The sequence below is a fragment of the Bos javanicus genome, chromosome 21 (assembly GCF_032452875.1).
Source record: "Bos javanicus breed banteng chromosome 21, ARS-OSU_banteng_1.0, whole genome shotgun sequence".
Lineage (NCBI taxonomy): Eukaryota > Metazoa > Chordata > Mammalia > Artiodactyla > Bovidae > Bos > Bos javanicus.
Window position 1 is genome coordinate 56,992,658 of NC_083888.1, and position 285,485 is coordinate 57,278,142.

At 51.0% G+C, this 285,485-nt stretch overlaps 5 protein-coding genes, 2 long non-coding RNA genes and 2 other non-coding genes across 12 annotated transcripts in view; 6 read left to right on the forward strand and 3 right to left on the reverse strand.

Annotated features, from left to right (window-relative positions):
• Positions 1-11,264: 11,264 nt before the first annotated feature.
• Positions 11,265-24,619, forward strand: CHGA (chromogranin A). Its single transcript, XM_061395144.1, has 8 exons — positions 11,265-11,518; positions 12,283-12,329; positions 14,866-14,959; positions 16,055-16,123; positions 18,512-18,610; positions 20,363-20,803; positions 21,509-21,978; positions 24,127-24,619. Exons 1-8 carry the CDS (start codon positions 11,473-11,475, stop codon positions 24,208-24,210), a joined length of 1,350 nt encoding a protein of 449 aa, XP_061251128.1. The 5' UTR covers positions 11,265-11,472; the 3' UTR covers positions 24,211-24,619.
• Positions 24,620-28,889: 4,270 nt separating this feature from the next.
• On the reverse strand, positions 28,890-190,420 carry ITPK1 (inositol-tetrakisphosphate 1-kinase). 2 transcript variants are annotated; one of them, XM_061395142.1, is made up of 11 exons: positions 190,104-190,289; positions 152,339-152,363; positions 92,949-93,074; positions 70,968-71,085; positions 50,830-50,928; positions 50,497-50,537; positions 46,559-46,724; positions 42,262-42,387; positions 40,959-41,026; positions 35,828-35,990; positions 28,890-31,012 (listed from the first exon to the last, which is right to left on the reverse strand). In XM_061395142.1, exons 1-11 carry the CDS (start codon positions 190,196-190,198, stop codon positions 30,654-30,656), a joined length of 1,386 nt encoding a protein of 461 aa, XP_061251126.1. In that variant the 5' UTR covers positions 190,199-190,289; the 3' UTR covers positions 28,890-30,653. The 2 variants fall into 2 exon arrangements, with proteins under 2 accessions (XP_061251126.1, XP_061251127.1); XM_061395143.1 differs by lacking the exon at positions 42,262-42,387 and having other exon boundaries at positions 190,104-190,420.
• Positions 94,769-96,853, forward strand: LOC133234512 (uncharacterized). The gene is made up of 2 exons (XR_009732163.1): positions 94,769-95,577; positions 96,372-96,853. It is a non-coding gene; the product is annotated as an uncharacterized LOC133234512 (long non-coding RNA).
• Positions 190,421-212,057: 21,637 nt separating the features above from the next.
• LOC133234866 (U6 spliceosomal RNA) lies at positions 212,058-212,164 on the forward strand. Its single transcript, XR_009732354.1, has one exon. It is a non-coding gene; the product is annotated as a U6 spliceosomal RNA (small nuclear RNA).
• Positions 212,165-218,074: 5,910 nt separating this feature from the next.
• On the reverse strand, positions 218,075-218,147 carry TRNAK-UUU (transfer RNA lysine (anticodon UUU)). The gene has a single exon. It is a non-coding gene; the product is annotated as a tRNA-Lys (tRNA).
• Positions 218,148-222,014: 3,867 nt separating this feature from the next.
• Positions 222,015-228,526, forward strand: LOC133234513 (uncharacterized). Of its 2 annotated transcripts, XR_009732165.1 has the most exons (3): positions 222,015-223,540; positions 227,480-227,637; positions 227,786-228,526. It is a non-coding gene; the product is annotated as an uncharacterized LOC133234513 (long non-coding RNA). The 2 variants fall into 2 exon arrangements; XR_009732164.1 differs by lacking the exon at positions 227,480-227,637.
• Positions 228,527-248,721: 20,195 nt separating this feature from the next.
• Positions 248,722-250,535, forward strand: LYSET (lysosomal enzyme trafficking factor). Of its 2 annotated transcripts, none has more exons than XM_061395149.1 (2): positions 248,722-248,822; positions 249,715-250,535. In XM_061395149.1, the coding sequence occupies exon 2, from the start codon at positions 249,731-249,733 to the stop codon at positions 250,124-250,126; it is 396 nt and encodes a 131-aa protein (XP_061251133.1). In that variant the 5' UTR covers positions 248,722-248,822; positions 249,715-249,730; the 3' UTR covers positions 250,127-250,535. The 2 variants fall into 2 exon arrangements, with proteins under 2 accessions (XP_061251133.1, XP_061251132.1); XM_061395148.1 differs by lacking the exon at positions 248,722-248,822 and adding an exon at positions 248,831-249,280.
• Positions 250,536-261,105: 10,570 nt separating this feature from the next.
• GON7 (GON7 subunit of KEOPS complex) lies at positions 261,106-268,969 on the reverse strand. The gene is made up of 2 exons (XM_061395150.1): positions 268,659-268,969; positions 261,106-262,219 (listed from the first exon to the last, which is right to left on the reverse strand). The coding sequence occupies exons 1-2, from the start codon at positions 268,864-268,866 to the stop codon at positions 262,125-262,127; spliced, it is 303 nt and encodes a 100-aa protein (XP_061251134.1). The 5' UTR covers positions 268,867-268,969; the 3' UTR covers positions 261,106-262,124.
• Positions 268,970-269,120: 151 nt separating this feature from the next.
• UBR7 (ubiquitin protein ligase E3 component n-recognin 7) overlaps positions 269,121-285,485 on the forward strand; it is a 16,866-nt gene continuing 501 nt past the window's right edge. The window contains exons 1-11 of the mRNA XM_061395147.1: positions 269,121-269,270; positions 271,169-271,302; positions 271,905-271,965; positions 272,835-272,930; positions 273,994-274,047; positions 274,413-274,518; positions 276,470-276,678; positions 276,853-277,002; positions 277,515-277,677; positions 279,236-279,297; positions 283,734-285,485. The exon at positions 283,734-285,485 is cut by the window's right edge and continues 501 nt beyond it. Coding sequence (XP_061251131.1) covers positions 269,121-269,270; positions 271,169-271,302; positions 271,905-271,965; positions 272,835-272,930; positions 273,994-274,047; positions 274,413-274,518; positions 276,470-276,678; positions 276,853-277,002; positions 277,515-277,677; positions 279,236-279,297; positions 283,734-283,826 — 1,278 coding nt within the window. The 3' untranslated portion in view covers positions 283,827-285,485. The remainder of the gene's footprint in view (positions 269,271-271,168; positions 271,303-271,904; positions 271,966-272,834; positions 272,931-273,993; positions 274,048-274,412; positions 274,519-276,469; positions 276,679-276,852; positions 277,003-277,514; positions 277,678-279,235; positions 279,298-283,733) is intronic.

Consider the following 285,485-nt stretch of genomic DNA (forward strand, 5'->3'; position numbering starts at 1 on the left):
CATCTCTCCCCAACCAATATCCCACCTTGTGAGAAATTCCACCATCATCCTAGTATTTGAGTTAAACTATTTTTCATCTCCATAAACACACACACAGACACACACAGGTCATGTTCCTATGACTGTAACATTGAGGGTGATTTGAAGCAATGTCTTTCTCTTCCAAAGATTTGAAATCCAGTTGAGCAGAGATATATTTGCCTATGAAGTTAATTCTCTGGCTAATATGATAGCTGATAATGGTCAAAATAGTGATGCCTACAGTAAGGGCTAAAAGATCTTCCTGGAGTGGAAGGTGCTGAGAGGAGGTGATCTGGGTCTGAAAGTCTGGGAAAAACAAGCAAGAGCAGAAGGCATTCTTGGCAGGAGCACATGGAAAAGGTATGGAGGCAAGAGTGTGTGAAAATACATGTGACACAGGCGAGGTGGAGAGGCGTCAGGGCAGTATTAGGGGAGTGTGGCAGACGGGGGCGGGGGGGGTGGTGGGAGCAGAATAATAAGAGAGAAGCCAAAGAAATATGAGGGGACCTTTCTGAGGGTGTGAATTCCTTCCTTTTCTGGAAGGTGAAACTTCAGCATACCGTCATATTCTTAGTTCCTCTCTTCCTTGAGTGATACATCGTCACTCCCCTGGGGGTGTCCCATCACCCCACTTCCATGCATCCCCCATACTGTAGAGTACACTCGGCTGCCAGAGACGAGTCTTTGGCACCTCCTCTCGGGGAGTGAAGGTCGGGGAGCAGAGCTTTGAGTGCGGGGGGGCAGGGCGGAAAGCACAGAAGTGGAATCCAGTTGGAGAAGGACTGGAGAATTGTTGACGGCTTGTGGTCTCTGAGCCTGGGGAGCTAGGGGAGTGAACAGCCTCTGCTACTTGGATCTGGAAAAGCACTGGGCAGCAGAGAAGTGGCTCGAGTGGCCTGCAGGCCCCAGCCAGCTAGGTGCTCCCTGTGCATCCATCCAGGCCAGTGCTCCCAGGAGCCCCTCTGCCGGAGCCCCTGGTCCCCACCTGGACTGCCTGGGGAGCGGCAGGGCCTGATGCTGTGGCATCCGCTCACCACCTGCCTGTCTCTGGAGGGCAGAATCAGCACTACTCCTGTCTCCAGTGCTCCCACTTCCAACACTCCTTTTCCCCACTTTGTAGAGCTCTAGATGCACCTGTGGGGAGACTGATAAACTCAGTCACCTGATGCAAGACTTCCCCAAATTACAACAAGGACAGGCTGAGTGACTTGGCACTCATTGCGGGCAAACCCTGTGTCCAAACACCCAGCATACAGCAACTCTGTGAGCCTCGCAAGAGCCCCAGGAGGTAGGAACGATCATCAACACACCCATTTTACAGATGAGAAGGCGGAGGCACTCCAGACATTGAGCTGCCCAGCCCTGCTGATGCCGAAGCTTGAAGGACGTGGCTCATTTAGTCAATCAAATTCAAAATTGAACCACACGAACCAAGTGCTCCCCCAGAGGATAGAGCCTGGGGCCAAGAGCTATGACAGCCACCTGGGGCCCCCAGGAACTGTGCTGGGGCTTTCCCTCTTGTTTTCAGCAACCCCAAGACACTCCAGACCCAGTTAGCACTGATAGATGTTGGTGGCTGAATTCTCTCAGTTCGTTTCAGAGAAATCATGCCAAAAATTATTTTGGCCATTTTGTAGAATAGGAACAAGAGCTCAGCAAAGTTAAATGACTTTTGTAAGGTGACACAGGAGAACCAGGCAGAGCCAGGATTCAAACCCAGGCAGGACTTTGAAGTATAATCCTTTCAACCATCCTAAGCAACTTCTGGAAGTTGGTCAGGAGCTCTGGGGACCAGGATCACCCCCAAATCACCTGAAGACTCTTTCCTGAGAAGCCCTAGAGGTCAACCTTTTGGGGGCCTATAGAATTGAGAAGTTGGGCATCCCTGATCTCGAGGCATCACCCTAAAAAAACATCCTGCTTGGAGTCAGGTGCCGCAGTGGCTCCCTGTGGCAGCATGGTTGCAGAAAGGAGGTGGTTTATGGGGAAGCTCTCTGGGGTCTCACTTTGGCCCAGGCCATGTCCTCCTTTTCAACTTCCTCTGTGTGCCTTGAGCCCCCAAGGCTTGGCCCCCATGGCGCCCTCCCCTTGCCTTGCCCACCACCCTCTTGGGCTGGAGCCCACCAAATCCTTCGTTCACCCATGAGGCCTGTAAACCACTTTATTAGATCAAAACAAACATCTGCCACAGAAGAAAAGCAAAACCTTATAATTAGAGGCCGCTGGGGATGTTTGCAGAGACAGATGGGACAGGATCTAATGAAATCACCTTGTACCGGCCTCTGTGCAGACCTCACAGATAAAACACCATTGCCCGGCAACGGAGCTTTGCTACCTGGAGGCCCGATAAGGGGCTTGGAGGAGCTGCGTGTTTGGAAAATATGATTTTGTAAGCAGGGCCTAGGGTATGTTGACTCGGCCCGATGCCCTGCATCCCGCATCAGATGAGCAGCTGCCACTTTCCCTGGGGTGCAGGCAGGAAGCTGCTCCCAAGGACCCCCTGGCAGGGACTCCCAGGTGCGCGTGTCCCGAGCCCCAGCCAGAGGAGCAGTCGTCACTCCCTGAGATCTGGTGTTTAACAAAGGGGACATTTTGGAGCGCCTGGGGCAGGTAGTGGCAACATCTTTCTCTTCTTTCCCTGGCGCCTGGTTCAGAAGCATCTCTGTAGGCACCTTGGGATGAAGTGGAGGGTTAGGGCTGCCAGGAGCCTGCGAGGCTTGGTAGGCACATCTGCACAATGCCTTGTAGCCTCTGGGTGACTCCCACCTTCTGCCGTGTATCTTCTCCCAGGGACTCCCACTTTCTCCCAAGTAAAATTCAAAATCCTCACCAAGGTCCCCTAGGCCCTACATGATCTGGCTCAACACTCTTGTCTCATCCTCGGCTACTCTCTGCCTCACTCACTCTCTTCCAGCCACCTTGGCCTCTTTGATCTGCCTCAAAGCTTCCAGGTGTACTCCTGCCCCAGAGCCTTTGTACTGGCTATTCATTCTGCCTAGAATGTTCTCCCAGGGCTCTCTCCTTTGAAGTCCTCACTCAAGTTACCATCTCAATGGGGCCTACCCTGACCACCCACTTGATGAGGCCACACCCTCCCACCCAGCTTTTCCCAAGCCCCTTACTCTGCTCTGCTTCTTCATTTTCCCCAGCATCTCTACTTTCTAACCTACTGTATAATGTGCTTATTTACATTTTATTGTTTTTTAACCATTTTTAAAAATTGAAGCATAGTTGATTTACAATGCTGGGTTAGTTCAGGTGTACAGCAAAGTGATTCAATCATTCATCAGTCTATATCTGTTTATTTTTAGATTATTTTCCATTATAAGCTATTATAAGATACTGAATATAACTCCTAGTGCTATGCAATAGTTCCTTGCTGTTTATCTATTTTATATAGAATGGGAACCACTAGAGATATCATCAAGAAAATTGGAGATATCGAGGAACATTTCATGTAAGGATGGATATAGTAAAGGACAGAAACAGTAAGGACCTAATAGAAGCAGAAGAGATTAGGAAGAGGTGGCAAGAATACACAGAAGAACTATACAAAAAAGGTCTTAATGACCCAGATAACCACAGTGGTCACTTACCTAGAGCCAAACATCCTGGAGTGTGAAGTCAAGTGGGCTTTAGGAAGCATTACTACAAATAAAGCTAGCAGAGGTGATAGAATTCCAGCTGAGCTATTTAAAATCCTAAGAGATGATGCTGTGAAAGTGCTGCACTCAGTATGCCAGCAAATTTAGAAAACTCAGCAGTGGCCACAGGACTGGAAAAGGTCAGTTTTCATTCCAATCCCAAAGAAGAGCAATGCCAAAGAATGCTCAAACTACCGTACAATCGTGTTCATTTCACATGCTAGCAAGGTAACGCTCAAAATCCTTCAAGCTAGGCTTCAGCAGTACTTGAACCAAGAATTTCCAGATGTACAAGCTGGGTTTATAAAAGGCAGAGGAACCAGAAATCAAACTGCCATCATTCACGGATCATGGAGAAAGCAAGGGAGTTCCAGAAAAGCATCTGTTTCTGATTCATTGACTACACTAAAACCTTTGACTGTGTGGATCACAACAGACTGTGGAAAATTCCTAGAGATGAGAGTACCAGACCACTTTACCTATCTCCTGAGAAGTCTGTATGCAGGTCAAGAAGCAACAGTTAGTACCAGAAATGGAAGAACTGATTGGTTCCAAATTGGAAAAGGAGTACGACAAGGCTGTATATTGTCACCCTGCTTATTTAGCTTATATGCGGAGTACATCATGCAAAATTCTGGGCTAGATGAATCCCAAGCCAGGATCAAGATTGCCGGGAAAAATGTCAACAGCCTCAGATAGGTAGATGATACCATTCTAATGGCAGAAAGCAAAGAGGAACTAAAGAGCCTCTTGATGAAGGTGAAGGAGGAGAGTGAAAAAGTTGGCTTAAAACTCAACATTCAAGAAACTAAGATCATGACATCCAATCCCATCACTTCACTGCAAATAGTAGGGGGAAAAATGTAAGTGGTGACAGGTTTTATTTTCTTGCACTCCAGAATCACTGCAGACAGTGACCACAGTCATGAAATTAAAAGATGCCTGATGCTTGAAAGAAAAGCTATGACAAACCTAGACAGTGTATTAAAAGCAGAGACATCACTTTGCCAACTAAAGTCCATATAGTCAAAGCTGTGGTTTATTCCAGGAGTCACATATGAATGTGAGAGTCAGACCATAAAGAAGGCTGAATGCCAAAGAACTGATGCTTTCAAATTGTGTGCTGGAGAAGACTTTTGAGAGTCTCTTGGCCAGCAAACAGATCAAACTAGGCAATCCTAAAGGAAATCAACCCTGAATATTCATTGGAAGGACTGATGCTGAAGCTGAAGCTCTAGTACTCTGGCCACCTGATGTGAAGGACTGACTCATTGGAGAAGACCCTGATGCTGGGAAAGATTGAAGGCAAAAGGAGAAGGGAATGGCAGAGGATAAGATGGTTAGATAGCATCACCAACTCAATGGGTATGAGTTTGAGCAAACTCCAGGAGATAGTGCAGAGGAGCCTGGCATGCTCCATGGGGTTGCAACCAGTCTGACTGATGTGACTTAACAACTGAACAAGTCACATCCAGGTCCTTAGCTGCAAAGGGATCTGGGAAATGTAGTTTTTAGTTTTCCTACCTCTACCCCCCAACCCCTAGCCGAGAGGGTTGGAATGGAAGTTGAACAATCTAATCCACAGTGCTCTCCATATGCTCACAAGGTAAAGAGTTCCTGACTTTGCTTTGCCCCTGCCTCTTGCTATCAGTGAGCTATACTCCAGCTCCCGCCACCCACTCAGCTCACTGCTTCATCTAACATACAAAACCAAGGCAGCATATATACTTAGCTATAATCATAACACATTCTGTGTGTGGATCAAAATTTGGCAGCAAATCTGGGAAACTGTCATGGGGAGCCACAAGCAGTGGGTAGACTGAGAAATACTGGTTCCCTGGTGCTCCAACATGAGCCTAAGATGGGCTGCTAAGCCCACCTTCAGAGCAGATCCCCCTCGTCTCTGATTCCCTCTTACTGCATAATTGATGGAGAGTTAACCACATCTTGGCTTTCTGTCCCAGGTCTTTGCATTTCAGTAGGAGTGATTCACAGAGAGAAGATTTGTCTGGGGGAAAGACAAAGACTTGACCATGGGCATCAGATGAGAGGTATTTGCTTTAACCAGAAGCAGCTCCAGAATATCAAGACAAGAGGTGCTCAGGAGCAGCGATCTGATTAGAAATCAGATTGCTGGCTAGAGAACTTGTTCAAAGATTTAGATATAAAGCCATGACCTGCTTTTTATGGAGATCACATGTATAGACTTGGAGCAGTAAAAAAGAGCCTTCCTCCATGCTTCATCCACCTAGAGCTGGAAAAACATCAATTGTCTCTCTCAAACGTGAGAAGCCTTAGAAAGCCTGGAGGCAGTAGTTTGGGGTGGGGGTTGCTGGTAAAGACCAGTTAAATATAAGGCTGCTAGAGGGCATAAGGCATGGCAAAGGGAGGGTAGGTGGCAGATGGCTGGTCCCCACACTCCACCATTTCCTAGCTGTGTGACCTTGGAGGAGTTCCTCTATCTCGCTGAGCTTCAGCTTCTGCATATGAGAAGCAGAGATGTTGATATCTCAGCCACAGGTTTATTGTAAAGATGAAATAAAACGACATGCATAAAACCCTATAGCAGATGTCAGTGTCCAACCTCTGAGCCACGTTGGAGGTTACCTGTAGACAGTTGCCATACATGCAAACAGCTTCCAGTGTTTCTCTGCCTGAAGGTATTCTTTGGCAGTGGTGGTTTGCTTGGCCCTCTCTTAGAGCAGATAGGAAGTCAGCATCTCCAGGAGAGGCCCTTGGTGAGGGAAAGGAATCAACAGGTAATATCCCAGCATCCTCGCCCCAGTGGGAAAATCCTGGGGTATGCCCTACACAGTTTCTCAAGAAGTCCCAGCTAGACTGAGTCTCTACTGCACTCAGTGGTAACTTGCTTATCAATACCCATTTCATTGTCTTTGTTTTTTTTTTTTTTCTTTTCCTTGTCTCACTTTCCTGCTCCCATATTGATGAAATCATTTCCAAATGATGCATTCTCAGATCGTGGTCTTAGGGTCTACTTTTGGGGAAACCTAAGCAAAGATGAGCATCAAACCCAGTGCCTGGCTCCTTAAAAGGGACCCATCACCGGCACCATCCAGGGCTCCTCCTAAGAACCACAGCCCAGAAATTATTTGAGTGGTTATCTTCTCAATCCTCCCAATGGAAGTGCATAATTCATATCATTCTAGATGCATGCAAGAGACACTAATTCATGAGGAATGCCTTAGGGTATTTGGGCTCCTGCTGCTGCTGCTGCCAAGTCGCTTCAGTCATGTCCGACTCTATGTGACCCCATAAATGGCCTCCCACCAGGCTCCCCCATCCCTGGGCTGCATTCTCTTGTTAAAACTCCATCTGTAAGCAAGTATGATAACAGCACCTTGCTGTGTAAAACTCTTAGAACAGTGCCTGGCTCTAAGTTTTCAGCAATGGTGAGTTGTTGGCATCTCCCCCATGGGTTGGTTGGTACAGAATGCAAATTGTCCTCCAGTATCCCAGCTTCCTTTAGTAATCAGAACCTGTGGCTGCCCAGTCTCCCTGGAAACTAGGTGTGTCCACGTGCTCTAGTCCTAGCCGAAGGGTTGTGAGAAGTGATACAGGCAGGGCCTGCATCAGAACCTTACAAAGAAGCTGCTTGGCCTCCATCTACCCTTTGCCTGCTTTGAGATAGCTGAGAAATAATGGCAACTAGAACAGCTGCCTTGATATCAAAATGTATGTTGAGGATAACAGAGCCACCCCACAAATCCTACTGTTCACTTCGGGGCTGTTGTGGGAGGAATAAATAAGACCCCATCTTATTTCATAGTATTTTAGGGTTTTCCCTTCCAGTTGCTTCTCCTCACTTAACCGACGAGCCCAAAGACAAATATGGGGTCAACGGATGTGAGTTTTTGTCTCCTTTCAATTATCCATTGTGTTGACCATGTGCCCAGCACTGTGCCAGAAACTGAAATCAAAAGATGAGCAGGATGCAGACCAAATCCCAAGGAACTCAACGTGTAATGAGATAGAAGGATCGAGAGGCAAAAAAAAAAAAAAAGCCAGCCTTCTGTGATAAATGCTCACACAAGTGTTGTGGAGGCAGAGAGGAGGGAGCAATTACTTTAGGTCCCAAAAAGGATGGAAGCATTTGCCAGGCTATAGGGGAGGGAGTGGGATGGTAATGGGAGGCATTCCAGGGAGTGGTAACAGCATGTGAGAAATCATGAGAGATGGTGGTGGTGCGGGGAAACATGGACATTTGAGCAAAACAAGCTCTCGGTCCAACTTTATCATTCACTGGCCATATAGCACCCTGGAAGCTCATGTTAATATCCTGGGTCAGTTTCCATATCTGCAAAGTAGAATAAAAAAGTCCTGCTCTAATTTAGGCTTAGGGGTACTGTAAGGGCTCAATGACGGAACGTTTTGAAGAGCTTATAAAGAATGGTGCAAATGCCAATTACTGGCATCGTCACTTGTAAAGCCTAGTTTGGGACATTTTTGAAGGTTGGTTATGCTCAGCTTCAGGGAGGCAAATAGGCTCTGGGAGAACTAGTGATCTGAGGAAGGTGGCAGGGGCTCTGAAACTTCCCAGGAGAAAAACCCACTCAGCTTGGAGAGTGGTCCAACTTTCTTCATGGCTTTTGGGCAATGCACATCAAGTGTCCTAAAATGTCCATTTTCTTGGACCAAGAAGCTCACCCTCTGTTACATGAAATGATACAAAAGAACTGCAAATACTGCAGAGGTTCCTGTACAAGGTTGCAGGCCGCAAACCTCTGCACCACATTCAGGATGACCTACATCCGAAGGGCCTGAGGTCTTAGGCTTTCAGCGTGTTCAGCTGACGTTTTCCACTGGGAATCGCCCTTCACCAACGGAGCAGCCTAAACAGAGACTATAGAACATACACTTTGTTTATTTTTGGCATTATTTTTAATGACTGAGTAACTTTCCATTATGTAAACATACCACATCTTCTTTATCCATTCGTCTGTCAGTGGACATTTATTTCCATGTCTCGGCTATTTTACATAGTGCTGCTGTGAACACAGGGATGTATGTATCTTTTCAAATTATATAATTTTGCCTGGGTATATGCCTGGGAGTCGGGTTGCTGGATCATATGGCAACTCTATGTTAGTTTTTTGAAGAACTCTCCATAGTGGCTGCACCAATTTACATTCCCACCAGCAGTCATAGATCAAAAGTTAGTTAAGATTGACTTTCACTGGAGTATAGTTGCTTTACAATGTTGCATTAGTTTCTGCTGCACAACAAACTGGATCAGTCGTACATATGCATATATCCCCTCTTTTTTTAGGTTTCCCTCCCATTTAGGTCACCACAGAGCACTGAGTAGAAGTCCCTGTGCTATACAGTTGGTTCTTATTAGTTATCTATTTTATACCCAGTAGTGTATAGAACCCTGGAGAAGGGAATGGCAACCCACTCCAGTATTCTTGCCTGGAGAATTCCATAGACAGAGGAGCCTGGCAGGCTACAGTTCATGGGATCACAAAGAGGTGGACACAACTGAGTGACTAACACTTACTTATTTAGTGTAGAGAACATATACTTTAAAATGATCAATACTGCCTGGGTCGTGGGAGCACGGGTGATGTTCTGTATTTCTGTGCATTTCCAAGTTTTTGAGACAGACTCCATGTTACTGTTCAGCTCTAGTTTCCAGGCCGTTTGCCCGCTGTCTCCCTCCGATTCCTCTCTCTGGGCATTTGGACTTGGGTCCTTCTACCTGGAGCCCTCTGCCTCTGGAACACACAACCCCTCCCCCACCAACTTCAGGGCTTTGCTGAAATGTCACTTCTTTGGTGAGGCCTCCTTAGATCCACCTTATTTAAAATATAAGCCAACTCCTCCCTCAGCTCACAGTCCCCCCTTCCCTGCTTCATTTTCGTCCACAGCATTTGCTCCCCCATGACATACTTTGCATGCCTACAACAGCCGAGCGCTGCTCAGTTGTGTCCGACTCTTTGCAACCCCATGGACTACAGCCCACCAGGCTCCTCAGTCCATGGGATTCTTCAGGCTAGAATACTGGAGTGGGTTGCCGTTTCCTCCTCCAGGGGATCTTCCGGACCCAGGGATTGAACCCGAGTCTCCTGTGTCTCCTGAAATGCAGGAAGATGCTTTACCGCTGAGCCACGACGGAAGCCTCTACCTTTTCTTAGAACACGTGTTCTAGGCACGTGTGTGCTATTCTATGTGTGTGTGCTCAGTCTTTGCAACCCCACGGACTATAGCTCACCAGGCTCTAAGCGTGTAGTAGGTGACTAACAAGTAGTAGTTAAATGGATGACTAAATGCATGAACAGGGCCATTTCAGTTTCTTCTGGCTTCTGCCAGGTTCTCCTTTGGGGTGGGAGTGGGCACAGGCGTGGGGCAGGTGGTGGGAAGTAGCAGCAGCAGATGGGAGGGGAGGGTTACAGGAAGAAGGAGGGGCTCTTAAATGATGTCACACCAAAGGCCAGATACCAGCTTCTCTATATTGGGGGGGGGGAGCAGGTGGCAAAGGGCTCTCAATGTGGCCCTCAGGTTGAGAGCAATATTTGTGACCAGAACATAAGGGCCCCAGGGCAGAGAGAAATAAACCAGGAAACCAGCCTTACACACAAAGCATCCAGGTTTTGAGAACACTCAAGAAAAGGTAGAGGCTTCCGCAGTGGCTCAGTGCTCAGCATCCCATGGACAGAGGAACCTGGTGGGCTGTAGTCCATGGGGTTGCAGAGTCGGGCACAACTGAGCATGCACAGATACATACAAGAGAAGGTAAGAGCTGTTCTCAAACACACAAATGGGTAACCAGCCACAAGAAGGTGACCCTAAGAGGTTGCACTGGGTCTTCTGAGTAGAAGCTACAAGGGCTCCTATTTTGGTTTGGTGTCAAGAACTGTTCCCTTCTCCTCCCTTGCCACCTTCCATGAGTGCTGTCCACCAACGGCCAGAGTCCACGCTTCACTTGTTCCTGCAATGAACTCTTAATCAGCGCCTTCAACAGTAATCAATTAAGTGGATTTACTCTGTGTCAAGGGTCCTGCTCAGGACTTTGAAAGCAATGAAGACTAAACATTATTCAAATAAATAAATATATATACAACTAGAAACTGTGAAAGCACAAAACTGGGTTACCAGAGAGAGATCTAATTCAGACAAGGAGTCAGGGACCTCTAGGGGACCTCCTAGATTTTTGAGGGAGCCCAGAATGGTGAGCACGCCTGCAGCCAGTGAGATGGAGGAAGGGAGGCCCCCTCCAAAGGCCTTCAGAAGCAAGGAGTGACGTGTTAGAATTGGCGGGGACCTCAGCGCACTTTGGAGGAACAGGAGGTCCAGAGACTGGAAGTGACTTGCCCACGGACATACAGCAGGTCGGGGGAGCCGTCGAGAATTGGACGATCAGCTGAGTCCTCTGTGCCACCTCCTGAAGTCACAGGTCCGCCTGGCTGCCTCACCCAAGAACTGTGTGCTATGGGGGCCACCCGCAACAGGGACGGGGGTTGAGTGGGGGGAGGCTTGGGGGGCGGGGCGAGCTGCTGCCGGACCCCCGGAGGGATGGGGAAAGGGGTAGGGGCGGATCCGATGACGTCATTTCCGGGGTCCGGGGTATATAAGCGGGTCGCGAGCATGCCCCACTGCTGCAGTACCCGAGCCCAGTGCGGAGGGCGGATCGACAGACAGACGCACACGGAGACCTTGCACCACCAAACCACATCCCCGCGCTGGTGTCGCCGCAGCTTGCCCGGAGCGAGCAGTCCAGCCGCCCCTCGCCCGAGCGCGCGCCGTGGCCCGCCCCAGACCACCAGCTGTTCGGCGCCCCGGCTTCGCCATGCGCTCCGCCGCGGTCCTGGCGCTTCTGCTCTGCGCGGGGCAAGGTGAGTGAGCGCGGGCCCTTGGGGGAGAGGGTCCTGGACGCCCCTGACGGCCCTGAGGTCCAGGCACCGCGCCGCGCAGCGTGCCCCTCCATGCCTTCCCTCCGGCGCGGCGAGTTTTCAGCGCCACGGACAGCGCCCCGCCTCCCACCTGACCCCGCAGAGTGGCCTCGGCGCAGAACCCGCAGACCTGACTCTTTGACTCCGACTCTCGACCCCGCGGGACAGGGCTCCCTGTCGCCCCCACCCCACGTCTGGGCTGCTTCGGGGCCAGCGCCGGCTCTGCGCTGTGGCTGGCCAAGGTCATTTGGGGAGATGGGAGGACCGCTGTTGGCTCCCCTCTCTCTCCCTTCTTCCTCCTGCTCCCTACCGTCTGTCTGCCCTTGACTTCTACCTCTCCCAATCCTCCTCCTCCCTCTCTTCCGCTCACCTCTGGGGTCTCTCTGCCTCTCCCTCATCCTCCCCCGACCTCAGTCCCACCCAGCCACTGGCCTGTTTTCATAGCTCTTGGCTTCTTCCCCCACACCCCCTCCAGAGCATAGCTTTCACAAAAGGAAGGGTTAAGGCTCTCAGTGCAGCCTGTGGGAGCCACCCCCATGAGGGTAGCAGTTGGGAAGGGAAATAAAATCAGCTCCACATCTCATTTGAGTAGGGGTGGTCTTACGGAGGAGCGTTGGGGTGAACAGGCCCCTGATGAACCCAGTTGGGAAGGACTGGGTTCTCCCCTCAGAGCAGAAGAGTGACCCACACTCTCTTTTTCTTCCTAGTCATTGCCCTGCCTGTGAACAGCCCCATGAATAAAGGGGACACTGAGGTAAGAAGGGGCGTGGGGATGCCCCGGGATGGGGGGGCAGAAGACCCCAGTGGACCCCTCACAGCCAGTTCTTGGGCAGCTGCAGGAGTCTGGCATCAAGCCAGGAGTCAGCACTGCGGCTGCTGAGCCTGGGGACAGCTTGCAAAAGAAGATATCAAAGTCTGCTAGATTTCCCTGCTTGCCTGCTGCAGGGCCATCCCTGGGCTCCTCTGAGTTGAGTGTGCAACCCGGTGGGACCTGTGTGCTACCCACTGGGCCCAGGGGCCAGGCCCACTGTCTTGAGCACTCCAAATCTTGTAGGCCCACCACGGGCTGGTGGGGGTGACTTCTCTGAGGTTGTGGTTGTCCGCTGTCCTGCAAGAACAGTCTTCATCTGCCTGGCTCTGGCCTCCCCCTTTGCTCTGCCCCAAGGCTCTGCCAGCAATACACCCACCCCATCCCACAGTTGCTAAAGCCCTGGCTCTCTCAAAGGACCACGAGGAGAACATTCTTGATCATGGCTCCTGCACCCAGGCCAGTTGGGGCTTCTGGTGGAGGTCACCCAGGAAAGGACTTGGAAGACACTGATGGGGGCTTCTGTGGCCAACAAGAGACACTGTGTTGGGCATATACCCCAAATTGATTCAAGTCTGAGTTGGGGCTGTTTTTCTAGCTTCTGATGTTCACAGATATCTTCACTTGTTAATTAGAGAAATTCTACTCCCTGCCTTTTCAGGAACTATTTTCTTTAGAGAGGCTATAGTTGAAACCCAAAGCATCAAAGAGATTTAAACCTCAATGTGCTCATTTAAAATTTCCTATTCACTAGTTACAGACAGGCCTAAATTGAAAAAACCGCTGCCACTCATTGTAGCTGTGTCATCTTGGGAAAAATCCCTTGAATTCTCTGAGCTTTCCCTTTTCTCACTATGATGATATTTCCTTTGAGGGAAGTTGTAAGGAATGAAAAGAAGAAAAGCCACTTAGTCGTGTCTGACTCTTTGCGACCCCGTGGACTATATAGCCAATGGAATTCTCCAGGCCAGAATACTGGAGTGGGTAGCCTTTCCCTTCTCCAGGGGATCTTCTGAACCCAGGGATCGAACTCAGGTCTCCCTCATTGCAGGCAGATTCTTTACCAGCTGAGCCACCAGGGAAGCCCTGGTAAGGAATAGGACTCCTGCAAATTGCTGACACATAGTTGGTCCTCAGTAAATAAGCATTTTTATTCCTAGCCTAGAGCTTCCTTTTCTGACCTCCCCATCATTCTTGGGACCCATACCCAATTTGTCTCTCCCAGAATCTGTCCTCATGGACTTGTGGTTATCTGATATTCCCAGTGCAGGGTTTGTGGTTGCAGGAAGGGTGCAGGCTATAAGCCGTTCCTTGCCAGATTCCTTATGGGAGACACTTTGGCCATCATATTGTTTTCAGCAGCCTGGGTCAGAGACACCAGAGCAGCTGGTGAAGACCTGCATGTTCTATCTAGGATGCCATGACTACTGTAGAGCCTGTCTCCCAGTTTGCTATCCTGGATCCTTGAACGGGTTGCCTTGGCATCCCATAGACACAGCCTTCCACCCCCTCACTCCTCACTGTGTTGCCTGATGCTTGTCTGACACTTCCTGCTCCTCTCCCCAGCTCTAGGCAGCTGAAGCAGGCTGGAAATTGCGAATCCATCCCTGACTGTGTGTGGCACTCCATGTGTTACAGAGTATTTTCCCATCTGTGCCCCATTACCCTGGGAGGGGAGTCGGAAGATCTTCTCACTCACATTTTATAGAGGAAGAAATTGAGGCTCAGAGAGGTCAAGTCGCTTGCCCAAGATCACACAGCTAGGATGTCACACTACAGTTGGCACCATCTTCAAATATCATCCATTTATCAGATGTCTGATTATCCACAGCACCTTGCTGGGCACTGGACAAGACTTTCAGAGAAATGGCTGCTGTTGGCCTGGGATGGGCACCCGAATGTAGTAGATGTATGCCCACATCCAGCCAGGGAATTCAGCTGGTGAATATGGAGCCAGGCTGTGAAGCTGTCACTCCCTGCCTGTGACAGCCCCATAGATATTTAGAGACAGTTTTCCAAGTCTTGTTTCCAGTAGGAAAGAGCCAGGAAAGAGCCAGGAAAGGTCTTTGTTCTCCTCTGGGTGGTCCAGAAAGGCTTCCTGGCGATAGCTGACCTTTGGGGCATCTGCAAGACTAAAGTACTTTTGCAGGACTACACCTCTAATGCCCAGGAGCAGCTTCCCTATTTGTAGAGAAACACTTGGGATGAGAGGGTGCAGGGTACCCACCCCCACCTTAGAGGGGCTTCTGATGGTCAGGTGGTTGGAGTGTCTGGCACTTGGTAAGCACTGTATGTGGATTTTTAGTATTACTGCTAATATTGTCCGGCTTGGGAAGCACAGCTATGCCCCTGAGCTAGGCATCCATGGAGTCCTGAAAACAAAAGTGAGCATCATCATGTCCTCTTAGAAATTTGCCTTGGAACTTCCAGGGGCTGAGTCCCACACCCAAACCAGCCCTAACTGGCCCCATTCTGTTCCCAGGTGATGAAGTGTATCGTCGAGGTCATCTCTGACACACTCTCCAAGCCCAGCCCCATGCCGGTCAGCAAGGAGTGTTTTGAGACACTCCGAGGAGGTATGGGCCAGGCTCGGGATGAGGGGCTGCTGCCTGCTGGGCTGGGAGGCGAGGACATGGGTGTGTGGCTTTTGATGGAACAACAATTTAATTCAGTAGTCACTGACCAAGTGCCTACCTCAACCAGGTCTGTGCTGAGCTCTGAGTGGTATGAGAGATGAAAAGCTAACAGCCCTGTGTGCCTGGAGCTTACAGTCTAGCAGAGAGGAGTGATATGAACACAGTTAACTAGAATTCTGGGCAGAATGAAACCAGGGCTGGGAACAGCAAGCCCCCAGAATGTGAGCTCCCTGTGGGTGAAGATTTTGTATGCTAAATCCCCAGTGTTGAGGACAACCACTGGCACCTGGTAGGTGCCCTGTAGATGTGTGATGAATAAAGGAACATCAGGGGTGGGTGAGCATGAGATGGGCAAAGCTTTTGCAAGGAGGCAGTCAGTGTTGGCTGGATCCAACATTAGCATTGCTGCTAAGTCACGTCAGTCGTGTCCGACTCTGCGACCCCATAGACGGCAGCCCACCAGGCTCCCCTGTCCCTGGGATTCTCCAGGCAAGAACACTGGAGTGGGTTGCCATTTCCTTCTCCAATGCATGAAAGTGAAAAGTGAAAGGAAGTCACTTAGTCGTGTCTGACTCTTAGCGACCCCATGGACTGCAGCCTACCAGGCTCCTCCGTCCATGGGAGTTGCCAGGCAAGAGTACTGGAGTGGGTCGCCAGTTAGGATTGGGATTTAAGAGAAAAGTGGGAAATCAATAGGTAGAAAAATGAAAAAGAGGGTACTCCAGGTGAAGTGGACAGCTCAAGCAGAGGCATGGAAATGGGAAAACAGGTTGTATTGAGAGACACTCCTGTATCAGTGCAGGAGATGCCATCTCTTGGCAGAAGTCTAGGTGCAGGGACAGTGGCTGACCTTCCTGACACGATAGCAAACTTGGAAAGGAAGTCATTTCAGAAGTGTTATCTCCAGACCCAATCTTGCTGCTACCACCAGGGTTTTGAGTTTTAAGTTCCTTGTGCTCAGCTGAAAATATTGATGGCAATCTCTTTCTCTGCTGTCTTCTGGAAACCACCCGTAACGACTCCCCTTCATTGCAGATGAACGGATCCTCTCAATCCTGCGACATCAGAATTTGCTGAAAGAGCTCCAAGACCTTGCTCTCCAAGGTATTTTCCAACCACTGCACATGAATCTGGGTGAATTCCAGTAACTGAGAGTCAGAAAGACCATGGTGGAAGGTTGAGCAAGGTCTTGTGTCTGACCCTCACTTACCACCTTGTTGTATGGGGTGGTTGGTGGAGTCCTCTGTGCCACTTGGTCCTATCATTCATGCACTTAAAGAGATCAAGGCCCAGAGAGGTTGAGCAACCTGTCCAAGATCACACAATCAGTTAAGGACATCCCAAGACCAGAAGCAGCTCTTCTAAAACCCTGTGGTCTCTGGAGTTCAGCCTTGTTAGAGGGGGCACTTTCAAGACTAGGTTACAGAGAGGACTTCTTTTCTCTGTTTAATGGGAAAGAAATTGGTCTCCAGGAGAGAGGAGGGGCCTCTTTGCTCTTGTGAGCTTCTGCTCAAAGGGGAGATAGGAAAAGCAGGATCTCGCTTGCCCCAAAACACAGCCCAGACTTCCAGTGTGCTTTCGGAGTGAGGTGTGTCTTTCTCCAAGAGGTTAACAAAATCCACTGATGCTCTTGGGAATGGAGTGATTTTTGTGAGGTAGTGAGCTCCTTGTCACTGAGGATATTCAAGCAGAGCCCAGATAGGATACTGGGAATGGAGGGTTAGGCTGATGTCATCCCACAGAGTTAGCTACTCTGCCTAGTCCCAGGCTCCTTCCTGGGTTCCTGTGAGGCACAGAAGGCCTCCCTGGAAAATTGGAAGAAATTTGGTCCTGGCCCTGCACCTCCCTGGGAAGGGGCTGTTTACTTGGGGGTGGGGGCATGGGCATCCTTGGGCCCTCGAGCAGGAGTCTCGTATCTCCCTGCAAAGGAAGTAAAGGCTCATCTTCAGGGCTTGGCTTGGGTGGGGTGGGCTGGGGCACAAAGGCTGCCCAGGCTCAGGGAAGGCCCCTACTCTGAGGCCTCTGGGGCAGACTGGGCCACATGTACTAATGGAGAGCGATTTGGGGGAAGAAGCGAGTGAAAATAATCACAGCTGGAAGGCTCCCTGAGGCCCTCCCCAAGTTAGCACACCGTTGTTCCTCTCGCTCACTTGTCCTGGAAGACAGACATCCACTGCACATGGTTGCTAGGATACAATATGGTAATTTTTAAATTAATTATTGAGTGACATTATATTTAAATAATTAAATGTAATGTCAATGAAGACTATGATAGGAAGATGTGTCCCGAAACATCTGTTTACACACATACACACACGTGTGTGTATTCAATATAAACGGTGTCCAATATACAGGTACATTATTGTTCTCTGTTAAGACGATGAGATAGATCTACATGTCTGTCTATCCATCTATCCATTTACCTATCCACCCACTCCCTCTTCTGTATTCTCATAATGCCTTCTGCACACCTCTATCCTACCATTTACGAGGCAGCCACCCTGTTTTATAGATGAGCACCCAAGTCTTGGATTGCCCAGGTCACCTAAGGTCACAGAGCATAGGATTAACCAGGAGATGTGAAGCTTGGTCAGCCAGGGGCCAGATCTGGGCATAATCCCTGGTCCACAGCCACCATGTCAGGCACCTCTGGCCACCCCAGAAATTCCCGTCATAGGAAAACCAGCATTGGCTGCAGAGTTGGCCTGGCCAGGGCCATCGTCAAGAACCAGGGTGAGTGGAGACAGAGGAGGCAGCACAGCCTGGGTTGATGCAGACAGGTGTTCTGCCTGGGCTTATGGGAGTCCATGGGGACAGGTGTTGCCTGAATCAAGAGCCCCCACTAGGGGACAAGCAGTCACTGTTACCTCCTGCTACAGGGTCCCTTAGCCCAGAGGTCCCTAATCTCTGGGCCGCACAGCAGGAAGTGAGCAGCGGGCGACCTCTGTTTACAGCTGCTCCCCATCACTCACGTTACCGTCCAAGCTCCGCCTCCTGTCAGATCAGCAGCGGCATTAGATTCTCTTTAAAGTTCAAACCCTACTAAGCTTGAATCATCCCCAAACCATCCTCCTGTCGACCCGATCTATGGAAACATTGTCTTCCACGAAATCAATCCTTGATGCCGAAAAGGTTGGGGACCACTGACCTAACTACCAGCCAGGTCCTAAGGGTTCCCCACTCCCTACTCCTGGAGCCCTCGACTCTGAGTCTTCACTACTCCGTGAGGCAGTAGGCAAGGCGTGTTCTTATTTCACAGGTGAGAAGTGGAGTCTGGAGAGGTGATGAGGTCGTGTGATGGGCCCTAGCCGGGAGGGGGCAGCCAGCCCTCCCCGCCACCCCCACCAGCTCCTGCCCCCTCATTCTCTCACTGGGCAGGCCCAGAACAGGACGTGCCCAGTTTTACGGATGAGGAAACAGAGGCCTCCATTCTCACAGCCAACCATGCGGGGCTCAGACCAAATGGGATGCTTTTCTCGTTTTCTTATCCAGGAGCCAAGGAGCGGACACATCAGCAGAAGAAGCACAGCAGTTACGAGGATGAACTCTCAGAGGTGCTTGAGAAGCCGAACGACCAGGCCGAGCCGAAAGGTCAGTGCCGACACGTCTGGCCAGAGACCAGGGGTGGGATAATGAAGAGAACAGTAGTTACAATAGACCGAGGGTCCTGCGGAGTCAGACACCTCTCCTTTGGGTCCTGTAAGGGAGCTCTTACTTCCTTCTCTTTCCAAATGGGGAAACTGAGACCCAGGGAGGTTGAAGCACCTTTCTAAGGCATAACTGGAGATGGTACGTCTCACTCTGCAGCCCTTGATGGGTCCCATCTGCCCATCCCAGGCAATGGCACTCTCGGGCAGGAGGCCTGGCAGGTGGGCAGCTTCAACTCTTTCCAGTGGCCACCGAGGCAGGGCCCCCGCCCCCAATGCCTGTCCTCCTGGGAATTTAGTGGTGCCCTGGCATAGCCTAGGGGCAGCAAGATCCCAGAGGAGTAGGTCTGAAATACTAAATGAATCTGAATCATCTTTCTTTTTTTTTAAATTTTTTATTTTTGACCGCTTTGGGTCTTCATTGCTGCGTGTGGGCTTTCTCCAGTTGGGTGAGTGGAGGCTGCTCTCAGGTTGCGGTGCGCCGTAGCTTAGTGCGTGGGCTTGGTTGCATCACAGCATCTGGGATCTTCTTGGACCAGGGATTGAACCCATGTTCCCTGCACTGGCAGGCGGTTTCTTAACCACTGGACCACCGGGAAAGTCCTGGATCATCCTTCTTGAAAACAGAGAGCTTTTAGGGGTCACAGAGATCACGGCTTAGGTCAGAGGGATGCTCTGTTAAACTCACCTTTCTGGCTAGAAACAGTCACACGCTTCACACGCTTGTCCCCGCAGGCCTATTCTTTGCATGTGGAAGGTGAGTGACCAGGGCCAGTTCCTAGAAGCAGGGACCTCGGTGGTCATCTGTTGGGGCTGAGAGGGGAAGCCTGCCAATGTGCCCTCACGTGGGCCAGGGCTCTCACCCTGGTGGCTGCTTGAGGCACGGCAGGGGCTCACACATTGTGGTTCCATGGAAACGAGTGTCTGGCTGACTCTGGCTGTGTGCCTTGGGCTGTAGGAGGGAGAATAGTGTAGCGTTCACTGGGGAGACGGCCACACGTCAGTGCAAAGGGCACCCTGTACTTGGCATTCGGAGGTTTGGGTTTAAGGCTCAGCTCTGCCATCTGTGTGCACAGACAGGTCACCTTACCTTTCTAAGGATTGGTTTGAGTTTCTGTAAAGTGGGCATGGGAGCACTTCCACCTGGAGTCCTGGTCAAATGGTGGAATGTACTTGGTAGTGACTTGTTTGACAGTAATCATTTCTAGCAATGGGAGGGATTTTTACTAGATGAAAAGCTGTCTTCAAAGCAGGTACAAGTAAATGCCTTTAATGAAAGCTGACAAATCCTGAGGAATTGAATACTTTCATAGGATGCTCAAGTTAGAATGCTTGCAGAAGGGAGAAGGAAGTCACAGTAATGGTGCCCAATACACAGACAGGTTAAGGAACTTGCCCAAGATCAGACAGCAGTTCAACTGCTGTCTTAATTTTAAATTCAGGGCTCTATCTTCTGGGGTCATTTTCAAGGGGTCATCACATTCTCCTTCGAGAGGCAGAATTACAAAGAAAGAAACACAATCCCATTGTGCTGAGGTCAAACCCAGACGTGGAGAGGGCAGCCCTAATTCTCTCCTGTGTGTCTTGGGTTGGGCTTGCTGGAAGCCTAGAGATACAGTGACTAAGATCTGAAATTGGGCCCGGGGGAGATCCGATGTGGTCCTCAGGGCCTGACTTTGCTCTGTTGTTTCTGTAGAGGTGACAGAAGAGGTGTCCTCCAAGGATGCTGCAGAAAAAAGAGACGATTCTAAAGAGGTGGAGAAGAGTGATGAAGACTCGGATGGAGACAGGCCTCAGGCCTCCCCAGGGCTTGGGCCGGGGCCCAAGGTTGAGGAGGACAACCAGGCCCCTGGGGAGGAGGAGGAGGCCCCCTCCAACGCCCACCCCCTAGCCAGCCTCCCCAGCCCGAAATACCCAGGCCCACAGGCCAAGGAGGACAGCGAGGGTCCCTCCCAGGGTCCAGCCAGCAGGGAGAAGGGCCTGAGTGCAGAGCAAGGGAGGCAGACAGAGAGAGAAGAGGAGGAGGAGAAGTGGGAGGAGGCGGAGGCTAGAGAGAAGGCCGTCCCGGAGGAAGAAAGCCCGCCCACCGCAGCGTTTAAAGCCCCACCGAGCCTCGGCAACAAGGAGACGCAGAGGGGTGAGACTGTGTCTGATGTCTGAGACTTCAGCAGATGTGTTGGGGAGAGGGGGATGGGTGGGAGAGGGGTCCCCTGATCCATAATCTCATTCCACCTTCTCAACAACCCTGAAAGGTAGGTATTATTCCCATCTGCCAGATGGGAAACCAAGGCTCAGAGAGGTTAAGTAATTTGCCCATGGTCACACAGCTGATTTGTAGTACACGCGGAGATTCCATCCCAGGTTTGTCTGGTTCCAAAACCCTGCATCTTCCACTAGTCCACATAGCCCCTCTCCACCCCCAGGAGGGGAGAGGGGCTTTGCAGGGTGAGTGGGTGGGATTTGGGAACCGAGCAGCAGCATGATTGGAGGGAACAGGCTGGTCTGGGGACGCTGCTAGCTTCAACCAGGGCTTAGGAAGAGGTCCTGGCTCCTCCTGAGGGCCTGATCAGGGTCTTTCCTTCCTCCCCAGCCGGGCGATCCCTGGGTTGGGGCTTCTGGGATGAGAGGGCTAAGGAAGAGGTGACTTGGAGCTTTAGAGGGTCTTGTAAAGCATGGCGTCAAGGTGACCTTTCCCTCCAAGGGGAGTCTGTTGTGAGAGGCTGAGCTGGATCTGGCGTACAGGGTCTGTGGTCACAACAGTGGCCACAGAGAGACCTAAGGGAGTGGCAGGGACCCAGAAAGGTGGCAGCCGCTCCCTTATTCTCCCGCTCTTATCTACCAGCTGCTCCAGGTTGGCCCGAGGATGGAGCCGGGAAGATGGGGGCTGAGGAGGCCAAGCCCCCCGAGGGGAAGGGGGAGTGGGCACACTCCCGGCAGGAGGAAGAGGAGATGGCAAGGGCCCCTCAAGTCCTCTTCCGTGGCGGGAAGAGCGGGGAGCCCGAGCAGGAGGAGCAGCTCTCCAAGGAGTGGGAGGACGCCAAGCGATGGAGCAAGATGGACCAGCTGGCCAAGGAGCTGACGGCCGAGAAGCGGCTGGAGGGGGAGGAGGAGGAGGAGGAGGACCCCGACCGCTCCATGAGGCTCTCCTTCCGGGCCCGGGGCTACGGCTTCAGGGGTCCCGGGCTGCAGCTGCGGCGAGGCTGGAGGCCGAACTCCCGGGAGGACAGCGTGGAGGCCGGCCTGCCCCTCCAGGTGCGCGGCTACCCGGAAGAGAAGAAGGAGGAGGAGGGCAGCGCCAACCGCAGACCAGAGGTTGGTACAGGGTGGGAGCTGGCCCCGAGCCCAGCTGGGGGGCAGCTGCACCCAGACATACTGCCCCGCATCACCGAGGGGACACTGTCCCCTTGGAGTCGGGACTGGAGAGGCACCTGGACAGGGGGTGCTCAGGAGACTGGGAAGGCCCAGGAGAAAGGGCGTGTCGGGGGGAGCGGGCACCCAGGAAAGCTGGTGGACAGGCAAACAGGAGACAGAAACGTTCAGATCAGCACACAGAAGCTGAAGAGCTGGCGAGTAAAGCGGACCCCAGAGGCACTGGGAGGGACCTTTGTCTGAAAGGCAGTAGGGAGCCTCTGCAGGTTTGGAAACAGAAGAATGGATGGATGGTGCTTGGAATTTTGAATAGAGAAGAGTTTGGAAACTAAAGGACATGGCGGGGGCTGGCCTGGGAGGGCCGCTTGCTGCCTGGGGGAATCCAGGCTCGGGGTACCACTGGCCTTGCGAGCTGGAGGGCAGGACAGGAGGGGACACTGAGGGACAGGTGGTGTCTGGGGAGGCCCTACCATTGGCCCAGTGTCCTCTCCTGACCTCCAGGCAGTCCAGCCGCACCCCCCTCCCAGGCTCAGGCCCCGCCTCCCGCCCTGATGGCAAAGTGGGGAGGGTCTGGTGGTGACGGGTTGAGGAGGCATGGGCGTGTGCCAGAAGAGCCGGGGTCTACCTCCTCCTAGCTGGGTCACCTTGGGGAGGTCACTCCCCTTCTCTGAGCCTCATCAGTTCCCTCATTTGTGAAATGGGGGTAAGAAGTCCTCTCTGCCCACCTCATTATCATGATCAGAATGCACATGAGCTTTGAAACCCTAGCCATGCCCAGGCTACTTGGGAAACTCAGAGGGGTGTAAAGACATGATACCATGGGAGGGGATGGGATGGGACTTTGGGGCGGGCTGGCAACAGCACCTTGGAGCTGGGGGAGGCTTTGGGGGGGTCCATGGTTCAGGCTTTAGTTCTCCGGGGGGCATCAGGGCCTTATGGGGGCTGGGATGTGTCCGAAGCTGTGGCCCCAGTGCTCTTCTCTGCCCACCCAGAAGACAATACGGCCCTTTCCTGGGGTCCCCAACCCATTCTCTGGGCCTGGGACTGGGTCTCAGCAGTCTGAGGGGGAGAAGACTCCTCCTTGGCAGCTGGCGCTGAGAGTTCATCTGCCTGTGTCCCCAGGGGCTGAGGGGACAGGCCTTCAGGAAGCAGCTGCTTGCCTCTCACCCCTCCCCAAGGCTGGCACCTTTCATCACTGCCTTCCCCACCCACAGAAACTGGGGAGAGCCAGGGGCCCTGAGGGACTGACTGGCTTCCCTTCTCCACGGGCAGAGGGGACCTTGGACTACAGGCAGGAGAAATGGGGACCCGAGTCCTGAGGACTGGACAGGGCAGGGCCCCCCGACTCAGCCCAAAGGTTTTAGAAAAAATGACCCCAGAATCACAGAACTCCTGCCTGGGGTGTTACTCTAAGATGGGAGCCACTAGGGTCCCCATTTCATTGGCAACCATTGTCCGTCTCTTCTCACTGGGCCCCAGGCAGGGACTCCTGGAAAATCACCCCTCTCGGTCAAAGCTGGGGTATGGCTGACTCCTGCTGTGAATCTGAGGGCATGCTCTTGTGGGCGTCAGTCGCAGAGGGTCCCCGGCTGCCCTGGACCACCCTGGCAGCCAGAGCTTGGGGACCCAGTGACGGGGACAGAGGATGGAGGCCCCGTCCAGACAGTGCTCACGTCCTCAAGCCTGTGTCCTGGTCCCCTGCCCCTCGGGTAGGGAGGCCTGCAGCAGACAGGACACCCAGGCACGGCCTTACCTGGAAGCCACTGTCACAGCCTTAGCCTGGGGTTGGGGGACTCGAAGCAGCTCTGAAAGGCACCAGAGGCTTGGTTTCCCACATGTCTGCCCAGAGCCATTGAGGAGGAGGTGGGCCTGAATGAGTCCACTGGGGAAGTTATGGGGTCAGGGCACACACTCCTGCACGCCGGCTTCTCAGAGCAGTGCAGCAGGGCAGCTTCACTGTCCCCATGAAATAGATGAGGCTCAGTGAGGCAAAGCCACCCATCCAAGGTCACACAGCTAAGCTGGGAGCCACCAGGCTGACTGTGCGCTCCACGCTCCAGTGCCTGGCTGACTCTGGGGGTTCTCTCCTAGGACCAGGAGCTGGAGAGCTTGTCGGCCATCGAGGCAGAGCTGGAGAAGGTGGCCCACCAGCTGGAGGAGCTGCGGCGGGGCTGAGGCGCCGACTGGCCCCACCAGCCAGGGCCCCGAGACACCTCGTGGTCCCGGCTCTGTTGTCCCCCCTGCAGGTCCTGGCCAGACGGCACCGGGCACTGCTTCCGGGAGGGAGGCCGCCCCCAGCCTGCCCAAGCCCAGCCCACCCCATTGCCCCCACGCTCTTTTCCTCCTGCTCCTGACCCCTGCCCAGTGCGCCCCCCTGCAGGGCAGACCCCTTGCCTTTCAACGATTATCCTGTCTCTGAACACAGGCAGCCTTCTCAAAGTTTCCCTTCCACCATTAGAGCCACTGGGCCTAACTGCAATAAGTACTGACCTTTAGGTGAAAGCTGAGGACTCCTGACTATATTGTGTATGAAGTTTATCTAAGGAAAATAAATCTGCTCTGGGCTCTTTCCTGTTTCTCTGAACTTCCCCCATCTTGACTCCGAGTAGGGTGGGATGGATGTATTCAGGCGGAAGGACAAGGGGAGGTTCAATGCCCCTGGGGTGACTCTGGGCCACTTTCCAGCCCAGGGGTTGGGGAGCAAGTGACACTGCTGCTCAGGACATCACTTTCCTCACCTGGAAGTAGGGATGCTGACACATGCCCCAAAGTGCACGTGGGATTAAATAACACTTCCCCCATCTCCCAGCCACGCGTGAGCCAGGCCAGGCAGGAACGGGGCTGGTTTGGGAAACAGCCTCTGCTGACAGCCCCAGGATAGTACCTGCCACCAAGGCCACAGGCCCAGCCAGCTCTGGACTTCCTGACTCAGGCCTCTGAGCTGCAGCCCCGACCCCTCACCCCCAACCCCCGGCACAAATCTCATCTCTGACTTGAAACATGCACGGGGCTCTGGGGCATTTGAAGTTCTTGAACTTAACGTTTCACTATAGCATGGTAGTCTGGGTCTCAGCTTTGAGAACAAGGAAACTGAGGCTCAGAGGGTGGGTTGACCCATCAAAGTCTCGGCAACAGTGATGCCCCAAACATGTGAACACGGGGCTGTAGAATTATGAATCAGGACAGGCTATTCTGCTGGACCAGAGTGGACCAGCTGAATATCAGGGCCAATCATTCAGTCATTCATCAAACACTTGTGAGCCGCTGCCTTGAGCCTGGCAGGCCCGGGCACACAGAAATGACGTGGACAAGCCCTGACTTCAAGAAATCCACTGCCTGCAGAACGTGGGTTTTGACATCAGACTGCAGTTGGAATCCCCAGCCTAGCTAGAGAGCTTGGGTGAGCATTTCTGGTGCTCTTGCAGCCTCAATTTCCTCATCTATAAAATGGGGATAGTACTTTTTTAGCTTCTCAGCAGATCATGGCGAGGATTCGAGGGGTCTAGACAGCCTGGACCAGAAAACCATTGCAGTGATGACACAAGTCTTTTGAGGGGATCTTGGCAAGTCTGGGCCTCTCCTAACCTGGCGAGCGGGCCCACTGCTGTTGACAGCCGTCCGTGAAGCACAGAGGGGCTCTCCAATGAGCTGGGGCTGTGAGGTGTTTATTCACATTTCAGTGAGACAGGTTCATAACCCCCCACAACCCTGACAGTTATCGAAATAACAAACATGACACAAACTGTATTCCACTAGTCAACGGTCGGAACATCCACCTCCAGGAACAGTTAACAAATAAAGAGAACACGGGACACCTCGTCCCTGAAATACCCCTTCTCGGAGACGGGCCGCCTGTGCTGTCATCACATGGGGCAAACGCAGCCGAATCAAAAGAGCCAGTGGTTCTTGGTTTTTACAGAAGCGATGATTTTATAGACAGTATGTATAGATTCATATAAACATTATATACATGCATATGTACACAAATGAAGTACAAGCCAGCTTGGGGTTCTGACAAGCATGGCTCGTGTACGGGATCGAAACAAGTAGCATTTGTCACAAAGCACAGGTGTTAGCACTGAAACTGGAGCTGCCCGTGTCTTGGGAGAGGCTTTCCCAAAGAGAAAGCCTGCTGCAGAGAACTGGGATCCACACCGGAAGCCTAGGTGGGTTTGGCTGTGGGAAGGAGACAGTCCCTTCCAAGTCACCAGACTGTGGACAACTGGATGTACAGCGAAAATGTGACCGTTTCCAGAAAAGGCCCCAGGTGGCCTGGATGGGACCTGGTGGTGGGAACCAGAAGGAAGACGGCCTGGTGCTTCCACGCCAACAGGCAGCTCTCCAGTGAACCGCGTGTCAGGGGAGGGCCATTCCGAGGCAGGGGCACCGAGCCTGTGTCACAGAAGGTATGACTGACGGGAGAACCACCTGTCTGGAGGCCTCTGTTGCAGCATCTCAGACTCAGGCTCTGGCCTGGGTAGGACTATGCCTGCAGCTCAGGGCGTGACCAGGCTCCCCGAGGGCGTGGCCTGGCTCCCTGAGGAGGCAGAAGCCCAGAACCTTCAAGACTGGATGCGCTCCTCTGTCTCGTGGTAAACCTTACGTGCAGGGGGTGTTTTCCTTCAGGACACTCTGCTCAGGGTCTGCGGAGCGTGCAGGCCCTGAGCCGTGACCCAGGAAGGGAGAGGAGCTATCGGGGGTCCCAATGGGTGAAGGGTCAGTTTCTAGGGGAAGAAGAGAGGGCAGATGCAAACCCCAGGGACATCAGACGAGCCATTCAGTGGGTTCTCTGTGGACAATGTGATTCCCTGAGCCAAGGCCCAGTGCTCCCCCCCAACAAGGACAATGCATACAGTCTCCCTTGGTCTCAGAGGGGCCGCCTGGCAGACAACAGCTGCTCTTCCCAGCTGGCTTGAAAACTACAGCTTCCTGCCAGGATCCTTCAATCTGCCATAAACCGTATTTGGCAGTCCTCTGGATAGAGAAGAATCCTTTCTCAAGGTTGTTTTCTCCCTCACTGATGGGATTAACTTAAACAATGCCCCCACATAACTCCTCGGGAGACAGACCTAGACAGCATATTAAAAAGAAGAGACATTACTTTGCCAACAGAGGTCTGTATAGTCAAAGCTATGGTTTTTCCAGTAGTTATGTATGGACGTGAGAGTTGGACCATAAAGAAGGCTGACGCTGAAGGACTGATGCTTTTGAACCGTGGTGTTGGAGAAGACTCTTGAGAGTCCCATGGACTGCAAGATAAAACCAGTCAATCCTAAAGGAGATCAGTCCTGAATATTCATTGGAAGGACTGATGCTGAAGCTAAAGCTCCAATACCTTGGCCACCTGATGTGAAGAACTAACTCCTTGGAAAAGACCCTGGTGCTGGGAAAGATTGAAAGCAGGAGGAGAAAGGGATGACAGAGGATGAGATGGTTGGATGGCATTACTGATTCGATGGACATGAGAGTTTGAGCAAACTCCGGGAGATGGTGAAGAACAGGGAACCCTGGCGTGCTGCAGTCCATGGGATCGCAAAGAGTTGGACACGACTGAGCGACTGAACAACAAACTCCTCGGGAACTCGAGCTGTGTCTGCCTCCTGCAGGTGATGCTGGGGGACCTCTCGCCCAACCCTACTCACCCTCCCCTACCCCGCCTCCTTCCACAAACTCAGACACCTTCATGCCAATGGAAACTCCTGCCCTCAGGCTCTTTTAGGGAAGACAGACATTCTTGGGGAGGACAGACATCCAGCACCCACACTCAGTCGGGGCTTGAGTGCGTGTCAAACCACATTACGCTATAACCTGCAAGCAGAACTCGGCCTGTGGCCAGCGCTCCAGGCTGCCCAGGGCAGAGACCTTGCAAGCAACCCTTTGAACCTACCCGAGGCCTCAGGCAAAACATGGTCCTGCGCTTGCTCCTGGAGCCCTTTGAGTCAAGAGGGCCTTCAGCAGCCCCGGCTACGGACCACACCCAGAGAGATCCCACAGGGCCAAGGCCTCAACAAGCCCACCGACTAGCAAACAGAAGCTGGGGAAGGACAGTCCCAACACCCCTGCCCCCCACCCCCAGTTTACCAGCAGGTGTGTGCGCTCACCAGAGCAGTCTCTCCCCACGGGCCCTTGAAGGTTCTGAGACTGATCGGAGGCGGCAGCACAAGCCCTGGCGAAGAAGAGGCTGCAAAGGCAGAGAGCATTCCCGGGGGTCTGTATTCCCCTGACAGGAAGCCCCAGGGCCAGGGACACTGAGGCTTGGGGGAAGCCAACTTCACGGCGTGTGTCCTGGGACCCAGTCAGTGTGCATCTGGTGACACTGAAGCAGGGGGGGTGTCGCTTGGGGAGGCCTCATTGCGGCCCACGGCCCCTCTCCTAGTCTATGCTCCCTGACGCAGCTCCCTTCACCCCTGCAGAGTCAGCTACTCTTTGTTGGACGGGGTTCACCAGCTGGGGAGAGGCCCGCACACGCTCTCGAGTGGACCGGTCCCTTCCCCACTGCTGTGCGGCTCCTGGGCCTTTATGAAGTCGATCCCCATCCTTGGTTTCCACCCTTGGGAAAGGCAGTGACCTTGCTGGCCACCCGCATCAAGGCTGGTGAAAAGTGCCACATCACTGGAAAAGCTCCTCAATATCTGGGCCCTGGATGCTAACATGTGAGACGCTGCGGGGGAGGCATCACTTAATCTGGACAGGACATGACCAGGGGCCCCACCAGGCACGGGGGGTCACCCTGCACTCCTGACCTGTCCTCAGGTGATCGGGACTGGAATTTTATTCCAAAAGGTAAAGTTGTTTTATTAAAAGACAGCAGGAGGACAGAAATGTTCAGCAATGTTTTGTAAACACGTGTGAAATGCAGTTTGATTTCAGTAGTTTATTTTGGAGACAAAGCAGTGCAAGAGGCCGGCCACGCTTCCTGCTTCCCCCGGAGCTCGGGGGCCAGACGAGGAAAGGCGACGTACAGACATTATAATTGGGGTTCAACACTCAAGTCGTGTAAACACGGATGTCGGCGGGCCCTTGGTTTCTAGGACAAGCCGGCCAGTTCTGAGGGCAGCGCCCCTCACCCCAGCCCTTCCTCTCCCAGAGGCAGGCGACCCCCACCTCCCCGCTGGCCAGGCCTGAAGGTGCCTCCGAATGCCCAGCGCAGCAGCTTCTTCTGTGGCGCCCTCCCTGGACCTCGCAGGACGGCCCCGAGGCCTGTTCCCCTCCCTCCGAGTGCCTGATATCTGAAGACACGTGCTCATGCTTCAGGGGGGTCTGCTGTTTCCTGCCGGGTGGTCACACTGGCAGAGGGCTGACCAAGCCCCTCACTGGCCCCCTGGGGCCGCCTGCCCACCTGGACTGTGGAACTGGACTTATTAACCAGTGGTTGGTTGGTCTGCTGCCCTCAGGGGTGGGGGGCTCGGACGGGAAAAGCAGGTAATGTTTTCTCACCTTTGGGGCTGCAGCCTGCTCACACCTGGCTGGCTCAGTGCTTGGGGTGGGCAGTGAACACGGGAGGGGTGTGGATCAGGCCTTCTGGGCAGGCGTGGAGCAGCCGCAGCCTCGTCCGGCCTGGGAAGAGGGCCCCCACCGATCGCCTGGATGCCAAGGGGAGGCTCATCTGGGTGGGCTTCACAGAGGGACAGGCTGCGTCGCAGGGGTAGGGCGTTGAGCCTGCCCTTGACTTCTCTGGTCGTGAGTGCCCAGCGACTCTTGGAATGATTTGCCCAAAGTCACAGCACAAATCCTTGGCATAGGCAGGATCAGCCCAGAGGCTCTCGGCTGGGCAGCCTTCTCCCAGGTCCGGGGAGCGGCGGCCCTGGTCAGGGACGGGCGGACCCTTTGCATGGCGGCACAGGACATGTGTTGACAGGCCCAGTGGACTCCGGGGAGCGGGACGTGGAGAGAGGCAGCCAGCCCGGGGCTGCAGCCTTCCCGGAGAAGCGTCCTCCTCCTTGCCTTTCATGAGCGGCAGCAGGTGGATCCCAGCTCAGACCCGCTGCATGGACTTCCCCAAGGAAAGGGAAGCTGAGGCCTCTGGCTTCCTCGGGGTCATGCTTTTGGGAGGGGCAGCTGCACACCTGGTGGGGCTTGAGGCCATGAGTAAGAGCAACGGGCTGGGCCGGGGTGCAGGGGCCAGGAGGGAAGAGACTGGGAACTGTTTACTCTCTGCTCAGCCACCAACAACCTGACCCGGGACAGCCTGCTCCAAGGTCCCCGAGGCCTGGCCCACAGCAGCCATTGAGAAAGACAGACGTGGGCGTACCCAGGCACTCACACACACATACACAGACACAACCACACACACGCACGCCCCACCTCACATTCAGACCTAGTGTTGAAAACACAGCATGTGTAAACTCGGTGAAGACATCTGCACAGCAGGAACCAGGAGGGATCGTCCCTTTGCCGCAAGGCTGGACCACTTGGGGTTCCTTTCCATCCCCACCCCCACCCCTCATTTAGATCATGACATCAGAAAATCAGGTTAAAAATTAAGAAAAAAAGAAGTAGAAGAAGAAGAATCAGATCGTTGGGAATCCTTAGTAGTAGCGTCACCGTCGTCGGGAGCTGCTCGCCCAGCGGCCGCGCTCTGCGGCCCGCGCCGTCTCTCTGGGTCCCGGGCTCCGAGGCTACTGGGAGGAGGCCTTAGTGGCCAGCGAGGCCACGCAGTGCTGCTGGAAGCTGGGCGACACGCCGGCGGTACAGCCGAGTCTCTGGTGCGGCAGCTTGGCAGTGCTGCCGGCGCCCACGCCGCCCATGTCGGCCTCGGGCGTCCAGGGCGGCTCCTGGCCCATCATGCTGCTGCAGCAGCCGGGGCTGGCGCTGCACGTCCGCTCGGCCGCCAGGCCGCCCGCCTGCTCCGCCAGGAGCCTGCTGTGCTTCAGTGGGGCCACGTCCCCAGCGCCCGCCACGCCCGAGCTCTGGCCCTGCAGCACGCTGGCGATGTGGTTCAGGAGGTCGGTGAAGAACTCGCTTACACCCTCGTAGCCTGCGGATGGGAGAGACAGACGGCAGGCTTAGCCAGGTGGGTGGGGGTGGGAGGTGCGTTCAGGGGCTCCTGGGACCTGGGGTGGGGTTGAGGGGAGCTGGTGGAGCACACCAGCCTAGACCCCAAGTGTGTGTGGCCCCAAGGGCCAATCCTTGAATTCTGGCTGCACCCATGGGGTCTGAGCATCTATAGAGAGGAGGCTGATGAGAAAAGTGCCCTGCATCCTGTCCCTCTAGGGCACAGCTTCAGGGTCTCATTTGATTACCCTCCCCACGTGGTTTGGTGGGCTTCCCAGACGGTGCACATGGTCAAGAATCCAAGTGCCAAAGCAGGAGACAGAAGACATGTGAGTTCGACCCCTGGGTTGGGAAGATCCCCTGGAGAAGGAAATGGCCACCCATTCCGGTATTGTTGCCTGGGAAATCCCATGGACAGAGGAGCCTGGTAGGCTACAGTCCACAGCGTCGCAAAAGAGTCAGACGCGACTGAGTGATGGAGCACATGTGGTCTGATGCCCTTATGTGGGGATGTGGCGTGGCTGGGGGCAGGACCGAAGGCCCACTCCTCCAGGTCTGAATCATAAACACCTCTTGTGTCCATGTGACCTGGCGTCAGCTTCCTTGTGTGTAAACTGAGGATTCAAGTTTGGGGGCTCCTGTGGGCAGGGCCAGAAGGAGCTGGAACATGAGTGAGACCTGATCAACAGCAGCTGCTCCTGGAACTGAGTCTGTTCCACCTCCCCTCCCCCAAGCACCTGCAAGGAGGCCCCCAGTGCTGCATCCTGACCCGCAAAGCCGAGGGACAGAGACTGGGCAGCCCGGACAAGGTCATCGCATGGACGCCGCTTCCCTCACAAGCGGGCCTGGGTCTCCTGAACAGAAACTACCAGGGGCCTGCATTTCCCATCCCAGACTCGACTGTGATTGTCAGCAAACAGTCCTCGGAGCCTCCCACCAAGCAAGTTTCAGATCTAGGGCGAGGATTTTGCTGACTTTTGAAAACGGTTTCAAAAGAAATTCAACAAGGGGTGGGTGCCCCACCCCCCGCCTGCCCGAATCAATTCACAGGGATGAGAACCAGGCACACAGCTGCAAGAACAATGATTGGGACAGGAAGTACGTCCCCAAAAGGCACGGTGTGCCTGCATTGGGAGGGGCCGCAGGGACCACCCCCTGGATGTGACCCCGTCGCTCACAGCAGGCCCGGTGCTGAGAGGCACTGACCCCTCCCTCGCACGGCCTCCGGGATGGTCTTCACGGCCATCGGTACAAGCAGCGGGGGGAATGAAGGTTCAGACATGGGCAGGTGCACTATCGCGTACAGAAAAGGCTGCCCAGGGGCCGGTCGGACGGGGCTGCCTCATTGTCCATGCTCTTATGTGTTCAGCAAACAGTGCTGTGGTTTTGAGGGAACCCGAGGCTGAGAGGGACAAGCGGAGGTGCCCAGAGTAAAAACAAGAGTGGGCAAGATAGCTGGCATGCACCATACTTGCATACTGCTCGACATGTTTTCACTTAATCATCACAACCCTCTGTCCCCATTTACAGATGAGTAAGTGGAGGCACAGAGTTAAGTGACCAGCCCCAAACACCCAAGAGCCATCAGCAGGTGGATACGTGTCCACTGGAGGGTGAGTGGGGTGACTGTCCACGGCTGGGGTCCATCCAGGCTAAGTGCTGCTCCTGGCTACGTGCTTCGCAATCCTTCCTTGTGGCATCCTGGGAGGGGTGCATCCCGGGGACCGGGGCCCGAGGGTTGGCCCCATTCTACAGATGGGGATATTCAATGGAGGGACTGATGCTGAAGCTGAAGCTCCAGTACTTTGCCACCTGATGCGAAGAGCCAACTCACTAGAAAAGACCCTGATGCTGGGAAAGATTGAAGGCAGGAGGAGAAGGGAACAACAGAGGATGAGGTGGTTGGATGGCATCAGCGACCTGATGGATGTGACTTTGAGCAAGCTCCGGGAGTTAGTGATGGACAGGGAAGCCTGGTGTGCTACAACCCGTGGGGTCGCAAAGAGTTGGACACGACTGAGGACTGAACAAGAACATTAGACGACACGTGGCACTGAGATCTGCAGGCCCTTTGGTGCCATCTGTGCCTTGAACACGCATGGTGCTGGGTGCCCCACCCTAGCACTGGGGGCGTCCTTGGCCCTGGGGTGGGGGTAAACAGTAGGGCAGCCCGTAGCCCCTCAGGGGCCATCAGCAGATGTGCTGCTGGGTTTCCACGGTTGGGATGCAAGCAGGGAGGAGAGCTGAGACCCGCTAGGGAACATCAGCTGTTCCCTCAGCAACAGCTCGGCCGTCCCCAGAAGAGGCCTGGCCCATGGCCCCATGCAGCCTGGGGAGGGTGGGCTGAGGCGTGAAGAGCTCTGTGGGGCTGAGTGCTGTGCACACATCATCTCCCCTGCAAGGAGGGGAGTGTTCTTCCCACTGCACACGAGTGAACACTGAGGCTGCCCGGGCAGGAGGCTCATCTCGTCAGGGAGCAGAGCCAGGATTTGAAACCACGACTCAAGTGGAGAAGCACGAAGCCTCAGGTCAGGCCCCCAGGCCCAGCCCCGCCACTGGGACGTGACCTTGGACGTGTCGCCCAGCCCCCTGGCTCCATGCATGTCAGTAAATGGAGATCCCAACAGTCCTCTGCACATTGTGTGGCTGTGAGGATGAGATAAGGCGCTGGGGACAAAGGTCCCCAGGCAGGCTGGGCACCAAAGGTGGACACGACTGTCCAGCCTGCAGGCTGGCTGGCAGGGGCGCTGCAGGACACCCACGGTCTGAGGCACAGGGTGAACCAACCAGGACCAACGGGCACCCCAGATCCAGGCTCACAAATGGAGCAGGGAGAGAGCCAGGCCCCAGGCAGCCGTCTCCTGGACACCGCCTCCCCTGGGGCCCTGGGCTGCACACCCTCCCTGGAGCCTTCCTCCGTGTGGGCCAGGCGCCCTTCCATAGTCTCTGGGGGCTCAGCCGTGTCACTCAGGCCTGGCCTGCTGGCGGCGGGGCTTGCTCATGGCTTCCTGTCCATGCCGGTTCACTGTCACTGTCCCTCTGACTCGCACAGGTCCTGGCGGGGTGGGCAGACTCAGCACTCGGCACAGACCCACAGCTCAGTGGTTTGTGAGTTCTTCTCTGTCCCTCCTTCTAGAATCTCCATCCCAACAGCCCGGTGCTGCCCCGCCTTGCCCCCCGAGTCTGTTAACCCGGCGACCTTTTTGCCTTCATCCCCTCCATCTCCTCCCTGTTTAGATCCTCTGATTTGTTATAATTGTTCCCCCGACGCAGCCGCAGTTCCCTTGTGCTCTCTCATTCCGTCACCCGCATTCATCAAAAACCTACCTCTCCATCCAGGCTGCCCCCAGGGTGACTACAGAAAAACAGGCCACTGTCCCACAGGATCTCAACTTCTATTCACAAACACAGCCCTCAGATGGCCGCCCCATCTTGCTCGGAGTGAATGGCCACGTGCTGGGCTCCCCTCTGACCTCTCTGCTGCACAGGAAGCCTCGGGCCACAGGACCCCTCCAAGGCCCTTGCATGGCTCCCTGCCAGCCCTGCCCCCACGCCTGCTTCCCAGAGGAGCCCCTGTCCTCCGAGGGCAGGACCCCAGCCGCCGTGCGCACGCCGCCCCAGTGTCTGCAGCAGCTGGGACATGCAGCGGGCTTCGGATAAACCGCGTGGCTGAGGGAGCCAGGGGCCTCCTCCGAGCCCGGGCTTCCCTGGCTGTGAACTGCGGTGCTGGCTGGGCTCGGCCTGCGTGCCCTCTGTGCAGGGGACACACGTCAAGCACCCAGTCTGGTGGCCCGTGAGTGTTCCCCAAGCACGGGGGCTCCCAGCCCCTGCAAACCCCAGGGGAGCAGTCCCCTCCAGCAAGCCAGACTCTCACACTCAGGAATGGCTTCCTGCCTTCTTAAGAGTCCACTGAGCAGGGCTGCTGCTCTACCTCCAGGGCGGGTGCTTGACAGAGGTGAGAGCCGAGGCCTCGAGACGGGGACGACCGCTGAGAAGTAACTGCCTGGGCTGCTCTAGGCTGGGGGGTGCCAAATGTCATTCTGTCCCTGACCTGCTGTGAGGACAGGGAGTCGCCCAGCCTCAGCACACATCTCTGTGAAGGAGACCAGCCCAGGACCACCCCTTGCCCCACAGTCATCACTGAGGCTAACGGTCCCACTGAGGGGTCTCTGTGATGACTCCTATGGAGCCATCGCTGAGTGGGGATCTGAGGGGTGCTGGGCAGAGCCTAGTCATGCCAGCAGGCCCAGAGGGCCTGGCATGTGCTTCCCGCCTCAGGGCTGCAGCAGACAGCGTGGAGCAGGCCCCCCAGCCGGCGGGATCTGAGCGTGTCCCCTACACGGTGGCTCAGGGTGGGGAAGGAGCAAGGCCTTGCCACCACCCTGCAGTGTGACCTGGGACAATTTCTCCCTCCCTCCCTTCGTGGAAACTGGGCTTTGTATTCCCTCCAGAATCCTCTCAGCTCTTTAAGGAAATCTACAAGGACCCAAGAGGTCAGCTGAGATTTGGCCAAGAAAGGCTACTGCTGATGGCACAGGGTCAGGAGAGTGTAGTCGCTCAGTCGTGTCCGACACTTTGGGTCGGGAGAAGCGAGGTAAAGGGCACGGGTTGAGGAGCGGGCCCACTGTGAGCGCTGTAAACCCACTGGCAGGTGGGCGAAGGCTTAGCGGGCGCTGCTCTGACCCCAGGCACCAGACAGTGAGGGATGGGGTCGGTCAGGCCGGCTCTCCTGCCCCGCCACCCACCCACGGCCACCAGTCTCCACGCGAGTGAAGGCAGCCCCCGCCCCGCCGCTCACCGGGGAAGGCGTTGATGTCGATGACGGCATGCTGCCCCGTCTGGTTGTTGATGATGATGTCGATCCCAAAGAGAGACACGCCCAGCGCCTGCCGCAGGGCCCGCGACAGCTCCCGGATGACCTCATCGCTTGGCCGCTCGAACACACCCTCGATCTTGTCCAGCTGCCAACACACATACACCACACACACACACGGGAGTCAGACCTCGGGCAGGGAGACGCGACACTACCCCATAGAGACCCCCACTGCGGTGCCTCGAGGTTGAGTCTTATTTCCAGGCAAGAGGCAGGACAGACCCACCAGAATCAGCCCAAGGATGGCCATTTCTAAGTCCTGCCATGGGCTGGGCAGGCACTGGGGCGGGTATGGCATCTGTGACCCCTAGTCCTCATGCCCACCGGGTAGGCGAGCATCATTACCAGCACTTTACACAGAGAGGAGCTGACGCTCAGGGTCAGGGCTGATTCACGGCCACACAGCTTAGGGTTGCATTTGGACCCAGGTATTTAGCCTGTAAAAGCCGTGGGCTTCCCAGGTGGCACTAGTGGTAAAGAACCCGCCTGCCAGTGTAGGAGACAGGAGAGACACGTGTTCGATCCCTGGGTCGGGAAGATCCCCTGGAAGAGGGCATGGTAACCAACTCCAGTATTCTTGCCTGGAGAATCCCCATGGACAGAGAAGCCTGGCAGGCTATGGTTCATGGGGTTGCAAAGAGTCAGACACAGCTGAAGTGACTTGGCACACACTCATTGAGCCTGTAAAAGACAAGGTTCTTAGCAGGAAGGAAGGAGACGGAGAGTCTGCTGTGACCCCAGGAAGACTCTGTGGTTCAGGACACCTAAGAGCTGCACCTTGAAGAGGGGAACACTGCAGTGGCTGGGCCAAGGGACCCAGACGAGAGCACAGTGGAAGCAGAGGTGCGAGGCAACCATCCACGGAAGACTGCTGGGAGCGGCTGGAGAAGTCGGGGAGGACGTGGGCAGCGGGGGAAGTTTTTGTTAGCATCAGAGCACTGGCCCATCATTGGCAGAGCCTCAAGGCTGTGAGGCAGTGGGTTCCACGGACCAGCCTTCATTTACTGGCTGGTACTGGATGGGGGGAGGTTTGGACACAGGGCTCCTGGGTGGGACTCGTCGTTCTCCCCTTCCAGACAAGTTGCTAACCTTGGTGTTTCCACTCTAACTCCCCATGCTCAGCAAGCTTCCCCAGAGTCTACTCAGCCACTCCTGCCCAGCTCCTGGGTCTGAGCTCAGCTTTTGGCGACACAGGGCTGGGGGGCTGGCCCCAGGACCCCACCGTGACACCGCTCACATTCTGCTCTAATCACAGCTGGCCTGGGACAGGCAAGTTTTCATGGGCTCAAGCTTGGCCCCTGGAAGGGAGCAGCACATCACCCTGGGAAGGACTGAGGCAGATGGCTCTGGATTTGAATCCGGACTGTGACTTCCTAGCTCTGTGGTCTTAGAGAGAAGTACTTGGCCTCTCTGCACCTCAGTCTGCTCATCTGCCAATCAGGGCCGTCGAGGCCTCCACCCCAGACAGCTGGGAGGAGTCACAAGGTCGTTTAAGTGGTGGGGACAGCACAGGTCTGGCTGCAGGAGCTGCCTCACCTGCGTTTAAGCCACAGATGGCAGCATGTCACCCCTAAGTCAGCCAGAATAGGGCTCATACATGGAACTCAGTAGATACCAGAGTCCTAAGGCTGCTGGGATGGGGTCAGATGGGAAGCACAGGAGCTGATTCACCAGAAATAAAAAAAAGAAGCTGGGTCAAAAAGTTAAACGGAGAATTATCACGTGGCCCAGCAGTTCCACCCCAGATGTGTAACTTGTATGCCAATATTCACAGCTACATTATTCACAACAGGCAAAAGGCAGAAACAACCCGAATGTCCATCAACAGATGACTGGATAAACAGAATGGGTTACCCAGACTGTTCTGCCACCCTTTGCTACAATGTGGAGGAACCTTGAAAATATTAGGCCAGGTGAAAAAAGCCAGATGCAATAGGTCACCTACTGTATGATCCCCTTAAAATGAAAAGTCCAGAAGAGGTAAATCCATGGAGACGAAAAGCAGATTAGTGGTTGTCAGGGGCCAGGAGGAGGCGGGGATGAGGAGGGATGCTCAGTGGGTACGGGGTTCTCTTTTGGGTGATGAAAATGCCTGAAATGAAAATGGTCTCTGGAACTAGACAGAGGTGGTGGTTGTACAACACTGTGAATGTACTTAATACCGCTGAATTGTCCATGCTAAAATAACTAATCAGAGAGAACTTTCCTGGCGGTTCAGTGGTTAAGACTCCATGCTCCCAATTTCAGGGGGCCCAGGTTTGATCCCTTGTCAGGGAACTAGATCCCACATGCTGCAATGAAGATCTGATATGGCCAAGTAAATAAATATTAAAAAAAACCCACAAACAATTGTATGTTATATGACTTTCACCTGGATTTAAAAAAAAAGAAGTGAGGCTGGGTCAGCCAGGCAGGGACAGAGCCTGGGCAGCACCCACGGGACACGTGGCCCTCACCCCTGGCACAGGAAGCCGAGTGGCTGATGGGGAGCTTCCAGACATGCGCAGGGCAGGGAGCCCACCTCTGGGCACTGTGATGCTCTACCATGAGAGAGGTCTGCTCCGGCTCTGCGGGTAGGGAGGCCCCGCTGCCTCGGCGTCCCACCATGGGGAACCACGTTCAAGGGGGCAGCATCAGCCTGGCTGTGATGGACACTTGCCCGCTTGGCACCTGCTGAGCCCACCCCATGCCTGCCTCCCGCTCATGCTCAGCAGTGTGGGCTCAGCAGCTCGGCCACTGGTCCTGGGGATGCCCAGCACTGCCCAGTCTCAGCCACGTGCCCTGAGCTGTAATGGGCCCTCTTGGGCCCTGCCGGGTCCTGCTTTCTCGCCTCGGTAAATGCAATACTAAAAACACTGCCGCCGAGGGACTGTGGTGAGGATCCACAAAGCTCCCAAGTCAGGCCCGCGGCGCAGGCCCGGCGGCGAGGAGACCCATGGCTGCCGCTCCATCACAAAAGCCTCGTGACCCGCTGTTTATAAAAGCCGTTCTCAGCTCAGCGAAGGGACCTCAGACATCCTTCTGCAGCCCTCTGCCTGTCTGCAACGAGGAGGCGACGGAGGTGCTGAGGTGAACCCCTGGGCCCCCGTCACCCACACTGACTGAGCCTGACATGGTGTGGGGCGCTTTCATCCAGGGACTCCCTGAGTCCCAGGAACATTCTAGGGGCAGGGTGGGGAAACTGAGGCTCAGAGAGACGACTCGACTCTCCACACAGCTGGAAGGCTGTGGAGCTTCTGACTCCAGGCCGTTTCATTCAGTGTCACACTCAACTGGTGCCTGGTACTGGTGCGGGGGCCACCATCAGGGGCGTCCGGCCAGGGAGGGAGGCAGGGCTCCCTGCACCTGCACGAGGCCACGAAGGGGGCTGGAGGGACCCCAGCGGGCGGGAGGATGCTAAAGGCTCGTCTGGACACCCATACCTGGGGATGCACGTGTCTGGGCAGGAGGGCCCGCCATCCCGAATGGAAAAGAGACAGCCGACTGCATTTCCCTTTCCTCGTTTATGTGTTACCAGCCCTGGAGGACCCCTGCACAGCAGTCACGAGCTGAGGGGAAGGGAGAGATGACAGCAGGCCTGGGAGGTGGAGAGAAGGCCTTGCGATGTCTCCAGGCCAACCTTTCCCACGTTGCAGATGGAGACACGGGCTGAGTCACAGGTGGGTGATAACCTCGGAAGGCGACTTTGCTTCCAGCCCTCATGGTGACCCTCTGGCCTCTGTTAACAGCCCAGTGGTGACGAGGGCCGCACTGTGCCGGGGGGGACAGCAGGGACAGCTTCTCCATAAGGCTGTGGAATGCTGACCCCCTCTGAGAGTCACTGGCCGAACAAGGTCTGGGAGCCTCGCAGGGAGGACGCCCTGAGGTTTCTGAGCTTTCATGAGACCAGAACATTCTCTCGCACAGAACACCTATCTCAATCTTACAATGTGCACACCAGGCGCCGAGGGGTTCTCTTTAGAATCTGGTTGTTCTCCAAGCGTCCCTGAGCACAGAACTTGTTCCCGGGTTATATCTATCAACATCCCGAGGGAGGCTGGTGCTCACTCCAGGTCCCTGCTGTGCCTGTGCTCCGGTGAACCCTCGGCACACAGCCGGCTCCTCAAAGGAACCAGGAACAAATGAGAAATGGGACCGGCGGCCTGGGTCAGGGACAGTGGGTCGTGGGCAGCACAGGCCCTAGCCTGGAACGGAGGGGAATGAGGCCCAGAGGCAGGGGTCCGCTGTGGAGGGAACATGGGCAAACCCTCCCAGAACGGCCAGGAGGGCCGTGGCGTATGGGAGCTAGAGACCAGGCAGAGGGCTCGGTTCAGAGGCAGTGGCGGCAGAGGCCACCGGCTCTGGGGACACGGAGGAACAGCAGGGCATGGCGCAGTGTTGATTTCTAACAGCTTGACAAGTGCCAGGGAGGTAAGAAACCCTGAATTCCTGCAAGACCCAGCTCTGAAATCAGACTAATCTGGGGTCAGCTCTCATCTCTGTCCCTGAATGAGGAGCCCTATGGGTTTAGACAAGTTATTTAACCTGGTTGAGCGTAGCTCTCCCCTCGAGAAAGCAGGGACGTCTGTCCAGCCCTGCAAGGCTGTTTCGGGCCAGAGGATGGAGCCTGATGCCCAGCGCCATTGACTGAACAGCAGCCCCGAGCCCACTCCCCACCGTGAGCCACCCTGGCAGCTGCAGAAGTACACAGCAGGAGCTCAACAAGCACTTACTGGACTCATACGGACAAGGAAAGAACAAAGGAAAACTGAGGTGCTGCTGTCTCTTGCCTCTTTTCTTTTTATCAGGAAAAGGCAGCTTAGAAAGCAGGTCTTCAAATTCCTCACAATTGGGGGATTTCCTCACGTGGGAGAAGTTAGACAACTTCCACCTGAGTGACTGAGTGGCGAGCGGGCATGGCTGTGATGGCTGTTGCCACGGAGGCGCAAAGCAAGCAAGGAAGAGGGGCGTCTCTGGAACCCCCCGGGGTCCCCGGCCTGGAGGAGAAGGTCCTGCCACCCTGCCCCGCTGGAGAGCCAACGTCACCCCACCCCCAGGCTCGGCGGGAAGGACATACCGCGGTCAGGACCGACGAGGACTCTGGCTTCGACACGTTGTGGCTGTTGAAGAAGATGGACTCGCGGTCTGAAAAGCAAAGACGGGAAGGAGCCAGAGTTAGAAGCTCGAGGCAGACAGCGACTCCACCACCTGACACCAGGGGGCAGCACCACCCCGGCCACAGGCCGTGATGCCTTAAGGCTCAGGGTCCAGCAGCAGCCACCCGGGCCCCCTCCCACCCCGAAGAGACAGGACACCACGGAGCGACACACGCCGAGTCAGGGCTCCTGTTTCCACTTTTCTTCCCATATAAAAATGAATGGCTTGATGAGCCCACCTCCCCTCCACTCTCATCTTACAGTACCATACCTGGTTTTCCCTGATACCTCAGCCCCCTCCCCAGAGTGTGTCCAGCGTATCTTACGGACATGGCGCCAGAAAGGGGGGCTGAGTGAGAAAGGGGAAATGCTGCATATGGGAACATCAAAGGCCCAGAGTAAAGAGGTCGACTGATGCCACTTAATCCAGCATCCCCAACCCCTCCTGGTTCTGCCCATGGAATGCCTTTTCAGGCACATTTAGGCTGCCACGGGGCACATGAATATTTAAAACACAAAAGGGTCTGCTGTTTCCCAATTATTTAGGGGAAAAAATAGGAAATCAGAACTTGGGCTTTTGTAGGATCCATCCAAGAAAGCATAGAGAATAATTTCTGCCTGGCTTTGGAAATGGGCACAGCCGCCTGAAGTACCCTCCACATGTTCCTGCACCATCTCTCCCAGCTCCCACTGCCCCTGGAGCCCCCTCAGTCCCATGGAGAGGCAGATTAATAATCTCAATCCCAAGATTATTAGAGTGATGAGCAGTAGGTTTGTTCATTCATGCCCTGCAGAGTAAAGGCACGTCAGTTGGTCAGAAACATGCTCTCCAGCACTTGGAAGTGTGCAAATGCACGGATCACAAAACCAGGAGCCTCAGGGTTGAGAGCTCTGGTGAAGACCATCATCACACTAGGACCCCACCCCACCTCACCCTGAGAAGGACACAGGCCACAAGTCCCCACGTGGCCCCGGCAGCCTCTGCTTTGGTCCTTCTGGGTGAGGCGTTGTGGGTCCCGTTCCCCCAGGACACATTGCTCAGCCCTGAGACCCAGGACAGGAACGGCCCCACTGGGCGCTGCTGTGTGCCGGGGGGCTGAACTGCGGGGGCACCTGCTCTGGCTGCCAACGCCCCCCCGCCAGCTCCAGGGTTACAGCGCCGCAACAATCATGCATGAGGAAGTGATTCGGGCGGAGGCCAAGCAGGCAGGCGCTGAGATGTACCTGGCATCTTTCCCGCTAGCGGGGCACGCAGGCCCCTTGCCGCCCCGGTGTGCCCGACAGTCCTCCTACCGCTCCGACCAGAGCCAGTCCAGACGGGGGGCACGAGAGACGGTCCTGGGGAGGAGCCTGGGGAAAATAAACACCCTGCAGGACTTGCGCCAAGCAGCCCACTGACCTCTACTCTTGAGCGCCGACAAGCAAGAAGACTGAGACTTTGGGGGTAGCAAGCCCCATGGGCCAGAGGTCAGAGCAGGGCTTGAGCAGTTGGGGTGGGCCTTCCAGACTCTGCAGGTACTGCCCACCTTCTCAGCCTGTAGCCCAGCCTAGCCCCGCTGAGCTCAGGGCACCTCCCACCCACCCAGTGGGACCCAAGGGCAATGGCCAGAGTAGCAGAGTAGGCCTGGGGAGAGAAAGGCCCCCCAGAGCAAGTGGACACAGCCAGTTCAGGGAGACTTGGAAGCCACAGAGAACAACGTGGATGCTTAGCTATGCAAGGAAGGGAAAGAACTGGGTGCTCAGAGGGGTGTACCCAGCGCCCACTGAACTGGACAGACCACGTCACCCGGCAGCTTCTTGGGGCAAGATCCAAAGCGTGGACCATTTCAAAGGGGACTTGTTTCTCCTCCTGGCTAACTCTGACCTGGGGCTCCAGCCAGAGGACTGTTCAGCAGGGCGATGGGAGCTGCCCTTGGCTCAGAACCCTCCCCACATGCAGCTTGAGCAGGCCCAGGTGGAGAGGGAGCAGCTTCCAGCCATTTGGTGATCCAGGAAGATTGTGGAAGCCGAGATAGGTCAGGCAGGATTGCAGCATCCCCTGGCACCAGCTTCTTGGGCAGCTTCAAGATCCCCTGCTGATAAACCTGGCCGGGCCCTTGCACCTTGATCACAGGAGCACCCTGGACGGGGGGAGCTCGTCCCTTCTCTGTTCCCGGGCTAGTCCTGCGACACATGGAGCCCAGTGAAGAACCACCATGAATGCCCACAGGAGAAGGGAGACAATAAGAGGAATATGGGTTTTTGTGCCCAATTTACAGATGAGGAAAACAGGTTCAAAAGAGGAAGAGTAGGGCACACGTTTAGCCCCCAAATATCCCTGCGACTCCGTAGTGCAGCTGTGAGCTGCGGCCACAGATTCTTAGCTTCATCTGCTTCATCTTCACATGTCTCCTTGGGGCAGGGGCGGGCAGCGTGTCACGGGGCTACAGACAGCGGTCCACGTCTCCTCCCAGACCTCTGGCCCTGGCTGCCCTGCTCGAGTGGCCCCCTCATCCAGTGGTGTCCCAGGACCCCCCGCTTCCTCCGGGGCCCCTCATCTGTGCACAGTTCATCCTTTCACGACTTCTTCCCCGTGGAGTTTCTCCCACTAGAATCTGGGCAGGACACCTGGCTGACTATCCAGTCCCCTGCTGGATCCTAGCTCCGGCACAGGGCTGGGCACGTGGAAGGTTCAAGGAGATACAGCCTCTGTTACACCTGCAGGGCTCTTGATGGTGAGATCACCAGATCTGGCCCCGCCAGCTGCGACTGTAAATAGAGGTTTATTGGAACGCAGCCCCGCCCATTCACTTACAAGTTGTCTACAGGGACTCTGCAACATTAGTGATGACAGAGCTAGAAATACTTCTTCTGGACTTTTCCAGCACAAAAGCCTGCTGACCCCTGCCCTACGTGGTCACTGGTATCATTCCTTTATGTACAAACCCCTACGGGAAAAAAGGCCCAGGATGCAGAGACAACAGGGGAAAGAAAAGGAAAAGTTTCTCCCACTGTGCTGGGGGGCGGGGACAGAGGCAGGGGGAGGCGTCACAGAGAAACACGGCCAGGGGTTGGCACAGGCCAGCTTCAACCCTCTCCATAAAAACGTGACATCGGTTCCAGCCAAGGCAGCTGCAAGACTCTGGCTGTTAAGACACACCTGACTTCAGAGGTGCTGACAGATGCGAACCAAAAGGCCACCTGAAAACCGAAAGAACACAGCAGCTGTGGAGGGAGAGGTGGTGTCCTCATAATCACCGCAGGTCAAAAGAATCCCACTCAAGGAGCCCCAACCTCCCTGCGTGGACGGGGAGCCTGGAGGGCCTGCCATGCAGGACAGCAGGGACCAGAGAGATGGGAGGGGGCTGGAAACAGCCAGAGGCTCAAAGCCCCCTGCTCAACTGCTCCAGCTTAAAGGGCCACTCTCACTCTGTGATTTTCATCTGTTAAGAGCACACGTGTGAAAAGGACAAACCCCAGGCCAGCTGGATGGCCTGATGCCCTGAAGACGGTGGCCACAGAATCAGCTTTGGGGATGGAGGGATAGATACACAGAAAGTCACTCAGCTTCCCTGAGCATAATAAACACTCCTCCATTAGCCCTGTGTTTCTCCACTGATCTGGTCCCAGTCAACACATTTGGGCTTTCCCGGGGGCTCAGCGGTAAAGAACCAGCCTGCAATGCAGAAGTCACAGGAGACGCAGGTTCGATCCCTGGGTCGGGAAGATTCCCTGGAGAGGGAAATGGCAACCCACTACAGTATTCTTGCCTGGGAAATCCCATGGATGGAGAAGCCTGGCTACAGTCCATAGGGTTGCAAAGAGTTGCACGCGACTGAGCACGCAGCCTGCATATTACGGTAAACTGGCAACCCAGAATGGCCACGAGAAGACACAGATGTGGAGCCCTCATCCTGAGACAGGACTCAGAATCCACACCCTGCTACTGGCGGTTCTCAGACAGAAACTAGCCAGCCCTTAGCAACCAGGGGAAAGGGGGGGGACAATTATTGTGTGGAAAGGAAGGAAACCAGGTGGCATGTTTCTTTAAGAGATGGAGTGATTTAGGGTAAAATAAGAAGAAAGGAAAACAATTGCATAAGGTAAACTTATTCTTCCCTTAATATATTTGCTGTAGATTTAAACACATTCTTAAAAACCAGGAAACAATACAAAAAGGATTAAAAAATATTGGCCTTATCCTGCCCACAACTGCTAAGAATGTTTCTTGCTAATATACAGTCACATACAGAAAGACCCTTCCCGACATTGGTCCCCCACCCCCAGTCACTCCATCACCCCAGTGCGTGGAAGTAGGGACTGGTACGTGGACGCCCTAAAAGCCCGGCCTGGCAGGGAGAGCCGCCTGCACTCAGAAGGTCAGGGGAGAGAGACACACGCTTCCAAAGTGTCTGCTCTCTGGGTTGTGTTAACGGGAAGAATGGCTGAGAGAGGACGGGAACAGCTGGACTTGGTCCAAGAGGAGTGGCTTGCAGCCACGAGGAGCGGACGGTGAGAGGCAGTCCCGGGCAGAGGGATTTTAGACGGACACGTCTGTCTGCTCAGCAGCCCGGCACCGCGCCTGCTGACGGCGGGTTTCCCGTGCAGAGAGAAGCACACAGCAAGTGAGAGCAAATCAGGCCAGGGTGACCCACGTCCTCCGTCCAGGGGATCACCATGCTTACTCCAGAGATGCTGCCCCTGTTCCAAAGGTTCCTAGAACTGGCCTCGAGGAAGCCTCCAGAACCACTGGAGCAGTCTCTTGAGCGGCCACAATACCACCAAATCCTTAAGTGTCAGTTTTTGTGATAGCCCAGGGTCACCCGGAGCTGGTGAGCAGCTGAAGAAAAGCTGAGGGCCTGGAGCCCCTCGGCCTCCCGAGAGGACACCCTCAGATGGGGCAGCTCCCCGCAAAGGCCACCACTGTGTGACAGCTCAGGGACACTTGGGGCCATCATTCACTGGTCCCCAATATGCTCACCAATATGGTCCTCACCCCTGTGTCCACTCCTGACCCGCCCGGGGCCCCACAGCTGGCAAGTCCTGTGCCCCCAGCATAACTCTTAACAGAGCTCGCGCTCACCTCAGGGGCTGCAGAGGCAGCAGGTGACTCAGTGTTTCCCAGTTGGAGAAAGGAGACACGGTAAAGCAGCCAGTGCTCTGGCCCTCAAAACACCAGGGGCCCCTCCCTTCCTGGCTGCCCTGAAGAGCCCAGTCCAGCGTATTCTTGGTGAGCCTCCTTATCACGAGGGGCCCCGGGAAGCGGCCTGGGTGCAGAAAGCTTTCAAGTTCTTCCCCGAGCTTAAGGTAGCTGAGGTGCATGGAGCCCCTTCGACGGACCTGGCTGGGACAGGGGTTTCCCACTCATGCTCCAAGACCTCTTCACCTACTGGACACAACTCTGCCAACCTTCAGATCACTTCTCCTCCCTCCAGAAATAACCCGGAGCAACCAGGGTCAGTGCCAAAGGACAGGCGGCCGGTGCAGTGTCCCAGGCGCGCTCCTGAGCGCAGGGATCCCGGACAGTGTGAGGCCCGCTTACCTGACGTGCCCGCGGAGAAGTTCTTCAGCGAGGGCCGCTGGACCACGGTGTAGGACTCGCCAACCACAAACACCTTGTACAGGACAGCATTGTGGTTGATGAAATTCTGGACCACGCAGGGCGGCTGGATGGCGTTCAGGCCCTCCTGGTTGAACACGATGGCCATCTGGGGAGACAGGGGGCCAAGGGCTTGGTCAGAGTCTACCACCTCCTCGGCCTTATCACCGTCCAGAGCATCACCACCAAGGGCCATCCCAGCCCGGTGGCACGAGGCCTCCCCAGGAACAGTCTCAAGCCAGAGTGAGTGGGATGGGCTTCGAGCAGAACACCTGGGCATCCATCCACTCCTGCTGTGGGGGATTTGGAAATCCTGCATCGTCAGGCCTGCCATGTAAGGTTGAGCTGGCTGTGCACTGCACAATCCCACTACTCACAATGTATCCATGGAACGGGCCCCCCGGGCTGTGTACTACTCACCCCTCTACAAAGACTTTGGCGGTGGGAGGTGGGGCACCGAGGGGGTGGGGGCAAGAAGCAGAGGACAAGGGATCAGGGGTTGGGAGGCCTTGGGTTCAGGCCTGTACAATGACAACGGCTGCCTCTTGAGAACTCATGACATGCCTGGCCCGGCTATGATCACCTTACCTGAGTCACCGGGTGTCATCCTCACATCCTGCCCCGAGGTGGGCACGGGCATCATGCCCCTTTTACAGATGAGGAAACTGAGGCCCTGAGGCACTTAGAGGCTGCTGGCAAGTGACAGAGCCCAGGAAGGGATGGGGTCCAGCAGCCCCCAGCCCCGCACACGATGCACACGAGTGCTTAAGGAATGGGAACATTCCACTCCCGGGTCCTGACTCCTCTGGGCACAAAGGCCTCCAACAGGAGGATCTGGCAGGGTGGGCGGGGGTGGGGGGTGACTGGACAAAACCTCCCTGTGTTGGGCTGAGGCTGGGTCTGCCCAGGGTCCACCAGAGCCAGCAGCCAGTGCTGGGGCCACGATGAATGTTTCACCCAGTCCTTGGGGCCACAGCAAGGAGCCACCAGCTGCCCAGGGCTACTGCCCAGGGAGGGGATAACAGGCCTGAATAGCTGGCTGCCCACACTAACTGTTGCCTCTCAACGAACCTTCACAGAGCACCACCCCAACGTGCCTGGCGCCCAGCTGGGTGGGGCAGAGGTAGAGATCCAGGCCAGATGGGGAAACACAATGTGTGCCTATATATACCACAGGGAAACAAGTGTGTGTGTATATATCACAGGGAAACAAGTATGTGTGTGTGTGTGTGCGTGTGTGCGCACACACACACCACAGTGAACAGCTCCTTAGCCTGCTGATGAAAGTAAGAGAGCCAGACATGAGTTCAAGTCCCATACCTGGCACTTGCTGCATAAGCCCTGTTTAAGCTCAATTTTCATCACCTGTAAAATAGCATCAGGAGCCACCATGGGGTGGCTTTGGGGGTCCTCTGAGCTTTCGGCTCAATTTTTTTTTTAAGGAGGAGTGGTATTTCACTGTGGAACAAACTCAAGCGCTTACACCAAAACAAGAAATCAAATCATGAACATAAAATAAAAACAGAGCGTCCTGATTTTGGTTGACTGAGCTAGGGACTGAGCGATCAGAAGCAGGGCTCGGCAGGCTGGGGTCCAGGTGAGGACCCCAATCGGAAAGCCCCCTTTCCTGTGTAAAGCTAAACATGAGCACAGAAGTGTCCTCTGTCTTCACTGCACTCAACATCCCCAGGCACCCCTGAGGTGGGATGGAGCCTGGCCCCCCCTGGGCTCATGCCATGGAGGGCGCCCCACCAGAGGGGGCAGTCCTCTGATGCTACCAGCCTCCCAGGAGGCAGGTGGCCCGGAGCACAGAAGCCCCCCTGGGAACCTGCAACACTCCAGACCCCAATCTTGGAGCTCTGTTCTTGATGCCCACCCAGCAGAGGAACCCCCACCCCGCCCCAGAAATAGCACACAGTGGGTTGGGGAGCCCCAGGGATGGGGAAAGGGGAGAAGGGGCCATGGCACACGTGTACAACTACAAGCCAGACCCGCAGAGCTGGACTGAGGGGTGAAACACCTTAAGTCAAGCTGACCCCATGGAGTCAAGACTGTCCTGGAGGAAGTAGGTCCCCTCAACCCAGAACCCCTGCCCCTTCTGCCATGACCTAGCAGGCTGCAGGGCAACTGGCCACACCTTTTCAGTCACTTCAGTCACGTGAGACTCTTTTGGACTGTAGCCTGCCAGGCTCCTCTGCCCATGGGATTTTTCAGGCAAGAATACTGGAGTGGGCTGCCATTTCCTCCTCCAGGAGATCTTCCCTAAGCAGGGATCGAACTCGTGTCTCCTGCATGGCAGGCAGATTCTTTACTACTGAGCCACCCGGGAAGCCGCTACAACGTATCAAGTACTCCCTGGCCCGGAGCCCACCGCAGCACAGCAGCACAGGCAACTCCCTTACCCATCACATCGCCAGCTACAAGGGCAGGACAGAAACTCAGAGAGGCTGGGTCATCTGCCCAAAGTCACACAGCTGGCAGTGCACACAGCCAGACCTGGTCCCCGGTGGGAGGGACTCTAGAGCTGTTGTGTCAACAGCAGAAGCAGTTCCCTCCCAGCAGGCTGACCTGCTCTGCGTTTGAATGGTCTACTCACACTAATGACTGCAGTTGCCCTTCTGTCCTGAAAAACCCCAAGGCACTGACCAACAGAGGAATTGTTCGGCGGTGTAACGGGTCAGGTGGAAGGTTGGGGGTCCGGTGCTGGCGAGGGGACTGTGGGTTCCAGGGCCATGGTCTGGCTGCTCTGAAGCCTTCCTGTCCCCCCACCCCCGGGTCTGGCCCAGGAGCAGGTCCCAGGCACGGAGCCCAGGCAGGCCCAGACGGGGAGGCTCCACGAGGGCTCCAGACCTCAGGAGACAGCCGACCTCAGGCGCAGGCGGGGATTTCCTGCCCCCACCTTCCTGCCCACAAGCAAAGGGACCCCTCGGCTTCGTCACAGCATACACCACACCACGCGGACGCGTCTGTTTAGAGACGTTTCCCCATAGATACCCGCCAGGGACAAAGACACTACCTAAATCTACAGGGCACCGCTGCCGGGTTTGTCCACGTTTCGTCATAAGGTCGTGGGGGAGCATTTCTGACGGTGGGGCTGCCCAGGACAGGCTCTCCCACGGGGCCTATCAGGAGGGTCAAACCTCTACTGCCCAGGGCGTCCTCCCACACTCCTCACAAAGGGGTCCCCAGGCTGGGCTGTGCCCCTGGAGGCAACGTCCCAGTCATGATTCCCCAAGACGGTGAAAGACACAGCCGAGACCCTGCTTGGCCACGGGCTCCTCTTGTCCCCAGAAGGCCTCCTCTGCCCGGCCTCCCATACCACACCCGCTGGCGCTCTCTGCCTCCGGGACCCCATCGTCCCCCCTGGGGCAGGACTCTCATCTCAGGCATCTTTCCCTCAGTACCCAAGGTGAACGGCCACTGGGTGAGTAGAAGAATGAATGTGCCGGGGGGATCGCATGCACAGCAGGTCGGGTGCCCCTTCCTCCTCACACCCCCTTCCCTGATTCAGCGGGACCTGCAGACTTGAGGGCAGTGACGGGATCTTTTCGGGGCAGGGGGGCAGGCCTGTGTCCAGCCCAGAGCAGGAAGTGACCGACACTGACGGGCCAGAGGAAGGTCAGATGGTGGTGTGGCTCACACGGGCTCAAAGGGGGCAGGCACACCCATCCCAGCCTTGGGGACAGGAGAGGACTAAGGTGCAGGTGGAGTCGGGGTACTGAGCCTCCAGCAGGTGCGGTGGGATCCAGCAGCAGGGCTGTCAGGCTCCCAGAGAGACTCTGTGAGCTGAAAGGAGGGGGGTGGAGCGGGGGAGGCAGGGGCAGGGAAGCCAGGGGGCTGGATGGGGACGGGGCTATCAAGTCGTCAGCTCCTCCACTCACCTCGTGAGAGTTGGTGCCATGAGCCACTCTGGTTTTGCAAACTGTGGGTGGGGGAGAGAAAAACAGGAGTTAGCAAGGTTACTCACCTACAAAGCCCAGCCTGGCAGATACGGAGAGAAACTCTCAAAACCTCCTGCAGCCCCTGGGGTGGGGAGGGGGCTAGTGGGGAGCTGAGGAGACAGGCTGACTCCACCAGGGCCAGCGTATGTCCTCAGGGGCGCTAGATGGTCACCACCAGGCCAGGCCCTTACCACCCAGGGACCCAGGGACCGGGGCCGTGCCCTCCACCGGCAGCCGAGGCCTCCCTCCACCCCCAGGAGTTCAGGTGCTCACTGAATGGGAAGGCCAGGCCATTCTCCTCCAGGAGTCTCATGGTGTCATCCCCGCACAGGCTCGTGAGCTCCATGAAGGGTGGCGAGCAGATCCTGTCATCTGGGGACAGAGGAGAAGCCCGCGTCAGCACTGCCTGCTCCACGGGGCCCCTCAGCACCGCTGCCCGCCCCATCCAGCAGCCCACACCCCGAAGTCACCCGTGGGCGTGCAGACACACAGGCGCACACGTGCCCCGGGAATGAGGGCACAGTCATTAACTACTGTCAACAGCATTCCCGTAAGGATGAGACCGACACGTGATAACAGCAAAGCCTGAAGATCAAAGCAAAGTGAAAACCAGACTGACTCAACCCCGCCTCTTCAGCCCGCACTTGGGCTTGTGAGCACGCACGCACAGCGCTTGACAACAGGATGCTGTTTTGTGACTCGAATTTGCACTCCATCAACTATGAACACTTTCCGGGGGCAGTGAAGACGCCCCTCCATACACGGTACTGGCTTAATGATCATCGGAGGATGACGCGAGCCCTTCAGCTCTTAGCCTGAGGCCCGCACTGCTGAAGGCTTTGCATACATCACGTCTGAAGTCTGCAAATAATCCTATGGGGGTGGGGGCGGAGGAGACGCTGAGGCGGGGGAGGGATTAAAGAGGGGCTCGCTGTCACACAGGGACCCCTCTCCTGGAGCCTCTCGTGCCTAACAGAGGGGCTTCTGCCACCGCCGTCACATGGATGGGCCACAGACAAGCACACACTCCCGACCTCCGCTGGCTGCCAGACTCCAGCCCCGCCCAGCCCCCACCCAGATCCCCCGCCTCTGCTTTCGCAAGTCCTCAGGCTCAGGGGGCTGCCCACCTTCTCTGCACACACACCCAGTGGGTTCCTGGCATGTTCAGTTTTCTGGAAAGCTCTGGAAGCTGGGTGTGCTCTGCTTGTCAGGACGATCCTAGAGCCAGGCACCAAGTGAAGGCAGGAAAAACCATCCGTGGGGAAATAAAGTGCATTCTGAACCTCTCTGTGGATTGCTAAACTGCACCACTGGCTTGTTATTACTACTTTGTCTACCTCCATCCCCAGTCAGGGCACCAGCTCCTCAGGAGGTAAGACCACCCTGTATTTCTGGGCACAGGGGCCGAGAAAGGCTGAGCGTTAGTGGGATGGGGGGTGACCCCCACACACACACACCCACAAACTTGGAAACCAAACCAAAAGCAAACAATAAAGCAGCTTGTCTCCAACAGCTTCTAGCTACTTGGCTGGCCAGGAGGTCAGTACATTAAAACATTAAAACCAAGGTAAGATCCAGCTTCACATATCTCATAAAAAGCAAGTGCCAAGAATTACACAGGGTATATTAAAAGTGCTTTCATTTCCCTCCTTGCCCCCCACCAGCAAAGTCCAAAGTCCAAACAGGCGCAGAGTGATGGCAGATTCTGGGGTGGGCAGAGTTTCTCGGGGACCCAGGGGAGGGAGGAGCCCTGGCGGACAGCGAGGCGGGCCCTCTGTTTGGAGCACTCACATTCCTTACAGACAAAGGCTGAAACAGAGGCAGTCCTTGCCCAAGGTCACTGGACAGTCACCTCCAGGGTAGGACAAGGAGCCGGGCTCACATGGCAGGTCAGGAAGAGAGAAGCCAGGAAAATCAGAGCATCGAGGGAGGGAGCGGGTGGGGTGTCCTGGCTCTCAGCTCTAAGCCATTATCTAAATGGGGCCCCGTTTCTGCATCCCCTGCCCAGAGTCAGAGCCAGGGTGGAAACACTGGTGGGGGGCTAGCAGGCCAGGGAGGGAGGCAGTGATCTCTGCAAAGGCTCCCTGCTGTATACCCTCCAGCCAGGCCCTAACGGGGTGTGAGACTCCAGGCCAAACAAACTAAAGGATGTGGCAGCAGGTAGGCTTGAGGCAGCACCCACCTGGTCTGGCAGGGGACCCATCCTGGCCCCAGCCCTCCCACGGGAAGGCTCAGAGATCCCTGGAGGCAAACAGACGGCCTCCTGTTAAGAGCTTCCAGATTTTTTGGAGCAGGTGAATCTTTTACCACTTGTTGTTTAGTCACTAAGTCATGTATAACTCTGCAACCCCATGGACTACAGCACGCCAGGCTTTTCTGTCCATCACCATCTCCCAGAGCTTGCTCAAACTCATGTCCATTGAGTCAGGGATGCCATCTAACCATCTCATCCTCTCTCGCCCCCTTCTCCTCTTGCCCTCAATCTTTCCCAGCATCAGGATCTTTTGCAATGAATCAGCTCGTTGCATCAGGTGGCCAAAGTATTGGAGCTTCAGCATCAGTCCTTCCAATGAACAGTCAGGGCTGACTTCCTTTAGAATGGACTAGTTTGATCTCCTTACTGTCCAAAGGACTCTCAAGAGTCTTCTCCAGCACCACAGTTCAAAAGCATCAATTCTTCAGCACTCAGCCTCCTTTATGGTCCAAATCTCACATCCATACATGACTACTGGAAAAACCATAGCTTTGACAATACGGACCTTTGTCGGCAAAGTGATGTCTCTGCTTATTAGTACGCTGTCTAGGCTTTTATTATAGATTCGCCTTCAATGCCCTCCCCACCCCAGGCCATCAAAGCTTTCCACCTAATGTCATGGCTAACAGCCAACAGTCAAGAAGCCCCACTTGTTAACGTGCCAAACACTGCTCCACGTAGTCTGCAAAACAATCATTTACCTTCATGAGAGCCCATAAAGAGGTGCTGTCACCCCCATTTTACAGATACGGGAAATGAGGCACAGAGGGGTGAAGTTCCCTGTCCAGGGTCACACAGTGAGTAAGGGGTACGGTTGGGGGGGCTCACCCCCGGGCAGCTGGATCCCAAGTTCAGGCTACTGACCACGGCCTCCCTAGCAGAAAAGTGCCTGCTCCTATTAACAGAATAAAAGGACAAAACTCACACAATCCTATCAAAAGATGTAGCAAAAGCATTTCAGCTAAAACTATAAAACACTTGGAAGAACACACAGGTGTAGGTCTTTATGACCCTGGATTAGACATGGTTTCTTAGACACCAGAACCACTAGCAACCAAAGTAAAAATAGACATATTTGACGTCAAAATTTAAAACTTCTGTGCTTCGAAGGACATTATCAAGAAAAGACAACCCAAAGAATGGGGGGAAATATTTGCAAATCATGTATCTGGCAAGAGTCTAGTATCCAAAATACATGAAAAACTATTAACAACCAAACAATAAAAAAGACCAGTGACCCAAGTTAAAAATGGGCCAAGGGCCCAAAATGGACAGTTCTCAAAATAAAGACACAGAAATGGCCAGTAAATACAGGGAGGAATGCTCAACATCATGAGGCATCAGAGTAATGAAGATTAAAACCACACGTGTGAGGCTGGCTACAACCCAGTAAGACAGACAGGAAGAAGTGTCCTGACACTGGCTGGTGGGGACGTGAAATGGTCCAGCTGCTCTGAGAAACACTCTGGCGGTTCTTCACACAGAACTAGGTCCACAGCAGTCCACACCTAGGTGTTTCCAAGAGGACGGAAACACACGTCCACACAAAAGCCTGTCCAGGAATATTCACAGCAGTGTTATTCGTAACAGCCAGAAAGTGGCGGCAACCCAAGTGTCCATCCACTGATGAGCTGGTGGACACGAGGCGACATAGCCACACAATGGAATATTATTCAGGCCTAAAAAGGAATGAAGTTCTCATGCATGCTGCAACATAGATGAACCTTGAAAACATCATGCTGAGTTGAAGGAAGCCAGTTGGAAAAGCCACAGAATACATGACTTCATTTATCTGAAATGTCCCGAACAGGCAGCTCCATTGAGACAGAAAGGAGACGGGCGGCTGCCAAGGCCTGGGGGGCAGGTGGAATGGGGAGTGACTGCAGGCGGGTCCATTTCTTTTTGGAGCAATGAAAATGTTCTGGGATTAGATAGTTGTGATGGTTGCACAACTTTCTGAATATATTCAAAACTACTGAACTGTATCTACACTTTAAAAAGGTGAATTTTATGGTACGTGAATTATACCAATTGAAAAAAAAAAGGAAAAAACCCCAGCGGCAGCAGCTGAGATCCATCGGGCGCAAACACTTGGCCTGTGCAAGAAACTGGGCTGAAGAAATGCTTTAGGTACAGTGTCTCCTTCAGTTCTCCAGCAAACCTGCAGAGTCCCGTCCCCCACCATCGACCCTGCTGAGTCCTGGGTGAATCAGAGGAGGACGAGGGCAGCATTCCTCCAGAGATGTTTGGGGTCCAGATGAAATGCAGAGACGAGACATTCCTAATGAACGGGCCACAGCAAGCATTAGACCAGACACCCCCCACCTTTCTGGAATCTCAGGCTCTGGTGTCAGAGGTGGTAGCAGGACCCAGCAGAGAAGACAAAGGACTGAGTCATCAGGACAGGGGGCCATGCACAGTGTCGCATTCTTCTTCCTTTATCCTAACTTGAAGCTGGCTGACCACACCCTGAGCAGCAGGCATGACCAGCTGCTGACCCCACGCCCTCTCCAGGGTGGGCCCAGGACTGGAGACCATCCAGGTCCCACTGCCTGAAAGCCCCACGGTTCAAGCTCGGTCACCCTCTGACGGGTCAGGCTTGAGGGAAGGCAGTCCTGAGCCCCACAGGGCAGAGGCTGGAAGGGACCCGTGTCCCTCGCTGGGCTGCTGGCTGCTCCACACCCGGGGCTTGTCCCACCTCTAGACTCACGGACCGTAGACCATGATGACTGTAGCTTGACCCAATTTCTGGCAGCTTGTAGCTAAAACCATCCCGCGATGCCTGTGAGATCGCAATAATTAGAAACTACAACTGTTCCTATTTTGGTTTCCAACCACCAGTCACCAACGACAACAACAAAAAAAAACGTGTTGCATCCTAGGAGCCCAAGATGCAGCAGTAAAGGAACATGAGCCATGCTGCTTCATGGAGCCCACGCTCCAGGTGCAGGGACCAGGCCACAGCCAGATGGAGGAGTAAAACAGACGGCCCAATGGGGCTGGAGGGTGACCTGGGGATCGCGAGGGGGTGCCTGTGGAGGTGGGGTGTGCCCAGGAAGTGCCTTGCGGAGCCCAGACATGGGAAGATGAGCAGGCAGGCCAGGCATCTGGGGCACGCGTACTCCCGGCAGACAGAACGGCCGCTGCAAAGGCCCTGCTTGAGGACACGGTGCCCCCTGGGCACACACACTGACCCAGCCTTGGAGAGGAGGATGGTGACATCCGTCTAGCCTGTGGACTCAGAGGTCACCTGAGTGGGAGAGCTGAGGAAGGAGCTGAGCCCTGCAGCAGTTGAGCCAGCATCTTGGTGGCACGGGACACGTTGGCTCCATCCCATGTGAGGGTCGGTGACAGCAGCAGTCCCTGCAGCTGCCCCCCCACTCCCCAGGAAAATCCCAACAGTGCCAGCAGCTCTTCTCCCCCAAATAGCATAAAGACTCTTCCTATCAGTCAGCACTGGGAGCCCAGGAGGCTATTTCTGGTTCCCTGAAAAAGGCTACTTATTTATCTGTCATCATATTTCTGGATGGGAGTTGGAAAGGAAGCTTTTTTTAGTTAGGTGGTGGGTTGTGTTCTGTTAAGAGCTGAAGCAGCAGCCCCTGGGAACCTGAAACACCCCCCTCTTCCCTGTCCGCCACCCTCATCAGAGAGTGTGAAATCAGAGGTCCTGGGAGATGGCAAATCCCATCATGTCCAGAAAGGGAAAGAGGAGTTCAAGGTCACGCACAAGTCATGGGCAGGCCCAGGATGAGAACCCAGGTGTCCGAGTCACATCCTCACCTTGTCCATTGTGCCAGGTGGCCACGCTCCCAGGCCACTGGGGGCAGATGCTACAGAACCAGCAAGAGGAGCAGACAATGATGAACAGGTGCCACAAGAGGACAACCGGGGGAGGCGGAGATGGCACTTTGAAGGTGCAGCTCTGAAGCCTGGCTTTGAATCTGGGGTAAACTGGCTGTAACTTTTGGCGAATGACCAAACAGTGCTGGGCCTCGCTCTTCTCATCTGTAAAATGGGAACAAGGCCTCCCTAGAGGGCTGTTGGGAGGCCTGGCACATAACAGCAGTGGTGATTTCTCTTACTACGCTGAGCGAGGCCAGCTGGGCGGCCGACAGGAAAGCAGGCAGGTTCTAAATCGTAACTAGTGGCCCACGTCCAGTTTCTGGGGATGACAGAAACTCCCCCTCCATGGCTTCCTGGCTGTGTCCAGCATGGTGCTGGCACCAGGCTGTGAAGGAAGCTTTGGCGGGGCTCCGGCAGGGCAGGGCAGGGCCTGGGGACAGCTGTGACAGGACTCTGCCTCAGTTCATTTCTTCCAGATGACACTCGAGAGAAACAAAGCCTGGGGGCAGGGACGGTCCCCGAGGACACACAAAGGCTGGAATCCTCTGACGTTTCCACAAAGGGTGGGACCCTAGAGAACGACGCCCATGAGTGAGGGCTGTGCTGAGACAAGAGGAGCTGAAGACAGGCCAGGGAAAGAGCCCGTGGGGCCTGGAGCTGGCTGCGTGGGCCTGGGCAGCAGGGAGGACCCGCCTGGCACGTGTCGGGAGAGCAGTCACTACATTCAAGGGCTCTGTTTCCCTCTCTCTAGAATGCTGGTTCCATGAGGGCAGGGACCGGTGCATTTTTTCACCCCTGTGGGCCCAGCGCCTAGAACACTGCAGGCACACAGTAGGCGCTCAGCAGGGTCTTGCTGAGTGAAAGGACTGACCCTCAACGGCGCCCTGTGCACAAGGCCGGCTCCTCGGGCATCTCAGCCACATCTGGTCGGATGCAGAGTCCGTGGTTGACGTGCCTGGGCGCCGCTGACCCACATTCCGGGCCAGCCTGCCGGCATCCGGCCCTCTGGCCACTGCCGGGCCCTCACGCTCCGCTCCCCCGAGGCTCGCCCCGCCCCACCCCGCCCCCAGTCTGTTCCATCTGAAAACACACAGCCCTCATAGCTGACCCCGCTCAGTCTGGCCACTGGCTTCTCCGGAGGACTTTCGCCTGCAGAAGCACTTTGTTTATCTGCTTTGCTACAACCGTGACTGGACTTTCCTTTTTAATTGTTTTCCACTGAACGCTCCTGCCACCAGTATTTTCCCGTGAGTCTGCATTTCCTGGTCACCCAACTGTCAACGTTTCCCCTCAGGTCAGACATTTATGTTTGTGCCAATTTTCCTCCACCGTAGACAGGGTTGATCATCTCTCACGCATGATAAGGCTTGGGGCTTGTGACAAATCATTTTCTGCGGTCACGTGCCCAGGAGCTGGGGGTCCGGGGCCCCCTGGAATCAGCATTTCCACGTCTCTTGCCACAGAGCCATGCTGCTCCTCAGAGGGACCATGGGCGAGTTTCCTGGGGAGCCAGCAATGAGGGGTCTTGATCATGCTTTTCCAGCCCTGGGGAGCCCCGTTTTCAGAAACCTGGGCAGAACTTTCATGAGGGAGGGTGACAGATGACGTAGTGAGTGGTCCTACCCCCAACACAGGTCACTCTGGGGCCTACCGGCCCCGTGGCAGAGGGAACGAGGCACAGAGACCCAGGCTGCTGGGGGGAGCCCCGGGCAAGGCCCATGCATGACCCAGGGAGCAAAAGCCCAGAGACCTGCATGCAAGTTCCAGCAGCTCTCCCCTGAGCCTGGGCAAGACCCAACCTTTCGGGTTTTGGGTTCCTGATCAGTAGTAGACTGACGGTCATGATTAATCACTCCTGTCTACTTCCTGAAGTTGCAAGGAAGAGGAAAAAGCACTGTGGAATCTTTACCCACTAAAGAAGCCAGCTCCTGCACTTTCCTGCTGGTCCGGTTGTTAAGAATCCGCCTGCCAGTGCAGGGGACACAGGTTCAATCCCTGGTCTGGGAAGATTCCACATGCCGAGGGGCAACTAAGCCTAACACACTGATTTCACAGGCCCTGGATCCTCTGCACACACCGGGCCCTCAGCCCTGCAAGCACCTTCTAGCCCCTTCTCGGCATGAGAAGCTCTGGCTTGTCCTCCAAGCCTTGGGTCAGGCCACCTCCCTCCTCTAAGCATCACCTTCCCCACACCTGGTAGGAGCCCTTCCCCCCGCCCCCCAGTGGGCTCACCAGGCCCCTGTGTGCCTGGGGTTTGAATCTTGGCTCCAACTCATATCAGCTGCACGATCCCAGCCAAGTAACTTTACTTCTGCCTCAGCTTCCTCACTGAAAAGAGAACAAAAGCAATAGTATCTACTGGTGACTCAGTGGTAAAGAATATGCTTTCAATGTAGAAGATGTGGGTTTGATCCCTGGGTTGGGAAGAACCCCTGGAGAAGAAAATGGCAACCCACTCCAGTATTCTCGCCTAGGAAATCTCATGGACAGAGGAGCCTGGTGGGCTACAGTTCATAGGGTTGCAAGAGTCAGACATGACTTAGTAACTAAACAACAACAGATTTAAATGATGAAATAGTTCCTTAACACAGTTTCCTCTGGGAGGAGCAGTCCCACCCCAAGGGTCTGGGAAGCAATATCGGCCTCAGCTGTATCGCCCAACACAACCCATCCGAGGATCAAGGTTGGATGATCCCCTGGGACAGACAGAACAAAATCAGTGGCCCAGCGTTGGGGTTTCTTCCTAGCTGCTGGGGTTTGTTAACCAAGGAACCCCCTTCTTGACACTCTCACCTCTGAACCATCTTCTCCCCACTGTGGCTGCTCTAACCACACACTGCTGGATTCCTGGTGTTCTGCCCACCTCACCTACCGAGCCCACCATCAAGCCTGCACTGCGCACAGTGGCTGGATCCTGGATTGTCTTCTTAAAGTTTCCACCTATATACTGAGGCAGCCCTCGGCTCAATAATCATACAAGTCAGATGTGAGTGAAGGTTCGAAGCCTTTCCAGGTCCCTGCAACCTGTTCCTGTTACAGGCTGCATTGCATGTGTGCATGCTCAGTCACTTCAGTCTGTCTGACTCCTTGCAACCCCAGGAGTCTGACTGTAGCCCCCCAGGCTCCTCTGTCCATGGGATTCTCCAGGCAAGAATACTGGAGTGGGTTGCCGGGGGATCCTCCCGACCCAGGGATCAAACTCACATTTCCTGTGTTGCACGCGGATTCTTTCCCACTGAGCCACCTGGGAAGCCCATGGGCTGCACTGTGTCCCCCTAAATTCACATGCTGAAGGCCTGACTCTCAGATCTCAGGACATGCCTCTTATTTGCAGACAGGACCTGCCAAGAGGTGATTAAATGAAAACGAGGTCATACAGGTGACTAATGTCCTTGAGAAGGGGAGACAGGACGTAGATGGAAGACTATGAGTAGACAAGGGAGGAGACAGGCACCTACAAGTCAAGGAGAGAGGCCTTGGAGGAAACCAGCCCTGCCAGCACCTTGATCTTAGACTCCAGCCTCCAGAACTGTGAGAAAATTAACTTCTCTAATTTAAGCCGCCCAGTCCATGGTGCTCTGTTGAAGTAGCCCTGGAAATTACACTTCCCGCCTCCTCTCAGAAGGCAGAACCAAGTTCACTCCCAGCCAATCCCCGGCGCCAAGCAGAGGGGTCTCCCTGTCATCCCCCGGCACAACCCTGGGACTCCTCTCTCCCCCACCAGTTGGCAACAACCTACCCAGCCAGCATCGCCCAACCCCTTGAGAACAAGATGTCTCATCACAGTGACACCTCCCAACAGATACCCCCAGCATCTTCTACCCACAGTCCTGCCTGTTCCACCATCATCTCTCTCCTGCATTGCTACCTTGTTCAGTTGCTCATCTCTGGTACCCTACTAAATGCCCACATGTTTGGGTTCTGACTCTGCAACCAGATGGTATATTCCTTGGGACCTGGCCTGACCTCTAGCCCAGTGCTACTCAGAGGAGGCAGCCCTCAGAAAAAACTCTCTGACAAGTACACGTGTGAGATGAACTGAAGATGGAATAAAAGTGAGCTGAGCCTGGAAACGAAAGGAGAAGGGGAGCACGGAGGAGCACAACTGACCGGCACAGGGTAAGAAAGGTGGCAGTGGCCTGCAACTCAACTGGCCGCCATGTGGCGCTGTCGGCCTGGCACAGCCCTGGTGACTGTGGCCACGGGACTTGCGGGCTAGGCCTGGCCTGCCAACCTGCAGACTCCAGTCTTCATGACTCATCCAGTGCCAGATTGTCCAAAGTCACCTTCAGCCTGCCGTTATACTGTTAGAGGGCAGGAGCCCCGTGCTCTCGAATCCTAGATGGCATAAGACGCTCTCTGTACACTCTGGGAGAACCAAGTTTCAGCCTGACAGCAGCTCTGAAAACATCTGGATGGTTTTTTTGGCCTACGGCGATGGCAGCCGCCCAGTAATTCAGGACAGTCAGGTGAGGGCTGGGAAAGCACCGCAGGCCCGAGCCAGGAGGAGGCAGTCAGGAAGGGCAGGGATGACAGGCCCACGGACGAGAGGAGATAGATGTGAGAACTGGTCTCTCTGATGTGGAGCCAGGCCTGGGCATCAAGAGGGCACTGCCTGTCCTGACCTTGATTCTCCTGCTCCCGCTGTCCACTTATAATGTCCCGTCCACTGGCCTGGCCAGGAAGGGCTTCAGTGTCCAGTCACTGCACCCCACATGCCTCCCCCAGGCGGGGCTCCATCCTCACCTTGCTCTCTTCAGGAGGCGTGCTTCCTGGCATGACCCCCAAGACCCTCCTCAGTTCAGTTCAGTTCAGTCGCTCAGTCGTGTCCGACTCTTTGCAACCCCATGAATCGCAGCACGCCAGGCCTCCCTGTCCATCACCAACTCCCGGAGTTCACTCAGACTCACGTCCATCGAGTCAGTGATGCCATCCAGCCATCTCATCCTCTGTCGTCCCCTTCTCCTCCTGCCCTCAATCCCTCCCAGCATCAGAGTCTTTTCCAATGAGTCAACTCTTACACTCAGGAACCATTCCCTGCTCTGACACAGCACGTCTGTCCCCTAGCACCTACTTCCAGTTCACTCTGCATTCCCTTTACCGAAGGTGACTCAGCTCTGCCTGTAGCCCAAGGGCCCCTGGAGGCACAGGGGCCTGGATTTGAGCGGGGATTTGTGTCAGGCTTCAAAAGGCTGGAAATACCTGGACGATGGTGACATCATCACGCCTCTTCAGACCCATCCATAGCCCCAGGTGAGATGAGACTGAAATAATACGTTTTAAGACAGTAAAGTTCCAGCTGCGTGCCCTGGGGATATGGGGACTGGGGAGCTTGACTCATGGGAACCACATGGAAATCTGCCAGGGCTTTGGGCTGGATTCCAGGAGAGGCCTACGCTTGTCCATAGAGCCTCTCGCAGGTCACGGTTATACACAGTGGTGGGCAGGGTGCCTGGGTCCCGACCCTGGCCCTACTCTCTCTCCCTGGGCTAGCCGCCTCTTTGCGCCTCTGTTTCCATATCTCCAAGAACGGGGTGGGAGGGGGGTGAATAACATCGGTACCTACTCCCCAGGCTGCTGATGAAGATGTGAGGACCAGCTGAGTCACCGTGAGCGGCTGTGCAGGGAGAAGCGCCACGTAACGCTTGACTGCCGTGAGTCGGCGTTGGGTCCCCTCCTCCCTGGGCACTGAGGTCCAGCCTGGGCATCCCTCTGAAGCCACCATGGGGTCGAGGGCCCCTCTGGAGCGAGGGCTGTCTCAGGTGCCGCTTGCGGTACCCCCTCTGGGAAAAGGGAGGAGGGAGGCCCTGTCCACTGCTCGGGCCCCGAGGGGCTCAGACAGAGCGGGAGGGTGAGCGAGGCTCACGGGCAGCCCTGCAAGGGAGCTGGGTCCCGAGGCAGCCTGGGGCGAGCCTTCCCCAGGCACAACTGGGCACTGCTCACTGTCCAGTTCACCCGGCTTGTCTGAGGAGAAGAAGGGCCTGACACCTCGGAAGGTCACGTGAGGACAGTGCATGTGAGGAAGGGCCCAGGCTCCGTCCACTCGGGCCCCTGGTCACGCAGACCAGGCAGTGACCCGGGGGCCTCAGGGCCCGGAACCAGCTCCGACGGTGCCCCTGCCCAGAGCCCTGTGAGGGGAGGCAGAGAGAAGCGGCACGTCCCAGGTGTAGACAGGCTCACACTGTCTCCCTGCCACCTACACAGGGCAGGGGGCAAGGGGATGAGAGGCAGCCCAGCAGGACTGCTGTGTGGGGGGCCCGCCTGGGGCTGCCTGAGGCACCAGGACGGCTGGAAACGCCGAGGCTGCGTGAAGGTGGAGGGGACCGTGAGAAGGAACGTGGGGGCCTGTATTCTCTGAGAGCGCCCCCTGCTGACAGCTGGAAGGGACACCACACCTCAGTCCTGCAGCCGCAAGGAGCTGGGTGCTCACCGCCAAGAAGCGCAAGCCCAGGCACGGGTTCCTCCACAGGGTGTTTGGATGAGAACACAGCCCTGCTGACACCTTGATTCCCACCTGTGACTTCCTGAGACCAGAGACCAACCATGCCAGGTAGAATTCTCACCTACCAAGCTGTGAGATAACAAGCGGCAGGCCGGGGGCAGGCGGGGGTGAAGCTACCGAAAGCCACTCGGCTTGTAGCAACCAGTCATGCAGCAACAGGAAACTCATAGGCTTGGTCACTAAGAGTTTTCAAAGAGGGACCCTCACTGTGCTATTTGGAGACACTAAGTGGTAGGGTGGGGGCATTTCAGCAGTGGCTACAGTCCCTACCCTGCTCCCGGGAGGCTTCTGAAGGGCCTCCTTAGGCCCAGCTGCAGCTGCCACCTCCCTGCTAGCAGCCTGATCCTTGGTTCACCAGCTACAGGCTTGCTGTGGGCAACCAGCTTGAAATTATTGGAGGGGGTGGCTTCTGGGTACAGACAGAGGGGAACAAAGGCCACAGGTCTGACAGGCCCTGTCTGACATGGTCCTGGTCAGCTGGACAAGCAGTCTCCCTCCCGTCTGACTCAGCTAATGACCTGTTTCATCCTGAGGGGACACAGTGCTACTTGTGCTGGGCATGCTCGAGGCCAGGATCGAGGAAGGCAGACACGGGCTGGCAGAGACAGGGACATTCCTGAGTCCCGTTCCAGCTTATGGAAACGGCTGCTGGAAACGCGGATTAACTCTGTGGCAGCTGTTTGCACTGATTTATGGCCCCTTCCGGACCCAAAGGCTTGCTGCCCCACTCAGCTCTGACTCCCAAAACGCAGCAGCCTTTTTCATTTTCAAAACGTTTTGAAAAATATTTGAAGTGCTCTCTCTGGCCATACACATTCTAAAAGCAGAATAGAAAATGTTAGCTTGGCCCAGTGCAAAGATGAAGCTGCCAGCAACGAAACAGTCCATATTTTAAAACAATGACTCATGGGACTTCCCCAGTGGTCCACTAGTTAAGGCTTTGCCTTCCAATGCAGGAGGTGCGGGTTCAATCCTTAGTTGGGGAGTTAAGATCTCACATACCTCCTGGCCGAAAAACCATAAAATAACACAGAAGCAACATGTAACAAATTCAATAAAGACTTTATATATGGTCCACATTAAAAAAATCTTCAAGAAAAAATGAGACAATATCCTTAATCCCAAAAGTGGCTCTAACCGATGAATAAGAAAAAGACCACCAACCCAAGAGAAAAATGGGCAACATGAAAAGATTCATACTCAGAAGAAACGCAAAGGGTGAACAGACACATGAAGAAATGTGCAATCTTGTCAATAACAGAAAAAATGTAAATGAAAGTCAGACAGTTATCATTTCTCCAGCAGCTATGTACAATGGGGTGAAAAATTTGTTCAAACATTTTGGAGAACAATCCAGCAATATCCACAAGGTGAGAGATGTTTACCGTAGTCTTTGGGAAATTCCACTTCTAGGGATTAATTTTACAGAACTCTGCAGAGACCTGTGTTGACTGCAGCTCAGTCGGTGAGAAGAAAAAATCCAAATCAAACTGGAATGACTCATTGAGGTCAATATAATTGAATAAACTACGCTTTTTTTTTTCCCCATTCACGTGCTGAAATATGATGTTGCCATCAAAAAGGGCAGATCAGACCTACTCCTCTTCATCTTTGAGGGCTGACATGAAAAGAAGCCAAGACATATATTCTTGGAGAAAAAGCAAGTTATATGAGAACACAAGTAATAGATGCTGTTTCTTTTTTTTTAAGCACACATGTATTTGCACATGTATGAGAAGGGCCTGGAAGGATTGATTCCATACTTAAGATGGGCGGCCTCTGGGAAGAAAGGAGGGGGATCAACAGGTGTGAGAATTACCGACAATCAGGGACCTGCCTGCTGACAGAGGGGACTCAGGACCAGTTACTGTGCAGGCCTCGGGGAGAGCGGCCTTCCAGTCCAGCAATTCGTGGGGTGTGCTGGGTGGGGCAGGCCTCTTCTCAGAAGCACGACAAAAACAAGGAGGGGGACCCATAACCCATGAGGTGGAAAGGGCTAAACACTGGAGGTGTGGCTCCCCCAGAAAGAACCCTGGACTGAGCTAGAGGTTCCCTCGCACCAGACCCCAGTCTTGCAGGGTGGGCAGGCCGACACCTGGGGGGCAGGGCAGGTAGCTGTCTCAGGGGTCAGCTCCTCACAAGCCCACTCGCAAGGTGTTGTGTGAAGCATTTTCCTGGTGGGTTCATCCAAACTCCAGCCTCCTGCACAAGAGCAGGGCTGGAAGCTGACCCTGACTCAGGAGCAATGGTGTTCAGGGCTGCACCGCTCTCCTCTTCATCCTCCAAGACTCCAGGCCCTCCTACTAACCACCAGCTCTACCACGTGCCTCCCAGCCAGGCCCCGGGCGCGCTGTGGGACCAAGGAGAGGAGCTGAGAGCACCTGGGCTCCAGCTCCGGGCTGGGCCCCCTGCAGCGGGCAGGGAGGGCCAGGCCTTCCCCACGGCCCCCGCCAACCCCGACTTGAAGGGAAGGCAACCAACCCCCTCATGACAGATGAGCAGACGACTCAGAGAGGCCCAGTGACTGCCCAGGCCACACGGGCAGGGCTGAGATTTGAGCCCAGGCTTGTCAGTGCCAAACCCTGTTCTTCTCCACTAACATGTGTCACTAACCTCAAAAAGGACAGGACTTTCGTTTCCTCAATAAACTGTATGAGGCAGAGACTCCATGACCGAAGCAGGGACCCTGTCTGGACAATGCCATTGCCTGGACACCAGGGGGTGCCTGGGAGCAGGGCCAGAGCCCCGAGCTCATCCAGCGTGTCCTCGGCACAAGTGCAGGTGAAGAGAGGCGGTCCACGCAGGGGCCAGGAGCTGGATTCAGGAACCACTGGCCAAGATGATACCCCGAGGGTGTGGGTTCAGATTCCAGCTCTGCATGCAGCAGCTCTGTGTCCTTAGCCAATTAGACTCAAGGGACACTAGTAACCTCACTGCTCTGGGGGGTAACCGTAGTGCCTTTCTCACAGGGGTCATCGTGAGGATTAAATTAACTAATACAGTGCCTGGCACGCAGCCGGTGCTGCCAAGGTCAGCTACCCGAGCACTGACAAAGCGGCCCCAGAGGAACAGGGACCTGCAAGCTGCACAACACAGGGGTTGCAGGCAGACCCGGGGCCTGGGCCTTGACTCCAAGGCCTCTCTCGCTGTCTCCTCTCCCACCAACAGCCCTGTGCAGCTCCCCAAGGGCAGACAGCCAGCCCCCACCCCTGAGTGAGAGCCCCCCGGCTCGACCACACACACCCACCCGAGGCAGCTGCTCTGTGGGGATCATTTTTCCCAGGCTCTTCGGCAAGTTACTTTCTCTTTGCTTGGTGTCTAGATTATTCCAATTTAACCCAGCCCCCAGCTGGCCTCCAAGATGAGTCCTGATTAAATTCCCACAAAACCCACAGGCAGAGACACTCGATCTGCAGAGGGCACCCCCCTTTCCTGGGGAGGCCCAGCATCAGATGGCCAACTATTACCCCCCAGAGTATGCGTGTGGGGGAGCTGCCGGGGGAGCTGCCTTGAGCCCACAGCCATCTCGGAAGGGCCTCTGCGCCCTCCACTAGGTGATCTGAGACCCTCTACCACCTGCTGACCCCAGGGCCAAGGACACACACCCACATCATCCAGTCACAGCCCAGCTTTCTCAGCCATTGCTCCAGCCAGTTTAGGAGCTGGCAAGAGCCTCGCCTGGGATTGTGTGGCCTGGGGCTGCAGGGCCAGGCCTTGGGCTCTGGACTTCTGCCTCAAAACCCCAGCCCTGGGCAGCAAAGCAGGTGCTTGTGAGAGACGAGGCCTGCAGATGCATGTCTAGCAATCTTGGCTGGTGACGCAGCCTCCCCATCTCCCCTCAGGCCTGCAGCAGGCAATGTTTAACCTCCAGGAAGCTCCTGTCCTTGGCTTGAACTGGATCCAAGTTCAAGGCCATCTGTGCCTCTGGTAAAGGGTGTGGGTGCAGCCCCGCCCAGAAGGCATCATCCATGTGGGAAACCTGTGGCCTAAGAACCCTGGGGTGGGTCCCTCTGTAAGCCTACAGACCTCATGCTATATGTTAGCTGGGCACATGGTTGCCCAGAATAAAGACCACAGTCCCCAGTTCCTTCGCACCTCAGTAGGTAACTCAGTTTTGGCCACTGAGATGTGAACAGAGCATCACCATAGCTTCTGGAACTTTTCCTTAAAAGATACCCAGAGCTGTTTCCCTTTGCTTCCTCTTTCTCAGTCCTTCTCTATCCTAACGTCTAGATTGTGGGTGTGGCTGGTGGAGTTTCAGCACCACCCTGGACCAGGAGGGGCCACACCAGAAGAACAAGGAGCTGGGGAAACTTCGGCTTTTACGTGAGAGAGAAATGAAGCCCGTCTCATTTAATCCACCCTCCCCCAGGTCTCTACTGTGACACCAACTGTCTGTGGTTTGGGACACACAGGTCTGAGGCAGGAAGGAGCCGGCCTCCCCCAGCAAGCTCTGAATTAGAAATGATGAACTCTAGGAGCATGGAACTGAGATGGTGCTGACCACGCCGAGGTCCTCAGACAGGTGAGGCTGGGAGCTCCCCACAGCTCATGCTCTGCATGGAGATGGATGGCCGCCTCAGTCCAAGGGCTCTGCCTGCTCTCCCCAGGGGACCCTCCCCACGTGTCACAGCCCACCCGGCCACCCCCACTGCAAAGCAGGGGGCCTTGGTCCCTCCCTGCAGCGCCTCCTCCATACCGCCCTGTCTTCTGTGCAGCCATCCGGGATCTCTGAGGACAGGGAAAGCCACCTTGGCACAGGGGGGTGGTGACAACTCCCAGAAGCCTCTGCCAAGCCCCTTCTCCCAACACAAAAGCGGTGTCATTTGGACGGCTGCAATTGAGGAACTTAGAGGGTAATTACGGCCCTTTACTGCAGGGCTTCCAGGAGTAGCGGGAGCGGGTGGGGGCGGCTGGGGATGCACTTCCCAGAGAAGGTGCTCTGCATCTCACAGACGCAGCCTCGCCTTGGAGGATGGGATGTGGGAGCCAGCAGTGAACTGCCCCGGGTGGGCAGGAAAAGGCTCCAGGAAGCCCCAGCCACTGCCTGCCCTCCTGGAAGAACACCAGCCTGGCTCGGTGCACACGATAAGGAAAACCCCGGGCACAGCGGTCACGGCCCACCCACACAATTCCTGCTGGCCCAGGACCAAGCCAGTCTTGAGACTTGGGTCAACAAGTTCTCACTGGGCCCTCTAGTGGGACACCCCCGCGCTGACCTCTCTTGTGTTTGAGCTGAGTGGGGTCTGTCCTGTGTCCCCACTGGGGGCCAGTCACCCGCCCCTTACACCTGTGGGGGTCACCCTCTGCAACAGGATACAGGTGATGGCCATCAAGATCCATCCCCAGGCCGTGTCTGCACTGCCTGTCTAACATGCATCCTCGTCTCACTTACTAGCTCACATACCTTCAAAGGCTGCTCATGAATGGGGTCCCCCACTGCCCGAGGTGTTCTGAGTCCCCCCACCCCTGACCGGTGGTCCATAAGTTGACACAAATACCCCCACTTCATCTCCCTCCCTGCTTCACTCCCACCTCTGCCCTGTCTGGGAGGCCCAGGCTTTCACCCCCTCAATACTTGCCCTCCCGAGAGTTAGTCCTGCTTCCTGTGCACCCTGCAGTCTCACCCCCAAACTCACGTGCTCACACACTAGATCTGGGCTCACCTTTGACCCCCAGCCCTATTTCTCTGCTCATAAAAACAAAGACAGACTCTTAAGAGCCAATCCAGTCAGCTCAGCCCTTTCCAGTGTAACAGGAGCAGGAAGAGTGGACCCCACTGCTGGGTGACCCCATGGGCTAAGGCCCAAGCTAAGAGCACTGCAGACATCACCCCAGGTACCCTGACCCTGGGCCCTGTGGATAAACCACTTTTTATCCATCTTACAGAAAACGGACAAGGTCAGAGCAAGTGACTTGGCCAAGACCACAAGGCAGCAAGATTTGTAACCAATCTTAGTCTGTCCCCCCCTCAAAGTCTGGGCATTTTGCTCTAAAAAAGCCCTCTCAGCGGTAGCCTCCCTAATCCCATCAGAAAGCATCACTCTTCTCATGGACGTGTTGCCTCTGCTGACCTGCAACTCTGCCCATTAACTGGGGCTTCTCATCTTCTACGGTCATCTCCTGGCCCTTCACAAATAGTTGGCATCCGACGCACACTCTTCCTAGGAAGAGGCAAATTTCCTTTCTAGAAGCATTGTTTGGCCAAAACATCACTATGGATCTTCCTTCTCCTCTAGGAGTACTGGTTGGATCCAGGGAAGGAATGCAAAGAGAACAGAAATTGACACGGTCACTGATCACTCCAGACCCAAGGATGGAAGGACGCTAGCATGCTGAAGAAGCCTGCCTGCTTTGGGCCATCTAGGAAGCCACGTCCTCTATGTTGTTATTCAGTTGCCCAGCCATGCCCGACTCTTCACGACCCCATGGACTGCAGCAACGCCAGGTCGCCCTGTCCCTCACCGTCTCCCGGAGTTTGCCCAAGCTCATGCCCATGCCCTGTGCTTCCTGGCAAAGGCCAACCACCCAGAGCAAGGGGCCTTAAGACCTCTTCCAGGATGGCCAGGTCCAGCACCCAGCTCTTGCGCAGAGCAGAGAACCAAGCAGGCATTGATTCCCCTGGCCAGGGTCCACGACTGTACCCATGCCAGGGGCTTACTAGATCCAGGGCCCTCTGACTACAGACATGGAAGTCAAGCTTAGGTGTTAGGAGTCGGGGAGCCTGAGGGGGAGAGGCCTGGCTAGATTCTGACTGGGCGGTTTCCAGGCTGTGTGATGCTGGTACATCAGCGAACCTTTCAGGACCTCCTCTGCCACACAAGGAGGATGACCTGGCCCACCCTGATGAGCACCAGCAGGGAGAAGGTAAGAGGAAGGCTAAGCCCAGTGCTGGGCACGCAGGACATACCCAAAAACGCTGCTCCTCTCTGCCATGCTGGTCCTGTAAGCCAAGGCACCCAGCATCACGTGAACACACACTTGGGCCCAAGTCACCACCCTGGTCAGGGTTCAAGGCAGCCCCCGAGGCCACACACACGGGACCGAGATAGCAGGAACGGGGGCTGCCTGTCCCTCCTCAGAGATGAACCCTCACCCAGCCCCAGGGCCCAGGAAAAGCACTTAAAACAAAAAAAATTTTTTTTTAAGAACTCTATGCAGGGACTGTGTAGACAGGTGGAGAATTAAGAGCTTACTGAGCGTGAATCTTTCTGAAACGCCCTTCTCACATAAACAGACACCTTGGGAAGGCGGTCTGACATCTCTGGTGCTGCCCTGCCCGGGAACGCGGGGAGCGTGAGTCCTCTGGGGCAGGAGCCGGCAGCTGGCAGGAGACACTCCCGCGGCTAAGTGGGAGGTGCCGGCCTGCAAGAATAACACGTACCCCTGTGAGGTCCAGCCGCCACATGACATATCTCCACGAGTTTGATTAAAGGCCTCTAATTTCTCTGTTTGTCTCTTTTGCCCAGTTACATAACTCCCCTTGCCTGCCTGCCGCTGAGCTGTTCACACACTTCTGCTCTCTAACCACTGTGTTATCTGGATATTTCATCACATGCATGGGTTTAAGACAACAAAACAAATCTGTCTTGATGTGGCTGGAGCTACTCCTCCAAAAAGCACCCTGGGGCTTTCATTACCTAACTCTGCCAGTCACGGAGGGAGAAGGAAAGGCCCTCCCCAGAATGTACAACTGCTTCCTGTGTCAAAGTGCTTAAAACGACCAGACCCCATCTCTCACCCAAGCAAGGACCGCCTTATGTCCACGAGGTGGGCCGACTGCCATCGGGGCCGAGCCACTGGAGTCCGTACCTTTCATGTAGGCCTCGATCTTCCGGATGAGCTCATAGGACTTGGACCGGTCAAGCAGGGTCCTGATGGCAGGAAGAGGGTCCAGGACAATGGTCTCCGGGTGGGCATCAATGTATTCCTGGAAGGAAAACACACTTCTTCTGGTTAGAGAAGGGAGACTGATGCTGCAACGGGGCTGACAAGCAAGATTTCATCCCGTGTGCCCTCCCCGCATCCATCCCTCTGTGCTCCGTCCTCCCACCAGGCCTGACTTCTGGCTGGGGCATCACCTGGTCTCAGGACACAGGCTCCACTTAGCCCCACTGGGATCACATGACTTTGATTAGACCAATCAGCGTTTTCCACCTCCTGGGGCTGCTGTCTCAGGAGAGGACATGTGACCAGAGTCCATCCAATCAGAGGTAGGCTCAGCACTTTTGTGGGAATGCTGGGACACTCTCCCTCTTGGAGGACAAGAGGAAGCTGGGAGACTGGGCAGCTGGGAGCAGTCATCCTAAGATCTAAAGGAGACAGGCATGATGGAGCCAAGCTCAAAACAGAGCCCAAACTGAGAAACCAGAGGTGAGAAAAGGAGAACCACTGGGTTCTGATCAGCTGGTTCAACTTCTGGATAGAGCCTCACCGGAAACCAGACCTGCTCCCAGGGTGGGTTACGCTCAGTGAGAGCGGCCAGGACCCTGCCCTGAAGGCTTCTGAGGCAGGGCTGGGGAGAGTGGGATGCCAGGATTCTGTAGGTCTGTGAGAAGGTGATGAAACACGTGACATAGGCCAGCCACCTGACCCTCGGGTGCCCACTCCAACAAGTGCTTATTAATACCCAATGGCACCCCACTCCAGTACTCTTGCCTGGAAAATCCCATGGACGGAGGAACCTGGTGGGCTGCAGTCCATGGGGTCGCTAAGAGTCGCACCTGACTGAGTGACTTCACTTTCACTTTTCACTTTCATGCATTGGAGAAGGAAATGGCAACCCACTCCAGTGTTCTTGCCTGGAGAATCCCAGGGACAGGGGAGCCTGTTGGGCTGCCGTCTATGGGGTCGCACAGAGTCGGACACGACTGAAGCGACTTAGCAGCAGCAGCAGCTTCACAGTAGACCATGGACAGGTAAGCAGAACTGTGATAAGATTAGTCTTTACAGTCTTCTTGGGGAAATAACATTAAGGCACATTAAGAACAAAAAACCATTATCTGAAACAGGAATTCAACAAAAGACACAGGAAGATGTTTCCAGGAAAAAAAACACAGGATCGTGGCCCTGCCATGGGGCACCTCTATGACTCGAGGAGCCCCAAGTCAGTGGGGGAGAGCAGCTTGTCAGGCAGACAAAGTAGAAGAGACCATCCCTCTGGCCCTAAAACTCTATGATGCTAAAGACAAAAGTGAGGGACGCTGGCATTACAGGAGATGGGCTCAGAGAGGAGGCTGGCTGTAAGGAAGGCCATTCACCAGCTGTTGTTACTGTGGGTTGACTGTGCACGCCCACCCCCAGATCTGTTCAAGTCCTAACCCCTGGTCCCTGTGAACTTGACCATGTTTGGAGAGAACGTCTTTGGAGATGGAATCAAGTCAATGAGAGTGAAAGTGAAAGTCGCTCAGTCATGTCCTACTCTGCGACCCCATGGAATTCTCAGACCAGAATACTGGAGTGGGTAGCCTTTCCCGTCTCCCGGGGATCTTCCCAAACCAGGGATCGAACCCAGGTCTCCTGCATTGTAGGCGGCTTCTTTACCAGCTGAGCCACAAGGGAATCAAGTTAATGTGAGGTCATATTGGATTCAGATAGACCCTCATCCATCAACTGGTATCTTCAAGAGGAGGAAAATGGGCACCAAAGACACACAGGGAGAGGGCTGTGTGAAGACAGAGACTCTGAGTGAGGTCAGCTGCAAGGCAAGGATGGCCACAGCCACCACGACCCTCCCGCTCAGACCTTCAGAAGGAACCAACCCCATAGACACCCTGACTTCAGACTTTCAGTCTCCTCAACTGAGAGAATAACCTTCTGTGTTTTAGGCCACTTGGTCTATAGTACTTTGTTGTGGGAGCCCCAGGGAATAAACACACCAGCTTAATTCACCCTCCCCTCCAACTCCACAAGCTCCCTCTGTGAGGTCAGCAGAGGCCAGGGGGAAAAGCCATAATGCTTCTTTTCTAGCAAACCTTATCAGCAAAAAGAATGTGCCATTGGGATTATTCTTTTTTTTTTTTTTTTTCCCCAGTGAACCTATTTTGGTTCCTAGGAATCATTTTTAAGAGCTCTCAACACAAAAGCCAGAGATTCATATCTCCCTCTCTGAAATCTGCTCCTGCCTGGTGTTCCATACCAGAGTATCTGGTGATGGGTTCATTGGTGTCTTTGAATTTTTTATTTTTAAATGTCTCTGCTCCCGAGGGGTGGCCAGTACAACACACATCTGAGGAGGCCGTCTTCCCGTCCTCACACCTGTGAAGTCCACGGCGCCTATACGCTCTCGCCCCGAGAAGGTCCTCTCCAGCACACGTCTGCAGACCCAAGTACAGAAGAGAAGCTGCCTTCATGCCTCTTCTTCCTGAGAGCCTGGCCCGCTGCCCGGCTCACACAGATGGGCCAGCACTGGTAAGGCAGAGGCCACATCTGGACCCAGAGGGGACGGGGGACGAGCTCAGAGGTGTCCTTCAGGAAGGTCTATCCAGGGCTGTCCTCAGGCCAAGGAGCCATTCTCTCTCCTATGGCCGCAGCCTCACCTGTGCACCGGTACCTCTCTGCTGCCAGATCCCCAGAGGCAACTCCCACCATCGGCATGGTTCCTTCCCCAGAGTGTGTCCCTCAGAACTAGGCCTATACTGACACCAGGGCCTGTCACTCGGGAGACACCAAGACTGACATACATGATACAATCAGACCATGTCCTCATGTTAAAAGGTCATCCACTCAAGTAAAGCAACTACATAGACTCCAATACAAATTAATTATAAAAAATAAATAAAAGTGAAATGCTGACATTTTTAAAAAAAAATAAAGTTTGAAGGGTGAAATCTAAGAGAATAACGTAGGTAAACTTCGAGAGATTACTTGGAATTAGATTATGATGAACTTTATGATCAGGGCTTCCCAGGCGGCGCTAGCGGTAAAGAACCTGCCTGCCAATGCAAGGGGACATAAGAGATGCTGGTTCAATCCCTGGGTCCGGAAGATCCCCTAGAGGAGGGCATGGCAACCCACTCCAGTGTTCTTGTCTGGAGAATCCCACGGACAGAGGAGCCTGGAGGGCTACGTTCCCTAGGGTCACAAAGAGTCAGACACGACTGAAGCGACTTAACAGGCACACACACGAACTTCATGATTCAATTAAAGCAGACTAAACTCTACACTAAGGATTAAAGAAAAAGAAAAGGTTATCCACTCAACAAACTTCGCATCACCCACAGCGGCATCCTGTCCTGCAAACAATGGACAAATGACAGCCTTCGAGGGTTTCCCCTACTCGATCTGGCTGACGTATTCACGTTCTGAGTTACAAACGAAAAGTTCGTGATGCCCTCACCACCACTGCCCACCTCCCCATCCCTGAGCCCGCAGGGAGAAGCCTGGCACAGAGGGAAGAGCGAGGGACCGAGAAACCCCCGCCCCCGGTTGCCGTCATCTCCCACTGTCACCCTGGACGAGCCACTTGGCATCTCTCGTCTCGATTTCCTTATCTGTGACTTGTGAGTCTAAGCTGGAGAAGCCTAGGAGCGGTGTTTATGCGGCATGCTTCAAGGCCACACATGAGGCTGCTCTGCAACAAGCCGGGCAGCCACGTGGTAGAGACACAGCAGGTAACGACAGGGACACGCACGCTCCCTGCCTTCCTCCAAAGGGGAGGCAGCATCGGAGACGTCGCTTCCGCTTCTCCCCCAGCCACCAAGGGCCAGTAAACCATGACCCCTCTCCCCTCAAATATCCCCACTGCACTACCGAGAAGACTTGTCCACACAGTTGCCAGATAACACAAAGCTTGTTCTGGTCCCACTTTTGTTCATTTAGGGCAGTGGCCTCTATAGAGAGAACTCGGGCTCATTAAGATGTGAACTGAAGCCAAAGATGCTAGAAGAAACCAAAGTGGGAAATATCTGACAAGCAGGCGCCAACAAGCTTTGGACCCGGGATGAAAGCATCAGGATTAAGAGAAGAATTATTCCTGAACACAATCTCTTTCAGGACAAAGAAGGAGTTTTTTCCAATCACCCCACTATCCACAAGCGGATTTTCTTCCAAGCCTTTCAGCTTATCTATTGTATCGCGGGCCTCATGCATTTTTCACAAGTCTCTTAGAATTACCAAACACACTGCTGGAAGGGTGAGTGCTCCGTATCATTTTATCAGCACTTGGAGGAATAAAGGCCCAAACCATCTCCATGGCAAATGGTAAACACATTTCTGTTAGAAGGCCTGTCTCGAACACCTAGAAAGGCATTCTGGAAGTTAACTAGGGGGAGCCTGGCTTTGAGAAGCCAAGGCAAAAGAAATGCAGAAATACACAGCCTGGGGTCAGCAGGGCCGGGGGAGGTTTAGATAATACTGACAAAGGGGCACAGACCAGCCAGATGCCCCCAAGGCCCAAGGGGTTGTGAAGCTGAGAGGGGGACCTGGCCCTCTGCTGGGCCGGGGCGGAGGCAGGCTGGGGTCGAGCTTTCCCCGCAGGGAATCTGAGCCGAATGAGAGGACTGAGATGAGCACAGGAGATCCTGTTTCCTCCGCATTTACAGCCCTGAAAGGAGCAGGACTGCAACACGAGGATTTGCTCTCCTCTGAAGACAAAATGCAGGTGGGAGTCCTGAGGTCAAATCCCGCCTCTGGTCACTCTATGTCCGTGAAGAAGAACCTGGAATTAAATCTCTGATGTTCCCTTTCCTGTGGGTAAATGTACATTGTGAATAAAACCTGTCTCAGGAAACTGCGTGGACAGCGAGGAGATGACAGATATGAAAAGGGTATGGGGAGTTCCCTGGGGTCTAATCGTTCACTGCCGTGGCCAGGTTCGGTCCCTGGTGGGGGAACTGCGATCCCGCAAGCTACACGGTGCAACCAAAATAAATAAAAATTCAAAAAAAAAAGAAAGAGTTGGTAGATAGAAAATGAAAAGGAGGCCCATGACTCTGAGGCATTGAGACTCTTAGGGCCCAACCTGACAGGAGGCCTCTGAGACTGCTGTGCCCTGCCCCGTCCAGCAGACTGACGGCCCAGGCCAGCGCTGCACTTGGGGGTGAGCACCTGGGCTGCCCCAGGCTGGCCCATGGACCCTCGGGGCACGACACAATCCCCCGCCCACGGCAGCCACCCTCCAGGGCAGCTCGGGTCCTGACGGAGCCCAGCTGCCTGCTCCTCACAGGGCAGCAGGCGAGGCGCCCAGGACCCGCCCCCTGGATCCTCAGGAGGTAACAGGGCTCTGGCCCACTTCTCCCAAACGCCACAGGTCTCTTTAGAGAGTGGCAGCACAGGGAACTGGGGCTTCCCTGGAGCCTCGGATGGTAAAGAATCTGCCTGCAATGCAGGAGACCCAGGTTTGATCCCTGGATCAGGAAGATCCCCTGAAGAAGGGAATGGCAACTCACACCAGTATTCCTGCCTGGAGGATCCCATGGACAGAGGAGCCTGGCAGGCTAGAGGAGCCTGGCAGGCTAGAGTCCATGGGGATGCAAAGAATCAGACACAACTGAAGAGACTTAGCAGCAGGGTCACAGGGAACTATATTCAATATCCTGTGATAAGCCATAATGGAAAAAAATATTTTAAAAGAATATATATATATATGTATAACATCATACACATATGCTCTACATTGTGCTGTAGAGCAGAAATCAACACATTATAAATCAACTTTAGTTCAGTGAAAAAAAGAGAAAGTGGTGACTCATATTTCAGAGATGTGTACTAAAACAATTTACAGATTAAACACAATGTCTGGGATTTGCTTCACGATGACCAGGTGCGGGGGGTGGGGGAGGGAAGGAGGTGAGACACAGGTTAGAGCGGAGCGCCCACAAGCTGCTGGCCGCTGAAGCCAGTGATGGACGGGGGAGGACACTGCCACAGCCTCTCAAGCATTCTTAAATTTTCCAAAACAAAATGTTTAGGGGTGGGGAGGGAGACGGGAGGGAGGCTCAAGGGGGAGGGGACGTGTGTACACGTGGCTGATTCATATTGAGGTATGGCAGAAACCAGCACAATACTGTAAAGCAATTATCCTCCAATTAAAAATAAATCAACTTGAAAAAAAGGAAAAAAAAAAGTTTGGGGGGAAATGGGGAGGAGTGGGGGAAGTAATGAAATCCTCCATCTTCAACTCCCCATCCCCACAACTGTGCCAGAAATGAGTTCAAACAGCAACACAAACTTTCAGGAAAGAGCAGGAGGCAGGCACCCAGATGGGAAACACAATGAGAGACGACAGGGTAAAGATGATAATCAATAAAATAATTGATCATAATTCGAAATACTAGCAGCTCCTATTTGCCCAGGACTGGCTACATGCAGGCCACTGGATACAGGGGTTCACAAGTATCATTTCTTTACATAAAAATCCTATCAGGTAAGAGCTAAAACTATAAATCTCTTTGAAGAACACATCTGTGTAAATCTTCGAGACCTTGGATCAGACAATGGTTTCTGAGATATGATACGAAAAGTACAGGCAAAAAAAACCCCACAAAAACTAAACTGGACATCATCCACATCAGGAGCTTGTGTCCAGGATGCGACCTGCCTCGGACCTGGTGCTCTGCAGCGAGGGAGGGCCCAGGCATGGCCTCACCTCATCACGTTCAGGACCCAGGAAGGGGAAGCCTGTCCACTGGGCTGTGTCCTCCAACCCCAACAGGAGAACTGGGGATTCAGACGTGATGGACAGGTGGAAATCTACGCCTCTGAGGGCTAGGGGAGCTGGGATGGAGGAAGCACCACCGCACAGCAAGCTGGGCATCTCGGCTCTTCCCTAGGCCTCAGCTTCCTTCTCTCAAGCAAAGGTCACTGCTGGGAAGAGGTTACACGTGTTAAGAGCTGAAGCTGCCAGACTTGGCACAGTCCTGCCTTCCCCACTTGCGAGGCTGGGCTTCCGTAAGCCTCGGTCCTCACCTGTGCACAGCTGAGTTGGGCAGGTCTAGAACAGCAAACACACCGAAGCCTGGGGCCGGCGAAGGAGAGGAGCATGGAGAGGCTGGGAGTTGCCCTGACCTCCCACGAACAAGCGGTCTCCTTGCTGGGTCTCCAGGTGGCCGGCTGTTTGAAAGACGGTTTCCTGGGCAGTCACATCCAGCAGACACTGAGGCAAGCCCCACAGTGGGAGGGGCCGGAGGCCCTGTCCTTGGGGTGCTCTCAACCTCCACGGAGGCTGGACAGAGGACAGCACGTGGATGCTAGCAGGGGAGCACGTGCAGGGCTAGGTGAGCTAAGTGCCCGCTCCCCCACCAAGCACTCTGCATGTTAACCTGCAGCCTGGAGGGAGAGGCAGAGGAGCTTTTCAGAAGAATTTCAGAAAAATTCCTGCTGGCCAGGAAAAGTGGTCGGCTCGAGGGTGGGGGGGCAGGGGAACCAGGTTGGAAGCCATTCCTGAAACAAGGGATTTGACAGCACCCAGTTGGCTGGAGAAAGTCCATCTCTTGGTTTAGTAATCGGCCTCCTTCCCTCCAGCGGCCCTGTCCCCCACCCCGGGAAGAGGATGTCATGGGGGAGGACAGGAGCTCTGCACCGTGAGTAGGAAGGGAGCTCACTGCCCACGGCTGAGGACAGAGAGGGCAGGGCAGGGCCGGGCAGGGCTGGGCCGGACCAGGCTCAGGGGAGTGGCACTGCTCTTCTGCTTGATGGGGTGCTAGGTACACGGCCTATCTGTGGCAAAAAGTCCTCAAGCTGCTCACAACACGTACACTTTATGTTGTTATACTTCAGTTCCTAAGGGGGCGTGGGTGAGCTGGGAAGCAAGCACTGGACTAAACAGCAAGGCTCTGGTTATAGTTCCTGCTATGCACTGTGGCCTGCCTGCTGCTCACCCTGTCTAGGACTCCACTTCCCATGTGAAGTATCAAAAAGGGAAAATGGGACCCAATTCCACCATGCATCGCCCCCCATGGCCCTGGCAGCCATCAACTGAAAGTGGCGGTGACCCTTTGGGAGTGACAACAACCTTCTGTGCTGACCCCAGGGGGATTTCGGAATCCGGGTCATCACGTGGTTCCAGAAGCAGGTAAGCATCAGCATCAGATAGACTCAACATGCCACGCACAGAAGACACGCTCCAGGCAGACTCCCAGGATCCCAGGAGTCAAGGTCTGCGTTTCAGTTAACAGCCACCGAACAAACACTGAGGAAGAACTGAAATTACTTCCTTGTGGCTGTTAAAAATTACTTGTGAGGGTTTTTACGGGAACGGAGGTGACCTTGGGCTTACTCAGCATAATCTCACTCCTTCTGGTTCTTCCTGAGAGCATGACCTGAGCCCGGATGGTTGAGCTGATGCCACAAAGCCTGGCCGTTTAGCGGGCTCCTTCCACACCAAGTGGTGGGTGAAAGCCAGGAAGCTTCTGGTTCCTCTGGTCTTGATATCACGATGGGAGTCCTGGCAGGATGCTAGGATGTGTTACTATTATTGACAGCTACAACAGTAATCATGACAGCAGCTAGCTTTTCCTAAACACTCAGCAAGTGCAGGACAATGTCCTATACCTTGCAGGAACTGGCCTTTTATTCGTCACAACAACCCTATGCAGTAGGTCCTATGAACAGCCCCATTGGACAGACAGAGAAACTGAAGCTCAGAGACCCTCAGTACTTTGACCAGGCTCTCCCAGCTAGGAAGTAGCCAAGCCAGGATCTGAACCCATGCCCTTTGGCTCTAGAGCCCTCCAGTCAGTGAAGCAAGGCGTGGCAAAACTGGGTAAACAAAAAGAAGCATCTCAGTTCCAGCTGCAAGCCTGGGTCACTCAGGTTCATTCATTTTTTTAGAACTGTTTTAGAATTTTCCATTATTTATTTATTTATATAAAACAGAAAAGACGGGGCACTCTTAACATGGGCCCACAGATAACCAGGAGGCGAGGCGGAACCTTTCCTTTAAGCATCAAGTCATGATGGTTTAGTGGAAAGAAAACTATACTGGGAATTGAGGGCCCCAGGGTCTTCGACTCTTGGTGTCATGAACTAATTCTGTGACTTGCAAAAAAAAAATTATATTTTCTCATATCTGAAAACTTTCTTACTTTCTTTTAAAATTTATGTTAAAAGGAAAAAAGCAATAAGCCTTTCTCATGTTCTGCCAAGCCAAGCTGAGGCCTTTAGTCTGCTGGTTCCGCCGTGAGGCCGGGCACCTGCACATGGGATCCAGCTCAGGGAAAGGCTAAAAAAAAGAGGAAAGGCTATGGGCCCACCTGCTCCTCCGACCACCCCAGGGCCTGCACCCTGGTTCGCCCTGCTTCCAAAGGCCCCCAGGGACCTGGGGCAGTCTGCATCTGTCCCCAACCCTGGGTCCAGACAAACTGAAGACAGACCCTTCCTGGGAGAGCAGGCAAACGACACGGCCGGACGCCGGAGTCCACAGCAGCCTCTGTGAGGGGAGCTGCGTGGCACCGAGGGAAGGACTCGTGCTGGGTGCACAGGCGGGTGGCCGTGGGCGCTGCAGGGTTGAGGAAACGGGCCCCCAGAGGGAGGTCTAAGACTGCAGTGGCGTCAGCAGCAATGCCCCCTTCAGAGGCACACGCGCACTTCTGCAGAGAGTGAGACCTGTCACTGGAGGGCAGCTCCAGGTGACTATGAGATCATGAGCCGGGCCGAGCAGAGCTTTCTGGAAGAACCACCAACCAACCCTCTGGGCAAACCACTGACACCTGTCATCAACCAAGGCCAGGACCCAAGGTCCCCCCAGGCAAAGCCTTCTGACACCACTCCCAATACCCGCCTGTTCATTAGAGCTTACAGAAAACCACTATCAAACATACTCCTGAAGAATCCACACTAGGCCCCAGTGGTGCTGTGATGTCACACAACGTGCCAGGCAGCCATGGCCCTAGCCAAACCCTAGCATGCGAAGCTGCTCAACAATCATATGCTGAGGGTCTAAAGAGGCAGTGGGATCTGGAACAAGGCTGGGTCTGACTCCTGCAGCTAAGCCTTGAGAGTGGGCTCCCAGGAGCCAAGAGAAGGTTGTGGCAGCATCCAGAATATACCAGAATATATATATTCATGTATACCAGAATATACAATGGACTGCCAAGTCCAGTCACGCAGTCTCATTTGCAGTCTACTGACCTGCGCATGCAGTATACAACCTATGCGACTGTCCCTGACAGTCAGCCAAGGTTTGTACCTTCCAATCACTGGCAGACCACTTCCATCAGGCCAGCCACAGCACTGGGACAGTCCTGATCTCAGCACCAGGACTCTGAGACACTGTGAAAGTTAAGGTACAGGCAGAGTCTAGAAATTTGGGTTCAGGTCCTAGAATCGCTATTAATTTTACGTATGCTTCTGAAGGTCATAAGCTATTTGGACCTCAGTTTTCTCATCTATAAACCAAAGAGTCAGGATAACATTTAAAACATCCGTTCTGACTCTTAAGTTCTAGGATTCGTTGGTTCCACAATGTGATAAACAAAGAAGACAGCTCTTCAGGTACTGAATGGAGCCAGACTGGTACACAGGGGCCCCAGGCCTGCTGCCCTCGAGCTGTGCACAGCATGGTGACTGCACAGGACAAGCTCGCTGGGGCCGTGGGACAGAGCAGAGGGCAGAAAGCCAGAGGGACGGCACACGAGCAACAGACAGATGACGGCTCCAGGTCGGGGACAGATGCCCACCCGCTAGCTCAGCTAAGCCCACGCACACCGCGAGACTTTTCTCTGCTATCACCAGTTGCCTCTCCATTCCCCCTCAAACTAGCCGGGCATCTAGACAACACCCTGCACCCACTGCTGCTTCTCTAACTCTTCCCAAATGGCTCCGGGGGAGAGCAGGGCTTCCCATCAGCAGGCGCCTCGGTTTTAATGAAACCTCGTTTGTATTCCAGAGAGCTCTCAAGTGTCTGAGCGCCCAGCCTGAGGCCTCCCAGACAGCAGGAGAGCAGGGAGGGTGACAGTGTGTGTGTGTGTGTGTGTGTGTGTGTGTGTGTGACAGCACGAGACCAGGGAGGGTGACAGCATGTGTGTGTGTGTGTGTGTGTGTGTGTGTGTGTGTGACAGCAGGAGAGCAGGGAGGGTGACAGCGTGTGTGTGTGTGTGTGTGTGTGTGTGTGTGGTGTCTTCAGCCACAGAGCAGCCACATCCCACCCCCTCTCACTGGGGGCTCATAAGTGGACAGAGATGTGGGGTGACTGATAATAATCGAGTAGGGCAGTGTTGCCATGTTGGGATGTGGGTAGAGGGAGTAATCCAGCTACGGGGGAGAGGGGAAGAGGGGAGGAGAGAGGGTTTCTGGAAGTCGGTGACGCCGAGCCACAAAGGGTCACAGGCATGGGACACACGAAAAGACATTCCAAGCAGAGGAGACAGCAAAAACAGAGGCATGGGGTGAGGCCGCCCACGTGGTTGGGTGGACAGAGCTCTCAAAGGGGAGGCTACGTGAAGACAGCAGGAAGAGACAGCTGGAGACGGACCAGCCACGGGGTTTGGACTTGATCCTAAAGCAACAGGTTCTGGGCTGGGGAGTGACGAGCCAGCCCTGAGCTTGGCGGTGACTCGTCCAGCGGTGTGCAAGGCTAAGTGGCTGAGCTTGGAAGGGACGTGTCCTGGGCAGCGTGTCAGGCAAAGCGCTGGCCTTGGGGGCACGTGCGCCAGATTTCACTGGACAGGAAGAACCGAGATGCTGCCTGACCTTTGGCACAATATTGTGTGTGACCTGGCAGAGGTTCTGAAAGGAAAACGATGGTGCAATTTACCCCTCAGCCTATTTTGCTCTTCAGACCCGTTATTTAAACCCGGGAGCTCAGGCCAAGAGGCCAGGCCCTTCTCGCACAGGGAGTACGGAGGAGAAAGGCTGGGTGCACACGAGTACTAGACAGGAGCAAGGTGAGCAGGTTCAAGGCCCAGGCAGGCTGAGTGAGCCTGGCTCACACACTGCCCTTCCCAGGACCCTGAGTGCCCAGCAGGAAAAAAACAACAGGATGAGGAGGTGAGTACTAGGTCCCGGCACGCTTGGATTCTCTGTGACTTGGTGCCAAATGAAACTGATTAGAAACACCTCCCAGAGGGTGGAACAGGGGCAGGACTTGCTTGGTGGGAGTGCTGCTGGCGCAACTTCTATGGAGAGACATTGGGAAACAGCCAAAATTAAGACATAAACTCAGCATTTCTATTTCTAGGTATTTTTCCCACATAATTCCCCACATGGGCACGCAAAGATGTATATGGTCAAGGATATTTACTCCCTACAGCATTTCCAAAACATGACGGGAACCGTTCTAAGTGTCCAGCCGTAGAGGATGGGTTAAGAAAAGGATTTAAGGCCATTTGATGGAATACTATGCAGCCATTAAAAAGAATAAGGCAGCCTGAAGGAAGGGCTGCTATAGAATCATTTCCAAAACAGACCACACAAAACAATGGCTTTGTGAGGGGATGGGATGACCGCCTTTGCTCCCGAACACAGAACTCCCTGAAAAGGCTCTGGGTTGCTGCCCCCCACCCCCCAGACGGGGACTGGATGCCTGGGTAGCAGGGGGAGGAAAAAACTCCTTAAATTTGCCACACGTGCTAGCTACGCCAGATGGTGGAGAGCCAGACAGAGAGGACGCAGGGAAAGCCACACCTGAGGAACCCACCAGAGCCACAGAGCATGAACAGGCTGGTAGCACTCACGGTCCCAGGGGAGAAGGCGGGAGAAACACTGGAGTGTTCACGAGGCTTCCTGCAACAGAGCACCAGCCATAACCCCCACCTGTCCCTGCTGGGAAACAAGCCCCAGAACAAGGGTTTCAGAAAGGGCTGGACACTGGAAGAATCCAGAGATGAACTATACGGGACCCGTGCCACAGACAGAGCTGAGGGAAACCCCTTCTAGACAGGGAGAGGGGAGGGGGCTGGGGGACTAGGGGAAGACTGCCTGACGGGGTGAGATGGGCCTGAACATCTTGGGTGTGCCAAGTGCCCACCAGTGGCCTCCAGGTCACAGGCCCTCATCCCATCCCAAAGCCAGATGCCACCCACAACCATCCACCCCTGGGTCATCTTCCCAGACGGTCTGCAGCATCACGCGCCTCGCTCAGCCATCAGAGAGAAAACCACGGTCCCCATGGTAGAGACATTGCTGTTCACAGAACTGATGGAAAGTCCATGAAGAAAAGCGATCCCACCAACGGATAACCCCTGAATGTTGAGGAAGAGAGGGCGGGGAGGAAACGGAACACTTTACCATCTGAGACAACAAACACCCTCTCCCCTCCTTCCCAGGCCCCGGACTAGAACAATACCCCTCTTTCTGCCCCTGGACCTCAGCACCAAATCTGTAGGCGTCCTCTACCTCCCGTCTGCGGGAGGCTGGCGAGGTGCCCGGGCCAGGCTGTGCACCTGAACAAAGCCACATGCCCTGTCACAGTGCCAGGGCACTGCTCAGGCCCTCAAGCAAGCAGAGACTGCGGCCACACACCAGCTTTGGGACCAGCGGGGGATGTGCATGGCTGGGTGCCACCGGGAGAAGGCACCTCTCCAGGGGCTGACTCTCAACCAGGACAGGCTGGCATTTCCACTCAGCGGCCACTGGTGGGACTGGAGGGGGTCCCAGCGGCATCACAGCTGAGCACAGTGAACACCAGAGAGGGGCTGCCTGGCCCCAGGAGCTCGGTGTCAGCCCAGCTCAGCAGCAGCCCCCTCACTCCCGAAGCACCTGTCCTAACCCCGTGCGCCTTCTCCACCCACCTGTTCAGGTGAGCCGGTGGAGCAGCCCCTGCCCTCGGGCCGCATCCCCGGAACCAGGCCAAAAGCCGGCTCTGCCCGCCCCACCCAAGGCTGCAGCCTCCAGCCAGATTCGGACTCTCGGCTCCCCGAGGCCTGCAGGGTCCTTGGCCTGCTCCGTTGGGTGTGCCAGGTTACCGCCAGGACTTAGGATGCCCATGCCACTGTCAGTGGGGAGACAGAGGAGTTGCCTGGAATCACAGCAGAGTTTGCAGGGTGCCGCTGAACTCTGGGACCCAGGGCCACTCAGGCCAGGGAGGCCCCTCACCCCTGCACTCAGCTGCCTTCCCAGCCTCTGGATGCAGGAGAACAGAGACGGCTGTGGCTGCCAACCGTGACCCTGGCAGTGACCCCGGGTGCTGCAGACCACTGTCTCACTTCCGGCTGCACATCTCTGCCCTCTCCTGAGCAGTGGCAGTCGCAGGCCCGGGCTGGACACTCTCACTCGCCACTGTGCTGGGCTGCACCAGCCTATTCCAGGCCCACAGGCCCCCGTACCATCCTGACACACCCCCTCGGCCTGCTCCACAACCTGTCCCTGCTTACCAGGCTTTTAGGCCCCAGCTCAAGTGTCACCTCCTCAGAGAGGTGATAAGAATCTCCAGGTTATGACAGGCCTTGATTTTTCTTCTTCTGAGAACTTGCCACAGGCTTCCCCAGGTGGCACAGTGGTAAAGAATCCACCTGCCAATGCAGGAGATGCAAGAGACACAGGTTCGATCCCTGGGTCAGGAAGATTTGCTGGAGGAGGGCATGGCAATCCACTCCAGTATTCTTGCCTGGAGAATCCCATGGACAGAGGAGCACGGCGGGCTACGGTCCACAGGGTCACAAAGGGTCAGACACAACTGAGCAACTCAGCACACACACAGCACAGAACTTAATCATGATTGGAGACTATATTACTTTTCCTCCATTTACTTATGTTTTGTTAGTATGAACCCTTGCCTCACCTATAGCAACACACACACACACACACGAGCGCGCGCACGTGTGCAAGCTAAGTCGCTTCAGTCATGGATTATAGCCCACTAAGCTCCTCTGTCCATGGGATTCTCCAGGCAAGAATATTGGAAGGTCGTGCCCTTCTTCAGGGAATCTTCCAATCCAGGGATCAAACCCATGTCTCGTATGTCTCCAGCATTGGCAGGGTGGTTCTTTACCACTAATGGCACCTGGGAAGCTCCCCGCCACACACACCAAATACAGATCTGTGCGGACAGGGGTTGTGTCCACCTGAACTGTCTTATTTTTTGTATCTGTGATGTCTTTTAAGATTCCTGGCACACAATAAGTGCTTAATTGAGGCTTGTGGAATAAATGACATAATGGTTATTTGACAAATGATCTCACGGATCAATGGAGAGACAGAGATACAGGCCAGGACAGGGACTGGGAGCCAGAGGGTGTGGGAGGCCTGAGGCAGGGGCCTGGACCCGAGCCAGCATGGGAAGGTCCTCCTGCCCCACTCTGTCCGTCCCCAGAGGACAGAGGTCGGCAGCCCCAGCACGTGGCCACCAGAGCAGCTTCACTCTTGGCTGGTGAGAGGCTTTGTGATTTATTACACGAAGCTGAAAGAAACCACACAGGCTTTAATCGTGGGCACACAGACCACACGGGTTGCACAGAAGCAAGTCAGTAGGTCATGGCCCCACACAGGCCAGGAGGAGCATGGAAGAGACCTTCCTGCCATAGACGTTCCTGAAATGACGAACCCACCGACTACAAACCTCTTGGCTAGAGTTCTCGATTTCCAAAACCCAAAACCCAGGAGCCCAACACACCCACAGGACCAAGCTAAGGAACCCTGAAATGATGTGTACATCACATCACGTGTACACAAACACAAAACGTGTACACACTTATACACATCACAAAACTTGTACACAAGTTTTCCCTACCATTTGGGGAAAATGTACTATTAGCAAACGTTCTAAAAGCCAGCAAACCACCAACCCTGTGCCGTGAAAAACTGTCTACACACACAGTGGGAAGGCGGCCAGCTCCCAGAGTGAGCTCAGGCCCTGGGGCGGTGTCCCTTCCCCTGCCGTACAAAGTCCAGCTCTGCTTTGGGCAGGTAACAGGGTCATAAAGTTGAGCGTCTCCCTAGAGGGCCGGCCTCCCTCTCCACAGAGAAAGGCCCTGCAGACAGTTAACGGCCCCAAAGGGCACCACGCTCCCTAGGGCAGAAAGAGCGATTCACAGCCACCGCCTGGCGGCCTGGCCTGGGCGCACAATGGCCAGATTGTGTGGCCACCTCCGCCGCGGGAAGAGCGGCCTCCTGACCTGGGGCAGCTGTCACGGGGAGGCTGACCTCACAGCCACCCCAGGAATCCTGTCCTGGGGCCAGGGCCACCAGATCCACTCAGCTCTGCCTCCCTGGCCTCCATCCAGCCAACATTTATTTCACCATCGGGTGGCACCAGCAGGGTCAGAGTCTGGCACGGCCAGACAGTGACCCGGCATCACTGGCCCTCACCCCCCAGGGGTCTGTCAGTGGGCAGGCCTTGGCCCCTCTGAGGCATCTCTGAAAAGAACACAAGCTACCTTCTTCCTCAGTGACTACAAGCAAGTGATTTAATAACTTCCTTGGGCCTCAGCTTTCTCACATGAAAAATGGGGAAGTAATTCCATTTTCCCATGGATTGATATAAGTACCAAATAAGATATGAGATGTGCAATGCCCATGGCCGAGAGGGCCCCTTGGGATGTGCTCAAGAAAATGTGGCCTCTTCCATGGCTCCATGGTGACCACCTAAACCCTTCACTGGTGCTCAGGGTTACTATTCTGAGCCCTCTCCTGAAGGTCCACAGGTTACCAGGTGCTGCCCCCAAAATGGACAGAAACTCACTTAACTTTTGATCGGTTCAGATGTTATCTTCTTCGTCAGACTAGAAGGCTGCCAACAGTAAAATCTATTGCTTCTGCTACTTCTAGTGGGTGCCCACAGTACACAGTCCCGTGCTGGCGGTGGCTCGGTGCTTGTCTGAGGGTGACAGGCTTTGAGTCAACACAGCTATGAATCATTTCAGAGCCGCAGGGGCCAGAGGAGAGCGGAGCTGGGGTCTTAGAGGTGATCGCCGCTGTTCATAGCAACAGCCTTTCTGCTTGGGCAACACTGTTCTCAGGTCACGTCTTCTGTTGCCGTTCTGGCATCTTCCCGGTACGGCCAGGGTGCAACCGAGGCCCCAGTGGGTCAGCTGGTGAAGAGTGGAGCCTAGCACAGTACCCAGAGTCCCCCTGAAGACCACCCGGCCCTGCCTCTAACGCTACAATCAGTCCACTCTTCCGCTCTGCTGTCACAGAGCTCAGCTTCCATTTGGGGACACTTTCGTAATCACGGTCTAATTGACTCCAATTACAGTTAAGAGCTCTCAAGTTGGCTGGGACCGAAAGTCACAGATAAGGTTGCTAGAGCAGTACTACTGCCATGGAATAATAATAATAATAATAACAGGGACGTCCCTGGAAGTCCAGTGGTTAAGACAAGAACGGGCCACATTAAAAAAAAAAAAAAACTTAAAAGATTTATTTTTAAAATACCTTTAAAAGAAATAAATTATATAAATATTTAAAAGGAATATTAATAGCAATAATAATAAGCCTATGTGACTCAGGGGTCACTAAAGGCTCCGCCTGGGCAGATGGTCTTACGCCTGCTCTCACATACCAGGTGCTAACAGTAAGGGTGGTGAAGGCTTCCACACGCTCAGCACTGGCACCCGTCTTGAGGGCATCATGCCTGTGAATGTGTTTCAGCACCTTTTTTATGTTTTCAAAGAAAAGGGCCCCGGGTATTGTTCACCGTGTTCGGCTCCCGGGCCTATAGGCGGCTCTTACTCCTCTGATCCCAGCAGGCACTCACGGGCCTAGAGGATCCCAGTGGCCACCAAACTGTCAAGAGTCCCCGGGCACCTGTCACTTTGGGGCAGAGACTAAGAGCCATGACGAGCCTCTCTGAGGTGTTCTAGGCCGTGAACAATGAGTAGTCCTAACCACTGGGCCACCAGGAAGCTCCCAAAGAAGGTGTCTTATATGATTCCATGAACAGCAAAGTCCAGAACAGGGAAAGAGAGCGTCACAGGTGTGGGTGGGTGCAGGGACCCCTGGAGGGAGAAAGGGGCTCTGGGGGTCAGCTGGGAGCAGGCATGAGGAGGAAGGGGGCTGGATGGGCAAAAACTGAGACAGAGGCAGGAACTGGTGGCTGTCTATGGCTGGGAGCATGTGGGCTGTGCTGGCCCAGGCTGCTCAGAGGCTGGCCAGTCGTGGCTGAGCAAGGCATGCCAAGGACGGAGGGGCCCCCAGGGTGAGGAGGGGGCAGTGCTAAGCCTCAGATGGCATGAGTCCCTCTCAGTCTCAGAAAACCACCAGGTTCCAATGACTGCAGGGTCCCTACTACCCCGAGCTCATCCTGAGCTGGCAATTTCCCCTCCCAAGCAGGGCCTCTCTTTCCACTTAAATCTGATCTTATCACTCCCACCCCCAGCCTGCAGGACAAAGTCTAAGCCCTGCAGCCTGGTGTGAAATGCGCTCTCTCCACTCTTCTCTGCCACCGTGCAGGTCCCCAGGTCCGAGGGCACGCCCACATGCAGCCATCAGAGCCCAGCGAGCCAGCCCAAGCCCCCTCCCTCCTCGGGCCTGCTCCCAGCTGCACCCTGGAGCCCCCAGGGACCCGCCAGGGTGCCCTGCACGCCCCACACCCAAGATGCTCTTCAACTTCACAGACACACGGGCACCAAGGGCAGCAAAGGGGAGACCAGGGGAGCTTGAAGCAGATCCCCAAATGGAGAGACTGGCCAGAACAACCCATCAAGAATTACAGGGCCCTCGGGGACCAGGTCGGGGTGTCTCCTAGCTCATCACTCAGGGGGCTACAAAGGCAGTTCCTGGCTTGCCCAGACCTCTCCTCCGGGCTGGGAGGGCAGAGTGGGAGTGTGGATGGGCTCAGCAAGTAGTAGTGTGCCGCTGCGGAGACAGCGGTCCTTGAGTCCACACTGGGGGTCTGGGGGCCATCAGAAGGACTTAACGCCCTCCCAGCTAATGGAGATGAGTAGAAAAGGTGACAGTCCAAACTCAAACCTCTTTCCCGCAAGCTCATTCAGGGAAAACCCCAGGAAGCTCTACCTGGCCGGAGTCGCCTGCCCCGAGGAAGATGATTGCTCGCCATAATGCTTCTATCCATTCTAGGAGGGCAGCAGCAGAACCATGCCCCACGCGACACCTGACAGCCAGCCCTGGATGCTGCAGTGAGTCGGTTTTCGCTGCTTCCCTGAGGCAGCCGCTCTGGATGCCAGGAGACCCCTGAGCACTGGGACCAGGACCTTCATACCACCCTAACCCCACTCGTCCATGTGGATGCGGCCCCCAAGCGACCTCTGCCCAGGTCGGTTCACTGATAACTGAATCTCGGGGCAGGGCCTCGGCGGCACCAGGCTGCCGGCTCCACGAGAACCTTGGCACAGAAAAACAACTGAATCATCCCCATGATTCTCCAAGCCGAGCCCTCTTGAGGCCACTATTTTTTTTTTAAAGGAGGGGGATGGCAGGCAGCAGCTTGGGAGCTGGTTTCTATGGCAACCAGCTTCAGGGATCTGTATAAACCCCAGACCCCCAGTCCCCAACCTGTCCTCAAGGACAGTCAGAAAAAAAAAAGCATAACCTCTCAGCTCTGAGAATTCCTTTCAATCCCTGGGCCCTGGAGGCTTAGTAGGAGCATCCCATGAGCAGAATGCTCTAGAGTTGCCCAGAAACATCTCAGAAACGTATCTATCTTGACCCATGCAGCCCCAGGCCACTTCCCCAGGGACCTGAGCTGTGCCTTTGGAGGAGGCCCTTTGAGCTGCGCCCCTTCTGAGCCACATCACCTTTCTCTGTTTTCTTACGACAAAATGCAGAAAGGCCAGTGTTGCAAACCCCAGCCCCAGGGCCCTGCTTCCCAGCCTCTGAAGTCTGAACATTCCTCTGCCTCTACTGGCCCTGGGCCCCTCCCCGCATGCCTCCTCATTCAGGTCCTGAGAATAAACATTAAAACAGGCGTCTGAAAACAACGGCATAGTCAAGGTCAAGTATGTCAGCCTACGGCTCGGCTCTGAACTTGAACCTCGTATCTCGTGCAGGGTGGGATGCCCAGGGCAGCGCCAATAGCACCGGGCCCCGTGGCGCTGAGCGGCCTCACCTGGCACCTCTCAGCCCTCCTCTCCACCAGCCCCTGCCCGTCTCCTCTCCTCTCGGGGCCTGCATGATGCGCGGCCTGTCACCCTTCTCCCCAAAGGACTGTTCTCTTCACAAAAGAGGAAACGTCCCGGCCTTATCAGATATCCGCTTCATGCTCAAGCACAGATGGCAGTGAAAACTTATCCCAGAGATACCCAGGCTGGAAGGTTATCCTGAGGTCACCCCAGCCATCTGAGGGCAGCTGTTCTGTGTGCCCTGGGTGAGACAGACTCCCGAGACCAGCTGAGACCCCCCGGGACACACAGCTGGTGGCTGAAACCCTTGAAGCTGCAAGTCCCCACATCCCCCACGATGTGCTCGCTCCAGAACAGGAACTCAGGGCACCCAGTTCCCCTTTACTGTTCAGCACCACCTGCCCTGGGCTGTGGGCTGTGTGTCTGCTTGTGGGGAGCAGGGGATGGGAGGTCCCCCAGGGCTGGTCGTTCTGTAACCCCCCAGGGCAATGGGCTGGGCTGGGGGCTGCGGTCCTTCATCTAAGAAAGTAATGATGGTGGTGGAGCTGCTGGAAGAACTCAGCAAACATCAGACCCGTCTATGTACTCAGGCGCTTACTGCTCACAGCAACCTTCTCATAGCATCCTAAGAAGCAGCAACCCCATTTCACAGAAGAGGAGACGAAGGCTCAAGGTCACATGCTCACCCTGGCCTTGACCTTCCAATCAAGCACTCACTGGGACCCGAGCACTGTGTGAAGCACTCTCACACGCATCGTGTTGTTCACTGCTCAGAACACCACTGTACAAATACGAAAACTGAGGCTTCGGAGGAGCCCAAATACCTTTCTCCATGGCCCCCAGCCCTTTGGGAGAAGGGTAGGGGAGTGGATCATGTCAGGCTGCTGGCCAAAGTCACTGCAGGGCACCACCTACGAACAGCACGCCTCTGCAGGTGCGTGCGGGAGGGGAGGGGACACCAGCGGGGCCACACACAGGCCCCTGGGGCTCATGGGAGTCTGACATGGTCAGTCAAGGAGGCAGCGAGGCTGGCTGAGGTCACCAACCCGGGACACAAGGGCAAAAGAAACTGCTGTCAGCAGGATGGCTGCTGTGTGGCGATGAGATTCCCCTTTGTCCTGATAAGGAAGGACAGAATGTCACCCCTCCAGTCATCACGCTCTGAAAAGTGCTGGTTCGAGCATCCCTCCCACTGGGAAGGCCCTGGATCTCAAGTGCATTTTTCACTGATAACATGACCTTGTTTTTCATGACCCCAAGCCGCTTTCCTGAGGAATGAATCACGCTCTTGTCCACAACAGAGAAAACACAGGGCAAGTCGGTGGGGGCGACGGCAGCAGCGCTCAAGGCGGCGAGCAGGTCACTGTGGGGTCAGGGCCCAGGACACTGGGGAACAGGGGGAAGGGAGGAGGGAAGAGCCAGGGAGACTTGATCGGAGCTCAGAGATGCGCCTGCGGGTTCAAAGCCCTGAGCACGCAGAGGGTCTTCTCCACTGGGGCAGGATTCAGGGGCCCAAGGGCGGCCGTTGCAGCTCGAACACCCTCGGGGAGTCCTTTTCTTCAAGGGTGGCAAGAGGGTTCCCACCTCTATGCCAACAGAGCACCTGCAGCTGTGGCTATGTGTGCACGGAGGAGGCAAGGGCATGATTGGACTGGGCAGCGCCCTGATCAGTAAATCATATCTCTAAAGGTAGACGGCAGACGGGGGTGGCGACAAGCGGGCCCATCTCACCTCCAAAGACAGAGACCCTGGCAGGGAAGGGGCCGACCACATGCCCACGTCTTGGCAGAGGCAGAGCCATGTCTGCGGTAACCCAGCAGGACAGCTCCACGGCTTCAGAGAGGCACAGAGCCGTTCCCAGCCACCACTCCCCACCACCCTGACCCCCTCCCCCATGCACCTGGAACCTGTGCACCAGCTCCAGGGCCTGGCTGTCATTCTGATCAGCTTCGAGGATGACATCGGTCAGCTTGTGGATGATGACGTCCAGGGGGCCCTGCTCCTCGATCGGCCGGCTCAGGTTCAGCTGAGAGAGGGAGACACAGAGAGAAAGAACAACTTGAGCTTGTGAGCCCGCGGCCTCGTCTATCCCATCCTCTCTGCACGTCCCCAGGGCATGGAGCGCGAGGAGGGCCGGCACTCGCAGGACAGGACTGGACAGGACTCGCTGAGGCCCTGGAACTCCTCCAGGGCAGGCCCCGTGTTTGTGCTTCTGTCCCCGAGTGCCAGGCTGCCTGGGACACAAAAGATACACAGGTGGAGTCGGGGTGACCAAGGAGCTACGGGTTAAGCGAGAGTCACTGTGAGAGCATTTACTGGCCATGCTGCAGCTGCCCCCACCACCTGGGGCCTCTCGGGTGGGGACACCAGGTTTCGGTAAGGTCAAGTCCAATGACTGAAGTCACAAGGCCAGACCTGAACTGAGATCCAAGCAGACATTCTCCCCACGAAACTACCCACGGTCTCGGCAAAGCTGTGATCTGTGTGAATCTAAGAGCCACCGCTCTGTGAGGCTGGCCACTGGCACTTCACACTGGGATCAGGGCTGGCCTTTGATGACAAAGAGAGGGATGCAGGGCCACCTGGAGTCCCCGAGTCCCCGGCTCACCCTGCTCCACTGGGGAACGTGTTTATTTTTTCAAGAGCATGGGGTTTGGAAGATCGGGTCCTGGGGGAGCCAGAGCTGCTGGCTGACAGCCGGCATCCCAGACCCCCAAGACGGGAGCACCTACCAACAGCCGGGGCCGCCTGACAATGCGCTTCCTGGCCGCCAGATGTCTACCGCCTGGCACGCGGCCGCCACCACCTGCAGGGCTGTGCTCTTGGAGGCGGCGGCGCCAGCTGATCACCTGGCTGACCCCTCGAGTGGCCTCCGTGGAGGCCAGAGAAGGCCACCAGCCCCACCCCTGCCCTCCGTCCCACTCCCCCAGTGGGGCTCCCTCCAGGATTCCAGGCTGTTTGTTTCAAAGTCATTAGGGAGGAGATCATGATGACAGCTCCAGGGAGGCTGGGTGCTAAAAACCTATGTCCATTTGTTACTTTTTATTTTCCAGCCACACAGTGAGAGGCAATTCCACACATGACAGAGGAAAACACAGACTTCTGAAACCTGCCAAGGACTTCACAGGGAGAAAGCAGAGCCAGAACTGAAGCTGGGCCAGCCACCCAGCCCCCAGCCCGAGTCCCGTGCCCGCGCTGTGCCCCAGAGCCACGACCGCCTGGGTGCCTTGCCCTCTGGCTGCTGGCCACGTCTGGCCCTTTGGAGGCACCAGCAGAAGATGGGAGAGAGGATGGGACAGGAGTCCGGGTGCTTGTCCCCACCATCCTCACGGCCCCAACATCTCCCTTGAGCAGGGCGGCCCCTCTCCCAAGACCACCACTGTCTCTAGGCTCTTCCCTCCCCTCGTTCCCTTGGGCCTGGGGTGGTGACACCCCACCACTTTGGGGCGCCTCACCACCTCCTGCTGGCTCCTTTGACCCCGCCCATGCTATGTCATCTTCCTGATTTAAACTCTTTTTCCATTAAAGCTTCAGAATGCACCAGGTCTTTCCTGTTGATAGCCTTAACTCCTCTTTTTTATTGTCTTCCAGGAAAGATGTTAAGGGATTTTCCCTATTAAAAAAAAAAAAAATTTCATGGACTTCACAAAAGGAAAATACTGAAGAACACTGATCCCTCGATGTTCTAGCCTGTGTACAAAACAAAACAGCAAAAATCAGACCAGCTGAGCAGCTGCCCGTCTTCCAAGACTCCTAGATGGGGAAGGGATGTGGTACTTGTCCTCACAGGAGGGCCAGGAGCTAGAGGTGACAGCTATACCTTCACAGACCAGGACCCCAAGAGCCGAGGAGAAAAAATGACTGGGTAAGGCCTCATGGTGGGGAAATGACCCAGTGGGACCTGGACAAACAGCAACACAGATGGGCTTAGCCTGCAGCCAAGCTGCCCATGTCCTGGGGCCTGTGCCAAAGCCTAGCAGAGTCCCAGGGCCTCAGTTTCTCCTTCGATAAAAACAGGAAATGCCAAGGATCTTTCCAGTTCTGTCCATACATTCATTATTAATTTCCATCCAGTGCTACTTCCCAAGAAGAAAAAAAAAACAAAAACAGGATTGGAAGGAAGGCAGAGCAGCCAGTGGCAAGTGGGAACATGGGCAAGGAACAGCTCATTCTCAGAGCTGCCCATCTGCCCTGTAACCAGCGGCTCCACTGTGACAGGCACCGAAGCAAGAGGCCAACATTTTCAGACCGAGACGGCTACGGGCGGAAGAGCCTGGGTCACGTGGGAGGCTGGGCAGGGCGCCCCAGGCCTCAGAAACCCCATCCCAGAGAGAATGTTTCCTGTGCAGCAAGAAGGGACAGAAGCCAGCCCCTGAGAGGACTCTAGGGTCCCCACACCTCTGGGGAAGGAGGTGGGCAGGAGAGGCCCCGGGCTCATGCTCGCCCGGCATCACCCAAGGTCTGTAGACCTGACAACTGTGGGCTGTTTGCAAAATAAGCTCCCTGCGTTCCCGGCCACTCTGCTGAAGGTAAACAGCTGAGTTTTGGAAGCTGGCCACTGTCCTTTGTGTATTTTCCAAGAGTTTTTGTGCCAGTGAAACCCTTTCACGAGAGCTGCGGCTCTGGACACACGTCAGGCCTGGCTAGTCCCCGCTCCGCATCCTCGCTGGGGCCCGAGCAGAGCTGTCCGTGGCTCCAAAAGGCCCTCCTGTACCAGCCTTCCTCAGAGGACCGGAGGAGCCACGGAAGCCCTGAGGGGGTCTACCCCAAGGAGCCGGAGCCTTGGCAGCCTTGAGGGGGTCTACCCTAAGGAGCCGGAGCCTTGGCAGCCTTGAGGGGGTCTACCCTAAGGAACCGGAGCCTTGGCAGCCCTGAGGGGGTCTACCCCAAGGAGCTGGAGCCTTGGCAGTCCTGAGGGGGTCTACCCCAAGGAGCCAGCAGTCCCTCCCCACTGGCTGGGAAGGGGGAGAAGGTCTTCCGGGGCTGCACCCTCAGATCCTAGGGCAGCCAAAACTGCTGTTGGTCAGCAGGCCCCGGGCACCCGTGGGAGAGAACCTAGGACCCTGCAGAGGAGGGGACCCTCAGAGGGGACTGGGGGTGCCACAAAAGAGGGGACCCCTCACAGAGGGAGGGTGTCCCAGAAGAGGGGCCCTTGGGTGGGGGGTGCTGCAGAGAATGGAATCCTGGGACCAGCGGGGTCGGGGGGTGGGGGGAGGCACCTCAGAAGCTTCCTTTCCCAGATGGGGCGGGACTGGGGGCCAGGGCGGAAGTAAACTCACTTCAAGTGTGTCATTCACTTTTTCTGACCACACTCTGCTCACAGAAAAGGAAACTCTCCCAGGGGACCTGTCCTCCTCCTCAGAGAGGGTCCAACTGGGCCCCCTCAGCCAGTCACGGGGTGTCCGGACGGAAGGGCCCCCCTGTAGTGGCTGCAGGCGCCACGTTTCCAAGTCACGCCACCCTGAGAGGCCGGCGCTGGATGGTGCTCTGCGAGCGCTCGGGATTCGGAGAAAACAAGGGCCCACTGTTTCCTCAGTGACGAAGGCGCTGAGGCAGGCGAGGGTGGAGGGAGGCCCAGGAGGAGATGGGACAGAGGCCCGCAGACCCCAGAGGCCCAACAGCCACCTCTGACCTTGGGAACAAGCAACCCCATCGTGATCCAAGGGGAGCTGGGCGCTTGCCTCCCGCCCACCAGCTGGCTGAGGAGGACAGGATGCAACGGTGGGCACCTGGACACCCCTCCTGGCTCAGCTGCCTCTGTGCCTCGGTTTCCCCTTTCATAAAATGAGAATGTCATAACTGTGACTTCCAGGACTGGTCTGTGAGTTAGAACATTCCATTTACAGATGTGGCACCTAAGCCCTCTAGAAAACTTCCTGCTTCAGCTTGATCACTCGTTAACTTGACAAGTATTTTCTGGGCCCCTCCTGTGCACTAGGCACAGATGTCCCCTGCCCTCTCATCGCAGGGCCTCAGGGGGACTGTTCACCCTGGACACAGCCCCAGCTGCCCCAGACCTGCACGGGGCGGTGCTCCCCTGCCACAGTGAGTCCTCTGCCTGGAGTGCGCACCCACAACCTGTAGCCTCTGGTCCACACATGAGCTCTTACTAGTCTCCCAAGTCCCAGCATAGAAGTTCGATCCTTTTCCAGACTTCTGAACTCCTCGTTTCCCAAACAAGAAGGCTTAATGGCTCCTTCATCTCACCGGTGTCCCCGAAATGCTATGCACATCCCTCCAAGATAGCACCCTAACTTCCAGGCACGAAGTAGTTTCTTTAACCTTTTGTCCCTTCCACAAGATCCTGAGATTCCCCAACGACCAGGGCTGCAACCTGGCCTCTCCAGGACCTAGAACCAGGCCCCAAGCAAGAACTAGGCTGTTGCTGTTGTTCAGTCACTAAAGTTATGTCCAAGTCTTTGAGACTGCATGGACTGTAGCCTGCCAGGCTCCTCTGTCCATGGGATTTCCCAGGCAAGAATAATGGAGTGGGTTGCCATTTCCTCCTTCAGGGGACCTTCCTGACCCGGGGATTGAGCCCGGGTCTCCTGTGCTGGCAGGTGGATTCTTTACCAGTGTGCCACTAGGAAGCCTAAGAGCTCAGCAGACATCTGCTAAGCGCACTGGCAGCTTCAAAGAACAGAGTGAACAACACAGACCCAGAAGGGACCTTCCACGGAGCAGGGTGACTCTTTTCTGTGAAGGGGGCTGAAATGGCCTCCCAGAGGAGGAGGTGTCCAGACCAAGCCACGGAAGGGAGAGGGAAGAATGGGACCTCCAGAGATGGGCAGGGGAAGGAAGGTTTAATCCAAGTAGAGGGGCAGCTGCAAAGATGCAGGACGCACCATCTGCATTAAACCCTCTCCTTTATCTATCAGTTCCAAATGCCTCAGGTGCCCTAAGCTACCACCTCTGCAGAAAGAGCTTCTCCCACAGCACTGACCGCTGACTGGCACCTTGCGGGGGGTGGCCCATCACCGCCCCCCCCCCCTCATGCTTCATCTGTGGGCTGGAAGCAGAGGAGCCTGTAGAAGATTCCAATGCCTAGGGGACCAGGATTCAGCTGTGGTATAATCAATGAGCAAATCTTGAGTGCATTAACCCACTAAGAGTTTGGGGCTGTCTGTGAGCCTACCCGAAGGCAGTCCCCACAGGAGAGATCATGGATGGTGGAAGGGTGGGGGTAGAGGGATGCCAAGATGAGACAAGAGGCAGAGGGTTCCAGCTTTCTGGAAGAGGGTTCTCTGGGCTGTACTTCCAGCTCTTCCTTTGCTCCCAAACTCCCACACGCGCTTCCCTGATGTGATCAACAACCAGCTAGATGTGAAAGAAGCATGTGCATCGGAAGGCTGGGGACTCGGAAAAACTGGCTCCCATCCCCCACCCCATGCTGGGGGCCACTCATCCTCTCTGGCTGCAACATGCAAGGTATGCTAGCAGAGACCTGGGCTGCTGAGAAAAACCTACGCGTCTCTGAACGGCCAGACAGGCTGCAATGGCCCTCTCTACTGCAAAGGCTGCAGGTGAAGCTGGTGAGGACGTCAGGCAGGTGTGGGTACTATTCCACAACCATGCTCGGTGGCCGGGTCCTCTAGGAGTGCCTGTGAAGCTGTGTGAGGCCTGGCATGTTATTTAGGCTCTGTGTCTCTCTCACAGGTCCCCACCTCAGGCTGCTGTGAGAACTGAGTTAATGTGTATAATTACTCAGGACAGAGCCTGACACAGAGCGGGGGTGCTGGAGCCGTGCACTCATGCCAGACTATGGCTGCTAGCCTGAAAACGCAGGTTCTGAAGTAGGGTGACCACACGGGCTTGTCCTCAAATGGGATCTTCCTGGGTGACACGGATGTCTTTTATTTGAATGAGGCAATGCTTGGTGGGCTGGATAGGCGTGAGTCACCAGAAAAATCAAGGCATGACTAGAAGCTTGGAACTTTCAGCCCCACTCCCTATCCTTGAGTGGGGAGGGTGCTGGAAAATGAGTTAGTGACAGATCATGCCTTTGTGATGAAGCCTTCATAGGAAATCCCACAAGGACAGGTTCAGGGAGCATCCTGGCTGGTGAGCACAAGGAGGAGCTGGGAGAAAGGGTTGCCCAGAGGGTGCAGAAGCCCTTCCCCACATCTCTTGCCCGATACACCTGTTCCACCTGGATGTTCAACTGTACCCTTTCCCACAGTCCTTTATAATAAGCTGGTAAATACTAAGTAAACTGTTTTCCCAAGTTCCAGAAGCCAATGCATCAAATTAATCAAACTAGAGGAGGGGATTGTGGGAACCTGTGATTTACAGCTGATGGCTCATGTGCACAGATATCAATCTAAACTTGCAACTGGCATCTAATGGAGCAGGGATGGGGAGGACCTCATGGGACTGAGTCCTTAACCTGTAGAACTGATGTTCACCTTCAGGTGGTCAGTGTCAAAACTGTGTTAAACTGTAGGACTCCCGGCCTGGTGTTACGGGTTTATGTGGTATGGGTAAAGCCCCCAGCCAACTGCCATCACACATGGCAAGTACGTAGAAGTGTGAGAGTAAAGGTGAATCCCAGGAGGTGTGTTTTTCCTACAATTGGGCACTCAAAAACTTCAGCTATTCCGTTTCTCTATTCTTACTCTTTACTTTATTACTGCCCAGTGAAATCTCGCCTGAGTTCTGTTAACAAGGCGCTTCCCTGGTGGCTCAAGTGGTAAAAACTCTGCCTGCAATGTGGAAGACCTGGGTTCAATCCCTGGGTCGAGAAGATCTCCTGGAGGAGGACATGGCAACCCACTCCAGTATTCTTGCCTAGAGAATCCCATGGACAGAGGAGCCTGGCGGGCTGCAGTCCATGGGGCTGCAGAGAGTCAGACATGACTGAAGTGACTTAGCATGCAACACACGTGCACTGTTTACAAGATACACCAGAATCTGCATTCTGCAAAGCTAGGTCACTTGTCCTGGCTCCTATTAGGCTTCTCAATGCATTTGCTGCCACATTAAAACGGACCATCCCTGTTAATGATGGTAAGAGTTCTGACTTTGGGCCACGCACCAGCTAACAAGCAGTGACCCCAGCAGGTGCACATGAGGACACCAGGTCACAAGACAGGTTAAGTAGCTGTCCAGGGTCGTCCCATCATAGCTGGATGGGAACCTGGTCTCTCTCCTGCCGAAGTCAATTGGCCGCTAAGCCAAAGGGTGTCCTGGGCCCCTGGGGCTTTCCTTCTGTTCCTTTTCTCCCTCAGTTCACGCCATGTGGATGGCGTGTTTTCAGATGGAAGTCACTAGATGAAAAGTTTTTTGTCTCAACTGAGGTCCTGACTCAATGGCCCCAATGAAAAGCAAGTGGGCAGAAGACCCAATTTATTCTCTGGACTCTCCAAAGTCTGAAGATGGAACAGAACTGCCATCTCCAACACTTAAAGGCCCCAGGAGGCAGGAGCAGCGCTCTCCTGAAAGGCAAGTTGGAGCTGGTGCCTTGGGGACAGGCTGCAAAAAGGCACGCGGCCTCGGAGGATGCTGCCCGGGTTTGCGCTTCTTGGTGGGACTGGATCCAAAACTGGACGGGCAAGCAGTCTTTCCCTGGCAAGAGTGACTCCCTCCCGAAGGAGCGCCAAGTGGCCTTCAGAGGGGTCAGGAGCTAGATGTCACATGGGGCTGATCCCCAAAGACCGCAGGCTGGGCCAAGCACAGTACGGGTCGCCCCCGCGGCCTCTGCCCCAGAACTCCCTGACCCAATGCCCCAAATTCTCAGTAGCTGGTTTCCAATAATGAACATAATAAACCACCATCTGGTTAAGGCAGAGCGTGGATAACCTTTCTCCCCCAGAAGATGAGGGGTGCACTCAAGTCAACAGCCCGAAGATGAAAGTCCCTTGTGTGCAGCTCCAAAGTTCTGGGAATTTGCAAGTCAACTTTGTTTCAGAGAGCCAGAAAAGTCACTGCCTCCAGCACTTGACAAGGGTATTGGTACAGCCTTGGTGCCATGCCAGGCCCACCACAGGCCCTCGGGCAGTCATGGTCCTGAGAAGCGGTGTCAGCCCTCCCTTCCTGGAGTCTTCTCCGCTCTCGGAGCCTACAGACCCCCATCATTCTCAGGTCTGGCTGGACCCTCTTCCTCTGACACCAATAGGTAACTGCCCTTCAGGCTCAGGTTGCTCTTTCCTGGGTACCAGGCAGGACACTTACCTGCCTGGTGAGTTGCAGAAAGAGAGTTCTCGGCCAGTGCACCCTCGCTGAGGTCGGGGACTGCATCCTGTTCCAGAGCCCAGCTAGCCTGTGCCGGAATTCTTCCCAGAGGCTAAAGACTCAGACCATCCACCCGTCCACCCACCCACCCATTCACACGAGGTTTATTGAGCACTTAAATATCCACCCCTCCAAGTCAATGTCATCCCCAATCTGCAGGGAGAAAATGGAGACAGTGGGGGGCAAGGTGAGCTGCCCAAGGGCACTGCCAGTGGGGGGCAGGCCCAAGGGACTTCTGACCCCAAACTTACGTGCTCCTTTCCCCACAGCCACCACCTTTGTTCTGTTTTTAGCCTCTGTCCCCCATGGCAGGGGGTGGGACCCCCAAAGGCCCCAAGTATATTATGCCTACATTGGATTCAGGGAGGCAGTGTTCCACAGGGCTCACTGGAAGCCCCAATCAAAGTCCCCGCTGAAGTCCCAAGTGGCCTCAGGAACACGCTGCAGACACGCAGTTCATAATGCTAGGACTTGCACCCTCCAGAGGGGAGGCCCGGCCTCCACAGGGAGCCCAGGAGGCCCTAGGGCTTACCGCAGCTGTGTTCTCAGCCAGGCTAGCAGGGGGGTCTGGAGAGGCCGGTCTCCACCCACAACACAAGAGCGCAGAGGAGGAGCCGCCCCTCAGCCACCCACAATGGCTTCCCAGGCTTGAGTCCTGCATGCCCCTCCCCCACCAGCAGACCATGAGCATCCAGAGGGTCCCTGCCTCAGGGTGTCTGTCTACAGCCAAGTAGAATATAGTATTAGAGTCATCAGACATGTGCCTGCTAAGACACTTCAGTCGTGTCCGACTCTTTGCGACCCCCTGGACTCTAGCCCATCAGGCTTCCCTGTCCATGGGATTCTCCAGGCAAGAATACTGGAGTGGGAAGCCATTCCCTTCTCCAAGATATCTTCCCAGGGATGGAACCTGTGTCTCTTGTGTCTCCTGTACTGGCAGGTGGGTTAACACTAGCACCACGGGGAAGCTAGTCACCAGACACTGACCCTCAACAATCTGTTAGGTAGGTAGAATAGGGAAAAGGAGTCCAAAATGGCGGTGGCTAAAAGACAAGGAAGGTCAAAGAAAGGTCCGAGGACCAGAGTGAAGACTTCAGGCAGAACAAACAGAACACACAGCACTCCTGGCTAAGCCCAATTTGCATAGGGCAGGCCCAGGTGGAGGAAAAAACACATAAAAGGAGGAGCCAAAGCGCTTTCTCACGGACCCTCTCTCCCGCATGCGTGTGCTGTTTTCTTTCTCTCTCTCTCTCACTCTCCTGCTATCTTCTAAGTAAAATAGAGCTTAACACTGATTTGCCTAAGAGCTGTAGCACGGTTTGTCCAAGACCCGAGAGCTGTGACGCGCTGTGGGCTTTAATGTCTGTTGCTCCAAATCTTTGTTGTGACAAGACAAAGAACCGAGGAACATACACTCGCGTGACATCTATGGTGCCGTGACTCGGATATAACCTGGCTGAAACAACCTCTGCGTGGAAGAGGCCAAGCACAGCAGGAGCCCAACTCAGCGAAGCTCCCGTGCTAGAAGCAGAAGGCAAAGAAACCCAGCTCAGGGGAAGGCCCATCTTGCTGGAAACCGGGACAGCGAAAAACGAACTCAGCAGAAAGCTCACGCGGCCCAGTCTCAGATTCCAGAAGACCTCTGGTTAAGGTAAGAGGTCCTCGCTCCTATGGCTGGAGGGACCTTTACAATCTCTCATTTCTTGTTTCCTCGAACCTCCCTCGAACAGGCGGGCGGCAGGGGCACAACTGAGGGACTCTGGAGAGGCTACTCCTCAGCATGTCCCAAAGGCGCTATCTGCTGAGCCCCAGTAGCTGTTACACAAGCCGGTGGGGGTTCTTCTGTCCTTTCTCTTCTCTGTGCCAAGGATCAGACCAATGAAACTGTGAGCACCGGTCAGATATTTAGCAAATTTTCCAGCAGGCTATGAAGGGGATTCCTTGGCACGTTTTTCCCACTGCTTTTTCCTCCTGTCCTTCAGCTCTCTCCCAGGACTCAAGCCCGGCCAAAACTAATGAAACTCAGGCTCTGATGCCTCATTGCAAAAATTCATTGAGAGACAAAGCGATAAGAGGTAGGTTTGTTAGGATCCAAAGAGAAGCCACCCTTCAGGGTGTGAACCATTGCCGAGGGCAAGGGCCATGGTATTAGGCCTGGCTAGGTTTTGTGAGGGGATAGAATTCACATGCTAATGAGTGAAAGGATCATCCCAGCCATTGGGGAACCACCCACTCCTCCCTCTTTTGACCTTGTGCCTCGGAGCTGTCCTGCCACCTCTGGGTGTGTCTGTCGACTTACAGATTGGGGATTAAGGTTTACTTGAATTTGACTTGTCATCTTGGACCCAACTGATTTTAACTGGTTTACATTATACCCTTGTGCTATGTCATTCTTTCAAAGGTTGTGCTCTGCCCCCTTCCCTCCTATTTAATACTCTTTTCCTAAGCCCCATCCAGACCCACAAGTTTGCCTCTACAATCTTCTGGAGAGACAACCAGAAAATAGTTGGCCTTGGGAGGGAAATACTCTATAATATCCAACCCCCTAATCCTACCCAATACTGGTCACACTGGAGATCTTGGGGATGACCAAACTCCAGTCCGGGGGTCCCAGGAGGTCATCACGCCTTGACCTGCCTAGGGATCGGTCTTCAAAAGGTTGTCACGTCTCAACCTGCTCGGGGATCCTCTAGTCCCAGGGGTCCCAGGAGGTCGTCACACCTCGACCTGCCCAGGGACCCAATCCTCAGGAGGCCGTCACGCCTTGACCTGCCCGGGGATTCGATCTCTAGGAGGCTGTCACGCCTCAACCTGCCTGGGGATCTGCACCCTGACCCGGGGATGCCTGGCTCTCAGGTTGCAACCGTTCTGGGTAGGATAAGCTTCAGAAAGACTCACCCCTAAGGAAGTCCACCCATGGAAACATAAAAAAGCCTATTACTTGTGGGACTGTGCCCAGTCTCAGCAATAACTCAGGAGCCCAATGAGAACCCCATTGCCTTTCTGGAGAGGCTAAAAGAGGCACTCCAAAAGTTTACCAACCTGGACTTAGACTCTTACGAGGGACGGGTGATTTTAAAGGACAAATTCCTGTCCCAATGTGCATCAGATATCAGAATTAAGTTACAGCAGCTACAACAGCAGGACTCTGCTGCCTCTTTAGATGAGATGGTCCAGACGGCCACCAATACCTTTTATAACAGAGAACAGGAGAAGGAGGCCAAGGCCCAGGAGAAGGAGAGAAAGAAAGAGACAAGGCATGCCCAGATGCTGGCCGCCCTCCAGAGAAGCCCTATGGCAAACCCCAAGTCCTTGAGGGACAAGGCACGAGACAGATGCCTGATCTGTAGACAGGCGGGGCACTGGGCCAAAGAGTGTCCAAACCGAGACAAGTCTCCTAGAATGGCTTGTCACAAATGCCATCAACTGGGACACTGGGCAGCACTCTGCCCTCGGGACCCAAGAGCCTCAAGGTCAAGCGCCAAGCCTACCCTCACGATGGTTCAAGAGGACTGAAGCGGCCCGCTCCAGCCAGCCCGCCTGTCACAGATAACCATCACGGGGCTGGAGCCAAGGGTGTAACTGGATATGGCAGGTAGGTCCGAGAATTTCTTGGTTGACACAGGGGCTACCTACTCTGTCTTGATCTCCTGGATCAAGCCTTCTCCTCCCAAACCTGTACCATTTTGGGTGCTACAGGAAAAGCAACTACTAAAAGATTCACCCGAGCACTTCTTTGTTGCTGGGATGGACAAATATTTTCCCACCAGTTTCTGGTGGTCCCTGAGTGTCCTACCCCCTTATTGGGAAGAGATATACTCACTAAACTGGGGACCACCCTTGTGATGGGAAGCTTTTCAGCCCCTAGAGCTCTACAGCTCCTGGTTACTACTGAAGAACCCATTACACCTTCAATAGAGAGGGACCAAAAACTATGGGAAGACAAAATTAACCCCCAGGTGTGGGACCAGGGGATTCCTGGACGAGCCCACCAAGCTGAACCAGTCACCATTGTCCTCCGAGATCCCACTCGGTTTCCTAACCGGAAACAGTATCCTCTCAAAAGAGAGGCTTGGGAGGGACTATAGCCTTTAATAAATAAATTCCTTGCTTGTGGGCTATTGGTCCCCACCAGTTCGCCATGTAACACCCCAATCCTCTCAGTAAAGAAAAAAGATGGAACCTGGCGACTGGTTCAAGATCTCCGGATCATAAATGAAGCTGTAGTCCCCCTCCATCCCACAGTACCCAATCCCTATGTAATCTTGGGAGAAATCCCACCCAGTGCCAAGTGGTTTACAGTCTTGGATCTCAAAGGTGCATTTTTTTGCATACCACTGGCTAAAGAATCCCAATACCTTTTTGCCTTTGAGTGGGAGGCCCCAGGAGAAAAACACCAACAGATGACTTGGACAGTATTACCTCAGGGGTTCAGAGATAGCCCCCACCTGTTTGGACAGGCCCTTAGCCGAGATCTCCTAGATCTGGACCTGGGACCTAATGGGAAAATATTACAATACGTAGATGACCTACTAATCTGCTCTCCAGATGAGAAAGTCTCCCGTGCTAAGGCACAGATGGTTGAGACAAAGGTCACTTATCTGGGAGTTCAGATTACACATGGGTCCAGGAGGCTGTCCTCCTATCGGGTACAAGGAATCCTCCAGTTGCCCTCCCCCACGACTCGAAAACAATTGCGAGCTTTCCTGGGGCTAACTGGTATTGTAGAATCTGGATATCCAACTATGGTCTAATTGCCCAACCCTTATATGAAAGCTTAAAGGGACGAGATGATTCAATCCCACTGATGTGGGGAACTCCTCAAAAGCAGGCAGAGGCTACACTAAAACTGGCCTTAACTCAGGCACCTGCCTTGAGGTTGCCAGACCCAGAAAAAGCATTCCAACTTTATGTCCATGAAAGAGAGGGAACAGCCTTGGGAGTGTTAACTCAAAGGTTGGGATCTGAGCCCCAGCCTGTAGCTTACTTATCCAAGAGGCTCGATCCAACTTCCCGAGGTTGGCCCCCCTGCCTTCAAAATCTTGCAGCTATTGCAATCATGATAGAAGATGCTTTAAAACTCTCCTTTGGGGGCAAACTATTTTTACCAGCCACCAAATAAAACAACTCCTAAATGGGAGAGGCCATTTATGGATGTCTGATCAAAGAATCCTCAGATATCAAGTAATGCTGATGGAAAATCCAGGCCTCACTATATCCCCTTGTGAGGTTGTTAACCCAGCCACCCTCCTACCTACCCCCGAGGGCTGTCTCCCATTTCACTCTTGTCTAGAAACCTTGGACCACTGGACAAAAGCCCGAGAGGGATTGTCAGAAGATCCTCTGACCAATCCTGAGGAAATCTGGCACACTGATGGAAGCAGCTTTGTCTTGGATGGAAAAAGAAGAGCCGGGTATGCAGTAGTCTCCAATTTTGAGACCATAGAGGCTAAGCCTCTGCCACCAGGTACTTCAGCCCAATTAGCTGAGCTCATAGCCCTGACTCGAGCTTTAGAGCTGGGAAAAGGAAAAAGAATAGCCTTTTACACTGGCTCCAAGTATGCCTTTCTGGTGCTACATGCACATGCGGCTGTTTGGAAAGAAAGGGGCCACTTGACCACTCAAGGGTCTCCAATCAAATATGGTGATCAGATTCTTCAATTCTTGGGGGCAGTCCATCTGCCCACTGAGGTTTCAGTCTCCCACTGTAAAGGACACCAAAAAGGGAACACAGAAGTGGCATGAGGGAACCAAGCAGCTGATCAGGCAGGTAAGATTGCAACATTACAGAACCATGACCTAATTGGGATTGCCACCTTAGTTCCACAGACTAATTTGCCAGAAACTCCTTCATATACTGAAGGTAAGACTCTTAAAGCTAAGAGCGAGGACTTTCAAGAAGATCATATGGAGTGGTTCCAAAAGGAGGGACTCCTTTTTCTGCCTGGAAACCTCCAATGGAAGTTGGTTAACTCCTTACATGCCACTACTCATTTAGGAGAAAAGGCCCTCCAAAGATTACTAGAAAGGTCCTTCAGAGGAACAGGCTTCCAAACAACTATAAGACAGGTGGTCTCTTGTCCCACTTGCCAATTAAACAACCCCCAAGGAGCTCGAAGACCACAGCTGGCCCAGCCCGTCCAACAACGTGGGGCCTACCCAGGAGAGGACTGGCAGATGGACTTCACCCAGATGCCAGTTTGTCAAAGATATAAATACCTATTAGTTATGATAGATACATTCTCAGGATGGATTGAAGGCTTTCCCACCCAGACTGAGAAGGCTAAGAAAACAGAAGAGGACACTTGATATACCTGTGAGCCCCTGGGAGATCTCAGATACCTATTCAGAACTACCAATGAGTGCCATTCTAATGAACACCCCCAAAATCTGGTTTCTGGGGATAAGATTTCTCAGGATAACTCTAAGGAGCCAACACAGCTTGACAGAGACTGTACTCCAAGACGGACAGGAGATAGATCTTTGGATCCATGAACAAGGAGGGACTTGGGCTATCCTGGCGATGTGAATTTAAAATTGACCAATGTCCCTACTAGTCCTTGTTATGCTATATTGATGATGCCTATGATTATTCCAGGTACTGTCAATTGTCTAACCTGTTTTGTCTCTGCCCAGCTCAACCAGCTACAACATGCAGTGCCAGTTCAACAAAGATATAAAACTACAGCTGACCACGGAAAATATCACACACCCTTGGACACCGCTATAAGGACTCTGAGGATTGAGACTAGCAAGAGGGGGAGGCCCAATACCCCTCGCCACCCCAGTTCAGCAGGAAGTAGCCAGAAAGACCTCGATGCCCCTATTCCCAAAGAATTGGGCCTCCCATCTCTTGAGGGGAGAATGTTAGGTAGGTAGAAAAGGGAAAAGGAGTCCAAAATGGCGGTGGCTAAAAGACAAGGAAGGTCAAAGGAAGGTCCGAGGACCAGAGTGAAGACTTCAGGCAGAACAAACAGAACAAACAGCACTCCTGGCTAAGCCCAATTTGCATAGGGCAGGCCCAGGTGGAGGAAAAACATATAAAAGGAGGAGCCAAAGCGCTTTCTCACGGACTCTCTCTCCCGCATGCGTGCGCTGTTTTCTTTCTCTCTCTCTCTCTCTCTCTCCAGCTATCTTCTAAATAAAATAGAGCTGTAACACTGATTTGCCTAAGAGCTGTAGCACGGTTTGTCCAAGACCCGAGAGCTGTGACGCGCCGAGGGCTTTAATGTCTGTTGCTCCAAATCTTTGTTGTGATGAGACAAAGAACCGAGGAACATACACTCATGTGACAAATCCAAGAGGGTAAATGAGGAAAAGAGATACAGGGACAACAGTCCCCCCACAGAGGCTCCCATTTACTTCCCTTGACCTTCCCAAAGCTAAAGCCTGGGCTGAGATAAAGAGAGGCGCTCCATCTGAGCTTCCCAGCCAGCTGAATTCAAATGCCACCGCCCCTCTTCCAGACCCTTCCCCACCCACCCTATACACACGTTGGCTCTCAGCTTCCTCCCTGCACTTCCTACTGAGAATTTTAGATCAAGCGTGAACTGACCTGGACCCCAACTTCCCTTCTAGATGGTAAACTTGAAGTCGATACCCAAAGCGTGGTGCACATCCTGCACGCAATATGTGAGGCCAACGAGGTGAAGGAGGTGTGAGAGCACGGCACCCCGTGGGCCACATGGGTGAGCGTCTGCAGGGAGCATAACAGGACCGCAGGAGGTGCAGAAGCAAATGGGCTGAGGTGTGTCTCATCTGACAAACCCTCAACACATCTAGAAGGTGGTAACACTGATCTGTGCTTCTGCTCTTTTAAGATTTAAATAGAAGAGAAACCACCACTGCTTCACGAACCCGACACAAAAGACTGCTCTTTATTCTGGTCTTGTTTTCTCGATATCTCAGCATGCGGGGGTGGTGAGTGGGGATGACGAGAGTACCTGCTTTGTAGGCTGTATTTTCAGCCACCCACTCCTCCTCTCACCCACCCACCCCTGCATCTGGCAGAGCACTCACTCAGCAGTTCCTGTGAGTGGACGCTCTGTGCCTGGCTTTGCTCAAGCGCTGAAGAGACAGCAGTGGACGAGATGGCCAAGGTCCCTGTCTCAAGACCTCATATTCTCATGGGGGAAGACAGACAATAAACAAATAAAGCATCACAACATGAATAAAATCAGTGTAGAGAGCGTGATGCGGGGGGTGGGGCGGGGCGGGGCACTCAGCAGAGAAAACCCATTATGCGTTGAATTTTGTCCCCCCAAATAGCTTACAGGGCTTCCCTTCTGGCTCAGCTGGTAAAGAATCTGCCTACAATGCAGGAGACCTGGGTTGGGAAGATCCCCTGGAGAAGGGAAAGACTTCCCACTCCAGTATCCTGGCCTAGAGAATTCCATGGACTGTATAGTTCATGGAGTCGCAAAGATCAGACACGACTGAGCGACTCTCACTTTCACAAATAGGTCACACGGAAGTCCTGACCCTCAGTACCGTAGAACGTGACCTTATTTGGGAACGGGGTCACTGCAGATGTAACTCGTTAAATGGACATCATACAGGAGTAAGGTGGGCCCCTAACCCCACATGACTGGCATCATTATAAAAAGGAGAAATCTGGGTGCTGACACACGAGGGAGAAAGTCATGTGAAGATGAAGGCGGAGGTCACGGTGCTGCACCTACCAGTGTAGGACGCCGAAGATCACCAGCCACACGGAAGTGAGGAGAGGGGCCTGTGGCAGACCCTTGCTCACAGCCTCAGAAGAAACCAACCCCGCCGACACTCTGGTCTCGATTTCCAGCCTCCAGAGCTGGGAGACAATACGTTTGTTGTGTAAGCCGCACAGTCCTGAATTCATTTTGGCAGCCAAGGAACTCACGTGAGGCCTGAGGACGCACCATCTGAGCCGAGACCCGACCAAGAAGAAGGAACGGGGAAAGCCGAGGGGGGGCCCCCCAGCACAGGCTGCGTTCAGTGGGTCCCGGGAAAGGGTGACAAGGACATGGGGCAGGTTGTGCAGAGCCTCCAAGGGTGGGAAGGAGTTGGGAAGATGTCCCCTGGGGGAGGGGAAGCCCCTGGAGGGCGCTGGGCAGGGAGTCAGGTCTCAGATCTCTCTGAAGATACCACTCTGGACGTTAATACGTATGAGGTGTCAGTGCCCCACCTCATACATGTTGTAAGCACTTAATATGTCCAGTTGTCATTTCTATGGCCTCACCAAATAGCTGGCTTAAGAAAGAACTTCCAAAACCAGGATGCTCTGAAGAGGGCAGCTCAGGAACCTGGCACTGACTGGCCAGGTGACACGGGCCGTCACTCTCCTTGTCTGTAACCTGGCGGCCCTGTCTTTGTTTTCCTAAGTTTTTTTTTTTTTTTTTTTAACTTTTTACTTTGTATTGGGGTATGGCGCATTAACAAACAGTGTTGTAAGAGTTTCAGGTTATCAGCAAAGGGACTCAGCCGTATATATACATGTATCGATTGTCCCCCAAAGTCCCCTCCCATCCAGGCTGCTGCATGACAGTGAGCAAAGTTCACGTGCTATACAATAGGACCTTGTTATCCATTTTAAATATAGCAGTGTGTACATCCACCCCAAGCTCCCTATGGTTCCTCCCATCCTTCCCCACCAGCAACCATGGGTTCATTCTGTGAGTTTCTTTCCGTTTTGTAAGTAAGTTCACTTGTATCATTTTAAAGATTTTTTTTTTTAATGTGGACTATTTTTTAAGTCTTTATTGAATTTGTTACAATGCTGCTTCTGTTTTCAGTTCTGTTTTTTTGGCCAGGAGGCATGTGGAATCTTAACTCCCAGACCAAGGATTGAACCCACACCTCCTGCATTGGAAGGTGAAATCTTAACCACTGGACCACCAAGGAAGCTCCAGGGCCCCGTCTTTAATATGAAACCCCAAGGTGGGCATCTAGAGCTGGTGGCATGAGACTGGCTGCCCATCCCAGCTGGGATCCCCAAGCCAGGCTCCCTCCCTCCCTGCACAGCCCTGGCTCCCGGCCCTGGAGGGTTTTTTCCCTGCTGACAATGGAAAACACATCTCAATGTTGCTTTTATCTCCACGTTCCTCCCGGAATGACAACTGGAAGCCAAGTCACAAGTGGCTAAGAACTCTCCAAGCCAAAAATACATCTTCTTTGTGCATCCTTCTTAACAATAAGGAAGGAAAACTTTGAGTCAAACTTCTACAAAGCCTGCAAAGATTATTTTTCAAGCCCTGAAGCAGTTCCCTTTCTACGGTCATTTATTTCCAGCCCAGAGAGCATTCCTATTCCTTGAGGCAGTTTTCAAACTGGTATTTGATATAATATTAATGGAGTTTTTTAAAAAATTAAACACATCCCATGAAAAAGAAAAGTTCAGTATTCCAAATTGCTTGAAAAGGAGCTGGGTTGTGTCAAGTCAAACTGGCGTCTTTGGCGCAGGGCTCAGGTATTTTTAAATGCTTATGTGGTAACTTCCCTGTTGGTCTGGTGGCTAAGACACTGCGCTCCCAAGGCAGAAGCCCAGGGTTCAGTCCCTGGTCAGGGAAGTAGACCCCGCATGCGGCAACGAAGACCAGGTGCAGCTACATACATGTATACATAAAACACTCGTGTGCACTGGTGAGAGACAAAGGGAGACGCTGGCGCTGGAACCCTTCCTGAACTGGCTTGGAGAGCTCTGAGAATAATGCCAGGTCACAGAAATGTAGAAACCTGACCAAACCACCACGGGACATCCCAACCAACACATCCACCAGCCCCCTCTGTGCGATGTTAAGAAGTCCCCAAGGGCCACGCGTGAGGGGCAGCTTGATGCGCTTGTGATGAGCAGTGTCCCGAGGGGCACATGGTGACCTTGATGGGGAGACTGCAACGCACTTACTCGATGGCTCTGAGCACTGTTTTTAAGCTCAGGTCAATGAGTAACAGTGGTGGGTGACGCGGCAGCTCACCAGCCTGCGCAGCCAGCCCTCCTGTGCGGGGGTGGGCCTGGACCCGGGCCTTCCATAAAGGGCCTGGCGGTTCCATCTCCCTGTGGTCACCAGCTGCTCAGAGGCGCTCGGGAGGCCTTGACACAGAGACACCCAGGGACTCAGAGAGAAAGCGGGGAGGTGGGAACGCCCACCAGCACGGAAAGGCGCTGCTCTCTGAGGCGGGGCCGAGGAATGAAATCCCCGGTGGGTTTTTCCCCGGGGTTTACAGATTAAATCAGCAAATGCAAATGTACTATCACAACTTCTGCTCAGAGGTCGGTGACTAAGTGGACTCTAGGATTCCTGCGGTCCTAGAGGTGAGGGGGGAACCCGAGGGTCCCCCACACGAAACTTGGGGGTGTGGTGACCAGGTTCAGGAAGATCCCGGAGGAAGTGACATCGAGCTCAGACTGTGTTAGCACAGTTGCACCTCAGAGGAACTGGAAGGAACAGCCTTGTATCTACTCATGGGATTGCCAAACCTAATGCACAGTTCCTTTTTCTCATCTTAGCAGGAGCTTTTATAAATGTTCCACATAGAAGCCTGGGCTTCCCAGGTGGCACAGAGGTAAAGAACCCACCTGCCAACACAGGAGACGTGGGTTTGATCCCTAGGTTGGGAAGATCCCTGGAGGAGGAAATGGTAACCCACTCTTCTTCCACTATTCTTCCCTGGGAAATCGCACAGAGAGAGGAGTCTGGCAGGCTACAGTCCACGGGGTCACAAAGAGTCTCATATGACTCACAGAAGCACACAGGGGCCACTGTGCCCATCAAACGTCTCCCAGCATCTCCTCTGGGCCTGGTCCATTGCTGGGTCCCGGCATAAGGACCAAAGCCGAGAGCAGAGAGAAAATGAACCAGGAATCAGGACCCAGTGACAACAGGGGTAGACAGGGCAGGAGTGCAGGGCTGTGCAAGGGATCAGATCAGGAGAGGTGGGGGTGGAGAGGTGTGACCGAAAGAGAGTGAGCTTTGTCAGGGCAGAGGCCACATCAGAAGCCATCCTGAGCAGGGGGCCCTGGGTCAGTGTGTGAAGGGGCCCGGGTCAGAGAGCCTGGGGACAGAGGAAAAGCTGGAAAGAGGTCACACAGATCCCCAGGGGCCTCAGGAGCCAGTTGTTCAGTCACTAAGTGATATCCAACTCTGCGATCCTATGGACTGCAGCACACCAGGCTTCCCTGTCCTTCACTATCTCCCAGAGTTTGCTCGAACTCATGTCCATTGAGTCAGTGATGTCATCCAAGCATCTCATCCTCTGCCATCTCATCCCCTTCTCCTCCTGCCTTCAATCTTTCCCAATATCAGGGTCTTTTCCAATGAGTTGGCTCTTCTCATCAGGTGGCCAAAGTACTGAAGCTTCAGCTTCAGCATCAGTCCTTCCGTTGAGCAGTCAGGGTTGATTTCCTTTAGGATTGACTGGTTTGATCTCCTTGCAGTTCAACGGACTCATGAGCCAGGGAGGGTTTGTAATGTAAGGGAGTGTGTGTGTGTGTGTGTGTGATGGAGCAGGGAGGGAGGAAGCAGGACTGTGCCGTGACCTAGTGGCCAGGGATTGAGGATGGGGTGGGGATGTGCACAAAGGACAGATTCCCATCAAGCAAGGGGGTAGGGGGTGCCGGCCCCAGACTTTCTCCAAAGCCAGGAGTGGGGAGAAAAGAGTGGGCTCTGACGTCAGGGTCTCAGGCCCCCAAACAAGGTGTGAGCCCCCCAACATGATCTAATATTCTGCCCACGGATCCCTCCAAGCCTCTGATCCAACACCTCGTCGCAGTGTCTTCCCTCAGCATCCTGCCCTAGAGGCTGACTGATGCAGGAGGGAGATCCAGCAGTTCCTATGGCAACCACCCCTCCCTCGCTGCAGGAGGGGGAGATTCTGGAATACCCCACAGGTGAAGCAGCGGGATGTCCTGGAAGCCAAGGAGACTCCTGAGTTCCTTGATCCTGACCCAGAAAACTCCTTCCCTCTGGGGAGCCGACAAGCGTCCTCAGAAGGTGACTCTGGTCCCTCTGCCTAGCTATGCCTCTGCTCATTTATCTGTGTGCATTTCCAGAACCTTCCTCCAGGAATGGACTCTGGAAAGGTGGGCTCTGCCACATCTCTGACTGTCCTGGGTGGGGAGGATCTGTCTACTCTGCTTCCCCTCAGAAAGCAGGTGTGTCCTGGTCATCTGTGTGTATGTGGGGGTGGGGGGGACCTGGCGAATGTCCGTGCTGCCTGAATGGATGCAAGCTGACCCGCTCAGCAAGGTCAAGTCAGAAAGTGAGGCAACAGCCATTAGGAGCGGGCTTACCCAGGATAGAGGACAAGTCACACCTGCAGCAGAGGAGGCTGAACGGCTCCAACACAGGCGCGGCAGGCCCTCACCACGGGGCCCTCACACTTCTGCCTGGACATCCCCGCCCTCCTGCAAACCCCTTACCCCTTAGGCCCGGCAGCTCTTCCGCCGGCCTTTCCCTCCCCACCCCAGCCTGGGCAGTGCTGAGGGGCTGGTTCTCTGAGGGCCCATAGCCTACAGGCCGGTCCAGGGAGAGCACACGCCCATCTCCCCTGGGCCTTAGGTCTCCCAGGACAATGCCCTGCTCACCTCTGCTCGCCCTGCTTGCCTCTAAGCATCACCCCCTGTCTCATCTGCTCACTGATCCCTGGGACCTGCTCAGGCCACTTCGCCATCGTTCAATCAACACACAGGAACCGGGCACTCGGCGTGTGTGCCCCAGAGCCCACGCCAGGGCAGCGGGGAGGGCCCCTGGGGGCAGACGCGGTCACCGGGGGGCCGTGAGGAGGACGAGAACAGCAGCTCTTCCAGACTGACCAAGAGTGTGGCAGGGACGCCAAGGAAGATGCGGTCATTCAAGGGGGTGCTCAGGAAGTCCACTCAGAGGAGGAGGCTGGTGAGCTGAGCCATGAAGGCAGACCTGGGGGTGCATACCTGCACACGTGTACCAAGGAGTCCCAAACCAGCAGTGCAGACCACAGGGCTACGGAAAGCCTGCACCTTGAGTCCAGGGGGAATGGGAGGTCAGTGGCTGGCTGAGGCGGTGCTGCCTCAGACAGAGGGTGCAGAGCAGGGTCGTCAGAAAAGGGGATGAAGCAGAAACCGGCACAGTTGACCTTGACACCAGGAGTGGGAATCAGTGGTCTACTAGGCACCACGGAGGCTGCCCAGGACAGCGATAATCTCTGGCTGAGCAGTAACTGGCGCCCCCAGCACCCCACCACACCCGCCTCGCCCTCCTTGGTGCTAGAAGACAGCAGAGCCAGGGTTCACCCAGGTCAGCCTGGGACCTCAATGCCAGGATCCAGAGCACGGCCCGTCCGGGGGTCCCTACAGGCCAGGGGCCCATGGCACTGAACCGTGGGCCTGGGTGTCCCAGACAAAATCTGGGGGGAACAGGCCTTTGGTGCCAGGTGTCTGTCCCTTCCCAGCCTTGACCTGAGCATCTGATGACTAGTTCATGGTTCTCTGGGTCCCAAGGACCCTCCTAAGAGAGAATGGAGATGGGGGGCAGGGGGTGTTCACCAAGGCCACCCCTTCCCCAGGCCTCGATCATGAAATCAGTGAGATCTGCCCCCTCCCCAAGGAGCTCACCATCAGCAACCTGGCAGGCCGCAGGGAGCCAACAGGTCACAAGACGGACACTGTCCCCATCCCGCTGGAAGCCCTGCCCCAGGACACCGGTGGGGTGCAGAGGACTGCTGGGTCAAAGGGCGCGTGGTCAAGGCCACAGTGAGAAAAGCTGCAACCGTCTCGCTGAGGTTTAAAATAAACTCAAAGGCACAGAGAGAACAGAAATGGAGCTCAGGTTCCTCTTTAAGCAGCTGATTACATGCTCTTCTGACATTGCCAATAATTAATAAACACGACTTCCTTGGAGATGCTGCTCGGCAGGGTGGGGGCGGGGGCGGGGGGCATCGCAAGGCCCATCTGACCCTCCAAACTTGTTCCATTCGCCACTGGCCCCCTCCTCCCCAACAGGTCACTGAGCCCCCACCACCTGGAGAGGGAGCGGTGTGACCCCTCAGGTTCAGCCCCAACTCTGCAGTGGAGGGCTCCCTGTCCAGCTCTGTACTACCCCCCCTCCCCTGCCAACACCCCCATGTTCAGACCCAATGCCTGAGAACACTGACCCTATTCTCTCTGGTCCGGGATCACGACCAAAATCATGAGCTGCCTTCTCTCCCACTCATCTCAGCACCAAGGGGCAGGGGGAGGACAGCTCAGAACAGGGACATGCTAAGAAAAATCTCCCCGGAGGAGAGCCAGGGGAGCTGGGAGAGATGGGCAGCTACTGGAGCAAGGCGGCCACAAAGGAAAAACAAGGCTGTACCTGCCAGGGGCGAGGCCCAGACCACAGCGGGGATGGCTGGGGAGTGGGAAAACCCTCGGGTCAGTGATGACTCGACGCTCTCCCCACCCTCCGCCACCCAATCACGCTCCTTTTCTCGGGAAGTGACCCCACTTGTCAGGGCTGTTCTTGGACAAGGCTGGCCCTGAGGTCGGGTCCTGGCTCCCGGGTGGCTCCCTACTCTGGGACAGAGTCCTGCTGAGTCAGTCCCAATCCCTGGGGGCCACAAAGCCACCCCCGACCTCAGCACACCTCCCTGCCAAGCCCCTGGCCCCAAAACAACGCCACCTCTGTGTCCCCTGCATGGTCAGCGGGGTAAGAATGACAGGGAAACAAATGCAGAGCGCTTCTTTACCCCAGAGGTCAGACCCCACCTGCCTGCGTGGGCGGGGAGAGGACGTCTGCCTTTATTTCAGACATGGCTGGGGGTCAAACTCATATTGACTCCTAACAATTCAAAATTTAGTAAGGATTCTTTAAGGTATTTCAAGAAACATAAAGGCTGGGTCTCAATGTTGGAACGAAATGGCAGCTGCAGGTGAAAGCCCAGCTCAGGCTTCTGTCTAGCCCCAGAACGGAACCACACACACACACACACACACACGCACACACACACTCCTGAACTTTGCAGCCACCTCTGGGCTCGGTCCCTTCAGGCAAGGGAGCCAGGTCTAGGACTCAAGAACAGCAGCTAGAGGTGGCGAGGCCACACACACACACACACAACTTCCAGAAGGGTGTGGTCTGAAAGTCCAAGACAGTAATGCCACTTGGCACCCCATGAAGCTCAAATGGGATGCGGAGCCTCTGCCTGCCAAAAGCTCAGATTCTAGAGTGTTCCACCATGAAGACAGAAAAAAAGCAGACAGGCTAGAAAGTTACCAGGTGTGGCTGTAAAGTAACGCAAATTCCTGATGATATTAATATCCGCTCGTTGTAAGAGATGTTTAAGTTCCAAGTTACTTATTCACATCAGAAAATTCGTCCTTGATTTCAGAGGTAACTGATTCTATTTTGGTATACATCCCTCCAATTTTTAGATCTATTTTCCCAAAACTGGGATCATACTACATAAGCAGGTTTGGATCTTACTTTTTAATGAAGCACACTGTAATGAATGCTTTCTGATGGCATTACCCGTTCTTCTAAGTCACTGTCATTTAAAGACCAATAAAGCATCATTTACTTCACCAACTCCCTATCACTGAACATCTGGTTGTTTCTAATTGTACAATAATGATCCCTGGGTCGGGAAGATCCCCTGGAGAAGGAAACAGCCACCCCCTCCATGGAAAATTCCATGAACAGAGGAGCCTGGCAGTCCACAGTCCACAGGGTAGCAAAGAGTCAGACAGGACTTAGTGACTAAACAACACAAAACAACAAACATAAGAAAAAGAATTAAACTGCATCCCATACATTCTCTTTTTAAAAGGAAAAGAGGGGTGGAATATATGGTTAAACCTGTAAAACCACTTTTTGGAAGACAAAGGGAAGACAAAGCTCCAAGCTACTACCTAAGAAATGGAATTAGTGGAAAGCCTCATTTCTTGGTCCTGCCAGAAAATAAGAAGTTCGGCAACTATGCCTGGTAACTGTGACCTATTTCTTGCTCAACTCTTCTCTGAACTGAGCCCCAAAAGATGTTCCCCAAGCTCTGCAGTAAGTTCCCTAGGCTACCATTGACTGTGCCCAACCCCATCGGCAGCTATGGCATCTTCTTGCACACAGCTCCTGTGGTCGCAGGGACACCACCACAGCAAAAGGTCGGCAGTGCCCAGGCTGGTGTGTGGCCTCAGTATCACTGGACGGGCTGCCCTACTGCCATCCACACAGAGGGGGGTAAAAGGAAAGGGGGCATTTTCACTTCTCCTCCAGGACGTCCTCTGCCCTCAGCAACTTCTCTGGAGGGGGCCCTGCTCTGCAGACCCACCGCCTCTCCACCCAGCTCCCCAAACCCCGAGCTGAACACTCTCTGGATGGGTGAGAGCAGACACTGGTGTCCCCAGCTCCAACCACACTGGGAGGCACCCCCCCTCCAAGGCAGGCTGCCCAAGAAACGCCCAGCGCATTTCCCATGGGTCCAGGAAATGATTTGTACTTTTGGGATTAAACTGACTTAATTTTATTTATCTTAACATTCATTATTTGCACCTTGTATGGAGATCCAACCAGTCCATTCTGAAGGAGATCAGCCCTGGGATTTCTTTGGAAGGAATGATGCTAAAGCTGAAACTCCAGTACTTTGGCCACCTCATACGAAGAGTTGACTCATTGGAAAAGACTCTGATGCTGGGAGGGATTGGGGGCAGGAGGAGAAGGGGACGACAGAGGATGAGATGGCTGGATGGCATCACCGACTCGATGGACGTGGGTCTCAGTGAACTCCGGGAGTTGGTGATGGACAGGGAGGCCTGGCGTGCTGCGATTCATGGGGTCGCAAAGAGTCGGACACGACTGAGGGACTGATCTGATCTGATCTGATGGATGTGAGAGTTGGACTATAAAGAAAACTGGATGGGGAGCACGCGTACACCCGTGGAGGATTCATGTTGATGTATGGCAAAACCAATACAATATTGTAAAGTAATTAGCCTCCAATTAAAATAAATAAATTTAAATTTTAAAAAATGTCTAAAAATTAGCAAAAAAGGTCAAAGTAGATGAAGTTGTAGGCATCTCCTTGGTTGGGTGCTTCCTTATCCACAAGTGTCTTTCCCAAGGCTGCATTCTCTATAACACAAGCCAATGATATGTTCTCAAAAATAAATAAATGAAACAAACAAAAAGAAAGCTGAGCACCCAAGAATTGATGCTTTTGAACTGTGATGTTGGAGAAGGAGATTTCCAGTCCATCCTAAAGGATGGAGATCCAACCACTCCATCCTAAAGGAAATCAGTCCTGAATATTCATTGGAAGGACTGATGCTGAAGCTGAAACTCCAATACTTTGGCCACTGGGTGCGAAGAACTGACTCATTGGAAAAGACCCTGATGCTGGGAAAGATTGAAAGCAGGAGGAGAAGGGGACAACAGAGGATGAGATGGTTGGATGGCATCACCGACTCAATGGACATGAGTTTGGGTGGACTCCGGGAGTTGGTGATGGACAGGGAGGCCTGGCGTGCTGCAGTCCATGGGGTCGCAAAGAGTTGGACATACTTAGAGACTGAACTGACAGACCGAGGTCTTAGCTACAGCATGTGGAACCTTAGTTGCGGCATGTGGGATCTAGTTCCCTGACCAGGGGTTGAACCTAGGTCCCCTGCGTTGGGAGCACAGTCTCAGCCACTGGACCACCAGGGAAGTCCCCAGGCAGGTGGACTTCGTAAGGAAGGAAGGTCAGCGGGAAAGCACAACACAAGTCGGGGTGGAGGTCACAAAAGCCCATGTGCTCCCTGCGGTCACAGCAGGAAACACTGAACACATGCATGGCTCAACCCACTGACCATTCTTCCTTCTGGGGCTGCTACCACCAGGCAATTGCCCACAACCCTGTCAAGCAGGGGAAAGGCCATCCTGGGTCCACACCAGCCAGCAGCCCCACCCACCCAGCCCTACCCACCTGGAAGAGCAAAGTACAAGACACACCAGTGGGGAACATGCACCCCGGGCTGGGAGAGGCCATTTCTTCTTATCTGTACCCTGATTAAAACCAGACTGGATGTCCAAGATCTTTAAACCCTAAGGCCAGGGGTGCTATAATCAGGTGCCTCTTCCTGGAGCGTATCAAGACTCAGGGGGCCATGTGCAAACCACAATCTCTTCTTGACCTGGCGGGACAGGCCTGGCACCAGCCTAGGATCCTGCAGGGAGCTGCCCAGGGCCTCCCCTGTACAGCCCCTACCCCCTAGAGCCCACGTACACCTTCCTACAGCTCTGTGGTCTCAACTGTGCCCCTGAGACAGTCGGTGACTGAGAGCCTGGCATGCAGACACCATCCCCAGCCCTAGTTCTGAGCCCACGGGGCACCTTCTCCCCTCCCCCAGGGCCCTCTGCTTCCATCATTCTGGAATTGTGAACGACCAGCCTGCTGCCTCTCCCCTCTTTGGCCCCATCACCCAGGAAGGTCAGAGCCAGAGGCCACAGGGCAATTCCCGTGGGGACAGGCCTGGGGGCAAATGGAGGAGCGCAGACGAAATGCCCCACAGAGGACACGTAAACAGCCAACCAGGCAGTCGCGTGGGGCAACAGGGAGCGGTGGGGACTGTTGGGCAAGTGGTTTAGATACTAGCAACAAATTCCAAGAGAAGAACGTAAAAATTCCTGTGTGGGCCGAGCATATCACTTGCAGGCCAAGTCCACCAGCCCACCCCTCTCTGCAGAGATCCGGAGGCTGAGAGGCCACAGAGAGGACACAGGCCAGGCAGTTAATTACTCCCGATGACACTGAGCCTGAAGCCTGGGCCAGGCTAATTAATCACCTTCCCCGCACCTGCTGAGCTGCGGCATAAAGCTGGCAGCAGGTGGAAACTCTGGGGTGTGGGCGATCCACGGGGCCTCCAGGTTAAGGACTGAAAGCTGCCACCCAGGGCCTGGGGTTCATCACATGTGACAGCGAATCGATGCTGCCCATCCCCTCACTCCATGGGGAGGTGGGTCGCAGATTCTGAAAGAAGAAAAGCAGGGGTTGGCGGAGGCAGCACTGTGGGGTGAGAAGAGGGGTGTGGTCTCACACCATTTGGAAGGACTGCCTCGGGCACACAGGCTGGTTGAGAAGGAAGAGGGGGGGCGGGTGGAGGGGGTTGGGCTTCCCTGGTGGCTCAGTGGTTAAGAATCCACCTTGCAATGCCAGGGACACAGGTTCGATCCCTGGTTTGGGAAGATCCCACAAGCCACGGGACACTAAGCCCATGCACCACAACTATAGAGTCTGTGCTCTAAGGTGTACATGCTGCAACTATTGATACCTGGCACCCTAGAGCCTGTGCTCTGCAACGAGAAGCCAGTGCAGTGAGAAGCCTGCACACCGCAGCGAGAGAGGAGCCCCCGACTGCAACAACTCAAGAACGCCTACACAGCAGCAGACCCAGCATGACCAAAAATTAAATAGATTTTTTTAAAAAAAAGAAGAAGATTCACACTGTGCCAGCTGCATCCAGCCCTGAGGACCATGGCCAGGGCAGGCTCTAGAGCTCTGGGGCTGGAACCAGTCCAGCTATGGAGGCCAGCAGGTGGGGGAAGGCACATTTAAGGCTCCCATCCCCGTAAGTTGTCCTATAAAGAACCCTGAGTGCCCAGCTCTGGCCACCTGGCCTTTCAGCCCCAGATGACAGTGCGTCTGAAGTCCCAGGTCTGATGACGATGATTCACCAGGCACCAGGTCCTCGCCTCGGCACGCACAGTGTTTCAAGATCAGATCAAATCTCTAAGCCTCGCCTTTCAGAAGTAAGCGGAGAGGCCTGGTACCTCTCTGGGCAAACCCTCAGGCTCCTCTGTCCTTGCAGCCAGCATCCAACTCCCACAGCTCCTTACGGGCCTGGGCCAGCCAAGAAACAGGGTATGTGTGTTGGGGGTGGGGGGGGTGCAGATTTCAGTGCAGCCTCTGAATTCAACTCCTCTAATGACTCCAACGGAGAAGGCAATGGCAACCCACTCCAGTACTCTTGCCTGGAAAATCCCATGGACGGAGGAGCCTGGTAGGCTGCAGTCCATGGGGTCGCTGGGAGTCGGACATGACTGAGCGACTTCACTTTCACTTTTCACTTTCATGCATTGGAGAAGGAAATGGCAACCCACTCCAATACTCTTGCCTGGAAAATCCCATGGATGGAGGAGCCTGGTAGGCTGCCGTTTCTGGGGTCGCAGAGTCGGACACAACTGAAGAGACTTAGCAGCAGCAATGACTCCAAAGAGCATCGCTAGGGACCTCAAGGCTTCAAGAAGCTCTGCTGCCTGCTAGCCAAGGTTCTTCAACCAGTCACCATGATGGGGGGAAAGGTCAGAGGAAGGGAGACAGAGCCCCTTCTCGAAACATATGACAGCACTTAAGGGCCAATTAGGGACCCTGGTTACAGGCGAATCCGGGAACTGATTAACAAGAGCCCGTAATTAAAATTAAATTATATTTTCACTACAGTTCATTAAACTCTCTAATTCAGACTGTTTACTGTTGTGGAACTAAATTCTGAGTCCAGTCTCTAGGCTGGGGGTAACCCGGTCCACCTTGGGCCTGAACTGCCAGGGTCCCCTCGCCCATTCAAAAACCTTCCACGGCTCCCCAGGGTCCCTAAACAAAGAGCCACATTGCCTCCAGCTTCCTGTCCACATTTCCCCCTCACCGCCTCCCACAGCAGCTCCCGACTCTGGTTAGACAGGAACCCCTCCTGGTCCTTGAACCCGGCCCCAAGCCCCAGCCTGCACACACACAGCTTCTCTGACCCTCACTCCCCACCAGGCTCTCTTCTGCCTGTGTGTGGTCTGAACACAACTCACAGCCCTAACTCTCAGGTCGTCTTGATCTCCCAGGCTGACCATAAGCTCAACCTAACGCCTCTCTGTGAGCTCTGCTCAGGGTCCCAGACACACACAGGCTTGCTCACAGGAAGTCGCTCACAGGAAAGCCACAACCATCGAGCAAAACCACGGTTCGTTCCTTTCCTATTTGGTAGAGGAGGAATCGTGCTAACCCAGGGCCCCAGGGCGGGGTCACCAGGACCCCGCGCTGGGTCCTCCTGGCTCAAATTTCCACCCCCACGTGTCCTCCACCGGGTGCCCTCGATAAAAGGAAACCACGAACCATGTCCCTGTCATAAAAGAGATAAGCCAAGCGTACAGGAAGTGGTGAAACGGCTGGACACAATTTAGTGCCCAGAGGCTCCTGGGTGCTCTGCAGCTCTGGGACCTTTGGGGAAGGACCAGGTTGGGAGGGACAAGCCTGACAGGCTCGGGGGGAGGGGGGAAAGAGCGCAAAACAGAGTAGCTCTAAGTGAGTGGTCACCCGGAAAGCAAGGGGCAGAGTCAGAGGCTCGGTACTTTTCCATTTCTCTGTGGACGGAACGTCCCAACCACCTTCTTCTGCCCCACGACTCGGCCTCTCAAGGGAACTGACAAACCCTCAAGCAAAGGAAAACAGCAAATGGACGGTTCATTCCCATCAAAGTCTGACTGTAGGCAGGTCCCCACGTTGGTAACTCCTGTCAAGGGAAAAGCTCAAAGCGTGGACAGGCAAGCAGTGTACAGCGCCCAGTGTCCAACCACCCGAGGCCGTGAGATGAGGCTCCACCGTGAGCCTCGGTCCAGGGTGAATGGCGAGTAGAGAGATCACTGTGGCCTCTGCATGGCGCCTCTGCCTCCTCCCTCCAACCTCCCCACAACTGAACTAACCACCCCCTCCCTGAGGTCAGAAAATGGAAGGGCAGAGACAGGTACTGAAATGGGCAAGAAGACACGCAGGAAAAAGTCTGGGTCCTCAGAAGAGGCAGGCGGCCGGTGAGCCTCCCTTCACGTAGTCCCAGAAGAACCTCTCTCTCCCAGTTTGACGCCACCTAATTCCCGGGGATTGACCCCAACTCACTGTCAGGATGGGCGTGGGACCCAGGCCTGGCCAATCATAGCATCACTTCATCCAGATCCAAGTGTCTGATTCAAGAACAGGTGTGACAGGTTGAACTGTGTCCCCTAAAAAAACAGGCTGAGCCCTAATCCCCATATTGTGAATGAGGCCTCATTTGTTACAGGGTCTTTATAGACATAATCAGGTTTAGATGAGGTCATTAGGGTGGGCCCCAATCTGAAATGATGACATTCTTCTACAAGGAGGAAATATGCCATATGAAGGCGCAGGCCCACGGTGGGAGGAAGGGGACGTGGAGATGGAGGCAGAGGTTGGAAGGATACTGCCATCAGCCAGGGAAATCCTAGGGCCGCTAGAAGAGGCAAGGAGGGGCCAGAGGGAGTGTGGCCCTGCTGACAGTTGGGATTCCCAACTCCTTGTCTCCAGAACTGAGAATACATTTCTGTTTTAATCTGTTATGGTAGCCCCAGGTAAAGAACATAATAGGTATGTAACTCAAGTCAAACTAATCAGAACCAGCAAACAGCAGCCAGACCTGGGAGCTTTGCCAGAACTCAGGGCAAAAGGAAAGTCATACTTGCTTCCTATGAGGTTGTTGAGCTTATGGGATGGAGTTGCTGGCAATCTTTTTCACACGTCTTGGCAAAGCCTGCCTTGAAAGAACCTACACAAAGAGCCTGAAAAGTGAAGAAACACTTCTGATGACATAAATTTGAGTCCTTGATGGCCTAACACCCCTCACACCTTGATTTTTCTGAGACATCCATGCTAACAAACTCTATCGGGTTGGTCAAAAAGTTTGTTCAGGTTTTTTTGTTAGGTGTTATGAGAAAACTCAAATCTTTTGGCCAACCCAATATTCATTCACATTTTCTTAAGTCTCTTTTCAAGTTGAAAATCTGTTGCTTAACAACCTAAAGATCCTTTAAGTTTTATCATACACAGAGGACAATTTGTCGTTGTTTTTTTTTTAACATATGTCCAAATGTACACAAGTCCCAACAGTCAACCCCCAAGGCATCCAAGTTTTCAACACTAACAGCACTGGTCCCCTTCTCCTTGGCACATGCCTTCAGCCCTCAAAGTTTTGTTTCAACAATGGCCATTCCTTATCCCAAAGGTGCACTTGATCTTAGGTAACAAAATACAGTTCAGCCAAGTTCAGAATAAACAGTGAAGATACGTCTGATTTTAAGAAATGTTGACTAAAGTGGCTTGAATCCTAAAGACAGAAAATTTAGAGGAAGGTGGGTCTCTAGAGGGTTTCAACAGTTTGATGTCAGCAAGAACCCCAGCTCTTTTCAGGTTTTATTCTGCCATGCTTCTTATGACAGACATACCTGTCCACATGCCTTTTACCTCATGGTCACAAAATAGCTGCCACACCTCTAGGTATCCTGTTCCCAGAGAAAATCTGGGAGGCAGGAAAAGGGAAACAAAGGTCAAAACAGCTACCATTTTGTAAGACAGAAAATACTCCTCCCCCTCACATCTTACTGGTCAGAATTGCAAGACGTGGGTGCCTCTAGCTGCAAGGGAAGCTTGGGATGCAAGTCTTGGGCAAAGGGAACTATGTTGTCATGACAGACCTAGGTTAATCACCAACGCCACCTGCATGGAAGCTGGAGAGTGAAGATGTGCCAAGAAGGCAACTTGCCAGATGCTAAAGAAAAATGGAACCCACAGGCCCCTCACAAGTCCTAAGAAACCACTTCTGTGGCTTCTAAGTGACCTTAGGGTAAAATCAGCAAATAGAACCATTCATCAAGCCTCTCCCCACGCCCACACATGCCAAGTTCTTCACTAAGTACTGAGATGAGTGCCTTGACGACCTCAGGGGTAAGGCAGTGGGGGGTGGTAGAGTGTCGGTCAACCTTAGACGGCTAAGGGTCCAGAGACAGACCAGGGATTCTGGGCGAGGCCAGCAGCCATCCCCAGGAGTGAACGGTCTCCTAGTGTTGGGGGGGAGCGGTGCACAGAAGTCACACCTGACCTGCATCTGAAGGATGAAACCAGGTGTGCCAAGGTAGGCCACAACAGGTGTGCGCAGGCAGAGAGATGGGGCTGTTAAGGGTTTGAGGCGTGTGACTTGGGGAGTGGCAGAGGCAACACTGGGAAGAGCATGCTAAGCAGTTCTTGAGGGCTAGACTTTCACCCGAAGACAAGGAGAGCAGGGGTGTGACACAGGTAAGGCTTGATGAGTGATGACTCCACAGGTAAGGGCTCGGCCAAGTGGCAGGGACACCCGTCAGAGGTGTGGCAGTGCTGGCTGAGGGGCGACAGGGGACCTGCGAGTGAAGGATGGAGGTGGGGATGGGCGAGGAAACATGCAAAGGGAGAAATCAACAGGGCCTGAAACTGACGAGCTGTAGGACATGGAGGGACAGAGGGACCTGGGCTGGCTGCCTGGGTGGGAGACGGGAGGCAGCACCTTCGTTACGATCCAAGAAAACAGGAGAGGAAGCAGGTTTGGAAGGGATGGTGGGGAGTCGAGATACAACACATGTGTCTCCAAACAGAGATACTCCCCAGACATTCTAGGCCTGCTCGGGGTGGGGGCGGACAAGTGTATCCCCACTCAGCTTCACCCGGGTGCAAAAGAGCATGTGAGGACCAGCCTTCCTGGGGCAAAGCAGAAGCCAGGGAACAGCCGAACTGGAGGAGAGCCTCTCACTGCCTTAAATAGAAGCAAACTGCTCTGGCTGATCTGCAAGTTTATGCAAGTTTATACGAGGAGGGCTGGGCTGCGCTGGGGGCCCCCACAAAGCACATTTTAAAGAAAGCCCAGTGGTTATGCTAGTTTTCCCGTCTTTGCTGCCAGCGTGTAAAATCAAAACTGAACTGGCGTTTGTAAAAGCCTTGTCTTCCAAAAGCCTCGAGCGGGCAGGATATGGCCCCTTCTATCTGGGTCACGTCTGTGCAGTGGGGTGGCAGGTCCTTCCACGGCAGCTTGCCCTGTAATCCACCAGGTCCCTGTCCCGCACACGGAGCCCTGCGCTCATGAGCACCACTCATTCCAGACGGTTCTCCAAGATTCCCGAGTGGCCCCTGCAGCCAGGTCCACCACAGGAGAACCAAAGGCTGACACCAGGAATCAGAGGTCTCCGGTGGGCATCTCCTGCAGCTGGTCTCTGAAAGCTTTCACTCCATTCACACTGCGAGGTCCTACTTGGCTCCCGTGCCCCTGCTCGTATGAATAACACTTCCACCTTTTATTCCCTCTCCCACTCAGAAAGATGGCAGATCAAAGAGGTTTGGCAAGTGTAATTCTTGGAAGATGGCGTCAGGTGGGGACAGACTCCACGGCAGACCCTGCTGCAGAGCCACCATGACCAGCAGTGTCCAGTAGGTGGTGTCACCATAGTCTTGGATGAAGTTGAGTGATGGTGACCCATCAGCAGACATGAGACCTGCAAAAGTGCCTGCACAGGAGATTAAAACGCTCGGTCTTGGAAAATGGTGCTGAGAGGTGCTGAAAGAGATTCAGGGTCTCCCGAAGCCAGGTTCTGTCTTCCCACTGACAGGAAGCTCCCCGAGGACTGTCAACTACATCCCCATGCTCGGCACAGTGCCCGCTGGCCCAGCACACAGATGAATGAACACCTGACGGATGGATCAAGCCAATGACGGTCAGACTCCATGCCCCGGGCCTCACTGCCCTGGCCATGCCGCTCACCTCACCGCTCAACAGCACTCTGTACACACAGTACCTGAAAGCCTGAGGCCTGGGGGAGAGGGCTACCGGCTCCAGGGCCCTGGCTCTGCTGCACCCTGACCTCCAAACTCCCCCAACCTACTCCCTGACCCGTGGTTTTCAAACTTTCCCTGACCTGCGATGTCTTCTTGAAAGAAAATCCCTCAAATCAAAAACAGATAAGAGTTGCATCTATGACTGAAGGGGGCCTGTTGAGTACGGGGGTCAGAAACGCCGCCCTCAAAATAGCAGGCACCCCTTCGAGGTTCTTGAGAGGTCTACTCAAACTGCTGGGCTGTATCCCCGCTTGCCAGCCCTAATCCATCGAGCCTGGAAACCACCCTGGGCCTCAGAATTCCTCAGCGTGGGAAATGGAAAATTTCCATCTGCGAGCTTTCCATCTGAGAGCTGAGTAACCCGCCAATCTCTGCCACTGTCGCACATGTGGGGTGGTGGTTTCTATGCCTTTTGAGTGAGGACTGTCAGGAATAAGCCTGTTATGAGAAATTCTAGCGCACTCCTCTCCCGGGAGCACGAGCATCTTCAGTTTACCCTTCCGGTCACTGGAGCTTGCTGGGGAGGAGTCTTTTGCTCTGCCTGGGGGCTCACGCGGAGGTGGGGGAGGGCTGAGAGAGCAGAAAGCATTGCGGGTTCAGGCCCCAGCTCTGCCAGTTAGCAGCTCTGAGTCTGAAGTCTCCACGTCTGACAGACAGCGTAATTAATCGCCTCCACGGCTTGTAAGACTGACTTGGGGTTTACATGAGGGATTTTTTTCAAGTGCTTTATAAACCACTCCCAAATGTTAGCTATATTTACATTGATTTTATTGCTGGGCTTCTAGAAGGCCAAGCAGAGCAGACTGAGTTTCTCCTGAAGGTCTTTTATTATAGATGCCAGGCAGATTTATGGCAGCTTGCTTCTCCCACCAGGATCCCGGGATTCTGGACTCTGTACAAACTCTATGCCTTGGTGTCAGATGCTGGCTGACACCCCCACACAGGGAGGCTTGATCTGGGGTATCCTTACTCTGGGGTGGAGGTCCCATTTATCCTGGTGGAAGTACAAAAAGAAATCCCCAGGGCTTGCCTGAGAGTAGTCCAGAGAGCTGAAAGTAACCAGCCTCCTGGCTTGTGAGCAACCCACTCCTTCCCCTGGCCCACCCCGCACTCAACATAATGCCTGCCTGCATCACCACGTTCCTCCCAAACCCAGGATCTCCACGGGGGTGATGGCAGGAGCACGCGAGCTCAGGCACAGAGCAAACACTCAGAGCCTCCCACTCTGACAGCAGACACGCGATCTAGGAAAGGGCCTTGGGCACAGATGCCCCCAAAGGACCCGGAGCTTCTGAGGCCTCATCACATCCTTTGCCACCACTGCTTAAAACCAGCAGTTCCCAGATGGGGCTCCTCAGACCAGCAGCATCAGCATCACCAGGAAGCCTATCAGAGATGCAAATTCTCAGCCCCTCAGACCTGCTGGTTCAGAGACTCTGGAATGTGGCCCGCCGTATGTGGAAGACACTCTCCTGGGGATTCTGGCGACACTCAAGTTTGAGAATCACAGCCAGCCTCAATCTGGCTGCCTTTCAGAATCACCTCCAGGAGACACTGAAGGACAGGGAAGCCTGGCGTGCTGCAGTTCACGGGGCTGCGGAGAGTCGGACACAACTGAGCAACTGAACGGCAAACGTACAGGACCCAACCCGAGATCTTGATTTAATTAATGCAGCTTCATCAGTATGAGTGTGAATTTTCTTTTTCCTTAAATACTTTAAAATAAATTCCTGTGGTGAGAGGAGCCCCTTCTCCCAAGGGAACCCTGGAGGGACGCCCATGTCCCTGCTCCTTCACCAACGTTCTAGAGAGGACGTTCTTAGGGCAGTGCAGCAACATGCCAGCATACGGCGTATGACACTCTCACACAACACCATAATGGTGGATACATGCCACTATGCTGGTGCTGTTGTTTAGTCGCTTCAGTCGTGTCCAGCTCTTGTTGTGACCCCATGGCCCATAGCCCGCCAGGCTCCTCTGTCCATGGGATCTCTCAGGCAAAAATACTGGAGCGGGTTGCCATTTCCTACTCCAGGGGATCTTCCCAACCCAGGGATCAAACCCGAGTCTCCTGTATCTCCTGCACTGACAGGAGGATTCTTTACCACCGAGCCACCCGGGAACCCCATATGTCACTATACCTTTGTCAAAACCCACAGAATGCACCACATCAAGAGAGGACCCCAGTGTAAACTGTGGACTTTGGGAGACAATGACTGTGGTGAGAGGAGCCCCTTCTCCCAAGGGAACCCCAGGAGGGACACTCATGTCCCTGCTCCTTCACCAACGTTCTAGAGAGAACCCAAGGGTGCACGTTTCAGAAAACAGCACACTCTCTGTCTCCTATCATTTGTTTCTTGCCTTTCATGTTTTATAAGCTTTTATAAGCCTTTTACTGAGGTATAATATATGATAAGGGATAAAAGCATTATCACAGTGAGCAGCCTGGTGAATATTCACAGAAGGATGACCAAGGTCAAGGCTGAGAAGAGAACATTTGCAAGACCCCAGCAGCCCCGTCAGGCCCCCAGCCGGTCCCTGTCCCTAGAGGTACCGCTAGTCTGCTACCACACCTCCCCTCCCACCCCCAGTAGTGTCGCCGGCCCAGGAATTTACCAGCAGTGCTCCACCGGGTCCGAGCCGCACGTCCACGGGACCCCCGTGTTTTGCACATGGTGGCTTCTGGTTCCTCGTCACCACTGCACAGGATCCCACCATGTGACCATGACACCCACTCTCCACTGCCTGGATGCAGGGGCTGATTCCACTTTGAGGCTGCTATGACTGCTGCTGCTTTGAACAGCCTATGCCTGACCTTTGATGGGCACAGTGGTCCTTTCTCTTGGGGAGATATCTGGAGTGGAACTGGGGGAGTCAAAGGGCAGGCACATGCTTAGCTTTAAGTAAGCCATGCTCCAAAATCCCACAGCAATCCCCAGCACCTTACTCTGCTCTCTCTCTCTCTCCCTATTGCTCTGTGCCATCTCACTCACTTCATACATTTTATCTGTTTTCAGTCTCTCAGCCTTCTGGACGTGGACGCTCCAAGAGGGCAGGGACTGTTTACTGCTGAGTGATACTCAGTGAAAGCAGATCCTCAAATGAACACACACAGGCCATCCCGAGCGTCTGCATTCCCACCTGCACATGGGCGTCGGGACATCTGTCAGCTGTCCCTCTGTCTTTCCTCCTGCAGGTGCCCTTCTGTTCTCACCCAGTCCTGAGCCCCAGATGTCAACCATGCCTCGACTAAAGGCCAAGAGCCCTCAGAAACTCAAGATATGCCATGGCCCTTCCTCAGGACATCCAGGCTCCTGGGAGATGTCTCAGGAGCAGCCAGGCTCCTGGGACAAGTCCAGCCTCACATCTCGGCCATGTGAAGGCCAGCTGACTGCAGGGCATTCCTGAGTGCTGGCTGCAGGCCCAGCCCCCAGGAGGAGAAGGAGCAGTCAGAGCACCCAGAATGAAGGGAGCGAGCTGGGCAAGCAGGTGAAGCAGCCCCTGGAGCTGGGGCAGCTCCGGCCTTTGGATCACAATGGGTCTGGAGAAGCTGGACCTGACCCAGTCTGGGGAAAGCAGAGAGGGCTTCAAGGAGGCGATGTCTCAGGAGCTGTCAGTTCCAAGATGCCTGTAATTCCCCAGAGAGAGAAGGCTGGGTAGGCATGGCAAGTGGAGATGGGCATGTGCAGAGCCAGGGATGGGGGGGCTGGGGTGGGTATGGGGGGAGAGATGCAGCAGGGCACAGGTGAGTGGGGCAGATAGAGTTGGAAAGATCTCAGGGTAGGGTGGTAGTGGAGGCAAAGAACTGCCAGGCTAAGGCCGCTAGGCTCTGTCCTAAGGACTGGGGCCCCGGGGGTGCCCCGAGGAGGTCACGCAATGACACTGGTGGGCACAGGTGAGAGGGCACCTGCTGTCTTGCTGCCCTGTAGGCGGCAACCCAGCAGGTCTGGGGAGCGTATGCATTCGTTCCCCTCAGGTACCCCGCAGGGCAGGCGTTGCCCGTCCCTAGACCCACGCGGAGCAGCAAGGACCAGGGGGCACAGCTAAGAGGCTGGAGCAGCACACCCCCCAGGGGAAGGGGCAGCCAGCAGTGGGCAGGTAAAGTTGGCACGGAACCGCAGTCTTGACTACCTCGCCTGACCCAGTGCAGCAGCCACGGCGCCACCTCACACCACCCACCCTTCGAGAACCTTCCACACCACCTTGGGGGCAGGGCCTCCCCTCCGGAGCCTCAGACCCTGGCGTCGTCTGGGCAACGGCCCACAAACACGGGAGCCCAGGCCTCAGCGCCATAAACAACCCTGACAGATTCAATAAATATAGACGTACTACAGCAATTTGTGGGGAGTTTATGAGAAATTAAAAATTCAACTTGGACAATAAACAACCCATTTCAGAATGTGCCCCCTCTTAAAGTTGAATAAACCATGTGCGAGCATTTTTTGAGCATGATGCCTCGAGGCTGAAAATCGGCCTTTGCCAAGAGTGCTTCCTGAGCCTCCAAAGCTGGATGCTGCTGGAAAAAGCACGTCCGCACGTCCGCTCACCTCACCGGGCACTTTACAGTTTACGCAGCACCTGATCCTCTCAAAGGGGTGAGTCTGACCGACACCATCACCATGATGAGCCTTGCTCTCGGCACAGAGCCTGAAGCACAGTGAGATGCCAAAGGTCACCCAGCTGGTCACGGTCAGAGAGGACGGGAACCTGGGGCACTGCGCACACAGAAGCAGCCGCAAGTGCAGTTGCTACACACAACAGCAGCTGCACCCAAGTGAGGTCTGATGTGGGGAGCTGGCTGAATTCTCGAGAAAGCTGCCCTATTTAAAGAGCATCAAAGGGGCCTACTTCAAGCAGATCAACACATTCTCATTCGCACACTCGTGCACCGCCCAGGAGGGCTCAGCTCTGCAGGGCAGGCGCGGCAACCTCGGCAGGCTGACTTCGAGATGAAAGGCTGAGAAGTGAGGAGACAGAGATGGAGAGGACGACTGTGAGGTTTTCCACCCCCTGCTTCCTGAAGAGTCAGAGATTCACAGGAGGGAGAGTGAGATCCCATCAGGGCCAGCAGCCCATTCTGCAGAGGAGGAACTTAAGCCAGCCCAGCCTTCTGGGGGAATGGGCCCAGGGTCCCCACTGCCCAGGCCTGGGGCCTCTGGTGCCAGCCGCCCTGACTTCAGGCATCACACGACGCAGGGATGCCCGTGGGTGCCACCTGGTCAGACTCTCCAAGTCACCAAACATTATAGGATTAGAACAACGGGAACAAACGTGGGTGGGAGAGATGAGCTCAGAACCACCACGCAGGGCGGGCAGGCGCGGGCCTTCTCAGCAGGAAGGCGTGACGGGCCAGAACCGGGGAGCAGCAGCACGGGGCACAGCGGACCAAGCTGAGGAGCAGGGGTGACTGCTTTGCTGCAAAAGCCCTTGCAGGACACTGGGGCTGGGGTCATAGCACCTTCGGGAAATTCACAGAAGGCACAATAGGTTTTTAAAGGGAAACCAACGAGGTCCAGTGGGCACCGGGGAGGGTGGGGAGTGTGGTTAGAGCAGCCCAGGCCCATGAAGTTCAGGTCTATCTGGGTTCAGAGACCCCAGTGGGTGATACTTGTGAGCTCTGTGACCTTAGATATGTCCTTAAGCAAGTGACATAACTGAGCCTCCAGTTTCCTCATCTGCAAAACGGGGAGAAGGGTAAATAGATCCCACCTCACAGAACCACCAGGAGAAGGCAATGGCACCCCACTCCAGTACTCCTGCCTGGAAAATCCCATGGACGGAAGAGCCTGGTGGGCTGCAGTCCATGGGGTCGCACAGAGTCGGACACGATTGAGCGACTTCAGTTTCACTTTTCACTTTCGTGCATTGGAGAAGGAAATGGCAACCCACTCCAGCGTTCTTGCCTGGAGAATCCCAGGGACAGAGGAGCCTGTTGGGCTGCCGTCTATGTGGTCGCACAGAGTCGGGCACGACTGAAGCGACTTAGCAGCAGCAGCAGCACAGAACTACCAAGATAAAAGTATAAATGCCCAAGAAGGACAGGGACCCAGGCTCAGCAATGAGAAGGAACTGGTTCAAAGTCACGTGGCCAGGATTCCCTAGGACACTGACCCATATCCACCCCAGAAAAGTCCAGGCTGGGCCCCTTCCACCAGGGAAGCACTGCAGGGTTTGCCTCAGGACTGCACTTAACTCATCTACCCTGAAGGGAACCTGACACGCATGTGGGTGTTCGATATTCTTGTTCAGGAACTAACTTTCCAGTCCTCAGTTCCCCAAAAACAAGCCGGCCGCCAAAGGACAGGGGTGAATCCTGACACACGGCCACCAGCCACAGATTTCTAAACACGGCCTCAGTGCCGGGCTGTGCAGCAGATGCTCTGACTCCAGCTCAATGAATCTTCTCGACCTCCGAGGTAGGCGCCATGAAAACCCCATTCCACATGAGGAGTCTGGAGTCAGAGGCCAAATATCTCACCCACAGCCTTGCGGCTAAAGGGGCCACCAGCACACGTTGAGGATAAGGCTGCGCCCTTGACCGGGATGCTCGCCACCTCTGAGCAGGGTGAGGTTAGGGAGACAGGAGCTCTCTGCTCTCAGAAGTGGTCTGAACCTCCCCTCGGCTAGAAAACTGTAGGCACGTGCAAAGAGGAGCAGAGCGCCTGCGAGCAAGAGGGGCGGCGGAGGTGGCGGGAGGACCCTGGTGTGGACGGACAGGCCCAGGGAAGCCGCCTGCAGCCGGCGGTGCTGGAGGGCACCCATCCAGAGACCAACGCCTCTGCACTGGTCCCCGCTCTGCGTCTTCCCCGGATCAGGAACACGCAGAGGGGAAACTGCCTGTGAACAGGGCTGCAGCCCCACAACCTCCAGCTGTGGGGGGGCAGGGGTGGGGGGTTGCTCCAGGGATGGGTGGGTGAGAAACGAAAGGAGGAGAGAGAGAAGATGCATGAGAGAGAAGCAGAACCTAAGTGCAACCAAAAATCCAGAAGGACACACTCCGAACACAAAGTCCCTTTATACAATTCCCGAGGATGTTTGGCTTTTTTTCCCTCCCCCAGGCGTACACACTACTTTTCATAAGCTGTAAAAAAAAAAAAAAAAACAAATAAGATTTATTATTCATATAGCCCACAGAAATAATCACCGACTTGCCCCAACAATATCAGAACCAGATGTTCACCACAGCACTATTTACTACAGTGACAAACCAGAATCACGGCCAGCATCCACCAGAATTCAGAAACTTCGCTGACAGACAGAATATTATGCAGCCATTAAGAAAGCAAGCCTAAGCAGAACGTTTAACAAAAGGGGAAACGTCAACAGAAAATAATTTTGTTTAAAGTGTATAAACACGTTCCATTTCTACACGGGGAGAAAAAAAAAAAACTCAAAGGATGTTTAGGAAGGTGACTGCTGGTTATCTCTGGGCCACGGGTAAATACATTTTGCTCCTACTAGCCACAAAGGAGGCTCTCCTGGACCTTCCCCCCGCCCTCACCCCCCACCGGACGGTTTTGAAAGACATTTTCAAGCTGTTTCTAGAGGATCAGAGAGTCACGTGGGATGGAGGTGCTGCCCTGGCAGGTGGCCCGGGGCCCACGGCAGACTCGTGTTCTTTGAGGCAGCAAACAGGTCCAGAACAGCTTGGTTATAGAAGATTCCTGGACTGGGCTGTGGACAGACTGGCATGGCCTCATCACACCTCGGTGTGTTTCACCTTCTCCCTATCAGGGGTCCTTGTCCTCATCAGACAATGACAGCACTCAGGCCTCAGACAGCAAAATAAGAAGGCAGAGGCCCAGAGCTGGCTTGGGGACACCCCTGTCCTTACTGCAGTGGGAGCCGGGAACGGGCAGCCTGGGATATTCACTCAAACATAATCTTATTAAGCCCTGGGCTTAGAGGAGGGCTGGACCTCACATTTATCAAGTTCAAGGAATGGGTGCCCTCACCCCCACCACGTATCTCCCCCTCCTCTCGTGCCAGGCTCCCTTCCCCGCGGGCCACACTCCCAGGCCATTAGCTCAGTCCCAGAGGCACCCTTTCTCATCCAGCCTTCTGGGGCTCCTGTCAAAACACTGTAAATAACGTATTTCCACTTGGCAGGGCCTGCAGCAAAAATACTGCCCGGGGCAGGGAGCACGCAGTGAGCCAAGGGCCGCTTCCATGCCAGGAAATCCACACCCTGCCCGCTCAGGGACCCAGCGGACCCACCCACCGGGGATGGAGAGACTCCGAGTCCAGGCCAATTTCTAACCCATTGGACAAAGGGATGGGCTTCAAAAGACCCCTCAAGTGATCTCAGGAGCAAGAAAACCGGTGAGCTGTGGGAAGGTCCTTACCAGCACCCGACCTGGCCTCAGGGTGCTCACGGCTCTCCTGCAGCCAAGGCCTTCCTACCTACTCTGGTCTCATCACATTCATCATCTGGTAGCTGAGCCTCAGAGAGGTTTTGCCACTTGCCTAGGGCTGCACAGCTACAGAGGGGAGGAGCTGGTCGGACTAGGGGGTGGGGCCTGTCACTGAGTTCTCAGTCCAGGGGAGGCAAGGAGGAACAGAGCAGGTGCTGGCTTTGCCACTGCGCTCCCTGGAATCCAGTCCCAGCTCTGCGGCCCACCCTCTGGACGGCACAGGGTAAAGACCCTCCGCCCACTTGAACCTCGGTGCTCTCGCCAGGCAAGTGGGAACGCAGGCAAGGCCCAGACTATCGCTGCGGCAGCCCGGGCTGGTTCACGGAGGCCCAGTGCAGAGACATCGGGGCACTGTGGGAATCATTCTGTGAGCATCTCAGAGCTCCGGAGCAATCTCCCTGGCTGATCGCTGCCCATGTGCCCAGGCTGGTGGCCCTAAATGATCCCCCCGGGACACCTGATGAAGGCCACCACCCTCCCACTCCCACTGGACCACGGAGCACCTCCCAAGGGGCTTCTGTGGAAGTGGTGAGCGAGCCCCGCTCCACGCCAAGTTCCTGGGCCACAGTGTGAGCTGGAATCTCCTTATAGGGTATGCTCTGAGGGCACTTGAGAACGTTCAAAGAGAACCAGACTCGGGCGGCTTGTCGGTCTGGAAAACCGGCCTGCGGGGAAGGGGGACAGGGAAGCCAGACCCACTGGGTCCCTGGAAGGGTGGCCCCTGCCTGTCACTCATACAGGACCATCAGAGACCTTGGGAGAGAGGCGCAGGGACCACAGGGGTTCCCAGGGGCCTTCTCGAGGTTGGGGTGGCTGAAAGGGAGCCAAGCTGTAGCTCTGGGTTGACAAACTTTGGGACAGCCATGAAATCTCAGCGGTATGCGTGCCTCCTGGGGCTTCCCCCAGCTAGCACGCAGGGTTGGGGAATCTGGGGGCGGGGCGGCGGTCAGGAGTTAGCACGCCTCAGAGGTGATGCCTTCACCCGATGACAGCTAAATGCAAGGAGATCTAGAGAAAGGAAGTAAGTCAGCCTGCCCCTAGCCAGGGCAAACTCAGCTCCAACCTCAGAGGACACCCCATCCCAGCACCAAGGAGATACCTTGGGCTGCCATGTCCAGGATGGCACCCCGAGCAGAGACCCCACAGGACCCCAGCAGGAAAAATATCTCTGTCAGCCCTGTTCTAAGCAAACCAGATGAATGGAACTTACACTGTAGATATTTCTAGCTTCTTGTCTCTTTCTTTACTTGTGATAACAAATCAAACAAGAGAGATCCTTCTATTTTGGCTCATCTACCAACCCGGTCGCTCACCTGCACAACATTCAGACTTGTATTAATTTCCACGGGCCCCAAGGACGATGAGGATGAGAGTGCTAGTAAATAATACCGAACAGCTGCTTCCAAGGATGGCTGCGTACCAGGCTCTGCGGTGTTCCCTGGCGGCACTAGCTCAGTCTCACGACTCCCTGAGGCTGGCTCCCGTACTACAGTAAGTCCCCTACGTATGAACCTTCAAGTTGTGAACTCTCAGAGATACGAGCATGCATTCCATCAACATCAGACCTGAGTGAAACGCAGCTGGCCCTCAGCTCCTATTGTTGACGATCCTTCAGCTCCACCATCTCCCACCTCCTCTGCCTCCTCCCGCCAGTACCTCTTCTTGCCTGTTCACTCGATGCCAGCCCCTCTATGCCAGCTGTTGTACTGTACTAGTGTACTGTAAGATTAACAATGTTGTCTTTACTTTTGTTTTTTTATGTATTATTTGTGCAAAAAGAATTATCATCCTGTTCCAGTACAGTACTATACAGCCGATTATGTTAGTTGGGTACCTAGGTTAACTGTGTCGGACTCTCTTGGAATAGAACTCATTTGTATGTAGGGGACTTACTGTACTGCCTTTTTGTCAATGTCTCTTTGAGGGTAACTTGTCCAGTTTGAGGGTAGCTAATTCCAGAGCCTGAGCGTGCTGGCAGAGCTAGCTGCAGCCCAACATCCAGGCCCAATCTCTTCTCCGAGTTCATGCGAGGTGACAGCATGCCCAGCAAGAAGGCCGCCAGGATCGAGTGCCTGTTAGAACACTTCTGACCCAGGCGATATAGGCAGCAGTGTAACGTGGGACTTCTGTGGAGGTCACCGAGGGAAAACAGACTCAGGTACGAGGCGGGGTGCCCTCCTCCCTGACCACTTTCCTACAGCCTGGAATGTAAACGAAATGGCAGAAGCCCCAGCAGCCATTTTCAGCAAGGAGGTGATCTGGAGCCTAAAAGTCAGAGCAGAGGATGGTGTGGCACAAAGGGAAAGGGGTTCTGGGCAACTTTATGGAGCCCCCACACCAGCCCTAGGTGCCTACATCCAGCTTCTTTGACACGGAGAGAAATAAACATGGTATTGAGTTGGCCAAAAGAGTTTGTTAGGATTTTTCCATAGGATTGTATCCAGTATTTCACTTTAGCCCAGGGTCCCCAACCTCTGGGCCATGGACCAGTACTTCCTGACAGATCAGCAGCAGCATCAGATTAGAAACAGACTGTGCCATAAATAGAATGTGCTTGAATCACCCCCAAACCATCCACACCCCCCCTCCCCCCAAGTCTGTGGAAAAACTGTCTTCCACGAAACTGGTCCCTGGTGCCAAAAAGATTGAAATAAATATATTTTAAGCCACTGTTATTTTCAACCTGCTACTGGCAGCTGAATGCCAATCCTGATGGCTCCAGAATGAAGCTGCAGGTGGACAGGGTGCTGGAGAATGGGCACTGGCCAGGTAGAGGGAGTGGAGAGTGGGGTCCAGGAGAGCCCCCCCAAAAAGGACAATGACCCTGTGCCAGGGACTCATGGAGCATGTACTCAGGACACCAAACTTCTGCTTTTCTTTAATTCCCCTTTCTGTCCAGGGCAAGAGAAAAATTTCCTATTTGTGACACTGACGAGGTTCTTCAACATTTTAGGAAGGAAGGGTCAGTCCTCTGCATGGCTTTCTACTCCCCTCCAGGGACTCAGAGCTCTCCTCCTCCTTGGCCGCCAATCTCACTTCCTTGCCTGCTCTCACCACCAGGAACCTCAGACCCGCCCCGGTGTACCCTCACAGCAGCGGGCTTGACCGTTAGCATTAATCCTCCTCCATTCCTCAGCCTTGATTTAATCCGGTCTTACTAACCTGTCCTTCAGGGAAAGAGACAGAGTGTGAAGCAGACAGAGCACTAAAAGGCAGGAACATCCCTAGGCTACGAAAGTAAAGAGAACAGCCCCAGCTTTCTCTTTCTGGGAATAGTTAAAATGGCAAACAAGTAAAAACAAATTAGTGCTTCATGAGTGTAAGGGGGAATTCTCTGGTTTACGTATACTTTCTGACCTTTCAAAGTGGTGCCCTGTGATACAGCAGCCTGTTACTGGAAAAAGAAAAAAAAAACAAACAAGCCTTCTCAGCTAGCCTCAGCCTTCACACACCATCAAGCCCAGGTGAAGAGCCCTCCACAGAGTACAAATACGTTATTACACTACTTCCTCCACTCAAAGGCACATTAAATGTTCACATCCCAACTTCAAATGCATTAAAAGATTTTTACTTAGGCGTTAGGGAATGAAAAGAGAAAAAAAGGAGGGGGGCAAACTCCGGGAGATACTAGGAGACGGGGAGGCCTGGAATGCTGCTGTCCACTGGGTCGCAGAGAGTCAGACGTGACTTGAAGACTGAACAATAGCAAGTTAGTACAGGCATATATAGGGAGAAAAAAAAAATGGAATAGTTAGCAGTGCTTATTTCTGGAGAATAAGACGATAGGGAATTTTTCTATTTCACGTATTTCTATGTTACTGAATTATTTTCCAGTGGCTTTCAAAGATTCCTTGATAAGTAGTGTCTGCAAGCCAGACTGCGTGCCAGGCTGGCACAGCCCCCAGAAGACATGGTCCACGGCATTAAGGAATCTCTGGAGAAAAGGAAAAGCTGCCAGATATGTAATTACGCCATGAAATGGGAGCTTCTGTGCCTACGAGGTTGGGACCACAGGGTGGAGGTGGGCAGAGATAAGGGAGAGGCTCTCTAGGCCTGGGGGGTGGTCCATGAAGGCTTTGAGGAGCCAGTAGCTGTGAGCTTGGTCACACAGATGAAGGAGTGTCTGCAAGAGACTGAACAGGAGGAGGGGTAAGGCAGGCCGGGACAGGATACACGGAGGAGCAGGCTAAGGGTCTGCACAGGGTGCACTGGGGTGTACCTGAGGGTGTGGCCCGGGTTGGAGTCCTGGAGTAGGAACCAACCGCCAAGGGCTTCATGGACCCCTCCAAGGAAGGGTCTTCCCCTGTAGCCTGGGCACTGCAGCCATGCTGTGACGAGATGGGACTTGTCTGAGAAAGAGCACGTGGGCATCAGACGCATCAGAGCAGAAGAGAGCAAGACACCGGGGCAAAGGAGCTGCCAGGAAGCACTGGTTTCAGAAAAGACGCACAACCAGCAGTGGGGTGTGGAGGTTAAGAGAGGGACCAGAGCGCCAGCAAGCTGGCTCAGCTCTGCCTCGTGCCAGCTGCAAGGCTGGGCAAGCTCTCCTGGACTCGGTTTCCTCGGCTGTAAAGCATGGAGAATAAAAGTTGATCCGTTGGGAATTTCCTGGTGGTCCAGTGGTTAGGATTCTGTGCTTTCACTGCCATGGCCCGGGTTCAATCCCTGGTTATGCAACTAAGATCCTGCAAGCTGCAAGGCACAGCCAAAAACAGAACACAAACCAAAAAAAAAAAAAGTTTATCCATCAAATAAAGCTAATAATAGTGCTAATAACAGTCCTTCTCTGGATTGTTGTAGGGATTAAATTAGTTAACGTACATAAGCGCTGAGAGAACTTCCCAGAACGCAGTGACGCTGTGTCCACATTGCTTTGAACAACTCCCCCACCCTGGTGGCTCAGACAGTAAAGAATCCGCCTGCAACGCATGGGTTCAATCCCTGGTTTGGGAAAATGCCCTGGAGAAGGAAATGGCAATCCACTCCAGTATTCTTGCCTGGGAAATTCCATGGACAGAGGAGCCTGGCGGGCTATAGTCCCCGTAGGGTTGCAAAGAACTGGACATGACTGAGCGACTTTCACTTTCTTTTCACTTTCTCACTCCCTATAATGAACACTCCTAGGAAGGCACCAATTTGAACAATTCCTGGGACCCAATCAATTCACACACATCCAAGACTTTAAGATTTTTTTTTTTTTTTTGATGTGGACCATTTTTAAAGTCTTTATTGAATGTGTTAAAATACTGCTTCTGTTTTATGTTTTGTTTTTTGGGGGCCACGAGGCATGTGGAATCTAAGCTCCCCAACCAAGGACTGAACCCGCACCCCCTGCATTAGAAGGCAAAATCTTCACCACTGGACCACCAGGGAAAACCCACATCTTAGATTTCCAACAGGCAACCTCGGCCCGGAGGTCAGAAGGAAGACAGCGCTGCCTCCACTCGCCTCCCAGAGGCCAGGGAACTGCCACAGTGCAGGGACCAGACCCACCACCTGGCAGCACTCCAACCCACCCCTGAACGGCCCGCCCAGAGGTTAAGAATAAGGGCTGGTCCTTACTTTGCAGAGACACACTCACAGATGAGTTGACAGAATGATGAGACTGGCTTCAGACCATCCAGTGGGAACAAGGTCTCCTGGAAGTGATACTAGCCAGGAGGTCATGGACACCAAGCTGAGCAACAGGTACACAGAGATGCCCTATACTCCCCTCCCTACTCTGCTGGGTCACATGAGTTTCCCAAATAGCAAGTTCTCAGCTCAGTTCAGCAAACCCAGAGCACACACGGGGCCCGGTGCTGCCCTTCTCAGAGACGGTAGGGTCTGGCCCAGGATGACAGGTCCACAGGCAGCTCCAGCTTGGGGGAAGGAGGTCCCCTGGGGGAGCAGGGAATGGGTCTAACCCCATAAACAGAAACATGAGATTGGGGAGGGAGCTGGAGAGGGAGATGCCAGCTTCTTAGATGCAAGGATGCTCTGTGGTCTGTGAGACTGAGCAGAAGACAACGCCCGTCTCCACTCCTGCTTCCCCACAGCCAGTTGTGCGCCTCGGATCTTCATGTCAATTCACCATCTCACAGAGCCTCAGCCCCAGGAGGCACCTCCTCCCCAACTCAAATGGGAGCCACTTGTTTGCACTGGAGCTTCTGCAACTGTAATGTGCATTCTGCTCAATGAGGGATGCAGATTCGGGTTCAGCAGCTCCAGGCTGGTACTCTAACCCAATCCCGGGCATTGGCCGATGGCTGGTGGATCACACTTTTGAGTAACACTATAGACAACTTCACTCCAGAACAACCTTGAAACAGGTGGCTACTTTCAAAGTGGAATCTTAGCTTCTGGCTCTCTCTAACCCTTTTAACCCCTTCCTATTTCCCCATGTTCCTCCTTGCATCTCTTTGCTTTTATGTGCTTGTTACATCCCCAAAGTGGCCAGAGAAATCAGAAAGCCAGCCAACGGCAGAGGGACCAGGAGACGGAACCCCAACTTGTGGAGCAGTGTGGAGGGGCTGGCTCCCCCAGAGCCCAGCTTCCCTGACTGGAGTGCTTTCTATTTAAAGGATTTACGCAAGTTGACTCAGCAAGTCAAAGGCCAGGCAAGAACACCCCAGAACTGAGGTTCACAGCCCTCTGAAGCCACACAGGACTGCTCTGATGCCTGAGATGGTTTCTATTTGTAACAGCAAGCCTGAAAAGCTCAAGAATAAAAATAAAACTGGCAGAACTGAAACCATTCAGCAGACGTTGACAGCACTTACATCGACTTGTGAACATTTTCCCACGCTGCCCTCCAAAATGTGGTCTCTGTCTCATGGCTACTAAAAACATCTGACACGCTCAGACCCCAACACGTGCTTCCCCAGCCCCGTGTATCATGATTATATATTAAAAAAGAAAAACTTTTGATAATCATGCTTACAGTTAAATGTGTGTAACTCCGTTCGTTAAATGTATGTTAAGTAAAATGAGAATAAAAATAATTTTCAGTGTTTTGAAAATGATACAAATATCTGTGTCTCAAATTTTTAACAACAAAATCTCTTTTAAAAAGGAATTAAGTTAAAAATCCACAATAGTTAAAAACCCAAAAGTGTTAACTTAGGCGAGGGGACAAAAATCCCACGCTTTTGAACAAGACAACATATTTTTCTAAGCAGCACAGCTTAACCTGTAGCCTCATCCCCACCACACAGACACCCAAACCACCCTGTTCCCTCAAGGATAAGGGAAAATAAGCCCATAATCCTTGAGCTTCTATTAGGCATCTTAGGTCCTGTGTGCTAAGGGTCATCCCATTCCAAAGATGAGGAAATTGAGATCACACACAATCAGAAAACACAATGGCAACTCAGACCCAGACCTCTTGGCTCCACGGGAGACTGCGCTCAGCCAAGAACAATGGCAGTCTGTTCAGTTGCTAGGTCATGTCCAACTCTGCAACCCCATGGACTGCAGCACGCCAGGCCTCCCTGTCCCTCACCAACTCCTGAAGTTTACTCAAACTCATGTCCATTGAGTTGGTGATGCCATCCAACCATTTCATCCTCTGTCATCCCCTTCTCCCGCCTTCAATCTTTCCCAGCATTGAGGTCTTTTCCAATGAGTTGGCTCTTCGCATCAGGTGGCCAAAGTACTGGAGCTTCAGCTTCATCATCAGTCCTTCCAATGAATATTCAGGGTTGATTTCCTTTAGGACTGACTGGTTTGATCTCCTTGCCGTCCAAGGGACTCTCAAGGGTCTTCTCTGGCACCACGTATATCCCAACAATGGACCTAAATGGCCATGTGGAAACATCCCGTGTGGAACCAACTTCCCAGTCCCATGGCCACTCTCCCCAGAGGTGCTGGGGTCTGCTGTCAGAGGTCGGGGTCATACTCAGGTGGCCTTCAGGAAGTCCCTGCCCACGAGGAGCTGGCCAGTTGGGTGACTCCAAGAAACACCAAGGCAACTGATATTCCCCACGCCCTTTACACGGGGTTCCAGAGGATCCAGCAGAGGGAGCAGGTGGAAGGAAGGATGTTCACAGGTGTCCAACCCTACCTGGGCCCCAATTACCTGGAAATAAAACCAGGAGGCGCCAAGGTCAGCCAGCTGGGCCACCCTGGAGAGAGTGTGGGTGGCGAAGGAAACCCAGCTAGGGATTAATCACTGGACACCTTTAACTCCATGCTTTTTAAAACAATTTTTGAATCATGTGAATCATAAATCATGTGAAACTATTAACTAAATAACATACTTTTTTTTTTTTTTAAAGCTGAATGGAGAATTCCGCAACTCTAATCCTTGGAGGCAAGCACACCACTCTCCCAGCCATGTGACCCCTCCCAGCTCTCCGTGGGAGAGGGGCTGCTGACCTGAGCAGCCGGCATTGAGCTCAACTGTCTGAACCAGCAACCCCTCCCCACGGCTCCACCTCTTGCACCGCCCACACCCACCCCCAAGTCTAAGGACTGACCCCCTCACTCTCTGGCACCCACACACACACACACCCAGGCACCACACCCTGCCATCTGTCTTCCCTGCCATCCACTACTGCGTCTGTTCTGGCTGGACCCAGCACCCTCGATAAGCCCTGGCCCCAGCCTCTGACCAGAAGATCCAGCTCTTCCCCCTCCAGTCTGGCCATGTCTAATCGCCCCCCTCCACCATGTGTCCTCCCAGCGGGACCCTCCCCCATCACCTCTCCCACGGAGAAGCCCTTTGATGCTCCCTGACCCAGCGGCCCACCAACAGCTCACCTGGCCCTCCTCTGGCTCTACCAACCCTCTCTGACCTAACTGCTTGCCAACTCCTTTGTGGCCAAGGCCTCGGTGCTTTCAAACCACTCCACCAGCAGACAAACGACCCCCTCTCCCAGCCCCAGGCTCCTTGTACAGGCTGTGCTTCCTGCCCGGAATGACATTCAAATACTTCACCTCCCCATCCACACCTGCGCCTGGTTTATCCTGTATTCAGAAGCCTCAACTTCCCCATTAGGGCTTCCCCAGCCCCTGCCCACTCCCCTCTTTCCATGCCCACTGCCCCCCGTGTCCTCACAGACCCCCATGAAGGCACAGACAAGTCCTCCCACCCTCCAGGCTTGCCCGTGAGCTTGGGACCACTGTCACGGTACCCCTTTGACTCCAGATGCCCAGCACCCAGTCCTCCATGTGCCCTGGGCACATGGCCTGACCTTGGCATCGATCTCTCTTTCTTAGTCTTTCCCTTCTGCTGCTTCTTCTGCCGCCCAACCTCCTGCCCAGAATGGTTTGTGCAGAAAAAGGGAAAGGACACACACAGAGCTCCAACATCTCAAGCAGCAACAACTCTGGAGAAACCTCCAGGAAGAACCTGCCACCCGCCCTTCACTCCTGCAAGCTGGGAAAACATATTTACTTCCTCAACCTGCTTGAGAAGGAGCGGCTGCTCCAGAGACGGGGGGTTTTGTAATATCTGAATTCTCAAGGAATTTGGAAGGAGGACCATGAATCTAGAATCAGCAACTGTCCTTCTCACACTTACAGCTTGCTTATTTGCATTTTAAAATAAGACTCCAACCCCTCTCCTGCTAACAGCCATCTCCTGCTCCCCCCTGCACTTTGAAAATAACTGGTGAAAGACAGATCCTGGAACCTGGCGGGGCAGACGGTGGGATGCAAAATACATTTTCCTGAGGATGCTGGGGCTGAAGGTGGGTGGGACCACATAGGCACGATATTCCCACCACAACTACTTCCACTAAATTCAGGGTTGCCCTTGAAAAGGGAGATGGGGTCCAGGGACAGAAAACTCACCAGCTTCCCTCCCAAGCCTTCCCCATGGATCAGGTCAGAGTGAAAAATGTTCCCTGGAAGAGCATCTTGCAAGGCTGACGTTTCAGCCCCAGGCCACAGATGACTCAAGTGTCGCGGCATGTTTTCTCCCAACAAAGGTTCACTGAGTGGAAAGGCCATGACGACGTGCTGTGCTCAGCCCTAGGTCACTCAATACCTAGATGTTCCGGGAGCAGAAGGGGCTGTGGGCTTAACCCTACCTCTCAGCCAGGCTCTGTCAGGTGGACGAGGCTCATCGCCACTAGCCAGGCTCACCCTGCCTTCCTCCAGGAAGCCTTCCTGATTTACAAAAGTGTGGGAAGGACCCTCCTCCATGCCTGTGCCTACAGTCTGTGCCCACGATCCCTACCCTCTTTGGCTCTGAATGCCAACGGTAGGCTTCAGAGAGCTGAAGGGATGTGGCCTGGGCCCATGCGAGTCCCCAGCACCCACAGCCTGTGACCCAGCAGGGAAAGGTTTGCTGAATCCTGTTGCGAGGGGCGGGGGAGAGGGGCAGTCTTCCCAACCGGCATTTGCCGGCTATGAGGGACCCTCACGCTCACTGGGGCTTCCCCTGTGGCTCAGCGGGTAAAGAATTCGCCTGTAATGCAGGAGACCTGGGTTCAATCCCTGGGCTGGGAAGATCCCCGGGAGAAGGGAAAGACTACCCACTCCAGTATTCTGGCCTGGAGAAATCCATGGACTGTACAGTCTGAGGGGTCGCAAAGAGCCAGACACGACTGAACGACTTTCACTTCACTTCACGCTCATTGGTTCAGTGAGGCCACCTGTCAACACCTGAAATGGAGGAGTCAACGGGGTCTGTGTATCCAGCGCCCTCGTTACAACAGTGCAGGGGGGAAACTGAGGCAAACAGGGACCTGCGACCATCACCATCACGACAGGCACCCCCTGAGGACACGGGGGTGGCCGGCCTCTTGTCCTACTCTCCCACCTGTGCTCTAGCTGAGTCCCAGCACTGATCACAGGGCAGGACTCCCAGTCCTCCCAGCCCTGCTGGACCGGGCTCACCTGGGGCTTCTCAGGCTTCCTGAGCAGGTAACGGCAGGCGTTCATTATTATCAAGCATCTCTTGGCCTAATAGACCCAGTTAGGGGAGGCCAGTTAGCCTGCAGACAAGCCCACTGCCAAGGCCTTTCTGAGTCTCAGCGGAGGCCCGGACCCCAGAGTCCGAGTGGCCCCCCTCGGAGCAGGGCCTCTGATGGCCTGAGAGCCGGGCTGCTGACCCCCCTCTCTGGGGCTGTATACGCCTCAGGGCCTGGTTCTGGGAAGCAAACGGGGTAACACTCTAAAGCATGGGCCTTCAATCCAAACCCCCCAAAATAAATGTTTAAAACTCTGTATCTATTTGTACATTTTCAAGCTGACATCTAAATTTCTCATCGTAAGTTTAAATACTTGTAGAGGATGTAATTCCCAACATATTGTAAATATTAACATTTCAAAATAAAACTGTTACTGTGTCTCTTTCAAATGGACCCAGTGGAATTCTAAATACCATAGCAATTCAAGATCCACCGTCATCCATCTTAAAATTACAGAATTGGACGCTTCTTAAACACTTGGAAAGATAGCAAGGCTCCTTCTGCCTCCTCAAACTCCAATTTCCAATCCACATCCCTGAGACATTTCTACTTTCAGTGTATTTCATGTTTGAAGGCCTTTTTCATTGATTAGTCTACCATACTATGAGACAAAAAAGAAAAATGTATATAAATGTCAATTTTTTAATTTCACGTAACCATAAAGCTCTAACCGTCAAAATTTTTCTTCTGGACTGAATTATTATTACAACTACTATTAGCACATAATTGATCAATACAGCAGAAATATAAATCTATATAGGTAATAATCATAAAAATTAAACTTTATTAGAAATAAATCTTAGCAGAGATGAATGGTAATGCTTTTAAATTATTTCACAAACCCACAGATGACTATTACCTACTGCCAGAATAAAGCAGAGTGTATTATCAATTCTATCTCCATTTTTCAAATTTTATAGTGCTGAAACCACCTAGTCAAATAAATAGAAAGATGGAAAGAGATTTACCATAGCAAATTCTCTGAATTCCTTCAGAATTATATGGCAAGAATTACAGTAATTTATTATCAAAACTCAATTTATTTTTTTCCAATCTGGATGCCATTTGTTTCTCCTCTTGTTCTTACTGCACTAGTTAGGACCTGCAATATAATATTGGATATAAGTAGTGAAAACATCAGCCGCTCAGTCGTGTCCGACTCTGTGATCCCATGGACTGTAGCCTGCCAGGCTGCTCTGTCCATGGAATTCTCCAGGCAAGAATGCCATTTCCTTCTCCAGGGGATCTTCCCAACCCGGGGGGAGGGAATGTTTTTTCACCATTCCCGACCCAGGGAGAAAAGTTTATTTTTTCACCATTACATATGATATGAGCTGTAGAATTTTTGCACAATGCCCTTTATCAGACTGGGGAAGTTTCCTTGCACTAGACTGCTTAGGATTTTATGCTGAGTAGACGCTGGACTTTGTCAAACGTTTTTTCTGCATCTAAGGACTTGTACCTAGAATATAGAAAGAGTTCCTAAAATTAAAAAAAAAAAACAACTTTTAAGTGGGCAAAAGATTTGAATAGACACTTCACAGAAGATATACACGGATGGACAAGAAGGACATGAAGAAGTATTGAGCGTCATTAATTTTGAGGGAGATGAAAATGGAAATCACAAGGTCATACCGAAGTACACGAACTGAAATGTCTAAAATTGAAAAGACAGAGGATACGAAGTGTCGGCCGGAATGTGGAAGAACCAAAAGCCATGACATCAGCTGTGGGAACGAACAGATGAGAAGGCCGAGGGTCTGCAAGGCTGACTGTCATCAGTGTGTTCCCAGCCCCGCCTTGGAGAGGTCACACACAAATGCTTCCTTCTAGCAAATGGCATCACTGCCTGGTAGACAGTGTTGCCCAACAATGTTAGCACTCGTAGTGTTACTACTGCTGTTCAACAGCCGGAAGAACAACTCCTGTGACCAGGACCCACAGTGCAGGTCTCACCACCATTTTACACTCTTGGTTCCTGAACCCAGGTCCCAACATCCTTTTTTTTAAAAAATATTAACAGGAGCCAAAGCCCAGGTAACAACAGGTATAAAAACATGTAGTATGCAGAGCAATCTATAAACATGCAGGAGAGACCCAGTTATCAGAAAAACCATGGGCTTTACAGACAAATCAACCGCACTGAAATTCAACTCCACAAACTTAACCAATTCAGTTCCTTGAGGGGAAAATTCTGAGCCTCAGTTTCCTAATCTCTAAAATGGACATGAAAACACCATTCACACCACTGGGTGGCTGCACAAAGTGGGACCGTGCCCTTCAGAGCACTTGACACGGGAAATGCTGAGTGGCAGCTGCGGCGTGCTCACTCTGCTGCTTCCTCTTCAATCACTGCCACCCAGTGACTGGCAAACATCCATCACCAGCATCCAGGGGCCCACCAGCCTGGGGTCTGCTGCACAGAGGCTTGGCTGATTTTGGAAACAAAAAAAAAGCCAAGTGGCTTGGTTTCCAATTTCTTCAAAGAGTTTTTACTCTGTATCCTGAAATTTCAAGTTCTCCAAACACACAGGGATGCCAGGAGGAGGTGAACAGAGAGGCGTGGTGGTGGGCTTTATTTTTAGATGCTGGCGTGGAAAGCGTCCAGCCTGCCTTCGTGCTGGTCCCCAGCCGCCACTTCCTCCCCCCAAGTCATCGCCCAAATGAACAGCAGACCCATCAAGAAAGATTTCACAACTCTTCTTCTGCCTGGTACCTTCTAAAACAATGGCTCCAGTTTCCCATTCCACCCAGAGACTAAATGGTTTAAAGGTCTTGGTCTTCCCGGCAAGCCATGCAAAGCAAACACACTAACCCCTGAGTTGGCCCTCACACCCTGAAGCTCCAGGGGCTCCCTCCGCCTGCCCCCCTCCTGTCCCTTCCCATGGGAGAGGTGGCATCACACTGGGTTATAGTCTGGGATCTGGTATGAACAGGGATCAGGTACTGGGGACAGAGCTTACTTCTTCACCTTTTAAGCAGCGACTGTTTGTGAGCACATGAATTCATTGCCTCTAAAAACGGCTCCTGAGAGAAATTTCCGCATGGACCCTGATGGAGGCTGTAGTTAGCCTCCAGGAAGTACCTGGCCCTTCACAGTGACCTCCAGCTATAGCTTCAGCTACGGGTCTAGGCTTTGGTGGTGAGTACAGCAGCATCTACAAAGAATCAGGGGGCTTCCAAGGAAACCATCAAAGATGACTAAGAGATGAAATTAAGCCAAAGTGTCCTGGAGCAGGAGACACCAGGCTCCAGAAGGACATGAATACAGCTGCACCTGCTCTGCCCGCTGCTGGACCCCGGGCAGGCATTACCAATCCACCCCTGTCCTCAGCCATTCACAGACTTTAAAATCCTCCGGCAGGCACTATTAATCAATCAAAAACGGCACTCAAAGCATTACTTTTGAGTATCCTTTGGACCTCCCCCTTTCGACGAATGGAGAAACTGAGGTCCACAGAAGAGTTCATCGCAGATCATGGAACAGCAGAGCCTAGATGAGGCAGGATGAAAAACACACAGCTGCTGAGAAGCTTCCAGAAACGACCTCCTCTTCCAAAACAAACCTCAGCCTCAGGGTGACAAGTTCAACCCACAAGCTATGAAGAGGGAGGCCAGGAGGAAGAACTCAGCAGCCAGACACCACAGTGGCCAGACAGAGGCGCCCAGCCCCACCCCACCCACCGCCCACCCCGTGGGTCCCAGGGGCAGAGCGGCTTGAGGGCACCACCCCCTGAACCTGCCAGGTGTGGGGAGGGGGATGGGGGCCGAAGTTAACAGGGTGGATTCTGAGAACTTCTCAGCAGGCTGTATAAGAGCCTTCCTCAGATATTCTAGCGGGTGGGCAGGCTCCCATCAGCCCCGATGCAGCCCTAGTCTGGGTTCTCCTCTCTGCAGCCCCAGGTGGAAGAAGGGCCACCAGCCAAGCTGCACACACAGGCAGACTCACCCTGGGCAGGGACAGGGAGCCCAACCAGGATACCCTTGGGACTCACCAACTACCTGTTAGGTGCCAGGCAGAACCTCTGGTGCAAACATCACAGCCTGCCCCTCATGAAGGGTCTGAGGGCATCTTCATGTCCCCGCAGAGAAAAATGGCCCCCTTCCATCCCCCCACAAGTCATAACTGCCAGGACAAACGGAGCTGGCCAGCAGGCACCCCTGGCATGTCCCCACCCCTCCCCACTCTCAGACAGACCCAGCCTCCTGGCATCACTGCTGCTGTCCGAGCTTGTCATCCATTTGGGGCCCACAGGGCAAGCTCCACACCCCAGGTGAGCTTCTCTCTCCAACTATCCTTCCTTCTCCAGCTAATGAGCTCATCTCGCGTGTGTGTATGTGTGTGTGCTCCGTCATGTCCAACTCTTTACAATGCCAGGGATTGTAGCCCGCCAGGCTCCTCTGTCCATGGGGTTCTCCAGGCAAGAATACTGGAGTGGGTTGCCATTTCCTCCTCCTGAAGATCTTCCTGACCCAAGAATCGAACAAGCATTTCCTGCGAATCCTGCATTGCAGGCAGGTTCTTTACCGCAGAGCCATCAGGGAAGCCCCAATGACCTCGTGATCCAAGTCCAACCCAAAGTGAGGCAACACAGGGGGTCAGGAGTCTCTGCTGACTCAGTTCATGCCCCAGGGGCCAGGGGAACATCTCGAAGATCAGATGCGGCCACTGAGAGCAGAGAAGGACTGACAAGGGGGAGGGGACGCACCCTGGGGCGGGGAGAAGAAAAGTCTATGGAGATGACACCACTTGGGTCATGATACAAGAATGGTCCAGGTAGAAGAAGGCTCATCCCCAGAGGGCTAACAGCTGAGGCAGATACCCAGGGGCTGGAGTTCCCCTGAGGATGGCACAGACGGGTCACAACAGCACCCAGGACCGGGACGTGGGGCTATGCCCCCTCACGCTCCCCACCCTGACCCAGGGTCCCACAGCTCCCCCACCGACAAAGCACAGCAATTCCTCAACCACCCCCCCCAGACAGCCAGCCCCAACTCCTGTCCACCCTGGGCAGCAAGCATGTCAATTCCACAGAAAGAGAAGTTAAAACAAGAGCAAGTGGAGAGAGGCCAAGCACCCAGACTCCTCCGAGAGCAGGAAAGGTAAGTGCTGCAGGCCCTTCCACCTGCACAGCGGCGAGGGCACAGTCTGTACTCACCTGCACGACTTCTATGCCTCGCTTCCTGTGGAGAAAATCAAAGAAAACACAGGTTACTCCGGCAGGGAGTAAGTACCCTTCCAGCACCTCCACCACAGCCAGCTGGAGGCAGGGCGGCAGCTGCACCTCTCAGGCCGTGGTCCCCGGGATGACCTCGCTCTCGAGGGGGACGCTTATGAACTCCCAGCCAGTCCTCGGAGCCACCTTCTGGCTGAGAGAGAAGGCTGGGTGCCCAGAGGAGGCTGGCTGGCACCTGCCCATCTGGCCCACAGCCAGCCGTCCCCCACTCCAATCCCGGAGCCTGGGCCTCTTGGGCACAGCTCCAGCCTGAACCACCCCAAGAAGACCTTCCGCCCATCGATGGCCTTAAGCCAACTACCCAACCCCACTCCCTCCCGGGCACCCCCAGGTCTGCCTCAGCCCGTCCCACTGCAGCCCACCCACCCTCCCACAAGGACCAGGCCCCTGGGCCCTCCAGTCCTGCCCGACTGCTAATCCATCGCTGGCCATCTCAGCCCCCCTGACACCCCGCCCACCCTCTGACCCTGGTTCAACCACCACCGTCCTCACCAGTATCCTCCGAGGCCTGGACCTTGTTCCCCTGCCCCTGACGTCTCCCCCATAATCCAGGACCGTGTCCCCTGACTTGCCCCACTCATTGAGCTGGGGTTGGGGTCCGGATCCCCACAGAAGCACACAAAGGCTCCCTGCTGACTCGCCCACCCACATTCCTTACTGCAAGCAGTTCGGGGCGCACAGGATCGGCTGGCAACTCTAAGCCCAGGCCTCACTCTCCATCCCAGCCCTTCGGACTCGGTTCCGACAGACACCCTCCCGGGAAGCCTTCCCTGACTGGCGACACCCTCTCCCCGCCCGTGTATGCAGGGTGAACTTGGGGCACCCTTCCTTCCCAGTCTGTGGTTATGGAGCAGCAGCGGGCTGTCACCTGCGGGGAGGAGCCCACGTGGACCACAGACACCACAACAGCCAGGCCTGTGTGCACTTTCCTGAGAAGAGAGGCTGGGGTCCCCCCCATCCCACCCCCCTGATGCTCAGAGGAGGCTGTGACCAGGCAAGGTCAGGATCTGGGGTTCCCTCACCCACATTGCCTCCTTGGAGCAGGGTCGGGGTCAAGTTCACTAACTGCACCTGCCCAGGATCCAGATGCCCCCTGAACTTCATCACATGAGGTTGGTTCCTGTGCCCGGCCTGGCCCGCAGGGGAAAATCCAAATGAAACAGTCATGGCTCACATTGCCAAGGGGCTCACTGCCTGAGGGAGACACAAAGCCCTGGGGAAACCTCTGGGCCACGGCGAGCAGACCCATCACCTCACACAGCACAGCGGAGGGGACACCTGCCAATCCTGGAATCTGTCATTTAACGGCTCCCACAAGCACTGCCCAGTACCTTCCAAGCACCAGGCACCGAGCAGCAACGCACGAGGAGGCCACCACGTGAGATGGTAAGATGCAGCAGAGGGGTGACCGAGTCACACGGCGGGACATGCCTGCCGCCCACCCCTCCACCCACGGCACCTCCCAGGGCCTGGAGCCCTGAGCAACCCCAGCTGAAAACCACAGCGCCTGATGCTTTCGGGGTCCCCACTGCCAGCCGCTCTGCAGTCCTGGAAGGAACGACAGCCGAAGTCCATCTGTCTCCCTGATTTCACGAGGGGTCAGGCTGGACACGGCAGCACCGCCCTGGGCCACCAGGGCCCACGGGAGGGGCACGGATGGTGTCACGCGGCACCTGCGCCGCCTCAGGCATCGGCTCGCAACCCGGGCCGTTCCTTTCTGAGTCCCAGTGTCCCCGCCTCCATCCCCGACGGTCCTGGCGCCCCAGAAGCACCAGGAACAGTAACTTGCTACCGTCACTTGCCGCGTGACTGTGACTGGCCAGGTTAGGCTCTTAGTCTCCTCGCCCGGCTCAGCCCCTGCCCCCAGCCTGGACGGAAACCTCCAACAGCTGAGGGAGAAAGAAGCCTCAGGTGACGAGACTCCAGACAGAAAGACGGACAGCCTGGAGGAGACGGGCTCCCGTGCACATGACGCGTGCCAGGTGGACGGGGTTTCTGCCAGGCGCCGGCCCAGCCTGGCTTCTCCCTCCGAGGGAATTCTCTCCGCATCCAAATTACCCCAGCATGCGGCTCTCATGTCCTTAGGAAGCCAGCTGCTGCGGTCACTTCCAATCGGTCCACATCACATAGCCCAGAAGGTTCCCACCCTCCTCCCCCGTCCTAAAAAACAAACAGGACTCCAACTTTGAAAACAGATGGAACACATAAAATAAAAGAAACAAACCACAACAAAAAAAGTGGTCTTGGGGACAGACTGAAAGCCTCAAGTGGGGCTGAGCTCCCAGGAGCCGGCACAGCTTCTCTGCAGCTCAAAGCGTCATAAACAGGATAAACGGCGCTTCTAGCAGGAGAGAGTGGGCTCAGCTCCCCTTTCCACGTGCACCCAGCCACACGGACACCACACATGCTCACAGTGTGAGGAGGGAAGGCCCAATGAGCGCTCGTAGTGCCTTGCACAGTGATCGCCCATTACTCTGACCAGCAAGCTGAGACCCGGCCGCCTCCGGAGAGCAGCCGGTCTCCCCACACCGCGTGGTCACGGCACAGCTGGTTCAGAGGCACCAAGGGGGCAAGTCTCGTCTCCGTGCCCCAGGGCTTCAGGCGTAACAGGGGGGCCTAAGGAGGCGAGCGGAAAACCACGTCCTACTGCCTCCCACTTGGGAGAACAAGTTCTAAGCCTGCGGGGGTTCAGACTTCTGCACCTGGAATTTCTGCAGAACAAAGGTATCAATAGCCTCGTTTCCCAAGCAGCAGGCTCCCGAAATCTGGTCCTAACCAGAAAGTTCAGAAATTAAATTGTGACACCAAAGGAGAAACGGGAGGAGGCAGGGCAGGAGGGAGGGAGGGAGACGGGAGTGAGAGAAGGGAAGACAAAGCAAGCCTGCTGCCAATTGAGTAAACTGCTCCTCCTGAAAACCCCGTGGCCTCGCCCCACAGACACAAACAAAGCGTGTGGGGCTGCAAATGTTAACTGCCACACTGCCCGAGAGAGCAAAAGCCCACAGCACCTCAACCCCCCAAGAGGGGCTGCTAACAAATGGCATGCGGTCAAAGGAATACTATGCAGCAGTTTAAAAGAACGAGGAAGTGCTCCAGGCCCCGGAAGGCCTGCATTCTTTCCAAGATACTGCTATCAGAAAGCAAGATGCAAACCCTCGGCCGCACGTGGTTACTTGGGTTCAGAACAACATCCTGGCATGCTTGTGCCACGCAGAACGAATCTAAAAGAACCAGAAAACAGTTGTGGCCCAGCCTCCGGTCAAGAGCAAGGACAGAGGTGTCTGAGAGGTAAGGGGAGGAGACCTCCTTCTCGCTGTGCAGCCTCATGCATTTCTTGAGTTTTGTGCCATATGTGTCTAAGGCATGCCCCCAAACTAGAGAACTGCACGTTTTCAATTAAAAACAAAACAGTTGCCAGCATTCCAAGGTCTGGCATAGAAATGCCTGATGTAGACACGGGTCAATCAACCAGTTGATGAAGTGGAATAGAGGAGCTCAAGATTTATCTAGAAAAGCTTCCCAGTGCTGCTCAAAGGGAAGCTGCCCTGTCACCCTCTCCAGGGCCTGTCAGGCACCAGAGCATCCAGTTAACTGGATGTCTAAGCCACTTAACTACTTGGGTGTCTGAGAAACAGATACGGAGGGAACTGGAACGTTAAGGTGGCGCTAGCTATAAAGAACCCGCCTGCCAAAGCAGGAAATGTAAGAAACATGGATTCGATCCCTGGGTGGGGAAGATCCCCTGGAGGAGGGCATGGCAACCCACTCCAGTATTCTTGTCTGGAGAATCCCACAGACAGAGAAGCCTGGTGGACTACCGTCCATAGGGTCACAAAAAGTCGGACACGACCGAAGCGACTTAGCACGCACACACCACAGCGGTAAAGCGATGTGCGCTTCTTTTTATTTTCTGGTAGTTTCTAAATTTTCGACAAGGAGCATAGATACTATGAATACTTCTAAAATTATAGGAAAACGCAACAATAAAAAATAATAAAAGAATTTTACCTAAAACCTGTACCTCAAGAAAATCCCTCAAGAAAATCTAAAACTGTCATTTCCTTGATAAATATTGGATTCCTAAGTTTTGGACGCAAGCCTACCTCACCACTCATAAGCTTGCTTTCCCAAAAGCTGGCTATCGAATGAAGGGAGAATCTGCTTTGCAAAAGGGACCTCCGTTCCCAGACATCCAAGGAGAGCATACTCCTGGGGAATTTCAAATCCTTCCAGACCTTTCCAGGGCAGGTATAAGACACAGGGCTACAGGCAAGAGAAGCAGAAGCAAGGGAGAAAAATCAGCAATGGGGTGTCATCAGAGGGGTCATCAGAGGTGCCCTCTGCCCAACAAGGAAAGAAAAGTCCTGGGATAGCTGGGAGAATTCCAGAAGCTCCGAGAGAAGAGAGCAGCGGCCAAAGAAGAGCGAAGTTTGCCAAAAAGGGGGCCCCTCGGGTTCAGCAAGAAACGCTTTCTCACAACGGGTGCGGCCACAGCCACCGGCCTCCCCTCTCAGGCATGGCGGAGGCTGGAGAACCCCGCTGCGGAGGGAGGCCGACCAGGTGGCCTGGCAGCAATCTCACAGCAGAAGGGATCGACCCGGAAACAGGGACTTCCCCCACCACCCCCAGTGGGCATGGAGAAAGGAGCTGCACCTGCCCCAGAGCTAAAAACCACTTGGAGATGGGAAGTGTGTAATTATGTAAGTGCGAAGCCAGGCATCACTCGCACCCCAGCCAGCTTGGTAATTACCAGATTTCAGGAGCCCCGAATAACGCCCTTTAGCCCTATGAGGCCAGCAGGCAAACCCCCCACACCCCCATCTCTCCCCGGCCAGCAGAAGGCAGGGTCCTCGAAATGTCTCCTGAGGACTCGGGGCTCCCCGAATGGGCGGCCAGGCCTCCTCTCTCACCTGTGCATGGAGGCACACTCTGGTCCCACGGCCCCAAATGCCACGCCAACATCACCACCTAACCCACAGCCCAGGTCAGCTCCTGAGGGTCCCTCCTGGGCTCCCACCCTCCTTGGAGCCCCCACACCCAGCACGGTGCACTGACATTGAGGCTGCCTGGCTCTGGGCTGCCGACCCCTACTAGGCTAACAGCTAGAAAGGCGGACATTAATGGTGTCCACCAGTATGACAGTTCTCCTCCTGGGCACTCACTCCCTTGGACACACACACACTCACCAGGCTAGGCACAGACGTGGCTTGCTTTGGCCAAGGAAATGTGCACTAAACAAATAGAACCATTCGATGGCTGGTGCTCGGCTCTCCAGCCTATCCTTCTATTGCTCAGAAACTGTGGGAGCATGTGGGCACAGATGGCCCCCAAAGCCATCCCAGATGCACTCTTGGAGAGAAACCTGGCTGGGTGGCTGTGAAGAGAGTCTGGGAACCAGGGGGAAAAAAAGAGGACTTTTTTTTTAAAGACTTTTTATTAAGAAGACTTTCAGCTTAGGAGTGGTTCTCAACCAGGGCAATTTTGCCCTCTAGGGGACATTTAGCAACACCTGAAGGCATTTTTGATTGTCACACCTGGGGCAAGTGCGCCTGGCATGTAGAAGGCAGAGGCCCTACAATGTACAGAACAGCCCCTGAAACGAAGAACCATCTGGCCATGGTGCTGAGAATATGAGAGATGCCGAGATGCAGAGGACCAGTGCTGAGCGTCCCCAGGGAGGCCACACCCAGGGAGGCCCCCAGCCCTGGAGAGTCACCCGGGCCCAGAGTGGACTCTGAATGAGTTATAAATAAACCTGTTACCAACCTCTCCGGAGGCTTGTTACTGCAGCCTAACCAGGCCTATCCCGATGGACAAACGCTCCTTGAGGAAACGGGGCTTGTGTCCTCTATCTGCACCCCAGATCCCTAGCACAGACATTTGGAGGTGCCGTACACAAGGGTTGGGGGAGTAGCGCAACCCCCTCCTTTCATCAAACTCTCCCAAGAGAGATCCTGTGCTGTAAAAACACCCAGGCCTGACCTAACTCTGAATCTGCACAAGCTGGTCCCGCTGCAAAACTCCCGTCCTTGGGCAAACTCCTACTCGTTCATCAGGGGCAGCTCAAACATCATACACGCTGAGAGGCTGTTCCTGGCCCTTTCCCTGGGCAGAAACGATGGCCTTTTGGCCACAAGGCCATGGACACTTAAGGCCGCTCTGTGCTCAGTCTGGGGCCATGAGCCCCTGAAATCTGAGAGTCTGTTCTTTATTCCAGCCGCCCCTGCCCACTACTGACCCCTCCCCCACACACCTGGCAGGCGCTCGCAAGCACTTCCCGAATGAGGGTACCAGCCTCCACTCCATCCCTGAGCACCCCTACCTGTCTGCTTCCAAGGCTGCAGCATGGTTCACTCACCGATGGTTTCCTAATTTGGATTTCCCTTCTCTTAGCAGCGCCAGAAACTGAAATGGCCCAATACAAAGGCAACATACGAAGAGATTTTACAGCCAGGACAAACATTCGATTGTTTGGACAGCTCCAAGAAAGAACCAGATAAACTGAAAGCTAGCATACGTCTTTTTACTTGGGGGGCAGTGGGGGTGGGGGGGCGGGGAGTGGTAAGGGGGAGGGTAAAACCCTTCTCAAGACTGGACAGTCACCCACTTCGGTAACTGAAGCCCTTCCCCCATACGAGGTGCCCCACCTGGAGGAGGCAGGCGGGCCAGAGGGTCCTCGCAGAGGCATGAGTCAGCATGCTCCTTCAGACCTAGAACAAGCCCACGGGATCCCCAGAAGTGGCTTTTCCTCGTGAACCCAGGATGTGGGCGAGAGGCAGGGTTAGTGACTCACCTTTCCACACCTCCAGGAAGAAAGCAGAACCGCCCGGGCCCAAAGGCCTTGGCTACAGAGACACATGACAATACGGGGCCAAGACGCTCTAAAAGCCCACTCCTCAATTTGCAGGGTCGGGAAACTGAGGCAGGGGCGGAGACGACCCAAGAATGTGCCCCGCTGCCTCCAAACTGTCATCGCTTCAGATTGGAAACGGCCCTGACTTTTCATCTAAAAACAAATGTTGAAATTCCCTTAATGGCGCTTGACACACCTTCACTTTTCAGTATAAAAATCCTCTACTTGAAATTCTTTTCAGATCTTTGACTACCCCCTTGCACACAGGTGCTATAATTTTTCCTTCTCATAATCAGGGAGGGGCCCTAAATTGCAGGCAGGAGAGTGTTACCAGGAACAGGAGACCCACAGGGACATCAGGAAGGGTTGGTTCCAGCGCCTTCCGCCACCCACAGCTCTGGGCACTTGCCTTGGGGCCAATAATGACTCAGTCGGTTCTCTCCTGAGCAGTTTATTTCCAAGAATGCAAAGTCATTTTAACATCAGCCCAGTGATCAAGGTAAGCTCCAGCAGGAAGGCAGGCAGGAATCCCTGCGTCATATTTCTGTCCTTTGGACCCACTGGGGGAGGGAGAAGCCTGCCCAAGGTCTGGACTGTTCTCAGCAACTCTCCTCAAGGTACCACACACGCTCAAAATAACTGCACAAGCGTGTGCCAGACCTGCTTTTGGGATGCCGGCACTCTTTAAAGGCTGCATGCCACAGCAGATTAAGTATCTCCATCTACCCAGATCCGCTGCTAGTATTCCCTCACCACGGAAAGCTCCCTCCAGGCCTAAGGGCTGGAATCCAAGACCAAGAGAAGGGTTCTTTGAGCCACCTTCTGTGGCTGGAGGGGGGGTCGGGGGGAGGAGGGAGGACGGGGAGGTATCTGTGCCTTGTGCTGTCCTGAGCCTTCAAGCACAGGAGCGCAGAGTTCCCTGTCATTAAACATTTGCTGACCTTCTCCACCCAGCTCTGGGCTGGCCTGGGAACAGAGCACTTGCCGCAAGCCACAAGCCCTGCCTAGAGATGCTGGGAGCCACAGGGCCCTTGAACAGACCTAGCCTCTGGGGGATGGCAGTGACAGGGGAAGGTTTCTGAAGACTGCCACTTGAGCTGAGCTCCAGGCGCAGCCAGGAGGGCAGCTGCAAAGCACCAGCACCAGCTAGGGCAATGCCAGGGCCTCTGGGCACTGGGGTTCCCTGGGCCCCTCTGCCTCAAGCACCAAGGCTGCTATCACATCAAAGCAAGGGTGAGGTTGGCCCCACCCCCAATCATTGAAAACTGAAACCACAGCACCTGAATCAAATATTTTCCCAACCCCTATCTACTTGCAGGATGGGGAGTGGGAAAGCAGGCCCTGGGAGTCAAATACCAACCTTATCCATGGGTCTGTGACTAAGGGTAAGGAGTCAGAGCCTGGCTCCGACCTTGACCCAATCCCTCCCAGCAGGAGGTTCCGGAAAAGGCAGTGCATTGGAACACTGCATTCATTTCCCATTACTGTTGTAACAAATTACAACAAAGGAGAGCTGAGAACAACCCAAGTGTGTTCTCTTGCAGCTCTGGAGATCAGGCGTCTAAAATGGGTCAGCAGCTGAGCCATGTTCCTTCCTGAGGCTTGGGGAGAAATCACGCCTTTGTGGTTTCCAGTTCTAGGGGCTGTCTGCATTCCTTGGCTTGTGGCCACATCATTCTGACCTCTGCTTCCATTGTCACATCTCCCTCTGACCCTCCTCTTATAAGGACCCATGAGATTACACTGGGCCCTCCCAGATAATCCAGGATTCTCTCCCATCTCAAAGTCCCTCTGCAACATAAGGGACCATATTCACAGGTTCTGAGGACAGCTGGGGTAGCCGGACATTATTCTGTCTATCCCAACATCAAGGCTCTTGCAGCTCTGCCATCCTCTGCATCCCAGACACCCCCTCAAAGTGTCCATGTGTGGGCTGTGGCAAATTGAGATTTGTCCAGAGGTTCACTGGGAGCCTCGACAGTCACCAAGGGGGAAACTGAAGCTAAGCCCCTACGCTGCCCATGGGACTCTAAACGGGGCACTGGGCATAACCAAACACCGATACAGGGGTTCTTGATGGGAAGAAGGCCCAGGCCTGGATGTCAGAGACCTCAAGCCCCAGGCCTGGAAGTCTTAGTTGTATAAACTGGGGGAAGGGATGACATTCCTGACCCTGGGGTCCACCCCTAGGCCTAACAGAGGTGCTCAGATCACCGAGGCTTTCCTACCCCCAACTCTGACGCCACCTGGCTCCACTGAAGGCCACAGCTCCAAGCTGCCAAGAAAAGGCTCGGCAGACAGAAGCTGGAACCGGAGCCTAGCACCTAGGCACACCGGGGCCAGCAGGGGCCTGCCCAGCACCCATTTACAGGCCCCGGGGGTACCAGGCCCTGCCCCTTGGCCCCTTCAGAAGCCCTGAGCACCCAACTCTAGAAACAGGTAGGGGCTTCATCTGGGGCCTCTGAGACCCTCAAATTTCAGGGAGGGTTCCAAGGGGTTGGACACAACCCAAACAAAGGGCTGGCAACAAGACTAATTCCTGAGCCCCTCACTCCCCACTCAGGGGGAAAGCAGGGGCTGGGGTCGGGGGAGAGGCAGGGGAAGAGGTGGGGGCCAGGAGGGGCCTAAGAGACGCCCAACAACGGCCACTGAGCACGAGGGGCTGTGACTGCCCTGTTTCTGCAAGTGTGGACATTTAAAGAGGTCAAGAAATTCACCCAAAACATCATGCTAAGTGAAAAAAGTCAGAGAGACAAATACTGCAGAGTATCACTTCTAAGTGGAAACTTGGGGAAAAAAAAAATCAAACTCAAAGAAACAGAGAATAGAATAATGGTTGCCATGGGCTGGCAGGATGAGGCAAACGGGGCGAGGTTGGTAAAGAGACAAAGTGTCAGTTCAAAGGAAACGGTCTGGGGATCTAATGAATAATGCGGTGACGGCAGCTGACAGCCCTGCACTATATGACTGAAACCTGCAGAGAGTAGAACGTAACCGCTCTCACCCAGGAAAGGAAGAGGGGGAGTAAATAAACATGTGAGGGGACAGGCCCGATCGGTCCTTCCACAGTGCACACACGCTGAACCATCACGCCAGAGACTTCAAATATTCAAACACATCACAATTTCTACTCTGGGTTTTGTTTTTTTTTTTCAGGTCATATTGCCTTTTAAAAAATATATTACAATTTTATTTGTCAAGTATACCTCAATAGAGATGAAAAAAATACATTATGTGTTAAAAAGAAAGAAAGAAAAAAGAAAAGGAACTCACCCAAAGACCCATAGGAAATCAGCCACAGTGGAACCACAGTCTCAAGTCTGGTCTGTCAGCAAAGACCATACCCGTCCAGTGACCTGTGAGGGTGGGGTCCAGCCAGGTCTGTCGGGGGTGAAGCTTCTGGGATTTCCAGGGGGAGGAATTGTTCTGGACAGACGTGCCTCTCACCTGCGCCACCCGCCACCGCCCAGCCACTGCCCCAAGTCTGGGCTGTACTCCATCCTCAGACCCCTGACCCCCAGGAGGCTAGAGGAGCAGGTGCCATCTCCCCTGAGAGGCCCGCGGGTCAACAGCCCAGAAGGGGTTTCCTGAGGAGCCGCAGGCATCTCGAGACCTCTGCGCAGTGGGGACCTGAAACGCCTGGGGTCCCCCGAGGCCCCAGGAGCAAGGGGAGGCCTGCTTTCCCCTCTCCAAGGGGCTGACGCCTCCTTCTGACCACAAAGTCAGCTCAAAGCCACACTTCCCAAGCCAGAGGGAGCCGGTTTAGGCTCAGCTGTAGAAGGGGCGGCCAGCCCCCCAAGGAAGGCTGTCCAGGCAGGTAGGTAGGTGGTGACTGCCCAGGGGTGGGAGGGATTCAAGCCGAGGCCGGATGCCACAGTCATGGAAGGGAGACGGGTACATGCGGGAGGGGACGGGCTAACATCTCAGGAGGTCTTCCCCATCTCTAAGCGTTTCTGACCCCCGAGTGAGAAGAAGCAATCGGTCCTCTGGGCCTCCCAGGGAGGAGAGGACGAGCCTGGGGCCTTAGAGGACCCCAGCACCAAAAGGTGAAGCCCCAGAGCCTCCTCCTAGATGGCAGGCACGCATCACACCTCCTTCCTGCCCGGCCTCTCACCCAGCCAGGCCCTGCAGCTGGCAGCCATAGCAACAGGCCCCAAACAGCCCAAGAAATCCCTCAGTCAGCCCCACGCAGAGTGTCATGGCAGTGGCCAACCCGAGGCTAAGGAGAGCCGGGGCCCTGGGCAGAAGTGAGAAACTCCGAAAAGAGGAAGCCCCATCCGGCCAGAGGGGAAGAATGCTTCTGGGTCGGGAAAGGGTAGCCTCCCCGCCCCAGACATAGGCCTCAGTCCTGAGGGCCACCAGGACCACCAGCCACAAACCCGCCGACCCTGGCCACCCCCTAGGGATCTGGCCTGTGAGCCTCTACATCTAGTCTGTGACTCATCCCTGCCCCCAGCATTCAAGACCTCTGCAGCAGGCGCCCATTCCTCACCCATCCCATCCGCTTCTAGTACAGCTGGCTCCATGCCCTCCCCCTCACCTGCCCTCACTGTCAGCCCCCTCGTGTGAACACCCCACCCCTTGCCCACCATCCACAGCAGCGGAAGCCTCTTGCCTCGCACGGCCCCTCTCCGAGGGCAGCCCACGAGGAAGGCAGCCGAGGAGCTTGAGGAATCAAACCCCGACTGGAAGGGCCAGGAAACAGTGTCTTCTCCTGACCTGGGTGCCCCCGGAACTAAGGGCCATGCGCACAATCCACCCTATGCCAACCCTGGCAGGGTGGCTTGGGTTGGGGGGGGGGCCCCACTTCCCTGACTCAGGATGTTAACCTGCTGGACAGTTCTCCAGGGGTGACCTTAATTTGCAGGGTAAGAACTCAAGATGGAGAAGAATGGGTCCAATTTATTTCATGCCTGTTTCTTGAGCCCCTACCCCGTGCCCAGCATGGTGGACACATCACGGTGAGGACAACAGAAACGGCTCCTGTCTTCAAGGAGCTTCTAGCACAGAGGAGTGGGTGAACAAGCAAACCACAGAATTAAGTACAACAAGGTATGACATATTCTGAAAGGAAGGCTCAAGGGACTGACAGAGAAGGGGGGACTATGCTGAGGTCAAAAGGCCGAGGAGCAGCTAGACGTTGGGGGTAGGAAGCCTGTGAGGCAGCAGGAATAGTGTATGCAAAGGTCCTGAGATAGGAAGGAATTTAGAGCAGCTAAAGAACTCAGCAAAGATCATGGAGGCTGATCATCAGTGAGGAGCGAGAAGGGCAGGAGGCACGTCTGGGGCCCGGAGGGCCTGTTTCTGTGCCATTTGTTCCCCTGGTCCAAGAAATCTTCGCTTTGCTTAAGCTCATCGCAACTGGGTTTTCCTGTCACTTGCATCCACAAGAATCCCAGCTCCTTCAACATCCAAACCAAAGCATCATATTCTATCACCTTCTCCAACAACCTGGGCCTCAATCTTGGAAGCAAACACTCCTACCCATCCAGCTACCCAACCCAGAGCCCACAGCACCCTCCACTTCTCTCACATCAGTCACCAAAGAACGGTTTCACTTGGGTCTCCAGGCAGCCAAGGGCTGGGGGTCCCCCTCCCAGGGAGGTAGGCGATTGCATGATAGAAGGAGGGGCAGGAAGAGAAACGCAGATGGTCTCTTGGCTGAGGGAAAAAGAGAACCCCCATCAACACTGGCTGGCTGATTGCATATAATTATGAAGGAAAAACGTTCTTTAAAATTAGCTTCCCAAATGCGAATGTAATTTCAAGTGTCCCTTGCAGTGTGATTACAGCGTCAACCGAGGAATGTTTTATCGCCGGCACAGATCATGCAGGCCCCTGCAGGCAAAAAATAACGAAGCCAACCAGGGCACCAGGGCCAGGCAGCTCCCTGAGAAGGGCCTGCAGCTGCCCAGGGGAAGCACCAGCCCAGGAAACCCAGCCCAGAACCACCCTGGCTCCCCTCTGCAGCTGGCTCAGGGCCTTTCCCAAGAAAGCCAGAGGCACATCTTTCTCTGTCTTTAGTCTTTGATGTTCAGACTCAAATCCCAGGAAGAGCCAGTTCATAATAACAAGGACGGCTTCAGTCTCTGTATGCCTCCTACAGCCAGGAGCTGTACTCTGTGCCTCAGTTTCCCCATCTGTAAATCGGGCATGATCATGGAGTGTAACCCATGCTGGGGACTGAATGACAACCGGGCAGCCAGCTCCCATGAAGCCTCAGAACGGCATTGCTGGCCCTACAGACGTGGAGCCTGACCTCAGAAAGGCTACACGAGCCATTCAGCTAGTGGGAGATGAGCAGGGATGCAAACCCAGCTGGCCTGGGCCCGAACTCCATGCTCTTGGCCCCCCGGGGCCTTAGCTGGGCTTGGGAGGCTGTGGCGGAGAAGGGGCCACTCAGAGCTTCTCAGTGCCCCTCCTGGCACAGTTGCCAGGCCTGTGTGCACTGTGGCCTCAGCCTGCAGCCCGGCCCTCCCCATCCTCAGCCCACGACCCTCTCGGGGACTCAGGGTTTTAAAACGCCACAGGCTCTGACCGAAGCTGACCCCCACTATTCGCCTCTCCCCTCAGGGGGTGCCTTCTAGCCCTGGGCCCTCTGCCTCTCAGGGTCCTCCCATTTTGTACACGAGAACCTAGGCCCAGAACTGAGAGGGACTGGAGGTCTCACCCAGGATGAGCCTGGCGCTGCGGGGTAGGGGCATCACACTCGGGCCTCCCCAGTCTGCACCGGCACCCAAGGAAGACAAAGGCTGTGTCAGCCCCATTTCAAAGATGAGAAAATCGAGGTCTGCAGAAGCATAAAAGGACAGGTTCAGGGTCTCCATCAAGGGAACAGGAGAGCCATGACCCCCAGGCCATGTGAAGTGCCCACAAGCACACTGCCACTGTGTGTGTGAGGACAGGAAGCCCCTAGAGGGGCCACCAGGGCAGGCCAGGCCCACACCTGGCGGCTGGGGGGCCACAAAGCCAGCCTAGCAGTGCTTCTCACTGGAAGCGATTTTGCCCCCAGGGGATACATGCCCACTCCTGGAGACATCTTTTGTTGTCTCAATGGGCGAAGGGGTGGCACCCAGTGGGCGGAGGCCAAGAACACTGCCACATCCCATGACGCACTGGACAGCCCCTAACAGAAGGGGATCTAGGGAAGCCCCTAGCGGAAGGATCCGGCCTGAAATGTCAACCATGCCAAGGCTGAGGAACCCTGAGATACAGAAATCTGAGAACAAGGATTTGGATCTGCCTAGACATGGGTTGGGTCAAAACAACAAGACTTTCAAATAAATAAATATGTATAGCAAATTTCAGTTGCTAAGTCGTGTCCAACTCTTTGCAACTCCATGGACTACAGCACACCAGGCTTTCCTGTCCTCTGCTATCTCCCAGAGTTTGCTCACGCTCATGTCCACTGAGTCGGTGATGCCATTCAGCCATCTCATCTTCTGCCACCCTCTTCTCCTTTTGCCCTCAATCTCTCCCAGGGTCTTTTCATAATCGGCTCTTCATATCAGGTGGCCAACATATTGGAGCTTCAGCTTCAGCATCAGTCTTTCCGATGAATACTCAGGGTTGATTTCCTTTAGGATCGACTGGTTTGATCTCCTTGCAGTTCAAGTACACAAATGTAAATACGGATATAGGTATGCATACGTGTTTGCTTGCATTTGCTGAAATATCCTGGAAACAAAAACTAGGAACAATTCCAAGAGAGAAGATAGGGCTGACAGGGCACAGCCAGGACCAGACCTTTCCACTTGCCTCTTGATTTGAATTGTGACTATACTGTCTATTTCAGTACACTTATATTCTCTGGAGATAAAAAAAAATGACACTTCCCTGCATGTCCTCCAGGCCAGCTGGCCTCCACCTGCCCAGCTCACACGCCTGCTAGGGCTCCGACAGTCCTCAGGACAAGCCCAAACGGCCACAGCAGGGCTCACCGGGTCCTGAGCCACCTGGTCTCAACTCAAGCCGACCCCAAATTCCAAGGTCCAGACGGACTGGACTGCACTGGGTTCCTAGGATGCCCCCTCCAGCATCCATGACCTTGCTCCATCCCTCCAGGGGCGGCTCTGGGGGTCACCCAGCTCTCACATTGGAGCAGAGGCCACTTAACCTCGGCGAGGGCCTCCTTGTTTCAGGTCTGAGGGCCTGGGGGGGGGGGTCCCTCCTCCCTCCACTGCCTGGTGGGGTGGGGGATGGGGGATGGGGGGCTGCTAGGCAAGGGACTGAGGCAGACAGAGGAAGGGAGCTGCCCGGGAGCTGCCCTGCAGCCGCTTGAGAACAAGGAAGAAAAGAAACAAGTAGCAGGGCTGTATCAGCTCCGTGCCTACAGCTCAGGAGGCTGAGAGGGACGTCTCTCCACCCTGCACACCACCCCTCCCCTAAACCAACAAGAGGCTGTCAGACAGGCTCGGCTTCGAGGACTCCATTTAAAAGCCACCATTTCATCATCAAGAGCCTGCCGTGTGCTAAGTACCATCCACGAACCTCTCACCCCCCACTGGCCCTGCAAGTGGGGGGCTCTCACCAACCCCGAGTGAAGCTCAGAGATGTGCAGTGACCTCCTGGAGGGGCAGCCAGGCTCCGCAGGTGAGAGGGCACCTCCAGGTTCCAACCTGTACACCCGTACTGCCCTACAGACCTGCCACTCAGAGAGAGGAGAATCAGGGTGCCGCCTCCCCTGCACCCCATCTCAGCGCTCTCCAGATGCTCAGCCTGGCTTCCAGGGGCTCCCTGCAGCCCCACTCTGTCCCCAACCCAACACGTCTAGAGCCCCTGTGTGAGAACCCTCGATCTTACAGCATCACACCTTCCCACGTGCCAGCTCACTCATCTGTCCACTGGGCTTGCCCCGACCCTCAAAGGTCATCTGCAGGGTCAAGCCTTCCTGGTCTTCCTAGATGGAGAAAGCTGTCCCCCACCACCACCACCATTCCAAACTTGAATGTGACTAGTCTAACCCTTCAACGCTCCCATCTCCCCCACCCAACTGAGCTCCAGTGCTCCCAGCTCTGAGCATGGGCTCTGACCCAGACCCACAGCACCAACTGCTAACCCCATGCCCACAATAATAACACCATCTACCTCCCATTTGTTACGGACCTGTGATGGGGTATTGCTGATATTCATAAGTAAATAAATGTGCCCAGCAATGAACGACGGAGCTTTACACCCATTACTTCAACTGACACACCAATCTTGAAGGTTAAAAAGTGCTCTGTTTATCCAACAGATGTAGAAACTGAGGCTCGGAGAAGCTCAACAACTTGCCCCAAATCACAGAGCTGGACAGTGCGAGAAGCAGCTTGAAATCGAGGTCCCTCCTTCCCAAAGCCGACTCTGGATATTTTGTTATTCAGTTGGAGGGAGAGGAGCCCAGGCTGCCCCCAAGCACACAGAGGGGTCCCTGTGACCACCCAGCCAGAAGGACAGCCTGCTCCAGGACACAGTCACACACGCAGGCCATCACCCACTTGAGGACGGAGCACAGCCCCAGGCCCGCGGCAAGCGATGCTTTGCAGCTCACATTTAACATCCTCAGGTTGACGTGCACAGACAGCCTCAACACCTTGGCCTGGAGCTCAGAACACTTGCTGAAGCTTTTAAAGGGGTTCAAGGACTATTTTGTGGGGTGATTTGATGGGTGCCTTCCCTCTCACATAAATAAAAGTCAAACTGCACCCCATGCATGGCCATGCATGCACCCCCAGGCAGCCCTGAAGAATGTGGCCCCTGCCTCCCTCCCTATCATTCCCTCCCTCACACATCACAAACCTAGCTCTGGCCAGCCCTCCTCCTCACTGCTCTGAGGGACCCCAGGGCCTTTGTACTTGCTTCTCCCCCAGCCTGAGATGCTCCGGCCTCTCTGCAGCTATTATAACTCATCTCTGATCAGCCGCGTCATAGGAGGAGTCTCTCTTTTAGAAAGGCCCTCTCTGACCACTCTGGGGACAGTCCCCGGACCCCTTTGCATCACTGCTTGCACTTCATTTCCTGTTCACCCTTGGACTGACCCCTTTAACTCACTGGCTGATATGTCTGTTACCCACACAGACCTCCCCCCATAGACCAAAGCTCAAAGGACAGGGTCCTGTCCACCCTGGCCGCAGACAGATTCACACACTCATGGTCTCTCACGAGGCCCGGCATGTTTGCGAACACACACTTGACTTGGGGGCGGGGTGGGGGGGACCACAGGGGCCGTCCCGGTAAAGATACACAGAAGCAGACCGACAACAGGAGACGTGGCCTGGGAGCACTCCGGAAATGATCGACCCCCAGCAGTGCGGGGGCAGGGGTCGGGTGGCAAGAGCTACAGCCTGATTCACTCCAGTTTCCCCTTCAGACATCCCGAGGGCGTTCCCAGTTGGAACGTTCAAGGACCTTGTTTTGAACAAGGTTCAAACCTCGTTTTCTTCCAGCTGAGAAAAGGAGCTCATCAGGTTGGGGGCGGGGCTGCCACAGGTAACACCAGGTCTCCGAAAGGGGCCCAGATGCCCCCCACCCACACCCTGCAGTCCTGCCTGCAGGGCTCCCTGGGTCAGCAGTCACACCAGCCTCCTCTCCTTATATGGACGTTGTGTTCCCAGAGGCCCAGGCCTCAGAACGCCTGGCTTGAGCTGGGCATAAAGTGGGCACTCATAAAGGATGAATGAAGGATAGACTTTCATTCCTCAGAGAGTCCACTCCAGACTGAGCACCCTGAGAGCCCCCAAGCTAGCTGCCACCCTTCACCCCGCCTAGCACAGCACAGCTGGGACCTCCTGGTCCTAAAGAAGGGTCCAGGGCCTGCCTGGTTGACACTAAGGCCAGATCATACACTCATCTGCACGAAGGTTCCCAGTCCATGACTCCTCCCGGTATCCACATCCTCTGCAAGGACTCTGCTGCTCTGACCAGGCCAATGGAGTGGCATTCATATCACTGTCCCCATTTCACAGATGAGAAAACCAAGGGCCACACACACCGTTAAGCTCTCTGTCAAAGGTCACACATCTAATAAGTCACAGAGTAGACACTGGACCACGTTGTGTCTCCTAAAATGTCTTCTCTGGTGTCAAGTGCAAAGTGTTAAGTCAAACGAAGACAAAAGGTTTCTTCGTTTCTTGTTTCTGGCAAGACATCCTAGGATTTTTCATACGCTCTTGTGTATTTTAAATCTCCAGGTATTCACTGCTCCCCAAATTCACGTGACCACGGAATTGCTCCCTGGAGGATTAGCCTGAAGAAACCATGTTCTAAAGGACGCTTACATGCCATCTCTCCCGAAAACCTAGGCCACAGGTGTGGAACAAGGAGCTTTCACCTGGGATCCATAGGACCTCTGCTTCGGAGAACCTGTGGCCTTCTCTGAATTTTGGTGGATGTATATTAGCACATAGTACAGAGTGGTTTCTTCAAATAGTCTCTACAGCTTTCATCAGGACCTCAAAGGTCTGCCCAACCTCCAACAAAAGTTAAGAACCAGCCGTTTCACAGAAACAGGTTTATGTGACAGCCTCAAAAAAAAAAAAAAGAGGTGACGTTCCCTTTCTCACCCCTTGAACCTGGGTGGGCCTTGAGCCTTGTTTTGGTCAACAGACCGTGGTGGAGACACCATGCCTCCAGGAGCCTCGGAAGCGCCCACTGTCTTGGACCCCTGCCCCCCAGAGCACACCCAGGCAGCCTGCTAGGGGATCAGACACACGTGGCCAGGTCACCCCCATCACCCCGGCTGACCAGAGGCCAAGCCCCAGGAGCAGAGACCCTGACTGACCGGCCGCTGACCGCAGACACACGAGGGAGCCTGGCCCAGACCGCCAGCCCACCGCGCAGTGAGCTCACAGTGGTTACTCTGGGGAAGGTCTGTTATTCAATGATAACTGATAAGACTCTTACACGTAATGGAATTGATAAAAATCTTAACTATACATACGAAGTAGGAAGGCAATTATATTCACAATGATACCCATCGAAGCATTATCTACACCAGCAAGAAAACTGGAAATAATCTAAATAGTCAATCATAAGATTACAGCTCAATATATCACAGCATAGATGCCCAACAGAGCTATCACGAAGCAATGAAAAAGGATCATCCTCTATTGCACTTCACTTTCAGGTGTGGCAGCATCACCGGGTTATGTTTTAAGTCCCTGTCTTTTTTTCTAGCAGGGGTGGGGTACAGTGGATGGTGGCGAGCTGACACTTTTATCATCTTTTAAGATATTTGATGTACGAAAAGGAAAACGAAACTATAAATATATTATCATATGGATTATGTTAAGTCCTTAGCTTTTAAAGATCACACTGAATTATTTACCTAAGAAATATGTCTGAGATTTTTCTCCTAAATAATAATAAATAAAACAAGAGAAGTCATAACTTATGGTTAATACTTGGTATTGGGGGGGTCATTTTATTATTCTTTTACACATGTTGGAAATGGTCATAATAAAAGCTAACAAAAGTGTTTTAAAGATCACTCTAAAGACTAGCAACATGGAGTTTGTTTAGCTATAAGGCTGCCTGCAGAAAGCAAAAATCAAAATGCTACCCATACAGTGTTTTCAACTCTGCAACTTTAGATACAAAAAGGAACTAGAGGTGGTTGGGTTAGGAGTAGAGGAATGATCTGTCTCTTCAAATTTTGCTTTCATGATGTTACACGGTCTTTACAGAGGACCAAAAATTCCAAGAAAAAAGATGACATGCGTTCATTTCCTTCAGCTGGGGCTCAGCATGAGTGAGGGGCTGGCTGGTGGGGGGCCCTTCTCAGAAGCACGTGGGATGGGAAGGGGGAGGGCTCTGCAGAAAGACACGGAAGGAAACCCAGACTTGGTCAGGCTGTCGAGAGGACCCTCACCTGCTCTCAACGTGCCCCCAGCAAGAGTGCTGGGCCGGGAGTTTATCATCCAAGAGAGGTCCTTCCCAGTTTAAGGGACCACACCAGATATCCCTTTCTTTGACCAGTTTTGAAGTCAGAGATGATTTCCAGCTATTTATCTACCAGCAGAAAATTTGGAGAAGAGAAGAAATTATTTATAATCAGACCCCCCATTATGTGTCAAAGACCACCTCCATCAATTCAGAGGCAGGCTGTCACTGCCTCTGATCCCCCAAACTGCCCAATTAGATGCTCACCCATTTTACAGATGAGGAAAGGGAGGTCCGTCACCTGCCCAGGTCAGTCATGCCCTGGGCACTGGGACTGGGCTCAGAAGCCAGCTGCTTGGCCCAGCACACCTGTCAGCATCCTTCCCCAGTAGCATCTGCACTAAGGGCCACATATATGCAGACGGCACAGGACCCCAGCCTCAGGTGGATGTGCCCCCGTACAACCCCTGCCAGGATGGGTGCTACTGGCTCAGTGTTTGTGTTCCCCACAAAATTCACATCAAAGCCCTAACCCCCAACGTGAGGGTACAGTAAGTCCCCTACATCCGAACTTTCAAGTTGCAAATCTTTTAAGATGCAAGTGTGTTCCATCAGTGTCTGGTGTGAGTGAAACTGCGGCTTGCCCTCTGTCTCCTACTGCTGACGATCTTTCAGCTCTGCCATCACTTTCCTCCCCTCCCCTCTCCAGTCACATTAAGCGTAGGAAAGCATAGATAATGGATCATCTCTGTTTCAGAAACAAAAAAGAGGGCTGTGCGTGTATGTGTGTGCATGCATAAACACAGGCTTGTGTAGACACAACACACGTCTCAGAGGACAGTCGAGAGCAAGGCAACGTGGCCGCCTTGAGGGCCTGGGGTGAGGTCTAAGGGAGACCGGCTTTCCACGGCACGCTCCCTGCTGTGGTTTAAATTTTGATCAGGTTCGTTATTCCTTCGTAATAAGAGTGTCTTAGTGGTATTCACAGATCAGATGGGAACCTGCCCAAGAGAGACTGCGGAATTTCATGCAGATGACCGACCTTCTTGAGCTTAGCTTGTTTTCAAGTGCTGTTTTTATCAGCTGATAAACTGAAATGACCCCTCCTCGCTGCCTCACGTAACAGACCTGCCGAGCCGTCAGCTTGGGCCGGTAGTCCCGTCAGCTAAACCGGACGCTTTGGGTCACAGACTCGCTCGCCAGGGCCTCTGAGCTCTGAGCTGGGGGCCCGCAGAAGGGGACTCTAGTGAAGGCCAAACAGCTCACAGTGAAAATGAATGAGATCTGAGCTTCCTGACCCCGCTCCCTCCTCGCACAGTCTCGGAAAGCCCTGCTGACAAAAGTCAGGCCAGACCTGCAGCCCACGGTGGCCAGGGCAAAGGGGAGGGCCCGGGACAGCCCTCTCTCCACTGCGTTCCCACCCGCATCACCACTATCTACCTGCCTCCGAAGGCTATGCCCCGAAAAGGAACCACTGGCCCACGAGACTTCACAACAGCCAAGAAAAGGGCCTGGGGGCAGGACAAGGGCTCTGAGCAGGGCGGCTGCTGGCTTCTCAAGGGTCCTTCCAGAAAGGAACCATGTGGGACCAAAACCAGACCCTCACCATACCCCCTCCCCCAGAACCTGAGCCTTCTCCTAGTCTCTGGCCCAGCCCCTTCACTGGGGGCCCTCGGGACTGAAGGGCCTGGGTGTGGGACCACCAACCAGTCACCAGTCACCCCCTCTCCTTCCCGGTGGAACTCCTCCCCCCAGGCTTGCTGGGACGTGATGGGGCCGGCAGGGGGGTCCCGCGTCCTGCACTGACACGCCCCTCTGCGGGAGGACTGACCCCTCACCCACCCACTAATTCACAGCGGCGAAGTCCTGCAGGCTCCCCGGGGGAAAGACAGCTCACACTGCGGTGAGCGTGGGACAGGGCCAAACGGCAAGAGGGCGATAACACGTTTACATAACACAAGACTGTTTCACCCCAAATACTCGGTGTCAAAACCCCACAGTTCCTCCCAATGCAGACGGGCGGAACAGGGAAGACATCAGCCCTCGCCCTGGACTCCAGGCAGCTCTGCCCCACACCCCAAACTCCATCCCTCAAGGAAGGGTTACATAAGCCCTTCCTCCAGGACGACCCAGCGTGACCCTGGGCCCAGGGCCCTCAGAATCTGCCTGGGTCCGACCGACTGTGGAGATAAACCAGGCTCAGGTTTATTTGAGGGGAAAGCGGAAGCCAGGGGCCCACTTGCAGGGATACTCGTCACCCTGCTCTTGGGAACAGCGCCCTGACCCTGGAGTCTGAGTGCAAACTCTCAGGCAGGCAGAAAGCCCCTACCCTCCCACCAGCTGCCCTGGAGCCCAGAACCGGGGAGCACCCGCACCTCCCCTGGTTGCCCAGCGGCCAGCCCGCTGTCTTCAGGGAAGTACCCAGCTTCCTACGTGGGGTCCACCCTGCCCACACGCCGACCATGGGGTCAGGAACCGGGCACTCCCCAGCCCCCACAACTGGTTCAGGGATGAGGGTGTGACCCAGGCTGACCCTTCCGAGGTAGAGGGGAGGCCCAAAGCCCCCAGCCCGGGTTCGCACCCCAGCCCCACCACCCACTAGCTGTGACCCTGAGCTAGTTCCTTAACCCCTCGGGGCCTCCACTCCTTCTATGAGGAAACAGGGGCACTCCAAGCCCACACCCCAAGGGGTGTAATGTAGATCAAAGGTGATACCACATGAAGACCTCGGCACTCAGAATAAAGGTCAGCTGTGAGGACTCATCTTGCATCACTTGGGCCTCAGAACGAAGCCACACAAGGGAGACTGGGGAGGAGAGAGACCAGGTCCTGCGGACACCATGAGAGCCCCTGGATCCACCTGGACCTGAAGCTGCCTCTGCACTGTGTTAACACTTACAGGAGCTACTTTATGACTGAACCTGGTCGGCCCTGAGGTTTCTACTGAAACCCAGACACTGCTGCGACTCGTAGAAATCAGTCAGAGAGCTGCTTTTCTCTCAGATCATTAACTTCACCCCAATAACTCGCCACGTCTGTCGGCTGATGGAGAAAGAAGAGTGCCCTGTGGTGTCCTCCACTGATGCAGACAGAGGTGTAGGCGCCTGGCCAGTCCTCCAGGCTCACCCCCAGGGGAGTCAGCATCCTTCCCCTTCCCCTCAGAACTGTCTGTGTCTGACATGGCCACCCCCGGACCCTTCCCAGTGGAGCACCTCAAAGAGTTCGCCCCTTTGGCATTCCTGGCAAGGCTGGAGGAAAGACCACTGGGATGGTGGCAGGGGGACACCAACTATCTGGGCCTGTGGACCGAAGAACTCATCCTGGTCAAGGAGAGATCTGTCAACCATGACCCAGAACAGAACAGAACAGAACACACTCTGGCCTTGCATTCAATCTGCAGTTCCCTGGAGGCCAAAGGAAGCCCGCTCGTGGACTCCAGGACGAGGGCCCAGCACGCTGGGCTGACTCACTGAGTGCTCGAACCTGCAAGGCCTGGCGCTCTGAGCTGCAGATCCTCACCTGCAAGGGCCCCTTCTGGCTCCGAGGGGCAGGGAAACTGCTGCTCTGCGATGGCGAACTGCTGCATCTCAGCAGTAAGGGAGGGGCGACACAGACGACACAGACGGCCTGACTACAGGTCCGGGGACTGAAAGGCAGCCCTCCCGGCTTCTGTCAGGGATGGCCTCTGGCCCAAACAAGAAAGGAGAAGCTTGTTGCTGAGCCCCTCCTGTGCACAGGCATCAGGTTGACTCCTGTCAAGGAGGAAATTAAGGCCCAACTGTTGTTTGTTCAATCACTAAGCCATGTTCGACTCTTTTCGACCCCATGGACTGCAGCGCACCAGGCTAACCTGTCCTCCACTATCTTCCGGAGTTTGCTCAAACTCATGTCCCCTGAGTCAATGATGCCATCCAACCAGCTCTTCCTCTGTCACCCCTTTCTCCTCCTGCCCTCAATATTTCACAGCATCAGGGTCTTCCAACGAGTCAGCTCTTCGCATCAGGTGGCCAAAGTGTTGGCGCTTCAGCTTCAGCATCAGTTCTTCCAATGAATAGTCAGGGTTGATTTCCTTTATGAAACCAGGGAGGGGCCACCCAGGCAGTAAAAGGCTGTGTCAGCATTCACAGCCCATCACTGACCAAGACACACACTGTTCCTGGGACACCAAGCTCGCACGGCCCCACCTAAGAGGCTTCTGGAACTCGGCTTGCCCATCTTCTTCCCAGATATGAGGGCTGCTCACACATAAGCTCAAACATACGGTCCATCAACCTTTAATGGCTGACTCTAACACGAATAACAGTATTTACCATTTGCCCACCAGGCGCCAGGCTCTGTGCTAAAAAGGACTCAAGCTGCCTCAGCTCACCCAATCTGTTAAAGTATTCTGCTGCAGGCTGGTACTAAAATTCCCATTTCGGGTATAGCAATGAAAAGCTCAGAGAGGTTAAGTGGTTTGGCCCAAAGTCACAGAGACAGCACCTCTGCCTCCAGGTTCTTGAAGCTCCTTCAAAAGCATTTCCCACTTCTGAAGCCAAGGATTGGCTCCAACAAGAATGTTCCCAAGAGCCTTCCAGGGCTTTGGGGATCTTTCCAAGGTGCTTCTGAAACCCTCGAGCTTCAGTGGAAAAAAAGCACCAAGGTTCCCCAAGGTGACCCCAGAAAGGGACACACATGGCAACTTAAACAGAAGTATAAGTCCATTTGCTGACAAAGGTCAGTCTAGTCAAAGCTATGGTTTTTCTAGTAGTCATGTACGGATGTGAGAGGTGGACCATAAAGAAGGCTGAGCACCTAAGAACTGATGCTTTCAAATTGTGGTGTTGGAGAAGACTCTGCAGAGTCCCTTGGACAGCAAGGAGATCAAACCAGTCAATCCTAAAGAAAATCTATCCTGAATACTCATTGGAAGGACTGATGAAGCTGAAGCTCCAATACTTTGGCCACCTGATGCAAAGAGCCAACTCATTGGAAAAGACCCTGATGCTGGGAAAGATTGACGGTAGGAGGAGAAGGGGGTGACAGAGGATGAGTTGGTTGGATGGCATCACTGACTCAATGGACATGAGTTTGAGCAAATCTGAGAGATGATAAAGGACACAGAAGCCTCGCGTGCTGCATGGGGTCACAGAGAATCAGACATGATTTAGCAACTGAGCAATAACAAGGCCATGGGGCCTCATCCACATGGGCTCAGAGCATTTCAAGGAAGGAGTTTGAGAGGCAGGAATGAGGGGATCCTGGGAATTTGAGTGACACTGTCTGGACAGAGCACATCACATACTGGGAGACCCAAACTCAACATCCACAGACAGATGACAACGCTGCTGAAAGATGTCTCAGTTGATGCCCAGCCTGAGTGAACACCACCTGAGCCAGGACCTAAATTTCCTGATTCCCAGCAAGCCGTGCATCCAAACGAAACTGAAAATGAAAAGGAGAAAAGTTTAAAACTAAGGGGTGCTAAGGACAGGTCATTAGAAAGAACTCAGACAAAAGGAGAGCCATCCTCTCATCCTCTGCCTTTACTTACAAAGAAAATAAACTCTAATGGTCAAGAGTCTGGGCTCTGGATTCACAGAAGTGCTGTTCAACTCACACCCCTAGGAGGGACCAGCTATGAAGTGCTGGGGAGGTCAGTTACTCTCTCTGAGATTGTTTCCACATGTGGAATGACAGCCTTAAAGCACAGGATCAGGCTGGTGACTGGACCTCCAGGATGGGGAGCTACTGTTATTCCAAGGGTTTGCTGCTGCTGCTAAGTCACTTCAGTCATGTCCGACTCTGTGCGACCCCATAGACAGCAGCCCATCAGGCTCCACCGTCCCTGGGATTCTCCAGGCAAGAGCACTGGAGTGGGTTGCCATTTCCTTCTCCAATGCATGAAAGTGAAAAGTGAAAGTGAAGTCGCTCAGTCGTGTCCGGCTCTTAGTGACCTCATGGACTGCAGCCTACCAGGCTCCTCCGTCCATGGGATTTTCCAGGCAAGAGTACTGGAGTGGGGTGCCATTGCCTTCTCCAATGCATGAAAGTGAAAAGTGAAAGTGAAGTCGCTCAGTCGTGTCCGGCTCTTAGTGACCTCATGGACTGCAGCCTACCAGGCTCCTCTGTCCATGGGATTTTCCAGGCAAGAGTACTGGAGTGGGGTGCCATTGCCTTCTCTGATTCCAAGGGTTTAGCTATTCTCACAGCACTGGAAACAGTGCCATGATGTCCACGGCCTCACGCAAAGGAGCCCACTGTCCCCTCACCACCAGGGCAGCCACAGCAGCACCTCCAAGGACATAAGAAAAATAAGTACATTTCTCACCAGCAGGGGCTTTGATGCCCAGAGGGTCAAGCAGCAAAGGTCTGAGCACCTACAACCCCATGAGCACAGGCCGCAACATGCCTGCGTGCAGGTCAAGGTGAGGGTGAGGGGCTTGGGGGCTGATTTCGAAAGAACCAGAACTCTTTCCTGATAGGATCCCGGTGTCCCTGCCCAGACCTGCCCACGCGGAGGCAGGAAAAGATCTCTGATGAAATGGCCAGCATTCCTTTTCTGTTCAAGGAGCCCTTGAAAAGGGCCTGAGTGCTAGGACTTTTAGGATAAAATCTTAAAGAAGATATGCTTTAGTGTCAGCAAGGCAAGGTTCAAATCCAAGCTGCCCCATCTACTGGGTCTAAAACTAGGGGCTCACTCTGCATCTTTCTGGGCCTTTGTAACCCGGGCTGGGGTGCAAAGAGGAAACTCCATCCAGAGAGAACCCAAGAGGCCCACAGCACTGAATGGTCCTCAGAAAGATGCCCAGGGCCCTGGGAGGATAAGCACCAACCCAACAGCTCCTGGGGACTCACAAATACCCCCACACGTGCCAACATGCCCCCGTTCTCTCCAAGGGTCCCCGATCCCCTCTGGGAGAATGGAAGAGAGCCCCCACACAACCTGCACACCCCTCCCTACCACACCTCCCTCCCTCAGACCCAGCCAGGCGCACAGCAAGAAGAGGCTTCCGTGGCCCCAGGCTGCCCTGGGGAGCTCACTGCTGCATGGATCCTAACGCCCAAGAGTGTCCAGCACTCAGCAGGCACTCGATAAATACATACTGTGTGACTGCACAAAGGAATGAATGGGGTGCTCTGCAAAGAGAAGACGCTCGGGGCAACACAGACTCACCCTCTGGGAAGGGGGCGCCGAGCAACCTACACTGGGACGGGTGCCCCAAGGAGGGGCCCGAGGGTTTTCCACACCCTGGCCCTCAACTGTTGGATGGATAAGGGTGCGAGGTAGAAATGAAAGCGAAACTCCCACAGTGGCCTCCACTCAGCACCCACCTACCACTCCCAGCCCCTCCCAGGAAGCAGTCAGCTGAAAGGCCGTGTTTTGGTCACGGGTGCTGGAGGACCCCAACACCAGAAAAGGGGGGAGGAGGGGGCAGGGGGGCTACCTTGTCTGCTCTGGGCTGGGGGCTCTGGCCAGACACATGTTAGAGACCCCAGACTGTGGCCTGGTTGGATAGGGGGGCCAGTGGGGAGGGCAAGTCCCAGCACGTATGAAGCGCGCCATGCTCAGTAGCCCTGAAGGGGGGTGTACTAATGCCCCCCTTTACAGAGGGAAGTACAGAGGCTCAGGGAAGTGGAATGACTCGCCAGGCATCCACAGCCAACTGGGCAAGTCTTGTCGCTCTGACTGTACAGTCATCTCACCACCCACCACGCCTCCGGGCCCAACCACTACGCTCAGAGGATGCTCAGAAAAGAACGCCTCGATTTTCTTCTGAAACTGGGTTTCAAGCCAGTGGTACCTGGATGAGATGATGGCCAACTGGCAGGGTGGAAAAAGCACAGTTTCAGGAGTCAGTGCGCCCCGAGGGTGAGTCCCAACCCTGCCACTCACAGCCGGGTGATCTGGCAAGTCATCTCGCCTCTCCCTATGCCTCCATGTTCTCATCCAGCATATGGAGACACGCGACCCGTCTTGGAGAGGACATTCCCCATCTTCAATAGTGCCTGGCCTGTGGCAGGCTTCACCTCTGCTTGGAAATTGGGTGTGAGTCACTGGAGGGAGCAGGGGGCATTGAACACAGCCCTTCTGCAGCATCGGGGCCTCCTGGATGAGCCCCCAGTTCTGGTTTCATGTCTCAGGCTCCAAAACCCGAGCAGGCAGAAGGCTGATGAGGAGCCAGTGGGTTTGCAGACAACACCGCAGAACAAGGGGCTCTGCAGACCAGGGGCTGCCCCTCCCCCGCCCTACCTCTGCTCCTGGCCCCCTGCCTGATAATCAGCGCGCACCTGGCCTAGCCAGTCCCCAGGAATGTTTCCTGAGCAAAGACCAAAGCAGCTCCTCCCCAGCCCCAGGATCCGCCTCTAAGGAATTTCAGTGTAAAACAGGCGCCGGAGGCAAGACATTTTTAAAAGGGGAGAGTTGTTGTTGTTCAGTCCTCCAGTCGTGTCCAACTCTTTGTCATCCCATGCACTGCAGCACGCCAGGCTTCCCTGTCCACCACCAACTCCTGGAGCTTACTCAAACTCGTGTCCATTGAGTCGATGATGCCATCCAACCATCTCATCCTCTGTGGTCCCCTTCTCCTCCTGCCCTCAATCTTTCCCAGCATCAGCGGGGAGAGAACACTGCCCACAAGGTAGCAACCAGCAGGCAGGGTAGCTGGCAGGCAGCCTGTTGCCACTACCCCGTCCCTCCTCTCACGTAACGAGGATCAAACAAGGCAGTGGATGGTGGGTGCCACACCAGAGCTACCCAGGTGGGCTCCAGGCAACACAAGTCCCACACAGCGGTTCTGGGGACAAACCAGCCCAAGAACCTTTACATCCCAGACGCCCTCCTGGAGGCCCCTTTCCCAGAGAAGCCCCACAGTAAAGAGGCTGCTCTAGCCTGTTTAACTCAGCGCCAAACATGCCTGATGGCTCTGGGGTGAGGCCTAGTAACACTCTTCAGGAAGTGACAGTGTCTGTTTCCCAGAAGAATTGTCAGGGCACTTGTTAAGAGAAGGCTCCCAGACCCTTTCCCTGGAGGGTTTTAAGCGGGGGACAGGTGGACTCAAGGATATGTTCTTCATTGATGCCCCAAGTGCTTCTTCTGTTGGGAAGGTCAGCAAACACCGGCCTGGAGGAAGGTGCTGTGATCAGTTGCTCAGTCCTGCATCCGACTCTGTGCGACCCTATGGACTGTAGCCCCCTGAGCTCCTCTGTCCATGGGATTCTCCAGGCAAGACTACTGGAGTGAGCTGCCATGCCCTCCTCCAGGGGATCTTCCTGATTCTGGGATTGAACCCGTGTCTCTTACGTCTCCTGCACTGCAGGGAGATTCTTTACCCCCTGAGCCATCAGGGAAACCCCTAGAGGAAGGTAAATGAGTGTAAAAGAGAACAAGCATCCTTCCCCCCGCTCCCTGGGGACCCAAGTCCTAAGCTGATCCTCAGGAAAGCTCAGCTGGCCTAAGGCCTACCCAGGTCCCACAACGGTCCCCCATGATCCCTCACCCCAGCCCACCCTCAAGGCCCAGAAGAGCTCATTCCCGAACACAAAGACGGGACTGAACCAGGCCAGAGGGGAGCATCCGTCCTCCTGTCCAGCCCCCAGAGCACAGCCTCAGGTGGAGGAAGGTCCCAGGGCCACCCACCTGGTCCCTTTTGACACTGTCAGGGAACAAGGCCACTGGAGGAAACATTGCTGCCTCCTCTGACCACCACCTGTCCAACGTGGAAACCGACCTGCCCTTACCCAGGTGGCTGCCCTTGGTCCTCAGGGCACCCAGGGCCACAGCAGAGGCAGGCCAGGCAAGTGACCTCCAGGCAGCAGACCCCACCCGCCCTGTAGCTCTTTACCTCCCAGAGGAATGGGCACTCGCTCTTACTAAACGTCACCTCCTCAGAGAGGCCTTCTCTGGCTACACAGTGGCTGCAGCTGCTCCTGCCACGGCTCTCCCATCTGCAGGCTTCCCGGCTCTAGCTCCACCCTGCAGCATTTTAAACATGTCTGTATGCTGGTTTCCCTTCATCTCCTTACCAAGCCTCTAGGCACAGGAGGGTAGGCACCAGCGCTAGCACAGGGCGGGCCAGGGTGGAGGCTGAGGACTTGCTGAGTGAATGAAAGAATGAGGGAATAAGGTGTGCCTGGTGGCTCAGTGGTAAAGAATCCACCTGCCAATGCAACAGACAGATTTGATCCCTGATCCAGGAAGATCCCACATGCCGCAGAACAGCTAAGCCCATGTACCACAGTTATCGAGCCCGTGCTCTAAAGCCTGAACTACTGAGCCCACGTTGCAGCAAGGATTGAAGCCCTCGAGGCCTGGAGGCTACGCTTCACAACAGGAGAAGCCAGTGCAGTAAGAGGCCTCCTGCACCCCGTAAATAGACAGCAGCCCCCACTCGCTGCAACTAGAGAAAAGCCCACACCGCAAAGAAGACCCAGCACAGCCAAGTAAATAAATAAACTTTTTTTTTTTTAACAAAGGAATACCATATGTAAAATAGACAGCCAACGGGAATTTGCTGTATGGCTCAGGAAACTCAAACAGGGGTTCTGTATCAACCTAGAGGGGTGGGAGACGGGGAGGGAGGTTCAAAAGGGAGGGGATATATGTATACCTATGACTGATTCATGTTGAGGTTTGACAGAAAACAAAATTCTGTAAAGCAATTATCTTTCAATAAAAATTAAAAAAATGAAGGAATAAAGCCGATGACCTGACCTGGGATCCACCACCTTCACCCTGGGGTTTCTTTCCTGGCCCAGGGCACTCCAGAATCACAAGCAACTCTGCTGAGTCACAAGGGCCTGGAAAAGGCTTCAAAACCCACCGGTTGGTTCCTTCACCCACTAACAGACACCCTCTCTGAGCCCCTACTGTGCGCACTGCTACAAGCAAGCACTGGGGGGCTTCACCAGGGAACAGAACTGCCCAAGTCTCGACCTTTATGGAATCCACCTGCCAAAGGAGAGAGGGACAAGGAGCGGAGAGAAATAACAAGGCCAGCCAGGAGGCACTAAGGGTTCGAGATCCTAAGTGAAGCGAAAAGAAAACCAAGCATCTCTCAGAAGCCATCCAGGGAGGACTTTGACGTGTGTGTCCTGCTACTCCCCCGGGGCGGCTGGTGGCTGTGCAGAGTGGACCCAGCGCGTTCTGCCAGCTGGGGCCTCCAAGGGCGGTTAATACAGTGGGCACCCCACACCCAAGGGCCTGGGAGGGAAGGGGTAGGAGTTGGGGGGTTGGGGGGGTCCTTCACGGGAGTGGTTCTCAAATCCCCACAGCTGGTGTCAGATCCACCCCCGAGCCCTCAAGGCACCCCCAGGGGCTGTCACGATCCTCTGCCCCGCCACCACGATGGGCCCGGCTGGAGGGAGAGGCCCCGGGCCGCCGCAGGGACAGCTGCCTTCTCAGGGCGGCTGGGAGCCGGCAAGACAAAGCAGCAGGCGGAATTCAAATAGCCCAGTGGGAATGGCCTCATTCACAGCTCTGGAGGAAGCGCTGTTTGAAAGCAGGCGGTGGGGAGAGGGCTCTGGTCTAGGAGTGAGACGACCCCCACCCCCCCACCCCCATCCCACAGTGTGACCTGGGACCAGCCACCCCACCCTGCATGGGCTCCCCTCCCAGCAAGGCCGCACATGCCCAGGCCAGCTAGCAGAGCGGGAATGGCTGCGTGGACCAGATTCCCACACCCAGAGGGATGGCGTTTGAGATCCACACAGTGGCAAGGAGTAGGTGCTCAGCTCCTGGATGACCACGTGCTTTCTAAATGAATCTGGCTTTCTAAAAAAGGTACCAGAATATTCCTGTAAAAAGCCGGCTTACGAACTGAACTCAAAACACAACGAGGAACAGAAACCCTCTTTAACAGCCAACTCTCATGCGGCACTTCACTACATGGGCCTTTGCTGAATGCCCCAAGCCTGCTAAACATCGAGGAGAAATAACCCGTGGAGTGGAGGCAGGAGGGCCCAGGGGTTGGGAGGGAGGCCCCAGCCTGATGCACAAGTGAGCCGAGCTCTGCCCCAGCAAGCACGGCCATCCCTGCCCACGGGAACTCAGTCCTCCCATCATAAGAGAAACGCAACCAACAGTATCATTTCTCACCCATGTGTGTGGCCGAGATCAAAAATGTCCACACACTGTGCCAGGGAGGGAGTGGGTGACAGGTCCTTCCGCTCGCTGTCACCAGTGAGCAGCGCCCTGTCCTGGTGAGTGGTTTCAAAACTGCCCCGAAAAAGTCAAACGCCTGTACCCCCTCACTCATCTGGCAATGAGCACCCAGACCAGGGGGTGGAGCACGCCCTGCCTACCATCTACACCAGTAGACACCAAGCACAGGGCAAGAAATAGGGTCCATTGTTTTAACACCTGAAACCCACAGCCGTTAAAGAAAGGAGGTAAGTGATAAGAAGTGTCCCCAGAGAAGCAGTGATGGGCAGTGTCTCTAAGACACAGCGTTTCATGAAAGGAGCCAAGGACAGAACAATACGTGCGGAAGAGATCCATACACGTATGCCCTGTGTTTTGCACAAAACCCTTGGGGTTGGGGGGGGGGGCCAACATAGGAATAGGGGATTTTTTAAAAAGGTTATTATATTATTATACAAAATCGTGTGGGGCTTCCCTGGTGGCTCAGATGGTAAAGAATCTGCCTGCAATGCGGAAGACCCAGGTTCTAGCCCTGGGTCAGGAAGATCCCCTGGAGGAGGGCATGACAACCCACTCCAGTATTCTTGCCTGGAGAATCCCATGGACGGAGGAGCCTGGCGGGCTACAGTCCATGGGGTCGCAAGAGTCAGACATGACCTAGCGACTGTCACACACATACAAAATCACATGTGTGAAACTTTGGAAAACTGTAAAGTACCACAGAATTTCAAGAATCATTCAATTTTTTTTTTAAGTTAAAAAAAAAAAAAACCACCTCGAGAGAAAGAGACTGCCGACAGCGTGTGTCCCTGAGTGACCGGAACTCAAGAACAAGGAGGAAATGGACTGACTTTTCATTGTGTATTTTGAGTCCTTTTCATTGTGTATTTTGAATCCTCTAGGTTTTAACATAGGCATGTATTAAATATTCAAAAAGATAAAACAATAAATGTGAGCTAATCATAGCAGTAGCGTGATTGGCATGGAGACTCTTGGCATTTTCAGGAAACCCAGTACAAACTCCTCTTGAATCTCCAAACTTGAAAAAAACAAAAGTATCATCTTGCGTTAACATAATTTCTTCAGGCTCTGCATCCATAAAACAGGTGAAGACCGCAGCCCCGGCTTCCAAGGGGCTGTAAGATCCCCACGGGCTGGGTGTGTAGGGAGATGCTGGCAGGGCAGCAGGCAGGGTAGGCTCCCCCACCCCGCACCCCCAGCCTTGCCCCAGACCCACACCCAGGCAGGATGAGCAGTCAGCCTCCCTCCTGGACTTCAGGGTCGCTCTAAAACTGCCCCAACTAGGAACACTCAACCTGCAAATGCCCAAGATCCAGGAATAGACAGACATTTGCGGGCAGACGCCCACTCACCCACTCCCCAAGGACCAACTAAAAAGTAACAGCAGAAACCACCACCCACAGAGTTCCAGGCACAGTCCGGGTCCCCCTGAGCAAATACTGTCATCAGCCTCACTTTACAAGTGAGGACACCGAGGCACGAGCCCCGGTCACATGGGTGGCCTGCTGTCGAGGCAGGCCCGGCACCCGGGCAGGCTCATCAACAGACAGCAGCGGCCCTGGCGGTCCATCTTCTCCCATAGGAAGCCCAGGTCACCCCCGCAGCAGGCTGGTGGAACGTGTTTATTTGAAAGGCTAAGTATGAACAGTCCCAGTGTGCATCTGCAAAGGTTACTTAAGTCAGTACCTCCTCCCACCCCCATGCCCCCAAAATGGTGCCAGATCCAATCATTAAGAAACGGAAAAAATAAAACCCACTCACAGACCAGCATCACTTAACCCTGGAAACAATTCTCCTTCCTCCCCACTATGAATCTCCCCAAAGATAGAACCACGCTAAATCCTCCCAGCAAAAAGAACAAACCTAGAGTCCTTCATTTAAAGAAAAGAATGAGGACTTCTCTGGCAGTCCAATGGATAAGACGCAGCGCTTCCACCACAGGGGGCGCAGGTTCGATCCCTGGTTAGGGAACTAACATCCTGCATGCTTCAAGGCATGGCCAGAAATCAAAAAACTTTAAACATTAAAAAAATAAAATAAAAATAAAGGTATGGAGGCCCTGAGGGTATGGGCCACCTGAGAGGCCAGGTTCTTGTCAACAGCAAACTCCCAGCTCCCTCCTCCTGCAGCTTCCCAGAGCCCCGGCCTAACCTGGGCAAAGAACTTATTAATAAACAAGGCAGCCACATCCTCAGGTGTAAAGGCCTGGGATCTGGGCTCAGGGAAGCCCTTCACTTCGAATCCAAGTCCTTCATATGGCCTGAGCCTCAGTTTCCCCATTCTGCCACCCTGGGCTGCTGGGAGGATGACATGAGATGAGGTTCCGGGAAGGAAAGCGTTCGGGTCAGCTGACGTGATGGTAAAGACGGACAGAGGTCACATTTCACACCAAAATGCTTTGCGACGTTGTGTGTCTTTCCACCACAGCCTGCACCGCAAATTCAGCTGCAGGAAAGAGGAGCGGCGAGGCGAGGCGCTGGAGGACTGACACAGAAAACGTGGACACAGCGAACCGGGTCAGCCAGCACATCCGCACGGGCCACCGCGGAGAACTGAGAGCATTTAAAAAAAAAAAAATCACCCAACATTTTCAACTAACAGCTTTACCTCTCGGCTTCCCCTCTGAAGTCCCTTCTGCGTGTGAGGAAGCCTTGAGGCTGCTCCAGGGTTAGGGGAAGGGGCAGGCAGGTGGGAAGCCAAGGGGACACAAGCAGAGCCATCCCTGGAGAGGGGGAGACTCACTGGCAAATGTCGGGAACGAACACTCCCACAAGAAATAAGCCAAGTCAAGGCCTATCTGTCAGGGAGCCAGAGGGACGCTCCTTAAGACATCACGCTTCCACTGCAGGGGATGCAAGTTCGATCCCTGGTCTGGCAACTGACATCCCACATGTCTTGCAGTGCAGTCAAAAAGTATATAATTTTTAAAATTAAAAGAAATTAAAATAAAGGAATGTAGGCCCTGAAGGTATGGGCCACCCTAGAGGCCAAATTACTGTTAACAGGAAACTCGCAGCTCCCTCCTCCCGGAGCCTCCCAGAGCCCTGGGCTAATGCAGGCAAAGAACTTATCAACAAACCAGGCAGGACCAGGGTGTGAAGGGACGGCCCTCCCCCCTGCTAAGGTGTCCCGGTGGGACCTGCTCCAACGGTCCACGGTCCACAGACACCTGCAGGGGGCAATGCTCCTTGGAGAGCAGACAAGACGCTTGCTGAGGCCACAGCTCAGGATTGCAAGGAAGAATCTCTGAGACAGAACGGCAGCACCCCTGTGACCATGACGAGGGGGTCCGCCCATTCTAGTAGCTGAACAAAAGGAACAGAAGTATGGAGCCTGCCCCGTCTCGTGCCTGTGAAACAAAGGGGCTGGGTAGACAAGATCTCCCTTCCGGTCCTAAGATTTTTTTTTTTTTCTTACAAGGCCTGGCATTTGGCGAAACAACTCATCCCGCTGCGTTCAAATCATCCTCTCCAGCGCTGATACTGCCCCAAACATTCGCGGCAGGACCTCAAGCCATTTTCAAACATCTCTGGACTTTTTCACTATGGAACTCGAGGATGATTCATCACCCATCCAAATGGCAACCCCACGTGACAATGTCCGTCCGCAGCCCCTCTCAGCCACTGAAACTGCACCAGCATTCACATCACACCCACCAGCGGGCAAAGGACTCTGGCCACTCCAGAGGGTGGGAGTACTTTGCACCCAGTACAGAAATGCGGCCACCAGGGGGCGCCACCCTGAAAGTATCCATTAAAAAAGGAGAGAAGAAACAGAAAAATTCTTTTCGGTGTTTTCCATTCCTTCCTAAGCTTAAGCAACAAAATAGCTAAAGCTCCCCTGATGAAAACACAAAGTGGGTTTCCTGCGGTTCTAGAATGACCCAGATATTTCTCTTCTTCTCTTTGAAGTCAATATTTTGGCCAGAAGAAGGCAACTAGACTTTGAACGCAACCACTCTTTCAGAGAGATGAACACTCCATGCTGGAGCTTCCCCGGAACGGCTGACATCATAGCTTGCCCTGAACCCCCCAGTGTTTAAGGGCAGGAGGGTCTCTGGGGAGGGAAAGGCAGTCTGCAAGTCCAGCCTGAGGACCCAGCCACAAGTCTCAGTCTCGGTGGGAACTGTGTTGCGAGAGCCTCCTAATTACCAAGCAAAACATACCAACCAGATGACAAGCCTCGTGCTTCAGCTGCAGGCACAGGACGACACAAATAGAGAAAGACCTCAGGAAAAAGGGTGCAAGGTATCAGTGGGGATTTCCCAAGTCTCAGAGGACTGCAGGGGGAGCTTGGGCACCCGACACCAGACCAGATTTCAAGAACACATCAAAGGGGTTTCTGCACATGTCTTCAGTGTCTAGGGCACATCGTCCACGTGTGTGTGTTCAAGCGCCCCTTTCTAATGCTGCAAAAGTCCTCACACTTCCAAGGCTTTGGCTGCAAGTTCCTCCCCGTTTCCTTGTGAATTCCCCGGTCATTTGGCATGCCCTCCTGAAAATGAAAAGCGTGCTTTCTCCCAGGGAAGCCAGCAGGAGAGGAGGCAGCCAACTCCATACCCAGACCGAGGGATGCGCAACCCTCAGGAACTGTTTTAGACAAGGTGTGCCCCTCTGGCTGCAGGGAGCAGAGCGCCTGCAGGGCTGAACAGGCCAAGGAGCAGCAGGCCCTGGGGACAGGCATGAGAGGGGCATAGAGGTGCTGTGCCAGCCTGCACAGGCCAGCTCAGACCAGCCACTCGCTCCGCATGCCAGGAGATAAGGAAACTCAATTGTTCAATTCATCATTATGTTTGGTGACCCAAAAAAGACAAAAATGCAAGGGGGGCCCATTTTTGAGAATCAAATCTACCAAGTGGAGACACGGCATAACAAAAGGTTTTCCACCTGGAGTTTGCAAAAGGCTTGGGGAGCCAGATTCTCTTAGGCTTTCACTAAGAACCAGATTTAACTAAGGGCTTCTCAGAGGCAAAGCCACCATAGGGGAACAAGGTGAGGCAAAGCCGACCCAAGACTGGATGCGTCTGTAATGGACCAAGAATGTGATCCCATCTTAATAAAACACCTGGAGTCTTCACCACTAAGGAACTGCACGGGGTGGGGGGTGGGGACCTCGAGGGAAGAAGGCCATTCTACACAAGCGTTTACATTCTGCACCAGCCACTCCCTGGCTGTGGGACCCCGGGCCAGGTACCCGACCTCTCTGCGGATGGATTCTCCCCCTCAGACATGTGGGCCAGAATCACCAGCCCAGCCAATTCTCAAGGCTGGTGCGAGGCTCTAATGAGACAGCAAATGACCTACACGCCAAGTATTGCTACTCGCTTCAAAGAGGCTTAATCCAGCAACATGCAATGACAGATTCTTGCAGAGAGCTGCGCCGGAGGGGCACCTAGTAGGTGCCCCGCAAACACACAAACATGGGTGCCCGCCTCCACGAAGAGAAGGGGGAAGAAGGAAGAGGACCACTCCAGTCCAAAAGTAACCTCCAGCCACAGGCAGACAGCGTGGATTCCCCCCATTTCCCTGGTCCCTCTGCCACCTTCAGCAGCGCTCCCATCACGCCCGGGGGAGCCAGGGGTCTCCCTACCCGGGGTCCCTGTGCACCTGAGAGCCCTGGTCCGTGCCACCCCGCCCGTACTGCCCACCGCTTCCCTCGAACACAGCCAGCGGCCACCACAGCCACCTGGCTACTCGGACTCAGGGTCCCCGCGCACCGTTTCTTCCCGTTTCGCTCTAACCTCCGGAAACAGCCCCCAGCCCCCCGAGGCTGAACCTGGGGCTCATGCCGGGGGTCCCCGGGGGGTGGGGGGCTGGAGCCCCGTCCCTCCTTACCTGCACAGCTCGGCGAAGGCCTGGAAATTCAGCTTCTTTATTTTCTTCTCGCTCAGCCAGTAGCCAACTCTCTTCCCTTTCAGAAAGGTCTGCATCTTCCTCTTCGGGCGGGGAGCTCGGGTCCGGAGGAAATCGCCCACAGGCCGAGTCTGGCGGCCCGGCGCGCGCCGCGAGCGTGCGGGCACCTCCTCCCGGCGGCGGGGACGCGGAACGGGGCTCCGGGCGCGCAGTCCTGCCGGGAGGGGCGGGCCGGGGCGGGGCGGGCGCCCGGGCGGAGGGAGCGGCGCTCAGCGCGGCATTCCACTGGCTGCCACCGTGCCGGGGGCCGCCCGCGCCGCCGCCGCCCACGCCCCCGCCGCCTGTGGGGCTCCGGGCGCGCAAGTTCGCGAGCGCCGGGCCGGGCTGGGGAGGAGAGGAGGCAGGCCCTCCCTCGCCAGCGCCGCCCTCCCGGCGCTCGGAACCGAGCCGCACGCCCTCCAGCGGCGGCCACCGACGATCGGCCCCCACGCTCGGGCTGCGCGCCGCCCCCAAGTCCCTCCTCCCGGCCCTCCCTCTGGCTCCCGATCGCGGGGGGCCCTCCCGTCCGAGCCCCCGGCGGCGCGTTCGGCCGATCCGAGCCGGGCGCGTGCCCTTCCCGACGGGCTCGGACCCCGGCAGGGCGCACGCGGCCGCCCGCGCCCCCCGCCGTCCTCACCTGCCGCCGCCGCCGCCGCCGCCGCCACTTCCTCCTTGTCCCAGTCCTCGCTCCGGCGCGCGGCTCGCCGCCGTCGCCACCGCCGCGCTGACCCGGCCAGCCGGCCCGCTAGACCCCGCCGGGGCGGAGGAAGCGCGAGAGCGCTGGCCGCCAGGGGGCAGCACTGCCTGCCGCCTCTTAAAGGCGCCGCGCCTTCCCCCCCCCAACCCCCCGCCCCCGGGTCTGGTTCTTTGGTGCGTGTTTGTGTGAAAGGCTCAGCCGTGGAGCTTGGGGGACGGAGGGAGTAGGGCTGGATTTAGGGCGATCCTTGCCAAGTGCTTTTACTTTTTAAAGGGACGAGAGGAGTCTCGGTGTGGGCACTTTCTGCCTGTCCTTTCGGAGTGATCGAGCCACTTGAATTTCATTCATCAAAAGCATCTCTGTACCCTGAGCAATATTCAGTCCCAACTGCAGCAGAGGGCGCAGGACGAGCGGGGGGTGGGCGGGGGTTGGCGCGGCAGCAGACACTCGATGAGATCATCTGTCTTTCCCGGAGGAGACAGACCCAGGCCCAGGATGGGGGCCCCTGGGGTTGGGGACATAAACACCCAGGGGCCTTCTCAGGCTTAAGGAGGTTAACCACTAGACACACTCTGGGTTCCCTCCAACGGAGAGGCAAGGGAGAAACTAGAAGCTCAAGCATCAGGGTGGCTGGCACCTTGGTTCCCCTGTAGGGCCCTAGGGGAGCATCCTACCTTCAAAGAGTTTGGGCAAAGTGGGCATCACTCCCCAGGTCACGGCAGGAAAAATGAATGGGGTGGGGTGGGGTGGAAAGGGTCTCCAATTTTCAGGGAAGGCATTTAAGCTGACCTTGGAAAATAAGGATGAGGTTGACAGGCCTGAGAATTGGGGGTGGCTTGAAGAGAGGCAAGGAGAACTGGAAGAACCAAGTTGTTAGGGGTGACCAGACTGGAGCTTATTCTCTAAGGCCCAGCCCTAAGGGCCTGCCTTCTTCCCCTAATTACAGCTTCCCCATCCCTCTTCCTACAGGCCTTCCCAGCTGCAACTAGGTGAAGCTTGTCCACACCAGATTCCAGGAGGAAGCACAGAGGTCTTCTGTCTCCACTCTCAGCTAGCTCCACCCTTCACCCATCTCCCCTCCCTTTACACCCTGGCTGGGTGACCTTGCAGGCCACTTAGCCTCTCTGGGCCTCAGGTCCTCCCTCTTACCTTAGGAGGTAAGCCCTGCCTCCTGAAAGCACCACAGAAGAGCAGCGGCTCTGAGGCCTAGAGTGTATGATGTTATGAGAGGGTCTGCTGCAGGTGGGAGCAGAAGGAGCAATGCCTGCCGCTCACTGTACTGGAAGAACAGTCTCTGGCTTCAGAAAGACCTGGCCTGGGGGGGGGTCCTAGTTCAGTTCCTCCCAGCTTGGACAAGTTACTTAAGTTTTGCCTCTGATTTCCAGGTTGAAAAAGTAATGCTTGCCTTAAAAGATTGTGAGGAGGATCAGGACAGGGTATTAGACTGGTCCTCCCAGCAGGTCATCAGAAATGGAGCTTGTTACTACCTCACCAAGAACTCTTTGGTTTTTTTTAATTGAAGTATAATTGACTTGCAGTATTATATTAGCTTCAGGTGTACAACATAATGACTCAATGCATTATGAAATGATCACCACGATAACTCTAGTTACCATCTGTCACCACACAAAGTGATTACAATATTATCAGCTGTATTATTGACTATATTCCCTGTGCTGTTCATTACAGCCCTGTTACTTATTTATTTTATAGCTAGAAGTTTGTCCCTGTTAACCTCCCTCACCTGTTTTGCCCATTCCTGCCCCTCACCCCCGCCCCACAACCACAAGTTTGTTCTTTCTCCGAGTCTGTTTCTAGTTTTGTTCATTTGTTTTCTAGATTCAGCATATAAGTAAAATCCTATGGTATTTGCCTTTCTCTGACTTATTTCACTTACATGATAACCTTTACGTTCACCCATGTTGTCACCAATGGTAGGATTCTTCCTTGTGACCGAGTGATGTTCGTGTATGTGGGTCTGTGCCACACCTTGATCCTTTCATCTGTGACTCTTCGGTGGCTTCATGCAAGGATTCTTTTTTTAATTTAATTTTTATTTTACATTAGAGTATAATTGATTTACAGTTTTGTGTTAGTTTCAGGTATATGGCAAAGTAATTCGGTTATACTATTAATATATCTTTTTTTTTTTTTCAGATTCTTTCCCCATATAGGTTGTTACAGAATATTGAGGCAAATTCTCTGTATTATACAGTAGGTCCTTATTGATTGTTTTCTATATAGTAGTGTGTATATGTAAGGATTCTTAACTTGAGGTCCAATTAAGTCCCCTCCTTGCCCCACCCCAGGACTTCAGGAACCCCTGAAGCTGCCAGAAATCACATGCATCATGACCATAGCTTTCAACAAACCCTCAAAGTCTGAGTCATTGATTACTCCAACTTCCTGTCTTATCAATGAAGCATTGGACCCAGAGAAGGAAAGGGATTTGGCCAAAGTCACAGAGTAGATAAGTGGGAAAGCCTGAACCAGCATTCCAAGGTCAAGAGTTCCCTCACCCCCAAGGCCCACCACCACTGGAGATGAGACGTTTGTGAGAGGAGAGGAATGTGTTCTGAGGGCCAGGACCCGTGCCCAGGGAAAATCAAGATCCTTCCATGCATTGGCAAGACCAGGGACCCACCGACCCACCCACACATCTCTGGAACCCTGGGCAGATCCTGGCCTCAAACCTCCTCTCCATGAGAATGGGAAATTATGCATTTATACCTCTGTTTTAAGATCTTGGTCATCCCTCAGGGACCTCCAGGGCTGGAACCATCCTTCAGAGCTGTCCCACCTTGACCAAGGGAGTGGGCCTTTCTGCTGTCCCTGGCCCTGCTCAATCAACCAAACTTTGAGTATGGCTGACCCAAGGGAGGGGCAAGACCTCAGACCAAATATTCCTCAGATTCATTCCTTGCTCCTTTCTTTCAGTGCCACGGAGCCCGTCAACCCTTCCCCCAAACCCTTGCCCATGTGTCTGTCCCCTCAGTTCAGCCAGTCTGTTCTCTGCGCTTCAGCCAGGAGAGACTTCAGATGGCAAGTCAGATTTGATCAGTCCAATCAGGCTCCTAACTGCCCTCCCCCTACCCCACCCAGCTGACTTCCCACTGTGCTTGGGATAAAATCAAAGCTGGCCACCACCCTTCTTGTTGTTCAGTCGTTCCATTATGTCCGACTCTTTAAGACCGCATGGATGGCAGCACGCCAGGCTCCCCTGTCCTTCACTATCTCCCTGAGTTTGCTCCAACTCATGTCCATTGAGCCAGTGATGCCAGGCAACCATCTCATCCTCTGTTGCCCCCTTCTTTCCTCAATCTTTCCCAGCATCAAGGTCTTTTCCAGTGAGTCAGCTCTTTACATCAGGTGGCCAAAGTATTGGAGTTTCAGCTTCAGTCCTTCCAATGAATATTCAGGGTCGATTTCCTTTAGAATTGACTGGTTTGATCTCCTTGCTGTCCAAGGGACTCTCAAGTCTTCTCCAGCACCACAGTCCGAAAGCATCAACTCTTCGGCACCCAGCCTTCTTAATGATCCATCTCTCACAACCATACATGACTCCTAGAAAAAATATAACTTTGACTATACAGACTTTTGTCGGCAAAGTGATATCTTTGCCATTGAATATGCTGTAGGACTGCCCTCCTAACCCCAATCCTTTTCCTTAGGGAGAAGGCAACTTTGGGAGGTGAGACAGGGTAATGATTGAGAGTTCCAACCCAGGATTCAACTTGATGGACTTGAATTCTAGCTGTATGACCTTGTGCAAGCTTCTTAACCTCTCTGAGCTTTGCTTGCCTCATCTGAGAACCAAAAGGTTGTGTCCATTTGTAGGAAACTGGTTAAGTAAACCCATTCTGCAACAGTCTAGCACAGAAATTAAATGTGCTAGTTCAAGACAGCCAGAATGGCATGATCATGTATTATCTGTGGAACTGGGGGAATAAACTGTCTAAACCTCAGTTTCATCATCTATTAAGTGGAAGTGATTATCAAACCTAGCTCACAAGGTTGGTGAGAAGTATAAATGAGTCTGAATTCATATAGGACCTTATCAGACATGCCTTGTGAAAATTAGCCACCACTGTGCTGTCATTACATCATCCATATAGTGGACTCCTGTGGCCATTTAATCAAATAGAATGATATCTGTTCCATAATTCAATCAGTAAATATTCATTAGGCATCTACTATGTGTCGGGAACTATTCTAGGCATTAGGGATACTGCAATGATGAAAACAGCAAAAGTGGGAGGCAAATGGATGAACCGCCCCCGACTCCCACCTGTCCTTGTGGAGCTTATATTCTTATAAATGACCTACTGTGTTAGTAAGTGATGCATGCTACAAAAAATTAATAATAAAGCATACAAGGAAGATGGGAAGTGGCAGATCACCATCTTAATCCACTAGTCACGGTAAATCCCACTGGAAGGTCACATTTAGCAAAAATGTGACAAAGGTGAGCAAGTAAATCCATGCAAATATCTGAGGTAAGAGCTCTCAAGCAGAGGAACTGCAAATAGTCGAAGACAGCCTTGGTGTTGACAAGGGGCAGTCAGGAGGCGAGGCAGGCTGGAGCAGAAGAAGCAACAGAGGAGGAACAGGTGGCGAGTCCACAAAGAGATGACATGGGGCTCCTGGACCACTGCAAAGACATCGCCTTTCACTGTAAGACAGACAGGATTCCTCAGAGGAATACAGGACCTCATCTTGCTTAACCAGGACTACTCTGCTGCTGTATGGAGAAGAGACTGGGCAGGGGAGCAAGGCTAGAGGACAAAGGACTAGTTAGTTCTATTGCAATAATCTAGGTAATGACTGATGGTGGCTCAGACCCAGGTAGCAGCGAAGACGGTGAGAACTGGTCAGATATTGCTTGAAGGAAGAGTCGATGGGATTTGCTAATGGGTGGGATATGGGATTTGAGAGCAAGAAAGAACTCGTGGATGTCTGAGGTTTGAGGTCTGAAAAACTGGGGAAAAAAATGGAGTTGAAAGGGGGAAGACGACAGGAGGTGAAGAGGTAGGGACTTAAGTCAGGAGTTCCATTTTGGACAGTTTCCGTTTGAGTCATTGGTCAAACATCTGATGGCAATTCAAGCGGCAATCTGATAAGAAATCTGGGGTTCAGGGCATGACTCGGGCTAGAGATATAAAATCGGGAGTTGTCACTATAGGGGTGATATCAAGCCCGGATGAGATCATCCAGGGTGTGAGTGTAGGCAGAGAAAAGTTCAAGGATGCGGCCGGTAGTATGACGTTCGGAGGTCAGGGAGGCCTGAAGGAGCCAGCAAAAGAGCTGAGGGGGTAGGAGGAAACCCAGGAGAGTACCAGCCCTGGAAGCCCTGGGGTAAGGAAGGGACTGACAGGTGGCCTTGGGTCTGACCACAGGGAGACCATCGGTGGCCTTCGTAAGAGCAAATACGTAAGAGTCTCTCAGATATGTTGAGTCAAAGCACCCATGTATAATACACCACTGATATAGGAACCACAATTCATAGAGATGCTTGTGTGAACAAAGAAAGCTTTGTTTCTGAAAAGATACACAAGAAACCATTAATAGTTGCTGCCTTTGGGAAGAGGAACTGGGAAGAAGAGTTTCATGCAGGGAGGGGAATCATGTTTCATTGCCTATTTGTTAGGTGATTAAAATATTTTTCATCAAATTTATATTGTTTTTTTTAAATTTATATTACTTTTCCAAAACCTAATTAAAAAAGGAAAAACACATAGCTATTATGAAATGAGAAAATGCATAAAGTGCTGGCATAAACAGAAGTCCAGTAAATGTCCATTTCCTTGTTGAAAGGTTTATTTACAGAAAGGGAAACTTCCAAGGTGGTCCTATGGGTTGACTTGTCTTCACCAACCTGAAAATGAATCCTAATTTTTTGCCAGTAAACATCTTTCAAACTATGGTGCTGGAGAAGATTCTTAAGAGTCCCTTGGACAGCAAGGAAATCAAACCAGTCAATCCTAAAGGAAATCAACCCTGAATATTCATTGGAAGGACTGAAGCTGAAGCTCCAATACTTTGGCCACCTGATGTGAACAGCCTGCTCGTTGGAAAAGATCTGATGCTGGGAAAGATTGAGGGCAGGAGGAAAAGGGGATTACATAGGATAAGATGGTTGGATGGCATCACTGACTCAATGGACATGAGTTGGAGCAAACTCCGGGAGATAGTGAAGGACAGGGAAGCCTGGTTTGCTACAGTCCATGGGGTGGTAAAGAGTCACATGACTGAGTGACTAAACAAAACAAAAATCTTTTGAAAATAACATTTTCCAATAGAACCAAATTAGCATTATCATACTTTAAAACATGAAAAACAAAACCAGGAAAAAAATTCCTAAGGACATCAAAAACTTGATCCATATCTAGACAACATATTAAGAAGCAGAGACATTACTTTGCCAACAAAGGTCCGTCTAGTCAGCGCTATGGTTTTTCCAGTGGTCATGTATGGATACAAGAGTTGGACTATAAAGAAAGCTGAGTGCCGAAGAATTGATGCTTTTGAACTGTGGTGTTGGAAAAGACTCTTGAGAGTCCCTTGGACTGCAAGGAGATCCAACCAGTCCATCCTAAAGGAGATCAGTCCTGGTGTTCATTGGAAGGACTGATGTTGAAGCTGAAACTCCAATACTTTGGCCACCTGTTGCGAAGAGCTGAGTCATTTGAAAAAACCCTGATGCTGCGAAAGATTGAGGGCAGGAGGAGAAGGGGATGACAGAGGATGAGATGGTTGGTTGGCATCACTGACTCAATGACATGGGTTTGGGTGGACTCTGGGAGTTGGTGATGGACAGGGAGGCCTGGTGTGCTGCAGTTCATGGGGTCACAAAGAGTCGGACATGACTGAGCGACTGAACTGAACTGATGTGCCTCTATGGGTATGAATTAAATTGTTACAATTTCCATAGAAGGTAAACTGTAATCTCTATCAAAAATTTAACAGATTTTTCTTTTAGAAAAAATTTCAACAGATATTGATATTTTAATTAATTGTATACTGTAAAGCAGGCTTCCCAGGTGGCTCAGACGGTAAAGAATCCACTTGCAATGCAGGAGACCTGGGTTTGATCCCTGGGTTGGGAAGACCCCCTGGAGGAGGTCGTGGCAACCCACTCCAGTATTCTGGCCTGGAGAATCCCTATGGACAGAGGAAACTGACGGGCTACAATCCATGAGGTCGCAAAGAGGCAGACACGACTGAACGACTAAACACCGCACACAGCATGCGCCTCTGAAAGTTTCCTTCACAGCTGCTTTGTCCAAACCAGGATCCAGACCAAGGTCGTGATGTCTCTTGAGCTCTTCTGACCTCAACTAACTACCCCTGAGAAAGATACTGCGTTGATTGTCCTGCAGAAGGGCCAGCTTCTGGAATTGTCTAGTTGCTTCCTCGCGGTACCATTTAGCTCGTCCATCTGTCCCTACATTTCTCGGAAACCAGAAGTTAGATCTAAAGTCTTGATAAGACTCGTTAAAAGCTTTCAACTAAATCACATAATAGAGAGTGCTACGTTTACCAGAAAATGCATGAAGTTCCTGTTGTGCTAAGATATTTATGTATGTTTCCACTCACATAATCACAACTCAAATGAAGACTGAGGACGTTCCTAGTTCCCCAGCAGGCTCCCATTCATGCCCCTCCCAGATAATAGGCCCCAAGCAAAGGAAAACCCTTCTGACTTTCTTCACACAGATGAGTTTTGCCCCTTCTGTACTTCTTATCAGTTCAGTCACTCAGTCATGTCTGACTCTTTGTGACTCCATGAACTGCAGCACACCAGGCCTCCCTGTCCCTCACCAACTCCTGGAGTCCACCCAAACCCATGTCCATTGAGTCGGTGATGCCAACCAACCATCTCATCCTCTGTCATCCCCTTCTCCTCCTGCCCTCAATCTTTCCCAGCATCAAGGTCTTTTCAAATTAGTCAGCTCTTCACATCAGGTGGACAAAGTATTGGAGTTTCAGCTTCAACATCAGTCCTTCCAATGAACACCAGGACTGATCTCCTTTAGGATGGACTGGTTGGATCTCCTTGCAGTCCAAGGGACTCTCAAGAGTCTTTTCCAACACCACAGTTCAAAAGCATCAATTCTTCTGCACTCAGCTTTCTTTATCCAACTCTCACATCCATACATGACCACTGGAAAAATCATAGCCTTGACTAGACGGACCTTTTGTTGGCAAAGTAATGTCTCTGCTTTTGAATATGCTATCTAGGTTGGTCATAACTTTCCTTCCAAGGAGTAAGCGTCTTTTAATTTCATGGCTGCAGTCACCATCTGCAGTGATTTTGGAGCCCAGAAAAATAAAGTCAGCCACTGTTTCCACTGTTTCCCCATCTATTTGCCATGAAGTGATGGGACCGAATGCCGTGATCTTCGTTTTCTGAATGTTGAGCTTTAAGCCAACTTTTTCACTCTCCACTTTCACTTTCATCAAGAGGCTCTTTAGTTCTTCTTCACTTTCTGCCATAAGGGTGGTGTCATCTGCATATCTTATGTCCGAGGTTATTGATATTTCTCCCGGCAATCTTGATATACTTGTTCTTTGTATAATTAGCACCCTATAATATGAACTCTTTCACTCAACATTGTCTGTGAGATGCACGCATATTGTTATGGGTATCAAGGTTTTTCCCTATGATTGTCTTATTTCATCAGATGAATATGCCACAAATGTGCTGTCCATTCCCTTGCTGATAGACTTCCTAATAGTTTTAACACTAATAAGTAATCTTGCCTGAGCTGATTTCCTTGAAGATTGCAGAACTGATCAGACTCTAAAGTCAGCTGTCATTCCCAGAAAAAAAAAAGTGGCATGGAAGAGATTTAAGCTGACATCACAGGTCTAGTAGGAGAGAGATGATTCAATCCAAGAGATGCTCATTTAGACTATGCACAGCTACTGAAACCATGAACCTGGTTTTCAAAGAACTTTTTAAAAAAAATTATATATGTATTTGGCTGCATCAAGTCTTAGTCCCTTGCGGCATGTGGGATCTTTCATTGCAGAGCCCGGCAAGTTGTAGCTGGCCAGCTCAGTGGGCGCTCCACGGCATGCGGGATCTTAGTTCCCTAACCAGGGATCAAACCCTCATCCCCTGCATTGCAAGGCAGATTCTTAGCCACCAGAGAAGTCCCCAAAGAACTCTTTGATACATTGCTTTACAGACTTCTATAGCCACCTGCAAAGAGGGATGTGTTCTTCCCATTTTCATACTGAATGAGGACTCGGATGGGCAAAATGCTTAGCTGAAGGTCACAGGGTAAGGGCAGAGTGGGACCTGCCGCCTCCTGCTGCTCTCTCCCCCCATTCCCTGTTTGCCTGGGAAGAGGCAGGGAGGTCTAGGACAGGAACCCTCTTCTCAAGACCTCAGGTGGAAAGAAGGAAGGAAATGCCCAGAGAAACAAGGCTGTACTATCGAGTTTTGCAACATGGCTGGCTGCAGCAACGTGCCCTTTGTACAGGCCAATAAACCGAGGAAAGGGGAGAAAGTCAGCAGCGTTCAGCTCTTCCTCTGACCTGAGCAAGGCCAAGTTCCAAGGACTGCACGGTCAAAGTCTCCCTGGGTGATGCCAGCTCTCTGCTCACACCATTATACTCGTGCCCAGAGCCAAAGTGCTGAAAAGGCAGTGACCAGGCCTGAGCAGAGGGATCTGTCTCCATGACGCCCCCTTCTGTGACATCTGTTCTCCTTCTAAGGCCTGGGAAATGTCCCTCTCAATGTCATCAGTAACCTCCACGCCAGACATTTAAGTGACATTCTTTTAGTCCTCTGTGGCACTTAGAAAACGCAGCTATTGACTAACTATATTAAGAAATGCCACCCACAGCCCACCCCTGACAGCCCCATGAGCCCCGGTGACGTCCACCCTCTGGGGTCATGGGGAAAGAGGCCCCTGGTGGCCTCTTGGGTCCTAACTTGCTTTTCCTGGCACAGTCCCGCCCCCTGCACTCTGCCAGACAGAGGACGACAAAGGGACCTCGCTTTACGAGAAACCAAGATTTAAAAAGGAAAAAAATAAACAAGCGGAAAACCCACGTGCCTCAGCAGTTGACGTTTTCCCAGCCCCACCTCGGATCTAGAACACAAATCCGTCTACAGCATCGAGCCTCAGACACCACTTCCAAGTACACATCAATTACTTAAAGGGAGGCGTACACGCACGATGCAAGAGCTGTGTGCTTCTTAACTTATTAATAACTGAGCCGATGATCCCCTGGAATCTTGTTCAAGTGCGTGTTCTGGTTCAGGGGGCCCGGGGTGATGCCTGAGACCCTGAAGGTCTAGCCCCTGATGCTGGCCCCCAGGCCACTCTGAGGAGCAAGACATTAGAAACTAATAAGATGTGGACCAGTGGGTCCCTGGCTGCACTTAGAATCACTGAGGAGCTTTTAAAAACAAATACCTCTGTCTGTTCCCCACCCCAGACCAATGGATCAGAATTCTTGATGAGGGAGAGAGGAACATGGAGAGAGAGTGGGACGGAAAAATAAATGAGTGGCACCTAGCATGGGTGATACTATGCAATGACAAGGAGAGTATACTTTTCTTTTTTAAGTATTAATTGATGTATGTGTTTGGCTGCATCGATCTTAGTTGCTGTGCGTAGGATCTTCGTTTCATAATGCAGGATCTTTTGTCGTGGTGCACGGGTTCTCTAGTTGTGGTTCTGGGGCTCATGGGCTTAGCTGCCCTATGGCACATGGGATCTTAGTTCCCTGACAAGGGATCGACCCTACATCCTCTGCATTGCAAGGCGGATTCTTAACCACTGGACCACGAGGGAAGTCCTGAAATGAAGAATATACTTTTAAAATCATCTGCCTCTAAAACCAACATAAAGAAATGCCAGAAATATGAATCTTCCTGAGAGGCAGGGAGAGAAAGAGAGAGAGACAGAGAAAGGGTCTTCTTCCAAATATTTGGATGCATGTGGGGACTGAGCACTATATCAAAATATGGGAAAGACATGAATCACAGTATTATCATCATTCTTTGTAATCAGGTACAGTTAACAGTTTAAATCAGGTATTCTTTACAGTTTAAAAGAACAATAGCTACCAAGAAAGTGCTTATAGGCTCCTACAGTGCGCAGGCTGAATCACAGTCCATCCTCAACACAGCCCTAGGCTAGGTTCACATTTATTTTCTACCATTTTACACCCGAGGAAACTGAGCACTGGGAAGTTTAAGAAATTGCCCTGAGGTCAGTGTAGGGACTTCGCTGGTGGTCCACTGGTTAAGACTCTGAGCTCCCAATGCAGGGGGCCCAGGTTCAATCCCTGGTCAGGGAGCTACATCCCACGTGCCTCAACCAAGAGTTTGCATGCCAGAGTGAAGACCAGACAAAACCAAATAAAATATTTTTTTTTAAAGGTCAGGGTGGGAGGTGGGAGGGAGGCTCAAGAGAGAGGAGACATACGTATACCTATGACTGATCCATGTTGATGCATGGCAGAAACCAATACAATACTGTAATTATCCTTCAATTAAAAATAAATAACTTAAGGAGAGAGAAAAAAAAAAAAGGTAAGCGTGACTGATGAGGGTGGAGCTGAACTCAGGGCCCATGCAGTAAACCCACCACTGGTCTTTGTACAGCCCATGAGCTGAGAATGGTTCTTTCATTTTTAAATGTTTGGTAGGGGGCAGGGGAGGGAGAAATCCAAAGAAGAACTCATGACATGTGAAAATGACACAGAATTCAGATCTCAGCGTGCACACACCAAGGTTTCTTGGCACACCCACTCTTTTCTGTCTTGTCCGTGCCTGCTTTCTTGCAACAATGGAGTTGAGTGGCTGTGACAGAGACCGCATGGCCAGCAAAGCCAAAAATGTTTACATCTGGCCTTTTCCAGAAAAGGTTTGCTGACCCCTGCTCTAAACAGTTACACAGTTTATAAATTCTCCACTTTTCTTTTTTATACTTAAACAAGCACCGTTTTTATCCCCAAAATTGCTAAATTTGAGCATGTATAAAGTTGCTTTTATAGAGTCATATAACAATAAACTAATTGTCTGAGATTTCTGGTGGATCAATTCAAGCAAATGAATGACAATGCACTGAGCGTTCAGATGTGTAAGGCCATAAAAACATTTACAACAAAAGGAAGTCTTAACCTTTCTCATATTTGGATAGGTAGCAACTGGAGGCTAGACCAGGCCTGGAAGAGGCAAGCAGCTAAGAAAATCAAGATGACAAATCTGAGGGTGAAGGATGCTCCAGGTCATTTCCATGTATTTGTAGGATGTAGGAAACACTCATTTAGCACACATATGCTGCTGCTAAGTTGCTTCAGTTGTGTCCAACTCTTTGCGACTCTGTGGACGGTAGCCAACCAGGCTCCTCTGTCCAAGGGATTCTCCAGGCAAAAATACTGGAGTGGATTGCCACGCCCTCCTTTAGGGGATCTTCCTGGCCCAGGATCGAACTCACATCTCAGGCAGGTTCTTTACCACTAGCGCCACCTGTCTTGAGGCCAGTTACATGCTCTAGGGAGTCAGAAAAAAGAGACACAGTCTTTGACCTTAAGAAGCTCATGATCTTCACCTGGGAAATCAGGTGAGGACATAGAGCCCTGTGAGAGTGCAAGAAGAGGGTATCCTGGCAGGCATTCTGGAGGAGGCGAATCTAGGGGTTAATTAGCAGGTTCTACATAACAGTGTGGCTGTTAAGACCCTCAAGGGCAGGCTTTATGTGTTCTCAGCTCAAGATTCCAACTACACTGTTTGCAGGGCTGTGCCCGAGAGGCATTTCTTAAGTACTTCTGATTCACTGGAAGGTAGGGAGGAAAGACAAGAGAATCACAGTGTAGACGTTTGTGAGATAACCTTGGGTAGATTCTGGATTCTACCTGTCTATCTGGGAAGACAGGGAGGATCCTGGAAGACTTTTCAGTTTTGTTTTAAGGATAAAATGAATTGTTGTTGCTGTTCAGTCGCTCAGTCATGTCCGACTCTTTGTGACCCCATGGACTGCAGCATGCCAGGCTTCCCTGTCCTTCACCATCTCCCGGAGCTTGCTTAAATTCACGTCCATTGAGTCGGTGATGCCATTCAACCATATTATCCTCTGTCATCCCCTTCTCCTGCCTTCCCCAGCATCAGGGTCTTTTTTAATGAGATAAAACGAATACACACTCTTTAAAGGGCCTTTAGGAAAAAGAAACTATGGAAGAAAAAATTACCTAACAATCACTAACAAATTAGCAATCCTATAAACCCTATAAAAACAATCCTAATAAATTAGCATTATTTCCTTTCAGTGTCTTTTCTCTCGACAGGTAACAAGCTTTTATTTTAGTTTTGTGTTCTGTTTTGGCCCCTCTCACCATCAAATTTTAAGCACTCTCTGTGTTGTAACAGCTTTAATAAGCATTGGTTTCGATGACTGCCTAATTGTCTAGTAATTAGACCATCAACTCACATAACTGGTCCCCGGATATTGGACCTGAGTTATTCTCTGGTTTTCAATCTTTCTGGGAGGATTCAGCAATTCTCTTATGTACAGCACTGCTATGAACGTGTTACAATTATTATAGATAGTGCTGGATCCCTAAAGCTTACTTATAATTTTGTCCTTGGAAATGACTCCTCAGAGGGCAATGATGGGTTCAAACTCCTTCTGTAACAAAAAGTCAAACATATTTCCCAAAGGCTGAAACTGACTTCAAACTTCCAGGGTAGCTTTTAAAATGGTGAAAGCTATTTTTAGTGCAAAGAGGCTGAGTTTTCATATGTAAATGACATCAGGTACTAACTCTCAGAGTTACCTGCACACGAAGTCCTTCTTTGACAGGGGCTCCTTCCATTACAAATGAACTTACAGAACAGAAAGAGACTCTCAGACTTACGAACTCATGGTTGCTGGCGGGAAGAGATAGTAAAGGACTTTGGGAAGATCATGGACACACTGGTACATTTAAAATGGGTAACCAACAAAAACCTATTGTAGAGCACATGGAACTCTGCTCAATGTTATGTGCCAGCCTGGATAGGAGGAGAGTTTGGGGGAGAATGGATACATGGACGGGCTTCCCTTGTGGCTCAGCTGGTAAAGAATCCGCCTGCAATGTGGGAAACCTGGATTTGATCCCTGGGTTGGGAAGATCCCCTGGAGAAGGGAAAGGCTCCAGTGTTCTAGCCTGGAGAATTCCATGGACTGTATAGTCCACGGGGTAGCAAAGAATCAGACACAACTGAGCGAGTGTATGTGTGGCTGAGTCCCTTTGCTGTTTGGTGAAACTATCGCAACATTGTTAATTGGCTATATCCCAATACAAAGTGTTTTTGGTGGTTTGTTTTTTTTTTTTAAGACACCAGTCGGAGCCCAGTTTTCTTTTCCACTGTATTTACATGCCGTCCCCAAATGCTGCCGGATCCAGCAAATACAAATACTGGAAGCCAGTTAGATTTGAATCTCTGATAAACAATGGATAAGTGTTTGGTATAAGTATGTCCCAAATGGCCTGTGAGGTGTACTTATACTTTTTTATTACTATTATTTTACTCTTGGTGGCGCTGGGTCTTCACTGCTGCATGTGGGCTTTCTCCAGTTGTGGCGAACAGGGGCTACTCTTCATGCCGGTGTGAGGGCTCCTCCTTGTGAGGGCTGCTCTCGTTGCGGAACACAGGCTCCAGGCCTGCAGGCTTCAGTGGTTGCAGTGCTGGGCTCAGCGGTCGTGGTACGCGGGCTAAACAGCTCTGCAGTGCGTGGGATCTTCCCAGACCACGGATCAAACCTGTGTCCCCTGCACTGGCAAGTGAATCCTCATCATCTGTACCCCCAGGGCAGTCCATACTTTTAAAACAGTATTCGTAGCTGAGATTCAAATTTAGCTCAGCCTCCTGTATCTCATCCAGGTATATTTGACCCTACCCGTGAAAAGCCCATCCAACCTTGGGAGCCAACCCGGTGTGAATGTGGCCTTTATCTGCCACCTGGGTTTAGTTCCTTTTTCTCTCCTGGGAGTGGGACTACCCATGTTGATCAGATGCCAAGGGTCCTATCCCGGATGCCATATTAGGAAGGCTGGGCATGGCCTGGAGGAACTGGGTTTGTTTGTTTTGTTAGGTAAAGATTTTTGCCTGCTTATATTATTGGGCAAGAGCTTGTTTTCTTTTGGGAGAGCCAGAAATATCCAGGCAGGCCTGGCCCCAGAAGGGCTGATGGACTAGATCAGAGCAGCTTCTTCCACGCTGTCCTTGAGGAAAGCCTCTCGTGGATTTTCAAGGCCCGGTGGCAAGAGAAAAGAAGAGACAGGAGAAGTTTTGCCTTAAGAGCAGACAGTCAGGGGCCACGGGAAGGGGGTGTCCAAGCTTAAAGACAAGTCAGGGACCATCTCTCCAACATGTTGGTATGAAAATACTCTAAAAATCTGCCAGAAGCTCTCTGGACCCCTTTCCTGCTGACTTCTGCTCATTCACAACAGTGCCCATGTTCCATCTGGGCTTCCATGATAGTTCAGTTGGTAAAGAATCTGCCTGCAATGCAGGAGACCCTGGTTCGATTCCTGGGTTGGGAAGATCCCCTGGAGAAGGGAAAGACTACCCATTCCAGTATTCTGGCCTGGAGAATTCTGTATAGTCCATGAATCCTGTATAGTCCATGGGGTCACAAAGAGTCCGACACAACTGAGCAACTTTCACTTTCGTGTTACAGCCACACCCCAACTTCCAGGAAGCCCTTCTGTCTTTAGTACCCAGCCTCAGACTCCCTCTGACTCCCTCTTTAGAAGTTTTCATCTTTAACCTAAGACAGAGGTCACCATGAGGAGTCCCTCTCTGCTGACTACTGCAGTGTGGACATCAGCCTCCCCTCCGGACGCTGACCCTTGGTGAGGACTACCAGGCAACACTGGGACACCCAACAGGACTCTGTGCTCTGACTGCCCTTCGGAGAGGAGCGGATGGTCATCACACCCTTGCTGGATGTTCTCCTAGAATTTGCTCCAGGCTCTCCTGGGCCCACCTGGGTCCTCCTGGCTGCCTCAAGGTAGAGTCGAAATCTCTTGCCTTGAGACAGACAATAATATGTCTGTTTACCTGGCCTTGCATCAAATTAGCTTTTTTGACTGGTTCCACCACTTCCTTTGATAGATAAAGGGGCTGAGGCCAAGTGGCCTGCTGGATGTCACACAACAACACCTTGAACCTGGATCTCTGGCTCCTAAGCGAGACTCCTTTCTGCTGTCACACACGCAGCCCTGCCCAGAGTGTATCAGGAGGGGTACACAGGCTGAGGAGGGCAAGAGGAAAAGCCGGTAGCAGAAGATGAGATGGTTAGATAACATCACTGATTCAATGGACGTGAATCTGAGAGCTCCGGGAGATGGTGAAGGACAGGGGAGCCTTGGCGTGCTGCAGTCCCTGGGGTCGCAAAGAGTCGGACACAGCCTGGCAGTTCTGCGTGTGGACAGAGTGCCTGCTTTTCAAAACCCAGGCCTTGCGCTTGGTGGATGTGTGACACCTTGCCCAGCCTCTCTCCTGAGACGATTCTGCACCCACTTTAATGTCGAATTCCAGAGATGGAAATTAGAGTGGTCTGGGGCAGCACTCACGTATCCACTCCCTCCCTGAGTGCCCTCCACGTGCCAGCCGCTGCTCTGGGCATTGGGGATGCAGCGTCGAAAAACACAAGCCCTGCCCTCCCGCAGCTCCTACCCTAGTCTCAGATACAGACGAAAAACATAGACCACTGTACGAGATAAGGGAGCGGTGCTTGAGGAGAGGAAAAATCAAAATGGTGGGGCGGGGGGCGGGGGCCCACCTATGGGTCTCACCTTGGATTGTAGCTCCACCTAGTGGACATTTGGACAATTTCCCGGGCTTTTTCTGCCTGTCACAATAACGGGGGAGCGGGCAGCTTGCACGCCAGATGTTTAGCTGGCCAGTGCAAGCGCACCAGCATTCACTGGATCATGGAGAGAGCAAGAGAGTTCCAGAAAAACATGTACTTATGCTTCATTGACTACACTAAAGCCTTTGGCTGTGTGGATCACAACAAACTGTGGAAAATCCTTAAAGAGATGGCAGTACCAGACCACTTTACCTGTCTCCTGAGAAACCTGCATGCAGGTCAAGAAGCAACAGTTAGAACCGGACATGGATTGGGAAAGGAGTACGTCAAGGCTGTATATTGTCACCCTGCTTATTTAACTTACATGCAGAGTACATCATGTGAAATGCCGGCTGGATGAAGCACAAGCTGGAATCGAGATTGCCGGGAGAAATATCAACAACTTCAGATATGCAGATGATACCACTCTAATGGCAGAAAGCGAAGAGGAACTGAAGAGCCTCTTGATGAGGGTGAAAGAGGAGAGTGAAAAAGTTGGCTTGAAACTCAACATTAAAAAAAAAAAAAAAAAACAGATCGGGCTTCCCTGGTGGCTCAGCACTAAAGAACTCACCAGCCAATGCAGGAGACACAGGTTCAATCCCTGACCCAGGACGGTCCCACAGGTCTCAGAGCAACAAAGCCCATGCACCACAACTCCCGAGTCTGTGCTCTAGAGCCTGCAATCTGCAGCTGCTGCAGCCGCACACTCTAGAGCCCATGCTCTGCAACAAGAGAAGCCACCGCAGTGAGAAGCCCGTGCACCGCAGCTAGAAAGTAACCGCCCCACTCTCCACGACTAGAGAGAAGCCCTCATAGCAACAAAGACCCAGAACATCCAAAGATAGAAATAAATACATGAAATTAATATTAAAAAAACGAAAATCATAGCATCCAGTTCTATCACTTCATGGCAAATGGAGGAAAAGTGGAAGCAATGACATATTTTCTTTGCTTGGACTCCAAAATCATGGTGACAGTGACTGCAGCCATAAAATTAAGATACCTGATCCTTGGAAGGAGAGGCATGGCAAACCTAGACAGTGTATTAGAAAGCAGAGGCATCACTTTGCCCACAAAGGTCCATAGAGTCAAAGCTATGGTTTTTCCAGTGGTCATGTATGGATGTGAGAATTGGACCATAAAGAAGGCTGAGTGCCGAAGAATTGATAGTTTCAAGCTGTGATGTTGGAGAAGACTCTTGAGAATCCCTTCGACAGCAAGGATATCAAACCAGTCTGTTCTAAAGGAAATCAACCCTGAATATTCATTGGAAGGACTGATGCTGAAGCTGAAGCTCCAATACTTTGGCCACCTGAGGTGAAGAACGGACTCCTTGGAAAAGACCTTGATGCAGGGAAAGATTGAGGACAGGAGCCGGGGGTGGACAGAGGATGAGATGGTTGGATGGCATCACTGACTCGATGGATGTGAGTCTGAGCAAACCCTGGGAGTTAGCGAAAGACAGGGAAAGCTGGAGTGCTGCAGTCAGTGGGTTCACAGAGTCAGACGCGACTTAGCAACTGAACGACAAGCAGGCGTGCCAGACATCCTGAAGGGCACGAGACAAATGAAAGGATGAGAGACTGAAAACGTTCTTCCTTTGTGCAACTCTGGAATGTGCCAGCAGACATCTATGTAGCTGAAAACTCTGCTTATAATTATGTGAGCCTAGAACCTAAAACAGTTTTATAAATAAGCAGAAAGTATTTTGTACACAGATTTATCACTCACTGCATCTTCAGGAATTCAAGAACTGTGTATCTAATACACAGAGAGAAGGTTACATTTTGTCTTGCTTGGGACTCCACCAAGAACTGGTCACTGTTTTAAGAAATCACATCTCTGTGGAATTTGAGGCAGCACACTGCATCTTTGTGGGTGTTACATTTATAAGAACTCTAGGTGTAAGTGCAGAGAGCTGCCAGATCTACTTGTTAAAATACATAGTAAATGGTTAAACATTCATTTTCTTTTATTTCTCCTTTATGTTGTAGTACATCCTATTAATTTTTTTTTAAAGTATGTGCTTAGGTAGGTTTTATTTTCTGTGAATCTATCTTATGCTTATAAAATGTGATAAAAGGCGGGGCTTCCTGGCGGTCCAGTGGTTAAGATTCTGCCCTTCCAGTGCAGGGGGTGCAGGTTCAATCTCTGGTCAGGGAACTAAAATCCCACATGCCACTCAGCAGGGAAAAAAAAAAAAAGAGTGATCAAAGGAACCAAAGATGCCAGTGAGCAGCGACCCTACAGGAGGAAGGAAGGAGCTGTGATCATACCTGGGGAAAAGCGTTCCAGGCAGAAGGAACAGGGTGTTGTGTGTGCAGATATCAGAGTCAGGGGTGGGGGGTGAAGAGGAACCCATGGAAGTAAGGCTTGTGAGCCTTGGCAAAGACCGTGGCTCTGACCCTATCCCTAGGTCAGTGTGAGGACTCAGGATTGAGACGGCAGGCAGACATGTCCCAGGGGCCAGGACCAAGCAGGAAAGGGACATAATCTGATTCCTTTTTTTTTTTTTTTTAAAGCTCACTGTGGTTGCCTGATGGACGGTAGCTAAGAGGCTAGTGCCAGGATCCAGCCTTGCCCGTGGCTTGGATTAGGGAAGGAGGCTAGAGGTGGCCAGATTTGTGATGTATCTGAAAGTAAAGTTGGACAAGACCCATAGGACTTGTCAGAAATGTGATTGAAACACACACACACAGCAGCCAAGGACTCACCCCTCAGAGAAAAGATGACAGAGGGAGGGAGCCGGCTAATCCACAGGGGATATGCAGCTTTGCAGTGAGGAGATTAAATTGAAAAAGGTTTTGCATTTTGAAAACACAAAGGCTCTCTAAAAATGTAAAAGATTAAGCCTAATTAAAAAGCATTTGTTAGTGTATGTCTAAGTTGGCAGTAGGTTTGGGGCATGGGGGTTCTTTCATTACTGTTTTATGACTTGCACATGCAGGCTACATCGGGCTTCCCAGGTGGTGGTCGTGGTAAAGAACCCACCTACTGATGCAGGAAGATCCCTGGAGGAGGGCACGGCAACCCATTCCTGTATTCTTGCCTGGAGAATCCCGTGGACAGAGGGGCCTGGCAGGCTACGGTCCATGGGGTCGCAAAGAGTCAGACACGATGAAAGCGACTTAGCACACACGCACATGTATGTTACATATTTGGGGAGGCACGTGTTAAATATCACACAGTGGTATTTCTTTAAAAGCTTGGCACTGACAGCTTTTGTGCACCCAGGACTCAATTTCCTGGACAAAGCCAGAACTAGCCAGAGCATGGGTAGCGTCAGAACGACAGGTGGAGGTCAAAAAAAAGACTGAAGTGAGAGGTCAAGGGCTCAGAGCAGGACAATGGAGCTGGCGGAGCTGGACTTCAAGGGCTCAAGTAATGACCTCGATGCTTGTCACGTGACCTTGGGCAGGTTCCCTCACTTTTTCAAGACTTATCCTCATCTGTAAAATATGGACCATCATGGTGCCTCCCCCTAATATTACTGTGAGGACTGAAAAGAAAGAACACACACAAAGCTGCCAGCGTGATACCTGGCAGGGATGCTGTTTGCGTGGTGGCGATGGTACTTGAGGATGGGATCAGAAGATGGGAAGGGTTGTTAGCTGGATGAAGAGTGAGCTACCTGAGTGCCCGTCTGCCCAGTAGGGCTCAGGCTAGAGAAGCGTCCAGGCTTTGTGCTGGACAGTGTCCTCCTTCAAAGGCGCCCTGCAGTCCAGTCCTTTTGATGAGCACCTTCTTTCTTCAAGCAGAAGGCAAATCCAATCTCAGCTTCCCTGTGGCCTAGAGATTACTTTGTTCTGTACGTGTGTGTGTGTGTGTGCGCGCGCTAAATTGTTTCAGGCGTCTCAGACTCCTTGTGACCCCATGGACTGTAGCTTGCCGGACTCCCATGTCCATGGGATTCCCCAGGCAAGAATGCTGGAGTGGGTTGCCATTTCCTTCTCCAGGAGATCTTCCTCCAGGGATCGAATCCGAGTATCTTATGTCTCCTGCATTGGCAGGCGGGTTCTTTACCACTAGTGCCACCTGGGAAATAAGTACCTATAAGCAAGCTAAATGGAGCCCAAATTGTAACAAGGAGGCTATTTGACAGGGAGGGGGGGTGGGGGGAGGAAAGCAAAGGGATTGATATTATCTTAAGATGTGCATCTGGTCTGTCCCCATTTCCCTCGGCCAAGCTGAGGACGTAGCAGGGCCGGGGAGTTCTAGTGGTCAAGGAATTGGTACAAACGGGAGCAAGCAAGCACGGAAATAGAGTGAAGATAATGGGATCCAGTTGCTCACCACCAGAGAAGAGAGCAATGTCCTATTGGAAAAGAGGGCGTGCTCACTTCAGCAGCACATACACTAAAATTGCAACAATAGAGAGAAAATTAGCATGGCCCCTGTGCAAGGATGATGTGAAAGTTCAGGAAGCATTCCGTATTTAAAAAGAAAATAAAAGAAGGAAAGACTAAATTCTGAATGTTGAATTGGATTTAGAAATGCTGGTATAAATTCATGGTTTTTAAAAGGATGTATAGATGGAAGGAAATGGCAACCCACTCCAGTATTCTTGCCTGGAGAATCCCAGGGACGGGGAAGCCTGGTGAGCTGCCGTCTATGGGGTCGCACAGGGTCGGACACGACTGAAGCGACTTAGCAGCAGCAGCAGCAGCATAGATGGAAGAGTGGGCATTAGATGTGTGTATTAACCTATACATGCCTACACACACATATATACATGTGTATTGCCTAGTTTGGTCTGCCAGAAAGCCAAGAAGCAGTGTCAGCTTGGTATCAATAAGCGTACATAGCACATAGGTCATGGTTTCTAATCACCATTCTCCACTAAACCACTGAAACTCATTGTTCAAATGAAGAAGTCCAAGGCTAAGGCATGGAAATTACAAGAAGAGCCTGGAATATCTTGTGCCAAATGTTAGGATATACTAAAAACAAACAAAATGATGTGTGTATATCAAAGTAACACAAGAGTCAGCTGAGTAGTGGCAAAGACAATTGTCACAAAGGCAACTGTCAAACCGACAATAGTTAAAGTCGAAACAATGTAAACATTTGTCTGGCTCTCTTTTGGATACCATGAGTCCCTTGTGGTTTACTAAGTATCTTAGTCTATTTGGCTGCTAAAACAAAATTACCATAGCCTGAGTGTCCTGTAAACAACAGAAATTTCTGTCTCACAGTTTTGGAGATTGGAAGTCCAAGATCAAGTTTCTGACCAACTCTGTTTCTAGCAAAAACTACTGTCTGTCTTCTCACTGTGTTCTCACCTGATGGAAGCGGCCACAGAGCTCTCTGAGGTCTGTTTTATAAGGACACTAATCCCATTCATGAAAGCTCTGTCCTCATGACCTAATCACCTCCCAAAGCCCCCACCTCCAAATGCCACCATATTGGAGTTAGCATTTAACATACACATTTTAGGGGTATACAGTCTAAAGCACTGAGTATTAGATAGTGTATAGGATTGGCTGCTATAACAAAAATCCAAAGATTGACAATGGCTGAACAAACAACAGTTTAATTCTCTTGCCTTTAAAAGTCTGAGCAGGTGCAGAGCCTCCCTCCAATAACTCATTAGGAACCCAGGCTCTTTCTGTCTTTTTTCTCTGCATCCTCAACACTCAGCTGCTACCTCATAGGTCAGTATGGCTGCTCCACTTCCTGCCAGCACATCCCTGTTCCAGCCAGAAGGACAGAAGAAATGAGGAAAGAGGTGAGTACGGACACCTCTAAGGACATGACCTTTAAGGACATGACCTAGAAATTTACAAATCACTTCTGGTCACACCACATTCTCTAGAGAATACTGTCATTGGGTCATGCCAATCTGCAAGGGAAGTTGGGGGAGAAAATGCAGCATTCAGCCAAGCAACTATGTTCCTAGCTAAAAATTACTTTACCATGAGAGAAAGGGATAACAGAAATTGGGGGACAGCAAGCAATCTTTGCCACTCTTACAAATAAATTCTTCGTTTGGCTTTAGTTAACAGAGTTGATTTCTATTGCATGTGACCAACAAGACAGAAATACAGGAAAGAAGGACACTAACTTTTATTGACTAACTCCTGTGTCCCAGGCACAACCTACAGATCATCTGTTTTCATCTTAGCAGTGACTCAGTCAAGTAGGGTTTGACAGGTGGGAAAGTAGGCTCAGAGAGACAAAGTGAGCTGCTCATGGCCAAAAGCCATGAGTGGCAGAGCTAGAATCTGAGTGCAGATCTCTGAGACCCAGAGTTCAGGCTCTTCCCGTGGTACCACACTTGAGACGCTCTTCCTTTGCCCAAGCCATGCCCCCAGAGCCCTGGTTGCTGGGAATACACCAGCCATAGAGACACCTGATTCTCACCCTCCACGTGTGCCTTGGGCCTGACTCTGGTTGGCATCTTCTCCCTTTAGCAATGTTGATGCCAGCCTCGAAGGACACACGATTGTGCTTAGGCAGGGGGCTGTGTCTGTAGAGACACCCTGATCTCATGATTAGAACTCAGTGTCAGGACACACCTCAGGCATCTCCTGGTCACTCACGTACTCTAAATAAGATGGGGACAGATGCTTCCTCGAGGAACAGCCAGTGAAGCACAAGACCCAAAGTTAAATATAAGTGGGACTTCCCTGGTGGTTAGCCCAGTGGGTTAAGACTCTGTACTCCCGATGTGGGGGGCCAGGGTTTGATCCATGCCCAGGGAACTAGATCTCACAACCCACAAGTAAGAGTTCTCATACTGCAATGAAGATAAAGATCGTGTGTGCCACAGATAAGACAGCACAGGCAAATAAGTAAATATTCTTTTTAAACATAAATGTTAGTTTAAGAGTGCTGAAGGTGCTGACATAGAGCTATGTTTGGGCACGTGGGGTGTTGGAGTCAGGAAAGGCTTCAGAGAAAAGGGGCTTTCCTAGGGGCTCAGTGGTAAAGAATCTGCCTGCCAATGCAGGAGACATGGGTTGGATCCTTGGATCTGGGATGACCCCACATTGCACAGAGCAAGTAAGCCTGTGCACCACAATTACTGAGCCTGCGCTCTAGAGTTTAAGAGCTGCCAACTTCTGAAGCTTTGCATCTTAGAGCCTGTGCTCTGCAACAAGAGAAGTCTGAGCACTACAACTGGAGAGTGGCCTTGCTGTCCAAAAGTAGAAGAAATCTGTGCAGCAAGGAAGACCCAGCATAGCCAAAAATAAATAAATAACCACATAACATTTTTTTAAAAGGGAAAGAAGCTGTTTGGTCCATGAAGCCTTGAAGTTACAGGCAAATCTGTGTGTGTGTGTGTGTGTATGCCTGCTTCCTTCAAAGCGAAGGTCTGTGATCTTTATCATAGTCTCCAAATGGCTGACAGCTCACAGGGTAGAGACTCTGGGCTAGAGGTTGAGAAATCTGAGGAGGCCAGGGCGCGGTGATGGGGTGGGGATGGAGTGGGCAGGAATGAGATGCGAGGAGGGCAAGGGCCACGGCTCAGAGGAAGAGTCGGCCTTGCTGGGGAGCCTGGACTTCACTCCAAGGGCAATAGGCGATTATTGCCTAGGTGGGGTGTCTGTCTCATGCCTGGCCTGTGTCACGTAGCCCTCAGAGTTCTGGATAGTCTCACAGTGTCTCCTAGGCTCTGGGAATACACAGAGAACCAGCTTGCCACAAACACCAGAGGAGGCTTCTCACGGGAGATGCATTGGGCCACAGAGCCTGAGTAGGAGCTTGTCCAGCAGAGGCTTTAATTAGAAAGACTGTGTGGGCTGTACCTTACAGAAGCCCCCTGGAATTATCTTAAACCCAGTGATGTGCTTGTTAATGTTTAATAACCAGTGTTTATTACTGGGGGATACTATTTGTAGCATCTTCTGATTTCTATGGTGTGACTATTGTGGCTATGGTCTATGTTAAGCTCCCCAGGTGCTCCCATGGAGAAAGATGTACAACTAGCTTTCAGGAGCCAGTGTGAACCAGCTCTAGTACACCATTGCTTGAGCCCCATTTTTATAAGAATACAAGTTGGGGAGGGCAATCTAGGGATGGGAGAGTATTGGGTATGAGACAGGCTCAAGGACATATTTGTAACACGGGGACTACAGCCAATATCTTGTAATACCTGCAGATAGAAAGTAACCTTTAAAAGCGTATACACATTTTAAAAATATATACGTGTGTCTCATGGGGATCAAGCTGGAGCTGCAGCCAGGTTCAGATTGAACAGGAAGCAGGAACTGTGGGCTTCTGCAAACTCGGCTACCCTTCCCCTCTCTCTTCCTTCTTACCCTCCTATTGGGGCAGACTGGCTTTCTCTGCTCCCCAGTCCATGGATCAAAGAACTGCTACTGTCAACAGTTTTCAGATTTCCAGGACCCTTTTGGCAAGGAAGCAGCCAGACTGAAGCTTGGCCTCTCTTAGTCCCATTTCAAGTTCCTTGAAGCCCATTGGCCCATCTTGGGTCGGGTGCTTGGCCCTGATCCAATCAGCTGTGATGAGAGGCGAACCTTTGTTACACCAAGATGTTGAGAAAGCCCTCTGATGCTGTAACCATAAGGTGTTGGGGAAGGAGAAGTAAACAGAGGAAAAGAAAGCAAGCTCTAAGCAAACGAACATCTTAGGTATCTTGTGGCAGAAAACGGGGGAAATTAATCATATGTTCATGCCGTCTCCTCTAGTCTTTTGAATTATCCACCCAGAGAGTTACTGATTCATTCGTTTATTCATCTATGCATGCCTTCAGGATTAATTTGACATTTTTTGAATGTGTACTCTATGTTAGAGAATATGTGGGCCTAAAAAGGAAGGGGAAGATAAATAAGGTTTAGTAACTGTCCCCCAAGAGTTTGCCATCTGGGAGTGAGACTGGTGTGTGCATGTTAAGTTGCTTCAGTCGTGTCCAACTCTTTGTCACCCCATGGATTGGAGCCCTCCAGGCCTCTCTGTCCATGGGATTCTCCAGGCAAGAATAGTGGAGCGGGTTGCCATGGCCTCCTCCAGGGGAACTTCTAGAGCCAGGGATCAAACCCGCATCCCTTACATGTCCTGGATTGGCAGGCGGGCTCTTTACCACTAGTGCCACCATCCACAACACAAGCTTCACAGAAGGCTATTCAAAGTGCCAGTCCCCCAAGGACTACATGGGAGAGCTGAGGCCAGCAGCCTCCGAGATGGCTTCCTGATCTTCACTTCCTGATATTCACACCCCCCTGTAGCTCCCTCCTACACAGCATTGGGGTTGGTCTGTGTGACCGATAGAATAAAGTGGAGGTGACGATAGGAAACTTCCAAGCACAGGTTATGGAAGATCGTGGCTTCCATGCTGGGTCCTCTCTGTCTTGCTCTCTTGGATCACTTGTTCGAGAGGAAGCCGGCTGGCAGGTCATGAGCAGCCCTGAGGAAAGGACCCAGGACCCATGGCTGTCTGCCGACAGCCAGGCAAGTGTGGTAGGCAGTCAGGCCCTCAGCGGAGACCACAGCACTGTCAACAGCTTGACTACCACCTCATGAGAGACCCTGAGCCAGAATCACCCAGCTAAGCCACCCTCAGATCCGACCCTCACAAATGGAGGGAGATAATAAATATTTATTGTTTTAAGCTACAAAGTTTTAGGGTGATTTGTTACAATGTGATAGATGACCGGACTTCCCTGGTGTCTCAGTTGGTAAAGACTCCCCCTGCCAATGCAGGAGACATAAGAGAGGCATGTTCCATCCCTGGGCCAGGAAGATCCCCTGGAGGAGGGCATGGCAACCCACTCCGCTATTCTTGCCTGGATAATCTCATGAACAGAGGAGACTGGAGGGCTGCAGTCCATGGGGTTGCACAGAGTCGGACATGACTGAGGTGACAGACGACTAATGCAGGAGGTGATATTTGAGGTGGATCTTAAAGGATGAACTCACCAAGCAGAGACAAACTCATTCCAGCAATGCCACGAGCAAAGCGGTAGACGAGAAAGCGCAGGGCATGAATGGGGGACAGTCACCTGCTGTGGCTGAACGTGAGTTGGCTGGGAGGGGGGCCCGTTGGCTGTAAAGGTGGACCAGGCGGGCAAGGGCTGCTGTGTCAGGTTAGCCAGTGACTTCCCACCTTTAGGAACCCCTTCTTCAAATAAGATCTTACAGAAGAGGCCAAGCTATAAAAAACGTAAAACGGAGCTCCCCTGGTTAGAGGTAGGTAGGGTAGGGGACGGAGCAGAAGGAGGTCTTGCCTTTCCTCCCCTGTTCCTATTTGCCTCTATGCACTTAGACCGGATCTGAAAGGATACTAAGTGGAGTGCTGGCCTCCGTGCAGGAACCCAGTGGCTGAATGGCAGGGAGAATCACCTTTTTCTTTTTTTGGCCGTGCCGTGTGGCTTGTGGGATATTAATTCCCCCACCAGGGATTGAACCTGGATTCCCTGCAGTAAAAGTGCCGAGTCCTAACCACTGGACTATGAAGGAATTCCCAGGGAGAATCATTTTTTACTGTATTTTCTTTGAATTTTTTTCCTTGGCATTATTTGAATTTTAAATTGTGTGCATTATTCTATATCCAGAGAAGTACATATTTCCATGGAAGTATGGATACATAGATATTGTATATCCAGAGAAGTATGGATATATAGGTGCTCATTGTACTCTTATCTCTACTTTTCTGTACATTTGAATGTTTTATAATAAAAAACAAAAAATTTGGGGACTTCCCTGGTGGCTCAGACAGTAAGGAATCTGCCTGCAATGCAGGAGACCTAGGTTCAATCCCTAGGTTGGGAAGATCCCCTGGAGAAGGGAATAGCTACCCACTCCAGTATTCTTGCCTGGAAAATTCTGTGGACAAAGGAGTCTAGCAGGCTACAGTCCAGAAAAGTCCCTCTGGCTGCCCTGTGGAAAACTGTTAGGAGACTAGGAGTTCGGTAGGAGCCTAGTCAATCTAGAGGCCACTTGGAAAGCTCTGGGTGTGTGACCTGGGACCCAAGGTAAAACATGTATTCCAGGAACACATCTGAGGTGGAACAGCCCAAACCCTAAAGACCACTGTTTTAACAAATATTTATCAAACATGAGCATGCATCATTGTGTTGAGAAATGGTGTATGAGGCGGGGCTTAATTCCAGCTCAGCCACTCTCTATCTGACCTCTCCATGCCTCAGCTTTTTCATCTGTAAAATGAGATTACTAATTACCTCCTATTTAAACAATTTTTAATACTTATTTATTTGTCTACATCAGGTTTTAGTTGCAGCAAATAGGATCTTTCACTGTGGTTTGCTGATTCACGTGCCCCGCCTTCGGCATGTGGGATCTTAGTTCCCCGACCAGGGGTCCAACCCACATCCCCTGCATTGGAAGGCAGATTCTTAACTGCTGGGCCATTAGGGAAGTACCCCAAAGTTTTTGTTTTTTATTATAAAATGTTCAAATGTACAGAAAAGTAGAGATAAGTATAATAAACACCCATATACCACTATCCCAGATTTAACCGTCTTTAATATTTTGCCATATTTGTTTCACTTAATTGTCATCTAATTGAATTTTTAAAGTAGAGCATAGACATCAAATTTTACCTCTAATGATTTGTTATGCCCCAAAATGACTTTTTTCTCCTACAGGAACCACAACGTTATTATCATATCTCACAAAAGTAACAATAATTCTTTACATCATCTAATCCTCAGTTCATATTGGCCTAAAGGTCACCAAAATGTATTTTACTGATCTCTTTTTTCAAATTGGATTCCAGTCACGATCAATAGACATTGTTCTCAGGGTCTTCCCATAAGGGTGAAATGAATCCATAATCATGAAGTTCTTAGATGGTTCCTGGGGTGGTAAGTGCTCTATGAATGTTGACACTTCTCAGCAGGCACCAGGGGCTGAGAACCAACTCCACAGGGCCCCAGGTCCCATGGGGGTGCAGACACTGTATCACAGTGGGAATAAGAGTGTCCAAAGACACAGCACTGAGGCCCAGAAGGCTCTCATGGTGGAGGATGGTGACCCCATGACTGAGCAGACAGCCCAGAGGGAGCCTCTGGCCTGGTGTCTGGAAAGTCCTGGCTGACCTCTAGAAGGAGACTTCTCTAGGATGGTGTCTCCCCAAGGGGAAGGGGAGGGTCTACCTGGCTGAAAGCTTGTAGTAAATGAGGAGCCTCCAGGCTGCTTCTACCTGGGGTCCACAACCCTGCGTGAACTCAGCCCTTGGTGGAGGCATGTCTGGGTCCCTGGGAAGCCTCCAAACTGAGAGTTTTAGGGCAGACAGGTCCTGATGCTGCTGTGGAGAACACAGACGACCAGTGCCAGCTTGGACCTCATGGTTGGGGGAGGCGCTGAGCTATATTCAAGGGCCCTGACAGGAGAGGCTGCTCTGGGGAGAGCCCGTTGTAGAAATGAGCCTGTCCACCCCAGCTCTGGCCTCCCATCCTGACTGCTTGGGGACCTGATCACCCAGATCCCTTCTCCTCCTCCCCTGGGTGTGTACTGGATGAGGGGAAGGGGGGTGGGTCATAGACTCCTTGCCATATGCATCTGTGGTACTCCCCTCTCCAATGCCACAGCCCACATGGTATTTTATGGGCCTCATCTTGCCCCTTCTGGCACGTTATCACTGCTCCTGAAACTTAAAAGGAGAGGATACCCAGAGAAGGATCTTGGTCCTTACCCACCACAGTGATTGGGTCAGAGGAAAACACGTGACCCTACCTGGGCCCATCCCAGACCATGAGGGTCAACTCTGGTCTCAGCCTGAAGCCAAGAGGTAAGAGAACCATTCATGCGTGAGAACAAGCAGGAGCTACAGGTGGCAACCTTGCCTCCATTCAGAGAAATCTTGGATAAGCAGAAAACCAAGGCGTTCCCTGGCAGGCCAGTGGTTAGGACACTGTTTCCACTGCAGGGGCACAGGTTGCATCCCTTTGTAGGGGAACTAAGATCTGTGCTGCGTGGCCAAAAGGAAAAAATAAAGACAACTAAAATGGGGAAAAGCCGGCTCTAGGGATGGAGCCGGTGGGATTTCTGAAACTTTGTTTAAGCACTGTGCTAACCAAAGGCCACTACACTTAATTTTTTCATGTATGCCAGCTAGAGGTAGCCACGTAGCCTGAGTTCCCCAGAAAGCAGAGCCTGAGGGGAAGGCTCTGGCTACTAGTTCAAAAGGGAGTGAAGTTCCAGAGAGTGGAAATCCTTGTCCCTTCACAGAGAGGTGGGTGAGGAGAAAACTGTCAACATGAGGGTACTTAATCTTCCAGGGCCATCCTCTCAAAAGCTACACAAATTTCATCTCAGGACGGTCCATGGAGGGTAAAAGGGCAAGAAGTTCTTCACTTCTCCCACCTCCCATTGGTCAGAGGTTTGCTTAACAACAGGGCATGAATGCCCCTGCTGCCCCCACTTCCAAGTTGTAGGGCTGTCCACTGGGCCAGGAGCTATTGGGACCTCTGGGAACACTGGAACTTACAATCTTGGGGGTTGGGGGAGGGCAGGAGTTAAACAAGTCACAGCAAGGCATTGAGTGTTCTAAAGACATAGAGCAGGATATTCTGGGCGGGGTCAGGAAAGGCCACCTAATGAAGAAGCGGCGAACCCGAATCTAGATCCAAAGGGGGAGCTGGAGTTAGCGAGGCCATGGGGATGGTGGTGAGAAAGAGCCATCTGGAAGCCCGGCATCCAGAAAGAGCTCCGCAGGCTTGAGGAACCGGAAGAAGCCCAGCGTCCCGCCACGTTTAGAGCCAGGCGGATCTGTAAGCATTTATAGAGCATCAAGTGTATACCGAGATGAGGCCCCCTACTGTTTCTTTTTTTTTTTTTCCAGGAAACTGTGCCTTGTTCCTTCCTGCCACTACCAGGCGCCTTACCATGCCAACCATCTCCTTCCTAGATTGGACCACACCCCTCTGGCTGCAGTTGATTGTGCTAGAGGTGAACACTTCACCAAGGCTGGACCAATGAGAGTCTTGACTCCTGGAGAGTCAAGGGTGAGGTTGGGACAGGGTGATAAGGCTCTTGGTTCAGGACTGGCCAACTTACACCGCCACTCCGGACATGCTGCCAGCCAGGTTCTCAGCCAGGGAACCAGGAAGGAGTGAAAGGTACTTCTTCAAAGAGGAGGTGTTACTGAGGCAAGAGATGAGGAATAGCCAGAGAGCCTGATTCCTGTTAGGCCAAGCAGAGGCTGTACACCTACCCCGGGGCACCTTGAAACAAAGCCCCCCCCCCCCCTTACTTAACCTGTATCCAGTGTGTTTCTATCTTCTGCAATGAAACAAGTGCTAACTAGAGCTTCTCAGATGGCTCCGTGGTAAAGAATCTGCCTGCCGATGCAGGAGAGGCAGGTTCTCGATCTCTGGGTTGGGAAGATTCACTGGTGTGGGAAATGGCAACTCACTCCAGTATTCTTGCCTGGAAAATTCCATGGACAAAGGAGCCTGGCGTGCTACAGTGTATGAGGTCATGAAGGGTCAGATGCGACTGAGCACGCACGAGCCCTAACTAATACTTTGCCAAGTGCTCGAGCTACTTAGATGCATAAATCCGGCAGGGTCTCTGCCCTAAGGAGGGTCATAAACCAGCAAGAGAGATGGACATATACACTAAACATTAACTACAGGGTGATAAGTGCTATAATAAGTTTGTTCAAGGCAAGGATGTTGTGCAGAGATAAATTAAGATAACAGATGTAAAAGCATTTTGAGGAAAAAAAAGTGTTATGTTCATCCCCTATAATCATACTTAGGAGAATCAATTGCATTTCTACTTTCAGTTCAATCAGGAACACAGCCACCCCACTTTTAGAATGATGCTGTTTTTATAAGGCAGGTGCTGGCCTGTGATCAGGCAATGAGTAAATTATCCAGGGTCTCATGCTTTCTCTTTCCTCATCTGTGTTTGGTGAATGGATGGAAAAAAATAACATTACAATTTCCCAAAGAGTAGGGAAGCATTTGCAGTTCCAGCCGTTGCTGCTGTGTCACCATCTTCTACCCTTTCTGCCCCGCCTACATCAACCTCTCCTTGACTCCAGGAAACTAAAAGGCTGCTGACTTAAATAAAATCTCGCAAGTGACTGAGAGGTTTGCTGACAGACATACCATTGCTATGATAATTACAGATGGTGGCATTACGTCTGGAGAAAAGGAGTGACCGCTTCTGCCTAAACAGTCGTCAAAATCATTCCATCCAAGGACGCTTGGCACATTAAAACAGATTACAAAAGAGCAATGCTATCTTACTGAGAAATACTTTCCCTCCACCTCCATCACAGGCAGACAACCTGTTTGCTCCTGCTGAGTTTTTGATGGTGGAGGTACCCACACAAGCACAGCGTAGAGGAGCCCTATGGTACGGGAACAGAGCAGGCTTTGGTATCACCTGTTCAGTTCAGTTCAGTCACTCAGTCCTTTCCGACTCTCTGCAACCCCATGAATCGCAGCACGCCAGGCCTCCCTGTCCATCACCAACTCCCGGAGTTCACTCAGACTCATGTCCATCAAGTCGGTGATGCCATCCAGCCATCTCATCCTCTGTCATCCCCTTCTCCTCCTGCCCCTAATCCCTCCCAGCATCAGAGTCTTTTCCAATGAGTCAACTCTTCGCATGAGGTGGCTAAAGTACTGGAGTTTCAGCTTTAGCATCACTCCTTCCAATGAACACCCAGGACTGATCTCCTTCAGAATGGACTGGTTGGATCTCCTTGCAGTTCAAGGGACTCTCAAGAGTCTTCTCCAACACCACAGTTCAAAAGCATCAATTCTTCGGTGCTCAGCTTACTTAGGTTCAAATTCCAACTCTGCTGATTGCCAGCTGTGAGATCTTCGGGAAATTACTTAACCTCTCTGAGCCTCAGTTTCCTCATTATTGAGGTAAGGAAAAGACACTGACAAAAGCTCGGCTGTGGAAGTGGATGGGTGGGAACGAGAACCAGGCAGAGGGAAGAGGGATGAGCACAAAATGGAGCGAAAATCTGTTTCTTCTCTTGTGGTTTTCAGGCTTTTTGTTTTTCTTTTGGTTTTGTGGCTTTCAAGATCTTAGTTCCCTGATCAGGAATCAAACCCATGCCCCCTGCAGTAGAAGCATAGAGTCCCAACCACTGGAATTCCTTGCTTCCTCTCTTGTATCTTGAAGGGAATTAGGTTTTCTGGGACAGACTCGTAGGTCAGAACTTCCCTTCGAGCTGAGCTGATCCACACTTAGGTATTAGAATCTGATCTATCACATTTCCTAAGAATGATGGGTTGCTAAAGATTCACATCATTTAACACTCAGTACTCTTTAGAATTATTTTCCCGCAGAAGTCGTTCTAAAGTCGGGGGCATGATTCTCAGAAAACAAATTTTACAACCATTGTAGTCTTGTGATTCCATTGGACCTTTGCTCTCTGTACCATTTCTATTATTGTGTGAAACGCTGGCACATAAACTGGGGCTTCCCAGGTGATGGCACCTCACACCAGTACTCTTGCCTGGAAAGTCCCATGGACGGGGGAGCCTGGTGGGCTGCTGTCTATGGGGTCGCACAGAGTCGGACACGACTGAAGCGACTTAGCAGCAGCAGCAGCAGGTGGCGCTAGTGGCACCTGCCTGCCAATTCAGGAGACACAGACGCGGGTTCAATCTCTGGGTCAGGAAGATCCCCTGGAGAAGCGAATGGCTACCCACTCCAGTATCCTTGCCTGGAGAATCCCATGGACAGAGGAGACTGGCAGGCTACAGTCCATGGGGACGCAAAGAGTCGGACACGACTGAAGCCATTTAGCACATGCGCACGCACACAGTGATTGGCCTTCTTCATAGCAATCTAGCTCAGCTAACCTTTCCACAAAAGTGATTACAACATCAATGTATTACAACATCAGCTTCAGCCCTTTTAAGACCACTTGAACCCAAAGTCCCAATACACCCGCACACACCGCCGTGGTTTCTACGCTGATAAAACAGACATGTTTGCTTACCCGTTGAAGTGGCGCCACCCTGTGGCCAAGTCATGAATGGTGTACAATCTCCAGTCCCATCAGTTTTGAAATGAAGGGATTCTTGGCTAATATTAATATTTTAATTGTGTGGGATTCTGTATTTCTACTACGGGACATAGAATCAGGCTTTACTCATATTCTTCCATTATTTCAGTTCAGTTCAGTCGCTCAGTCGTGTCCTACTCTTTGCGACTTCCACAATCCGAATTCACATCAAATGTAACCCTACTACAATCAATTTACTTAAACCTTTTAACTCCAGACTCAGGAGTTTCTATTAAAGTTTTTCCATCCAGAACATTTTTAGGAGGGCTACTATGTTTAGGGATTAAAACAACAGTGTGTGTGTGTGTGTGTGTGTTTGATACACTTGTCCTTCTGTGGGCATCCCGTCTATCTTAGAACAGCTCATGACTCTGAAGCCAATAGAATTTTAGTTTTCTCAGTATCTTACAGTTAGTGGTAGAACCAAGCCTGGATCTCCTTGTTACTAAGACCAATTCTGAGATGCTGTTTAAGTTTTCAGTGTTTCGCCTGCTAAAAATTATTTGTCTTGTGATGCTCCTTCTACTCCTCAGAATAAGTGAGAAATGTGCAGACTTCCAAATCAGACAGACCTAGGTCTATATGCCAGCTTCAGGAGCAGGGCAGCTCGGGAAGATGCTAAACCCATCTGAGTCTTGGTTTTCTCTGTCAAATAAAATTGAGGTAATAACATGCACATGTAAAAAACTGGTTAAATCTGAATAAGTTCTATAGATTTGTACCAACGTCAATATATTTCCTGATATCGTCCGGTAGTTACGTAGGACGTCACCATTAGGGGAAGCTGGCGGAGAGTACATGGAACGCTGTGTGCTGTTTTTCAACTTCTTGTGCGGTTATGATTATTTCTCAATGAAAACATTTTTTGGCATTTACGTAATGAACTGACAAAGATAGAATCTCCAAAATCTATTTTCAAGTGTGAGTGCTTTCCTAGTGAATCATGGGAGAAACGCTTATGTCATAATAGTGCTTGGTAGGGGTCAGGGGAAGTTCTATCGAATGGTACTCATGGTATGATTTATAACTATATTCTAGGAAAGGAAATTTATACCACAAAGGAGTGGAGGAACATACTTTGGAAAGTTAGTGGTATCCACACACATATGGTCAATTCAACAAAGGAGGCAAGACTATACAATGTAGAAGAGACAGTGTCTTTAGCAAGTGGTATTGGGAAAGTTGGACATCCCACACATAAATCAGTAAAGTTAGAACACTCCCTCATACCATACACACACAAAAAAATTCAAAATGGCTTAAAGACTTAAAGATAATACCATAAAGCTCTTAGAAGAAAACATAGGCAAAACACTTTCTAAGATAAGTCATAGCAATGTTCTCTTAGGTCAGTCTCCCAAGGCAATAAGAAATAAAATAAACAAATGGAATCTAATTCAACATATAAGTTTTGCACAGCAAAGGAAACAATAAATAAAATGAAAAGACAACCTATAGACAGGGAAAAAATATTTGCAAATGATGCGACTGACAAGGGCCTACTTTCCAAAATATACAAACAGCTCAGTAACAACAAAGCAAATGACCCAATGGAAAAATGGCAGAAGAGTTAAGCAGACATTTCTCTGAAGAAGGCATCTGATAGGCGCATGAAAAGATGCTCAACATTCCCTAATTATTAGAGAAACGCAAATTAAAACTACAATGAGGTGTCACCTCCAAACAGTCAGAATGACCATCATCAAAAAGTCTATAAGTCATAAATGCTGGAGAGGGTGTGGAGAAAAGGGAACCCTCTTATACTGTTGGTGAGAAGGTAATTGGGTACAGCCACTGTGGAAAACAGTATTGAGATTCCTCAGAAAACTAAAAATTGAGTTACCAAATTGCCCAGCAATCCCGCTCCTGGGCCCATATCTGGAGAAAACTTTAATTTAAAAAGATACATGCACCCTGGTGTTCACTGCAGTACTATTTACAATAGCCAAGATGTGGAAGTAGTAGCAACCTAAGTGTCCACTGACAACCGAACAGATAAAAAGAAAACGTGAGAGATACATAGGTGCAGGCATGCTCAGTCGTGTCCGACTCTTTGCGACCCCATGAACTATAGCCCGCCAGGCTCTTCTGTCCATGAGATTCTCCAGGCAAGGATACCAGAGAGGGTAGCCATTCCCTTCTCCAGAGGATGTTCCCAATCAGGGATGAATCTGTGTCTCCTGCGTTGGAGGTGGATTCTTTTAGGGCCACCTGCCCCCTTATAGGGTCACCTGGGAAGCCCTATAATGGGCTATTACTCAGCCATAAAAAAGAATGAAATAATACCATTTGCCACAACATGGATGGACCCAGAGATGATCATACTAAGTGAGGCAAGTCACACAGAGAAAGACAAATATCATTGATATCACACTTGTATGTGAATTCTAAAAAATTATACAAAGGAACTTATTTGCTAAACAGAATCAGACTCACAGACATAGAAAACAAACTTACAGTTACCGAAGGGGAAAAGGGCAGGGGAGGGATGCATTAGGAGTCTGGGATCAGCAGATACAAACTACGACATGTGAAACAGATGAACAGGATCTACTGCGTAGTACAGGGAAATATATTCAATATCTTGTAATGCACTGTAATGGAAAAGAACCAAAAAAAAGACATACATATGCATAACTGAATCACTCGACTGTACACCAGAAACTAACACAATATTGTAAATCAACTCTACTTCAAGTAAAAAAAAATTTTTTTAAGTTGGTGATGATTATCTCTGAGCTGTAGAAATTTGTTTGATTCCTACCCACTTTATTGTGTTTTCCAGATTTTTTATGATGAATCTGACTTTTCTAATCAAGGATAAGTATTTTTCAATTTTTTTTTTTTTTGGCTGCACGACTTATGGGATCTTAGCTCTTCAACCAGAGGAACTTGGCAGTGAATGCACAGAGTCATAACCACTGGACCGCCCGGGAATTCCTGGTAGGACACTTCATAGAAAGAAGAACAGACCGGAGCTGAACCAGAAAATCCAACATATGTGTTTGCCTGTCGCTCTGTAAAGTATTGTTCATGGAGAGTCAAAGCAGTCTTTATTATTTACTGTTTATTTTCCTTCTATTTTTTTCAGACCATACTCATTTCAGCCTTCTTGGGGAAATTTACAGCTCGAGTCTCCAGGAAGGACAGTGGAAAGGCAACCGTGTATCTTATGTTGTTACTCTGGCCAGGATTGCCACCAGCTTTCTGGAGGAGGCTGCCTCCTCCTCAGATGTATAGGAGGTGTCTGCACGTGTGGCTGGAAACTCACCTCCACATCCTTCCACCTACTGGGCGCTTCCCAGGCTGTTTCTGCTGGTCAGCAGAGAGAATCTCCTGGGCTCATGCACATAGCCACTGAGCAATCCCTCATTTTCTCCCCTATGGAATTCTGGGTGGTGCTTCTCAACTTGAGGTCCACAGGCATATTCCTGGGGGGTTATGAGTTCTACCAAAAGTTTTGAATGTTCTGTTTTCACTTTTGGATCACCTAGATGACCACACCAGAACCAACTGCCGCTTCACCATGTTAAACCTGCTTTTCCATTTGGATTAAGGTCATGTTCATGGCAGATGAATCAGTGTGCTATATCATTGAAGACAAATGCTTCACCAGAGTTCAAAGAGAGAAAGATGGCAAGAGAATTGTGTGGTCTTACAAGATGATAGACTTTGCAGCTGTCATCTTCTTCCCATCCAACTTGCAACAATATGCATTAGCAGTTAAATGTAGTAAAAACAATAAAAGAATTTCATTAAATACTTTAAAAAATATTTTCTGATTATATTTGGCAGACTGCACAATTAAATTGATTGACTCATTAAAATAATAGATAGGTGGTTTAAAAGGAGTTTATTATTCAAGACAAAAAAATCGACAGTGAAAATGTCAGTGACTCAAATAATGGTCCATTATCCAAAAAAAAAGTCAAGTTGAAAAAACATCTTTCTCCCAGTAAACCACACACCAGTGATTCACAGTAATCTAGTGTTGGTAAAACATCATCCATCACGTTGATTTAATGTTAATTCGAAGTTCATGACTTTTTGTTTGTATTTTTAAGTTTATTTTCGTTTAAAAGCTGGGGCAGCATATGAACTTTCTAAATAGGAAAATTTAACAGTTTTGTTTTTCTTCCCTGCTTTGGAAGGATTCAACACAGTCTAGGAAGGGAGTCTCCCCCCACCCCCACCCCAAGCACATCCCCTCGGGGCAAATATTTCTGAATATTTCCCTTCCCTTTCCAGTAGTAGATGAAGAATGAGTCCTTCCAGCCCTCAGGGCAAGGGAAACTAGTTTTTCAGTGGATAATGATTTAGTGTCCAGTTTTATTGGCCCATCAAGGCTCTACCAGGAAAGGGAGAGAGACTAGGGCTTTTGTGCAAAGGGATTAAGTGGGAAGGGCTGCGTGTGAAGCCCTATTGAGTCCCCGGGGCCTTGCTGGAACCTCACCAGCTTCTCCTGGGAGGTTCTGGATACAGACGCCTCTGTGGTCTGCACGCAGGACCGATCAGGTTCCCGGCAGGGACAACGCCCGGCAATGCCACAGGACTGTGTTCTGTCCATGATGACTATGCACTGCCGCTGCCTCCCTGAAATGCTCCAGGACTCTGGAGGCCCCAAGGGCATGCCTGGCCACCCACAGGCAGGGCTTGGAAGAAGGTCCAGGGCTGTACTTAGTTGGGACATGACAAACTTGAGTGGAGGTTTGCAACCTGGAGCGATGATTAGAGATGATCCAAGCACCAATAAACTGCATCAGAAAACACCCCCCAGGAGGGGGCACTGCCCCACCACTGCGGGAACACAGCACAAGACACAAGGGAGCAGGCTCGGAGATGCTGGAGAAATCTGGAGGCTGGGACAAACCGCAGTTCCAAGACAACTCGGACAAGGGCTTCAAGCAGTAGAAAAGATACCCCTCCTCGCTTCCTCCCTGCCAACCTTTCTCTAGATGGGCTGGACCCATCAGAAAGTCAGCTGGCAAGGTCTGCAATGTGGTTTTCAGAGTTCCATCCCCAGAGCGGGCAGATGGGTGGGCTTGGGACTGAGAAACACTAGGCTGGAGACCCCCAAGCCATGTTTAAGGCCAGGGAGGAGTTAACGGGATGAAATCCTGAGTCACAAGCCACAGAAGCCACTGACTGAAACTGAAAAGGAACCGACCAGAGGCTCACAGAACTGGCTTGAGAACCAAAATTAGAAATTGGCCCAGAAATACTGGTAGGATCACAGCCCAGAACCAGCCCAGAAAGGACACCCGCTGCCATCTAGCATCTTATGTTGCTGCCCTGGTGTGGTAGATTCTGTTATTTTCTTTTTTGGTTGTGCTGGGTCTTCATTGCTTCATGCAGACTTTCTCTAGTTGCAGAGGGCAGGGGGCTACTGCTTGGTTGCAGTGCGCAGGCTTCTCATTGTTATGCAGCACAGGCTTCAGGCACATGAATTTTAGAAGCTCAGCATGCAGGCTACGCGCAGCTGCAGCATACAGGCTCAGCGGTTGCGGTGAAAGTGAAAGCAAAGTGTGAGTTGCTCAGGCATGTTGGACTCTTTGCGACCCCACGGACTGTAGCCCTCCAGACTCCTCTGTCCATGGGATTCTCCAGGGAAGAATACTGGAGTGGGTTGCCGTTCCCTTCTCCAGGGGATCCTCCCTACTCAGGGATCAAACCCGGTCTCCTGCATTGCAGGCAGATTCTTTACTGTTTGAGCCGGCAGAGAAGCTCTCAGTAGTTGCGGTACACAGGCTTAGTTGCTCCGTAGCATGCGGAATCTTCCCAGACCAGGAATTGAACCCATGTCCCCTGCATTGGCAGGTGGATTCTCACCCACTGTACCACCAGGGAAGTCCAATTCTGTTATTTTCCAGGAAGAATTCCTTCACCCCTCTTCCATCCTATGCCTGCCTGCCTTGCTGATTTGGGGCTTGGTTGTGTGACCTGCACTGACACACGGAATTTGGGAAAGGTGACTGTGTGCCCTTTCTGAGCAGTGTTTCTGCCCTGCTCTTGCGCTCCTGCCTTCTTGTACGAGAAGAGCCTACTCCAGGGAGCTGCTGTTCCTCCAGCCCAAGCTCTGGAAAAACATGGAGTACTCCTGATCCCAGCAAACATCTTGGAGCCCAGCCCGGGGGCTCCCGGGAGAAACCAGCCAAGGCACAGTCCAGCCACAGAACCATGAATGAGAAACCCATGTTTGGGGCTGTTGGAAACCACTGAGATTAGGTGGGTGGGGGTGGTACTTGTTGAGGCTTCTCTGGTGGCTCAGACAGTAAAGAATCTGCCTGCAATGCAGGAGACCTGGATTCAATCCCTGGGTTGGGAAGATCCCCTACCCATGGAGGAGGGCATGGCAACCCACTCCAGTATTCTTGCCTGGAGACTCCCCATGGACAGAGGAGCCTGGTGGGCTACAGTCCATGCGGTCACAAAAGGTCGGACATGACTGAGGGACTAAGCACCAGTACTTGGTACCCATGCCTCTGTGCTTGCTCACTTGCTCAGTCGTGTTCAACTCTTTTTGATCCCATGGACTGTAGCCCACCAGGGTCCTCTGTCCATGGAATTTCCCAGGCAAGAATACTGGAGTAGGTTGCCATTTCCTCCTCCAGGGGATCTTCCCGACCTAGGGATCAAATCTGCATCTCCTGCATTGGCAGGTGGATTCTTTACCACTGAGCCACCTGGGAAGCCCAATATATGTTACCTATAAAGAAAGTGAAAGTGAAGTCACTCAGTCGTGTCCGACTCTTTGCAACCCCATGGGCTGTAGCCTACCAGGCTCCTCTGTCCATGGGATTTTCCAGGCAATAGTCCTGGAGTGGATTGCCATTTCCTTCTCCAGGGGATCTTCCCAATCCAGGGATCGAACCTGGGTCTCCCGCATTGGAGACAGACACTTTACCGTCTGAGCCACCAAGGCTGACAAATACACATGACCAGCTAGAAGAATTTCTCTTCCTGTGATTCTTTACCAAAGAACTCCAGCTCCAGATACAAAATCCTCTGTGGGGGTGTCCACTGGCAAAGCCCAGTCCACACACATGAGTGTGCCTGACAGGGAGACTGGGAAAGTGTGTATCAGGTGTTCTCAGACTATAAAAGTGGGTGGGTTCCACATCTTTTGCATTCTCATCAGACTCAGGGTCAGGGCTCTGAATTGAATAGGGTCTTCCAAGGATTCATGTTCACCTGGAACCACAGAATGTGATCTTATTTGAAATAGCAATTTTGCAGATATAAAGGAAAAGGGGATGAGAGAGGATGAGATAGTTGGAAGGCATCATCAACTCAATGGACATGAGTTTGAGAAAATTCTGGGAGATACTGAAGGGTAGGGAAGCCTGGCGTGCTGCAGTCCATGAGGTCGCAAAGAGTTGGACACGACTTAGTGACTGAACAACAACCAGAAGATGTAATTGGTTAGAATAAGGTCATACTGGATTAGTGTGGGCCCTGATCCAATGACTGGTGCTCTTCTAAGAAAAGAAAACTGAGAAATACATGGAGAGAAAGCCATGTGATGACAGAGGCAGAGACTGGGTGATGCATCTACAAGCAAGGACTGCTAAAGATTGCTGGACACCACCAGAAGCTACACGGAGGCATGGGGCTTCCCTGGTGGCTAGGTGGTAAAGAATCCCCAGGAGACACGGGTTCGATTCCTGGTCCGGGAAGATCCCACAAGCTGTGGAGCAACTAAGCCCAACTAAGCCACACCTACCGAGCCAGTGCTCTAGGCCTGAGAACGGCAACTACTGAAGTCCATGCACCCTGGAGCCTGTGCTCCACAGCAAGAGAGACCCACGCACCACAGCTAGAGAGCAGCCCTCACTTTGCGAAACCAGAGAAAGCCCACACAGCACCAAAGACCCAGCACAACCAAAAATAAAAATAAATGCAATTATTTTTTTAAAAAAGAGAGAGTGCAGCATGCAACTGATCCTTCTCTGGAGCCTTCAGAGAGCTGGCGGTACAGCCTCCTTGCTTTTGACTTTTCGCCTCCAGACTGTGAGACAATCCATTTCTGTTGTTTTAGGACATTGTTCCAGCTGTCCTGGGAAACTAAGTGAAGTGAAAGTCACTCAGTCATGTCTGACTCTTTGTGACCCCATGGACTATACAATCCATGGAATTCTCCAGGCCAGAATACTGGAGTGGGTAGCCTTTCCCTTCTCCAGGGGATCTTCCCAACCCAGGGATCGAACTCAGGTCTCCTGCATTGCGGGCGGATTCTTTACCAACTGAGCCACAAGGGAAGCCCAAGAATACTGGAGTGGGTAGCCTATTCCTTCTCCGGTGGATCTTCCTGACCCAGGAATCAAACCAGGGTCTCCTGCATTGCAGGAGGATTCTTTACTAACTGAGCTTTCAGGGAATGCAGTGGGCAAATCCTCATACAGGAAGGAGGTACAAGGCTCCCCACCAAAGGTGAATCCGCTTGTCTCATACTTATCTCAGTAATACTCTGAAACAAGAATTCAAGCAGAGAATTCTTCAGTCTTTTTGGTTTAGAAGTACTTTGTATGTCAGCTTAAGGGAGTGTTGCAGGGCGTCCACGGGGCACCATGGCCCCTGCAGAAAGAATTCAGTATTTTGGGTCCCTGCCTTCTCCTGGATCTCATTTGATCCAAAGATAACTTTGCATGGATAGGGTTATTCAAAAGTCTGGGAGGAAAACATGTCTCTATCAAAAGTCTGTATTTCAGAGTACAGGGGTTGCTGTGGGAATGAAACGCCAACGGCTGCAGTCTGACATCTGAGGCTAAAACAACTCCACTAGACTCCAAGTCACATCTGCAGCCTTTCTAGCAAAGACCAGTGCCACCCCTTAGACTCTCTACAGGCCATGCTGAGATAGTCTGGGGAATATAAAAGTGTTTCTTATATGTCTTCTAACATTGGAGATTCAACAAGGCCATGGCATGGAAAAAGGGAGGGGCACTTTAGGAAAATTCAGAGGCTTCATGTTGACATATGGCAAAAACCATCACAATATTGTAATCATCTTCCAATTAAAATAAATATTAAAAAAATAATTAAAAAAAAATAGACTTTAGAGGCATAACAACCAAGGGTTGTACATAGTCTTGTCTGGGGTTCTGATTCACATTTCAAGGAAGCGCACCTGGAAAGGCCTGGCAGACAAAATGCTGTGTTCTGGCAGATACCAGCCACCACCTGCCCGTGGGTCCCTGACCTCAGTGTCACTGGCCAGACAAGGGCGTGAGGAGACTTCAGGTGATTCTAGGTCCCCAGCCTCAGGGTCTTTCTGCCGAGGGCCCAGACATCATGTAAAAGAGACAGGCCATACCTGCTCAGCCCTGTCTGAGTTCCCGACCCATGGAAACAGAGAAAGATAATATGTGATCTTTATTGTTTCAAGCCACTAGTTTTGAGGTGATTAATTAGGCAGGAATAGATCATCGTGGTAAAAGTAATACAGCCATGGAATAAGAACAGAAAATGAATAAAAATGGAATAATCACACAATATGGGTGAGTGAGAAGAAAGTAATGCGATATAACTGAATTTAAAATTCAACTGACACAACATTGGAAATCGACTATCTGTTGTTGTTTTACTTGCTCAGTGTCCAATTCTTCTGTGAGCGCATGAACTGCAGCCCGCCAGGCTCCTCTGTCCATTAGATTACCTAGGCAAGAATACTAGAGTGGGTAGCCATTCATTCCCTTCTCCAGGGGATCTTCCCAGCCCAGGGATTGAACTTGCGTTGGCAAGCGAGTTCTTGACCACTGAGCCGACAGCGGTGTGCTGTGCTTAGTTGCTCAGTCGCGTCTTTGCACCTCCAAGGACCGTAGTCCACCAGGTCCCTCTGTCCATGAGGATTTTCCAGGCATGCCATGCCTTCCTCCAGGGGATCTGCCCAACCTAGGAATCAAACTGGGGTCTCCTGCATTGTAGGCGTATTCTTTACCAACTGAGCTACTAGGGAAGACTCGCCACCAACTATACGTCAATCTTAAAATTTAATTTTTAAAATAAAGGATAAAGAAAAATTCATCAGAAAGGCCGGCAGAGGGCGCAGAGGAGCTGGAGTTCATTTTTCCGCGGCTTCTCTCGGGTCACGTGCTCACTTTGCACGAATGTGACTCGCTGGTTAGTTCAAGTCTGGGTCACGCATCCACCCCTAGACTATGGCTAAGCTATGGCGGAGAGAATCCCCAAGCAAAACCCGGGCTATGGCTGGAAGAAGAGAGAGCAAATGCGGTACAGAAGTCCTGAGGGACATGCACGTTTCTTCTGTCTCTCTGCTTTCCCAAACCGGGAGCAGTCACTTAGAGAAGCCTGTCCTTGGAGCATCCGAGGCTTGGCCATCCCTGCACGGGAAGACTCCGCTCCTGCCGACTGGGCCTGGCACGTCCGCTCCCTGCGGAAAAGCTGTTTAGCTTCTGCTGTGCTTAATGCATTACCCATTACTATGAAAAATAAGAATGTAGGGTTGGCCTCTTGGAGTTTAGCATCTTATGCTTTTTTGAGGTTCTAGTTTACTCATTTACAAATCTGTAAACATTACACCAATAGGAAGTATTGACTGGAAAAAAAGCAGAAACTTCATTTTTGGAACAAGGATAATTCTGCGCCCCAAAGACAACTACTGTTAACATTTTGATGTGTGCTTTGCTGGATTTTTTCTTCACAAATATATTTGTGTGTGTTTGTCAACACAAAAATGAGATCGTTCCATAAATACTGTGGTACTCGACTTTTTTTCACTCAGTAGGCTGTAAATCTATTTGTATATCAAAAAATATTCTTCTGTTTGGCTGAACCATATGAATTACCAAAATTTAACCAGTTTTGAACTACAAAAACAACAATTGCTTATGGCTTCACCCAGTACAATTGTGTTTTAATCGCTGCAGATTCTGTAGCCCTTTGTACATGGCTTAATGTACTCAACTTGGTGCTAATAATAAAGAACCCACCTGCCAATGCAGGAGACATAAGAGACGTGGGTTCAATCCCTGGGTCTGGAAGATCCCCTGGAGGAGGAAACGACAACCCACTCCAGTATTCTTGCCTGGAGAATCCCCATGGACAGAGGAGCCTGGCAGGCTACAGTTCATGGGATCGCAAAGAATCAGACACGACTGAAGCTACTGAGCACCCACACATGCACATCACTTTTTATTGATGCATTTAGTTTCCAATTTTTTTCACAATGATTAAAAATTATTGCAATGGAAAACCATTCTTTGGGGCCATTCTTAGTATCTTAGGATACATTTCTATAAATGGAATACATTAGGTTAAAGGAGTGCACATTTTATTATTTTTTAAGTTAGCTTTTATTGGAGCATAGTCGATTTACAATGTTGTGTTAGTTTCAGGTGTGCAACAGAGTGAATCAGTTATATATATGCATATATCCACTCTTTTTTATTTTATTTTTTATAAAATAATATTACTTCTCTCTCTCTCTCTCTTTTTTTTTTTTTCTGGCCATACCCCTGGGCATGCTACTTGATCTTAGGTCCCTGACCAGGGATCAACCTGTGACTCCTCCAATGGAAGCGTGGAGTCTTAACCACTGGGGCCACCAGGAAAGTCCCTCCACTCCTTTTTGGATTCTTTTCCCATAATCATCATCACACAGTACTGAGTAGAGTCCCCTGAGCTGTACAGTGGGTTGTTTTTAGTTATTTATTTTATATATGGTAGTGTGTATATGTCAATCCCAATCTACCAATTTATCCCTAACTACAAAAGAATGCACATTTTATTTTATTTATTTATTTTAAGAATGCACATTTTAAAAGCTTTATTTTTTGGACTTTACTGGTGGTCCAGTGGTTAAGGCTCTGAGCTTCCATTGCAAAGGGGTGTGGGTTACATCCTTGGTTGGGGAACCAAGATCCCACCTGTTGCTTGAGACAAAAAAGAAAAGTGCTTTCGCTGCGTGCTGAAGGAATAGTATCTGAGAAGCCAAAGCTTGTGGGACGAAGTCTCCTCTCCACTCCCAGGAGGATGGGAGTGTTAGGGGCCCTGGAGGATATTGCTTCTCCCTAAAGGGAGGAAGGTGAGATCAGAAGGAAATCAGAGACCGGGAAGCAGCTGGGTATTTACTGCTTGAAGTAGAAAGAGACTGAGGAGGCAATTATGCTTGTAACTCTAAAATGCTGAACATACGCTGCTTGTAAAACCTAAGAGGACCCATGGCAGGCTTTAGAAGGGACAAAGAACAAATCTGTTTATTACTCTGATACATGAAAGAGTTAAATTGGAGACAAGCAATGTCATGGAGGATCTTTTTTTTTAACTTGGGTCTAATAGAGGAATTGTATCATTTAAAGGGAAAGTACAAAGGAGAAGTAACAAAAGTGTAGACTCTGTAAAACAAACACACACAAAAACCAACCAGTAGCTGTCATCGCCTCTGCAGTGGCCCCCAGTAGTCTCACCTCTTAGAGTTCACACCTTTGTGCCATCTCGTCTCCTTGAAAATGGGCTAGAGTTACTACCTTGCTTCTAATGAGTAGAATTTGACAGAAGTAATAGGGTACCACTTTGGAGATAAAAAAGACTGTGGCTTCTGTCTTGGGTGTTGTCTCTTTTGAATCACCTGCTTCTGTGGAAATGGTGGACATCAGCTACTGTGTCACAGGCAGCTGTGTGATGAGCATGGGTGAGCCTGGAAGATTTCCCAGGCAACGACCACAGCCCTGACCAACACCTCTGTCAGACAGCCAGAGCCTCCCAGTCGCTCCCAGGTTCTTCATCCACCGATCAGCTGTTTTCAGCCTCTAAATCTGGGGGCAATTAGTTGTGCAACAAAGGAGAACAAATACAACAGCTGCTTCCTGAGCCCTTACTATGCATCAGGTACAGTTCCCTGCACGTAACATTGTGAGTCTTGACACTGACTCTGAGACAGTGCCATAATTATGTTTCAGTTGAAGAACCTGAAGTCCAGGAAAGCGTTAGTAAACTTGCCCAAACCCATCGAGTTAGAAAATGGTGAAGATGGAATCCGAATTTAAGTACTCAGGGACCAGTCACGCTTACATAAATGAAAATTTAAAAACTGCTGCTCAAATTTCACTGGATAGAATTGTATTACTTGCCCATGCCTAAAAAGAGCAGTTTGGTCAAGAGGACTGAATCATCTTAAACTAAGTCAAGATTTACCACCTCCACTGCCTACAGGGGCTAGGGAAAAGCTAGGTTTCCCCTGAAGTTCACAGTTCTGTAAAGTGGGAGAACAAATTTGGATTTAGGTACAGAGGAGGAAGGGCTAATGGTTGCTGGCTTGTAGCTAACTACTGTCTCTGCTGCAGCCTAAGCTGGGTTGTATTATTATTATTTATTTTGGAGGGAGGGAGCAGAGAGTGGTGATGGATAGGGCTTCAGGGTATGTGGTCAGAACCTGCTTTACCAGTAATTGTATTCATGTTCTCACATCCACTCTTGAAGTAGTGCTGGTTCCATTCAGAGCCAAGATACTCTGGAGGCCCTCTGGCACAGTGGTTAAGATCCTGGCTCTACAACAAACAGATCTTGGTAGCTTCCAGTTGTGTGACTCCCGGCGAGTCATTTTACTGATCCAAAGGTCTGTTTCCTTCTTTGAAATTAAGCATAGAAATATACCAATAAGGGTTGTGGTCAGAATTAAATGAGGTAACAAATGTAAAGCATTTAGCACAATGCCTGACACACTGATGTTACTCTTGCTGTTTAGTCGCTAAGTCATGTCTGACTCTGCGACCCCAAGCAATGTAGCCCGCCAGGCTCCTCTGTCCATGGGATTTCCCAGGCAAGAATTCTGGAGTGGGTTGCCATTTCCTTTTCCAGGAGATCTTCCTGACCCAGGGATTGAACCCACGAATCCTGCATTGGCCATCAGATTCTTTACTACTAAGCCACCAAGGAAGCCCTGGTGACTGGTACATAGGAAGAGTTTAACAAATGATATTATATATGCCATCATATTAATTATTATACAGCATTATATATATCAATATATATATTACAATTTATCATTATGTATTATTACATCAGAGCACTATGATTAATTAAGAAATATTTATAACCTTCCAAGTATGAAACACCATGTTGGGCCTATATGAGAATACAATGCACCTTGATATCACGGAAAACATAGAATCTAGTTAGGGAGTTAGCACACCCATCAAAAGATACCCTGATAATATTTGAGAACACATGTTAAGTGACAAATATTAGGTATTTAGAGTCTAAACTAAGAATTTAGAGTCACTTTTTACATTAAGGATATTCAAATAAAGATAATTAAAATGTCTTTTGAGTCACACAGTTTTAGAGTTATAAGGGATCATATAACTGGAGAAGGAAACGGCAACCCACTCCAGTATTCTTCCCAGGGAAAGCCCATGGATAGAGGAGCCGGGTGGGCTTTGGTCCATGGGGTTGAAAGAGTCAGATATCATTTAGCAACTAAACCAAGGGATCACAGCTTTTGTAGGAAAGTAAAGTAATGCTCAAAATTCTCCAAGCCAGGCTTCAGCAATATATGAACCGTGAACTTCCTGATGTTCAAGCTGGTTTTAGAAAAGGTAGAGGAACGAGAGATCAAATTGCCAACATCCGCTGGATCATGGAAAAAGCAAAAGAGTTCCAGAAAAACATCTATTTCTGCTTTATTGACTATGCCAAAGCCTTTGACTGTGTGGATCACAATAAACTGTGGAAAATTCTGAAACAGATGGGAATACCAGACCACCTGATTTGCCTCTTGAGAAATTTGTATGCAGGTCAGGAAGCAACAGTTAGAACTGGACATGGAACAACAGACTGGTTCCAAATAGGAAAAGGAGTTCGTCAAGGCTGTATATTGTCACCCTGTTTATTTAACTTATATGCAGAGTACATCATGAGAAACGCTGGACTAGAAGAAGCACAAGCTGGAATCAAGATTGCCGGAAGAAATATCAATAACCTCAGATATGCAGATGACACCACCCTTATGGCAGAAAGTGAAGAGGAACTCAAAAGCCTCTTGATGAAAGTGAAAATGGAGAGTGAAAAGTTGGCTTAAAGCTCAACATTCAGAAAACGAAGATCATGGCATCCGGTCCCACCACTTCATGGGAAATGGATGGGGAAACAGTGGAAACAGTGTCAGACTTTATTTTTCTGGGCTCCAAAATCACTACAGATGGTGACTGCAGCCAAGAAATTAAAAGACGCTTACTCCTTGGAAGGAAAGTTATGACCAACCTAGATAGTATATTCAAAAGCAGAGACATTACTTTGCCAACAAAGGTTCGTCTAGTCAAGGCTATGATTTTTCCTGTGGTCATGTATGGATGTGAGAGTTGGACTGTGAAGAAGGCTGAGTGCTGAAGAATTAATGCTTTTGAACTGTGGTGTTGGAGAAGACTCTTGAGAGTCCCTTGGACTGCAAGGAGATCCAACCAGTCCATTCTGAAGGAGATCAGCCCTGGGATTTCTTTGGAAGGAATGATGCTAAAGCTGAAACTCTAGTACTTTGGCCACCTCATGTGAAGAGTTGACTCATTGGAAAAGACTCTGATGCTGGGAGGGATTGGAGGCAAGAGGAGAAGGGGACGACAGAGGATGAGATGGCTGGATGGTATCACTGACTCGATGGATGTAAGTCTGAGTGAACTCTGGGAGTTGGTGATGGACAGGGAGGCCCTGCATGCTGCGATTCATGGGGTCGCAAAGAGTCGGACACGACTGAGTGACTGATCTGATCTGAAACTGAAGTCCAGGAGGAATTAAGTGCTTTTACTGCAGGTCATGGAGCAAATAAGAAGTAGGTACAGATTTGCGCTCAAGTTTGGGCTCTGACACTAACTAGTGTGTGTTCTTGAGCAAACCAGTCACTTCTCTGAGCCACCCTTGCCTCACTGGCAATATTCTGTTTTAGACCCCAGCTTTCCAACTTCCAAACCACCTCTCTGGGTGATGACTAAGAGCCTGACTACCATATTTTACGCTGAATTATTTAACATACTAGGCTTCCCCAGTGGCTCAGTGATAAAGAATCCGCCTGTAATGCAGGAGACATGGGTTCGATCCCTGAGTCAGGAAGGTATCCTGGAGGAGGGCAAGCAACCCAATCCAGTCTTCTTGCCTGGAGAATTCCCATGGACAGAGAAGGCTGGCAGGCCACAGTCCATGGGGTTGCAAAGAGTCGGACACGACTGAGCAACTAACACACACCATGAACATAAGAAAACTAAGACCTCTGAGAGCAGGGTACGGCTTGCTGGTAGCAGAGGCAGGAAAGTGTATGGGGACCTATGACAGCTAAACTTTAGTACTGCTGGCCTAAATGTCGTTCTCTTTAAGAGACTTTCAGAAATTGATCTCTGAAACCAGCTACTTTCCAGTTTGTGAAATGCTCTGACTGGGAGTGAAGAGGAATCATTAAGAATGTTTTTCTTTTTCTTTTTAATATTTATTTATTTGGCTTGTGCCAGGTCTTAGTTGCAGCATGCAGGATTTTTTATTTTCCTTGTAGCATGCTGTATCTTTAGTTGTAGCTTGTGGGATCTAGTTCCCTGACCTGGGCTCCCTGCATTGGGAGTTCAGAGTCATAGCCACTGCCCCACCAGGAAGTCCCACTGAAGATGTTTTTCACTTGTGCAGATGGATCATTCCATTTGTCATGGCCAGGCCTCTGCCAACGTAGGAGATTCTATAAACAACAAGGTCTTAATGTATAGCACAGGGAACTGTATTCAGTGTCTTGTGACAGAGAATCCCCCGGCAGTCCTTTCACCAAGGTGGCCCTGGCCAGGTTCAGTTCCTGGTCAGTTCAGTCACTCAGTTGTGTCTGACTCTCTGTGACCCCAGGGACTGTAGCACACCAGGCTTCCCTGTGTGCTTCACTACCTCCTGAAGCTTGCTCAAACTCATGTCCATCAGTCAGTATTGCCATCCAACCATCTAATCCTGTTATCCCCTTCTCCTCCTGCCTCAAGTCTTTCCCAGCATCAGGGTCTTTTCCAAGGAGTCTGTTCTTTGCATCAGGTGGCCAAAGGATTGGAGTTTCAGCTTCAACATCAGTCCTTCCAATGAATATTCAGGACTGATTTCCTTGAGGACTAACTGGTTGGATCTCCTTGCAGTCCAAGGGACTCTCAAGAGTCTTCTCCAACACCACAGTTCAAAAGCAGCAATTCTTCGACGCTCAGCTTTCTTCATAGTACAACTCTCAGATCCATACATGACTACTGGAAGAAACATAGATTTGATTGGACGGACCTTTGCCAGCAGAGTTATGTCTCTGCTTTCTAATATGCTAAGTTGATCATAGCTTTTCTTCCAAAGAGTGATTCCACAAGCCGAATGATGTGGCCAAAAGAAAAAGAATTCTGTGATAACCATATGGAAAAGAATATACAAAAAGAATGTATATATATATAGATAGATCACTGAATCATTGTGCTGTACAGCAGAAATTAACATTGTAAATCAACCATGCTGTCGTTGCTTGGTTGCTAAGTCCTGTCCATCTCTTTCTGCAACCGCATGGACTGCAGCCCACTAGACTCCTCTGACCATGGAATTCTCCAGGCAAGAACACTGGAGTGGGTTGCCATTTCCTTCTCCAGGGGCTCTTCCCAATCCAGGAATAGAACCCGCCTCTCCTGCACTGCAGGCGGATTCTTTGCTGCTGAGCCACCAGGGAAGCCCCAGTATTATACTTCAAGTTTTTTAAAAAAGATTTCTAGAAGGGTCATGGACCTAGAGAGGAAGTCACAGTTCCAGATTGAGCATTTAAATATTTTTCCACATAAAGCCTTGAGAAATTTTCCAGTCTTTGAAGAAGGCAGGCATGATGCCACTTACATAAGAAATAATCCCATTCCCTCCTTTGGCCTGGCCAAGGCCTAACCTGAGTCCTTACCGCCACCTGGTGGTTTGCAGATGAATAACCATTTTGGGGAAGAACCCGCACTCTAGTTACTCCCTAGTGACTTAATTTCCAGGTCATTTGTTGTCTATTTGAGTATATATGTAAGTACCTATGTATATATTTCAACAAACAACTTATTTCAAAATAGTTTGATACTTTCAGAAAAGTTACAAAGATAGTAAAGAGAATTTTTGTTTCTTGATTTTTTAGACATTCATCATTTTTATTTACATTTCTTTGATTTCTAAAGCAGCCGAACAGCTGCTGAAGTTTTTTAGCTATAGATATTTTTTTCCCCTTGTGCTATTCAGTAGGTCCTTGTTGGCTATTAATTTTACACATAGCAGTGTGTTTATGTCAAAGCCAAACTCCGGAACTATCCCTCCCTGCTACCCTTCCCCTCTGGTAACCATAATATTCGTTCTCTAAGTCTGGGGTCTGTTTCTGTTTTGTAAATAAGTTCATTTGTATCTTTTTAAGATTCTGCATATAAGCAATATCATACTGTATTTGTCCTTCTCAGTTCAGAGACTTTGTGTATACTCACGTAGTTTCTCCTTTTAATGGCTTTCATTACCCTGGTAATTTGTCACCTCCAAGAAACCAACCTTGATATGTTACTTGTCACCACACTCCAGAGCATATTCAGATTTCACTCTTCCACTGAGATCCTTTGTCTGTTCCAAACGCCTGTCCAGAATACCACACTACATTTACTTACCAGGCCTCCTTACTCCTCTGGTCTTTGACAGTTTCCCAGTCTTTCCTTGTTTTTCCCGATTTCGATAGTTCTGAGGAGTGTTGGTCAGGTCTTTTGTAGAACATCCCTCAGTGTGAATTAACCAGGTGTTTTGCTCAGACTAGACTGGATTATGGGTTCTGAGGATGTGAAGCGCCCTTGTCGTTACATCATATCAGAGACACATGCCATCAACATGACTGATCCCTGATATTAACATTGACCGAGCAAGGTAGTCCTGGTGGGCTGCAGTCCATGGGGTCGCTAAGAGTCGGACACGACTGAGCGACTTCACTTTCATTTTTCACTTTCATGCATTGGAAAAGGAAATGGCAACCCACTCCAGTGTTCTTGCCTGGAGAATCCCAGGGACGGGGGAGCCTGGTGGGCTGACGTCTATGGGGTCGCACAGAGTCGGACACAACTGAAGCGACTTAGCAGCAGCAGCAGCAATGTTTATGTCAGAATACCTTAAGAAAAGTTCTCTGGAGTCAGACTTTGTACCTCCCCCATCCCCTGGTCACTGAATCTTTGAGTCTCAATCCTCTCATCCGGAAAAGAGAGGAAGTGATGAAATGTTTCTCACAAAACTTAACAAAGGAGCACACAGTTGATTAAGATCAAGGACTTGAAATAGATGGCCTAAGTATAAATCCTGACACTGCCAGTTTTTAGTTAGGAAACCCTGGGCAAGTTACTTGACTTCTCTTTGCCTCTGTTTCATCTGTAAAGTGGGAAAACAAAAGCTTTGCTTTCAGTATTGTTGGAGGACCAAATGCATTCAGTGGTGTTCAGTGCTTAGTCCACACAAGTGTTCAAAGTCAGCTATTATTATTGACTCTGGATAGATCTCCATGGCTGGGCTTATAACCTAAATTTAACTATACAGTCACCCCCCTCCGTCTCAATGCCTCACCTACAGGAGGGGTGCAATATTTATTAACACCTACGTGTGCACACATTCACAATGTCTGTCAGCAAAACACAGCTAATACCACTTCCTATGGTGGCAAACAAATGACTGCTGCTGCTGCTCCTGCTGCTAAGTCGCTTCAGTCGTGTCCGACTCTGTGCAACCCCATAGACAGCAGCCTATCAGGCTGTGCCGTCCCTGGGATTCTCCAAGCAAGAACACTGGAGTGGGTTGCCATTTCCTTCTCCATTGCGTGAAAGTGAAAAGTGAAAGTGAAGTCGCTCAGTTGCGTCCGACTGGTAGCGACCTCATGGACTGCAGCCTACCAGGCTCCTCCATCCATGGGATTTTCTAGGCAAGAGTACTGGAGTGGCTTGTGATTGCCTTCTCCAAAAACAAATGACTATACGCATATAAACAAGATCGGAGTTACATCTCTGATTTTATCCAGAGTCTTTGTGTCATCTCCTGCTTAGCTTCTTTTCCTCACTTTTGGGCTTCCTTGGTGGCTCAGATAGTAAAGAATCGGGTTTGATCCCTGGATAGGGAAGACCTTTGGAGAAGGGAATGGCTACCCTCTTCAATGTTCTTGACTGGAGAATTCCATGGACAAAGGAGTCTGGTTCGCTACAGTCCATGGGGTCACAATGAGTTGGACATAACTAAGTGACAAACACACTTTTGTTACACACTTGTATTTGACAAGTTAAAATTACATACATTTAAGGAGGTACATGGAGAAGGAAATGGCAACCCACTCCAGTATTCTTGCCTGGAGAATCCCATGGATGGAGGAGCCTGGTGGGCTACAGTCCACGGGGTCGCAAAGAGTCGGACATGACTGAGCGACTTCACTTTCACTAAGGAGGTACAACAAGATGGTTTGATATGTATTTAACCTTCTGTAGGGGGAACACACGTGAATTTATGAAGAGTGAACCCATTTATTCATAACAGAAACATTATGACTTTGTATCTAAACCCAAAAGTGTATATCCCCAAACTGGCTCTTTGGGAGTATTTTTATTAAAGACTCTCAGTATGATCTTTCAGCAATTCTCAACTTTCATGCTTTCATTCTTCCTTTTTATTTTGAGACCAAATCACTAGCCCATGTCCAGCCTCCCTGCTGCCCACTGGTTTTACAGGTTCTTACTCCCCATTACAGCATCCAGTTGGCAGTGGTGTGTAAGAAAGATGTTGTCTATGGACTTTCCTGGTGGTCAACGGTTTGGACTCTGTGCTCTCACCGCTGAGGGCCTGGGTTCAATGCCTAGTCAGGGAACCAGATCCCATATGCTGCAACTAAAACAAGATCCTGAGGGCCACAACTAGAGATTTTGCATGCTGCCTGCATGCTACAACTAAGACCAGTCACACCCAAATAAATATGTTTGTTCGTTTGTTTGTTTTAAAAAAAGAAAGATGTAGCCCATACCAATTATTAAATGTTGTTAACAATCTGCCCGACTTCCCTTGTGAGGCTGGGTCCAGACACTCTTAGGACTGCTTCTCTTTCCTGGCAGTGGGAAGAACACGGGTCTTGCAGTAAGGCAGATGACAGAATTCTGAAACTAGTTGTTTCCCCATTTTGCAGGATTTTTACAAGGATTAAGTGAGGAAGTACTGGACCATTTAGTCTAGCCTGCCACCCAGAGGTATGCAATGCTCCTGTCTTTCCCTTCACCCTCCAGATTCAACACATTGATACCTTGGGACCTGCTGCTTGCACTCATTTGCGCAGTCTCATTTCACTCCATTGTGCCTCAGGAGAAGGTCCCACCAGCATTCTCAGTTCGAAAACTACTCCCTACCCCTGGGCACCAGGAGGAAAGTGTCCAAGGGACTAAGTGTCCAAAGGACTAAGACTGCAAATTCAGTGGCTTTCAGATTCATGCTTTTGAAACACTTTGTTCAAGTGAAATCGCTCTTGGAAACTTGGTATAAACAAAATAGGTTAAAAGGTCATTTTATTCACATTTATTTTATAAATTCACATCTATAATTGAATTTAATTCAATCTATAATTGAATGCAACCTATTAATATGACGTTTAACAAATAGATGCTTTGACGACACACATGAGAAATCTGGGGTTAGAGATGGCAGCTGCAAACTTACCAACCGCAGCGTTGAATTCTGCCTCTTGTTTTGATGGCATAGAATCAATAAAATTTCTATTCACACAGAAAATAAAAACCGCTGCTCATGATCTTCATGATTAATATAGGGCCAGACATACCTAACTGGACGTCCTTGGTGGCTCAGATGGTAAAGGATCTGCCTGCAATGCTGGAAACCCGGGTTCGATCCCTAGATCGGGAAGAAGGGAATGTTCTTGCCTGGAGAATTCCATGGACAGAAGAGCCTGGTGGGCTACAGTCCATGGGGTTGCAAAGAGTCGGACGTGACTGAGCGACTAACACACACATGCACACCTAAAAACCACCTATGACGCATCACGTGGGACAGCTACTCTGGTCCCCCTATTATCACACAAGCCGACATTTGAACGAAATCTGATCAGCATGTGCACCTGAGCCATGCCTGGACATCCTCTCAGAGTATCACATGTATGTGTGTAGTGATGAAACTTCTGTACGACTCTGAGTGATTAAAAAACAAATTCATGGGTGAATATAAATATATAAATACCACTGCTGAAGTACATCCTTCTAGTCAATGACTAGAGAGACATTTAGGAGACATTACATGGGCACAGAAATGACAAAGGATTATACTAAGAACTGCACAAACATGAGTAACTTGGCAGCACAAGATAGGTTAATGTCTATCACTGAGCATACAGATTGTTCTGCCTCCGTGTTCTGCTTGCTGCAGATAGCCCTTCCTGATTTCCCAAGATTCAGATGAAATGTCTCTCAAGTCCTGCCTGGAGGAGGGCGCCCTCTTCCTCCTCTTCAGCTGCCTCTTCATCCTTTATAAGTGTCAGTAACTCTAAGAAGCCTGCCTGCGCCGGTGTTCTGTGGACTGCTCCAGCAAGGACCTGCTCCAGGCTCACTCCAAGTCTCCTCTCTCTACCAGTTTCTGTAGTAAAGGCTCCAGCCTTAGTTCCTAAGCAATTTTCTCCCTCCTTCTGGCAAGTGGTCAGGTATTTGACCTGCAACTCCCAGAGCCTGCAGGCATTCAGGAGTTGTGATTAAAGGATTGTTTATCTGGAGGACACGAATGATACCGGATGCTGAGTCTCTGAAGCTCTCTAGCAATCGCCTTGTTTTTTCGACATCTTACAACTTTCATATCCTCATCTTTTGAGTAGTATGAAACAGCCAGGATTCAAACTCTTCTTCTGGCTCTGGAGGATCACTGCCTGAGAAAACTTTCAGTTTTTTGTATTTCAGGTGTTACAGAGCAGGCTGAAGAGCCTTATGGACTGCCTGTGCCAACAAAGGGGTCCGCATTCCTAGAATCACATCCTAGTCTAGATCAAAGGGTCGTTTCCATATGTAAGAGCTCTGGTAAACTTACCCAATGTCACGCCCTCCCCCTCTAAGAGTTCATTTAATCTGCTTAAAAATTAACTATCTGGGTCAGGGGACTTAATGATCACTCTACAGGCACCCCCGCCTCCGGGTATCTCCTTAGGGATCAGAACATGACTTGTCTCCTCAGTAAGTCCTATTAAGGCTACATTCCTGATCTCGTCCGTCCGGGACATTCTCCCGAGGAGTCTGTACTCCCCCAAGGGGGCTACACCAGCTCACAGATTTCTGCCACATCACAGGTCTGGGCGATGCCAGCAACCAACGGCGCTTTCCGCGAGTTCACATCCATCCCCCTACACCAGTCTCCTAAGAGCCTCAGCGTCATGGTGCCCCAAACAACAGATTTAAATTCCAATTTTTCCCACACCATTGACACCGCCGCAATTCACAGTATTCCTCCGCGGTACTACAGTTAAGTCTGGTTAACGTCCGGAGTTTCGACGAGCTGCGAGGACGAGGCAGTCAGGTCAGTTTGAAGGTGTCAATGAATGACCCTAGACTCGAGCCCGGAGAAGGCCCGCGCACCCGCGCCTGAGGCCAGCCCCACTGCGGCAAGCAGTCACCGGAGCCTCGGATCTAGCTGTCGGTGTCTGAGTCCATCGCCGGCAGCCGAGGCACCAGGGCCTGCTCGCGACGCTTCCCGGACCGCCAGGCCCGAGGAACGCGAGGGGCGGCCTCTTCTCCACTCGATGCACACCCAAAGGGGATAGCAGAGGCGCGCCGGGGAAACAGCTGACCGCCCGACGCTGCGGGGCTTTCCGCGAGGCGGAACAGCTGGGAGACCAGGGCCACGAGAGAAGCACCAGGGTGAAGCCTCGAGGGGGACTGAAGCGGCCAGGCTCGGACGGCCACCCACCAGAAGTGGGGATCTTTGCCACCACCCGCGCCTCGGCAACTTTAGCCAGTCAGACAGCTGGAGCCGATTGGAGAGCGCTTGAGGAGGCGGTGCCGCGGCCTGACGTCACGGGGAGGGTCGGGTCTTTCGGGGGCGGGGCATGCGCGCTTCCGGCCCGAGCCGGAAGCCACGAGTGTGGCAGCATCCGGGACGGCGGGCAGGCGGGCCAACCCGGACAGGAGGTGAGACCCGAGACCTGCCCAGCTCTGCAGCCTCGGCCGGTGGCCGCTGCCCGGCACTGGGCTCTCGGCGCTGCAAGGCGGAGAGGCCCGGGTCTGGCGCCGCCTGCGCAGCCCTGGTCGCGGCCGGCGGCCCCTGCTGCGCGACAGGGGGCGGGGCCGGCTGCAGGGAAGGCCCAGGTGTCGGGGGAAGCCTCCCGGCTGGGCCGACCGACACAGGCTGGGGCTCGGGCAGCAGCGACGGGGGCCAGCCCCCCGCGTGACCGGCTGCAGTCACGCTGTGCTTAATCACACTTAGTCTTTGCTCCAGGCTGGCCGTGCTCACCATTCTCCCAGCCGGTGACCCCGGGGGATTTCTTTTATGGTGGCTTTTTCTCTGAAATGCCAAAGCCACCCGATTATTCAGAACTGAGTGACTCTTTAACGCTTGCCGTGGGAACAGGAAGATTTTCGGGACCACTGTAAGTGTTTAAGAGTTACTGTCTTAACTTGGGGGCTCCGACATAGGTTTTACTTGAAGAACTAAGCGTTCATGTCTGCAGCAATACTGTTAAATCAGAAAGTATTTGAACTGTTAACAGTGAAATGTTCCGTAGGAAATTAATTTAATTACAGTTTAAGGGGCGGTGTGCTGGACCTGTTTAAGTCAGATATAGTGATTTATCTGTGGGCTACAATAAAAAGCATGCTCAATATATAATTAAACTTTATCATATCTATTACATAAAACGACCTGTAAGTTGTTTACATTTCTTAATAGATGTAAATTTAGTTATTTAAAACCTCAAATGCGTTATGGGGTATTTTAGAGCTCATTGGGGGAAAAAAAGTTAAGTACATTTGGAATAGTTGCCATGACAGCATTACTAGACCCTAACTTGTTTCTAACTGGCAGGCACAGAGCATGGAGAATGATGAATTTCCGTCAGCGGATGGGATGGATCGGAGTGGGACTGTATCTATTAGCAAGTGCAGCAGCATTTTACTACGTTTTTGAAATAAATGAGACTTACAACAGGCTGGCCTTGGAACACATTCAACAGCACCCAGAGGAGCCCCTTGAAGGAACCACGTGGACACACTCCTTGAAAACTCGGTTGCTCTCCCTGCCTTTTTGGTTCTGGACAGTTGTTTTTCTGATACCTTACTTACAGATGTTTTTATTCCTTTACTCTTGTACAAGAGCTGACCCCAAAACGGTGGGCTACTGTATTATTCCCATATGCTTGGCAGTTATATGCAATCGCCACCAAGCATTTGTCAAGGCTTCTAATCAGATCAGCAGACTACAACTGATTGACACATAAAATCCGTCATCATCTTTTCCTTACAAGTACAAAACTGCCAGTATGATATGGAGCCTGATCACAAGACTGCAGTTTGTTCACAGATCTCAGGAAGTTGTGGTGGGGCAGAAGCTTTTTAAAGAATGTGGCTAGGGGGCTAACTTTATCTGAATAATGAGTTTTTAGGTAAAGACTGAGAATCAGTACTACAAAATCATGTGGATGACTTCAGATTTTGGAAGTAAAATTTTATCTGTTATTTGCATTCCTTAGAAACTTGAATAAGTACCTGGACTCATATTTTTATTTTACTGTGCAACATAGTGATAATTCAGAAAATTTTCCTTTGGGGAAAAATGAATATGAACATTTCCATTGTGCTTAATGTAAAAAGGTCCAAACATGGTCATAAAATTTAAATTTTATACAATTACTTGGCTTGCTTTAAAATTCTTCAAACTAAAACACCAGTTCATCCCATTGTAGCTAAGGCACTATGCTCGTTTGCTATCAGCTTGTGAGAAATTGGTATGAAATTATTGAGGTGATGGGTGTCTTGAGAAGCAAAATGTGATCTTCCTTTTGGTAATGCTACGGGTGCTGTTCATTAGCTAGAATTATTAATGCAATTAAAAAAAAACCTACTTGGGAAAAGACTAAATGTTTGAAAGCTGAGTAATCTAACACATAGAAAATGGAAACAAGGTGTTCAATGAAAGCAGTCCAGTCCCTGTCAGATGTGTGCTATCTAAATGATGCTCTCAAGTCACCATCCCTCTGATTTTCTTTTCTGCCTAAAGTCTAGTCTTCAGGCGATAGGTTAACTGCATGGAGATGTGATCCCTGTACTGCCTCTTGGATTTGTACTCACTACCTCATGTCTGGTAACAATACAGATAACTGAAAAATGGAAAACTAGATTTTAGGAATTTTTTTTTCTTTTTTTTCTGGGTGAGATCAAAATATATTTTTATAGTTATGTCATCAATACCAGAGAAATGTTGTACACTGATTTTTAATAAGAATCGTAACATTTTTTGGTGCTTCTCTTGGGCTCTAAGAGCTTTAACGTGAATCAACTCTTGTAGTCCTCCAACAGCCCTATGAGATAACAGTTATTATCATCCAGATTTTACAGGTAAGGACAGTGAGCTGAAGTTCTGTAACTTGCTGAAGGTCACATAGCCAAGAAGCAAAGCCAAAGCCTAACCCGGCATCTGATGCCTTTATTCCTAATCCCTGAGCTGTAGGGCTTCTCACAGATGACAGATGTTTCAGCACTGGGTACTGTCTGCCTAACCATGCTAATAAATGGAAAAGAACTGAAGAAAGGTTTTTCTCAATTTGTATGAGCTACTGAAAATCAAAGTCTTCAAGCAGCTTTAAGTCAGGTTTGACCAGAATGGAAGGCTGGGCATTCCATAGGAAGCTTTTACTTGAAAGATTAAGCAGGTGTCCTTGGCACAATCAGATTCTTCTCCAGTAGTCTCATTTCTCTCCTTTACTACTTCCAAAGGTCTAGTTACTGAAATGTTTTTTTGCTACAGGACACTGATACACTGAGTCTTCAAATTAAGTAACAGTTTGAAATACATGTTTTTGCAAGGGACAGGTAACCAAATCACTTGCATCTTTTGAGTGCTTACTAGAAGTACGCATGGCTGCAGGCAGATTCCTGAGACATACAGATTCTGCTGCATGAGAGTTCTATGATGCAAGTATGTGTTGGGACTAGTACCACCTTACAGAAGAGGAAAATGAGGCAGCCTGAGGCACACAGAATTAATAACTTGTTGTTGGTCACACTGCTAGTGGAAGAGCCAGGATTTGAACCCAGGATATCTGGCTTCAAATCTCCAGCTATATCATTCTACTATACTGCTTATCAAAAAAAAGGACATAATTTAAGAAAAGTCATTGCATAGTTTCTTGTTTGATTTGTCCTGAGGCAGTGCTAGTTTGGAAATCGTTTAAGAACATTATTTCCATCACTTTTTGTTTTACAAATGATGTAATGAAAGGTTTGTGAGTTTGCTATTTGTCTTGTAAAGTAGTAATTCCGTATTTTATTGAGGGAGACTTTCTTAGACTTAAAATTCTAGTAAACTCTCCCACATACTGCAACTAGAGAGTAGCCCGTTTGCTGCAACTAGAGAAAAGTCCATGCAGCAACTGAAGACCCTGCACAGCCAAAAATAAAGAAATAAAGTCATTAAAAAAAACAACACTACAGTTTTAAAGGGAAAAATGTGATTCCCTTAGAATTTGATTCTACTTCAAAGCTTTCGAAAACTAATACAATTATGTAAAGTTTAAAATAAAATTAAAAAAAAAAAACACTTTACATGAATAAACATATTTAACCCTTGCAAAAAAAAAAAAAAAAGCTTTTCTTTGGGGAAGTGGAATCAAAGTGCTCTGAAGTGACAGCACCCAGAGAATAATCAAACCTGCATGTTTGTTCACCATGAGTTGTGTTAAAGTCTTTGTTAAAATTATCTACTGTTGATTTCCTTCTTGATGGATTTAATGTTCTCAATCTCTCTAAAACACTGGCAGAAAAGGTTATCACAATACCACGTCTTGTTTTTGCATCAAATAAGTGCCATACTTTATAAGTTCTCCAATATGTTTATAATGTTCTACATAATTCTAGACCATGGTTGGGAATCATCATGCATTGATATTTTTGTTTTGATCTACGGCAGTGAGTGGGTCTTGAACTCTGTCTGATATTATAATCACTCAAGGAAATAAAAAAAACTGCAAACCTCATATAAACAATGCCAGGGTCCCTTCCCAGCTATCAATCCCTGGGAGAGGGGCCAAGGCAATCATGTTTGAGAGCTCTTCAAGCAAGTCTGTTAGGGTTGAGAGTCACTGGGCTGGAGTGTTGTTGTTTTCTTTCTTTCTTTTGGGCCAGGGGTTTTTATGCACCATGAAGCCTCAACTGTTAAGTCACTGAGAGCTCTCTCTGGAACAGCGTTTGTAACAAACATTTCATGGTAGGCTCACGCCAGCTGTTTGAATTCTGCAAATCTTTAAAAAGGTGTCTATATATTCTTTTTCAACATATTTTTTCCCAAGGTTTAAATACACTTGTTACAAGGGGCCCTACTGAGCAGTCTTATAAACTAATATGTGTGGTCCTGGGATATCAGCCATGGAGAGAGGTCATGAAGGTCAGATGCAGAAGGTCACTGTAACTGAAGGCCAAGTTCTAGGGGAGGTCAGCCAGTAATGCAGCAGACATGATCAGTTCAGGCTGGGGGTGGTGAGGTCACAGATAAAGGAGAGGACTCCTGCTTCTTGTAGTTCTCCAGGTGTGGCCAAGGCCCAGCGCCAGGCAGGAGGAAACAGGAAGCAGGAGGTGAGCCCAGTGGTAACATCCACGGTCCTGAGCTGCTCCTGTAGTGGTTTGGAATGGATCTGGGCGTGGGGCACTAGGAGCTGCAGGCCGGGCATGTCAGGACCCTCAGTGGCAGGGACGTCAGTGTAGACAGGACCACACCAGGTAGACTGCAGACAGCTGCCAGCCCCAGCTCACGGTGGGGAACGAGGTGTCTGTATTTCCTGATTCCTGTTGTCCAATTTATCCTGAATATACTTGTCAGGTTTTTGTCTCTGACTCTATCAAAGTCGCTCTCTTGTCAACAGGTTGCCAGTCATTTACATATAACTAAACCCAGTGGTCAAGTCTGTCTTCAAATTACGTTTTTTGGCCATGCCATTCCTTGGGGGAATCTTGGTTCCCTAACCAGAGACTGAACCCACACCCTTGGCACTGAAAGCATGGAATCCTAACCACTGGATCACCAGGGAACTCCCCCTCAAATTACTTTTGGACACAGTCCCTTGTCCTTGAAGTATTTTCTTCTGTTGGCTTCTGGAACAGTACTGCTCAATAGAATTTTAGTGATGATGGAAATGTCCTCTATCTGTCCTGTCCCTGTCAACAGCCAGAAGCCACATGAAATGAGGCCTTGAGATGCGGCTAGTGTGACTGACAAACTGAATTTTACATTTTAATTCAATAGCCACATGTGGCTAAATAGCCCAATTCTAGATACTTTTCTATTAGTCTTCTGCCTCACCAGCTTTTCTTATGCCCTTTGCTGGTTCCTCTTTGGGGCATCTACTCAATTTCTAAGACATAGCATGCCCACGTTCTCTTTTCTACTCCCTTGTCATCTTATCCAGGCTCATGGCTTTAAAACTCAAATTTCTTTCCTGAGCTCCAGTCTTGAATAGCTAACCACCTACCTGATATTTACTAAGGTATCTTACCAGGCACCTGCAATTTAACCTATTTAAAGATAAGCTGCTGATCTCTCCAACCACCAGAATCTGCTCAAGTCCCCTACAAGCCTACTATTAAACACGTGGTGAGGGATCATTTAAAAATGTTACTCTTCTCAAAAATCCTTCCATAGTTTCCCTTCTCAGAATAAAAGTCAAAGTCCTTAATGTGGCACACAAAGTTCTAAGTGGCCCCTGACTTCATCTTCTACCACCCCCCTCCATCCCTTGCTCCACGCCACCCACACTGGTCTTCTTGTCGATTCTAGAACAAGCCAGAAAAACATGTTTCAGGGCCTCTGCGCTCAGTGTACCTTCTGCTTGAATGCTCAGCTCTGACCAGCTCCATCATGTTCTTTAGACCTCTGTTCAACTGTCAGCTTAGTGAGGCTGCCTCTGACCACCCTATTTAAAATCAACCATCCGCCTCCCCTGCTTTTCTCCTGAGCACTTTCCATCATATGACATGTTACACATTTTGTCAGAATCTAAATTCCATAAGGGCAGGCACTTGTCTGTTCATGTCATGCAGCCTATGCCCAGAACAGTGCCTGGCACATAGTAGGTGCCTAGTGATTACTTACTACATGAATGATTTTTACTGCCACTCGACAACTCTCACTAGGCTACAAAACAATCTACTTCACTCTCCAGAGAGAAAAAAGATTAAGGTTATTGACTGCATGGGTTTCCCTGGTGGCTCAGATGGTAAAGAACCTGCCTGCAATGCAGAAGACCCGGGTTCGATCCCTGGCTCGGGAAGATCCCCTGGAGAAGGGAATGGCTTCCCCTGCCAGTATTCTTGCTTGGAGAATTCCATGGACAGAGGAGCCTGGCAGGCTACAGTCTATGGTATCACAGAGTCGGACACTACTGTGGGACTACCACTTTCCAAACAAAAACAAAGTGCATGGCATAATGTGTCACGTGTTCTAGGTAACTTTGGTTATTAAGCTCTTTCAGGTTTCAGCATGTGGGGATAATCTCTTTTTAAGGCCAAGATTAAAATGAGTCTCCCAATTTAGTTTTGCCAACAATTCTTGTGATGTTGGCTATCTTGGCATTTTTCTTACTGATGCAAGAAAAACAAAGACCACATTCACAAACAAGGTTTTCAGAGTCACCACTTAGAAGTTCTTTAATTACAATCATGAAGACAATGGTTTCCTAAACCACCAAACAAATGCAGCAAGTATCTTGACAACATCTTAAAGCTACAGAAGACATCTTCAGCACTCTGGTATCAGCGGGCAATATCTTGGCCCTAAATTAAAGCACTCACTTAAACTAGTAATGGTGCCTCTAGAAGTTACTTCTATTCCCAGCAGAATTTTGGCATGAGAGTAAATTTCTATTTAAAACTGTACCTAATAGCCTTGTGCTGCTCCAATGTGAGCTGCTACTTTTTAAAAGATATAAATAGAGGCTTACTGTCTAGCATTCACTGTTTCCTGGGCCATGCCTTTAAATAGAGCAATTCTGATCCCAAAGGTCACCTGAGAACTGGAATAGTTACAGTTAACACTGGGAAATTCTTTTTATATTTTGAGAATAATGCGCTTGCTAGAGGGTTACAGCTTTTTATATAGTTGTAATGGACTGTATAAACGCACCAATGCAATGGACATGAACTCTGGCAAACTCCAGGAGATGGTGAGGCACAGGGAGGCCGGGCATGCTACAGTCCATGGGGTTGCAAAGAGTCAGACACGACTGAACAATAGAGGGTTACAGCTAGGCCCATCAGTTTTAGAAATACCTCCTTTTTTTATTAAAGTTACCCTATCTCATACTTAGCCCAGCTCTCCTAACCTCTTTAGAAACTGCCTTCTACTCCCCTTCTGACATAACAGTAGTCAGATGGGAAATGTGGACATTCTTAAGCCTGGATTGCTTAATTTCTGGCCTGAATCATTTACACAACAACGTTTTAAACTGTTAACATGGCTCAACTGCCCTTATTTAAAAGCACAGGGGCATATGACCCAGCAATCCCACTGCCTGGCATACACACCAAGGAAACCAGAATTGAAAGAGACACGTGTACCCCAATGTTCATCGCAGCACTGTTTACAATAGCCAGGACATGGAAGCAACCCAGATGTCCATCAGCAGATGAATGAATAAGAAAGCTGTGGTACATAAACACAATGGAATATTACTCAGCTATTAAAAAGAATGCATTTGAATCAGTTCTAATGATATGGATGAAACTGGAGTTTATTATACAGAGTTAAGTCAGAAAGAAAAACACCAATACAGTATATTAACACATACATATGGAATTTAGAAAGATGGTAACAATGACCCTATATGTGAGACAGCAGAAGAGACACAGATGTAAAGAACAGACTTTTGGACTCTGTGGGAGAAGGCGAGGGTGGGATGATTTGAGAGAATAGCATTGAAACATGTGTATTGCCATATGTGAAATAGATCTCCAGTCTAGCTTCGATGCCTGAGACAGGGCACTCAGGGCTGGTGTATTGGGATGACCCTGAGGGATGGAATGGGGAGGGAAGTGGGAGGGGGGTTCAGGATGGGGGACATATGTACACCCATGGCTGATTCATGTTAATGTATGGCAAAAACCAGTACAATACTGTAAAGTAATTAGCCTCCAATTAAAATAAATGAATTTTTAAAAAAAGCATGGGGGGCTTCCCTGGTGGCTCAGTGGTAAAGAATCTGTCCAGGAGACATGGATTTGATTTCTGATCTGGGAAGAGCCCACGTGCTGTGAAGCAACAAAGACTGGGAGCCACAACTGCTGTACCCGCCTAGCCTAGAGCCCACGCTCTGCACCAAGAGAAACCACCACAGTGAGAAGCCCGTGTGCCACACTAGGCAGCACCCCTCCCCCATCACTGCAGCTAAAGACACCCCACGCGGCAATGAAGATCCAGCACAGCCAAAAAACAATAATAATAAAAAAAACTGGATTTTTTTTAAAGCATGATTTTCCCCCCTGCTTTTGTGGAAAAATATGTAGCACATGCTTTCTTTCTTTTTTAAAAATATTTGGCTGCACTGGGTCTTCATTGCTGCACAGGCTTTTCTTTAGCTGCTGCAAGCAGGGGCTACTCTTTGGTTGCGGTGCTCAGGCTTCTCACTGCAGTGGCTTCTCTTTTGCAAAGCAGGGACTCTAAGGTGCATGGGCTTCAGTAGTTGCAGTTCTCGGGCTCTAGAACATAGGCTCAATACTTATGGCACATGGGATTAATTGCTCTGAGGTATGGGGGATCCCCCCAGACCAGGGATCAAACTCATGTCTCCTGCATTGGCAGGCAAAAATGCAAAGAGAACAAGAGGATACAATGAAAAATCTCCCTCTCACTCCCAACCCCATCTCCCTCTTCCCAGATGCAGTCCGACTCTCCTTTCAGAGATACTATATGTGTATCTAGCCAGTACTCTCCACTAGAAGCATTCTACACACTGTTGTGTATTTTGCTAAGTTTTCCTTTAGCATCATATCCTGGAGATGGATCCTTAACAACACATGGTCTTTTTTTTAATGGCTGCACAGAATTATTGTACTGAAATGCTTCTACTTTAATTAACTAGGGTCTTCTGCTGATAAAACATTTAGGTTGTTTATAATCTGCTGTTCTGGAGAAGGAAATGGTAACCCACTCCAGTGTTCTTGTCGGGGAAAATCCCATGGACAGAGGAGCCTGGCGGGTTACAGTCCACGGCATTGCGAGAGATGGACATGACTTATTGACTAAACCACCACTACCAATCCTGTTACCAAGAATAATGTTGCAATCAATTATCTTGTAAATGTATCTGTGTATATGTATGCTATTATCCATAGGATAAATTCTATCACTGAAATTGCTGATAGAGCAATTGCTGATAGGGCCCAAGAGCACCACATCTTTAAATTTTGACAGAGTCAACTTGACTTATAAGGAGCTTATACCAATTTACACTCTCACCACCAGCATCTTATAGATTTCACACCCTTTCCAGCTCAATATTGCATCAAAACTTTTGACCTTTCAGTCTGAAAAGTAAAAAAATGATACTGCGTTGTGGTTTTAATTTTCATTTATTTGAAGTGAAATTTCTATTGTCTTTCTGACTGGTACACGTGAGAGCTATAAAAGGCATATTAGTTCTTGGTCATTTCTGTTGAAAACACTAAATACTTTACTCTACTTTTAACCTCATTTACAGAATGTTCAGAAATGTTTACCACCATATAAATACAGAGGATGAGATGGCTAACCCTAACCCTAACCCTCTTCATCACCGACTTGCTGCATGTGAGTTTGAGTGAACTCCGGGAGTTGGTGATGGACAGGGAGGCCTGGCGTGCTGCGATTCATGGGGTCGCAAAGAGTCGGACATGACTGAGCGACTGAACTGAATTGAACTGAAATGTATTTATTAATCTTTTCTATCACAGTGTTTGGATTTCTTAAAGTCTTGCTTAGGTATCCTTACTCACTCTGATACTATTAAAAAAAAAACAGTCCATTTTCTTTTAGTACTTTTTGTGTTTTTTTAAATATTATTTTATACTCTAAATCTTGAATCTACCTGAAATTATGTTCAAAGTAGTGAGAAAAGAACCCAACTTTATCACAAAAACTTGTTTCTCATTTGTTATTTTACAAATATCCTCCAATTTCTCTAATAATTTTACATGCTAATCTTACTATATACTTAAATATGCAAGACGAAATCACAAAATGACCATAATTTCCCCAAACAATGTTAATTTATTTGTAACTACCATAGTGACATAACTGCAAACTCTAGTACAGTTTTACTCAGTGGTGCTCAGCCGCCCACCAGGGTAAGTTCAAACAGGAATTTCCTGTAATCGTTTTATCACAGCATAGTGGTTGAAAGTGAGTTAGAAAGCCTGTGTTTTCAGGATGTTTTGTGTATGCGCCTTACTGCAGTATGTTATCATATCTTATACGTTATCATATCACTTACTGCAGCATGTTAGTGTATCATAAAAAATGATACACTACATTTGTAAAATGAATTAATTATACTGAGGAACAGGTGTAACTTCAATAGGCTAAATAGGATCTAGATTAAACTACCACAAAATAAACCAAGAGCCACAGATGTCTCCAACCGATGGTCCCATTTGGAAGAAAACATAAACTCTGTTTTCTTAAAAATACAAGTCTTCTCAATAAAAGTTTTTCAAAAATTGAGCAGCTTGAAGAAATAATTCTAATAGAGTATACTTCATACCATGAGGGAGTCAGTACAGGGGGCTAGGTTCCACAGAAAGACAGTATGAGGCCTAACATCTCAGAAGCCAAGAACGTTCTGCTGGAGGAAATGTTTGTTCAAACTTCCTAACTAATATTGTAGCCAAGCAACAGCAACCTATTATAAAACAGTAAAAGTTCTTGTCCTTGGTCACAGAACTTTACTGGAAGTATTTCTTAATGTGACACAAAAGCACTTACTTTTAGAACACACATCTATTTGTATATGCCCATGTATTTCACATTTAGAACTCCATGTTTCAATTTTAAAAGATTATCTCAGTCTAGCATCCAGATTATTTTTAGGTAGGACTGGGGTTGACTTTCTTGTATGAAAGTAAAGTTGCAGAGCTGTTTCAGACATTAACTGTGTCCTGTGCGTCTGTGGCTATCGTTATTACCTTTGAAAGGCAGCAGATTAGAAAATCGGCAAGGCATCTCTCTTATACTGGTTCTTCAAACTAGCCCCTCACACCTTCAAAACCTTTTTTGTCATACATGTGGCTCACTTATGAAGACAGTATTAGAATCAGAAAAAGATCCATCAGACTTATAACCCAGACCTCCAAACACCAGACCTCAAGCATGAATATCTTGGTATTTCTTTTTTATAAACATATTTACTAAACAAAGGAGATAAAATATTCAGGAGCAAAGTTCAGGTATTACTTTAAAACTATGAACTATTTTAATTTCACAGGTTAAGTTATTATTATTATTTTTTTATTTATTTATTTAATTTGGCTGTGCCAGGTCTTAGTTGCAGCACTCGGGATATTTAGTTGCAGCATGTGGGATCTAGTTCCCTGACCAGGGATTGAACCAGGCCCCGTGCATTGGGAGCTTGGAGTCTTAACCACTAGATCACCAGGGAAGTCCCAAGTTTTTTTAAGGAACGTATAAAGATAAAAGATTATTGTAAATCAGTAACTGACCTGAAGTTCCAATAGTAGAGACATATCACAAACTAAACAAACAAGGTAATTTCTGACCATTTAAAACTTTTTCTAGTTGGTACTGTTTTAATTACATAAGAGTACTTGGTAGAAGCCTGATGTTCCAACTAAAACAATACTTTAAACATATAAAAAGGTGTGTAAATTCAATTTCTTTAATACCATGTACTTTGTAAGCTACAGATTTCAGAATGTGTAACTGCGAAAGTACTATGGTAATCTTTTAAAGGCTGTGTGTATAACCCAGCTCTGCCAGTAAGTTCTGTAACTCAAGGAAAATATCTAAGATTCAATTCATCTCTGAGTAAATCATATCATCTTTAAGGTTACTTCCAACTTAAAATTCTGTGACTATTTGTGTTTCAATAGGTACCTGTTACTTGATTTTATTCCCTGTAGTTTAGCTATCAAAATGAATCAGGAAACATTTATATGTGTAGTAAATGAAAAATACCTTAGTCTCTCTGACAAGCAGAAAAGGAATACACACACACACACATTTTAGGAATATATACATATATGTATTTAAAGGATCTGATAGTTCCTTGTTAAGCAAAATCAAAGTCTGACTACAGAATGACATGAAATATCTTAAGTTATAGTCAACACAGAAGTTGCTTACCTAAAGACTTATACGTGTGTTAACATAAACAGCATTATCACCAGCATAAAAGCACACCCCAGTTTGACTCTCTTAAGGTACAAGTTAAACATCTATCTGTTGAGTGGTATCATCTCCAGAAGTCTGTATATTGAGTTCAGGTGTGGATTCAAGGTTTTCTTGGGTGTCTCTCAAGGGCTCTCCTTCCCTTCAGTATTTCTCACTATTCCCATTTTCCTTCTACTTACATGGAATTGCCATTCTTAAATTTAAATTAATTAACTAACACATTTATTTGGCTGCACCAGGTCTTAGTTGTGGCACGTGCAGAATCTTCATTTCATCATGCTGGGTCTTTGGTTGTGGCATGCAAACTCTAGCTGCAGCATGCAGGATCCAGTTCCCCGACCAGGGAAGGAACCTAGGCCCCCTGCATTGGGAATGCAGAGTCTTAGCCACTTCACCACCAAGGAAGCACCTGCCATTTTTAAATTTAACACCTCATTTTCATCACTTGTTCATGTCAGTTCCTTGAAATGTTATTGTCCATAAACCTTGACATATATTTTCATAACAGAAGCAGAAGCTAAAACATGTAGACACCACACAATTTAATCCAACGGGTATTTAAACAGTATTAAGTAAGAATTCAGTTGCCAACTTACTGGATATTATACATTATTAAATGTCTATTTTATTTCCATGATCTGAAACTGACTTCTCACTCAAGAAAAGGGATTCATTTCTATGCATTTATGTCTTTCTTTGATGAAAACAGAAGAAAAGTTTCCTCTTTGACAAAACTGTCCCAGGGGAAAAAAACAAACACTTTCCAAATTAGAGCACAAGTCTTCCTTAAATGTCAGTGTGTGGTAAATAAAATATGGTAGCAGTCTTTTAAATTTCATAAAAGCTAGTTAAGATGGTGTTTTTTGCCGTTTTGCAGATGGTCCATCTGAATTAGTTCTGTTATCAGTGTTATTTTCATCTTCTGAATCATCTTCATCATCACCTTTTAAAACAAATATTTGTTGTATGACAATATGTTCAGTGGTTGAAAGAAATATAGATAGCTAAAATGGTTGATAATGAGATCATTTCACTTCAGGGATTAATAAAACAATGCACATATCAAATTAGCAATATGTACAGTTAAAAAGACTGCAGAAATTATGATTAAAACCTTTCCCTTCTATCACCTTTTTTTGGAGATATAATTCATACACCATAAAATTCACTTTCAAAGTGTACAGATTATTGATTTAGATAGTCACTAGGTTATAAAACCATCATCACTAATTCTAGAATACATTTCATCTTCCAAGAAAGAAGTCTCATACCAATTAGCAGTCACTTCCCCTTCCTGGGTTGGGAAGATCCACTGGAGAAGGGTTAGGCTACCCACTCCAATATTCTTGGGATTTCTTTGTGGCTCAGTTGGTAAAGAATCCAACTGCATTGCCGGAGACCTGGGTTCTATCCCTGGGTTGGGAAGATCCCCTGGAGAAGGGAAAGGGTACCCACTCCAGTATTCTGGCCTGGAGAATCCCATGAACTGTATAGTCCATGTTATTGCAAAGAGTCGGACACAACTGAGTGACTTTCACTTTCGCTTCCCATTCCCCTTAGCCTTTGGCGATCACTAATCTACTTTTCTCATTTAACTTATATGCAGAGTGTATCATGAGAAATGCTGGGCTGGATGAAGCACAAGCTGGAATCAAGACTGCTGGGAGAAATATCAATAACCTCAGATATGCAGATGATACCACCCTTATAGCAGAAAGAGAAGAGGAACTAAAGAGCCTCTTGATGAAGGTGAAAGAGGAGAGTGAAAAAGCTGGCTTAAAACTCAACATTCAAAAAATGAAGATCATGGCATCCAGTCCCATCACTCCATGACAAATAGATGAGGAAACAATGTAAAGTGAGACTTTAATTTCTTGGGCTCCAAAATCACTGCAGATGATGACTGCAGCCGTGAAATTAAAAGATGCTTGTTCCCTGGAAGGAAAGCTATGACAAACCTAGACAGCATATTAAAAAGCAGAGACATCACTTTGACAACAAAGGTCTATATAGTCAAAGCGATGGTTTTTCCAGTAGTCATGTATGGATGTAAGAGTTATAAAGAAGGCTGAGTGTCAAAGAATTGATGCTTTTCATTGTGGTGTTGGAGAAGACTCTTGAGAGTCCCTTGGACTGCAAGATATGAAACCAGTCAATCCTAAAGGAAATCAACCCTGAATATTCATTGGAAGGACTGATGCTAGGCTCCAATACTCTGGCCACCTGATGCGAAGAGCTGACTCATTGGAAAAGACCCTGATACTGGGAAAGATAGAAGGCAGGAGGAGAAGGGGACAACAGAGGATGAGATGGTTGGATGGCATCATCGACTCAATGGACATGAATCTGATAAAATTCCAGGAGTTGGTGATGGACAGGGAGGCCTGGCGTGCTTCGGTCCAAGGAGTCGCAAAGAGTTGGACACGAGTGAGTGATTGAAAAACAACAAAAGTCTATTTTCTTACCCCTCAGCTTTGTCTGTTCTGGACATTTCATATAAATGAATCAAAATATATGGCCTTTTGTGTCTGCCTTCTTTCACTTACGCTTTCAAAGTTCATTCACATTGTATAGCATTTATCAATACTTCATTCCTTTTGGTTGCTGAGGAATATTCCACTGTATGGATGGATACACATTTTGTATATCCACTCATAAGATGATGGATATTTGTGTTATTTCTACTTTTTAGCTATTATCAATGATGCAGCTATGAACACATGTGCATTTGTTTTTATGGGAACATTTTTCCAGCTGTCTTGGGAGAACTTGGAGTGGAACTAAGAATCTCTAGGACTAGAATTGTTGGGTCGAATGATAATTTTACATTTAACTTTTCTGAGGAACTATCAAAGTGTTTTCCAAAGAAGGTACCCCATTTTACGTTTCCACCGGCAACGTATGAGGGCTCCAATTTCTTCACATCCTAGTCAAAACACGTGTTACTGTTCTTTATAATTATAGCCTTCCTGGTGGGTATGACACGCTATGTTATTGTGGCTTTGATTAGCCTTTCTCTAAAAGCCAGTGATGTTCAGCATCATGTGCTTATTGGCCATTTGTATATCTTATTTGGTGCACTGTCTCTTCAAGTTTTCTGCACACCTGGCAACTGGATTGTCTTTTTTGGTCACTATGATGATTTTTTTTTCAACTGAAGTATAGCTGACCCACAACACTGTTAGTACCAGGTGTACAACACCATGACTCAATATTTCTGTACATACAAAATGATCACCATTTGTCATTTTAGTATTGCATTCTATCACTTTTGTAATATTTACATTTAAAAAATTTTGTACTTGTTAATTGAGATATGATTTATATAAGATAAAATTCATCATTTTAATCTCTATCACTTTTTTTTTTCCTGGGCTGCACCACAGGGCATGAGGGATGTTAGTTCCCCAACCAGGGATCAAACCCGTGCTTCCTGCAGTGGAAGCATATAGTCTTAACCAGTGGACCACCAGGGAAGTCCCTCTACCATTTTCAACAAAGGAAGTTCAAACTGAAACACTTTGGGGACTTTGTTAAACATACAAAAGCATGTCCTCTTGTATGAAGATATTACTGACCCACTATTAGCAGAAAAGGTAGAAGTTATTTTTCCAGCAAGCCATTTTTTAAATGGCTCCATCTATACTTGTCCTTATTCCAATGACAGCATTTTCAACAGTTTAGAGAGGATCTTTTGGAGCCAAGAACCAGGACTTCATGCTAATGGAAACAATCTACTGTTTGAAATTCACATAATATTCTGAGTTGGTTCCATCATATTATCTGGCACTATCAAGATGTAAACAAGATGGAAAGAAAAGGAAAGTACAGTACAGTTTAAGCTCCTCTACAGAGGAGTTACACCTTCATGATCACAGCCTTGTCATGGTGAAGGGGCTTGCGTTATTCAATGAAGCTGCGAGCCATGCTGCACAGTGCCACCCAAGATGGATGTGTCATAGTGAAGAATTCTGATAAAACATGGTCCACTGGAGAAGGAAATGCCAATCCACTCCAGTATTCTTGCCCAGAGAACCCCATGGACAGTATGAAAAGGCAAAAAGATGACACTTGAAGATGAGCCCCCAGGTTGCAAGGTGTCCAATATTCTACTGGGGAAGGGGGCAGTAATTGCCCTACAGAGGGCAATTACTAATAGCCCCAGAAAGAATGAAGCAGCTGGGCTAAAGCGGGAATGATGCTCAGCTGTGGATGTGTCTGGTGGTGAAAGTAAAGTCTGATACTGTAAAGAACAATATTGTATAGAAACCAGGAATGTTTGGAAGGTAAACTGGACACAGTCAAGTAGGAAATGACAAGAGTGAACATCGACATTTTAGGAATCAGGAACTAAAATGGACGGGAATGGGTGAATTTAATTCAGATGACCATTATATCTACTACTGTGGTCAAGAATCCTTTGGAAAGAAATGAAGTAGCCCTCATAGTCAACAAGAGTCTGAAATGCAGTACTTGGGTGCAATCTCAAAAACGACAGAATGCTCTCGGTTCGTTTCCAAGGCAAACCAGTCAACATCACAGTAATCCAAGTCGATGTCTCAACCACTGATGCTGAAGAAGCTAAAGTTGACTGGTTGTATGAAGACCTACAACTTCTAGAACTAATATCAAAAATGATGTCCTTTTCATCATAGGGGACTGGAATGTAAAAGCAGGAAGTCAAGAGATACCTGGAGAAACAGGCAAGTTTGGCCTTGGAGTACAAAATGAAGCAGGGCAAAGGTTAAGAGTACTGTCAAGAGAACATGCTGGTCGTAGCAAACACCTTTTTCCAATAACCCAAGATATGCCTCTACACATGGACATCACTATATGCTCAATACTGAAATCAGACTGATTATGTTCTTTGCAACTTTAGATGGAGAAGCTCCACACAGTCATGATCTGGAGCTGACTGTGGCTCATATCATAAACTCCTTATTATAAAATTCATGCTTAAATGGAAGAAAGTAGGGAAAAATCACTAGGCCATTCAAGTATGACCTATATGAAATCCCTCATGATTATACAGTGGAGGTGACAAATAGATTCAAGCAATGAGATTTGCAGACAGAGTGCCTGAAGAACTACGGATGGAGGTTTGTGACACTGTGCAGTAGGCAGTGACCAAAACCATTCCAAAGTAAAAGGAAAATGCAAGAAGGTAAAGTGGTTGTCCAAGGAGGCTTTACAAAGAGCTGAGGAAAGAAGACAGGTGAAAAGCAAGGGAGAAAGAGAAAGATATACCCTTCTGAATGCAGAGTTCCAAAGAATATTAAGGAGAGATAAGAAAGCCTTCTTAATGAACAATGCAAAGAAACAGAAAATAATAGAATGGGAAAGACAGATCTCTTCAAGAAAATTGGAGACACCAAGGGAACATTTCATGCAAAGATGGGCACGATAAAAGGACAGAAATGATAAGGACCTAACAGAAGCAGAAGAGATTAAGAGGTGGCAAGACTACACAGAAGAACTATACAAGAAAAGTCTTAATGACACGGATAACTACAATGGTGTGGTCACTCACCTAGAGCTGGATATCCTGGAGTCAAGTGGACCTTAGGACTACGAACAAACCTAATGGAGGTGATGAAACTCCAGCTGAGCTATTTAGAATCCTAAAAGATGATGCTGTTTGACATGTCAGCAAATCTGGAAAACTCAGCAGTGGCCAGAGAACTGGAAAAAGTCAGTTTTTATTCCAATCCCAAAACCGTATGCGGGTCAAGAAGCAACAGTTAGAACTAGACAGGAAACAACAAACTTGTTCAAAATTGGGAAGGGAGTACATCCAAGCTATATACTGTCACTCTGCTTATTCCAAGCTGGAGAAAGCACAAGCTGGAATCAAGAGTGCCAGGAGAAATATCAATAACATCAAATACACAAATAACAGGACCTTAATAGCAGAAAGTGAAGAGGAACTAAAGAGACTCTTGATGAAGCTGAGAGGAGAGTGAAGAAGCTGGCTTAAAACTCAACACTCAAAGACAAAGATCATGGCACCCAGTCCCATCACTTCATGACAAATAGAAGGGGAAAAAGTGGAAGCAGTGACAGATTTTATTTTCTTGGGCTCCAAAATCATTGCAGACAGTGACTGTAGCCATGAAATTAAGACACTTGATCCTTGGAAGGAAACCTATGACAAACCTAGACAGTGTATTAAAAGCAGAGACATCACTCTGATGACAAAAGTCTGTATAGTCAAAGCTATGGTTTTTCCAGTAGTCATGTACAGATGTGAGGGTTGGTCCATAAAGAAGGCTGAGTGCCGAAGAATTGATGCTTTTGAACTGTGGTACTGGAGAAGACTCTTGAGGGTCCCTTGGATGACAAGGAGATGAAATCTGTTAATCCTAAAGGAAATCAACCCTGAATATTCATTGGATGGACTGATGCTGAAGCTGAAGCTCCAATAATTTGGCCACCTGATGTAAAGAGCTGACTCACTGTAAAAGACTGCTGCTAGGAAAGATTGAGGGCAGAAGAAGAAGGGGGAGACAAAGGATGAGATGGCTGGATGGCACTGCAGTTTAAATGTACATGAATTTGAGCAAACTCTGGGAGACAGAGAAGGACAGAGAAGCCTGGTGTGCTACAGTCCATGGAGTTGCAGCGTTGGACACAACTGAGTGACTGAACCTCAACAACGACAACAGGGGAAGTAACCCCTAATTCCAATATTTAGTTCTTAGGTTCTTCACCTCAGGGTATTCAAGACAAGACTTAAGAATACAGTTAAATTTTCCATTTCTGCTTTCAAACTGCACCTACCACATTGGGAAATGAAAGGAGTGCCTGAAAGTGAAGCCTTTTTCATCTGAAATCTATTCCAATCTTCAGAACCTGTTCCTATTCTGTAATAGATGGCAGTCTTCCAAACATATTTGTAAATTCACGCCTGGGAAAATTCCTTTCCATCCATCTAAGCCCAGCTTAGAAGTCATGCTCTCTCTGAAGCCTTCTTGGGTTCTCCAGGTTTGCAATAGTTACAGAGAAGTCTAGGGTCATTCCTTCTACTCTTTAATGTTTGTCTGTCTAACCTCCCACAGAGTTCCACAAGAACAGGAACTGAGTCGCATTCACTTCATTCTTTCTCCAGAGTTCAGCCCAGGGACTGGCACAGGGCCGTAGGCGTTCAGTACTTTTTTGTGTGACATAAATGAAAAGAGAATCGTGAAAAGCAGTCCTGCTAAATGAGTCCAGGTACCGCCCAAATTTGGCGAAAACAGCTAAAATTTTTAATTTGGAATTCCTCCCCCAAGGCTCACCTTCTCCAAGTTTGTCGCTCTACACAGGTTCCCTGAGGAAATTTCTCCCACTTTGGGCGCCCCTGCCCGCCCTCCTGTCGCTCCCAGAACCGTCTCAGAGCTCACCGTCCAAGGCCTCGTCGGGAGCCGCCGTCACCCGGTCCTGTGCTTCCTGCTGTACCTGAGAGCCGAAGAGCTCAGTCACCAGCTCCCTCATCTGAGCCACACCGGACAACAAGCTCTGGAAAGGGTCGGTGACGCCCGGCGCCTCACAGGGCACCCGTAGCTGCTGTCGCCGCCCTTCCAGTCCGATGTACTCGCCCAACAGCTCCATAGCGACCGCTACGCTTCAGGAGCGCGCCACAATGAGGCGCCACCGGAAACGGAAACCAGCCCGCCGCGGGCGCAGGCGCGGAGAAGGGACAGGCTTGACTTCCGATTGTCGGAAGTCGCTCCTCCCCCTTCCTTCGCTCCCTGTCTTTGGGATTGGTGTCTGGCACCGAGGCCCCGCCTCCTCCGGCCCCGCCCCTCGCGGACGCTTTTCCCGCCTCCGCCGGGGCTGATCGGCGGTCCGGGTGACAGTTGAGGATGGCCGGAGCCGAGGAGCCAGCTGGGCGACAGTCGGAGTTGGAGCCCGTGGTATCGTTGGTCGATGTACTTGAGGAGGACGAGGAGCTGGAGAATGAGGCTTGCGCCGTCCTGGGCGGCAGTGACTCGGAGAAGTGCTCCTACTCGCAGGTGGGCGCGCGGCCCGGGCCTCGCCTCCCCCAGGCTCCCCTCAACCTCCCTTTGCCCACCCGCCTTACTCTCTCTTTTCCCGCCGGCCGCGGCCGGCACCCCGTGGTGGTCCGGCTCAGCTGTTAGTCGTAGGAGTCCCCATCCCAGGCCCAGGTGCCCTTTTACCCTTAGTCTCCTGAGCCCCCATCCTAACCTGTGGCCAGCAGGACGCCCCTCCTTTCTCGATTTTCCTCTCTCTGGCCCCCGACGTTTCTCCGGTTTTGGCCCCGGAGCGGCTGCTCTTTCCTTCCTTCCTCGTCTCTTGGTGCCCCTGCCGCTTTTCACCAAACCAACCCCGTGACCTTTCACATCCTGAGTATTTTTGTCCCTACTTTTCCCATCCTCAGAGTATTTGCTGGGTACTAAACGGGAGAGTCAAAGCAGAGTTAAAGGAGAGGGCTCTGAATTTGAAAATCTCTCCGCGTAGGCTGGACTCCTGGACAGCTGGTTCCTCTGCAATTTAGTTTGACAAGTGCTAGCTGGTTTTTTGGCGAGAGGAAGCAAGTACCACGTCTGTCTGCAGTCGGCCCCCCAGGGGGATAGACCGGGACCCGAACAGCTGTTGGCACTGTCTAAGGAAAGGGGAGGAGAGGAGGAGAGATGGCATTCGGAAAATGGTGGGAACAAGGACTGAAGGGGGTGTGACGTAGTGTTTGGTGACTCATTCTGTTTCTAGGTTCAAAAATGGAGAAAGGTGGTAGAAGAAAACTAATGAGAGATAATGCTTGATAGGAAGAAGAGGTTGCCTTCCAGGCCGGTGGAGTGGAACATTGCAGGATGGGGAGAGAGACGTGGGGTCTTTATGTGGTGTGGCCTGAGATCACAATACCAGTTGTCATCAATGACCAGTTGAGTTTACACTGCACAGTGGTTAGATTTTTTTTTTTAATACACCTGGCATCAGAGGTATTTAATGTTGGCTGATATTTTAAAACCTTTGGTCGCCACTGAAACAACTTTTTCTCTTTTTGCCTTTTTAAAAAAAGTCTGTACGTTATTTTTGAAACGTACTTAGATTTTTAAAACAGACTTCCTTAAAATTTTTTTTTGTATTGTTGTAAAATATGTGGAAAAGTGCAGAAACCACGTATAAGTCTTGGGAAAGCAAAACCGAAAACACCAGCAGGTGTGTACCACCCAGATCAAGAGATAGAACATTACCAGCATCACAGAAGCTTTCCTGGGACTCCCTTCTTCCCGGAAGATGGCAGCCATTATCAAGATTTGCTTTTCTTTCAACTTTTTATTTTGAAACATTTAAAGTCTACAGTTAAAATGAAAGAATAATATTATGAACGTCTGTGTATCTTCACATATATTCACTTTTTAACATTTTACCACATTTGTTTTATCTTTTCCTTCTTCACTGTAATATACTTTGGTTTTTTTTCCCGAACCAGTTGAAAATAAATTTCAGACCATGACATTTCAACTCTAAATATGTCAGCATACATCTTAAAATCAAAGGGATTCATTTAATACATTGGTGTTCTCTTTGGTGGAATCACAAGCATATTCCAAAATTAAAGTATGATTATTCCTTACATAAGCTTACACACATTCTCCTGTATTTTCATGTGTTAAAATAGTTAAGTAGACTGGCTTATTCACAGCTGACTGAAAATGTTAAGTTCTATCACTTTGAGAAAAAGTTATATGAAACGTGTATGAAACCTGCAACCATGTTTTGGGATTCTGTTGTATATGCTTTTTTATTAGTCTCAGTGGCTTTTACAGGAAGATCTTGACCACAGATAATCTGATTTCAGTTATGTCTCAGATCGTAGTATGGGCATTAGGTCGCTCTGCCAATGTCTCATCAGTTTTCTGTCTTTTTCCATTTTGGGGCTGTCTTTTAGGGTTCAGTAAAGAGACAAGCACTGTATGCCTGCAGTACCTGCACTCCAGAGGGAGAAGAACCAGCAGGAATTTGCCTGGCTTGCAGTTATGAATGTCATGGAAGTCATAAACTATTTGAGCTGTACACAAAAAGGTAAAATGGTCAGAGATAGATGCTAGATGGTTTTCAAATATTTAGATTCTTTTCCAGTTGCACTTTTTTTCTTAATCATGTTTTTGCATTCAAAGTAGTTGTGCCCTGGTAAAATTTAATGCAACTGTTTTATATAATATAATCGGAAAGAACAGTTTTTCCAGGGGACCTTTTAAAATATAATTATGGGGCAAACTCAGACCACTCCTGCTATTCTGTCACTGTTTTATGTGTGTGTGTGAGAGATACAGATATTTGTCTTTATGCATGTTAATTTCTTGGAGAAGGAAATGGCAGTCCACTCCAGTATTCTTACCTGGACAATTCCATGGACAGGGGAGCCTGGTGGGCAACGGTCCATGGGATCGCAAAGAGTCAGACACGACTGGGCACACAGCACACACATGTTAATTTATAGAATTATTAAATATTTTATTGTAATATGCTTGGGAAAGTTGCGGGTTGGATACATGAACAACAACCAAGTCCAATTTTTAGGTCCTAGAAGCCAGTTGAAAGGGAAGAGGCTATGATATGAATGTAAAGAGTAGTCTTTAAATTTAGAAGAAAAATTAAAATTGGCTTTTCCTCCTTTCTTTCAGAAATTTTCGTTGTGATTGCGGAAACAGCAAGTTTAAAAATTTGGAATGCAAATTATTTCCTGTAAGTAAGCACAGCAAACGATAAATGCATGAAAAGTAGCTAAGATTGGTATTTGTCCTAGGGGATAAAAACCAAGAATTTTCAAAAAGGAAGTTCTGTGCTTCTTCTTTGCAAATGAGCAAGTCAGTGTTAGACTGTACCCCATTTATTTATTTGTTGGAAAGCTAAGTAACCTGTTCAGAGCCTACCTATAGATTGTAATTAATATGAAAGGCTTTGGGGGTAGTGTTCTAAAGTGATTCAGGTTCAGTTGTGTTGATTGTGCTCATGCTCTAAGGCTTTTTAAAGAAAAGGGTATGACTTTTAAAACTGAATAAATAAAACTGGGCAGTAATGAGCATGGGCTTTTGCAAAAGTTTTTCACTGCTTTTTGGATAATAAAGACTATCTTCTACAATAACTTTCAGTGAAATGCCAAAAATGAAACAGAAAATAAGGGACTTTACTGTATTCAATCCTAATTACTAAAGTTATCGTGCTCTTTCCCTCCTTATTTTTAGACAACTTCTTTGCCTACTTTTCACCTCCTAGTAATTTGGGGGCTTTAACTATCATAGCTGGGCATTAAGAAATATCTTGAAATTCTAGACCAGTGTCAGCTTCCATAGATTGATAGTTAATATTTGTGATTCATTCTCCCCCAATTGGTACAAAGAAGGTATAGAAAATAAATTTTATTTTTTCCTTGTATCCTGGAGAAAGTGTTAACTTTATAGGATGAATTTTTTCCCCTTGTACTTTGAAGACTAGCTTCCAGGGGAGGGGGTGGTACAGATATTTAGTGCACAAATTTATTGAATGCATAAATTCCATGATGCATGAAATTATAAAGTTAGGCCATGTTTTATATTGAAATTAATATCTTTCAGGACAAAGCAAAGATAAATTCTGGCAATAAGTACAATGACAACTTTTTTGGATTGTACTGCATTTGCAAGAGACCTTACCCTGATCCTGAAGATGAGGTAAGAGATTTGGAGGTCAGCACCAGGACTGTGTCATCTCCAGCCTTCACTCCCCAGCCTCTTGTCATATTTGGCCCTTTAGCTGTTCAGCAGGGATTTGGGGATTGTGAAAGTATTCTAGATTTATCCCTTCTTTTGACTCTGACCTAAAGCTACAAGTAGTACAGAGCCCAACTATTTTTCTGTTTCTTACCTCATGAGAAATATTGGACAGGACTTGATCAAGGCCAGAACTTTTTTCCTTCTTCCCTCTCTTTGCCTGCCTGTTTGCTCCTTTTCTCTGAATACTTTCCAGAAAAATGACCTTCAACTTCTCGCATTCCTGCAAGGAGAGAAAATAGGGTGCACAAACTGGATTCTCTTAAAAACTTCAATTAGAGGTGTATGCAAAATTTTAAAAGAATTTTTATTCTTCCTCATTCCTGTACCTTCTTACCTCCTAGACATAACGACTGTTAACACTTTTGGTGTATATATTTTCAGACCTTTTTCTGTGCACATATAAGTGAGTGAATGTGTACTTTAATTTCTAGTTTCCTTTTCTTTTGACAAAGGCAAAATTCTGTAATTCACTGTGCAACTTGCTACAATTCACATTACCTCCCTGGGCCTGGGTTTATGTGTAAAATGAAAATATATTACTTATTCATAAAGTTTTGTGGGAATCAGATCGTAAGTAACTGATACGAAAGTTTTGATAATTACTCACAAAGTGCTTATCTCAATGTAATCCTTTTGTAACCCCAGTTCATGGAGAAAGAACTTCTTTGACCCCTTGAATTGCTGTTTCTCCATGTCTCCTTGACTTTTTGCATGTGGATAGTGGCCTTACAGAATTGGTAGAGAATTATTTAATATCTGATTCTAGTGTGTGCCAGATTTACTTTGATATTCCAGAGTTCATTGTCAGTCAGTTCAGTCGCTCAGTCATGCCTGACTCTTTGCAACCCCATGGACTGCAGCACTCTGGGCTTCCCTGGAGAAGGGAATGGCAGTGTTCTTGTCTTGAGAACCCCATGAATTCACTGTAATCATTAATAAACAAATTGCTTTTCTATGTTAGATTCCAGATGAGATGATCCAGTGTATAGTCTGTGAAGATTGGTTCCATGGAAGGGTGAGAAGAGCTTTGACCTTTTAATCCCATTGTCTTTACAAAAAGAAAATATCTTGTCTTTTTTTTTTTTTTAATATTTATTTATTTGGCTGAGTCTGATCTTAGTTGTGGCATCTACTTTCCTAACCAGGGACTGAACCGAAGCCCTTGGCATTGGAAACAGAGTCTTAGCCACTGGGTCACCAGGGAAGTCCCCCCAAAATCTTGTCTTTTGGAATTAAATTATATTTCACATTATCACTACCCTTCTAAAAAATACTATAGCGATATGATCAATGTACTGTTGGCAATATTTTATAAAATAATGAACTTTTTGGACAACTTGGTGATCACAAGGAAAATAACTTGGTTTTCTGTGTTCACAGCATCTTGGTGCCATTCCTCCTGAGAGTGGGGATTTCCAAGAGATGGTGTGCCAGGCTTGCATGAAGCGCTGTTCTTTCTTGTGGGCTTACGCTGCACAGCTGGCAGGTAAGAGTCTCTGTGGAGTTGCCATGCCTCCAACTTGGGCCGTATGTTCAGTACAGTACAAATCAGTACAATTTGTTCAGTAAGTTGTAGCTACTATGTTTTTCACTGTGTACTTTTACTTTATTTTATGGGGTTTATTTTTAAACTTTTTATTTTGTACCGGGGAATGGCTAACAAACAATGCTGTGATAGTTTCAGGTGAACAGCAAAGGGACTCAGCCATACGTATACATGTATCCATTCTTCCCCAAACTCTCCTTCCATCCAGGCTGCCACATAACATTGAACAGAGTTCCATTTTTAAGGGACTCTGAGGTATAGAAAAAAGTATAAAGTATAAGATCTGTTCCTTCTCCACAAGGTGCTTATAGATAGATTGGGTGACTGCCAAGAACCAATTTGTACTTAAATGGCATGATGCAGAATATGGATGAGACCAGAATTGGAGAAAATGGAGAAAGCAGTTTTTAAGGGGATTTTGAAAGATAACAGAACCCAAACAAGTTGTTCTGAGATATAAGACATGCTACTGGTCGAGGGGGAGGTGGTGACGGTTTGCCATCTAATGCTTTTACTGTACTCTGAGAAATTGACCCAAACCACTAATTAGTAATGAATGTTCTTGAGTATGAAATACTTTATTTTACTCTTAATATTATATGTGTTTATTTTTTAAATGGTAGTACTTCATAGTATCTGTTGTTCCAGCCTCATAATTTTTTGCCCTTCTCACCTTTAGGGAGCACTTCACCATACAAACCTCAAGCAGCATATCCTGCGTTTTTGTTTTGTCTCCAAGTTCTTGTACTTGGTGTGTCCTCTTTCTGTTCATATGCTTTTTTCTGTGTGTGTGTTTTTTAAAAATTTATTTATTTTTAATTGAAGGATAATTGCTTTATAATTACTGTGTTGGTTTATACCATACATCAGCACAAATCAGCCTGTTCATATCCTTTTCAATTACGTCTCACTTTCTGCTGGACCTGAATCTTTTTCTCATTCACTGGATTTTCTTAACCCTTCCCCTCTGCCCCTTCTTCATTTCCTTCCCTGTCAGCAGATGGCCTCATTTCCTAATAAACTGAAAAGCCATCCTGCAGTGTGAGTTCCCTTGTCATTTCTCTGTTCTCTGTTATTTCTGTCCCTGCAAGCGTCCTTTCTAATTTCCTCCTCGCATAAAGAAAAGCTGTTGTCTTTGCAAAACTACCCTTCTCCTGTGTTTGCAGCTAAATCTCTTCCTATTGCCTCTTGCTTCTTTGGTGTCCTTGGGTCTTTAACATCTATAGTATTTTCCTTTCTCATTTACATATAAAATGTTTAAATAGTGATTGATATATTTTTTTTAGCTCTTTTTTCCAGATGGTTTTTTTTCTGTTCTTGGTTCACATTTTGTTTTTTACTAGAGTGTAATTACTTGACAGTGTTGTGTTAATTTCTGCTATACAGTGAAGAGTGTCAGCTGAGTGCCTCTGCAGTGTATGTTGCACATGCATGCATACTCAGTTGCTCAGTCATGTCTGACTCTTTGTGACCCCACAGACTGTAGCCTGCCAGGCTTTGTTCATGGGATTTTCCAGGCAAGAATATTGGAGTGGGTTGCCAGTTCCTCCTCCAGGGGATCTTCCTGACCCAGGGATTGAACCTGCATCTCCTGCATCTCGTGCATTGGCAGACAGATTCTTTACCACTGAGCCACATATATCCCTTCCCTCTTGAACCCACCCTTCCCACTAGTGATTGATATTTTTAAATTTTCTGTTATTTGACACTTTAGAATAGGCAGGCATAACCTAAAAAAGTGTTATTTCCTTTCTCATTATTCCAGAGATTAAGGTTAACTCTCTCCTTTTCCAGATTCTGAAGTATTTTTTAATCAAACTAAGTGATTTCATTGTCTCACTGGTGTGGATGTGTGTGTGTGTGTGTGTGTGTGTTTTCATTGAACCTACAGTAACAAAAGTAACTACTGAAGATGATGGGTTGGTGCTGAATGTTGATGGAGTAGGTGATCAAGAAGTTATCAAAACTGAAAATGGAGCTCATCAAGATAATGCCCTCGAAGAGGATGTTCCAGAACATGGAAAGGCTATTGTGAAGGAAGTTAAAGCAGAGCAGACAAACGAACCATGTACCAGCTCTAGTTCTGAATCTGATCTCCAGGTAACAAAATGAAATCTGAGCTGTAAAAGAAATAAAACTTGAGCAAAATTAATTCTGTAAGCTATGTAGCTTTGGATTTCAGTTGTACCTTTTGCCTAAAAGAAATTCTTTTACAAAATCTAAACTTTGAAAACGATGATGGTTTAAAATACACACTTCAAAACTTAATTTCAGAAAGCATTTCAGAATCAACATCTCAACACAGAATCACAGTCTGGCTGCAAACTTGAGGAGCTTAAAGCTAAGCAGTTTATAAAGAAAGACACTGCCACCTATTGGCCCCTGAACTGGAGGAGCAAGTTGTGTACCTGCAAAGACTGTATGGTAAGTAGCAGATCATGTTCAGCATCAAGTGTTTTGTGGACAGATGCCTAAAATAAGAACACCTGGAAAGTTTATTTATGAAATTGATATTAGAGTATAGGGAACGTAAGTTTTTTTTTTTTAATGTTAAGCAAATTTATGAATTAGTGTTTGCAGTCTGAATGTTTATGGAAGCAATTAAGAACGGTGCAGTGCTTCTTATTTATCTTCATTTCAGTGGAAAATAGCTTTTCTATATCATAGAATTACTTGGAAACACAAATTTCTTGAAAGTTACAGTAAGTTGGTTTTTAAATAAAAATCTCTTAGATCTTACAGCATCCACTGGAAATTGGGAGATTTCTAAGAGAAATTTGGGCAGAAAGAATAAATCCTTCAAGCAACTCTGCTGAAAGGCTGGGGGTTTTCTGGATATTAGAAAACTTAAACAAATTTTTGGTGATTCTCATGAGGTCGACTTTCTGAGAATGACATACAGTTCTAATGGGGAAAACTGGTTTTATTTTTTAAAGAAAATGTATGGCGATCTAGATGTCCTGTTCCTGACAGATGAATATGACACAGTTCTGGCTTATGAAAACAAAGGCAAGGTTGACCAGGCAACTGACAGGAGAGACCCTCTAATGGACACCCTTAATAGTATGAACAGAGTCCAGCAAGTGGAACTTATTTGTGGTAAATATTGTTTGTGAAAATTCATAAAGTTCATGAAGTTTCCTTTACCATTAAAAAAGTTATATAGAAGGAGGACAACTAAAAATGGTTTAAATTTGGAATTATATAGTAAGCCTCACTTATACTTGCTTGATTGTAACATTGCTGAGTATTTAGCTACTATTTCCATTGAGTCAGGGTTAAATGCTAGAATAATTGCATGCTTGAGAAACCATAGCATGCTATTTTGATTAAGGGTAGATGTATAAGTACAGAATAAGAGGAAATCAATTTCTTTTTCCATCCATTGAAACAGTTTTCATTGAACATTACATGCCATCTTTTTGACAGTTGTTGAGATGCTTCAGTGGTTCACAGGAAACCCACTAGAGGGGAAAATATTCCCAAACCCTTAATTGCAGGCTTTTACATTTTTTCCCCCAGCATGCCCAACTTATTTTCATGATTTCTGTCCTAGACAGTTTCTACTTTTGTACCCCTTTTTTGACAATGGTTATTTCTGTCTTGTACATGTAACTATTTGATTAATTTCCTTTTGCCTTTATTAGACTAAAAGCTTTTTGGGGATAGAGTCTATAACTTGAGGGATATAACCCTCAAGTTCCCATGTATATAATATAATATATTAAGTGAGATGAGTTTTAAAACTTAATGTTTGACAAGTCCAAGATACTTGAGCAATAGAATTATAGACAGATGGGAAACCTTTTAAAAAATTCTCAGCTGTAGCGACAGATTTTATTTTCTTGGGCTCCAAAATCACTACAGACAGGGTCTGCAGCCACAGAATTAAAAGACGCTTGCTCCTTGGCAGAAAAGCTATTACAGATCTAGATAGCATATTTCAAAGTGGAGACTTGACTTTGCTGACAAAGGCCTATAGAGTCAAAGCTGTGGTTTTTCCAGTAGTCACGTATGAATGTGAGAGTTAGACCATAAAGCAGGCTGAGTGCCAAAAGAATTGATGCTTTCGAATCATGGTGCTGGAGAAGACTTGAGAATCCCTTGGACTGTGAGGAGATCAAACCAGTCAATCCTAAAGGAAATCAACCCTGAATATTCACTGGGAGGACTGATGCTGAAGCTGAAGCTCCAGTACTTTGGCCAGCTGATGCAAAGAGCCAACTCATTGGAAAAGACCCTGATGCTGGGAAAGACTGAGGGCAAGAGGAGAGATGGTTGGATGGCATCACTGACTCAATGGACATGAGTTTGAGCAAGCTCCAGGAGATAGTGAAGGACAGGGAAGCCTGCCATGCTGTAGTTCTTGGGGTTGCAAAGGGTTGGATAAGACATAGCGACTTAAACAACAGTCTTTTTGGGAGTGGGAGTATCTGTTCCTCGAGGGTTTATTTAATGAAAGAGGGTTCCCAGATGTCAAAGTGAGGGAATTGGGGAGAAATTGAGAACAAATCTGTATGCAGATTTCACTTGAAGAAAAATAGATTAAACTATTAAAATACTCAAATGTTAATGGTCAGGAAATCTTTTGTTCCTAAATGCAAATAGATTGTCTGAAGTTTGTGTCCTTGTCCTTTGCTTTGTTGTTTTGATTTAGAATACAATGACTTGAAGACTGAACTTAAAGACTATCTCAAGAGATTTGCTGATGAAGGCACAGTAAGTAGTTAACGAATTTTAATCATAGCCCTGTATGTTTTGAATAAAGTTTCTTTTTTTTTGAAGTGCAGTTGATTTACAGATTTATTGTTACTTTCAAGTGTACAGCATAATAATTCAATATTTTTATAGGTTATACTCTTTTTAAAATCATTATAAAATATTAGCTATATTCCCTTGGTGTGTGTGTTTGTGTGTATATACATACAACATCTTTTTTAACCATTCATCTCTTGATGGACACTTAGGGTGCTTCCATATCTTGGTTATTATAAATAATGCTGCTCTGAACATTGAGGTGCATGTATCTTTTTGAATTAGTGTTTTTGTTTTCTTTGTATATATACCTGTGTGCTGTGCTGTGCTGTGTCGCTCAGTCGTGTCCAACTCTTTGAGACCCCATGGACTGTAACTGGCCAGGCTCCTGCGTCCCTGGGGATTCTCCAGGCAAGAATGCTGGAGAGGGTTGCCATGCCCTCCTCCAGGGTGTCTTCCCAACCCAGGTATCAAACCCAGGTCTTCTGCATTGCAGGCAGATTCTTTACTGTCTAAGCCACCAGGGAAGCCTGGATATATACCTAGAAGTAATTAACTGGATCATATGGTGGTTCTGTTTCTTTTTTTGAGGGGCCTCCATACTATTTTCCATAGATCATTTTCTCTGATGAAAAAGATGACTGAGAGCGTAGTACAGGCAGAGGGAAGGGAGATGAACAGTAGTGAAACACCACCAGACCAGCCACATTAGGAGTCCTGCCCGAGCCTCCAGATGAGGGATGGAATGGCCACCCAGGATCCTGAGAGAGCAGTTGTAGCTTAGGAGGGGCCATTGGATTGGCCATACTGATTCCCCCAGTCCTGATCATCCAGCAGGATTCCTTGGAGGAGGAAACCAAAATGACCAGTCAGGAAAAAAATTTAAGCCAGACCTCTTTTCTGTGATTTGGGGTTCTGTAGTTTAGAATAAAAGAACTTGATAATTGGGGGCTAAAATATTTGTCTTGCTGGTTAGGACAGTCTAACAACTTTTAAGAGTGACACTAACTCTTAATGTGTAATCTTTTTTTTTTTTTTAATTCGTTTATTTATTGATTTGGCTCTTGTCAGTCTGAGTTGTGATATACAACTTTATATATTCTTTAGTTGAAGCAGGGCAACTTTTGTCTAGTTTCAGCACGTGGGCTTAGATGCCCACGTGGGCATGTGGATCTAGTTCCTTGACCAGGGATCAAACCCACATCCCCTGCATTGGAAGGTGAATTCTTAACCACTGTAGGGTTAACATTGTAGGGACCACTAGGGGAGTCCCTACAGTGTCTAATCTTTTAAAATAGTTCTCCAGATGAATTTTCAAATACTTTCTAACTCTTTACTACTCATATGTGTTTATGATGGGATTTTTTTCTAAAATACTTTTCTATCTTCGAAAGGGAGATATAAAATAAAACTTAACTTTTCTCTTCATGGCCTACAGTTGTCCTTCTAGACAGTAAATGTTCTGCTCTGCTACCGCCAGACAGACTAACGCAGTCAGACCTGGATCTGACAGACACTTAGGACATGCCCTGAGACTTGCTTTCTTGGGAGAAGTCTTTGCAGGCCGAGTGCTTTCTCATCAACGTGGGAAGGACTTGTAGCTGCCTGGATGGCTGGCACTGCTGCCTTGCGGCAGAATGAATTGTGGAGTCTGAGGGTAAAGAGCCTTCTGAGATGGTTTGCTCGTTTTTAGAGAATGTTCCTCATTGTCCCTGTGGATGTCCTTTTGTGTCCCAGCAGCTCTTACCTGTCAGTTATTCTCATTTCTGTGGCAGAAGCTGTCCTCTGCTTAACGCAGCCTCCGCCTTCTCGCACTGGAGCTCCAGGCGTCCACGGGTGTAACTGTTTGAGCTTGGCACTGTCAGTGGCCGTTCCAGGCCTCCCAGCTGTGTCAGTCAGCAGTGTCAGCGCGTGCACTTGTGCCTCTGCTTCTGTGTAGTGTGTGATTGCTGTGCTCATTATTGATTTTGTTTCACACACACTTAAAATCACACACAAGAAAAAAGTAGGTGTGGTGTCTTTTGCTTTTCACATTTGAAACAATTTTATCCAGAGTATTCACACCTGTCTTCAACATATGGATCTTTGTTATCACTGGAGCCATTCTTAATGAGTCTGAGGTAATTTTTAAATCCTATGTGATGGTTTGAAAAACAGAAAAAATATTTTTTATCGTTTGTTTTCAACATTACTAACTAGATCTTTACAAACAAACACCTTAAGTTGTCATAAAGCTTGTCTGCTTTGGTTGTGTTTGTCCATAATATGGTCTATTTTTCGTTTGTTTCCTTTTTTTTCTTTTTCTTTTTCATAATAAGGTCTGGATGTTGTCAAATAATGGCCTGCCCTTTATTTAATGTTTGTGTCTGACTTAAGACTTAGAAACTACACATTTTCTGAGACAAACCAATAAAATGATTTTACTATTGGACCCAAGTATTTTTAGGGCTTCTCCAGTGGCTCAGCAGTAAAGAACTGGCCTGCCAATATAGGAGATGTAGGTTCGATCCCTGGGTGGGGAAGATCACCTGGAGAAGGAAATGGCAACCCACTCCAGTATTCTTGCCTGGAGAATCCCACGGACAGAGGAGCCTGGCAGGCGACAGTCCATGGGGTCGCAGAAGAGTTGGACACAACTTAGTGACTTAATAAACATACGTTCTTTAACATTTCTACTCTTTATGTTGGCTGTGACCATTTGAGGAGGTCTGGAAACTAAAAATGACACACTCTATAGTTTGTGGGCTCTTAAGTCTCCTCCTACTATATCCTTGCCAGAGAAATGGTTTCCTTGCATTGCCTTTCAGTGTGTAATGTCTGTGATCCAAGTGAGGGACAGAGGCTTCACGTCGGAACTCCCTGGTATCCTACCTGTTAGCGTTTGACAGTGGACATTCCTAAGCCCAGCCGCTCAGCGCTCTGAGCTGCTGTGGCCTCAGTGTGTGTTGGCCGTCTCCATCTTGAGTCTGTGAGGGGTTTTCATTCCCGCTGGTTGACTTCCAGCTTATTGTCAGTGTCAGCTACCAGTCTGGCAGAATACTGACAAAATGTGAACTTTTTCAAGGATTAGTCAGTATCTTACCCCAGTGAGTTATTCACATTGGCTTTGCCACTTGGGGATGTTTGTACTTTCACTTCTGGGGAGAGGAGGGGGAAGTTTTCACTTTACACACAAGTATTTGTCTTCTCTTTTCCTTCTCTTTCTCCTTCTTGGTCCCTGCATTCCAGTACTTTCTTTTTCTCTTTCTCTCTCCATACCCCACCTTTATTTCCTCATGATAATAAGAATGTGTTACAAAATTAAAAATCATGTTGGTAACAGTGTGCTGCCTTTGTAATTAAACATCTCATCAGGACTTCCCTGGTGGTCCAGTGGTTAAGACTCCTGTCTGAAAGCAGGAGACATGGGTCTGCCCCTGGTCAATCCCTGATCAGTCGGGGAACTAGGATCCTGATAAATAAGTAAACAATAAAAAGTAAAACCCATATCAACAAACCTGTCAATTGTGGTACAAACTCCCTCTTGGAATAAGCAGGAACTCCTTCTGGGTCATCCCGGTTTACTTTTTTAATCCATATTCCCCCTTATTTTCTTATTTTTAATATTCTATTTTGCTGATAATCATAAACACTCCTGTGTGATGCTCTAATCCTTTTTCCAATAAAATTCAAGATAAATTTCTCATTGTTATTGTATAACATGGATATTCCATTGACTGAGAGTAATGCTTCCATAGTTTTTGCCAATTATTTTTCTGTTTATATAGCAAATGTCTTTAATTTTGGACTCCTGAAAGAGAGAAGAGTTTTGAGGTTTCTTCTTTTTTTTTCTCTTCAGTATAAAGGAGAGAGCACAAGTGTCAAAAAAGCCACCTTTGTTTGCTGGGGTGCTTGTGTGGAACTGAGGGACATCCCAGGACAGCCGTGTCCCGAGGGAGCACAGTGTCCTCCAGAGACCTCAGGGCCCTCGGTGTTCGTGCGGTTCTGTCACTGCTGTCTTCAGCTGACAGTGTTCATAGCCTACTCTGCACCAGGCAGGGCTTGCACAGGCATTACATCTCATCTGCTCTTCAAATGGTCCTGTTAGATGGCTACTGCTTTCATCTCTCCCTTTAAAAACATATTATGTATTTGGCTGCATTGCATCTCAGTTGCATTATGCAGGATCTTTCCTTGCTGTGCATGGGCTCTCTAGCTGTGGCGCTCGGGCCTAGTGCTGGACAGTATGTGGAGTCTTAGTTCCTCGGCCAGGGATTGAACCCACATCCCCTGCACTGCAAGGCAGATCCCTAACTACCGGGCCACATGGAAGTCCCCCTTTCATCTCATTTCAATGAGGAACCCGAGGGTGGCAGTGGAACCCACACTCAGCACTCCTAATCTTTGCTTTCCATCCACAGGTGGTTAAGAGAGAGGACATCCAGCAGTTCTTTGAAGAATTTCAGTCAAAAAAGAGAAGAAGAGTGGATGGGATGCAGTATTATTGCAGCTAGAAAGGAGTGCAGCGCCTTCTATCCAGGCAGAGGAAGACCCACTTCCTGTTCCAGGAATAAAAGAGGCCGCTTCCTCCTCCAACCTTGAGCTTCCTTCACTCTGCTTAACGACAGTAGCCACAATGTTTATGCCGATTTCACAACCAGCATTCTTCTTTCTGACTCAGCTAAATGCAACTCATTCCACAGACTTGAGCCCCCCAACCCCACCCCAGTCTAGCCAGGGTTATTTGTTCAGAACTTTCAAGAAGTTTGATTTGGTTTTGAGAAAGTAAACTCATCTTTTTTTACCCCCTTAATGATTTGTTCTTTTAACTCCCAAGTGTGTCTACTCTGCCGCAGCCTCTGTCTTCCAGGACCTGCTTTGAGGAGCGTTGCAGAAGCCCTCCTGTCAGCTCCACAGGTCCCCTCACCCCTCTGATCGTGGTGCCTTGGGTCAAAGCTTCCTCAAGCCTGGTCTGCTTCTCTCCCTTGTCCCTGTTTTCTGAGGTTTGGTCATGGCCTAGAAGGGACCTCAGAGCTTGCTTCATCTAGGCTGACCCTCTGGAGTTAGCCAGGACTGCAGCTTTTTGGTTTAGATGTGTGTCACAGGCAAGGAGGTTGACTGATGGCAGGACTGAGGAAGCCTACCTTTGTTACAAATTTTACTAATAAATTTAAAGTGGAAATGTCATTCACAAATCTACTGACTCTAGAATATTAGAATTTCAGTACTGTAGTGCTCACAGGGCTTCCTGGAGAAAATCTGCCATTATATCAAGACTAGTCCCTCTCTGCTGCCTAGAAAGTAGACCGGGCACTACCCTGTGAAATCTTGGTGGTTTACAAAGTCCTCCGAGTTTCTTTATATTATCAGGGATATTCATAAGCATATATTAAGAATAGACCTATTTTGATATTGTTCTGTTAAGAAAATGTTATTAGAAGCCCAGTAAATTATTTCCCCCTTAAATCTGTGCTGAAGAAAAAACATACTGGCTTAGCCTACTTGTAAGGAGCAGGGCCAGTGAGTGCCCTGTTTTGGGAGAAGCAGACTGGAGGAGATCCCAGACAAGGCCCCAGGCCGCGCAGATAGTGAGCTTTAAGTAAAAAATAGTCCCTAATGTCAGTCTGCAGCTGAGTCCCTAATAACTGTGAGATCTTCTTTTGAAGAACCTCATGGGGTGTTGTATAAAAGCCTATATTTGAGGGGATGTCCTTTCAGTTGGTTTGAAGTGTCTTTAAAGCCCCTCAGTCTGTGTGGAAAACACCTTTCAATAAACAAGAGCCCTCAGCTGCTGTCTCCCTCTGGAGGAGCATGGTCTTTCCTGATGGTAGACGACACACTTTGAGGTGTGTGACTATAAGCATTTGAGGCTTTGGGGCCACAAGTGTATATTAATATTTTGTGTGTGTCCAGCAGTCATAAGTACCCACCGATCCCTGAGTATGGTGAACTCGGCCTACAGAAGGCAAAGGCCTTCAAGAAAAAGTACAGTTCACGTTTTTCTGCCTCAGACCTCCTAATTACAGATCCCCAGGAAGAGTGATGTGTGGAGCGGGAAGATCTTGTGGCCACAGGAGAGGCGTGTGTGCTCTGAGCTGGCCTTGTGGAAGGCTGAAGTGGCCAGGGCCAGAGCTCCGGGCATCTCCGAGAGGGCCGCCACCCCCAGCTTGGGA

Excerpts from the sequence above, each read along its gene's own strand:
- CHGA (XM_061395144.1), top strand. The coding sequence starts at position 11,473 with ATGCGCTCCGCCGCGGTCCTGGCGCTTCTGCTCTGCGCGGGGCAAG. Across the intron at positions 12,330-14,865 it reads TGAATAAAGGGGACACTGAG|GTGATGAAGTGTATCGTCGA; the intron begins GTAAGAAGGGGC and ends TTCTGTTCCCAG. Across the intron at positions 21,979-24,126 it reads GCGCCAACCGCAGACCAGAG|GACCAGGAGCTGGAGAGCTT; the intron begins GTTGGTACAGGG and ends GTTCTCTCCTAG.
- ITPK1 (XM_061395142.1), bottom strand. The coding sequence starts at position 190,198 with ATGCAGACCTTTCTGAAAGGGAAGAGAGTTGGCTACTGGCTGAGCGAG. Across the intron at positions 46,725-50,496 it reads ATGGCACCAACTCTCACGAG|ATGGCCATCGTGTTCAACCA; the intron begins GTGAGTGGAGGA and ends CTGTCTCCCCAG. Across the intron at positions 31,013-35,827 it reads CGACATCAACGCCTTCCCCG|GCTACGAGGGTGTAAGCGAG; the intron begins GTGAGCGGCGGG and ends TCCCATCCGCAG.
- LYSET (XM_061395148.1), top strand. The coding sequence starts at position 249,201 with ATGCCAAAGCCACCCGATTATTCAGAACTGAGTGACTCTTTAACGCTT. Across the intron at positions 249,281-249,714 it reads GGAAGATTTTCGGGACCACT|GCACAGAGCATGGAGAATGA; the intron begins GTAAGTGTTTAA and ends TCTAACTGGCAG.
- GON7 (XM_061395150.1), bottom strand. The coding sequence starts at position 268,866 with ATGGAGCTGTTGGGCGAGTACATCGGACTGGAAGGGCGGCGACAGCAG. Across the intron at positions 262,220-268,658 it reads TCCCGACGAGGCCTTGGACG|GTGATGATGAAGATGATTCA; the intron begins GTGAGCTCTGAG and ends TTGTTTTAAAAG.